Source organism: Perna viridis, chromosome 6, assembly GCF_037379345.1.
Source record: "Perna viridis isolate PV_CMFRI_1.1 ecotype Kerala chromosome 6, ASM3737934v1, whole genome shotgun sequence".
Taxonomy (NCBI): Eukaryota; Metazoa; Mollusca; class Bivalvia; order Mytilida; family Mytilidae; genus Perna; species Perna viridis.
This window is the reverse complement of record NC_142450.1, coordinates 17,813,362-18,089,634: the sequence shown is the minus strand read 5'-3', so window position 1 is coordinate 18,089,634 and position 276,273 is coordinate 17,813,362. Positions and strand designations below refer to the sequence as shown.

Genomic DNA, 276,273 nt, shown 5'->3' with positions numbered 1-276,273 from the left:
CATACATAATTACTTGTATGCATTGTAGCTCTTGGACGCTTTAATAATATAGACGTACCTTTTACACCATAAAACAAGGAACTAAATGACACATAGTCATGCAGTAACTGAATTGTTTAGATTTTGTGGCGCAGATTTATGTTTTATTTGTTGTTCTATGTCCGAGATTGTGTATGTTTCAAATTGTTAATTCAATTATGAATTTATTTTCGTTCATGCATTTTTTTTGCGATTAAGATGGTCAATTTTAAGATCCATTCTTGGCAATTAATGTCAGCTTGTTAGACATTTCTGGTTGTGTCAATCACATTTAAGATATTTCCTAAAATGACTAAAACAGAACAAGGAGTGCACGAAGGAAGGTTTTCAGTGGTTTTCTGAATAAAGCAAAATATTGATATTGTCCATTAGAATTGACTCTACCAGTCTGAGTGTGTCATTTTTTTTTTCGGAAACGAGTGTCTCCGGTGGATTAAAAAAGTGATAGACATTTCAGATTGATATTGACAAGGAGCATTTTATCATAAGAAACCAGTCAAATTATATCAGAAAATTAGATCAGTCATTATTTATTTTAGTTTCAAATTTGTATTTAGTTCTTTTGAACAGAACATTTTTTCAATCAAAAAGAAAAAAATGATAACAAAAATCAATTAAATAAAAACAATACAAAAATAAAACAAGATCCAAACAAAAAATAGTAAAATAAAAAAAAAAATAAATAATGCGCTGTAAAATTTCATATCTATTACTTGGCTACTGTTTTCTGTTTATCGTGGATATAAGATTAAAATATTGGTCTCAAATACCAGACTTGTATTTAAAATAAGTTTGACCAGGTATCTGGGCAAATACCACTCAGTCGTCGAGCAAGAACTTGAAGAAATACATGTAAAGTATCCAACAGTACATTGCTGTTGGAATGTCTTTGATTTTTAAGTTTGAAATTGATTGGTTTATTTTAATCAAGATGATTGAGACCAAAGTTTGGAAATATACTGGTTAAATCCGTCGATTGACTACATTTTGAAATTACACACTTTCGTCAGTCGTGTAGTTATTTAATTTATGTTCTACATAATATGTATACATTTTTGTTAAATTTCTGTATTGTTTCTGTTACTTTGTCTCCTTTCTTTGTGATGTAATTTCATAAATCACTTTGAAACTGCTTTTCTTTATCAAATACATTAAAATTGTTTTATGTGCTGGCTTAGTGTCTGTTGTTTATTGTTTATCAGGATTTTGTAATGTAAACAAAATGTCATCTTGTCTATCAACATTTTTGTAATTGATAGAGTAAAACTAGTTTGTGTCTGAATTGAAATTTCTTGGAAACATTAAAAAACAGTTGAATGCTTATTTGCTCGCAAAAGACTTCTTTAAATCAAACATTTACACATAACTGTAAGTCTCAATATGTGCCTAATGACGCTAAAGGAAATGTATTAGACCAACTAATTGACACATTTGTTTGTACAGTTGAATTTGAGTTGTGTCATTCATTGTTTCTGAAACATTCAAAAATGAATGAGGTCAATAATAAATACTCCAGAAATTGGATCTAGTAAAGTGGTATCTGTATATCGTGTATCAAAAACCGTTACATGTGTTAACAATGTTTTATTGTTTGTATTGCATTCATCGTAAATCGAGTATTGCGCATCATGTGAACAAAACAAATTCTTGTTGTTTGACTTATGATTTCGTGGTCATTTTGCATGAATAACTACGTGATAAAATTAGGTGTTGAGGTACAAAAAGAGCCTTATCAAACGTAATATTATAAATATAACTTGATACTACAAATCTCATGATATAGTAGCTCTCATATTTTCACAAATTAGCATATTGTTCGCATTAACATTAATAGTTCATCTATTTGTATCAAATGATAATCATAATAAAACGATATATAATGCTATAAAATGGTTTTGTTTTTGTTAAATTTACTTTGCTTTGCTGCATTTGTCAAATGCAATAACTGCAATTAAGAGCTCATTTTATGCAATGCACATGCCTTCTGTAATGCATAAGCCGATTGATTACAGGTTTCAACACTGGAAAACCTAAGTAATATCCTTTCAATTCAATCCTAATCTATTCTAAATATGTTTATTATTTTTTTCCTTTTTTTAATTTTTGTTTTTTTGGAGACTTCCCTTGAATACAATTGACACTGCAAATGGCGGAATTCAACAAATAACGTGACATTATTGTCATTACATTATGCGATGTTTTATAGAGCTACTGATTACTACATATCTATCAAATCTACCATTAAGAAAACGAATAGGATTAAGCAAATAACATTATAGCGGTTTAAAAAAGGCTCTTATTTGTCGAATCGATGGTAGTCATGTTTGTTTATGATATGTACATGGAATAATTATTATTTTAAAACTCATTGCAAAAGGTGTTCAACCAAACATAGCCTACGAAAAACACATGCTATTTAGATTGTATTTATTTATGTGTGTTTTCTAAGTGCCACATTGTAATGATGAATGTTACTTATTTTGGTTACAAGGAGGAAAGTGTTTATTTATTTATTTGTAGAATCTGTAGAAAAAAAAAACGTAAAATGAGTAACAATTAACATAGAAGCAACGACAACAACTGGACAGTGGGTTCCTGGCTTGGGACATTAGTTCGTGCCGGGTGTAGTTAGATTCGTGTAAAGCGGTCCACTATGCTCTGTATCTCACAATCCGTTCGATGTGTCAATGTGTTCCAACTGAAATGACCTATATTTAACAACTGATCGTATCAATATGGCTAGTAATACGTCAATACCTTACCCTACCGGTGCACCTGGTCCATGCTCCCAGTTTTTAGTGGAGTTCGAGTTGCTCATTTGCTTTTGTTACTTTGTATGTATGCTTTTAGTTACTCTATGTTCTTTGTTGTGTGTGTCTGTTTTTCATGTCTGGTCCTAGTCCCTGGGTTACATTCATTTGATTACCGCTATAACCGTGGTTCCCTTGATTACACTTTTATACCAACAACTATCGAACATGTAGATTATTTTTTATCCTTGTGCACTCCACTGACATTTAACGGGCCTGCAGTAAAAGCTAAGTTTCTCCAATTTTTTTTTACGGGGCTAATTAAAGAAGTGGTTTCTTGAGATATTTTTAATTAATCAATTATTAGTTTATCAAATGCAGATCAATCAAACTTCTAAATTCCCTCACGTGTATTCGTTATGAATAAATTTATATTTCATTGTTTAAACTTGCTCTTACAGAAGAAAAAAAAATGGAAGCTCATTGATAACGTCCCTTTGCAACATCACTGTAAATTTCCTTCTTGTGAAATGGTGTTGCATTTTATCCTGCTAATTTGAAGACATTGCTGCAATTGATCATGTAAATCACAAACATTGAGTTGATAAAGAAATAAAAATCAAAGGGTTTAACAAAAAACATTTGAACTAGTGGGTATAAATGCAGAGTCAAATACATTTAACAATATATTTTTGTGTGTGTAGAATATTCATTGTATATTTAGCATGTATAATGAAACAATCCTTTAACGTGTCTGGTAGCAGAAAAAAAGCCATAAAACGCATTAGTTTTGTAACTGTAATGGTACTATTGAAATAAAGCATAACTTAAAACATGAAGACAATGTAAGTAATGTTTTGTTTTTATTCCGGACAGGAAAAGCTATGACAATAAATTGCAAATCACATGCCTGACTATAATAATTATAATAACAAACATTACTGCTATTCCGGTAATTTCTCTGAAATAGACATTGCTTTTTCTTAAACATCATGAGATAACTAAAATATCTTTGCAACACACGTGCATTTCGGATTATAAGGCAATTTTACGAAATTTACCTCTTAAATCTTATAAAAACTCTTTGACGAATCAATTAAAATTATATATATATATATATATAGAAGAGTCTGAAAAATTCCCAACGATGTTAGAACTGTCAAATTTGCGAAGCAAATTTTTTGGTCATTTCCTCCGCGGGACTGTCCGTACTACCATAAATCGTGTACCAAGTTACAGCCCTAGATTAATCCTACCAGGAGGAATGACCCGGGCAGTGAAAGCTTGAAAGCTATATTTTTTTACATAGCCTAGCTGGCCGAGTGGTCTAGGGCGCTGGACTTAGTGCAGGCGGTGTTGCCTTAGATGTCACAGCGGTACGAGTTCGAGCCCCGCCGGGGGAACGACCAAAAATTTGCCTTGCAAATTTGACAGTTCTAACATCGTTGGGAATTTTTCAGACCCTTCTATAAGTTAATGTTATCTTCCCTGTATCAATCCGATTGAGCAGTGTAGCGAATAGAGTCGTTGTATAAAATTGATTTGTTGTGACATGCATAATTAATTTGATCCTCTATCCCACATAATAATACTTAGATGAACTGTCCCGTACTACCATACATCATGTACTAAGTTACAGCCCTAGATTAATCCTACGAGGAAGAATGACCCCGCCAGCGAAACTTATATGTTTATATAGCCTAGCTGGCCGAGTGGTCTAGGGCGCTGGATTTGTCTATTTTACACATATTTACATAATGTAATATATATAAACATCAATTTATACTTTTATTTTACATTTCTTTTATTCAAAACAGATCTTAGGTCATTTTACATAACAAACTGCGATCGGATCGGTCACAGATCATCGGTCATCGATCCGTCAGGTCGTTGCGCGGATGGATTCAAGGACTGTATATGCAAGCAATTAATGTCTTGAAGCATTTAGATGTTAATCATTTGCAAAACTGAACAATTGTTTTTGATCATTTTGAAAATTGTGTTTTGGCAATATTATGCTTTATAAGGTATGAAAGTATATTTATTCTTATAACAATATACACAGAAGTCTAGTAATGCCATGAGAAATATGTAAAAGAAAGGTCACTGCTTTTCATCATTCTTAATGTGTTCACAAAGCTTTTTAAGTTACAATGAATTGACTTTTTGAACAGCTAACACGATTAAACAAGAGAAAAATTGGATTCATCAGATAATATATTATTATGTGGCCTGTTTTTATTACCACGGCGACCATAAATAGTTCATAACTACTCTTTGTGCATAACGATTCAAGGAAGAATTAAATAAGTAAATTTGCATCTAAATAAGAATTGAAAAATAACGTTTCTTATTTGGATGAATCACAAAACAATTTATATAGTTATAAAAAAAAACAAACAAATGAAGACAAAAATATAAAAATAATAATAATACAAAAACACTTGAGAAAATCACAACACAATTTAATAAACGATGTTAACGCCAACATTAGACTACAAAAAAAACCTACCACAATTGCTTCCTGTACATTCTCATGAGCAGTAGCAAACAGTTTTGGTGGGTTCGTTTCTACATACTTTTCCTTTGGTGCAAGGACCACTGACTGTTGTAGACATGAACATAAAATGCAACAAATTGTGTGTGTTTTTTTTTATATATATACTGAGTTTGTACATTTATTCTACAGAAAATGCAATATTGAACGAAAACTACTACAAACATGTGTCAACTGATTACCTCTGCTGTCTTCTAGGAATTGTACGTCTTGGTGTTAACCTGTATTATATTTAATAGTCTCATGCACATTTCAAGCCTAATCAAATTGTACGGTACTCTGTTTGATGTCACGTGCAAGAAATAACAGTCCTTGGTTATCATAATACAGTTTAGTATTCGAAAATTGTTTGGTAAGAAACACAGTCCTTGAACGAATCCTCGCAATAATTAGACGGATCGATGACCGTTGATCGATTGATCGCTGGCGGATCGATGGCTGGTGACCGGTCTGATCGCAGTTTTGTTATGTAAAATGACATAGCATCTGTTTTAAAATAAAGAAATATAAAATAACAGTATAAAGTGATGTTTAAATCTATTACATTGTGTAGATATGTGTAAAATTTATAAAGAAAACAACAAAAACCGTAAAATACATTGAATATGCTGTGGTCACGTGATGCGATCAGCGGTTTGATGGATCGGTTCGACCGATGGATGGCTGACCAGAAACAGATCGGAAAAAGAAACTCGTTTTCATAAATTCATAAATTCATGTAATAAAAAAAAACATAAGATATGCGAGCAATGATAAATAAATACTGTCCATTCAAGAAGATTGCAAAATGAGGCAAAATATCCATTTTGTCATGATTGCTAAGGAGTACATATTCAGAATGATATTGGCATTCTAAACTATAATGTGCCAGTGAGAAATGATTTCTTAACCGTTTCTAAAACGTAAACGATAATAAAATATACAATTTATAGCTCTAGATCCCTTACTCGAGATCATGATGATTTTCTTATTCAGTGGGTCTTCACATAATATTTTTAATGTGTAAAAAAAAAAACAAAAAGCATTCTTACAAACCAGAGAGGGTTTATATTGAAAATGTCACATTCGGTTAAATTATCAGAGAAACCATTGAATTTTAAATAGGAATCAAAGCCGACATATTTTCGCAATTAAAATATTATGTTCGACCTGAAAGGAGGGTCCGTTTTTCCTGATTCGAATACAAAATTTGAAATAAATAATTTTCATATAGGGTCGGTAATATTTTCCTTAGATAACGTATAGACAGTCATTTAAAAAATATATCATTCCGGCGGATAGTAAGATGATACATGAGTGATGTCGGAAAGATTGTACTTAAAACTGAAAAAAAACTACAATTATCGAATAAATCCTATGATAGGCTTACAAATACACAAACAGGTATACGAATGCATTGACAGAAAATATAAGGTGGCGAAGCCTAGAGGTTAAGGCTGAAAAAAATTACCTGAGCCGGCGCCGTCAGCGGTATCTATGTTTCAACAGGAGAAGAAACATAAAACCAGTGTAAAATTATTGTACAATAAGTCCATCGTCCCAAATTCAAGTGAATGTAATGTTGAATGGTTGTCCATAAAAACGTCGACGAGATGCAATCTGCATTTTCATGTTTTAATAGTTATTATTGCCTTTTTTATTTTCCTTAAAACTGAGTCGGGTTTTCCTATTCGTGTGTTCTATATATGTTCATCAGCCCATGAAGTACAAAGTCTAATAAAAGTGATGAACCATATCACAACTTATCAAACTGCTTTGTAAAAGAAAACTTAAAGTGAATGTAAATGCATCGGTAACCATAACTTTTGGATTTCCCATAACCTATTTCTAATTTAATTCTTTTATATATTTTTACAGCATTTTTAAGAAATGATATGAATAAGTTGCATTTGATCTTTTATTTCTTTTATTTTATTTGGAATTCTGGGTCTTTCCAAACATTTAAGTGTAACACTGGCTTATTATTGACGTGGAAACGTTTCACATCAGCAGGTCGTACTCTATACTACGACCGCACATGTATGAGTTATGTACACAAAGAAATTATCTATCCTGGTCTTGGATTTCAAAAGACTGCACTGGAACGCTCAAGTTTAAAATATAGGTTTCTAAAGTGTCAGGTCATGGTAATAGGTCACAGTCTCCATTTCTTCTGCCCTTGTCCATATTCTAAGTCTTCATCAGCGTCCCAGAACCTCACGAAGATGGGGGTTTTGTATACTTTTTGGTCCCTTTGAAAATGGGCTCAGCGGTGTATATTTTCCTGTATACATACCTCATAAGTTTACGATCGTTGTAGTTTTTTTACGACCTGTCGACCCGAACCAGTTCCTATAATAAAGATAATCCCGTTCCGCTATAAAAGTCATGTTTATTAATTTGCAACAAATCAAAATGGGTAGTCCGTAATAATTTACAAACGATCAGCATGTAGTGATTAAAAGAAACATAAATAGTTTGTTAAATTTCCACTATTTGTCCAAAACAAATTGTATAAGTTGAAAGGCTATTGCTCTTTATAAAACAAATGTTTCATGTCATTATTATAGTAGGAACAAGTGCCTTACCATTTAGCTACCTGTCATGTGGCGTGAGGGTTTCCCTGTTGATTGAAGAGCAATGGGTGGCTTTGGGCTCAATTTCTATCCTAGTTGCGTTGTTCTCTTTGACATATTCCCCATACCTACTCTAGTTATGTATTAGGTTAACATTTTTTTCAACTTCAGATTAACCACACCATCTCTTTGGCTGAACTACCCGCTTCTGCTTTCCCAACAATTCTGTTTTAAATTGTAAGGAAACGAAAGCGACAGTAATATTATGTAATGTTAAATCACATTAAGGAATTTTTTGTCAGATTCTCCTCTGATATTATCTATTTCATAGCATTATCATTTTTTTGGCCAATGACCCCCACTTTTCGTTTCATACTTTCCTTAAATACAGCTAAATGTATGAAACTATTGCTATTTGTTCTATGTTATTAACCGATAAACCTATACTAATCAGAAAAAAACCTTCCCCGCCCGATTTCAAATCCTTATATTTCAAAACCGAGTACACTGATCCGTATGTTTTTTAAATATATATATATATATATAACGTCTCACAATGTGACGACTCTCTTCGCTACACTGCTCCATCGGATCAAATTGATTCAGGGAAGATAACGTAAACTTATAGAAGGGTCTAAAAAATTCCCAACGATGTAAGAACTGTCAAATTTGCGAAGCAAAGTTTTGGTCGTTCCCTCCGCGGGACTCGAACTCGTACCGCTGTGACATCTATGGCAACACCGCCTGCACAAAGTCCAGCGCCCAAGACCACTCGGCCAGCTAGGCTATATGAAATATAGCTATCGCTGTCCGGGTCATTCTTCCTCGTAGGATTAATCTAGGGCTGTACCTTAGTACACGATGTATGGTAGTACGGGACAGTTCGTCTATGTGTTATTATGTAGGATAGAGTATCAAATTATTGATGCATGTCACAACAAATCAACATTATACAATGTCTCAGAATGTTACGACTCTTTTCGCTACACGCTCCATCGGACAGTTAGAACTGTCAAATTTGCGAGGCAAAGTTTTGGTCGTTCCCTCCGCGGGACTCGAACTCATACCGCGGTGGCATCTATGGCAACACCGCCTGCAATAAGTCCTGCGCCCTAGACCACTATATTTTATATAGCCTAGCTGGCCGAGTGGTCTAGGGCGCTGGAATTAGTGCATTGTACTTTGTCATTGAGTATCCTGAATTTATTCTGAATGCAGAGCTCTACAAGGAACTTCCCTCTACCATGTATACACCGTTAAGCTGGATTCTGAATGCAGAGTTCTACAAGAGTTTTCTTATTTTATTATGTACAACGTTAAGCTGGATTCTGAATGCAGAGCTCTAAAAGGCTCTTCCCTCTACAATATGTACACCGTTAAGCTGGATTCTAACTGCAGAGCTCTACAAGGCTCTTCCCTCTACATTATGTATAACGTTAAACTTTATTCTGAATGCAGAGCTCTACAAGGCTCTTCCATCCACAAAATGTACCTTCTTAAACTGCATCTTGCCTGTTTCATTAACATAATGCTGCAATATATTAATAGTTTATTACTAACGTGATAGGGTTTAAGTATTACTACACCGATGATAACATGTTTTATTGAAATGTGTGCACATTTGCGCCGTATTTCTCTTACTTAAAGCCAATATGTGAAAACGAATAACATTTTGTAATCATCGGGGTTGTAATGTGTTTGTTGAAATGTTCTTTGCATTTCACGTTTTATTTTTCGGAAATTTCATTGAAGCAGTTTTTCATCCTTTTTTTTTCCACACCCCATATGCAATTTACTGCTTGCTAACGTGTGCATGTATAAAATGTACATAACAACGTCTCAAGTTGAAAATATCGATATTTGAAAAAAAAACTTAGTACCAAGAGGGGATCAAAGTTTTAAACGGCATACTATGATTTAAAAAAAAGAAAAAAAGTTTGATACCTTTATACAGACACAACATAATAAAATAGATATAACTCCATTATAATTGTCTACATGAACATTACATGTATCATTGAACATTAGTATTGATCATGATTGAAATTAAATAAAAAAATAAAAATAACTTCCCCATTTTCAAGTTTAGTTTGTATGATAATGTCAATATATATATATATATAATATTAAGAGGCTGTCCATGAGAACACCATGCAAAACCGTCAAAAAGTGATATTGTAATTTATATATTAACTTTAGTGCATATGGTAGGACCCACAAGAAACTTATAATTGCAAAATATATATTTTGTTTTCGAAAAAAGATGGCGGAGATATGGCCGCTATTTTGTTTGAAGGAAATTCCTTATGAAATATGAAAAAGATCTAGTGTTAGGTATTTAGCCTATAACTGCCCTTTCCTACACGGGTGTGTTAAGGAGAAATGTCATAAATTGGCATATTTTCATCAACAAAAACAAGCTACTTTTAAACTCGTCTTAATACGTGAATTTCGTCGATGTTCATATGTTTATTATACAAGTGCATAAAATGAAACTGTCCATTCACAAAAGATAAACAAAATGTCAAAGGGTGCAATAAAAATGAGTCACGTGATCGCTTAATCAAGCCTTGGTCGGACTACATAATTGTCAAAAGTGCAGTGGGAAGATGACAAATTTGTATATCCAAATTTTAATGGTTGGTAAATGAATATGTATATTTTTTAAAAAGTGCCGGAGGAAGTCTGAAAAATCTACATGGAAGTTAACAAATGGCTCGTAACATGCATGAAGTGAGATAATTTGGCATTTCCCTGTATTTCAACGAATATTAAAACAAAACGCTACTGATAGATAACTTCCCGCAGCAGTTTTCTGGTAAAATGAAATATACCCTTTAAAATGAAGTATAAACCATATAAATCGACATAGCGCAAGCCACTACATTTTTGCATTTTCTAAACCATATAATTTTTCACATAGCGGCGACATTGAAACAAACGCACTGGCGACCTTAGATTACGTTGACATTTGACGGATACGTGTGAACAACCGAGTTAGTTGCGATAGCAGACTACGCTTTAAGTTTCTTATTTTTTTTTAAATAAACACATTTTACATTGAATATTGTAGTTATGTCTCCTTTTTCTGCTGAACAAAACATGGTTATAATTTTATTAAATGGTATCGTAGAAAACATTCCATATCCAACAATTTTGTGGCAATAATTTCTTCCATTAGAAATTTGTTATGACTTGTCAAGCTCCGAAATCTACATAAATGAATACAGAAAGTTTTTTTTTGGAAAATAACTTAGTATGTGGCGGCTTAGTATTTGATAATACTTTGTAAAGGTGATTTGTTCAAGACATTGCATGAGTGTACATGTACAATTTGAACTTGTTTTATACGGAACATTAGGTATCGTCTTCGATACTTAAAGTTGATAACAATTTGCCATAACCCCCCCCCCCCCGTACACACACACACACGTACACAAATACACTTCACCATAGTACCGTATGAAGTATCATCATTCAAGGAATACATGTATATAACAGTTACTTTAAGGGTGTACATAATTAGCTTTATTCAGCTTTATACATGTATATGTCTGTACATCACTACATGTATATTTGTGTAAATATACTAAGGCTTAGTGTTGATACATGACCATGTATATTCATGAAATTAATCACTGATGTTATCTTATATGATATGGCGATGACCATACTTAAAGGTCTGTTTTATTGTTCATAGTTAACACATACATGTATGATTGACAGGAAGGGTCATGCTTTTTCAAATTTTTTTTTAAACATTTTATTTTCAAAATTATTATGTATACATACACAACAATGTTAAGTGTTAGCACAATAACAGATAGTTATGTTAATCACATTGAACACTGTACACTGTACCTGTCCTATAGGATATGATTCCATTAACACCTCCATCCAGTCATTGGAATGCAGTTAAAACACAATTTGGCACAAAACTTTTTCAAATGCACTTTCCATTGAGCACATAACTACTTCTATTACACTAATACATCAAATTTCAAAGTACATGTGCATGTATGATGAGCACACGAATTTTGGCAAGTAAATGCTTCCTTCTGTTAACTTTGCCAACAGTTCTTAAAATCAAAATTAAATCCTGCATCTAAGTTCCAGGGAATATTTATTCACTTCCAGGGAATATGTATTCACTTCCAGGGAATATTTCTTCACTTCCAGGGAATATGTATTCACTTCCAGGGAATATTTCTTCACTTCCAGGGAATATTTATTCACTTCCGGGGAATATTTCTTCACAATTAATAAGTCAAATTTCTTGTCAGTCTCAGTTGAAAACTGTTGAAGTTCGTTAAAAGCCAGCTCCGCGAAGCGGTGTTAGCTCTACGCCTATTACATGTATTTTCTAAATTTCCCTTAAGGTTCCCCAATATACTAACGCAAAAAAAGTCATGTCCCGGAAGTAACAAAAAGTAACTGTCCTTACGGAGGAAAGTCATCGCTTCCTTAAACCAAACAAATAAAAGTACATAGGTTCAGATTAGTTTTCAGTAAAAAATAATTTCATCTTTTCTGATAGTTTTCGAGGCGTTCTCTTTTTTTTAAATAATTTAAAGAAGTGAATAGGATTTTCGGGAAACACGTGCATGTTCAACTCTCGCTGTTGTGAACAATGTAAACCGCTTTGGAAAATACTTGAAAAATTCTATACTCGATATTCCATCACCAAAGTTATAGAACTCTCAACCATAAGTAAAGTTAACCCTCCTGTCCATAGTTTTGAAACAGCTTGGAGTTTGGAAATATCTCTGTAAACAAAGACATTTTTTTCATGCAATACAATTATTGGTCAGTCATTTCAAAAGCCACGCATACGGCCACACGAGTAGAAATGGATTAAATAATTATTCAAACATAATATAACAATTTGACATGTCATTGATTATATTATTGTAAGGAAAACAATAATTTGCATTCCTGTTTAGGAAGTGTTTGTTCAAAAGAAGTAGTTTACATTTGATTAAAACTTTTAAAGGAAGATAATATAAACAGACAGTAACTAGTATCAATTTACAAATTTGTGATCGGGTTAATATATTTATTATGAGATTGTTCGTGTTTGCAACTCTGATGACAGTTGCTTGATGTATGTTAGTAGTTCAGTGATGAACCCCGGCACATAATCCCGCACATAGCTACAACCGTCTTACACCCAAACGAAGAGATATTAAGATACAACTTATTGTTGTACTGGTAACATGTATGACTTCAGAATTCGTCGATGATTGAAGTGTGATGTCTTGGTAAATGCAAGCATGACGTCTTCTTTGTTAACTACAGGTTCGCTGACATTTCAAGCTTCTCTGTGACGTCAAAATCGATACAAAAATGCCGTAAGTTTTGTTATGTTGTGTTTCTTCATAAAGATGAGGATTTATTCATTCGTTAATTTCATAGATTAAAAGAGCTAAGGACTACATTTAATACTAAAAATACTCGCGTGATCAGACGTCAACCGGATGTATAAATCCTTAAATCCTTAAATCCTCAATCTCAGTTTCCGCTATATAGATGAGGTGTTATCTTTAAACAATCCTAATTTCGAGCATTTGATACATCGCATCTACCCAAAAGAACTTGAGATAAAAGATACTACAGACACTGTGAAGTCAGCCTCATATCTTGACCTACACTTAGAAATCGATGGTAAAGAAAAACTATTGACCAAACTTTTACGACAAACGTGATGACTTTTCATTCAGAATTGTCAACTTTCCTTTCATCTGTGCCAACATCCCTTCGGCTCCTGCGTATGGAGTGTTCATATCACAACTCATACGTTATGCAAGAGCTTGCCGAAACTACGCAGACGATTTGTATCGCGCTAGAACTCTAACAAATAGGCTTCTGGAACAGGGTTATGTTGCTACAAGATTGAAGTCATCACTACAGAAGTTTTATGGTCGTCATCATGAACTCGTGGATCGTTATGGTGTATCCATCAGCACCATGAAAACTGATTTATTCAACGGGTCATAGTTATCCTTTCCTCGTTTGTCTACCCCGGACTTGACTTTTTTTGAGCAACTCGGCGGGTGTTTCTAGAAAAGCAGAGGACGCTTACCCTACCGGTGCACCTGGTACATGCTCCCAGTCTTTATTGGAGTCTGAGTTCCTCATTTACTTTTGTTACTTTGTATGTATGATTTTAGTTACTTTATGTTCTTTGTTGTGTATGTCTGTTTTCCATGTCTTGTCTTTGTCCCTGGATTACATTCTTTTGATTACCGCTATAACCTTGGTTCCCTTGATTACTCTTAACAAACCAGCGTAAACCGTGTGTTTTTAGTTAAGTGAATTCAAATCTATTAAACATAACGCATATATAGATTCTAATAATGACCTTGGAAATAAATATTTGACCCTGAATTTTGCTAATGCCACATTTAGAAAATTGTCATCTTTAACACAATTCAATGCTCTGTATTTCCTATAACACTTTTGACAAGATGACATGTTTTTACCCAGTATGATGCACTATTATATAGTAACTAGACAACACTTCATGCTGGGCATTTCAGATGTGACTAAAAAGGGACACTTTGGACCCCAATAACATCTAAATGCTTAACTCTTTGTTCAATCTGTTTATTCGCCTTCTACAAAAATAAAAAGAAAAAAAGCGTTCTAAACTTTATATACTTCTTTTCATTATATTTATTTTATTATTTTTTAAACTTATACACATATTGCGCATGTTGAGTGTGCTTGTTTTAACCATTGTCTATTTGGCTATGTGTCATGACCATTTATTGTAACTGTGTTGGTACAATAACGTTTTTGTATTTGCACAACAAAACTAAAAGTACCTTGCCTAATAATCAGTGACATGCCTTTAGTCGTACCATTGTCCTTCAATTAGTTCATCTTTTATACACAAACAGTGTGTCCTTTTCCCAGGTTACTTGTTCTGTTATGAATGTGCAAATACACTTGCTTATATGACATGTAAAATAATGCAATGATTTGCAGGTCCTCTTCTATCACTACAGTTATATCTGAGACTGCTTTCGATGTTCTTTCATAAACCCATTGTAATCTAGTGAAGCCAAAAACAGTAAAAGCGTGATGTCCATTTGTACATGCATGAACGAATCTACATGTGATATGTTGTTACTGAATTTCGAAAACATATAAAATAGACTTTCTCCTTGACTGAAAGGCATTTATAAAACGATCGGTCATTTGTATACTTAGGAACGATGTACATCCCAATGCACAATTTGAGATGCATTTATTTTCTGTAATTCGGAAAATAAGAACACATTCCAATTCATGTCAGTAGGTACTTATGAGTAAGTCATATTTTTGGGTGGACACATCTACGGGGGAAGGAAACGTGAATTTCATTCGCCATGCCGTGTTTAATTCTTTCGAAATCAATTACTTATGTACTTCTGATATACCATTTGAATGGGTATATTTATATATTTCAATAAACGAAACGAATATAATTTCGTCATGGCTTTGTTGAATTCTAACAGATTTAGTACAATGAGAATAATTAAGTCATTGACCTTGAAATGTCGGTAACTTTTTGTTTTCAATCCTGTTTTTTCTTAAATAAATTTTAAATGTATCGCTATCTTCCTTCTTTCTATCAATGAACTTGCGCGGACAAGTCTTTTTATCTAAAACATTGTTTTCCAGTTTCCACTGCATAGACAATTTCTATCCAAATTCTCCATTTGAAAAGAAAATTGTTTTAGGGTTCAATTGTTATACTGAATCAAAATATTGAGACTTTTAATAAGTTGCTGTTGCAACGGCAACACATACTCCCGTTAAATGGAATAGAATTAAGTTTATTGAATATTTTGAATATGATATTCAAAAATGAATTAATTTTAAGGTTTAAAAGTATCACACATCGTGGCGATAAAATATTTTTCAACTAAATTGTTCCATTTCCAAAAATATAAACTGCAAATATCACAAATCAATATGTCGGGCTACACACTATTTTTGATCCACAAATCTAACGAATTTGGGCACGGTGATTGCCAAAAAATTAATGAATGAAGAAATGTAAACATTTTTAGAATTGTATGATATTTGCATTTGTCGTCAACCCCTAATATAAAAACCATATAAAAAACGGCAGCCGTTGCTATATGGCCGCTGAATAGGGAAAAATAAGCATGTTGTTATAAATTCATGTAATAAAAAGGCATCAGATATGCGAGCAATGATAAAAACGTTGAATAAAAAAATTGCTGTCCATCCAAGACGATTGCCAAATAAAGCGCAATATCCATTTTTGCAGGATTGATCAGGATTACACATTTAAGAAGATATTGACATGCTAAATGATAATGTGCGCATGGGAAATGATTTCCTAAACCGTTCTCTAAAACGTTAACGATAATGAAATATACAATTTATAGCTTTAGATCACTTATTCGAGATCAGGATGATTTCCTTATTCAGTGGTTCTTGATATAATAGTTTTAATGTGTAAATACCCTTAAAACATTTTTACAAACCAGAGAGTCTTTATATTGAAAATGTCACATTCGGTTAAACCATCAGAGAAGCCATGTATTAAATTCAAAATAGCATCAAACCCGAAATATGTTCGCAATCAAAATATTATATTCGACCTATAAGCAGGGTTCGTTTTTCCTGATTTGAACACAAAATTTGTAATAAGTACTGTTCATTTGAGGCTGATAGTATTTTCCTTAGATAAAGAGTCATTAAAAAAAAGAAATATCATACCGGCGAATATAGTAAGATGATACATGAGTGATGTCGGAAAGATACATACAAAAGAAAGAGCATAAAGTAACTAAAATTATACAAATAAAGAAACAAAAGCAAAAGAGCCATTCGTACTCCATTGGGATTGAAAATACTTACATTCGTCACCGTCAACATTATCTATGTTCCAACAGGTGAAGAAACATAAAACCAGTGTAAAATTTATTATACAAGACAAGCCCATCGTCCCAAATTTAAATGAATGAAATGTTGAACGGTGTCTATAAAAACGTCAACGATGTGCAATCTGGATTTTCCTATTTTTATAAGTATTATGGGCTTCTTTATTCTCCTGTCACTGATTCGGGTTTTTCCTATTCGTGTGTTCTCTGTTCATCTGTTCATAGCCCATTAAGTACATGATCTAATAAAAGTGATGAACCGTATCAAAACTTATCAAACTGCTTTGTAAAAGAAACTTAAAGAAAATGTATCGGTGAGCATAACTTTGGGATCTCCCATGACGTATTTCTTATTTAATTCTTTTATATATTTATACAGCATTTTAATGAAATGGTAAAAATAGGTTGCATCTGATCTTTTATTTCTTTTATTTTATTCGGAATTTTGGGTTTTTCCAAGCAGGTCGTAATCTATACTACGATCGTACACGTATGAGGTATGTACACAGGGAAATTATCTATCCTGGTCTTGGATTTCAAAAGACTACACTGGAACGCTCTAGTTAAAAATCTAGGTTCCGAAAGTGTCAAGCCATGGTAACGGGCCACAGTCACCATTTCTTCAGCCCTTGTCCATGTTATTAGTATTCGTCAGTGTCCCAGAACCTGACGAAGATGGGGGTTTTGTATACTTTTTGGGCTCTTTGGATTATTTATTGGAAAATTGGCTAGGGAGGTATATTTCCCTGTGTACATACCTCAAAAGTATACGATCATAGTAGTTTTTTTTTACGACCTGTTGACCTGAACCTCTTCCCACGACAATAAAAATCCCGTTCCTCTATAGTAGTCATGTTTATCAATTTTAAACAAAAAGAGTTGTCTCTAATAATTTTCAAACGATCTGCATGGTGTAATATAAAAACAAAATTATAAATAGTTTGTTATATATATGCTATTTGTAAAAAAAAATGTATAAGTAGAAAGGCTATTGCTCTTTATGAAACAAGTGTGTCATGTCATTATGATAGTTGGAACCAGTGCCTTACCATTTAACTACCTTTAAGTACATTGTCACGCTACCAGTAGGGTTATGATATTTAAAAGGATATATTCTATACAGCCAGATCATGCTATTTGGCCCAGCTGAAGCCTTCCATGTGATGGGAGGGTTTACTCGTCGTTGATTGAAGAGCAATGGATGGCTTTCGGCTGAATTTCTATCCTAGTTGCGTTGTTTTCTTTGAGATATTCCCCATACCTCATCTCGTTTTATATTAGGTTTTTTTTTTCATTCAACCGCTTCTGCTTTCACAGAAAATCTGCTTTAAACTGTAAGAAAAACAAAAGCAACAATAATATCATGTAATGTTAAGTCACATTCGTGTATTTTTGTCGAATTATCTAATAATTTCATAGCACTAATATTTTTTGGCCAATGACCCCACACTTTGCTTTTCATAATGTCCTTAAACACAACTGAATTCATGAAACCATTGCTATTTGTTCTATGTTTTAACCGATAAACCTAAGGTCAGACTTATATCTTGACCTTCACTTAGAAATCGATGGTAAAGGAAAACTATTGACCAAACTTTACCACAAACGTGATGACTTTTCATTCCGAATTGTCAACTTTCCTTTCATCCCCTCAGTACCTGCGTATGGAGTGTTCATATCACGACTCATACGTTATGCCAGTGCTAACGGAAACTTCGCAGACTTTTTATATCGCGCTAGAATTCTACAAAAAACCTGGAACATGGTTATGTTCCTACAAGATTGAAGTCATCACTACAGACGTTTTATGGTCGTCATCATGAACTCGCTACGCTGTACCTTTCTGCACCATAAACACTGATTTGTTCAATGTGTCATAGTTTTCCCTTTTTTTTGTCTACCCCGAACATGACCTTTATAAGGCAACTCGGCGGATGTTTTTTCTAGAAAAGCAGAGGACGCTTACCCTACCGTTGCACCTGGTCCATGCTCCCATTTGTAGTGGAGTTCGAGTTGCTCTTTTGCTTTTGTTACTTTGTATGTATGATTTTAGTTACTTTATGTTTTTTTTTTTTGTGTGTGTCTGTTTTCCACGTCTGGTCTTTCTCCCTGGATTACATTCTTTTGATTACAGCTCTAACCTTGTTTCCCTTGATTACTCTTTCAATTAAATAAAATACATCGAAACAAAATAAAATATATGGCACAACTTCGGTTTACAAATAATTGCGTGCCTAAGCAATGGAATTTTCAATGCTGAATTCTAACACACAGCTTTTTATCATAAATTTTGACACATTAAGCCTTACAAACAAAGCGTACAATTAAACAAACACAGAAACTACCCCCCCCCTTTTGGGAAATAGTCTATACTGTACTGTTTTTTGCAAAAAAATCTTAAACTGTATTTAAAAGAAGAGATACAAGTCTTTTTTCTATATTTATTTATTTAGTTTTCACGAGTTTGTGATCCTTATTTCTTTCGACTTTTTTTTTCTATTTTGTTTTTGTTCATTAACTTCACCATTTTCATGTTTACTTTGTAGAATAATGTCAAGCACATATACAATATTAAGAGAAAATAGCTTTCTACGAGAAAACCATGTAAAACCGTCCGAAAGTGATATTGACAATTACATATGAACTTTAATGCATCTGATAGGACCCCATTAGAAACTTATAATTTCAAAATATTTTGGTCTTTTTTCGAAAAAATAAAGATGTTTTCTTGAGAAGATTGTTTCAAAAAATTCCCCAGAAAGGTGGTAACTGTTATTGGTTGAGATATACAAACGAAGAATTAAGTTAGTTATTAAGCCTGTAATTGCCCTTTCCTAAACCCATGTTTTTTTTTCTTCAGCTAAGTGTATTCAACTCTATTAAACATAACGCATATATAATTTCTAATGATGACCTTGAAAAAAATATTTGACCTTGAATTTTGGCGAATGCCAATATTTAGAAAATTGTCATTTTTACCACATTTCAATTACCTATATGTCCTACAATAAGACTGAGTTGTTTAAACCAGTACGTTGCTCCCTTATAAAGTGACTAGACAGTACATTTATGCTGGGCATTTCAGATATGACAAAAAAGGACACTTTAAAGTAGGGAAGATTTGATGGAAGCTTGCAAATGAGAAAACGGCAGTTTTCTACCTCCTGTGTATGTGCTTGTTTCTTTTTCATCTTTGTTTAACTTTAAGGTTAAAGGAACTTGTTGGAGAAGGTAAAACATGATAATATAAACCTACAAGAACCCTAAGTAGTATCAAAATATGGTGGATTCTCTAGAACCCTCAAACCCTCAATCTGTCTGTTCGTCTACATGCCTCTTTTTAACCATGTCAACGTTTTTTCTTGTTTTTCTTTGAAGATAAGACTTTTTATATTTGGCAAGTGGTTAGATACAACTTCAAGATAATGTGTAGAATACCAGAATTTGTGACAATTGACCTTCAACTTTGACCTTTAGGTATGAATTTGTCTTCATTGTTGCTGTTTCTAATGCAACAAAATGTGCCCCGGCGGTAAATGTGATCATTCTCTTATCCTTCTACATGTATAAATAGCTGTGGCCTTTTTACATTTAGCATGTGGGTAGGTAATCAAAAGAATATAGCTTTTCAGAGTTGATGACCTTAAACATTTGCAGGTTTTTATACAAGAATTATAAAGCATGTATCAAGGCAGCAACAATTATTCCTAAATGCAAGATAGTCATTTAACATGTACATATTAAAGTAAATAAAACAGCTTGAATGATTGTCCACTTGGTGTTTAACCAAGTCAGAGGTGTGTGGTTATAATGTATTTCCTTCATCATCTTCTTAAATGTGTTTCAGCTTCTTTACCTGAAACAGAAAGAACAAGGGCTTTATATTTTTTGTTATAAAATAGATTTAATCTACATGCTCATTTTGTACTAGTATCAATCAATTTAAAAGAAGGAGCACTACAAAACCCATGTTTAAAACATACGCAACTACATTAGATAAATTATTACCTCATTACATTTACTTAGCATTTATTTGTTTGATTAAGAATACATGTACATGTATGTATGTATCAAATACCACAAGCGTGTGCATTGTTTATTGTAGCGACTGGATTTGTATACATGTATATCAGAATTTATTGACATAAATGTACGCCGATTCATGTAGACCCCGTGTGGCTTACCCCTCGTATGAAATTCTAACTTCAAAAAATGTTATATTTTGTATGTTAAGAAAACGGAAAATATTTAGAAAGGATTCAAATAAATAATCAAGCATATATGTTATATAGCATTCCAGTGAATGTATGTACTGGTTATTTTTATTATCCACATTTTTCACGAGGAAAAAAATGAATGAGGTTTTTTTTCCTTTTGCAAACATCTGGATCTGATCAAATTAAGCATAACAATATATACAAAAAATAACATACTCTATTGCTGCTAAACATGTCTATAGAGGTCAAACCCAGAACAAATGGGGGAAATTACATTTCGTTACTACCAACCTCATATGCATGTATTCATGTGTGTGGAGGGCCAAACGCTTCGAAACCTAATAATGTTACCCCCTTATTTATAGTTGAGTAAAGAGTTTTGCAAAGCAGAGCATAATATCACTTAAACATGTTAAACTGGGCAAATGTAGACACAATATTAGTTTCTTAAACAAACGACATACAGCTCAAGTGGTTTTGGTGCAATATTGCACAAAATTTGACGTTCACTTTAAGTTGAAAGAAGCTAAATAAGGGTGATAAAAACAATTTAATTAAATCCCTATAACCCAAAAACTAAAAAGAGTTCTGAAATTTGATTGAAAAATTTCATTAGGGAATTTCATGAGGAATGTGCATGTAATAAAAAAAGTCACAAAATCTGACAAAAATATTAAAAAAAAGGAATTAAAAAAAATAAAAGATGCATGTGATGCGGCCCCCTATGGTCCCCAACAACCTGTAAATGATAAACACTTTGTATAATCTGTTAGGTTATCTTTCAACAGACTTGAATAGGAAAATTTTTCAAAATGAAGTGAAAAATAGGCGTTCTAAACATTATATATTTTCCATTTTATCTATTTTATTATTTTGTAAACTTATACACATATTGAGCATGTTGAGTGTGCTTGTTTCAACCATTGTCTATTTTGGTATGTGTCGTGAACATTTATTGTAAATTATTGGAACAATAGTTTTTGTATTTGTACAACAAAACTAAAAGTACCTTACCTCATAGTCAGTGATATGTCTTTAATCGTTCCATTTTCCTTCAATTAGTACATCTTTTATACAAAAACAGTGTGTCCTTTTCCTTTACTCTTATGAGGCTGACTTTATAGCTGATCTGATCAGAAAGAAAGAATATCGTTTGGCTACATCATTCAATCTCGGTTCCGCTATATAGATGACGTATTATCTTTAAACAATCCTAATTTCGGGGATTTGATACATCGCATCTACCCAAAAGAATTTGAGATAAAGGATACTACAGACACTGTAAAGTCCGCCTCATATCTTGACCTACACTTAGAAATGGATGGTAAAGGAAAACTATTGACCAAACTTTACGACAAACGTGATGACTTTTCATTCAAAATTGTCAACTTTCCTTTCATCTGTGGCAACATCCCTTCGGATCCTGCATATGGATTGTTCATATCACAACTCATACGTTATGAGTTATTACTTTGAATTATGATTTTAATTAATTTATGTCATTTGTTTTGTATGTCTGTTTTCCATATCTGGTCTTTGTCCCTGGATTACATTCTTTTGATTACCGCAATAACCTTGGTTCCCTTGGTCAGATGCAATTTAATCCTACATCATTGAAAAATCGCTCAAATTGATATGTTGTTGTAATAAAAAAAAATGAAAAATAAACAAACAAACAAACTCTAGAATATTCATGCTTCAGTAAAAATGACTGGGGTTCTTTCGTTGATTTATGGCAATTTCCATTCTCAGAAAATATTGAAAATTCCATTTTTAAAATCATGAAACCACAACAAGCTTATTTTGTTGTAAGAATTGCCATAGGATATTAAAAAAAAACTCTATCCCTAGAAAACAGGTCTCAGTATAAAACAAGATGCCCTTTTATAACACAACACCGTAACTCTCACTTTTTGGTTTTCATAATAAGATATGTACAATGTATCCAATATATCCACTCGATCCAGGGGCTTAGTTTTCCGTTTTGATGCATACATAATTACTTGTATGCATTGTAGCTCTTGGACGCTTTAATAATATAGACGTACCTTTTACACCATAAAACAAGGAACTAAATGACACATAGTCATGCAGTAACTGAATTGTTTAGATTTTGTGGCGCAGATTTATGTTTTATTTGTTGTTCTATGTCCGAGATTGTGTATGTTTCAAATTGTTAATTCAATTATGAATTTATTTTCGTTCATGCATTTTTTTGCGATTAAGATGGTCAATTTTAAGATCCATTTTTGGCAATTAATGTCAGCTTGTTAGACATTTCTGGTTGTGTCAATCACATTTAAGATATTTCCTAAAATGACTAAAACAGAACAAGGAGTGCACGAAGGAAGGTTTTCAGTGGTTTTCTGAATAAAGCAAAATATTGATATTGTCCATTAGAATTGACTCTACCAGTCTGAGTGTGTCATTTTTTTCGGAAACGAGTGTCTCCGGTGGATTAAAAAAGTGATAGACATTTCAGATTGATATTGACAAGGAGCATTTTATCATAAGAAACCAGTCAAATTATATCAGAAAATTAGATCAGTCATTATTTATTTTAGTTTCAAATTTGTATTTAGTTCTTTTGAACAGAACATTTTTTTCAATCAAAAAGAAAAAAATGATAACAAAAATCAATTAAATAAAAACTATACAAAAATAAAACAAGATCCAAACAAAAAATAGTAAAATAAAAAAAAAATAAATAAATAATGCGCTGTAAAATTTCATATCTATTACTTGGCTACTGTTTTCTGTTTATCGTGGATATAAGATTAAAATATTGGTCTCAAATACCAGACTTGTATTTAAAATAAGTTTGACCAGGTATCTGGGCAAATACCACTCAGTCGTCGAGCAAGAACTTAAAGAAATACATGTAAAGTATCCAACAGTACATTGCTGTTGGAATGTCTTTGATTTTTAAGTTTGAAATTGATTGGTTTATTTTAATCAAGATGATTGAGACCAAAGTTTGGAAATATACTGGTTAAATCCGTCGATTGACTACATTTTGAAATTACACACTTTCGTCAGTCGTGTAGTTATTTAATTTATGTTCTACATAATATGTATACATTTTTGTTAAATTTCTGTATTGTTTCTGTTACTTTGTCTCCTTTCTTTGTGATGTAATTTCATAAATCACTTTGAAACTGCTTTTCTTTATCAAATACATTAAAATTGTTTTATGTGCTGGCTTAGTGTCTGTTGTTTATTGTTTATCAGGATTTTGTAATGTAAACAAAATGTCATCTTGTCTATCAACATTTTTGTAATTGATAGAGTAAAACTAGTTTGTGTCTGAATTGAAATTTCTTGGAAACATTTAAAAACAGTTGAATGTTTATTTGCTCGCAAAAGACTTCTTTAAATCAAACATTTACACATAACTGTAAGTCTCAATATGTGCCTAATGACGCTAAAGGAAATGTATTAGACCAACTAATTGACACATTTGTTTGTACAGTTGAATTTGAGTTGTGTCATTCATTGTTTCTGAAACATTCAAAAATGAATGAGGTCAATAATAAATACTCCAGAAATTGGATCTAGTAAAGTGGTATCTGTATATCGTGTATCAAAAACCGTTACATGTGTTAACAATGTTTTATTGTTTGTATTGCATTCATCGTAAATCGAGTATTGCGCATCATGTGAACAAAACAAATTCTTGTTGTTTGACTTATGATTTCGTGGTCATTTTGCATGAATAACTACGTGATAAAATTAGGTGTTGAGGTACAAAAAGAGCCTTATCAAACGTAATATTATAAATATAACTTGATACCACAAATGTCATGATATAGTAGCTCTCATATTTTCACAAATTAGCATATTGTTCGCATTAACATTAATAGTTCATCTATTTGTATCAAATGATAATCATAATAAAACGATATATAATGCTATAAAATGGTTTTGTTTTTGTTAAATTTACTTTGCTTTGCTGCATTTGTCAAATGCAATAACTGCAATTAAGAGCTCATTTTATGCAATGCACATGCCTTCTGTAATGCATAAGCCGATTGATTACAGGTTTCAACACTGGAAAACCTAAGTAATATCCTTTCAATTCAATCCTAATCTATTCTAAATATGTTTATTATTTTTTTCCTTTTTTTAATTTTTGTTTTTTGGAGACTTCCCTTGAATACAATTGACACTGCAAATAGCGGAATTCAACAAATAACGTGACATTATTGTCATTACATTATGCGATGTTTTATAGAGCTACTGATTACTACATATCTATCAAATCTACCATTAAGAAAACGAATAGGATTAAGCAAATAACATTATAGCGGTTTAAAAAGGGCTCTTATTTGTCGAATCGATGGTAGTCATGTTTATTTATGATATGTACATGGAATAATTATTATTTTAAAACTCATTGCAAAAGGTGTTCAACCAAACATAGCCTACGAAAAACACATGCTATTTAGATTGTATTTATTTATGTGTGTTTTCTAAGTGCCACATTGCAATGATGAATGTTACTTATTTTGGTTACAAGGAGGAAAGTGTTTATTTATTTATTTGTAGAATCTGTAGAAAAAAAACGTAAAATGAGTAACAATTAACATAGAAGCAACGACAACAACTGGACAGTGGGTTCCTGGCTTGGGACATTAGTTCGTGCCGGGTGTAGTTAGATTCGTGTAAAGCGGTCCACTATGCTCTGTATCTCACAATCCGTTCGATGTGTCAATGTGTTCCAACTGAAATGACCTATATTTAACAACTGATCGTATCAATATGGCTAGTGATACGTCAATACCTTACCCTACCGGTGCACCTGGTCCATGCTCCCAGTTTTTAGTGGAGTTCGAGTTGCTCATTTGCTTTTGTTACTTTGTATGTATGCTTTTAGTTACTCTATGTTCTTTGTTGTGTGTATCTGTTTTTCATGTCTGGTCCTAGTCCCTGAGTTACATTCATTTGATTACCGCTATAACCGTGGTTCCCTTGATTACACTTTTATACCAACAACTATCGAATATGTAGATTATTTTTTATCCTTGTGCACTCCACTGACATTTAACGGGCCTGCAGTAAAAGCTAAGTTTCTCCAATTTTGTTTTTTTACGGGGCTAATTAAAGAAGTGGTTTCTTGAGATATTTTTAATTAATCAATTATTAGTTTATCAAATGCAGATCAATCAAACTTCTAAATTCCCTCACGTGTATTCGTTATGAATAAATTTATATTTCATTGTTTAAACTTGCTCTTACAGAAGAAAAAAAAATGGAAGCTCATTGATAACGTCCCTTTGCAACATCACTGTAAATTTCCTTCTTGTGAAATGGTGTTGCATTTTATCCTGCTAATTTGAAGACATTGCTGCAATTGATCATGTAAATCACAAATATTGAGTTGATAAAGAAATAAAAATCAAAGGGTTTAACAAAAAACATTTGAACTAGTGGGTATAAATGCAGAGTCAAATACATTTAACAATATATTTTTGTGTGTGTAGAATATTCATTGTATATTTAGCATGTATAATGAAACAATCTTTTAACGTGTCTGGTAGCAGAAAAAAAGCCATAAAACGCATTAGTTTTGTAACTGTAATGGTACTATTGAAATAAAGCATAACTTAAAACATGAAGACAATGTAAGTAATGTTTTGTTTTTATTCCGGACAGGAAAAGCTACGACAATAAATTGCAAATCACATGCCTGACTATAATAATTATAATAACAAACATTACTGCTATTCCGGTAATTTCTCTGAAATAGACATTGCTTTTTCTTAAACATCATGAGATAACTAAAATATCTTTGCAACACACGTGCATTTCGGATTATAAGGCAATTTTACGAAATTTACCTCTTAAATCTTATTAAAACTCTTTGACGAATCAATTAAAATTATATATATATATATAGAAGAGTCTGAAAAATTCCCAACGATGTTAGAACTGTCAAATTTGCGAAGCAAATTTTTTGGTCATTTCATCCGCGGGACTGTCCGTACTACCATAAATCGTGTACCAAGTTACAGCCCTAGATTAATCCTACGAGGAGGAATGACCCGGGCAGTGAAAGCTTGAAAGCTATATTTTTTTACATAGCCTAGCTGGCCGAGTGGTCTAGGGCGCTGGACTTAGTGCAGGCGGTGTTGCCTTAGATGTCACAGCGGTACGAGTTCGAGCCCCGCCGGGGGAACGACCAAAAATTTGCCTTGCAAATTTGACAGTTCTAACATCGTTGGGAATTTTTCAGACCCTTCTATAAGTTAATGTTATCTTCCCTGTATCAATCTGATCCGATTGAGCAGTGTAGCGAATAGAGTCGTTGTATAAAATTGATTTGTTGTGACATGCATAATTAATTTGATCCTCTATCCCACATAATAATACTTAGATGAACTGTCCCGTACTACCATACATCATGTACTAAGTTACAGCCCTAGATTAATCCTACGAGGAAGAATGACCCCGCCAGCGAAACTTATATGTTTATATAGCCTAGCTGGCCGAGTGGTCTAGGGCGCTGGATTTGTCTATTTTACACATATTTACATAATGTAATATATATAAACATCAATTTATACTTTTATTTTACATTTCTTTTATTCAAAACAGATCTTAGGTCATTTTACATAACAAACTGCGATCGGATCGGTCACAGATCATCGGTCATTGATCCGTCAGGTCGTTGCGCGGATGGATTCAAGGACTGTATATGCAAGCAATTAATGTCTTGAAGCATTTAGATGTTAATCATTTGCAAAACTGAACAATTGTTTTTGATCATTTTGAAAATTGTGTTTTGGCAATATTATGCTTTATAAGGTATGAAAGTATATTTATTCTTATAACAATATACACAGAAGTCTAGTAATGCCATGAGAAATATGTAAAAGAAAGGTCACTGCTTTTCATCATTCTTAATGTGTTCACAAAGCTTTTTAAGTTACAATGAATTGACTTTTTGAACAGCTAACACGATTAAACAAGAGAAAAATTGGATTCATCAGATAATATATTATTATTCGGCCTGTTTTTATTACCACGGCGACCATAAATAGTTCATAACTACTCTTTGTGCATAACGATTCAAGGAAGAATTAAATAAGTAAATTTGCATCTAAATAAGAATTGAAAAATAACGTTTCTTATTTGGATGAATCACAAAACAATTTATATAGTTATAAAAAAAACAAACAAATGAAGACAAAAATAAAAAATAATAATAATACAAAAACACTTGAGAAAATCACAACACAATTTAATAAACGATGTTAACGCCAACATTAGACTACAAAAAAAACCTACCACAATTGCTTCCTGTACATTCTCATGAGCAGTAGCAAACAGTTTTGGTGGGTTCGTTTCTACATACTTTTCCTTTGGTGCAAGGACCACTGACTGTTGTAGACATGAACATAAAATGCAACAAATTGTGTGTGTTTTTTTTTATATATATATACTGAGTTTGTACATTTATTCAACAGAAAATGCAATATTGAACGAAAACTACTACAAACATGTGTCAACTGATTACCTCTGCTGTCTTCTAGGAATTGTACGTCTTGGTGTTAACCTGTATTATATTTAATAGTCTCATGCACATTTCAAGCCTAATCAAATTGTACGGTACTCTGTTTGATGTCACGTGCAAGAAATAACAGTCCTTGGTTATCATAATACAGTTTAGTATTCGAAAATTGTTTGGTAAGAAACACAGTCCTTGAACGAATCCTCGCAATAATTAGACGGATCGATGACCGTTGATCGATTGATCGCTGGCGGATCGATGGCTGGTGACCGGTCTGATCGCAGTTTTGTTATGTAAAATGACATAGCATCTGTTGTAAAATAAAGAAATATGAAATAACAGTATAAAGTGATGTTTAAATCTATTACATTGTGTAGATATGTGTAAAATTTATAAAGAAAACAACAAAAACCGTAAAATACATTGAATATGCTGTGGTCACGTGATGCGATCAGCGGTTTGATGGATCGGTTCGACCGATGGATGGCTGACCAGAAACAGATCGGAAAAAGAAACTCGTTTTCATAAATTCATAAATTCATGTAATAAAAAAAAACATAAGATATGCGAGCAATGATAAATAAATACTGTCCATTCAAGAAGATTGCAAAATGAGGCAAAATATCCATTTTGTCATGATTGCTAAGGAGTACATATTCAGAATGATATTGGCATTCTAAACTATAATGTGCCAGTGAGAAATGATTTCTTAACCGTTTCTAAAACGTAAACGATAATAAAATATACAATTTATAGCTCTAGATTCCTTACTCGAGATCATGATGATTTTCTTATTCAGTGGGTCTTCACATAATAGTTTTAATGTGTAAAAAAAAACCAAAAAGCATTCTTACAAACCAGAGAGGGTTTATATTGAAAATGTCACATTCGGTTAAATTATCAGAGAAACCATTGAATTTTAAATAGGAATCAAAGCCGACATATTTTCGCAATTAAAATATTATGTTCGACCTGAAAGGAGGGTCCGTTTTTCCTGATTCGAATACAAAATTTGAAATAAATAATTTTCATGTAGGGTCGGTAATATTTTCCTTAGATAACGTATAGACAGTCATTTAAAAAATATATCATTCCGGCGGATAGTAAGATGATACATGAGTGATGTCGGAAAGATTGTACAATTAAACAATTATCGAATAAATCTTATGATAGGCTTACAAATACACAAACAGGTATACGAATGCATTGACAGAAAATATAAGGTGGCGAAGCCTAGAGGTTAAGGCTGAAAAAAATTACCTGAGCCGGCGCCGTCAGCGGTATCTATGTTTCAACAGGAGAAGAAACATAAAACCAGTGTAAAATTATTGTACAATAAGTCCATCGTCCCAAATTCAAGTGAATGTAATGTTGAATGGTTGTCCATAAAAACGTCGACGAGATGCAATCTGTATTTTCATGTTTTAATAGTTATTATTGCCTTTTTTATTTTCCTTAAAACTGAGTCGGGTTTTCCTATTCGTGTGTTCTATATATGTTCATCAGCCCATGAAGTACAAAGTCTAATAAAAGTTATGAACCATATCACAACTTATCAAACTGCTTTGTAAAAGAAAACTTAAAGTGAATGTAAATGCATCGGTAACCATAACTTTTGGATTTCCCATAACCTATTTCTAATTTAATTCTTTTATATATTTTTACAGCATTTTTAAGAAATGATATGAATAAGTTGCATTTGATCTTTTATTTCTTTTATTTTATTTGGAATTTTGGGTCTTTCCAAACATTTAAGTGTAACACTGGCTTATTATTGACGTGGAAACGTTTCACATCAGCAGGTCGTACTCTATACTACGACCGCACATGTATGAGTTATGTACACAAAGAAATTATCTATCCTGGTCTTGGATTTCAAAAGACTGCACTGGAACGCTCAAGTTTAAAATATAGGTTTCTAAAGTGTCAAGTCATGGTAATAGGTCACAGTCTCCATTTCTTCTGCCCTTGTCCATATTCTAAGTCTTCATCAGCGTCCCAGAACCTCACGAAGATGGGGGTTTTGTATACTTTTTGGTCCCTTTGAAAATGGGCTCAGCGGTGTATATTTTCCTGTATACATACCTCATAAGTTTACGATCGTTGTAGTTTTTTTACGACCTGTCGACCCGAACCAGTTCCTATAATAAAGATAATCCCGTTCCGCTATAAAAGTCATGTTTATTAATTTGCAACAAATCAAAATGGGTAGTCCGTAATAATTTACAAACGATCAGCATGTAGTGATTAAAAGAAACATAAATAGTTTGTTAAATTTCCACTATTTGTCCAAAACAAATTGTATAAGTTGAAAGGCTATTGCTCTTTATAAAACAAATGTTTCATGTCATTATTATAGTAGGAACAAGTGCCTTACCATTTAGCTACCTGTCATGTGGCGTGAGGGTTTCTCTGTTGATTGAAGAGCAATGGGTGGCTTTGGGCTCAATTTCTATCCTAGTTGCGTTGTTCTCTTTGACATATTCCCCATACCTACTCTAGTTATGTATTAGGTTAACATGTTTTTCAACTTCAGATTAACCACACCATCTCTTTGGCTGAACTACCCGCTTCTGCTTTCCCAACAATTCTGTTTTAAATTGTAAGGAAACGAAAGCGACAGTAATATTATGTAATGTTAAATCACATTAAGGAATTTTTTGTCAGATTCTCCTCTGATATTTTCTATTTCATAGCATTATCATTTTTTTGGCCAATGACCCCCACTTTTCGTTTCATACTTTCCTTAAATACAGCTAAATGTATGAAACTATTGCTATTTGTTCTATGTTATTAACCGATAAACCTATACTAATCAGAAAAAAACCTTCCCCGCCCGATTTCAAATCTTTATATTTCAAAACCGAGTACACTGATCCGTATGTTTTTTAAATATATATATATATATATATATATATATATATATAACGTCTCAGAATGTGACGACTCTCTTCGCTACACTGCTCCATCGGATCAAATTGATTCAGGGAAGATAACGTAAACTTATAGAAGGGTCTGAAAAATTCCCAACGATGTAAGAACTGTCAAATTTGCGAAGCAAAGTTTTGGTCGTTCCCTCCGCGGGACTCGAACTCGTACCGCTGTGACATCTATGGCAACACCGCCTGCACAAAGTCCAGCGCCCAAGACCACTCGGCCAGCTAGGCTATATGAAATATAGCTATCGCTGTCCGGGTCATTCTTCCTCGTAGGATTAATCTAGGGCTGTAACTTAGTACACGATGTATGGTAGTACGGGACAGTTCGTCTATGTGTTATTATGTAGGATAGAGTATCAAATTATTGATGCATGTCACAACAAATCAACATTATACAATGTCTCAGAATGTTACGACTCTATTCGCTACATGCTCCATCGGACAGTTAGAACTGTCAAATTTGCGAGGCAAAGTTTTGGTCGCTCCCTCCGCGGGACTCGAACTCATACCGCGGTGGCATCTATGGCAACACCGCCTGCAATAAGTCCTGCGCCCTAGACCACTATATTTTATATAGCCTAGCTGGCCGAGTGGTCTAGGGCGCTGGAATTAGTGCATTGTACTTTGTCATTGAGTATCCTGAATTTATTCTGAATGCAGAGCTCTACAAGGCACTTCCCTCTACCATGTATACACCGTTAAGCTGGATTCTGAATGCAGAGTTCTACAAGAGTTTTCTTATTTTATTATGTACAACGTTAAGCTGGATTCTGAATGCAGAGCTCTAAAAGGCTCTTCTCTCTACAATATGTACACCGTTAAGCTGGATTCTAACTGCAGAGCTCTACAAGGCTCTTCCCTCTACATTATGTATAACGTTAAACTTTATTCTGAATGCAGAGCTCTACAAGGCTCTTCCATCCACAAAATGTACCTTCTTAAACTGCATCTTGCCTGTTTCATTAACATAATGCTGCAATATATTAATAGTTTATTACTAGCGTGATAGGGTTTAAGTATTACTACACCGATGATAACATGTTTTATTGAAATGTGTGCACATTTGCGCCGTATTTCTCTTACTTAAAGCCAATATGTGAAAACGGATAACATTTTGTAATCATCGGGGTTGTAATGTGTTTGTTGAAATGTTCTTTGCATTTCACGTTTTATTTTTCGGAAATTTCATTGAAGCGTTTTTCATCCTTTTTTTTCCACACCCCATATGCAATTTACTGCTTGCTAACGTGTGCATGTATAAAATGTACATAACAACGTCTCAAGTTGAAAATATCGATATTTGAAAAAAAAACTTAGTACCAAGAGGGGATCAAAGTTTTAAACGGCATACTATGATTTAAAAAAAAGAAAAAAAGTTTGATACCTTTATACAGACACAACATAATAAAATAGATATAACTCCATTATAATTGTCTACATGAACATTACATGTATCATTGAACATTAGTATTGATCATGATTGAAATTAAATAAAAAAATAAAAATAACTTCCCCATTTTCAAGTTTAGTTTGTATGATAATGTCAATATATATATATATATAATATTAAGAGGCTGTCCATGAGAACACCATGCAAAACCGTCAAAAAGTGATATAGTAATTTATATATTAACTTTAGTGCATATGGTAGGACCCACAAGAAACTTATAATTGCAAAATATATATTTTGTTTTCGAAAAAAATCAGATGGCGGAGATATGGCCGCTATTTTGTTTGAAGGAAATTCCTTATGAAATATGAAAAAGATCTAGTGTTAGGTATTTAGCCTATAACTGCCCTTTCCTACACGGGTGTGTTAAGGAGAAATGTCATAAATTGGCATATTTTCATCAACAAAAACAAGCTACTTTTAAACTCATCTTAATACGTGAATTTCGTCGATGTTCATATGTTTAGTATACAAGTGCATAAAATGAAACTGTCCATTCACAAAAAATAAACAAAATGTCAAAGGGTGCAATAAAAATGAGTCACGTGATCGCTTAATCAAGCCTTGGTCGGACTACATAATTGTCAAAAGTGCAGTGGGAAGATGACAAATTTGTATATCCAAATTTTAATGGTTGGTAAATGAATATGTATATTTTTTAAAAAGTGCCGGAGGAAGTCTGAAAAATCTACATGGAAGTTAACAAATGGCTCGTAACATGCATGAAGTGAGATAATTTGGCATTTCCCTGTATTTCAACGAATATTAAAACAAAACGATACTGATAGATAACTTCCCGCAGCAGTTTTCTGGTAAAATGAAATATACCCTTTAAAATGAAGTATAAACCATGTAAATCGACATAGCGCAAGCCACTACATTTTTGCATTTTCTAAACCATATAATTTTTCACATAGCGGCGACATTGAAACAAACGCACTGGCGACCTTAGATTACGTTGACATTTGACGGATACCTGTGAACAACCGAGTTAGTTGCGATAGCAGACTACGCTTTAAGTTTCTATTTTTTTTTTAAATAAACACATTTTACATTGAATATTGTAGTTATGTCTCCTTTTTCTGCTGAACAAAACATGGTTATAATTTTATTAAATGGTATCGTAGAAAACATTCCATATCCAACAATTTTGTGGCAATAATTTCTTCCATTAGAAATTTGTTATGACTTGTCAAGCTCCGAAATCTACATAAATGAATACAGAAAGTTTTTTTTTGGAAAATAACTTAGTATGTGGCGGCTTAGTATTTGATAATACTTTGTAAAGGTGATTTGTTCAAGACATTGCATGAGTGTACATGTACAATTTGAACTTGTTTTATACGGAACATTAGGTATCGTCTTCGATACTTAAAGTTGATAACAATTTGCCATACCCCCCCCCCCCCCCGTACACACACACACACGTACACAAATACACTTCACCATAGTACCGTATGAAGTATCATCATTCAAGGAATACATGTATATAACAGTTACTTTAAGGGTGTACATAATTAGCTTTATTCAGCTTTATACATGTATATGTCTGTACATCACTACATGTATATTTGTGTAAATATACTAAGGCTTAGTGTTGATACATGACCATGTATATTCATGAAATTAATCACTGATGTTATCTTATATGATATGGCGATGACCATACTTAAAGGTCTGTTTTATTGTTCATAGTTAACACATACATGTATGATTGACAGGAAGGGTCATGCTTTTTCAAATTTTTTTTTAAACATTTTATTTTCAAAATTATTATGTATACATACACAACAATGTTAAGTGTTAGCACAATTACAGATAGTTATGTTAATCACATTGAACACTGTACCTGTCCTATAGGATATGATTCCATTAACACCTCCATCCAGTCATTGGAATGCAGTTAAAACACAATTTGGCACAAAACTTTTTCAAATGCACTTTCCATTGAGCACATAACTACTTCTATTACACTAATACATCCAATTTCAAAGTACATGTGCATGTATGATGAGCACACGAATTTTGGCAAGTAAATGCTTCCTTCTGTTAACTTTGCCAACAGTTCTTAAAATCAAAATTAAATCCTGCATCTAAGTTCCAGGGAATATTTATTCACTTCCAGGGAATATGTATTCACTTCCAGGGAATATTTCTTCACTTCCAGGGAATATGTATTCACTTCCAGGGAATATTTCTTCACTTCCAGGGAATATTTATTCACTTCCGGGGAATATTTCTTCACAATTAATAAGTCAAATTTCTTGTCAGTCTCAGTTGAAAACTGTTGAAGTTCGTTAAAAGCCAGCTCCGCGAAGCGGTGTTAGCTCTACGCCTATTACATGTATTTTCTAAATTTCCCTTAAGGTTCCCCAATATACTAACGCAAAAAAAGTCATGTCCCGGAAGTAACAAAAAGTAACTGTCCTTACGGAGGAAAGTCATCGCTTCCTTAAACCAAACAAATAAAAGTACATAGGTTCAGATTAGTTTTCAGTAAAAAATAATTTCATCTTTTCTGATAGTTTTCGAGGCGTTCTCTTTTTTTTAAATAATTTAAAGAAGTGAATAGGATTTTCGGGAAACACGTGCATGTTCAACTCTCGCTGTTGTGAACAATGTAAACCGCTTTGGAAAATACTTGAAAAATTCTATACTCGATATTCCATCACCAAAGTTATAGAACTCTCAACCATAAGTAAAGTTAACCCTCCTGTCCATAGTTTTGAAACAGCTTGGAGTTTGGAAATATCTCTGTAAACAAAGACATTTTTTTCATGCAATACAATTATTGGTCAGTCATTTCAAAAGCCACGCATACGGCCACACGAGTAGAAATGGATTAAATAATTATTCAAACATAATATAACAATTTGACATGTCATTGATTATATTATTGTAAGGAAAACAATAATTTGCATTCCTGTTTAGGAAGTGTTTGTTCAAAAGAAGTAGTTTACATTTGATTAAAACTTTTAAAGGAAGATAATATAAACAGACAGTAACTAGTATCAATTTACAAATTTGTGATCGGGTTAATATATTTATTATGAGATTGTTCGTGTTTGCAACTCTGATGACAGTTGCTTGATGTATGTTAGTAGTTCAGTGATGAACCCCGGCACATAATCCCGCACATAGCTACAACCGTCTTACACCCAAACGAAGAGATATTAAGATACAACTTATTGTTGTACTGGTAACATGTATGACTTCAGAATTCGTCGATGATTGAAGTGTGATGTCTTGGTAAATGCAAGCATGACGTCTTCTTTGTTAACTACAGGTTCGCTGACATTTCAAGCTTCTCTGTGACGTCAAAATCGATACAAAAATGCCGTAAGTTTTGTTATGTTGTGTTTCTTCATAAAGATGAGGATTTATTCATTCGTTAATTTCATAGATTAAAAGAGCTAAGGACTACATTTAATACTAAAAATACTCGCGTGATCAGACGTCAACCGGATGTATAAATCCTTAAATCCTTAAATCCTCAATCTCAGTTTCCGCTATATAGATGAGGTGTTATCTTTAAACAATCCTAATTTCGAGCATTTGATACATCGCATCTACCCAAAAGAACTTGAGATAAAAGATACTACAGACACTGTGAAGTCAGCCTCATATCTTGACCTACACTTAGAAATCGATGGTAAAGAAAAACTATTGACCAAACTTTTACGACAAACGTGATGACTTTTCATTCAGAATTGTCAACTTTCCTTTCATCTGTGCCAACATCATACGTTATGCAAGAGCTTGCCGAAACTACGCAGACGATTTGTATCGCGCTAGAACTCTAACAAATAGGCTTCTGGAACAGGGTTATGTTGCTACAAGATTGAATTCATCACTACAGAAGTTTTATGGTCGTCATCATGAACTCGTGGATCGTTATGGTGTATCCATCAGCACCATGAAAACTGATTTATTCAACGGGTCATAGTTATCCTTTCCTCGTTTGTCTACCCCGGACTTGACTTTTTTTGAGCAACTCGGCGGGTGTTTCTAGAAAAGCAGAGGACGCTTACCCTACCGGTGCACCTGGTACATGCTCCCAGTCTTTATTGGAGTCTGAGTTCCTCATTTACTTTTGTTACTTTGTATGTATGATTTTAGTTACTTTATGTTCTTTGTTGTGTATGTCTGTTTTCCATGTCTTGTCTTTGTCCCTGGATTACATTCTTTTGATTACCGCTATAACCTTGGTTCCCTCGATTACTCTTAACAAACCAGCGTAAACCGTGTGTTTTTAGTTAAGTAAATTCAAATCTATTAAACATAACGCATATATAGATTCTAATAATGACCTTGGAAATAAATATTTGACCCTGAATTTTGCTAATGCCACATTTAGAAAATTGTCATCTTTAACACAATTCAATGCTCTGTATTTCCTATAACACTTTTGACAAGATGACATGTTTTTACCCAGTATGATGCACTATTATATAGTAACTAGACAACACTTCATGCTGGGCATTTCAGATGTGACTAAAAAGGGACACTTTGGACCCCAATAACATCTAAATGCTTAACTCTTTGTTCAATCTGTTTATTCGCCTTCTACAAAAATAAAAAGAAAAAAAGCGTTCTAAACTTTATATACTTCTTTTCATTATATTTATTTTATTATTTTTTAAACTTATACACATATTGCGCATGTTGAGTGTGCTTGTTTTAACCATTGTCTATTTGGCTATGTGTCATGACCATTTATTGTAACTGTGTTGGTACAATAACGTTTTTGTATTTGCACAACAAAACTAAAAGTACCTTGCCTAATAATCAGTGACATGCCTTTAGTCGTACCATTGTCCTTCAATTAGTTCATCTTTTATACACAAACAGTGTGTCCTTTTCCCAGGTTACTTGTTCTGTTATGAATGTGCAAATACACTTGCTTATATGACATGTAAAATAATGCAATGATTTGCAGGTCCTCTTCTATCACTACAGTTATATCTGAGACTGCTTTCCATGTTCTTTCATAAACCCATTGTAATCTAGTGAAGCCAAAAACAGTAAAAGCGTGATGTCCATTTGTACATGCATGAACGAATCTACATGTGATATGTTGTTACTGAATTTCGAAAACATATAAAATAGACTTTCTCCTTGACTGAAAGGCATTTATAAAACGATCGGTCATTTGTATACTTAGGAACGATGTACATCCCAATGCACAATTTGAGATGCATTTATTTTCTGTAATTCGGAAAATAAGAACACATTCCAATTCATGTCAGTAGGTACTTATGAGTAAGTCATATTTTTGGGTGGACACATCTACGGGGGAAGGAAACGTGAATTTCATACGCCATGCCGTGTTTAATTCTTTCGAAATCAATTACTTATGTACTTCTGATATACCATTTGAATGGGTATATTTATATATCATGCATAATGGCTGAATAAATCGCTTAAGAATTGTCGCATTTTCACCAAAAATACCTGTATTTTACATGTTGAAAAAATAAGAAAATATTAAATGCCCAGCATAAAACTTTATAGCATATATATATAATACAGTTTCTCTCTTTCGATTACAACATATTATTTAAGCCTTATTTCAGCTTATACGGGCATTTTAATTATCAATGGGAAGTCGTATGAAAATTGTCGTGTATTTTCGGAAACTTTGCACACAGCCAATTTTCACATGAGCCTAAATGAGTGACTATTTTACACTTTTATTAATATACATTTGATAACTTCACATAAAAGTATGTCACTTCACACAACACAGCATTAATAACTGGCAAATGAGATCCAAATTTGACGATGAAATCCGGCACATTATTAAAGAAATGCCCCTAATACCTACAAACGGCGGTTACTAAAAATAGACCGAAATCTGGTCATTATCGTATGCATTTTGCGGAATCTCTTACAACCTTCTTTCATTCCTAATATAAAATTTACGGCAATTCCAAAATGACTTATGGAAATTTGTCCAGTTGTGCATGGTTTCCTCATTTTTAAAATCATTTACATTAACCATTAATCACTTAAGTATGACATCCTGGTCAAATACTAACAGACGGGATATAACATCAGAAAAGTAAACCATCATGGTCTGAGTATTCGTTGGCATGTGGAACATTTGTTGACATTTTATGTCTTTCCTAAAGCATAACATCAATATAGTATTTTGTTTTCAAAATTCATACATTTGTAGATTTTTCCAAAAATAATTTTTGTTCACACCCAACAGATATTCTTTTCCGATATATACATGCAGCCGCAAAAGTACGGACAAGCTTTCTCCTAATATGAATAAGCATTCTATTAATTGGTTAAATGGGGATAGGAGTAATATGTGGGTGAGTCTCATGCGGGTCTAGGGGTGAAGAGAATAGGCCCTCAGCAGCCCTAAGCTCGTCGTTAGAGGCGATTAAGTAGTGCTCATAACCGTAGTCGGGGGCTGTGCCACAGAGCAACTGGGTTGTGTGCCTAAGGTGGTGGAATGGGGTACCCCTAGTATGCTTCATGCTGGGCTTGAATTCTACGGAAAAACCTGAACACATACCATAGCATTGCACCGTGTTGGTTGAGTGATTGATTGTTGGGGTTTAACGTCCGAGCAGCAATATTTCAGCTATATTTAGACGTTGACCATGAAATTGAACATAAAATGATGATGAAATTAAAAAAAGAGATGGGACACAAGGATAATAGGATCGAAATATTTTGATTGCCACTAGAAAAAGGGAGGAATGGGTAAGGTTGGGCAATTTAGCCTCCTGTGGCGGAGCGAAAAGGTTCCTACTCCTATCGAATACCACAACATGGTTCTTTAACGTGCGGGGAACGTGACACCTTTCCCAACACGGTGCATCACTATGGTTAGCGGTCAGGTTTTCGGTATTATAGCCTGACAACCCAGCATATAACACGCCAGGGATACCCAATTCCACCACCTGGGGCACACATCCCAGTTGCTCTGTGGGCAGAGCGCTTAGCCCCCTGCTAGGTTTCTGAGCACTATTTAGTCGCCTTTTACGACAGGATTAGCGCTGCTGCAGGCCTATTCTTAAGACACCCGGCCCTGCACACGGGGCGCACCGTGTTGGAAAGGCTGCCAGGTTACTCGCACGTGGTATTCTCTCGGAGTAAGAACCTTTTTGCTCCGACACAGGAGGCTTAATTGCCCGACCCTACCCACCTTTCCCTATTTCCAGTGGCAATATAAATTTGTCTATCCCATAATCCTCGTGTCCCACCCCTTTTTCATTTTTTGCATTATATTTATCATGTCATCATCATTTTATGTTCATTTTGTTATCCATGTCATGTTCATCGCCTGAATATAGCTGCAATTTGCTGTTAAATTTGTTAAACCCTAACAATCAATATATGGATGAAGATTTCATTTTATTTCAAATGAAAGCTTTATAGGATTAATTGTAAAATTGAATATGAAACTAACATATCACTGGTTGCAAACGTTATGTCTTTTACCTTGGATGTACATTCTTAATCTAGTAATTTTAGCATACGCCAATAAAACTTTAGACAATGTTTAGTATCAAATATTATATTTTTCAGGCGATCAAGTCACCTAAAGAAAGCATTTTTCGAATTTATGGTGATATTCCAATATCATCCTTAATATGCATATGTATTTGAAAATTAACGCAGCATATAGTATTACTTGTATTTTTTTTAAAAAGGGGGATGTGGAGATGAAAAAAGTGTGGAGGAGGCGGGGTTCTGTGATGTTTGCAAATTCAATGACCATTTTGGATTTTGCATCATATTTATCAAAATGCCAACATGACAATCCGACTTAGTTCTTAGAATAAATCTCTTTTTTAAAGACTTTTTTCAAAAATAGGGACTTATAAATGAAACATTAAGCATTGATGTGTAATTTATTAGTGAAGTATAATTACACTACATTACACAGTTGGATTGTCTATACTTATATGAGGTAACTCTTAATGGATCGAAACCTAAAACCATTCATGTGAGTATAAGTTGCAATGACCTTATTCTTATTAGGTGGTGTCACACTGCATGTGCTACCCAAGATACATTTACTGGTCATTAGTCTACTACATATAACATGTGAGACATCTACCTAACACAACTTTACCAAAGTCGTTTATGAGTGAAATATAATTTGCAATAACCTTATTCATAGTTGGTGGTTTCACGCTTCCAAAAATACATATACTTGTCATTTATCATTTGGCGCATATGCACTTAGTCTAAGAACTTAACCAAAGTGTGATCGACGTACATACAGAAGTAAGAATGGACAAGTTTAACATCAAATGTCTTAATCACATAAAAAAGTGTATGTGAGTGATAAATTCCAATTGACCTGCGACTGTGGATCTGCAAAACCTTTTTTTAAAAGTTGTAATTAGAAGTCAACTACACTGTCTTGTATCCACAAGTTCAAGATCTTCTTGTGATACAATGTAGCTGAATTAATTTTCTTATATTTCCCATAGTTGATTTGTTGTTTTACACATAACATTTACAATAAGCTTTCTTTTTCAACAAGGGAATATGTCTTGAAAACCCAGAAATCAAGCTTGGAATATTTTTGCAGAATTCATCAAAAAATGTTTTTAATCCATGTTTTGATATGTAAGTGTACACAATTTAAAGAAGCTAGGACTTTCAAGAAAAAAAATTACTGAAATCGTAAAAGTAAACCTGAATGTGACAAAAGGACAAACAGATATGATGACTAAGATAACAAAAAAACTGTATGTCCTGGAGCAAATTTGACAGGATATAATAATATAAAGGCAGATTACGCTACAAAATGTGCTAGGAATATTCCCAATCAAATATCTTTGCATTCCCTCTGATAGAAGCTGAGAACTATATTACGAAAAGTGTAAACGTACTGACGGACTGGGAGACGAAGATGATTGAAGGAATAACTCTAAGAAGAAATTCTCCACCCCCCCCCCGCCCACCCCCCCCCCCCCGCGTCAAATGGACTGAAATGTGTAACATGTAATTTTAATTTTCTTCTTGGTTCCCTTGATTACTCTTTTTAAAGTCATCCAACAGTAATTACATTCCTTCATGCACATCTTAATATCATAGCAATCCTTTTTATTCTACATCAAAATTCCTAGAGAGGTTAGGAATAGTTATGCTTACAAGGTTTACAAATGTGAAGTCCTTAATATGGATTATCTTCCTTGGGAGTCCTCTAACAGTAATTATGTTCCATTCTATAAAATTTCATCAAACTCGCTTACAAGGAATGTTGAGGGACAAACTGAAAGACAGGGACAAACAGACTGGTCCATTCCTACATAAAATTCCAATATATCATGGACTTCAATGCTTAAACTTAACTCAATTAATTTAGAAATGACAAGAATTCACTCTAGAATTTTGTTTATCCCCCCTATTTTCACCTAAAGACTCCATATAGTGTAGCATTAGCTGAAGTACTGTAAAGATAGGTAGAAATGATGTTTGATTAATAGTCATCAATTGGCTATATTGTCATAAAGACACTTTTTTTCTTGCTTTCATACAATATATCTACCGAATATATCTATACAGAAAGTATCAGAATATCAAGCAACAATTTACACATAAACTGCATCATACACTTCTTCTACCATACTTTCAATTGCAATCATAGGTTTCGAAAGTTGCTATCATCTTCCTTTTTTCTTCTTTAGTATTTTGGTTCATCATTTTTGTTAACTGAATGTAGATGATAAAGTATTAGGATTTGATTTACGTTTTCGTATGAATGATGCAATATAACTTTTTATTTGTCCATGATTCAACCACATTTCTTTTCTTAAATGTATGGCGTCCATTTGCATCGCAAGATTTTTTAAATTTCTTCCGCAACATCGACATAGTTTGATTTATCACATGCCAGACAAATTTGATTCATATATATTTTTATTATTTTCAGAAAAACGCACACTTATTCTCTTACTCTTGGGTGCCCAACCTTTTGTTGTGAGATGTAATTCATCGGTTCTGCTTTCAATATTCAAACATTGAATCAAAGAAAGATGTGAGGTCTGAATGGTTTCACATATATCTGCATATTATTTGGCATTGGTATCCATGCCTTGGTCAATTGAGCGATATGCATGATTACCAATACTCAAATGCCTTTCAAGACTACTGGCACGAACAAATATCTTCTTGCAAGGAGGGTTAGAGCAGCAGAAGTAATTTACATTATCTATGTCATCAATGTCTGTGCTGGATACAGACAACCGGTGTTGATTTCCCTTCACCTAACTCCAAAATAATCCCTATGTCTTCTGCATATTTTTAACAACAACGAATTACTGTCAATTGTAAATGTACCACTTCTATAGAGAATCAGAAGGGCTTCGGGACATTTAAAGAAATCATCCGATTTTCCTGGTATTTTTCATAAAATTGAAGGCTTGCTAGGTGAAAGGCTGGTGTCTTATTGCATTGATACAATTGGATCTAATCAAGATTGCATTCATCACAAGACCTTTGAATTTGAAAGGCTACAAAAATGACGGGGTTGTCTGGAGGCAGTCATTTTTCCTTCGTAAGGGGAATTACTGTGTAGGGGAAGTAACTCTAAAAATACAAATGCCTAAGCTGCATGGTATCAGTTCATTTTGAACGGGGAAAAATCATTACATCTCCATTGCTTGCGACAAAAATCCCTTGATATAGCTTAATGATTCTTATTGTAACACTTATAAATTAATTGTGTATTAATTAATGGCTAATTTTATATAAAATCCAGTGTGCCAAAAAATCGTAAAAAAAAGCTTGCGGATCCCTAATTCAACAGGAAATTTGAATTTTTATTATGTTTTAGTCCGAAAATTCACTAAAATGGGTAAATTATTACAAGTTTGACAATTATCCCCTAACATTGATATAAGTATACAAATTCACAAATTTCGAAAATCGGACACAATGACCAACTTTGAAATGCCACAAAAGAAATATTTTGGAATATGTTTTTGTCAATATTTTCTGCACCATGAAAACTGATTTATTCAACGGGTCATACTTTTCCTTTCCTCGTTTGTCTACCCTGGACTTTACTTTTTATGAGCAACTCGGTGGGTGTTTTCAATGTCTGTTCTTTGTCCCTGGATTACATTCGTTTGATTACTGCTATAACCTTGGTTACTCTTTCGCCCAAATATAGTTAAATATTGGATATATTCATTCCGTTACTTTTTTATTCTAAACATCTGTAATTTATCATCGATAAACGCATGTTTTGGAATTATTTTAGCAAATTTCCCCTCGTTTCATTCTTAAACATTTTTTTTTATAATTATTACTATTTTTTGATATTGCATTGTTTTCTGTGAGACATACTCTTAAAATGGAATAAATTGTACTATCCTAATAAGGACTTACGGGTTGCAAATAATTTAAAGTTTATATAAAATCTGTTTCTCATCGGTATACAGTACCTGTATGGGATAAACTTCCCATTTTATGGGGTAAGGGGCAATGGGGCATGGGGAATGGGGAATGGGGCAATGGATAATGTGGCACTGGGAATGGGTTAAATGAATAGGGGAATGGGGGGAGGGAATAATTTTGATCGGTCAATTCAGTCTTTCCTACCAACTTTTCAGGGAACTACAGTGAAGAAAAAAATAAGTAGTTTTTTTTTAAATGAATAAAACTATTTTTATGAGAAAAATGTCCATATTTGTTGAATTTGGTTCATTTTGAATATATTTCCCTAAATGAAGTTTCAGGAGAATTAATATATCAAAATTAACAATAAATAAGAAATACTCTATTTTGAGATAGTTAAGCTATTTTACATAATACGATAACACCCTTTTTTGTATAAAAAAAAATATTGCATTGTTGATACCAAAGAGGTCCATTTCCATTATACAAGATACATTACGAAAACATTACAAAAACATTTTCATTGGTCTAGGAGTACGAAAATATTGAAATTTCATAATATTGGGTAAAACATACTCAATTTTTAAATAATAAAGTATTTATGAATTATGCGATAGCATCTTATTTCTCTGAATATGAAAAAAAAAGTTATTTGTTTTGAAAGAGTAGTCAAGGAAACTAAGGTTATATCGGTAATCAAAAAATGTAATCCAGGGACAAAAACCAAACATGGAAAACAAACATACACAACAAAGAACATAAAGTAACTAAAATCATACATACAAAGTAACAAAAGCAATTTGAGCAATTCGGACTGCACTAAAAACTGGAAGCACGGACCGGTAGGGTAAGCGTCCTCTACTTTTCTACAAACACCCGCCGAGTTGTTCATAAAACGTTAAGTCCGGGGGTAAACAAACGAGGAAAGGAAAACTATGACCCGTTGTAAAAAAAAATATCCTTATGTGTTGTATATGAATCCTTAGGAATACAGGTTCATTGTTCCAGGAGAATGAAAATACCAACATGTCATAAAGTTGTGGTAAAAAGGTCTACATTTTGAAATAATTTAGATACTTTAACTAATGTTACCCCATCTTTTTCATTGTTCTGGGAATATAAAAAAAATAAATTTCATACAATTAGCCTAAAATATAATCAATTTGTATTCTTAAACGACAAACAAAAAGCTATAGTTCGGGAAATTTGTTCCTGACCATTTCGGAAGGCTCTTCAAACTTTGGTAGTTTTTTATGATGTGTGCAAATAATGTACGAATGTTTGAAACCAATTATTTCCGAAATGTATTGATTCCTGAATTGTTTTCTTCAATGTCAAAAGAACACTGATTTTGGCATAGAAAACGAAAATAAAATTGATCTATCAAAGGAGGCATTTTATCATCCAATACGAAAAAAAGAACCGTTCCACCACGATGAACGTTGCACGATACACAAAGAACGAAGCACGAAGTGCGCACACGAAAGGCACTCGCACACGAATCCCACGCAGCACGTTACACGATCCCATGATACACGCACACGAAGCACACGATACACGCACATATAGCACACTAAAAAGGGAATGTTACACGTTTCAGGAAGTTTATGATAAGAAAAACCACCAATATCCAATGTGTACCTCTGAAATTGGGCGCTTAAAATATCATCACGGTGGCTTCATTTTCGTATACTTTGTAAATGCAACTGAGAACTATACCTGTCTAGGAACTTAAGCTAGCTTTGACGATTAACTACAAATCGATTCCGAGCTTTTTCAAGATATGAATGGTCAGAGCATGGAACCAAAATTTTTGCAAAAAAGTCGTTATCAGCTTTTGAATATTGGACCACTTGACTCAACGACAGTTTGGACCCTGGCAACCCTCAGTTCTTAATCGAAACCGGATATTTCGGCCCATATGTACTTCAGATCATGACAACTGGGAAATGCATTATGACAGAAACATTAATATGTTATTTAAATTTGTATGATCAGGAACACCGTTACTGTCTGTCATAACACATTTTACAATTCTGTATCTTTATGATAACAGGGCTAACAAACATTATGAAAGGACTTAGGTGATTGAATTTGTATTTTTATTCTGGATCGTTTAATGCGTCACCTTCCTTATATTATAATTGAAGTTCTTACCCAAAACATAAAGTAAATTGATATATAAACATAGCACATTATAGATTTTTTTCAAGACTGAGAAATCCTTAGAGTTATCTTTCGTTTTACATAGACATAAGTAGATTTTCATTTTATCCATATATTTGTTAATCCAAATCAGAATTATACGAAAAACAGGAGAGATTAACTTTTGCAAGTGGCGTTTTTGAATATGGGAAATTATTTTAAACTTTCAGTTAACATTAAACAAAATATAGTAAAGAAGACAAGTGACAAGTAAATGTTACTTCTCTAGCAGATATGTATTCAAATATATCTAGAATAAAATCAAAATTTCATCTCCTTTTTTAAGCTTCAAACCCATGTCAGCTGGTAACGGGAATTCCACAATTATGTAAAAGTAATTGTTTATAATTGTAATGTTCAGTTCTTACACTAAAAATTATTTTGCTTGTCACTATAAACATTACATTGTGTTTTTGACAGAACATGTGTTACATATAAAAAAGGAAGAAGCTTTTCATTTGTGATTCATGCATTTCTTAACCTAAGAATGTTTTGAATGAAAACCGTCCAAGGATTGTTATATTCGAAGGTGAAAGTGCAATAACATTACATGTTGTTAATTATGGATATTAACACTTTCAGTGTTGTTACATTATACTATATATGTATGTGTGTGTGTGTGTGTGTGTGTGTGTGTGTGTGTGTGTGTGTTAATTCATGGGGAATTTCAATGTTGATAACATTGATTTCCTGTGGTAATATGTTTGCTTGCATAAAAACTCCAGAATACAACCAATAGGATTCAACAAAAGTACATGTTTGATAATTTTAATATAACATATTTTTTTCAGGTGCAGAATTAACTGCTCCATGTCTTATTTGCAACGATCAAATACTATTATGATAATGGACGGATACATGTACACCGAAAGACAATAACAACACAGAAATACAATATATATCAAATTAACTATATCAAAATTATTGCTCTGAATGTCAATTCTGTTAAATTGAACCACTCAATCACGTGTATGAAGATGATGCGACGGCTCCTGAAAATAAAATAATGCAGTGTTAGTCTTATGATATCTGAATAACGTAATCAAACCCCAAACAGCAATTTTTTCTTTAAAGTTTTTAGGTTTGTGGTTTGTTTTCCTCATTGCGTGTAAACAAGTTTTGTTTTTGTTTGTTATACGATTTGCATTTTGTATTATTTTCTTATCAGTTTCAAGTCATCTTTGTATCCGAATTTTCCTCTCAAATATACTTTCGGCATTGCTTCATTTCATGTGAACAAGAATTTTTAACTTTAATTTTATACTAGGCTTTTCGGATAATAATCGTTTCTGAATCAAAAGACAAACTAACTTCACAATTTATAACCCTCTAGTTCTGGCAAATTCACCAACAATATTTATTAGAAAAACTAATTTGAACAAGTCATTAACTTTGCAAAATCAAGATGCCATTGATGACTTTGTCTCCTCAAATGTTTGCGACAAACCAATTTAAAATGTGTTTGGTAAATGTATACCTCAAATGATAACGTTGTTTATAAGTTCGGATTGCGTATACTCAGGAGTGTATAGAATGGATATAAGATATCCAACCAAAAGAATACTTCAATAAACGTAAAATACTAAAATCATATAAAAACCTGTTTGCAAAATTAAACTTATCCCCCTTTGAAAAAATGGTAGAGTATTTCGTTGGCACCGAAAGCTATATTACAATAAATATGTATTAATGTTGAAAAACTATTTTGTCGAGCATGATACATATACTCCTTGAACACTTTTAGGAAATTACATATTCACCTTAAATGTTGATAAATGACATGGAATCGTTTCTTCCCCCAGTTCCATGTAACAAGATTCCATATATCGTACTGATATATTTAATGTCCGTTTTTCAAACTTTTAAATTTATCATATTGTATATATGTTCTTTATGATATTTTGTTGATCTTTTAATTTTATTATTCTAACTTGAAGCATGATATAGTGTACTGCACATTGTATATCACGTATCGCACTTTGTGTATCGTACATTGCATATCGAGTATCGTACATTGAATATCGTGTATCTAATATTGGACATGGAGTATCATTAGTCGTCAGTAATTTTACACGGTCGGAGTAGTGTACCACAATTGAGGATGCTTACCTCGGCTACAAACTTTACAAACATAATAACAGCAGAGGATTGTAACTGCGACCGTTATGATGACAAACCCAACTGAACCAACAACTATACCAGTGATTTCCCTGAAATGAAAAGTCTTTAAGTAAAAGTGTTTTGTACAAATTAGGCAAAATGGGAAAAAAAGAAACACGCATGTCAAAAACCCACTGGTCTGACGATATGATTTCACTCAAAAAACTTTCTCTTTTAAAAAGACAATTAGTTGTTCTTTGCATTACTAGATTTGCTCAGAAATGTTACCAACAACATTTTAGAAAAACTGAGGTTTCTGGAGTAGTCTGCCCTGAAATGTTCATTTTCCGTGCATTTCAATGAAAGCGTAACTCATTTTGCAAGAAGTCTGCAAGCGATACACTCTTGATATTACAATTAAATTGTTTTAAAGTTATCCTCATGAATTTCAAATATCTAAAAAATGATTGTTTTTATGTTAAACTATTTTAAATGTTTTCGAGATGTTTCGGTCAAAACTATTTCTTAGTTATATTTCATTTACTTTCTACAATTTGATGTAAAATTCAGACTAATTACAAACAAATATGAATAAGACTATGAAGGAAATTTTTGAAAATAATTTATATCAGACATTTTTATATCAAAACACGCCTATACGTGTACCACATTTTTAACAGTAATCAAGTGATGCTTCTAAATTGTTTTGAGAATAATAAATGCAAAGTTAATAATCACGTATGTGTTCCAAATATTACACATTTCTTTAAAGGTCGTTTCTTATATCTATCGTCAACATTGCACTCTTTCGAATAAGGTGATCACAAAACCATACTTAATATTACTGTTATCATTATTAATAATAAAACTATTTTCTTTACGATACAGATACCTCAAAGTTTTGAATGATGTTTTATTTTGATAAATTATTTTCTTTTCCGTTATAAAATTTATTTTACGTGAAAAATATGCTAAAATGAATTAAATAATTAGATCTTACCCTTTGGTCAATCCAGAACTGGAACTTGATTCACACCTTTCTTTAAAAAATCAGAAGTATATGAAAATGTATATGTGTTAAAGTATAGACAACATATAAAAAAATAATATTTGAGCATTATGGATATGCATAAATGTTAAACCGTAAATATGGTCATACATTTAACGTGAATTATTTTTTCATATATATCACACTGACTTTTCCATTATAGTTTTATAGAAGATACATTATTTCTTGGAATTTGAGAAAAAAAGTTAATAAAACTTTACTGGGACTTTGATTGACAGTATTGAAGCGGGCGTTTGTCTAGCTATATAAATTGTGTTCCGGTCACCGTTTCACCATAGCGGCTTTATACATTTTCCATGTTTTTTTTTTCTGATTTTACTTGTTTGTCTTTTGTTTAGTATCCACCTATGATTTGTGGTTGTGAGCTTAGTGTTTTTGTTGCATCTTTATATTTATCTTTTAAACTGATTATGTTAATTTGTTTTGATTGTTTTATCTTTTCTAAAATGCAATTTCAAGGAAAAGAAAAACATACAAACAAACGCAGAAACAAACCAATACAAAGAAAAAAAGTAATTAAAATGGATGCATGAATATGCATATATGGATATAGATCATATTTGAGCTATCGAGTTGAATAAGTCCATTTCTATGGAAAAAATTCACCAAATCTTCGATTTTCAATTTTATTAGTCTTCATTGACGTTTTATTTTAATTGTATTATAGCATCAAAAGATTGCTTCCAATAGTTATCAATGGAACTAATATTCTAGCGGAAATCAAACGAATGTAATCCAGAGACAAAGACCAGAAATAAAAAATACATACAAAGTGACAAAAGCGAGTGAGCAACTGAAGTATATGTTATAATATGTGCTCCGCCGGTAAAAAGACATTATATGTCGCTTAATATCATACAGCTCCCCTATGCATGAAAATACAAATATTTGTACTCAATAATAAAAGACTGAATAAAACATTGTTATAAGTAAATCTATAAAGAAAACTACACTTAATTTAATTTTCCATAGCGCATGAGAAAAAAAAAGACATACCACAATTAGGTCCACTACATGTACTTTGACATGTACATGTGTAGCCCGCTACTTCATTGGAGCAAGTACCACCGTTTTGACAAGGAGCACTGTTACAAAAGTTTGTCCTCTCTGTTTGATAAACAAAAATAATTGTATGTATATTCTTTTCGAATATGTATTCATCCTCATTCCTTACATATGAAAGTCATATATAAAGTTAAAAAATTAAAAAGGAATGAAAACAATTCGCAATGTTCCCTTAATTCATATGCAGTTAATATTGCTTATATGTGCATTAAATGTTTTCATCTTAACTTAGATATGTCCGTATTATTATAAGCGAAGACAAGTGTTTTGAAGGTAAACCATTCACATACTGTAAGTGTATCAAAAACCACTCGATTTTTCAAGTGAAATCTTTTTTTTTTCTTTAAATTCTTTATAGTTTTCAAAACGAAAAATGCTTAACATTTGATCTTTGTCACATACCACAGGTGGTTCCCATATACATTGAGGGGCAAGTACATCTTGCCCCGCTGCATGTTCCACTGTTTTTGCAAGGATTTGATTGACAAAATTGATCAATTTCTGAAACCAGCGAAGAAATCAATGAACATACATGCATACAAAGTTTTTGATTATTATTTACCTACACACCCATTCTATACCTTTACAACCAAACAACATGTTTCCGTTTTCATGATCATGTTAAGAATGTACTACTAGCGTAAGGGACCTAATTCTCGATATCAGTGTTATGTTTGTATCATATTCAATTTTACCAAATCCTTTCATTGGAAACAGAACGAATGCATTCCAAATTACTTTGATGCTTATATCAGATTGATGTAAAATGCTGAATACAAACGATTGTAACATGATTTGTAAGAGTTTTGTCCATTACTTTAGGTCCACCTCCTTCAAACGCAATAATGCTTTTTTCATCATTCTGATTATAGATAATGTCTCACACGAATTCATTTAATTGTCAACCATTTTGAGGTTTCCAAACAAAATACCATATTCATGGCTGCAAAAATTTTAAATTTACAGGAACAGTCACTGTCCATTAAAAATGAATATTTAACAAACCGAAAGTCACATCGACCTTTACTTTCCTTTCTGATAAACATTAATCATGTGAATATATCAACTTATCTGAATAATGTTCCATGTCAAAAATAGACATTTCAAATACAAGCAGTGTCATATGAAAACAGTGTACATACAAAGATTGCATTTTTTACAAATATAAGCATTTTAAAACGAATATGCTTTTCAATGACTTTATACACAAAATGCGTAAAGTTGATGAATGCACACTTACCACAGTTCGATCCAGAAAAGCCTGAAGGGCAGGTGCAAGTTCCACCTGCACAAACACCACCATTCTGACATGTTACTGACAAACATAACAAATCAATTTCTGAAAAAAAAATTAAAAATTGTTTTAGTATTGTTTAAGAATAATTTGTGTTGTATCATGAATGTTATTTACTTAATTTGTGTCGGCTCAAAACACGTTATTTGACATGGCTCAATTTGTAAAAAGGTAATGGTCAACCGGCATTGAGCAAGCTCGCAAGTATACAAAAAGGGTATTGAGAAGTATATCTTTCGCTGGCCGGGTCATCCCTCCTCGTAGGATTAATCTAGGGTTGTAACTAAGTACACGATGTATGGTAATACGGTACAGCTCATTTAGATGCTATTATGTAGGATAGAGTATCAAATTAATGATGCATGTCACAACAAATCAATATTATACTATTGCTATTTGTTCTATGTTATTAACTGATAAACCTAAACTAATCAGACAAAAACCTAAGAAAAACCTTCCCCGCCCAATTTCAAATCCTTATATTTCAAAACCGAGTACACTGATCCGTATGTTATATATATATATATATATATATATATATATATATATATATATATATATATATAACGTCTCAGAATGTGACGACTCTATTTGCTACACTGCTCCATCGCATCAATTGATACAGGGAAGATAATGTAAACGTATAGAAAGGTCTGAAAAATTCTCAACGTGATCTAGGGCGCTGTTGCCTTATTATTATCCAAGGCTTGACCGAATTAGTTTGAAATATCTAGTATCACCATAAGTAAATCCAGATTGGTGTTGAGCAATAATCCGATTATTTCTCAGAAAATAATGTAAGTGTTTATTAACGTAACGTTCCATACATTTTGAAATAATACTCAGTAGCGAAATAGGCCGATAATGTTTAACGTCTCGCGCATTTCCGCTCTTAAAAACTGTCGTCAGGGTCGCTCTTTTCCAAATAGATGGAAAGAGAGATTTCAAGAGAGAGAGGTTGAAAAGTCTACATAAGGGACTCTTCAGATCGGAGTATGCGGCCTTCAGAAGCCTAGGGCTAATAAGGTCAGGGCCGGAAGCCTTTCCCGTGTTAAGATTTACAACACATCTTCGACCTCGGATTCACTGATTATACATTCGTTAATCTCATTTTCACCAATAATAGAATGAGGAAGATTGTGCAGTTCGTTTGTAAGACGAAAAACTCATTACGTTCAACCGCTTTGGCAGTATCATCGGTGATAAGATTGCCATTTATTTGCGATGAAGGTATACCAACCTCGCGTTGTTTCATAACTGAAGTTTTGTTACATATCTGCCACCAAGACTTCGTAGACGTGTTGTTATGTTTTGGCTTATCTACTAGCTGAGCGTGGTAGTTCTGTTTGAGCTTTCCGTACTAGTAAAGTAACAACGTTTCTTACACGTCTAAACTTAGCCCAGTCACCTGCACTATTCGTACTTCGCGCTTTGGAGTGCATACACCTCTTTTTCTCTTCGGATAAGTCTCCGTAGATCATTCGCCAACCATCTGGGGTCCGCCCTCCGAACTGTTACCAATTGATTTGGGATCGATTCGCCGGCCGAATCCAAGATGACGTCAGAAAATATAGATACAATTCGGTCAATATCATCTGACAAGAAAATTCAATGCCAATCGGTATTAGATAATAATTGACGATAATTAACCTACCGCCTCTGTCGTACAGCCATATGAATAAACTGTTGGTGGGTTTAGAAGAATTATTAGACAATTACATGACAATGATACCTTGCCTTGTCTAATAAAGGAGGTCCCATCTCAGAATAAGGCACAAAGTCAATATAGCTAGTGACAATTAAATCTATGACTGACGATGAATTCTCAGTAAAATTTGTTGGATCATTTATCAATTGCTCCAATCTATACGTAGCACAAATGCGACTTATTCTTGAGTAAGGTTCACCTTGTTTATCATTATAATCACCAGTTAATATAACCTTGTTACAAGAATTATCATTTACGACAGACTCTAAAGAACTTTCTATCCTACTACATGACTCATTATTACTTTGAGGTGGAATATAAAAAGTCCCATATAAAACCTTTTTATCACGTATCTTTAATTGTATCCATATTACCTCTAGGTTAGGTAATTCTAAGTCGGATGGCCTTGTGGCATTGACATTGTCCTTCGCATATACTATGATCTCACCCCCTCCCCTCCCTGTCTCTACGAAATAGTTTTTGATAATAATTTAATTATGTAGAGTCATCTGCATCAGATGGTTTCAACCATGTTTCAGCAAACGACAATATATCTATCTCACAATATTCGACTAATATTAGATCTATCTTAGGTAATAAACTCTGTACATTTAAATGTAAACACGAAACCGACTGTGACAACAAATCATAAATATATTTAAAAAAAATTGTGTTTCATTGATAAATTGAAGACCCACTCTCATGCGGTATTGTTTAATTCCGATACCCATAATTAAAAGATAACTGGATAGTGTATGTACACGCGATGAGAGCGGGGCTAACATAAGATCACAAGATACGATAAGTTACATACAAATATATAAGGTACAAGTTCAATACCATATATTAAAATGGATATAGGGTGCATTTCATGAGATCAAGGTCTTTGTTTGTTTGTATGTTTCTTTGTTTTTTTTATCTCTGATCTTTTCATGATGTTTGTAATTGCTTATTTAACTATGATAACAACTTTCAGTTAGTTTGAAATTGAAATTAACCACGAAATATTTAATTGAAACCTTTTAATTTGTTTTTTTTTTCAGTTTTAAACATAGAATTTGAAAAATGCACAAAAACAAACAAACAAAAACTTCCTAAATACATTAAACAGAATTAAAAACTTACACAAAAAAAACAAAACAAAAAGGCAATACAAATATAAAAGGAACAAAAACAAAATGAAAAAAAAGTACAAAAATGAAAAAAACAGCCGTGCTTAAACCTAATCTTTTCCATTTCTTCTAATTTTGCAACCTTAAGTGGTCTGCATCGTTTTCTAAATCATAGCAATAATGAGGCTGAGCGTGATAGTATGATGATACAAATCAACAAAAAATAAATATATTTCTTTTTTTTTTTGGTTATCCTGGCGTATAAAAAACATTTCCTGTAAGCTGTGAATTTGGTTTCGAATGATCAAACAGTGTGTCGAATAAACAAGTTAGTTGTTATTTTACTAAGACGTGTTATTTACATGACATTTACTTGCGATACACAGAACAGTAAACTGTGAAGGCCAAATCTGCATTCGACTAAGATAGGTTTTTGGTAAACCATGATTCATAATACATTCAAATGTATAAAAGGGGGTAAAAAGGGTGTCTTTTTTTTGGACTTTTTATGGTTTGCTTAAGATTTCGTTTTCTTGATTTGTTTACACAATTTTCCACTGTATATAATGTAATAAAAAGAAACTCTACATGTGTGATTCAGACAAACTGATCATGGTAACTCTGTTAACAATATTGTTCGTTTGACGTTTTGCAAATATTAATTTTGATAATTTGTTCAGTCTTTTCTTTATATATATGGCAATTGTTTTGAATTTACTAGGATTCTCATCTTGAAAGAAAAAATTACAAAGTGTTAATGCACTTGTTCTAAATTAAATAACCTTAACAAAAAGTCGCATACCGAGTGTTGAAACATGATATTTAATAAAAATACATATATTAAACACGTGCAGCAATAGTCTCTAAAGTTTGCATAATACTTACCACAGGTTTCTCCAGAGTATGACGGAGTACATGAACACGCACCAGCATTACATGTACCAGAGTTTAGACATGGATTTGGAGTACAACGTCGGTCAATTTCTATGAATAGAAAAAAGTATTCGCCAATCCTTAGAATAAGATATGATATGTACCGAGAGAAGCAAAATGAAGAGATCTACTTTACTGTTTTAGAATCATCACTAAACACTTTTGGAAAGTTAAAAAAAGGCTTGAAATGTCATGTCAGTCTAAAAGTTTAAAAACAAACGGAGAGACAAAATAAAAATAAATAAAACAAAACAAATCCAAAAAAAAAAGAGAAAACAATGGATTTCAAATATCATAGTTTTCTTACCCGATGCCTTGTTGTTCATATTGTTTTGTTAACTTGGTAATTCTCTACCAACTTACCACAAGTTGACCCACTATAGTTTGGACTACAAACACAAGCACCCTGGGAACATGAACCACCATTCTGGCATGGATTATGTACACATAACATATCTATGTCTGTAAAATACCATTAATATTTCTCTGAATGGAATAGACCATGATCTTATTCATTCATTTAACGGTTTAATTTGGAGCAGCGATACTTATTTATAATCTAAGCATAAATGCAAGCTCCAATATTTCAATTACCTTACATATGAATGGCCGGGTTCGGCAAGTGATACTAACTTTGAAATGACTCATTGGTTTGTTAGTTCATTTGTTATTTCTACCGATTTAAACTTAGTTAAAATCATCCAAATTGAGTTTCCGTGTATATCTCAATATCTTAATATATATTGAGTATATCTCAATTCTATAATATTGATCTCACTACAGATAACTAATCATAGACTAAGTGAGAAACGGAACCTACCACAAAATTGACCGGACCAATTTTGTTTACACCTGCAAAAATGACCGGTTGGGGTGTTACTGCACATTCCACCATTTTGACAAGGTAAAGAAGCACAATAATCAGTATCACCTTCAACAGAAGTAAATTATTTGAATTTTGTAAATCGAGACTTTATAACAACTTTTACTTTATATTGTTTCCAAGAAAATGAGGCAGATGTTCAAAGTGAACATTTATCTACATATCCAGATTTATAGCAGTTAAGTAGGCATAAACAAATCTTGAAAGCGTGATACAGTGGTTCATAAAAGCCACAAATACCGAGAGTTTGCATATAAATATGTTTGATTTAAACTATGCATGACATTTTTTTTCGAGAACTTACTACAAGTTAACCCTGTAAATCCCGAGCTGCACATACACATTCCACTTAAGCATGTTCCCCCATTTGTACAGGGGTTTCCTGCACAAAAGCTGTCCGTTTCTAAAAGAAGATATACATGATATAAAAATAGTGTAATTGAAGACACCTCCCTCCTTATCATTTGTTCACAAATCGTTTATAATAAAGACACAAAGAATCTATCTGATATCTCCTAATTTAGATAAGATTGAAAACCATTTTTTTAAATAAGGTTGTACAAATTAATGATTAAAATATATACATAGATATGATTGAATAAAAACCCTATAAACAAATTTTGCCTGAATATAGATAAACAAAACAAATACAATATGTGTTTTTCAACTTTATGTTTACACTTTATTGTTAGTGATTGGACATGAGAATTTTGGTTTGACAAGAGGCACGTGCGGTTTTATATAAAAAATTATCATGAGCAGTCATTTTTCACAAATGGACGATTTAAATGTGCGATGTTAATTGCCAAACTAACATACCACAACTAGGGCCGGTCCATGATCCGGCACAGGTGCAAGTCGGGGAACCTCCGTTCAAACAAGTATCTATAAAAAAATGAAAATTACTTTATGTACTCATTCTTCATAAGTGTACAGCGCTACGACAATGTGTGCGTCCTTTAAGTTTAACGCGTGCATATCTTTTCTCAAAATGTTCCTTCATTTCTCCTCATTTTTAGTTATGAACAAGGTATGACGTGTATACTCGAATTTGGCGATACACCTTTTACAACAATACGATTAATTTGTATGTACAGACATTGAATTCCCATATGCTAATACATATTGCACACAGAACTGCACACTGCAGCTCAGCCAATGATCGGATCTTTAACGTTGACGCACGACGCAGTGAGCATTAATTCACTAATTTCATATATTGGAAATTTGTTTTATATGAAGGTGACAATTGCTCAAAGACATAAGTGCAATATATATATTATATTTTATTCTCATATTTCATTTATTGACGTTAGCATTAAGTCCTTTCTACTTGTGTTAGTGTTTATTTGTATAAATAGATAATATAAGCTTCTACGTTTTCACTATATACATGTATCGGCCCAATACAGACTTACCAATTCATCATAGAAATATAATGTAACTACGAATTAAAACAAAAAACAATTTCTTTTTGCTAAACAAGTTATGTTTTGTTTAAAAAAAACACCATGAGAATTGAATGGTATTTTTTTAACTTGTTAACTTTTATCAATAATATCAAAAAAGCAAAGATATAGGAAGAAAGACACAAAATTAGTCACTAAAAATGATATTATCTTTTAAAGTTATTTTGGAGCTAATTTGTATTACGTGAACATGCTCACCACGGTACATGTGCCTAATTTAACATTTTGTGACAAGTGAATTACACATTTTTTTTCGCGTACAATACAATTTTAATAAGAGTCAAAGATCGAAAATTGCTTTCGTGTTACTCTACTTTTGGTATTTTGGGCTACAATGTGATGATAAGTTCTTTTTAGATTTATCAAAATTTAATTATGACAACGGTTCCGTAATGCGAGTTTTAATTATTTAAAGTTATGTTTTTGTCATTGATTTAAACAACACAGTTATTTGTGAAGGTACAATAAAGATATATTGCATATGAGCATGATGGCTCGAAGTTTTTGTTGCAATCGTGTTTGAATTACCGCAACCAAAAAAAAGTCTACTTACGAGTTATTAAAAGGATACTTTCCATTACATTATATCACATCATCAGAATGAATTCCCGTGTGTTTTTGTTTTTCTTTTTGTTTGTTTGTTTGTTTGTTTGTTTTTTGCCTTCGAAACAAACGAAACAAATGAAAGTAACGTATATCCATAAAGAATAAAAGCAAAATGTTCATTATATCAAATACTTACTGCAAGAAGCAATCGTAAAAGTGTATAGGGATATTATCAGCACAAAATATCTAGAAGGCTGAATTTCCATAATGAAAATGAGATAGTTGCTTTGGAATTTTCGAATATATTGTCAATTATGATGCGCTGTGAATTTGTTTTATACGACTCGATGCTGGATTTTAAATGGTTACCGCACTCATTTTGTTTTTTCAATGTATTCAATATATTTAATTTATTCAATGTAAACGACCTTATTTCACATACTATGAAGCTGAGCGTAACGGTTAGTCGAATGACTCTTTTTTTAAGTATATAATTTCGATGCGTTTACAAATTACATATTATATTCAACAACAAGTTTAAACAGAGTAGATAAAAGATAAGAGATTCACTGATGAAACCAGCATTTGATATTTTGTCTTTATTTGCTGTGAAAAGTTTGAAATATATCATTCAATATTTTGGTATAAGCTTTTCTATACTACAACTGGAATTATTACCTTTTGAGACAATTCTTGCTTTCTATGTATATTTTCTTGTATCACACAAGGTTGGTTCAAAAAGATTCATTACGGTTCATATTTCAATCATAATTTTCACTGCTACCTAGTGTATCATGACAGTGCTTTAAAAATTTCTTTTAAAATTTACATGTCCATAAAAAAAAAATACCGTGCATGTGTTTGATATTGTTTTTTTTTAAACGCACACTTCAATATGATGATGACCGCGTTTGTTTTATCAATGCAATGACTGCATTTTGAAAACTCTTTTTACTATGGGTTTGAGTCTGTACTTGATAAAATAAGATGTTCTTAAAGTATGTCCTATATTCGACGTACACCACTATACACACGCAGTTTCTGCTAAAATAATATTGTTATTATTATAATATCAAGTAAATTTTAAGCCCTATCTTAATTTTTATCGTATGATTTATTGTTTTGTTATATCAAATTCAAATTTAATCTGATGTTCAGAAAAAAAATGATAATGGCGTAAATATTGATGACATTTCTTTTTTTTTAATTAAAGTCATTAAAAGAATAAAACAAGCATTACCAACATTGTACTCTGATTATACGTGTATATGTGTGTATGTGTATTTGTGAGTGCAAAGGAGGTATCTATTTCTTTCAAAAATGAGTTAATTTTATTTGTTAATTTGTAAATGTGTACCAGAAAATTATATATTTTGCACTATATAATGTACTATGAATTAGGCTCATCATCGCAATATTAATCATTTACTTTTATTCAACACACTGATTCACGAGGAGTTGCTTTCGTAAAATCGATCAATTACTGCCACGTGCATGACTTATTGTTTTCATTTATTTATTTTCCATGTTTTGTGTTCCATATAACTTCTACAAAAATATTTTAAACAACCCTTTTCTTTTCATAATTTTATCTGAAATCCATGAATGGTGTATACTATATATTACTCACATTATAGTTGTATGGTATACGTTTTTTACATGCTTCATAAAAGTATCGAAAGTTTCTTTTTTTAAAGATGACACATTCCAAATTTCTATACACCTACAAAACGCCTTTGTTCGCCTTGTTCTAATTGGCATAATATTTTCCTGCACATAAAAGAGAAACTTTAAATCATGTTTAGGTCTTCGGGTGTGAGAGCTTTGCCACACATTCGCTTCAATGATTACGTATAAAAGGTTATTTGAATAAATAAATTCATCGCTGCATAACAATCCATGTTATTAAAACATGCAGAAAGTAAAACAAGATATGATTGCTAATTAAAGTTCTAATATTATATCTTGGGAATGATAACATCGAAAGTTATTTCTATATGATAGCAATTTATGGTACCGATCCAATTTCAAAATGTCCAAAATCCTATAACAAATACTCAGTGAAAAATGCTTATTGCCAATGCAATTTTCTTTATAAGTGGGATTATTTGATATGCATGTGTATTTACCATATTGTATATAGTTTGCTTTGATTATTATTATCTTTATTCAATTTAGGATATTAATTTTGTCCATTTATTATCCCGAAACTTATTTCCATATATCATTCCTCATCTTGTTCCCATCCCTTCCATATACATGTACTGTATATTAAGTCAACTGTTTACTTATTATGTTACATGTTACATGTCACTGAATCGCTTTCTATTGGGTCGTCAGCAAGTTTTCCTTATTACATGTATATAAATAAACGTCTCAGAATGTGACGACACTATTCGCTACACTGCTCCATCAGATCAAATTGATACAGGGAAGATATGTAAACGTATAGAAAGGTCTGAAAAATACCCAACGATGTTAGAACTGTCAAATTTGCAATGCAAATATTTGGTCGTTCCCTCCGCGGGACTCGAATTCGTACCACTGTGACATCTATGGCAACACCGCCTGCACAAAGTCCAGCGCCCTAGACCACTCGGCCAGCTAGGCTATGTACAAATATAGCTTCCGCTGGCCCGGTCATTCCTCCTCGCAAGATTAATATAGGGCTGTAACTTAGTACACGATGAATGGTAGTACGGACAGTTAATTTAAATGATATTATGTAGGATAGATGATCAAATAGATGATGCATGTCACACCAAATCAATATTATATAAACGTCTCGGAATGTGACGACTCTATTTGCTACACTGCTCCGAAATTGTTATATGGGAGTACATTTGAAAACAATTTATAAAACAAAAATTATGTATTTGATTTGTAATGCATGTCATTGTTGGTTTTGGCTCATCCTACAATATAAAATTACAGCCCTCTGAGAAGGTGAATATCCAAAATTGTCAACACAAACAGGATTATTTCTCTGAGGGCTTTATAGATAATTTAATAAAGACATAAAAATCTCTGTGTATTTTTCTTCATGTGCCACACTTTATACCCACTTTGCCTGATTCTAAGACGGAGAATTTAAATATTTATTACTACAACAACACAATTTTGACCGCAGTTTTTACAATAAAAATCGTTGGTCCGATGAAAGAAACGTTCGATTAATTGTTACATATATCACTTGGTAACCGTGGTTTCTTGTGGTCGACTGCCTAGATTGTTTGATGTTGTAAATATTTTTTATTTTAAAGTTTGTTTAGAAATTCCTAACACACTTAAGCATTATTTTCCGCAAGAACCTATAAAAGGATTCTTTCAACCCGATTGGCATAAACAAGGTTATGACTCACGTATTCAACTTGAAACATTTTAAAAGACCACAAAAAGATAATACTACACGTAACAAGTCATGATTAATCAACTTTTTCGATAGTGCTTATACTTGTAACTTTTGCTTGTATGATCAAAATACCAAATATGCTTCGTATATTTCTTCTCGCATACAATTTTACGTTATGATTTCATTTTATGGTTGGATTAAAATTGGAACATAGTTACCGATTCAACCATGATCTGGGTAAAATGACCTTCGCAAGTAATAAAAACACATTGAACTATAAATACGAATGTCAATGATGTTCAATGCGTGTATATTATCAGGTCAATATTTCGAAAATCCGCTTTATCTGTACTGTTATGATAATAGCAGTTTCGGCAGAACATTATAAGCTTATTTTACTTTTTTTTTTCTAATAAGACATTTATTGTGCAAGTCACATGCATGACTGTAAAGGATCTTTTTTTAAACTTGTTTTTTTATTAAAAATGCTTGAATACATGTATTTACTTTTGAAGAACAATTCTATTTCTGTATATGACCTTGATAATAATTAACTTCGAGTTGCATAATACAGAATATTTTAAATCGAAAAATGTGATGGAAATATTGATATTTATTTTATATATTATGGACACTTGATAATATACAATACTACATAAGTGGACAGATTCCGCATGTAAAGTCTTGATATATGATGCTCTTAGTCTGGGTGTTTAATTATTTGCTATATATCCCTTACAATATATAATTTCAATATCTATTCAATGCATATTTCATATTGTTGTATACTGCATACTGTACAACAATGTACCATTTGCCCACTGCTTATTTATATGACTGTCCGGTCTTCTCTTTAAAACTAACAAGGTTTTGAAGAGTTGCGAATTGTTTCAAGATCTTTGATGTTAGAATAATATATGAGGAAAATAATTCTAGGTCAGTGTGTTCGTTTATGAGATAAAATATTTGGGATTTACCTTTATTTTCCATAGGTTTTTTATTAGTGGAACACCGACGAAATAATATTATACACTCTACTGACATTTGACATAACATATATAGAATGTTTCTTTAAATAGCCTTTTTCAGTGTTTTTTTCAGAATCGGGAACAATGGGAAAAATCAGAAACACGCATGTCAAAACTATCGATCTGACAATATATTTTTTTTTCTATATTTGAAAAAAGACCAACATTTTATCACTTTATCAATGGATTTGCTCAGAATTTTTCAGTAGAATGTTAGAATGACAGAAGAAAAAAGTGAGTTGTTTAATGACGACATAATTTGAAAAATAAATAGTATCATATCAGATAAGCGTTCGGAATCTCGTTCCATTACGACAATAACATAAAAAATCGGTTCTTAGAATTAAGAAATCGTAAAATAGCAGCATTTCTAAAACCCAGTCAGGAGGTGATTCATGCATGTCAAAAAAACCCACCGAACTCGCTTTTATTTCTTATTAAGAACCATGTACAGACTTCATGGTCAGTCATTTTTTTCCAGCTAGTTGTTGCGCTTTTGAGATTACGTTTATATAAATTGTATATTAAACCAATACTTTGGCAGAGTCGTTGTTATTGATGTGTTTTCAGTTTGTTGATTTCAGCGTGGGAAGAATGAATGATCTTCTCAAAAGTGCGGATTTGCATACAAAAAACTGTCGTAACATGAAAATGTAGCAACTGAAGACCAAAATAACAAAAACAATTAATGTGCATTTGGTGTTGAACGTGCAATTTGAAGGTATTTAATATTATAATGTTACTTTTAAAAGATGAATGAAGAATTTTCGCAGTGCTTCAGTTCAATCAAGTAAAATTCTACACTTTTTGGAATATTCAATATAGTTTTCTGTGACACTTTTACTTGAGCATCATATCCAATACGGTGATTTCCAAATAATTGAAAAGGTAAAACCATCCTGATCATACCTTAAAAGAAAAACTTATATATTTGTTAACCGACCAGGATGATTTGAGACAGTATTAAAGACTATTAACGTAAAAATATAAAATACGGTTAACATTATGAAACTTGCAATTAAAACGCTATTTCGGTAAAACTATATTCACATTTAAATTAAAGGAAAATACGGTCTGGAATGAACTGGATTTATTTAAAAGAAACTAAAAAAGAAATAATAATATGTCATACTGAAAGAGTTAAACTTTGATGTCGATTTTAATATTCATACAGATTACTGCTTTTCTGATTGATATGTGTAGGAAGTGACCGAATTAAGATCATTCCAAACATTTAAGTTAACTTATATTGTATGACTTCCCACACTACAAATAAATGGAAATCCTCGTAATGAAAATTAAAAAAAAAAACTTCTTAAATAAGTATTTTGACGTGTTCGTGTTTATTTTCTTAAAAATCTGTACTTGTAATTAACTATGTAATTTTTGTGGTGTATAATAGGTAAAACATATCTTTATTTCACGAGTTTTCATTTTCAGCATATACTCTTATGTTTCATTATGATAGTGTAATTTGACTATTTGAAACATCAGAATCAAGGTAAACAGAAACAAGATGTTCAATATCATGCTGGACCATTAACTCATACTTTCATTGAAATAATGGTCTTTTTAAATAGGGAAAGCATCCTTGAGTAAAATTATATTGTCAGATCGGTGGGTTTTGGACATGAATGTTTCTGATTTTTCCCATTTTGCCTGATTCTTACAAATACTTACATCTAAGTAGTCAAATTGGTAATGATAAAAGAGAGGAATCCATATTTATTTCGCTGTGGTTTTCCCTTTGTTGATTCCGATATCGGCACAGTTTCTTTGCCGTTTTAATGTCTGTACAAAATATAAAAAAAAATGCAGTAAAATTTTAAAAGGGGGAGAGTAACCGTTTAGCGTGACAAATGTATGAATTAATATTACTTAAACATCATAATGGTTACTTGTATAAGAAAATGTGTGTGAGTTGCAAATGCGGCAAAGCCTTTTTTTTGTATTTTTTTAATTGAATGATTTAAATTGATATTTTTTATATAACTAACGTAATATTACATTTACGGTATAAAGCTTATTACCAGTCTACCTGGACTTTAATCTTCAACATTTGAATTTACTATTTGTTTTCGCACAACTTAAGGAAGTAGACCTAAGGTACGGGATATAACTCTTGAAATCAGTGATATATTTGTATCATATTCAATTTCTCCAAAGCCTCTTAAGCTTTCATTTGAAGCAGAATAAAATCAATTTAAGTTAATTTGATGTTGACATAATATTGATGAGAAATGCTCAGTGCAAACATTCCAATGATTTTTAAGTTATGTCCCTTACACTAGGTCTACCTCTTTAAAGGAAATATATGATATAAAAACATGAACTTATTTTTTTTGTGAATATTCCGTAAAATAAGATTAACAAAAGACCATTCAAACTTTAAAAAAAATGTTTATTGCAACTAAAAGAGGTTGAAGTAATCAAGAACGACCGACCTAATTATAGCAAAGAACGAAAAGGTAATGAGTTTATAATTCTTCAAATCGGATCAGCTTTATAATGTTTACATTGTCAAACTTGCATGATTTTGTTACGGAGATGATTTTTAGTTGTTTTTAGTCGAACCCAAATCGTCGTATGCGGAACAATTTCATGTCTGAACTATGTGGGTTTTTTTTTTTTTGTTTTTTTATGTTTTTGTTTTTTTGTTTTTGTTTTTTGTTTTTTGTTTTTTGTTTTTTTTTTGTTTTTGTTTTGTTTTTGTTTTTGTTTTTTTTTTTGTTGTTGTTGTTCATGGGAAATTACATTCTTGTCAAGACATAATTGCAAAATTCAATGATCAGTATTTGCCAACAATCATCAATTATCAATATGAATAACGTATTGTATTTTTTAAAGAAATTCTCCTATGGAAATATTGTTTTAGATAATGTTAAGCACCGTATTGATTTATGATTGTTTTCTGTAAACATAGAAGCAATACAACAATGCTTCGATGATATAACGATTGAAAAAAATATGATTAAATAATAAACAGGATTGAACTAGTGTCGTATATAGGTACAGTCCCTGAACCGATCCGCGCAACGATTTGACGGATCGATGTCCGGTGACCGATCTGATCGCAATTTTGTTATGTAAAATGACGTAAGATCTGTTTGAAATAAAAGAAATGTAAAATAAAAGTATGAATTGATGTTTAAATCTATGACATTATGTAGATATGTGTAAAATTGACAAAGAAAACAGTACAAACCGTAAAATACAGTGACCGCTCTATGGTAACGTAATGCGATCAACCGGTTTAACGGATCGGTTTGACGGATCGATGACTAACCGGAAACTGATCGGTGACCGATGATCGATCGCAATTTTTGTTGCATGGATCGGTTCAGGTACAAGTTCAGTGTTGAAGTCATTGATGCACAACAATTCATTTTAAAGCATAAAAAAGGTTACAGCAAAATCGTCAACTGATACAATCTAGGCAGTAGTACGAGCTGGGTTAAACCCACTTAATTGTCACGGTTCATTATTTCTGTTCAGAAATATCTTAACACAAATGGGCAGCATTTCTTTCATCTTTTGTCTATACAGAGTGTGACATTAAATGAGTAAACTAGTGGGTGTATCTAGAAAAGCACATCCTTCTAAAAAAAAAAAGCAGAAAGTCTTTTTAGTACTTTTAAAATGCAAAAAGAGAGTAAACCACCCTATTTTGGATATTCATAATAATACTTTGCCGAATACGTATGTCTTAGATTTCTTAACAGCGAAATTTTCCCAAGTAAAAACCCAATGTTTTGGAATGTGATTCCACCTTTTTTTCAAATAGCAAGTGAACATTTTAAGTGCATAATTTGGTTATTAAAATTCTGTGATACTTTGGAAATAAATGTGATTTTCTATTTCTATATTGAAGGTCACTATTACATTTGACTTAATTAATTTTTAAGTAGCAATTTTCCTAAAATCAGACAAAAGATGATATGTACATGTCAAAAACCCACTGAATTCAATTTTATGTCTTTTTCAGAAAGAGTTACTGATCACATACCCATTCTCAGTTCTTCATTAGGTTGTTGCGCTTTTTAGATGAAAATTATATAGATAGCGCATAAAATTAGCACTTTGCAAAATAATTTTAATGGCAGATAAATGTATGATTTTCTAAAGATCTGAATGCAGAAATAATTATTAGTAGGTGAAAGTTTTTTTTGTTTTTTGTTTTGTATTTGTTTCTACACCATGAATCACTATCATTAACAGTGTCTGAAGTGCATGTGGACTGGCGGCACTTAATAATAACTTTTGTTAACTCTTGACATTACATTTAAGACGACAGTAATTGTTTTTATTTTTATAATTGTTATATTTATTTATTTATTTATTTATTTATTATTTTTTTTTTTTTTTGTTTTGTTTAGTAGTCGGTTTCTTTATTTCATTTTTGTTTTTGGTTTTGTTTTCACGTCTTTTTATGACAATTTAAATGAATATCTTTCTAACTCGTATTCAATTGCTATCATTTTGCCCGGATCGTTCTGTCATGAATAGTACGAAAAACATGATATTCAAGGTAAAGGAAATATCAGTACATAAAATAATCTGACAAAAATCACGATGACGATAGGAATGCTCACGGAAACCAATGATTTTCACAATATAGCATTATCATTTAGAAAGTCATTTCATACAGATTAGCTACTGTTCGTCTAAAATATCTTATAATGTACATACATATCCATATTACTTTTTAAGGCATTTTAATACAATATAAAATATGTATATGCATTTTCAAATATAAATAATTTAATTGATTCTTTTGAAATATATTAACTTCACGGTATGGTTTTATTGACTGTCTGGGTTGAAACTAGAACGTATTTACCAATTCGACCATACTCCTGAGTTCAAAACCTTGACATGAATGGAAATCGTTGAACTATTTATCAATACGTTATCAATATTCGTATCGTGTATTTTACAACTATTGGTACGAAAAGATAAGTTATTTGATCATGTGGGGGTATTTTGCTTCTTATACTTATCTATCAAGTTAGTGTTATTTCGAAATATGTAAACAATAGATAAATGTTCATATTAGCTAGTTGGGGATGCTAAATTGAGTACTTAAAAACTGTTGTACAAAAATAGTTTAATAAAATGCATCAAACACACGCATGCCCATCACGGCTTCTGCAAACTTGAAATATGCCTATAAGTAACATGTCCGGAGTTTATATTACAAAAGTCAAAAAAACTCAACAAAAAATCAACAACAACAAAAATACAAAAAAAAATGTTGTTACAATGTTTTTGAATATCTGCAGTATATATTATAAAGTTGATTTTCAAAGTTTCGTAGATGTACCATGTTCGTTATGCTAAAGTTCGTTTACGCGAGAAAAATTCCCACGCCATTACGAATATCCAATGCTCCACCTATACTTGAACATAGTTTTCTTCCGTATGATGGAAATTCGAAAAACCGTTATTATGTTAATTTGAAAGTCTTCATTTTTTCTTAATTGACCAGAGTATGATTTGTCAAAACTATCCCATGTAACGGTAATACGTTTAACGATATAAAAGATTGTAAAATCATATTCATATTTAAATAAAAGGAAAATACAGTTCGGGAATGAACTGGATTTGTGCCATGATAAATAAGGTAGCGGGTGGAAACTTTGATGTCGATATTAATACAGGCCATCAGTTTTCTAATTGTTACGTGTAGGAGGGGATCGAATTGGATTATATTGAAACATGTATGCAAATTGATTTGCAGATAAAAACGTTCGAGAACTGGTATGACCTCCAACTATATCCATTATAATGAAAATCATCGTAATGAAAATAGATATTCTTTTTTAAAAACATTTTGTTATTATTATAAGTAAAACATCTTTTATTTCAAGAATATTTTTCTTCAATTAACAGCAGATTGCTCAACTTAGATTCAGAGTAAAAGTCTTTGGTGCACTGCTGGGTATTTTAATGTCTTAATAATAACAGAAATTACTTTTTTATCAAGATATAAATTACAAAATCCAATAATTGATATTGATCAACGATCAAAACTTAAAAACAAAAAATGACAGAATTAAAATAGAAATTCTCCTGATAAATATATGAATATTTTAAATAAGCATATGAACCATCTGTATATATGTTTGGCTGTTTAAAACAATTTAACAAAGATACAAGACAACTCTACCTCAGGAATGTAACTGTCGTAAAAACTATGGTTAGATTATTAATGGACGTGAACTGAAGTCGCAAAAAGGCAATAAAACATGTAACTTAAATAAAATGTCGGTGTGACTACAACTTTCGTCATTAACGCTGTTCATTGTGTGGTATATGATGAGTAATTACATTTATTTTATGTAGTGAATGTTAATATTTAATAAATATGAAACGCCTCGCTTTTCATCGGTAGAGTTATTGGTTCGCTTCAATGCATTTTCGTGTTTAATATGCATATACAACATTCACAATAAAATTCAAATACCATTTAAAACCAATATATTTATATACAAATACATGTAAAATTAAGCCTTGGTAACATGTATCCATTTGATCTATGTTACCCATGAATACCACCAAAATTATGACCTAGTTGGTGAGTTGAATAAATTTGTATCCTTTCATAAACATTTAATCAATAAGTGATATTAAATTCTTGCTGATATTGAGGTATGAAATGTTAGCAAAGGTAATAATTTCTTGCACACCATATACTGTCTTCACTTTTGACCAAGTCAATTAACTTATGGACCGTTTACGCTTCATAAATTGCGAAAATTAAAAGTAAAACTTCGTTATTTCTCATCAAAATCCTATTAGAATTACGATTTAATCCTCAATGGGCATGTTCTACATTTTGTCTACGGACTACGGACAATTGATGTCATGGCATCAAGGAACCAAATCAGTTCATACAAAAAAACCTGCGTGTATGTTGTCAACAAAGACCCAACTGTTCTATATCATATCAAAATAAAATCATTATTGTGTGAAGTTTTCTTCGATCATAAATTGAACTTAACCCTTTTATTAGTTCAGTTTATGCATTTCTATTAAGTAACAAAGGTACAAAATACATTTGAATTGATGTAAAGATAATTTTGATAAGTGCCTGGTTTCGGCATGTTATCAAATTTTCAGAGTTCGGTTTAGACAGTTTACACTTGTACTAGTAAAATATGTTTAAGATCTTTCTAATGTCTAGAATAACATAGTTGTAATATGTATTCAAACATGTAAAAAAAAAGAAAAATAAACGATTATCCATATTAACTTCTCCTTGAACTGTGCATTTAGAAAAAAAATGTGTATTAATTTTGTTATATGGAGAAATATATAGAAACGTTACGAACTCGTCTTTATATGTTTTTTTTTCAAAAATTACCTGACTTTATCATTAACGATCAACCGTAATTTTTTTATTGTAACTATATAATTAATAACAAAGGGTCTTAGTTTGAAAATTTTAGTTTCATCACTATAGTTCATCAGTTCATCGGTTACATTTTCATTAAATTTACAGTATTATATCATATATATACATCACTGAAACTTACCAAGCTTAATCAATCGAACTATCTGAAGCCAGACATTTCGAAAAGTAGAATTGACTGATGGTGAAAAAAGCGAGGGATGCAACATGTATCGGCAAATATGTCAAAGGTCATTTTTTTGTTCTTTTACAATTTGAACTAATGCGCGAAACAAATACCTTAAAAGTCAATTTCAATTTGTTTGATGTTTTTTTTTTCTACACCATGAATCACTTTACTATTGGTAGTGGCTGAATTTTATGTGGACTAGTACTGCAAAACTGTATGATGTATGGGTCAATGTATTGGAGTTATACTTAACGGCGGTATTCATAACTACTTTGCAGAACCTGAAAGAAATAAATTAAAAGTTAAAAATAGATGATTAAATATGTCGTCATCTAGAATCACTTCCACATTTCAATGCCGTTGCAAAAAGAAATATTAAAAATAACTAATCTACATTTGAAAATGGCAGTTTTTAATGGCATTGGTAAGTACACTGTAAATGTAACCTCATTCAAAGATTTAATCATTTCCTCACTTGTATTTCATTATTGATTGATTTTTTTTATATGATATATTTTTTCAGATGGTTAGTTCTTTGTAAGAGAAGCTGATTGGTATGTATTTGTATTTTCTGGTTCGTTTAACTTTTTAAACCAGATCGTTGCGCATTTTAAAGAGTAATCAAGGGAACCAAGGTTATAGCGGTAATCAAAAGAATGTAATCCAGGGACAAAGACCAGACATGGAAAACAGACATACACAACAAAGAACATGAAGTAACTAAAATCATACATACAAAGTAACAAAAGTAAATGAGCAACTCGGACTCCACTGAAAACTGGGAGCATGGACCAAGTGCACCGGTAGGGTAAGCGTCCACTGCTTTTCTAGAAACACCCACCGAGATGCTCATAAAAAGTCAAGTCCGGAGTAGACAAACGAGGAAAGGAAAGCTATGACACGTTGAATAAATCAGTTTTCATGGTACTGATGGATACACCATAACGATCCACGAGTTCATGATGACGACCATAAAACTTCTGTAGTGATGACTCCAATCTTGTAGCAACATAACCCTGTTCCAGAAGCCTATTTGTTTGAGTTCTGGCGCGATACAAAAAGTCTGCGTAGTTTCTGCAAGCTCTGGTATAACGTATGAGTTGTGATATGAACACTCCATACGCAGGAGCCGAAGGGATGTTGCCACAGATGAAAGGAAAGTTGACAATGCTGAATGAAAAGTCATCACGTTTGTCGTAAAGTTTTGTCGATAGTTTTCCCTTACCATCGATTTCTATGTGTAGGTCAAGATATGAGGCTGACTTCACAGTGTCTGTAGTATCCTTTATTTCAAGTTCGTTTGGGTAGATGCGATGTATCAAATCCCCGAAAGTAGGATTGTTTAAAGATAACACGTCATCTATATAGCAGAAACTGAGATTGAAGGATCTAGCTGAACAATATTCTTTCTTTCTGATAAGATCAGCTATAAAGTCAGCCTCATAAGAGTGAAGGAATAGGTCAGCTTGTAAAGGGGCACAATTTGTTCCCATTGGAATGCCGACCGTTTGTTGAAAAACACGTCCATCACACTGGACAAATATGTTGTTGATTAAAAATTCCAGCATTTTGTAGACATCTTCCTCTGTATATTTGGAAGCAAAATTGATATTTGTAGTTAATTGTTTGAAATATTAAAGAATTGATTAATTTTAAAATAGTTTACTGAAAATACCTTCAAGGGTACCATGATACATCGGTCTGCTTTTGTTCTGTGTAGAGAAATGTTTTCTTTTCTTAGTCTGTTGCCATTCACCGTATCTGTTCTGTTCTCTCTATTGTTTTAAATACCATATATGTGTCACTTCTGTTGTTTTATGTAAAAAGGTGAATTTGTTCTTTAGACCATCCCATTAATAAACCTTTCATGCTTTGATTATATCGTATTGAACACCACATTGTATACCGTAGCACTATTATTTCATACAACTGGCAAACAAAAATATCTCCCATAGCGTCCCATATATCTCTCATAGCGTTCAAGATTATTAAAGGTGTTGCACATGTGCATTTGTGTCGATTTTCATGAATGATTCCTGATATAGGAGGATAATTATATCTACATCAAAATGAATTGAAAATTGCTTTAATTTGTTCCGACTACTATTTTTAACTATATATCATTTACCAAAAAAATATGGTTGAGTTAATGAAAAATATTGCTCTTAATGACAAAGGTGGTCATGAGAAATAAATGTATTACCTTGTAAAAAACATATTACATTCCACTATGCTATCATGATTTTAAATGTATCTGCACTCAGGATCGCACAGATAAACTACTAACAATATAAATGTTATGAATCTGGATATTTTATACACGTAATTTAAGATGTAGCTTCTCATCAGCAGCATGCAATATTAAACTTAAAATATATAAAACAAGAAATAATCAAAAGTAAAAGCAATGATACGAATCTTATCTCCTACTTTAGCACCGCTGAGTTCTACCAGTGCATACTGACAAAAAGCCCCAGTGATGTAAGGACGTTTACATTTGTGCTACGGAAATTTTCAGTAAATAATGTGTGATACAAAGTTTTTTCAGACAAATCTGATACACTTGATTGGTGAAATTCCTCGGGCCCATTGATCAACCAGTAGAAATGGTCTTTTTTTCGTTTCTTAATACAAAACTAGCAATAATAAAATCATAAAAGTTACAGTTCTAAACGTTTGTCAAAATCAATAATTTCACCTGCATATAACTGACAAAAAGAACTTTTTCCATCAGTTAAAATTACACTAGAGTTGATGGCTTTCAATTTTGATAAACATTGATAGGCAATATGCCATCGTTAATAATCAAGTCAACAAATTTGGCATGCCTCTCTTACTATGAGTGACGGTTAATAGTAAAATATAAATTCAAAAACCAACAAGACATGAAGTGACAATTTTATGAAACGAGTGGCAAAACTGTAGACAAGAAAACTAAGGTCTTCCATTAGCTGAGTAATTTACAGTTATCTGCAATCTAGTGTTAAGTAGCTGTCTTTGTAAGAGTCATGCAAAATCTGAAAAATGTGATACACCGCCAAAAAAAGGCTACATATTTATATTTTTGTAATTAATTTGTTTCATGGGTCTGTACTATGAAATGTGTAACTATTCATTCAAATCTGGCTGCTCTTAGGAGATAATCAACATTGAAAATCTAATAGATTCTATTGTATTTGAGTGTCATTGAGTTATTCCCTCATTTTTTTTAAAATCTACAGTGCATTCTATACAATTTTTATCTCCTTAGAGCACGGGTTATATGAAAAACTGAACGTAAGTTTCTGTTTACCATGGCAATTCATACAAAATATCAAAAATAAAAATATGTAACTTTTTACCCATGAATTACATTTTGCATGATTTTTGGCTGGAGTGCTACTTAAATATCTTACACAAATGAGGACTTTTAACGAGAGGAATCGAGAAATTGTGTCTTAAGGACGTAGACCTAAGGTAAGGGACATAACTCAAAAAATCAGTGAAATGTTTGTATCAAATCCAATTTCACCATGGTCTCTAAAGCTTTCGTTTGAAGCAGAATAAAATTAATCCAATTGATGTAAAATGCTGAATACCAACGTTTCAATATTTTTTAAGAGTTATGTCCCTTACCATAGGTCCACCAACTTAAGCACCCATTTCAAAACAATATGACCGTGAATTTAAAAACAATAGTTAAATATCGACATATGTTTATGGTGACATATTTGTTAAAATAATATAAATATGGTGAATAAGTTTGCATTCTGCAATATATTATGGATAAAGTATTTTTCAACGAGAAAAAAATATGTTCTTATTATATCTACATAGGGGAACTTAGAAATGCTGAATGTTGTAATTGAGTTGTACATGAATTAGCATTCAAATATATGTCTTTGCTGTATTCAAGTTTCTATTCAAGTGCAACAAATCTAGGTTATCTTTCATTTTCAAAGGGGTGTGAAAGGTAATCAAGAGGTCAACTCCGTGTGTTAAATTGCACCACTTTTAAGATTTGATACAAATTATTCAACTGAAGACATTGACCTTAAAGTGTCAAAACTTAGGATTAGTAAATGACCGTTTTCATTCATTCAAAAGTGTTATTCATTTAAATTATCTCACTGGTATTTCATTATTAATATAATAGAATTATAATATGCTCTTCCGTTTGGATAGTGAGCAAAGTAGATTATTTCGTATAACCTAGTACATCTTTCATAAATTTAGTTAATTTATTTGTATAGTTTTTCAGTGCTTATAACTGTTTGAAACAAAAAATGATGCATTTTTAAAAGACGCTGAAGTTCTTCCAAAGAGAACTGCCTCACAAAAGTCTGCATGCACATAATTGATCAGGAGTAGTAAAGTGACGAGAAATTTTTCTTGACTAAGCGTATACATGTGTAAGAGCCATACATGATGTGTAAAATGTTGTACATTCCATTACATTGTAGTCCATAACGTTGTTGCACGTATGGATTCAATTTTTAAGTAGAAATTCGTGATCAAGTTGAAGTATAACCTACAAGTAATTTTTCTCTAATGCTACGATTGACCTTCAGGCTATTAGGGTAATTATGTCCTATTCCATTTTCTAAAACATAAATGGTTGTCACTGTTTAGACTGTTGTTGTAAAAGGAAAAGTTAATTCTAAAAAATAAAACATCGGTTTATCGTTTGCAGTATTGTAGTGTTGTATGTAAAAGATAAAATTCATGTTTTATCCGAATTAACAATATGGCCTGTCTGACATTTTACTTCTATTCCTCATACTCAGTTAAAATCCGGACTCAAAAACTTTATACATCGTAGTATTTCCAAATAAGATGGTGCATCTAGATATAAATATATAGTTCTCCGTAGAGATTCACCATATTTTGTAAAGCATAATTCCAAATTATCTTCCAAATATACAGAAGGAAATGTTTTCAAAATACTGGAATTTTTTATTGACAACATATTTGTCCGGTGTGGTGGACGTGTATTTCAACAAACGGTCGACATTTTAATGGGAACAAATTGTGCTCCTCAGCTTGCTGACCTATTCCTTCACTCTTATGTTGATGACTTTATAGCTGATTTGATCCGAAAGAAAGACCATGATTTAGTTAGATCCTTTAATTTAGTTTCTGCTATATAGATGACATATTATCGATAAACAATCCAAATTTCGGCCGGGATTTGAGACATCACATCTATCCCAAAACATTTTAAAAAAAAGGATACCACAGTAACTGTGAAGTCAGCGTCATATTTTGATCTACACTTAGATCGATGGTAAATAAAAACTTTTAACCAAACTTTACAACAAACGTGATTTTTTTTTCATTCAGACTTGTCAAATTTCCTTCCATCAGTGGCACCTTCCCTTCAGCACCTGCGTATGCAGTTTTCATATCACAACTTATACATTCAGCCAGAGCTTGCCGTAACTACGCAGACGTTTTGTATCGCGCTAGACTTCTTACACTTAAGCTTCTGGAACAGGGTTATATTGCAACAAGATTGAAATCATCACTATAGAAGTTTCATGGTCGTCATCATGAACTTCTAGATTATTCCGTTGTATCAATCTGCACCATGAAAACTGGTTTATTCAACATTTCATAGTTTTCTTTTCCTCTTTCGTCTACCCTGGATTTGAAATTTTGGTATGAGCAACTCGACGGGTGTTTATAGAAAAGCAGATGGCGCCTAACCTATCGGTGCATCTGGTCCATGCTCTCGGTTTTTAGTGGAGTCCGAATTGCTTATTTGGTTTTGTTTCTTTGCATGTATTATATAGTTACTTTATGTTATTCGTTGTGTTTGTCTGTTATCCATGTCTGGTATTTAGCCTGGATTACATTCTTTTGATTTCCGCTGGAATTTTTGTTCCCTTGATAATTCTTTTTTTGTTCTTTATTGTGTTTGTCTGTTTTTTGTGTTTGGAATTTGTCCCTGGATTACTTTCCTTTGATTTCCAATAGAAACGTGGTTCCCTTAATTACTCTTTAATTATATCTAGCACACATTTTGGGAAAAAAAGTTCATAAATATACATGTAGGTGGCTTCCATTCATGACCTGAGTTGATAGTGCATTTTATGTCCTAAGTGGTTTTGTTGATGAATCAAGATATTCTTTTCTTTCCTCAGAGAGAAGTAAATACACAATTCAACAATACTGGCCATGTTTAGCACTTATGGTAGAAATGTACAGCATGTGATTGAATGTTTGCTAAATAGTTAATAGTACAATATATGTTATTCGATTTTAAAACTAAGAAATTGTAAGCCATACACCTATGGTTGATGTATAGATTATCATTATCTAATGCAAGTATTGTTCACTCTTTGATTCTTTCACGTTTCCCATGTTAGCGTGCGTGCATCGTTCATCTTTGTTTACACATCGCTTTGCGTTCCGTTAAACGCACGATAAACGCACTATAGAAAAGTTCGTTTAAACACGCGGTACCAGTAAGTAAAATAGAGAAACTGCAATTGTCCTAAATGTTCTGTACCTTTTTTTAAGCGATTTTCAAGCAGGTTTATTATTAATATTAATTTTAATATTTATTTTTTTGTTCGGTGATTGTTGATTTTTGTTTTAGTTCCTGTTTCTTGTTTCTTGTCGTGCGATATACAAACAAAGGGCATAATATGCTTGAAATTTACCTACAAATCGGTAATGTTTTGACGGAATACTACATACAGACTATGAAAATAAATACACTTACAATACTAACTTATGTTCATTCAAAAACCTCAAATCATCTTTATTTACGTTTTCCTGGAAAGACCATTATGTTCCAAATATAGTGCTTGAATTGTTACCTGATTGGATTTAAATTATTGTGTTCTTGGTTGGTGCAGTACTAGTACTGTTGGTACATTAATAATACATTATACATTTAAATCAAATTTGAACATGAAAGGCAGTAGATGACCTTAAAATCAAAAAAAAAAGAGAAAAAAAATAGCTATTATAGAAAACAGACAAAAAAATATATTAAGTATTATTCATGTATCTTACTGCAACGTTGACATGTTATTTAAAATTAAATGGATGCAATAAATTTCTGACTACAATTAAAATCAAATTGTCTACCAAAACCCTTAATAATATTTTTGGTTAATTCATATGCATATCTTAACTATGATTTTAATTGTTAGTACTGGAACAAGTAGAAATATATGTCAGATAGTCCCAAAATAATATACGTATGTTGACTAACTCTGTATAAAGAGAGATAATGCAAATGTATGTATCTTCCTGCACCCGGTTGTATACATTTTAGCAGTACAGTTCTTATCTTTACGTTGAGACACTGTACTTGTACTTCACTGTCTATATAATTAAAAGTGTCAACATAACAATGCATTGCACGTTTATTATGTTAATCATATGCATAGTCTGACCTCCTCATATTTGAATATTATGAAATTGTCACAATACCAACTGAGTCAATGGAAACTAAAATTTCCTACACAGAGGGTAAATTACGAATGATTGATAATTGTTTTGAAACGCGACTATGATCGTTATTTTCAGTATTTATTAATTCTGACATACATTAAGCGCATGAAATATTTTTCAGGGGTATTAAATCATTTAGCTCTATTCCTTAATTTAATGACTTAAGAGTTTAGTTTGTATGTACATTTGTATATATATATATATATATATATATATATATATATATATATATTATACGTTATAAACTTCATATGAAATTAAAGTTTTTTATATTTTTTATCTGAAAGATGGATTATTCCTTTCTTCGTGAAATACCACCTGCTCCAAATGGAGATCTGTCTTGCCTTTCATTCAACTATATTGTCCGCCGAAACACAAAAAACAACAGTGGAAAGTTGATTTTGTAAATGCAGATGAGGAAAGTTGTTTGGCAAATAACAAATAAGAACAAAGTGAATTGTACAAAAGGGAAATGATTTTCAGTTTCTATTTAAAAAAAAATGCTGCATCAGATCGTTCTGAGAATTTAATGATATTCAGTAAAATATAACACATACTGCATGGCGAATGTTACTTTAGGCTGTCTGGGACGATATAAATATTCCAAGATCTAGATCACCACCTTCAACTGCAGGTAGTATGTATAAGAAGTCAATGTATTGATGTATCATCAGTTGCAATAGTAGTACATATAAATGTACACATTAGTTTCCTTAAGTAATAATAAGAGACGATACTTAATTAAGTGGGTCCTTAGAAATTTCAAACTTACTAGAAATGCCGACTCCTGTGTAAGTGTATATAATACGATACCTAATATGAATACATTTTTTTTCTGATATGGCAAAAATGACGAACTATTTTCGCATAGGAATTGGACAAAATATCGTTTGACACCATTTGTTGGTTGTTCATGAGGGAAGTCCAGTTAAATCTTAGAAGTGAATTTTTCATAATCAGTTTCTTCAGTTACCCTACAGGTGCACCTGGTCAATGCTTCCAGTTTCTATCTGAGTCCGAGTTGGTCATTTACTTTTGTTACTTTGTAAGTATGATTTTAGTTACTTTATGTTCTTTGTTGTGTATGTCGGTTTTCCATTCATGTCTGGTCTTTGTCCCTGGATTACATTCTTTTGATTACCGCTATAACCTTGGTTCCCTTGATTACTTTTCGACTGATCATGCTGTTTTATATGTTCATGGTCTACAAGGATAAACCAAAAGAACGTCTAACTCTTGGATCATTATGATGTATCCATCTGCACCATGAAAACTGATTTATTCCACGGGTCATAGTTTTCCTTTCCTCGTTTGTCTACCCCGGACTTGACTTTTTATGAGCAACTCGACGGGTGTTTCTAGAAAAGCAGAGGATGCTTACCCTACCGGTGCACCTGGTCCATGCTTCCAGTTTTTAGTGGAGTCCGAGTTGCTCATTTGCTTTTGTTACTTTGTATGTATGATTTTAGTTACTTTATGTTCTTTGTTGTTTTCCATGTCTGGTCTTTGTTCCTGGATTACATTCTATTTTTAGCGATAGTTGAAAAATATTGACCGGGTAAAATAGAACAGTCAAGACTAGAAGTATTTAGTTACCATGATAAACTTGTTTAAGAAAGTATATTAATGCTGCAGTATAATTTATTTTTTTAATTGTAAACAGTTACTTTATTACCCCGTAGTACAAAAAATATTTCCCGTGGCAACGCCGATGATAATTGTAAGTATTCAGGAGTAAATATAATACTGTTGCGATCACTCTCTTAAATTCGGACAGAATCTGTCAGAAAAACTGTTCTCCGATAGAAGATATAACAGAAATCCTGACAGGGTCTGACAGAGGCTACCCTGGGTCAGGACACATTTTGCCTTATTCCTTGACAGATCCTGACAGAAACTGTCCTGTGTCGTGACAAAGAAATTCGAAAAGGTGTTCTTAACTTTCATACCCCTGGACAGTTTCTGACACTAAATCTTTCTATTGTGTGTGAGGTAGCTTAGGACAGAAAAATCCGCGATTAAAAATAAAAACTGTGGACTAATCTAAATTAACAAATCCGATTAGACAAAAATCAATCAAAATTTACATTGAATTTCTAAATTAAATCTCTATTTCGAGCCTGGTTTATGTAGTCTACATTTACTGTTTTCCGGCAAATTTCCGCAGACATAAATATTAAACTGAACAATATTTATGTCTTGAAAACTAAGAACGGAATAGCGCAGCGATGATTCACTGTCGTCTGGTCAAGCAGTATCAGATTTAAACGATGTTCAAGGACAAACACCGCGAGCATACGATCTACGTTAAGCCAATGAGAATCGGACAGAAGAAATTTTGAAACATTATTACGGTACTATAACTACGGTCATTAATGATAAAAAATGTTGACATGATTAACAGGACAACAAGGTCTTTTAGAGTAATAAGTAAATGTTACACTTGATTTATTACAGAATATATAAATTGAACTATCAAAAATATATTTGATGAATTGTAATTATATAAAGACAAAATACCAACATTTTGCAAAAGATAAAATAGATCTTCGAGTAAGACAATAATAATAACAACTTTGTGTATAGATCAAGAATACATTAAAAAAACAGTAATTGCAATAAATCAAGAATGGACGAGTGCTTAATTTCAAAACAGTACTACTATTGTATTTTTAAAGATAAGCTATATTATGTGTTGTGTATGATTGATGCATATCCCGTCATTCTAATAAAAAAGGTATAGTAGCTGTGTTATTTACGAAGTTATTTCTTTAAGCTTAAGACCAAATTTTAGTACTTTTGTATGTACATTTTTTTTCTGTATTCTCGACAAATACTGTTATTATTTTAAGGAAGACTTATGATTCATAGATGTTGATATACAGCGATTGATTTATAGACCCATTTTACATGTTAAAAATTAAGAAAAAATTAAGCTTGTTAAGGATGATTTGATTTTATGTAATTGTGAAACAAGCTTCAAATGAATATATTTGAAAAATCCAAATGACGGAATCTAAACATGAACATATTTACTATATATGGTATGTATAAGCGGAAATATTATTTGGATTTAAAGCTTGTACATTACCATGACATGGCATGTTTAAAAAAAAAACACTGGTAGATACAATACATTTTGACACCTGTATGACCAAAATAACAAAACCAAAACGCTGACGATATAATATTTTTAAGGTATATGAACGCTCGGAAAACTTTCTTTTGCAACGTTCGCAAATCCCCGGTACTATTGTCACGCGTACAAATTTGTTCACGTATGAATATATCTTAAAAGTAGGGTTAAAGTTTTTTGTATACATTATGTTAATCCTTTTGCTGTTTAAGTACTAGTTTTGAGACGGTCAATCATGTGTTTTCAGGATATAGCAACAAATACAACACAAGGTTAAGTCAAAGCGGAAGTGTATCTTGTCGTTAGTCCGAACAGTTACAAGATAAAGGTGTTTAAACGTACAACGAAAGCCCTTTAATTTGCATTCTACTGGCAGATGTAAATCACGTTCATTAACATGGTGCAATTATTTCATTTGATGAATATGTTTTTATGCCTTGTTATTAAGTAAAACAGAAACTGTTATTACCTTTAATACTCTATGAAAAGCTAACACGTTTTGGGCAATCTTTACTTTTTTCAATGTCAAATTGTACTATCCATGGAAAGATGATATTTTAGAAGCAACATTTACAATTTCAAGGCAAATTATGCCAATACTACATGTGCTAAGAAGACATGATTGTTGCGATATCTTGTTGTCGGGTTCAAATGCAGACATACATTTTAAGTCTATCAAGCGAGCACAAAATTCGATACTTTTAAATACATCTTTTCGATTATTTTTGTCTTTCGTCTTGAAAAAAAAACAACAACAACAAACGAACACAAAATTAAAACGAATAAAAGACCACGAGCGACACACAGCATACGTGATTATTTTATGGTCAAAATAAGGTAGTTATAGTTTCAAAATAAAATTCAGGTGTGCATTTCTAAAAGGTTCAAAGTGTTTTGGAAAACCAGACGTTAGATATGAGTTTGTTTGATACAGTACACAATGGGAAATGAAACTGGTGAAAAATTACTAAAGTTACTGTCTTTTTAGAATCATGCAAAATCTAAAAAATGTAATACACCCAAAAGGTTACATATGTTTATTTTTGTAATCAAGTTGTTTTATGGGTCTATATTATGAAATGGGTAATTAATTATTCATTCAAGTCTGCCTGCTCCTAGGAGATAATCAACATTGAAAATCCAACAGATTCTGTTGTATTTGAGTGTCATTAACAGAGTTATCTCTCTTAATTTGAATTATATTGTGCATTCTATACAATTTTTATCTCCTATGAGCACGGGTTATATGAAAACCAAATGCTATTTTTTGTTTACTGAAGCATTATAAACAAAATATCAAAAATAAAAATATGTAGGCTTTCCAACCATGTATCACATTTTTCATGATTCCTAGCTGGAGTGCTACTTAAGTCGTTTTTTGGGTCTGTATTATGAAATATGTGATTATTCATCCCAATCAGTCTGAAAATAATCAATATTGAAAATCCAATAGACAGCATGTATTTGAGGGTCATTACAGAGTAATCTTCCCTAATTTAGAAATCTGCAGTGCATTCAGTACAATTTTTATCTCCTAAGAACATGCATTATATGAAAAATCGAATGTTGATTTCGTTTACTGTGGCAATTCAAACTAATTTTCAAAAAGTAAAATGTGTAGGTTTTTCACCCATGAAACACGTGCCCATTTTGCATTATTGTTATCTGAAGTGCTACTAAATTCTTGAAATAAGCTAAAAGAATTATACAGATATATGATTCAATATGCCATCGCTTTAGACAGTTCTTCACCGCTGTTTATACCTCGCTCAATTTTCATTTTTTCTTACCCCTTTCTCTCCAGTTAAAACAAACATTTCTTTTTCGTCAAAAAATCTCAAGATACACATAACACTGTCATCTTAATATTAATGTACCGTACCACTATTCCATATAAGAAAATAATAAACAACAGCACAAAGTCGGAATAAAGGGAGTTAATGTTCAATATCAAGGAACCACGGTAGCTATTTTTTGGTAAAAAATGACTATTATGATCATTCACGGTCATTCTTTTTACAGGCATAGAGACAAGGCGTTTTAAGAAACGCATTATCTGTCTATGAGCAATTCACTATGTCTATTACAACCATAACATTGTTGAGTTAATCAAAACAGGTCTATGACCACGCGTTTTGGATCGAGTTGGTCAAAAATGTCCGTGTCAACACATTTGGCGTTGAGGTATATAAAATACATCTGTTCAAGATTTAAAATAAAAAAAGTTTGTCCACCTCATTGTTACACACATTTGGATTATACATTTTATTTCCGAGTATCCATTAGATAATACTTGACGGTTAAGGAATGTCTATAACAACTCATATACAAATTACGTTTTTAATGAAGTGCTGAGATGGTAAACATAAACACGAGCAAAACAAACGATGGTTAAAGTAGAATTTTTTTTGTCTCAGTTACATTGACTGTGCACGGCATGTTAGCCATTTTAGCCAGCAGTTGATCATTCAACATCAATTTTTAGTTAAGTTTGTTAGCCTGACATTATAAATTGAAATATGTACGATTTGTACATGTTTTTTTGACATATAAGTTTATTCTTGTTGTGAAACACGCATATGTTTACAATTTATAAGAGTTTTTTCTAGGCGAATCAGTATGACATTTATCTTACTTTCTCCCATTCATAGGCTTCGTTCACACCTCGCTAAAATTCGTGGGTAAAATCTAAAATTTAGCCATCACGATTGGAAAAATACTATAATCCCCTCAAGCCTGAAGGAGAATCTATATTAAATGTTTTAGTACAGAACATATGCTGGTAACTGTTTTTCAAGTCATCTGATTCGATGTGGTCGTCACCTCCTCCCTTTTTCTGACTTTTTTTTAATTTTTTTTTTATTTCTAAAAAAAAATTGTATATATTTATTTTATTATTTATTTATTTATTTATTTTGTTTTGTTCTTGTTCTTGTTCTTTTTTTATTTTTATTTAACTGTTCATTAATATAGCTATTTTTATTAACGGATAAGCGTTGCGTACACATTTGAACAAGAAGCAGAATAATTCATTTAAAATTACATTTTCCTCAACAGATACATGTAGTACCTTACACCAAAAGAAATATACAGGAGACAAGTAACTGAAAAATGGAATGGGGGATAAATACGCTATAACACCTGACGTTACCCAATATTCCGAAAGCTCGTTTCATTTTTTCCGTATTCTGACTTAATATTGTAATTTGTTATGCAGGCCTCTCTTCAGACTTTTCTTTTGCCTTTTTTCAGTTCAATAATGTTGTCATAAACCATAAGATATGCACATATAATTCTAAATTCTGAAACCATTTTAATGCATATACTGACAATAAAATTCTGAAATGCTTGTTTACAATACATATTTCTCAATATGTTTCTTCTTTGCAATCAAAAGAAAGGTAAACAAATTTTTGGCAATAAATACGCAGGCTAAGCAAATGAATGTTTTATTGAAAAAAAAAACATATGCAATCTTCTCCCTTGAAATCATCCTGGAGTTCTGCCGATGTTGTATTGACAAAACGCAGTTTAATCTTCTTTATATTTCTTGGTCTACCTTCACAAAACCAACTTCATCGAAAACGTATGTATTATCCTATAAGCCAAGAGAACATCTATAGGATGCAAAAGGAAACGTAAACAAATGTTAGTTTTTTCATACACATGTATATTCTTTATATTCTTTTTTAATCTTAAGGAGATAGAGCAAGGGTATGGAAAATGACTCTTGAAATCAGTGATATGTTTGTATTATATTCAATTCTAATATGACGTCCTTAACAAGCTTTTAGACCACTACTGGGATCGAAATTTGATTGCCATATGAGCAGTACACGTAACATTCCGACGTGTATCAGCTGCTTCATTCATTTCAGTGGAGTGAATGAACATTCATATTTGTTATTCAATAATGATATTAAATGTTATGTTTTTGAAAAGTTATATTATATTCCGAAAACATTACTTGCACACATACTCGGTAGCACTCGCAACGTGCCACGTGCCACGTGCGCCATTATGCATGAAACCAAAACTGACATAGCTAGTGTAAAGTGTACAGCCAAATATGGACAAATATAGACAATTCGAAGGTGACAGTAATAGGTCAAGAAAATGTAAAACAATGGACCGCTATTGTCCTATTAAAATCTAAATAAATCACGGAAACTCAATTTTATCATTGTTTTACCACGGGCTGTCGTAGTAAAACAATGATAAAATGGAGTTTCCGTGATTTATTTCTTAATTTCACCACAGCCTATCAAGCTTTCCTTTGAAACAGAATGAAATCAGTCAAAGTTGCTTTGATGTTTACATTAGATGGATGTAAAATACTTAATATAAAGGTTTCAATGCAATGCTTTGTATTGGTTGTTTCCTTTACCCTAGGTCTACCTCCTTAAATCACGGAACATCATAATATTGAGTGTCACATTTTCACACGTTTTCTAGTAATGATTGCGTGCATGAGTATCTAAAGAATGAATAATTTTTAAAAGTTCAAAATATTGATTTTTTTTTATTTTGTTTATATAGAAATAATATATAAAAATTATATAAAAGCGCTTTGCTCGATTTCGTCCGTAAAATTATGATCATGTTCCAAATATTGACAATCAATCTAATGCTTTCATTTGTCAGAGCTGTGGTATCTAAATACGCATTAGTAAACATCATTAACATTTAAAAAAATCAAAAGTTATTGTGTTGAAGTACTGATAAACATATTTTATGGATACACATGACTTGTATAACAATATTATTAAACCTTATGTCATCAAACTAACATTCGGCCACGTTTCTATCATGGGTGTAATAATTGAGACATTTATTATGGTATGAACTTTCTTTTATGGTATATTATCTACATTATTGACGAAAAAGAAGGATGTCTTTCAACAGAATCGTTTATTTGCGTAATAGACATATTAGTACACTAATTATTTGGTTTTGTTTTATTTTCATTTTATGAATCTATTGATATTACTGTTACTTTCATAATGGGTACAATATGTAAACAGACTTTTACGACAAAAATAATATTTCAGACAACTTTCATGTTGTTTCTATACCTGTGTTAGTTCGCGTATGTTTATTCTTTTTGCATTCTGATATTCTGCTGTAACAAAGGGGTAACAAGCTGGAGATGCCCTTAAATCCTTTAGACTTTTTTCAATTATATGTTACGACCCTAGACATACCCGTGTTTCTGTTTTCCTTGTTCTTAGATTCTGATGTTTAGGAACAAATTTTTGACAACCAACATATACCCACAATTGTTTAGTTTACTAAAAGTTTCATTTTGTTTTATTTGTCTGGTTTTCATGGTTTCATGGTTATGTATTCTATGAAGAATGTTGCAGATACATTGTAAGTAAATTTGTTTATTTCTGAATAGACGTTTCTGACAGATTGATTTTTTTTAATTTGTGTAATCATCTAGCATCTTTAAAATAAATATTTTAAGCATTGAAAATACAGCTTAGTTTACTATCATAAAAGTATAGCATTTGTATGGGATATAAGGAAGAGTGATCAATGTAATCAAAATTCTAGCGGAAACCAAAAGAATGTTTATCCAGGAAGAAAGAGCAGATATAATAAAATGGGACGTTGAAGCAGTATGTAATATGTAAGTGGGAGATGAGTACCACTTACTCTCAGTATGTTATTTGCATTGTTTAATCGATGTAAACTAAATATGTATGAATGTGTGAATACAACATCCCTTACATGCAAGTTGAGGTTAGAATCTTTATTCCATTTATAATCAATTTTAGAAGCGGAACGAATCGGTATTATTCACACATGAAGAAAAACATTCTGTAAAGCTGCCATTTCAAAATTAACTTAATTATTGATGTAATACTTTTCTACAAACATGGTCAGCGTACATTTTTTTTTCAGATGAAGCGACCATACTTGCTTGTACTTGGCTATTTGATAATCGTACCTACATATGCAAGTAAAATAAACAATCTTTTTTGAATAAAATAAATCATGTATTTCTAAATTCAATGTAAAAATTAAAACAGAACAAAAGAAAATACTCCCCGTCCTTACTGTACTGGAATTGCATTCTGTTTGATTCATAATATATTTATTATAAATCTACCATTGACAATATAAGTCATGTAATTGGCTCGACATATACGTTTAAAGAGTACTTAATGTGACACGCTGTTTTGAATGATCCGTTTTTAGAACGTCCATTAGAAGTATTTAGTATTGTTTTAATTGAATCGATCATTAACTGAGATTGCGTTTCGTCTAAAACACATTAAAGTACGACATGGATAGATGATCTGGAGATTTTTTTTCAAGGGTTGACTGAAACAATCATTTTTAAATCATAAATGTTATATTTAATGGAGTCGCTGGTTGTTGGTTGTATTGATAGTTTATTAATTCTAAGAATTGACACAATGCTGATATTTAATCCGATTGACAAAATACTGACTTTTAATTAGATTGAAAAAATACTAATTTTTAATCACTGGTCATATGGCTTTAATTTAACACGTCATATAAACAAAACTTTTTTTGAAAAAAAAGGAAACCGGTATTTTAATCGAGTCTGTTGAACGAAAATGTGACATATCTCAAATAAAAGGCTGAATTGTAAAGAATTAGAGCAAACCTACCCAAAAATATAGGAGAACACTAATAAACATTGTTTAGTTGTTGCAACACTTATTAATTGAAAATTAAATCCAAATGTTGCGATTTGGATAGTTCTCTGCGCAGAACTACGCGAAATTCAACACCGGTTAGTAACACCTTTTTTATCATACTATGTATTTGAAGACCGGTACGGGCAGATGAAATACATCTTCAGATTAGACAAAATTCAAATCCGGACATTGAATTCAAATATACAACGTAATGCGCATGTAATTGTATCCCAGAGTCCACACTTATAAACCCATGACAATATTTTCACGTTCACCCTACTTTCGTAAATATCGAATCGAAATAAAAAAAAATAATATGTATTCTTTATTCTGTTAAATGGTCTTTTTTAATCGATTCAATCCCATTTCTTACTTCACTAATATGATAATTATTATGTTACAAAGGTTGCAATGTGCCTAAAGTACTCAATATTGATGCAAGGAGAACGTTTATATTTGAATGTTAAATAACCGGAGAACAATTGAATGTCTGATAAAGACGATATCTACTTCGTAATATTTCCTTAAACATAATTGTGCTTATAAATTGATCGCCGGAGGTTTTATTTCTGTTTATGATCAAATATTACTGACACACTTTTGAACTGTTTAAATATGTTTAGGTATTAAACGCTTGAGAAGACGAAATATTTGATGACATTTCTTTTTCTTCTCAAAAAATAATCGAATTGAAATGTCTGGATTTTCCAGAAAATAGTATGTTTACTTTAAATAATTGTTTTCTGTTAAAAATGTCTAAAATTGATTATTCAAGTTTCCCATTGTAATTACAACAAATATAAGAACATTAAGCTTGTTCAATTCTGCTTCAATTCAAATATGGAACGAATTAGTTTATATTTGTGGTATTGTGTGCAATGTTTTTTTTTTTTTTTTTTCATTTTTTTTTCTTTTTAAGAATTTAATTTGATTAATAATAACAGATCACTTACTTTGTAAACGTGAGTCTGAGACAAGCATTTACAACAGCTTATGTACATCGTTGGATACTTTGTAATTTGTACACAAAGTTTGTGTTGCATTGATAATATTTACAGCAAGTTAGAGTCATGTTCTCTATAACTATTCTAACTCTAATATATTTTCTTCCCCCTGAAAATGCTTGATCAGTAATTCATTTCTATGCTTTTCTCTCTTTATGAAACATACCTAAATTTGTTAATGCTTATTTTTTAACATCTATGTATATTTTTCTTCTTGATATCTTTTAATAATGATAATCGTAAAATCGTTTGTAAAAGGGGTGACTGGTAGATACAGCGTGAAACATACATAAACAATACACACCATTTTACTATATTATTTGATGTTGTGCCTTTCGAAAACATATTTACTCTAAAAGCCGTTATTAAGAAAACTTTTTAAAAATGGTAATATGTGAATTACATATCATAATTTAACAAGAATACAAAATCATCAAAACATAGTGACAATTGTACATCTAAAGACACAATTATGAACAGAAAGCAGAAAGTATCTCACAAAGTAGACACAGAGGATTAGGAAAACAAGACAGTATACAAAATGTACAGACCGCAAAATTTTTAAAAGTGATATCAGCAATTCCGAATATGTAAACATATATTGTTCAGTCCTCAGATTTTTATTGAAAAATAGGTTAATTAAATTATCTACGTAACTGGCTTTCAAATATATGGTCAATAATATTTTTATCAATTGGATATATTTATACATGTATCAATTGCGTTCAATGCCACCAATAATGTATTATCAGGCCCATAAATAAATAAACCGCATAAATGTTACACAAAGCTCGGAAAAGGAATAGCATGCATGTACATGTATATAAAATGCATCAAAATTCTAAATGAATACCCTGATGTTCAAGAGACTCCTAGGAAAAAAATAATAAACTTGAAATTAATGTAGAAAATTCAATGTCTATTATGCATTTATCATGAAATACTTTAATTTTGTCCGTTATAATTACCAATGGAATACGAGTACAAGCATGAATATTGCAGTTACGATAATGGTAACGAATGTCAAAAACCAAAACAGAAAGAAGTCAACGCGAGAAATAACATAATCCCAGCTCATCTCCTTGTCTTTATCGTCATCGATTTCCGGTATATTTTTAACAAGGTTTGGATTTATTTTTACGTCTTTTTTCCTTGAGCAACATTTGAAAATCTTCAATGTAACAATATTACGTACTTTTAAAGGAACTGGATCCTTTCGATGGTGAATTCGAAGTTCAATGGCAGTAATGCAAACGATAAATGTACCAACAGATAACTCAAACATCATGTAGTAGGCTAGAATAGCTCCTGGTGTTTTTGGAAGTTCGGCGCTTAAAATAGTTATAAACACGGCAAAAGAAAGAAAAACAGTCATACTATATCCCATTTTTTCACCACTATCTGCTGGTAAGACAAACGTAAAAATAGTAAGAATACTTAGGAACATGATTGGTAGGATTAGATTATAGACGTAGTAAGTGGGGTTCCGCTTTAGCGTTATTGTGAATTTAACTCTCGATTCTGAACTCTGAACATCCTCTATTGCTGACGTTGATTCTATAGACCACATGCCGTCTTCATCGACGTCTTCCAAAGTTATACCATTCTTGTACAGAGTCACCATAATATCACCAGATGACCCACTCCAGACAACAAAAATGATATCGCATGTTTGCTTGTCAAACGGAAAGTATTTGATATCTACTGAACATTTAGTTTCGAAAACTTCAAACGGCATCCACACAATGGAGCCACTACTATCAACAGTGACTTGAATGAAGTCGCTTCCCAACTCCGATAATTTGTTAAATCCATTCTGCAACGTAATGTCTGGACGCCACACCTCTTTTTGTGATATTGTGAAACTAGATAAGCCGTTATAGGAACTCGGGGTCCAGGTGAGATGAATATCTTGCCAGGCAATGAAAAGATATCCTGTGGTTATAAGTTTTTGTCCCAACTCATCCAATCCGTTAATTCCAACGAGTGTAAGATCTACGTCCAGAGTTAACGCTTGAGTCAAGTCCGCTGAAGGCTTTACATATTTGTTATATCCATTGGTAGTGAATAATTGCTTTATTACATTTTTCGTGTCCGTGCTGGACTGCCCATTTACCTCTTCGATATGATATATTTGGAAAAACAGGTAAATAAAAACTTTTTTAAAATACATACTACTAAAATGAATTCACTGATATAGTATCAAGCATCTTTGTGGCACGTACACATCTAATTGAATATTGTTGTATATCGCCAGTATCGTACTAATACAGTTGGGCGATTGGTTTGATTTACAATAAAAAATCAACATGCTTTGGGAAATATATTATATTTACAATCGATTACCGTTGTGGGTTTAAAGTTCTTAATTATTTCCATATGCCATCTTAATAACAATATGCTTATTAACAACACTGTAATTAAGGCCCTTTCCTATAAGCGGCGAAATAGAATCAAACTTACACGTTTTTGTAGTGGTCAGCATTAGTTCATCAACTTCACTTCTTTGCACTAATGTTATAATACATGTATACATGTATAATTTATAAATCAAAGAGAAATGTATGTAAAACACATTTTGCAGTTGCAAGTGACGTTTAAAAACTGGATGCTATCATTATTATTCTTTCTGATCTTTGTAACGTAGAGATATTAAAAGTAATGTAATGAACTGTAACATTCGCTACATTAATATAAAATATGAAAAAGCCTTTGTAAGAAACGTGTTTCTTAAATTATATATAAAAAAGTTGTAACCGATATCACAAAATGTTTTTAGTGTACAAAATGATCGTAATTTGTGTAACAATTTGCGTACATTTTGGCACGTACACTTCCGAATCGATCATACATTTATAATTTTATGGGGAACCGACTGTTCTATTTAACTATATCATGGACATATTTGGATTTGTAGCTTGACATTTAATTTTTTTTATTTCACAAAATACCGTAGCACACCTGACCGGATTATTTTATTTCATTGACAGCTTGAATCAACTCATTCTAACTATCAAAATATATCAGGTGAGCAAAATTTAATCTGTACTGTACATGGGGGCATATATTGGGTGAATCCTACCCGGATGGTAAAAATTTTAGGCCTTCGATCTTTGTAAAAAAACAATTGATGGACATGTTTTGTTGGTTTGTACGTACCGATTCATCTGAACAATTTGCATGCAGTACACGTGTGGTAATTATGATCTTATACTTATTTGGTTTCTGGTCCAAATAACCGGCGTGGATGTAACTTGTGCAATCAGACACAATTAGGTCCGAAACAAAAAAAAATAAAACGCAGTTTCGATGTGGGTTCCGGTTTTGTGTATATTTTTTACCGCTTAAGTAGAATACCATAGCACAAGACATACAGTGGTTTATCAAAAACCGGTGTAACTACAGTCCCGTATAATCACAGTCTGTCTGAAATGAAGCACAGTGTCATGTGCGTGTAGATCATACGTCATCAAACTTACAAATTCTATTCAGATCAACATTAAATATAGTAAATAAAAAGTAAAATAATTTGATAGATGAACATCCACGCCGGTTACTTGGACCAGAAACCAAATAAGTATAGGTTACAGACCACCAATTCAACCAATGAGCATTTGGAACGTACGCAAAAATAGTCCTACGCAGAAATTACCCCTGTTCCTCATAGTGCTGTGAAAGAAGTTCTCATCTTATTTAAAAAATTTAAACAGTTTCTGAAAGGAAAAACATTTCTGTACATTTTATAGGTGCATTTTGCTTCTTGTGATGTGAAGCCTAATCTCCACAATGATTTTTAAATATACCCCTATCTTGTGAAAACACTGGGATTTCCCATGCTATTTATAGACCCTTCACTTCCGGTGACCAGTACTGCACTGCAAGTCTGCTAACCCCACATGCCATTCTGAGGATTGTGAGCTGACATATGTAGAATCATGCTGATATATAGTCCTCTGCAGGTTAAAGTTAAGGTAAAGTCCAGAGAAGCCATTGAATATTGTGAAATTAGCATAGAAGCCTATGGGAAGTGGAATTAGTGGTTTTTAGCCTTAAGTTCAAGCCATGGCAAAATGAAAAGTTTCTTGAAATAGCTTTAAACTACTTGAAGATCTTGTTAACTTTGCCATGAGAGGAATACACTACAAAAATCCTTCAAAATATGCATTTTTTTAAGTTATAGGTCCAAATTATGGAAAATTGGTCCTTTTGGCTAATTTTTATGTCCTATCTTGTAAAAAGTGTAGAAAATTTAGTAAAAATATCAAATATTAAACTTTGAGGGCTATATTTACCTAAATATGGTGGTAATAAGCACTTGAAATCAAGTTTTGTGTAGATTTGAGCAAAAATTAGGTTAGAAATGAGGAAAAACTCACTTTCATTACTGCGGTTAAGGCCATATAAGCATTCCCCTATGGCAACATGGAAAATCCATTATTGAGCACTTTTTTTGCTTTAGGTGCCCTTTACTGGTCATGTTTTAATGTGAAAACACTGTATTTACAAATTTAAAGCCAAAGATATCACCTTTTGTGAAAATTTAAAGATTTAGGATTTTTGACATGTGATCAAGAAAAAGGGGGAGGCATGTCAGAAATAAATTTTTAAAAATAGACCAATTTCTCAGAAAATGATTACTTTTAAAACTATTTCTTCATTAATATTGTTAAAAAACAAGTTGTGATTGAAATTTTTTATTTGAAAAGTCAGAAAAAGTTCTTTGCAAATATTTAATGCATTTAAGTATGGTAGAATATTGTCACTTTTTTGCTCGCACAACTTGGTTACCCTATATTTAAAAATCAAATATTTAAAAAAGTGCTTGTCACATTTCACTGAAACTTTGCAAATGCATTCAGTATGTGTGTAGGAAGATACCTGTATAGTTCTTTATTTTTTCTAAGACAAAAAGTGACTGTTTAGGTTACAGACCACCAATTCAACCAATGAGCATTTGGAACGTACGCAAAAATAGTCCTACGCAGAAATTACCCCTGTTCCTCATAGTGCTGTGAAAGAAGTTCTCATCTTATTTAAAAAATTTAAACAGTTTCTGAAAGGAAAATCATTTCTGTACATTTTATAGGTGCATTTTGCTTCTTGTGATGTGAAGCCTAATCTCCACAATGATTTTTAAATATACCCCTATCTTGTGAAAACACTGGGATTTCCCATGCTATTTATAGACCCTTCACTTCCGGTGACCAGTACTGCACTGCAAGTCTGCTAACCCCACATGCCATTCTGAGGATTGTGAGCTGACATATGTAGAATCATGCTGATATATAGTCCTCTGCAGGTTAAAGTTAAGGTAAAGTCCAGAGAAGCCATTGAATATTGTGAAATTAACATAGAAGCCTATGGGAAGTGGAATTAGTGGTTTTTAGCCTATAGGTTCATAATTACCACACGTGTACTGCATGCGAATTGTTCAGATGAATCGGTGCACATTAACTGGCTGTCTAACTAATAGTTGTTCACTTCAATTATTATTTGAAGAAGACAGAAGTAACCACCAGTGCTCCTGCTTTATACTATTTTTGTAAAGGTTCGATTGTTTTTTTTTGTTGGTTTTTTTTTGTTTGGATCGTATTATTTAGAAAACAAAGTGTTAGTAATAATACGGATCAAACAGTCAGTGAAACATTATATGCAGTAACCAACCAATATGCAGTGTAATTTGACTATTTGTACAATCAGAATTGTGGGATTAAGATAAGATTGCCTTCATTATATTGGTGATATGAGTTTAACTTTCATAGAAAAGCAGTGTAAATATCATTTCAGGGGCAGATAACTACAACAAACGCAATGAAAACAGTGATTCAGGGATCAACGAGTCGACATTTAAAAATGAAACATACTTTTCTGAGTGATAATGTATTGTCAGATTGATGGAATTTGTTACATGCATGTTTCAGATTTTTTCACATTGCGTTAGTTGTTTTTACAAGGAATTGTATTTAACTGTCTCCGTCTATGCTTTGATCGTTAAATGTTTTGGTCTAACTCTGGAAACGATGAATGATAACAACCAAAATAAATACTAAATTATCCACAAAAATATATTTAATGTACATGCATATGTCATCCAAAATATTTCATATGCAAAAACCGAACCAAGGTTCTTTATACAAAATAATAGATTTAGATATTAGTTACATTCTGTAAAAGTTAATAATTTGGCCAAAAAATGATAATGCATATTAATGTATTCCAATACACATGCCTTTTTTCAGACATGATTATTTCATTAGTAAAAAAAGTCCAGTTAAAAGGGGCGTGGTTTAAAATTTAATAACTTGTTTATTGATCAGGTGATGGGAAAACAAAATAAAAACGACGGCATAGTTTTAACAGTAAAAATGGTCAGATTACATACATGCACATAATATACAATAATACAGATGAAAAAAAGTTAGTTTGTAAAGAATCTTGGCTACACACAGCAAAGTGGAACAACGTTTTTACAAACAAGCGCCAGTGTCAACGCTTCTGCGTATGCATTCCAAAGATCCCTAGTCTCAGGTCAACTTGTAGATTACGAATTGAAATGCACTTCATACTCCGTTTTTGCAATATACCCCCAAGAATATTATGGTACATGTAACCTGAAGATATGTCAATAGAATCAATTTGTATCTCTTCCATTCAGTCTTTGAATTTATGTCTTTGTTGTTACTTGATATGCCTTAGATCTGTTTATGCCTAAGATATTTCTAAATTCCTTCTTCGTCGGTGTGCTTGTTTTTACGTCTTTCAGGTTCGTTGTATCGGTTGAGTTGACTGAAAAAAGACAAAACAAAACTTTTATATATTTAAAATGTCTTATTGATGAGTTTTACATTTTTATCAAATATGACAATGAGGGAAATTAAGAAAAGGAAAGAAACGTTAAAATGTAAAGTTTGAATGGATCGCATTATAGTATGATGACACAGAACAGCAGATTACATTTTTATCTTACCTTTTGATCCAATAACGTGTGAACCAGATGACTGAAAAAAAAATACAATATTTAAAAAAAAATACTTTACTAACAGAGAAATAAAATTACCTGTACAGTTTAGATATTTTGTATTGTATTCAATTACCTCAGACTTTACAACAAAGATACATATACATTACACATATATTCAAAAGAACCAAACATATAAATATCGCAAATGTCTGTATTCTGTACACACGTAACAGTGAGTAACCTCTCATCAATTACAACTGAACCAAATAGGGAGGAAGTCCGAGATTCAAACTACAGTTATATGCAAGCATTACTCAATAACAAAAAAAAAATCAGAACAGGAAGAATTATGAGACGTATGAAAACAAAATATTTGTATTGTTTTGTCTTGATATATACGAACCTATGGTCGGTCTTATTACACATATTTAGATTGCATTAAAATATGAAAGAGATAGTCACATAAGCTTATCCAAACAAAGCTATTTCACTTAAGAAGACCCCGTTTTCGATCGTATAACCATGTGATTAAAATGAAAACAAAACAAAATGGCTTACTATACCTAAATTCTATCAAAAATAAGGTGGCAGTATTAAAAGAAAATACTGCAGCACAAGGTTGTGAAAAAGGTAAAGGTATGGACAGACACCGTAAATCATATAAACACCTAATGTGCCAGTCTCTACAAGAATCAGGCAGTGGGTGAAACATAGTATAAACAAATACAGTGAAACTTCTGCAAACCGGACCCTCAGCAAAAAAAAACGGTCTTCCTTCCAAACCGGTCGTTTTCAAAAGTCCCGGCCTATATACATTAAAACCTGTGTGTTTTGTCTTCAATAGACCGGCCACTCCTTGAAACCGGTAATCGACCGGTTTTTCACAGTTTTAGTTACATCTCATTATATATTTCATTTTGTACCATTTTGGAATTGTAATTGGACTTTTTGCACCAGCAGAATCAAGGAAAAATGACAATATTATGCGTTGATGTTTTCAGTGCAATGATATGCACTGAAAATGAACATTACAAGGGCAGATAACTCTGTCAAAATCTCATTTTTCTAACATTATATTCAAAAGTTTCTGAACATATCCACTAATGCAGGGATCAAATAGCGATCTTTTCAAATAAAGGAATTACCTTCTAGTAAAATGATATTTTCTGATCAGTTGGTTTTTGACATACTTGTTTAAGATTTTTTTTCCAATTTTGCCTCATTCTAATAAATACTTACACTTAAGTAAAAAAATAAAGTACCTTTTGTCTACTTGTTACATTTGACTGCGCTTTTGATCGATGCCTATGCATCACTTTTCTGAATCCTTCATGTACCTAAAATTATATATAATATGTGACTGAAAAAGAAAGGTTATTTATTGTACCGAGTACAAATTCTGAATAATTATTTTACATGGTCACTTACCTCAATAACAATATTACAAATATACAAGGTTAAAAAAACGAACAAACCTCTGTTCAAAACATGTCTGTTCATTTACCCTGTCAAAAATATTTTCTAACAAAACGGTATAGATAGATGATATGTATGACTTGTAATTATTAATTTTATTATTATCATTATTATCATTATTATGATTTTAAACTAATATCTTTTGTTAAATCAACTGTTGGATTTTTTTTTCTTTACAGTAATAAACTTTTTTTCACTTTTTGATTTGCATGCCTACATAAAACGTCCTTAAAGTATTTGTGGAAATGAAATTATTTTTTTTACTAAAGAGAGCAGAGACTTTCTATTTTTAGTTATGCTGGATTTCTTTATCTCAGTTACGTATTAAGACAGAAAGCGTACGTTTTATCGTAAGTATCAGATTTTCCTATCTTCACCATGAAAACTAATTTATTCAACGGGTCATAGTTTTCCTTTCCTCGTTTGTCTACCATTGACTTGACTGTTTATGAGCAACTCGGCGGGTGTTTCTAGAAAAGCAGAGGACGCTTACCCTATCGGTGCACCTTGTCCATGCTCCCAGTTTTTAGCGGAGCCCGAGTTGCTCATTTGTTTTTGTTACTTTGTATGTATGATTTTAGTTACTTTATGTTCTTTGTTGTGTATGTCTGTTTTTCATGTCTGGTGTTTGTCCCTGGATTACATTCTTTTGATTAACCTTGGTTCCCTTGCCCTCAGATAATGGTTATATTTTTAATATCTTTTAAGTTTGTTTCTAAATTTCTATATAGTCACTGAAATGGATTTTTGTTCATGTGCCCTATAGTCATTTTACATTTGCGATTTTTTTTTAAACGGTATTCAAACGTTCAATGTGCGTGTGTATTTTATTTACTTAATATGCGTTTAGAACATATAATCCTATTAACCAAAAAAGATTAAAATCGTAAATTGTAAAAAGACTATAAATTTAGATTGATCTAATTAAAAGACGTATTACTTAAAAATATGTATGGTTTCCAATATCCGGATAGTCTTTCAACAATACTATCATAGTAACTTACCTTTTTGTTGAAAATTACATGGAATATAAATATAAATAAACCCTACAAAATATTAATAAGATATTCAGTTGTTTAAAACCAGCAGTCCTTTTCACAAAAAAATGTACGTAAAATTAATCATAAGTTTTTACGTCAAAAAAGACCAAAGTTTTGTGACGTCATAACTAATAGGACGTTTTCTGAAAGGGGCTGAATAGCTATATCCTATGTTGAATTTTCATTAGAATTCATTGTACAATATAATCACGATAAATACCTTCTTTGGGTATTTAATGAAAAAGAGTAGGTACTTTGGTGATCTTTTTTTTATCATATTTATATATGTTTTGTGGATACAGTAGCTATATGGGGAAAACTTCCCATTCTATGATATATGGGAAATTATATTTTTTATTATTTCATGATATGAAAAATGTTAATTTTTTATTAAAAATTAACAGGTTTAATGTAAAAGAATTTAGAAATATGAAATTTGATTTGAAAATATATATATGTATATTTGATACGAATATGCAACGGGAATTTTATTTGGCGATGGGGATTTTTCAAAAGGGAATTGAGAATTGAGGGATGGTAAAGGGTATGCGAGGAACAATTATACCATTTAAGAGTTATATCGATAGCTTAAATGAAGAATAGGTCTGCCTAGAATATTTTCGCATTGTAAAGCATTTAGATTCTAAAATATTAGCTGTCATTACAAATATTGTCTCGGGACAAAACGTGTTGATTTTGCTTAAAAACTACAAATATTTTCAAATCCTTAGTCGAAAGATATTTCAAGTATAATAGGTGTTTAATTCCATTTCAAGTTTAATATTAAGAATTGCATAATAAATGTGGTTATCCCTGCTATATCTGGTTAAGATACTAGCCGTTGGGCTATGAAGTTCACGATCTAAAAAATATTCATTTGACATCTTAATTAAATTTGCGAAAGTTCATATAAGATTTAACAAAGTACCTGGAAAGAAGTTGTAATACCAAATAGGTATTGGAATACAATTGTGTCTTCATTAAATGTCAAGACACCAAACAACCAAGAAAGTCCTAGAACAGGTAACAATGTCACCATACATTTCAGACCTGCTCTGAAAAAATATAAAAATCAATTTCAAAGACCCGTTGCAAATGGATCATGGGCTTTTTAATCTCACAATCAAAATATGGAAATAAATAGTGGAATTTTGGTATTATGCAGGGGGCTTGCATTTTTTTACTATGAATAAAAAACCTACCTCTCAAGGTAAAACGGTGAATTAGTTTAAAAAATTATGACATTATTTATTAAATCTTTTACCTAAATATTCAACAACAAAAAAATTCAGACGTACAGCGTTTTACTAGAATACACCCTTTATATCTCACTATCAAAATTCACGTTATATGATTTATTACACAAATTCATTCCTTAAACTTTTCAATATTTTAAAACATAACGGACCATTAGATAATTGTTTGAACTACATTTTAATTTTGTTCATTGGTGCATCTTAAGAGTAATCAAGGAAACCCTATTCGAAAGGTAATTAAAAGAATATATTCCCAGGATAAAAACTACAAATGGAAAATATACACACATAACAAAGTACGCTAAGTAACAAAAAAAACATTCAAAGAAACAAGTAAAATGATGAACCCGGACCCCATTAATAACTGGGATCATGGACCAGGTGCACCAATAGGGTGAGCAAACTGAAAATGTGTTAATGGAGATCTTTCAATAGTCCTAATATGAAGGTGAACCTACCTGGCTTTCTTTCTTATCTTCTCGTTCGCCATTAATGCAGATGAATACATGGCTCTTAAGACCAGTATTATCGCTATAACGTTAACCTGAATATAGGAAACAGATTAGATATGATCTATACATTTAATAAGTGGATAATGTTTTGTCATGATAGAGCATGTCATTATCTAAATGGTTAAACTTTGTTTAATATCCATTGATTTTATGAATTATGTTCTGTAATGCATCGATTTCGAAGTCCACGTTTACTTAAAAGACTAATCTTAAATTTCGGTATTGTATTCCATCCAATTTATCTGTAGCAGTCATGTCATTATTAGATTCATGCATTAGATGGTAAGCCCAAACAATCCACGGTTGCTTTTGATAATATTATTAATTACATGTACAGAAAACCTTGTTAAAAATGAAGTGCTGATTTAGCCTTGTGCAGAGAGGAGATTTTGAAAACGTTTTACATAGAGTAAACAGTGCGCATTGCAATGCATTTTAAAGTACAAAGTATGTCTTCCCGGTACTACAATGGAATATATATTGTTTATACATATACGTAACCGGCCGCATAAATACATTTTACCTTAAATTCATCCGATATTTAAGAGTAGTTGTTTAAATTTGCAAGGGTCTAACATATATACAACTGCTGATGTAGTAAACCCGAATCAATCATAACAACGAGGTCATTGTTTATTTTATACTTACAATTATAATCAATATAGCTGGACCAACAAATGCCAAAAAGACAAAATTATCTTTATTTAACCAACAACTGTAAAAAAACGATATAAAAAAATGTCATTTTATGAATAAGAACTTAAGAAATATTTTCGTGCAGCTTTAAAACAAACATGCACTTGGAGCATTATTTTATTTCAATCCACCACTAAACACGACAAACTGATAATTTAAGGATGAATTTTAGTATATAATAAAAACGTCAAAAATTGGCTCATTTTTAAGGTAGTACCATATCCTTCCAGTAATGAAATCCATGGGTTACATACTCATGAAAAGATTTGTATTTAGAACGTTACTAGGTGGTGTATGAGGTCATGCTTACACCGCAACCTGTTAGTTATCCATAATTCATTCCAAATGTTCCCCTCGATTTATAAAGTCAAGTCTTCATGTACCAGGTAACTTTCATAATGGGATTAATACTTCAAATAATTGGTACCGTAAATTTTCCCAAACGATTATTACACTTTTAATTAAAATGTGATGAAAAGTTTATTTTTGGTATGATATACAAATAGAACAACTGTACGTCGTCGTTAAACGTTACTGATTTTATACGGACATATGGAAATAAACTGTCTTTGTTCGGTAGAGATAGAGCAAAATTCATAATATCATTATAAAACAATGTGATGCTGTGTCATTAACCATTGCGAATTGAGGGACCAGACATAAAAAGAAAACCTTGCTATTGTATTATTCCAGAAATAAATTTGACACATTAATAACATTTAAGATTGAATATTGAATTACTCACTATCTCCTGGCATGGTACCCTTTTAATGTTGTTATTCCCATTGTTGCACCTACAATTGCTACCGGAACAACTGGAAAAAATAAAAACGATTAAAATCGTACATGTACACTAAGCATATACAATCTTAGCTTGTTTCCCTCAATCTGAATAGATTTGCCCAAATAATGTTGTGATGCTCTTAAAACGTTTGCATCTGTTAATGCATCTATCGGTTCACTAAAAAAAGTATGCATAACTTAATTAAAACGCGTTGATAATATGATTAAAAAGCTCCAAACAATACTCTTTGTCGCATGGCTTACTTAAATTCGTCTTAATTTATAACCTATGAATTCCCCTCAAATAATAGTAACTTATATCATATATTTAGATTAAAATATACCTTATTTGTATATATTCATTATAAGTATATATTTCAACCTTTATCTTTCACCCTATATCGCATACCGTATATCACAGCTCTAGACCCCCATCGCTTACCCTGTTTCAAACTATATATCATACCCTCTATCGCACCCCTTCAAAGACCATACTTAAAGAAAGGTTAAAACATTATATAATGACCATGATAATATAACTACCCGCGGCAAGTGGCCCTTGGGGTGATATAAGAGATTCGGGTTGATACTGCATGTGATACAGATTTTGGCAGATATAATATTCAGTATAAATCACCATTTATTAGTAGAGCAATGGTAATTGTAAACCATTTAAACCAAGCCCTCTTTGAACTCAAATATTGGTTCGTCTAAGAAAGGTGGTTCAAAATACTTTTAAACTAATATCATGAAAAGGAATAAAGACAAATACCTAACCGATAAGTCCGTAGAACACGTCCGAAGTATAAGTTTGAAAACCAGAAAATAAAAAAACCGCCGCAATGGTCCTGGCTTGTTGAATTGTAAGGTGGGTTAAACCAGGCTGTATCGCGCGCTTATCATACCATTACGGCTTATTATTTCTGGTATGTTGAAACACAAATAAGGAGCATCAATGTGCAAAATTGGCAATACCAGTAATCAACCTGAACAAAAGATATGAACAAAAAAGTAACTTTAAGAGTGCATGGTTTCCACAGATCTTGGATTTTTAAGGGTCAAATTTTGGCAGTTACTTTTGTATTATAGCTTTACTGTTATAGATCCTACAATACACCCACTATTTCCCTCACTAAACTAATTAATAACACTTTTAATCAGGTCACAAAGTCATTAAAAGGGGACTCATTTATTCATTTACACGCTACTTACTCCATGCTAATGATAAATAGATGGGAAGCTTCGATTTGGTTTTAAAAACTACGGTTACTGATATAACCACACTTATCCCTTCGCATAACATCAGGAAAAACACCACTAAGAAAACGTAATGCAATAATGCTGTTATAAAGTTGCACACAATCTACAAAATAAATCGTATTTCATTTTTGAAATGAATAAGTCCATAATCAAGTCTAGTTGAAGTTTATAACCTTCTGAAGAGATTGATTTTCTACAGTTTGATATTTATCATTTTTGCACTTTTCAATGATATCAATCTACAGAAACCCTTGTTACAAGATACGTCGGTTATATTTTTTTTTATATTATTTCATTTTTTTTTCATTCGAATTAAGCATCTATCAAATATATATTACGTCGATTGAATGAAATTGTATTATATGTTGTTGTGTATTTCATACCAATTAATGATGTAATAGGTGCATATGTATTGCTCTTCATTAAAACAGATATCATTAAAATGTGAATTGAAAAAACATATGAAAAAATGCTGACCTCATTTCCAGTTTCCTCAGCGGCGCCCATAAAAACAGAGTATCCTATGATGAGGGCTATACATAGATTAACAAGTATAACTGCCCATTCATTTTTCACATATCTGAAAGTGAATTAATGTCTCATATTTTATATTTATACTGTATAGAACAAAACTTGAAAATACGTTTATGATAAGCAAAATAAATTACCAAAAGTCTAAGAATTAGCATACTTATTTCAATATTATTTCTGAAAATTCTTTTACAAAAAAAAACGTGAAACAAAAAATTGTAACAAACGATATCTAATCACAATATATAAACATAAGAATATTTTTGTTTTGAAAATTTGAGTCTGATTTCAATTTTGAATAACTAGACCTTTCCAAACCCCTTAGTCAGATTATTTTGTTAGACTTTTAATAATTGATACAAAATCTGAATCAGTACGTAATAGTTTATGTATATAGACAAAACAGTTAGGAATTTGAACTTGGCCAGTCCAAAACTAAATTTTTATTTTTTAAAAGATCATCGTTTGGATTAGCTGTGTTTATATTCGAAACACGCTAACCTCATTGAATTATCAGATTATTGAGCTATGTTTCGAGCGTCGATGAAATTGATCTAACTACGCCCATAATTACCTAATTACTTTTAGAGAAAGAGTCATTAAATTTCATTTAGTGGTGTAAGACGAGTAACGGATGAGATATGGGTGTCTTCATCTTCCTATATACATAATTGACTAACCCGTAAAATATTGCGGATCATAAATCATAAAAAGCATTTGTAAAAGTCTCATAAAATTCTATTTAATGATGTAGGAGGTGTAGAAAATAAGAGAAGAGCTTGCGTAATGAAGGTTCTGTGAAAAGGTTCGTCAATTCCATACAACATTGTTAGGGGAGTAACAGATAAGAGACGGATTCGCCAATGTCCTTTTTTCACAAATGACAAATCTACACGCATGTTTTGCTATGTGAACCCCGAAACTGATTTTGATCAAAATTTGAAATAGAGAGTGCAAAATTGGATTGTGTTTTTACTTGATAGTTCCATTCAAATTCATTCAGTGATGTAAGAGTAGTAGCGGATAAGAGAAGAGTTCTAAAAAACTCATATTCATAAATGTTTTGCTATAGAAAACACATAAATCGATTCGGATTCAAATCTAAAATTGGCCAAAACATATTACAATGTATAATAGGAAATCTGTGAAAGTTCAATTCGATGTTTTTCGGTGGTATAGGTGGAGTTTCGGATAAGAATTGGGTCCCATATGTTCCAATATTTACCAATATTGAAGTTCACGATCTGCTGTGCGAGACCCTCAAATTAAAATGGATCAAAATCTAAAATAAGAAGTGCACAGTCGGAATATATAAGACAGATTCTGTGAAAGTTTCAAAAATTTAATTCAGCAGTGTAGGAGGAGATACGGATAATGGATGTCCCAATATTCATAAATGTCTATGTTTTGTACTATGAAATGCACGAAAATCTTAAATAGAATGAGCACAACGAAAGTATGTAATTAATGTTATGTGAAGGTTTCATACAATTCCATGTAGCGGAGTAGGAGGAGTAACTGATAAATGAAGGACTCCTCTGTATAATGAACGGAGGTACGGACGGAAGGAACAATTGACACCCCTGTCATTACATACCTGACTTTTACCAAAACAGATTTCGCCATCACTTCGCTGTGATGTATTAAAGTGAGATTAGAGAAACATGTCGAATTGAATGTGTCATTTTATCGGCGTGTTAAAACGTAAACCGGTTGAACACGTCGGACATGAAGCGCTAGCGTGCGTCGAATAATGTTTTCACACGTCGATGCAATATTAAGTATGAAACATCCTGTTTTTAATTGAAACTTAAATAGAATGTTTTATTACCTCCAAAATATACAGTAGATCAGAAGGGTCAGTATACATCCTAACACAGATAATCCACATCCAACATATGTTATTATCTCTAAGGCTAACAAATGGTCATCTGACTGAAATGCATACAGATTGACAATGATAATGTGATTTTATTGTTAGGCCTTGAAACATGTTTAGACTTCAGGTTCATCATTACCTTTCGACAAATATGGCCTCAATTTCACCACAAATTTTCATGGAATTACACTATTATCAAAACTGTAATCGCTGAGGTCGTAAAAGTTAAACAACCAATCATAATGCATGATGCATGAAAAACGCATATGCCAATTCAAATGGAATTATAGTACATCACATTAAAACTATCCAAATCTTGTTTTTTTCACTTTGGTTCGTTTGTCCTATTTAAAGTTGGTACTGTTAAATGTCTTGTACATGTATCTACATGCAAAACGATGTTCCTTTTACCTCCATTGAGATTCAACGTGTTCAAATCGACGGATCATTATTGACTGCTTTAAAAATAATATAAAACTGCACATTACTACATCTATGAACAAATCAAATTTTAAATAACACTATTCAACAGAAAGTTGTATTGCAAAAATTCAACATGTTTTCCTTACTGGAATTACAATTGAAAAAGGCTGCATGATTCTATTCCATTTAGCTATCATTATAGTTACAGTAGTAAAAGTGACTGATTTGTGATCAATATATAAAACTTTAACACGGTTGCTACTTTTTGATGATATTTTCAGTATAGTTTATTATCAAATGCTAGGCAATGATGTGGACGTGTCCCGCCGTCAATGGCAACGTCGTCAGTAAGGAAAGTATTGATCTGATTATAAATCAAATAGTTTATTCATAAATTAAAATTAACATTCAAATATGATATAAATAGTCACCCAGAATGCTTTGTAACGATTCAAATATATAATATAGTTATCGGAATTGCTTTTTTTTTCATAGTTTTCCTTTTGTTAACCTTTGACCTATAAACAGTCCTCGAGCAGATCTCACAGGTTTGATATGGAAGAGTAATCAAGGTTCGAGATTAAAGGTTATAGTGGGAATCAAAAGAATGTAATCCAGGGACAAGGACCAGACACGAAAAACTGACATACACAACAAAGAACATACAGTAACTAAAATCATACATACAAAGTAACAAAATCAAATGAGCAACTCGGACTCCACTAAAAACTGGAAGCATGGACCAGGTGCACCGGTAGGGTAAGCGTCCTCTGCTTTTCTAGAAACACCCGCCGAGTTGCTCATAAAAAGTCAAGTCTGGGGTAGACAAACGAGGAATGGAAAACTATGATCCGTTGAATAAATCAGTTTTCATGGTGAAGATAGGAAAATCTGGTACATACGTGAAAACGTACGCTTTCTATCTAAATACGTAATTGAGATAAAGAAATCCTGCACAATTAAAAATAGGAAATCTCTGCTCTCTTCAGTGAAAAAAAAATTTCATTTCAACAAATACTTTACGGACGTTTTATGTAGGCATTCAAATCAAAAAGTGCAAAAAAAGTTTATTACTCTAAAGAAAAAAAAACCAGCAGTTGATTTAACAAAACATGTTAGGGTAAGCGTCCTCTGCTTTTCTAGAAACACCCGCCCAAATACTGTGTTGATACACGGGCCAAAATGGAAAATGCAATATAATAATTTATATTCCCTCGGGTATATACATACGAGCTGAACGTCAGTTGGGCTCATCAGTATTGCAAAATTGGTCAGATGGTTACAGACACAGGTTGCATGTTGTCCATTACTTTGTTTCAGAGAGCATCCGTCATATGACCAGGATTTCTTGCTGGTTAGTAATATATGATAAAGAAGATAAGGCACATGACCATTACAATAAATGAATAAAATTTTATTTGATGGAATCTATATTTAGCATTCTATTTTTGTTTTCTGTGTTTTTTTTTCCTTATCGTTCTAGCTAGTTTATCTCTATATCTTGATATTTGCATGAATGTTGTACCTAATATACTTGTTATCTGGTTAACTTTGAATTTTTGTTTGTTTGTTTGTTTGTTTATTTGTTTTGTTTTTGTTTTTGTTTTGTTTTGTTTTTTTGTTTTTTTGTTTTTTGTTTTGTTTTTTTTTTTTTTTTGTTTGAAAAAAAATATACGTAAATGTTCTGTCAATAGCTCGAGAGAAACAACATCTTTCTATGGGTTATCATGTTTACTTAAAACCATATAACTTTCATGTCATTTCTAAACGGGTATAAATTCTATATTATTTCTTACTGTTATGTCTTACCTGAAATTCCAGTAACCACAACTTATCGTAGGATCATTCAGATCAATCTACAAGAAAGATCATATCAGATCATGTTTATACATTCGAAACCTTATTGCTAGGAAAACCAAAGTCGAATTTACATATTCATAATTATGTTCATTGAAATTATAAAAGAAATTTAACTTTACTCGATGTCAGTACATGAACATTGTTGATATAACGATATATTTTAGTCGTTCTGACCTCAAGGGGGATTTGTCTTTTTTCTTTCATTTGAATTTGGGTTCCGTGGTATACGGAAACCGAACATTAGTTTAAGGTGCTTCGTTTTATAATTCCTTACGAAACATTTCATTGCAATGCCGCCATTTTTGTTGCAACACACATATCGTTGATAAATACTGATCATTTGAATTCTCAATTGATGTATTAGAACAAAAAGTAATTTCTCAAAACAATTAAGATAAACAAATATTTGGAAGGAATGATAAGCTTCAAAAGTTTATTTTTAAACAAAATTGGACGGTAAATTATCGATTTGGTCAAATTACCCACCAAAAATAGTTATGGTAACGAAATGATCGTCCTACCAGACAATGTAAATGTTGTGGTGCTAGATTTAAAATATCATCAGTATTTGATTTGAATTTTACGCTAAAATGCAAATCATTTAACAATTTAAACTAGAGTAGTTGTGAACATTTTGAATTCAAATTTGAATATTATCTTCATTTTTTTTTTGTTAAATAATAATAAGTTTTTTAAGGATGTAGACCTAGGGTTAGGAACACATATCTTGAAATCTGTGGTATGTTTGTATCATATTCAATTTCATTGAAGCCTATCAAGCTTTCATTTGAAACAGAATGAAATCAGTCCAAGTTACTATGATGCTTACATGAGATTGCTGTAAAATGCTGTAAACAAACGTTCTAATGATTTGTAAGAGTTGTGTCCCTTACCCTAGGTCTACCTCCTTTTATGTAGCACAAGTCGTATGTGAAACACAATGCAAACATACCTTTTTGTTTCTTAGAAATTTAATAGTAATGTTCTTGAGCAAATGGATTTCTTTACGTTCAAATGATAATGACATAACATCTGAACCAATGACCCTGAAAATAAAAACGTTATTTTCCACCAAAAAAGTTTAAAGATTAAAACCACCACTTTTTTTAACATCTGATAGTTTTGAAACACGTGAAAATTTGAAATTTTCGGATTTTTCACTCTACGTCAATGTATAAGCTACGCAACAGTTTCGTAATTTTCTCCCGTTTTTTTATTTTTAGAGAGAATGACATTTTTGTCTTAAAACTCGATATAAAACGTATATTCTCTGAGGACGTTTACCCTACCGGTGCACGTGGTCCATACTCCCAGTTTTTAGTGAAGTTGCGCATTTACTTTTGTAACTGTGTATGTATAATTTTAGTTACTTTATGTTCTTTGTTCTGATTGTCTGTTTTCCATGTCCAGTCTTTGTCCCTGGATTACATTCTTTTCTTTTCAGCTAGAATCCTGGTTTTCTTGATTACTCTACATTAATAGTTATCGTATTGGTAGGCAAGATCAGAACGTATTTGTTGTGTACATATTGTACATGTATCAAAAAGAAATTAAAAATTCATACCTATTTTGACTTCTTGGCAGTATATTAGATATTGTTTTGTAATGCACAGCTGTGTAAAATTTTCCTGAAAGTACACATATAAAGTAGTTTTAAATAAAACAACAAATTCATTACTCTTACATCGTCATCAATTTACATGTTAGCAAAATTAATGTTTATTGCTCCATTCAGTGACTGCATGTATGATCTACAAACTCTCCATTATACTTCAAGTCCATGTAATTTCTCTTGTCAGCCAATCTGATTTGAGCTTTCATTATTTAAAGTAAGTATTTGAAGTGAAAACAGAATCAAACCGTTTCAGATCCTACATGTAGTAATCTTGTATGTGTAAATTTGATAAAATTGACTTCTTCATGATGCACCCATTAGTTAGGATAGTAATTCTACACAAAAAAAACATTTTTCGCCTAGACATCACTTAAGAGTAAGTGTTTGTAAGAAGCAAGCAAAATAGGAAAAAATCAGATACATGCATGTCAAAACCCCACGCATCTGACAATATAATATCAGTCAAGGTTACTTCATCTACTTGAAAAGACCATTATTTAGCCTCTGCATCACTGGATTTACTCAGAATGTTTTTAATAGAACTTTAGAAAAATGAGGTTTTTGCCCGAGATATGATATCTGCCCTTGAAACGTTCATTTTCAGTGCATTTTAATGAAACTATAACTCAATGCACTAACATGATATGGGAAATATTGTCTTTATTTCCTTGATTCTGATGTTGCAGATAATCAAATTACACTATCAAAACGATATGTTTTTTCATACCATGTTTCACGCACTGTCTGATTCTTACAGAGACTGACACTTATTAATTTCGATGCATCTCTCTGTACAAAGCGATAATCAATTTCAACTGTCATTTATTATTAGATACATGTATTAACCAAACCACATTATTTAAGAACTGAAATTAAAAATTCCCGACATTCCTAGTTTTTTATTTTAACATGCCAACATGTCTTTTTTTTATTTTAATTATAATTATTCTACGTTTGTATTCAGCATTTTACATCAATCACATGTAAGCATCAAAGTAACTTGGATTGATTTCATTCTGTTTCAAATGAAAGCTTGACAGGCTTTGGTGATTTCAAGAGTTATGTCCCTTACTCTAGGTCTACCTCCTTAATAAAAAAAAATACGGGGAAAATAACGAATAACAAATACCTTCAAGACCAAGTTGATCTGGGAGTCGTATCTGTGATTCGGTATTAGCTTCCTCTGGAAAGACTACATCATGTTTTAGAGTTGACACCTCTATCTCTGGAAAAAAGGTAATATTACTGAGGAAACCCGAAGAACTAAAACATAAGGAGTTTAGTATAGAAGAAATAATAACTGAAATGATAGATACAAAAAATAAAAATTCATTAATCTCTTTGTATACCTTGTGAAATGAAATTCTTTATTTGTAAATATACATATAGGTATATAGGAATCCCACTGAGGGAGGGAGCGACCAAAATTGCATCGCAAATTTGCTACCTCGCATCGATTCTAATTATAATATGAGGAAGTATCACTCTGTTAGCAAAAGCTATACATTTTATATAGCCTAGTTGGCAGAGTGGTCTAGAGCGTTGGACTTAGTGCAGGCGGTGTCAGAGAAGAAAATGAATTCGGGCGGTGTTGCCACAGATGTCACAGCGGTACGATTTCTATACGTATATTATCTTCCCTGTATCAATTTGATCCGATGGAGCAGTGTAGAGAATAGAGTCGTCACATTCTGAGACGTTGTATAATATTGATTTGTTGTGACATGCATCATTAATTTGATCCTCTATACTACATAATAAAATCTAAATGAGCTGTGCCGTATTACCATACATCGTGTACTTAGTTACAGCCCTAGATTAATCCTAGAATGACCCGGCCAGCGAAAGCTATATTTTGATATAGCCTAGCTGGCCGAGTGGTCTAGGGCGCTGGTCTTTGTGCAGGCGGTGTTGCCACAGATGTCACAGCGGTACGAGATCGAATCCCGGGGAGGGAACGACTAAACATTTGCATCGCAAATTTGGCAGTTCAAAGATCGTTGGGACTTTGTGTGTGTGTATCAAATCATAAGTTTTATTAAATCAACCCAGTTAAAAGCAACTTTTGTTCATTCAGCCTAGCAGCACCGAAGCGCATACGGTGTCCGCCATTTTCTTTTTAATTCCTTACTACCCCTCAATTTGATCGGGGCTATTCAGTAACACGGGGAATCCGATCCGTCCGTTACGCATGGAGGTGTATGTACCCACCTTTATCTATTACACCACTGACTGGAACTTAATGAAACTTTTGCAGAATATTCGAAGTGTGCCCCAATATTTAGATTGAATCAAAATCAATTTGGAAGTCAATTGGTGCATGTTATCAAATTAGGGAGAGCAGGTATTAAGTTAGAGAGCACTGCTCACAGTTTTTTAGAATTTTACATTGCATTCTGATTAAGGATAAATTTTTACAATCTCTTTAATCAAACTTTCAATTTCAAATGCCTGGTGAAACTGACGCCTTAGAAGTGATAATTTAACAATCTTAAGAGAAGAAATGTCGCGAAACACTTCGTGCAGTGCACGATATATATTCGTTTTCTGACGACAAACAATATACCAAACAGGATATTGAATTTTTTCAAACCGTTTTACCGTTTTTTTGTTTTTTGTTTTTTTGTTTTTTCATTTTATCATCCACTTTACGTTCATCGCCTGAATATAACTGAAATATTGCTGTTCGGGCGTTAAACCCCAACAATCAATCAATGATATTTACAATGTACGTGCATGTTTGTCCACTGACAAACATAACATATGATGTATCTAAAATACTTACCAATATTGCTTCTCGTTATAGTCTTTGTTTCATCGTGAGATAATTCTTTTTGAATAAGAAGCCCGAGGTCTTCGACGATACCCATTATATTGGCAGCACTTTTGTTTTGAGTATTTTGCTGTAGAAATGCATTTAAGTAATAATTATTGATAAAAAGACACAACCAATAAAACGAAATGCTCTGAATATTTTCACACGTTGATTATACACGGCAAATGCTTTTCATATCTTAGTCTCTCCTTTGTAATCCATTGTTTTGTACCTGTTATGATATTATTTGTCGTCTGAATATAGCTGAAATACTGCTGCTCGGACGTTAAACCCCAACAAACAAACAAAATGATATTATTTGAGACAAACTCTGTTTTCTGTGAAACACTTGTTATGTGTATGCAACGTACTTACAAATGTAAAAATCAGTTAACGTGAACGGTTATGGGGTAAAACGGGAAAGGGGGAGGTAATAATTGTTAAACTTCATTTCATGTCACTGTCTTCTTTTTCAATTTAGCATTCCAAACATGATAGAATGACCAACGATATAAAGTCTCCTGCATTAATTACATGACTGGTTTAATTACGCAAATTAAAAGTAAACCAGCGTAAATACGTACCTCATTATTTACTTCGTTCCATCCTTCATTGTTGTCAGGACTCAGGACCGAGTTCAAAACGTTTCCAACAGTCTATGAAATAAAATAAAATAAATTAACGAACATTTGCATATAATTATGCTCCATTTACGGGGCGCCGAGTGGGATTTGATCTTTTTGTAATCAAAATCAATTTTGTGTTACAAAAATCATTTTTGTGAGACAAAATTCAATTTAGTGAGACAAAAGGCAATTCACATTCTGTGTCACAAAAGTCAATTCTGTGAGACAAAATTTAATTTCGTGTCACAAATGTCAATTTTGTATGCAAATTATTTTACAGAATCCTTTGGATATGTAACTGAATTTAAAATGTGCAGCACCATGTACACGTGTATTACAAACTTAAAGCATTCACTGCAATACTTTGAATAAGATACGAATGTGCACAGTTATAATAAAGCACATAAGTGAAAGAAATATCGGATATCGTAATCGTATAACCTACTGTCACTTAATCATGAATCTTGGGCATTTGTAAACAAAAAGGAAACGAAAGTTCGACACGTATTATGTCGGTTTTTCATCTCGTCCGACCTGTTCTATTCAACCGAATTTCTTGTGTCATACATCAATAGAATCGGAATGAAATAAGGAATTTCTCTGTATCTGGCAAAAAATCGTGAGCGATAGCGGAACAAAATAATCTTTCGCCCACTTTGACAGATTAACAAATTTAACCGCACAACATATTTCTAGTATGATTATCTTGGCTAATCTGACGATTCATTTCTTTTTCCAACACAATTTGGGACAAATACATTAATAGAAATTATCTTGTCAAATTTTAACAAATTTGTTTGCGATTAACAGGTTGGGCAAAAGCATTTTATAGTTGAGTTGATGTTTGTTGGGGTTTAACGTCCGAGCAGCAATATTTCAGCTATATTCAGACAATGAGCATGAAATGGATGATAAAATGAACATGAAATGAAAAAAAGGATGGGTCACAAGGATAATAGGGTCGACAAATTTTGATTGCCACTGGAAAAAGGGGGATGGGTAAGGTCGGGCAATTTAGCCTCCTGTGGCGGAGCGCAAAGGTTCCTACTCCTATCGAATACCACAGCAGGGTTCTTTAACGTGCGAGGAACTGACATCTTTCCCAACACGGTGCACCACTATGGTTTGCGGTCAGGTTTTCCGTATTATACACTGACAACCCAAGCATGTAACACACCAGGGGTACCCCCATTCCACCACCTGGGGCACACATCCCAGTTGCTCTGTGGGCAGAGCGCCTAGCCCCCGACCAGGTTTCTGAGCACTATTTAGTCGCCTTTTACGACAAGCTTAGCGCTGCTGCAGGCCTATTCTTTTAGCACCCGGACCTGCATAGTTGAGTTGAAAGATGTCAGGAAATGATCACGTGATTTACCAAGGAAAATCCCAATAAATCGAAAGTAGAAAAATCGCGTATTTTAAAACGTGTTTTATCAAGAAAATCTCATAGAAAACGTATAATAGCAATTTTAGTAATTTCAAAACAGTTTTACTGTAGAATGCAACTTAAAAGATTTTTTTTTAATTTCACTTAAAACGAAGTAATCCGAAACCTGAACAGTACTATATTGAGTCACCACCGCGCAAGTTCCTACATTAATCAAACTTTATATCTTTCTTTTTTTCTTTGTTGTTGTCAGAAATTACATACTTTGTTTCTATTATTTGTGTTATGACCATTTACTGTAAATGTGTTAGAATAAATAAAAATATTGAAAATATTGAAATATCCACTGTCAGAGAAACCTTCGTACAAAATCGTGATGAGAGAATTCATTTGCATATCAAAATGATTCTGAAGACTAATTTGCATACAAAATAAACTTTTGTGACAAAATTGAATTTTGTCTCACAGAATTGAATTTTGTGACACAAAAATTTTGTCTTTGTGAAAAATTCGATTTTGTGACACAAAATAGACTTTTGTCTCACAAAAGTCAATTTTGTAACAAAAAAAAATGAAAATTTGTAGTATGTTATAAATTTTGTTAATTAAAATTCACTTTTTACTGTATAAAATTGACTTTTAACTACAAAACCATAAGTCCCATTCGGCGTCCCGTACTATTGGTTTAATTGCAATGAATTATAGTCATGATGTGTGAAATCGGTACCAAGAACATTTATAATGCATCAATTTCTAAGCTTACATTTTTTTTTTTAGATTAATAGAAAAATAATAGAGTACGGAAATTATACAAAAATGTATACACATATACGAAAACAGGTTTGAAAGAGTTCGAATTAACGAAGTCCGTGTGTAATTGTTGTACCGAGATTCAATGTTCCGACCATGAAACTTATGTTTGTTTCCGCGATTTAGTTGCTGTAATGGGCAATGCACACACCAAACATGATTTCTCACTAAAAAAAACTAGTAAATTCTTATTTTTAGCTGTGTGAGATTTCCACCACAGGGGCTTGTTCCCACTATCAAACATGCTGCCCGACTGGTATATAAACACGAAAAGGATGATCTGAGAGTTAGGAGTGCCACACTTCAACTATTTTTTTTTCAAATAAAAGCAAATATATATTTTTATACTACTTACTGCCCAGCAATCACTTCACAAATGATGAGTATCTAGTAAATAAACACAAGTACAACCATCAAATACTTCTTATCAAATCAATACCAGGATTTATACATCCTAACTCCATACAAGGACGCTAGAAAAAGCGTGAAAATATGTGTTTCTAGTGTTATCACAAACAAAATTATAAGTACCGACGTAACCCGGCTTGTCTAGCAATGTCAAAGTTCGCAGTAGTTTCACTCCCGGTCCAAGCGATTGTAGAAACAGGTGGTCCTTAATTGTATTGACCTGATTAGAAATCGAAGTATTTGATGGTGGTACATATGTATATTAATTAGATTCATCATTGGTCAAGTGATTGTTGAGCAGTAAATAGTAATATACTCGATTTTCAACAAACGGTCGGCATTCCAAGGGGAACAAATTGTGCTCCTTTATTACTTGCTGACCTATTATTTTACTCTTATGAGGCTGACTATATAGCTGATTTGATCCGAAAGAAGGAATATCGTTTGGCTAGATCCTTTAATCTCAGTTTCCGCTATATAGACGAGGTATTATCTTTAAACAATCCTAATTTTGGGGATCTGATACACCGCATCTACCCCCAAAGAAATTGAGATAAAGGATACTACAGACACTGTGAAGTCAGTCCCATATCTTGACCAAGACTTAGAAATCGATGGTAAAGGAAAACTGTTGACCAAACTTTGCGACAAACGTGATGCCTTTTCATTCAGAATTGTCAACTTTCCTTTCATCTGTGGCAACATGCCTTCAGCACCTGTGTATGGAGTGTTCATATCACAACTCTAACATTATGCCAGAGCTTGCCGAAACTTCGCAGACTTTTTTGTATCGCGCTAGAACTCTAACAAATAGGCTTCTGGAAGAGGGTTATGTTGATACAAGATTGAAGTCATCACTATAGAAGTTATATGGTCGTCATCATGAATTCGTAGATCGTTATGGTGTATCCATCTGCACCATGAAAACTGATTTATTCAACAGGTCATAGATTTCCCTTCCTCGGTTGTCTACCCCGGACTTGACTTTTTATGAGCAACTCGGCGATTGTTTCTAGAAAAGCAGAGGACGCTTACCCTATCGGTGCATCTGGTCCATGCTCCCAGTTTTTAGTGGAGTCCATTTGCTTTTGTTACTTTGTATGTATGATTTTAGTTACTATGTGTTCTTTGTAGTGTATATCTATTTTCCATGTCTGGTCTTTGTCCCTGGATTACATTCTTCTGATTACCGTTATAACCTTGGTTTCCTTTATCACTCTTTCTATAACTACATTTTTTGTTTCAAACTTCAAAGGTGCTGGTAAATGAGTTCTGTCGATTTCATGTGTATGAACTGTGTTCCTACAATGTAAATGGGCAGCAATACTAAATTTAATAGAAGTTGCATACCTGGGAATTTATTGGTGCGTTTTTGTCGTCGCTAATTTGGAGAATATTTTCGAGTATCTCTGTGGTTTTTACAAGGTCTCCAGATTTAAGTGGTTCCTGGTTGACCTTGTCTGTCGTGTTCTGTACTGTATCTAGGATGTTGTTAATGGCCGACGATGCTTTTTCTGGATCAGTTATATTGGCCAATTCTTTCACCTAAAACAATTAATTTTCATAAATATAAATAATATAAATGGTAAAGCAACTTTTAATGCTATCGTTTACACTTTCCTAATTAGTTGTATATTTCAAAGTTGCAGGATTCAACACTAATAATGCAGATAAATTAATGTAATGTTTTGTTTTGTTTTGTTCAGTTTTAGCTTTGTTTTTGTTTTGTTTTGTTTTGTTTTGTTTTATTTTTTGTTTTGTTTTTTTTTGTTCTGTTTGCTTTGTTTTGTTTTTGTTTTTGTTTTTTGTTTTGTTTTGTTTTGTTTTTTTGTTTTTTGGTTGTTTTTTTTTTTGGAGGGGTAATTTTCTTGATATTACTTTACCTTTTCTGTTGTTTCGTGGAGCATAATATCTATGCAATCTATATAAACTGGCTGTAACCATTTTGAATCCGTCGAACATCTTCTGGTAGCGTCACCTTAAAAAGTTATTTCATTTACTTAAGAATATTTAAGAATACATATGATCGTGTTTTATGGTAATCATCTTTTGAGAATATGCCCAATTATACGTACTTGTTCGTGTATATACAAAAAAGAAGTGCCATGGCATTTAATTAGAACATGTATCGATGCACTTGGTATTTTCCAGATAGAGCCAATAATTCCATGTACGTTAGATTTGCCATATGCTCTTTATACATCTCTGTAAAAAGCGTTGGCGATATAAACGTAAACCAAGAGTATTTCAAAATGGGTTTATATGTCCATGTGTATGAAAAGAACCAGGATAAGGGAGATAATACGTGTTCGTTCAAATTAATGTCATTAGACAATGTGCGCATCAGCCGTCATAACGAATGATTTGAAGCACATACATACACTGGGGGAAAACAAGAGCCCCAGACTTTAGTTCAGGACCTCGGCCGTTGTCATACATGTGTGCCTTTCAAATGCAATAGTATATTCCTGTTTAGAATGTACCGAATTAAGTAAGACTGAACTTATCTATGGATATTCAATTTACATATAGATAAATTACAGCGATTCTACATGTAGGTCTACATGTATTGACAGACAGACAGACGTAGTGTTATTATTATTATACATGTAGGTATCGGTAGTAACATAGGAGAAAATAGTAATTCCAAATCAAAATGACAAACGGACATACGGGCATACGGGCATACGGGCATACGGGTTGACAATTGTAAGGTCTTATACCTGGAGTAGCAGGAAATAAACCATATACACTTCTTGTGTAAAACAGAAAGAATACTTTTAAATATTTACCAAAATTAGCAAATTCAACTGAATGCAAATTTAAAGTAGCAGTATTTGTAAGAATCATGAAAAATCTGAAAAATGTGATACACCCCAAAAAGGCTACATATTTTTATTTTTGTAATTAAGTTGTTTTATGGGTCTATATTATGAAATGTGTGATTATTCATTCAAATATACCTGCTCTTAAGAGATAATCAACATTAAAAATTCAATAGATTATATTGTATTTGTGTGTCATTTACAGAGTTATCTCCTTTAATTTTGAAATCTACAATGCATTCTATATAATTTTCATCTCCTATGAGCACGGGTTATATGAAAAACCCAATGTTAATTTCTGTTTACTAAAGCATTTTAAACAAAATATCAAAAATAAAAAATATGTAGGCTTTCTAACCATGTATCACATTTTGCATGATTCTTAGCTGGAGTGCTACTAAATTACTTGGAAGTATTCTCAAATTACCAGTTGTTATGAGTTAAAAATAGTTAAATAAAACAGGGCGTTTATAATATGATATGATGAGTGGTTCAATTTCTTAAATCACACTTCATTATCATGTGCACTTAGCATAATCAACATACTATATGTACATGTAGTCAGTAAGTACATTGTGCATTTACATTATTTGTATCCTACTACAGCCGTCTCCATCAGAAGATAAATAAACATCCAATTCCTCCTTAAATGGTAAACAGTAATACATGTATTTCTAATATGCAACACAAATCAAACTTTTTTCTCGAAATTTGAGTCTTTTAAATTTAATGATGGATCTTTTAACAACTCTTTATCCGCGAATAACACACTAAATGCATTATAAGGCGTAATAATGCAAAGAAAAATGATGAAAGTTTTCAAAATCCATAATGTCCAACTACATACATATACCCTATCGGGGAGTACATATCATATGTCTAATTAGGGTACTCAACAGAGCAACCTGAAATAAAGAGAAATAGTATCCTTCCACGTGGTATATATAAAAGACAGACCACGCTTAGAACCAGGTATCGGGAAAAACGTGATTTGAAGACAAACAATAGGACTTTACAACTATTACGTAGCAGTCTCTCTACACATCAGACAGGATGTGATAATTAAGTGCATGTCAAACTTTAATTTCTAATTCGCACACAGACCACACAACCAGTCTCAAACAGATTGTCATTCAGTTATTGAACTTGCGAGATAAAAGTTGTTTTATAGAGTGTGTTTGCAATTAGCTCTTTAAAAAAGTTATCGTTCTTGATTTGGTTTGTTTATGTTAATTATAGTGGGAGATGCATCCATGGTTTTCTCAAAATTGCAGATCATTCCTGGGTTTCATAAAAAAAAATCTCAAGCTGAAATTTTTCTAAAATCTATTTTTATTTTCCTCAATTTTTCATTCTCAAGGATTTGAAATTAATCTCAATATTTCATTTTTTTTTAAGCTACCAGGCCTAAATACACAAAAAAGTCTATCTTAGCACACAAAAAAAAAGAATCTATACAGACCAAAAGTTTGTTTGTTTGTTTGTTTATTTGTTGGGGTTTAACGCCCGAGCAGCAATATTTCAGCTATATTCAGGCGATGAACATGAAGTGGATGATAAAATGAACATGAAATGATGATGAAATGAAAAATGGGATGGGACACAAGGATAATACGGGTCGCAAAAATTTTGATTGCCACTTGAAATAAGGAGGGGTGGATAGGGTCGGGCAATTTAGCCTCCTGTGGCGGAGACCTATGGTTCCTACTTGAAATAAGGAGGAGTGGGTAGGGTCGGGCAATTTAGCCTCCTGTGGTGGAGCCCTATGGTTCCTACTCCGGGAGAATACCACAGTAGGATTCTTTAACGTGCGAAGAACGTGGCATCTTTCCCAACACGGTGCACCACTATGGTTTTCGGTCAGGTTTTCCGTATTATAGCCTGACAACCCTAGCATGTAAGACGCCGGGGTACCCCATTCCACCACCTGGGGCACACAACCCAGTTGCTCTTTGGGCAGAGCGCCCTAGCCCCCGGCTAGGGTTCTGAGCAATATTTAGTCGCCTTTTACGACAAGGTTAGCGCTGCTGCAAGCCTATTCTTTGACACCCAGACCTGCACGGATCACAGACCAAAAGAAACAAAAAAAAAACAAAATCAAAAACATGCAAAAGAAGAACGAAAAACAAAAAAAACAAAACAAAAAAAACCGTCATTGTTTGTTTGGTGGGTTTTCCTGCAACAAGTACCACCTCTACAAATGTACCATCTTAATTCCCAATAGATCGGTACTTAAAACAAGAAAAGGAATAAATTGAACAGATTTGAAACAATGAAAGTGACCAATATGACTTCCGACGGAGTTAACATTTTTCACAGAGAATAAGAATGTATTGTCACATCAATAGGTAGTCGGACAAAGCGTTTATAACAATATTTTATGATATGACAACAGCCAGTCAAAGTGAATAAAAAGCTCTATACAGAAAATCGATGTGAACTGTAAAATTCCTTGGTCACTGCAACATATGTAGCAATCTTAATCCCTGTTTTATCTCTTGGTAATAATTCAACCAATCCTAACAAATCTGATGTACGCGTATCTATGTTGTCACAGATACATGTATTAAGTACATGTACCAGTCCACATAAAATTCAGGCACTACCGATGGTAAAGTTATTCATGGCGTAGAAAAAAAAACACCATACAGACAATGTTTTTTCAGTCTATATATGTTATATTTTAAGATAAATATTTCTATATTCAGATTTGCACTTTTGGGAAAATCGTACATTTATCTTCCATTAAAACCAATCAAAACAAACAAAATCAAGAACGATAACTCTTTCAAAGGGCAAAATTCATGCACAGTCTATATATTAATTACTACATCAAAAGCGCAAAAACCAAATGAAAAACTAAGACGTGATCAGTACGGGCCGCCGAATGGGACTTGATCTTTTTGTAATCAAAATCAATTTTGTGAGACAAAAGTCTATTTTCTGTCTTAAAATTCATTTCTGTGTCACAAAATTCGCTTTTGTGAAACAAGAGACAAAATTCAATATTGTGTTACAAAAGTCAATTCTGCGTCACAAAATTCAATTCTGTGAGACAAAATTAAAAAGGATAATGTGTACGCAAATTTGTTTACAGAATCCTTTGGATATGCAAATGAATTCAAAATGTGCAGCATCATGTACACATGTATTGCAAACTTAAAACATTCACTGCAATAGAGTGGATAAGATACGAATGTGCACGGTTAATATAATAAAGCACCTAAGTGAAAGAAATATCGGAAATCGTAATCGTATAACCTACTGTGGCGCTTAATCATGAATCTTGAGCATTTGTAAACAAATAAGAAACGAAAGTTAGACACGTATTATGTCGGTTTTTCATCTCGTCCGACCTGTTCCACTTAACCGAATTTCTTGTGTCATACATCAATAGAATCGGAATGAAATAAGAAATTTATCTGTATCTGACAAAAAATCCTGAGGGACAGTGGAACAAAATAATCTTTCGCCGACTTTGGCAGATTAACAAATTTCACCGCACAACATATTTCTAATATGATTTTATTGGCTAATCTGACGATTCATTTCTTTTTCCAACAAAATTTGGGACAAATACATTAATACAAATTAGTTTGTTTTATCTTTAGTTTGATTACCGCTGTAACCTTGGTTCTCTTGATTACCCTTTTAATTTCACTTAAAACGGCCTTAACGGTCGTGCGTTGCTCGAAGTAATCGGAAACCTGCACCTGCAAGACCCGCGGTTGCTATATCCAGTGAGAAACCTTCTTACAAAATCGTGATGAGAGAATTCATTTGCATATCCAAATGATTCTATTAACTAATTTGCATACAAAATAGACTTTTGTGACAAAATTAGACTTTTGTCTCACAAAATTGATTTTTGTAACACAGAATTGACTTTTGTGACATAGAATCAACTTTAGTCTCACAAAATTGATTTTTAAAGTATGTTATAAATTTTGCTAATCAGAATTCATTTTTGTTGAACAAAATTCATTTTTGTCTGTACAAAATTGAATTTTGAGTACAAAACCACAAGAGTCACATTCGGCGCCCCGTAATCAGTAACTGTTTCTGAACAAGAAATACAATTGAATTCGGTGGGTTTTTTGACATGCATGAATCACCTCCTGTCTGAGTTTTATAAGGACTGATACTCAATAGGCCATTATTCTTTAGCAAATAGCCAACAACGATGCGTTCGTAAAATGAAAATATGTAAATCATACACCTACATATTTGTATTATACGTAACGTACTATCAAACAGTGTATATTGTAAACTTGCTATTCATGAGTGGCTGTTTGATGGGTTGAATGGGCTTAATATTCATTGTTAAATATAAAATGTATTTTTAGAAAAAGTGTATTCCACTTGACAGATTTTGCTACTTGTACACGTACATTTACGTATATTTCGATACTGTTCGTACCAGATGACCTCCTCCAGGATGAACATTAGTAGCGGATCCAGAAATTTAAAAAGGAGGAGTGGAACGCCGACTACAATAAACTAGCTAAAGGTTCTGCGTTTTATATTAAATTGAAAATTTAAAAATTGAAAGTTAAAAAATATCTCAAATTTGTATGTTATAACTGTAATAAAACGATAGTGCATCATAAGTCTCTGAAAGCTGTTTGGTAAAACAAACAAAAACATATTTATTGTCACAAATATGTATGAATTTGATGTAAAATAATTATGTATGCCATGCTGCACTTAAAAATAAAATATCTACATAACCATTATTTACACGATTGTAAATTCTTATAATAAAATCAACCATATTTTTTCTATATAAATCAACCTAACTTTTCAAGTATAAGAGGGAGACCCTAACCTCCCTTTAACTCCACACACCTTGGTTGATCGACCTAAATTATATAATAAATTTTATATCTCTATATTAACTGATTGAATATCATCCTGAGCAGAGAGTGCATGTACGATTTTTGTATGTCTCTGTCACATTCAGTGCTGGATCACCCTTTTATACAAAGTTCACTATTAACCTTCGCATACATGTAATGAGTAGACAGTTCTCATGTCCTGTGAAAAATATCAGACGTCTACAAAGATGCAAGCGGAGTCGATCTGGCCTGGGCCCGCGGTTTCATAAAAACAAAATTCAAATTGAAATTGTCCTCAAATCCTTGAGTTTTTCTCAAATATTTAATTTCAAGCAATTTGATTAGTCGAGGTTTAATTTGAAGACGGATTTGAGAAAATTCTCAATTTGAGATATATGATAAAACCGGCCTCATATGTGTTTCATAAAAAAGATCTCAAATTGATGCTTTCCCCAAATCTGATTGGTTGCTATTTGAGTATATGAATTCAGGAAAATCTCAGTCTGAATTTATGGTATCGGGCCCTGATGTAGTACATTGAAAATCAGAACGCGGACTGCGGAGAACATTGTACATGTACAAATACGTTCCAACATTTGCATACTACATTTTTTACATGTACATGCCCTATAATAATTAGTTAATGTATGTTTATCAGTACAGTAATAATCATATCAACCTTTGTAACCCGGGGGGCAGGGTTTGGTGTCCACCTCACCAGCCGCTGTTTTCCACCATGAAATCTTCTCGAAAGTTTCTGAAGGACAGTAACCTATAAAATACAAAATTATCTATCATTTGTAAAGCTATTTAGCATAAAGTACAATTTATAGTTAGTTGTGTCTAACACAAGTTATCGCATTGGTCTATATCAAACACAACTGGCATTTTTAGATTTCATTTTTTCAAGCTCTATTTCTGCATTAACATGTATTATCATACAATGTATTAACAAAGTTTTACAAATGTACGTTGATATCAATTAACATACATTTACACATATTTGCCGACACGTTATCTGAAATAAATATATTTAATGTTTGAACGCGACCCCTTTATCAGTCTACAAATAAGATACAATCACAATCTATCTTAAAATACAAGAAAAGCATATTAAGTGTACGGAGTAAAATGTCATATAACTGGATCAAAGTGATAATTACATATTCATGTATCCATTCTCATAGCGTACACATAGTTGGTACAGGAGGGGCTAAGGGCCTACAAACCGACCTTGTGATATCTCCTCTTACGTCATGTACAAATACTTATTCCTGAATTTGTTCTATAATACTAGTAAACAGTAACAATTTGAATTTCTACTTTTAAATCATACATAAATGGTCCCTAAATTAATTATAATAATCTTCATATATGGAAGCTTCTGCATACTTGTACCTGTATCTGTCCTGTATCTGTTTTTAACAATAATTATAAACTTGTGCTATTATATCTACACTAACAAGTGATACGGATACGCAACATTAGTGTACATATGTATGGAATACTGTACGACTTAGTACCGAAAATACGCCTGCCTTAAGTACAAGAACCTGAGATGAACGAGCAATACACACGTGTTGCACATAGGTAGATAAATTTCCAACAACATTCCGAAGATACCGATTTATCTTAACCACGTGCACCCGTCAAACGGCGAACTAAACTCAATATCGGGTACTGCAAAGACTTATAAGATCATTAATGTGCATCAAACGCACACTAATACTACCTAAATGTATTACAAATATATTTTTTCGGGGTTTCAAGTTCCATTACATTGCTACCCGGAAAAAAGAGTTAGAATACACTGAAAAATATTGGAGCTTCTTGCAATAAATGCTGACATTAGAATTGGCAGCGCACCTAGTTCCGAACAGCATCTGATGTTCGAAACTCAATTTTGATACTGCAAACAGTGCAAAAACCCTGCTGTCTTTAAAGTGAATGATTTCGTGCTACGTTATCCGATTGATCCGAAAGGCTCATCCGATGCGTTTAAAGAGGAAACGAACGCCGAACTTGGACGCGTATATACGTATGAAACGGATGTATATGAATTAGAATTTACATTCTTTCACTTATACGTATCAAACATTTGACATGATAAAGGTTTGTGTTGATTTATGTATATGTATTCAAGGCGTTATGGCCTGTTTTAATGGTGTAGTAATAGATACTCGGTAGAACAATTTGAAGAAGACCGGAACACAACAAAGGTATTTAGTAATGTTGTAAATGCACTGACATGCAAACATTTTAGCATCATTTTTAAAATACTAAAGCCGCCCAAAACGTATACACTCAATTATTAATGACAATCATTATACCTTCTACCGTGTAAAATGTCTAAATTCTTTAAATGACCGTCCAAGAGACAGCAAAGTACTGGTCATATAGGGCTTGTGGTCTTTAAGATCTCCTTTAAGGCAAGTTATTGCTGAATACAGGTGGTTGCTAAATCGACTGTACTTCGACGAACATAATCGTTTTTGCGCAAATGCGTTCATCAATGGAACATTTGTATTGTGCCATCAACACTTAATAGCACTGATGAACTCATTATTTTCATGTATATCACTATAATTTGAAAAAAAAGCATTTTTTTACATGAAATATTGCAAATATGAGTGTTCTCTTAATGCGTTGTTTACAATGTACATGTACAAACATTTTATCTTGACGCAGTCAATATAATAGTTCGACGTGCTCTTCTCCGAATTCCTACGGGTTATAAAATACATTGTAATACATGTAGCAATCATATGTTACATGTATTGCAGCTCCATGATACATGTACTAACATGACGTTTAGTTGAATGGTTACTTGTACATGTATGTTTAACTTTCGGTTTTTTTTGTATAATCATTGACCTATATGCATAGTTTATGGGACTCGTGGCAAAGTCTCTAACAGTATGCCTTATACTGAAATACAATGATTATATATTATGTCATCTTTTACTCAAAAAGTGTAAAGTAGAAAGTTATGTGGTTCTCAATCGGGTTTTTTTTCCCAAGTACAGAACTACTACATGTACAATTAACATTTTATACGATACGGTGAATATTTCCGACGTATAAGAGTAAAGAGAATATAAGTAATTCCAAGTAATTGGGAGAAGTAGGGGTATAAAACAATTCGTGAACAAAAGGGTGGCACAAATAGCCTGAATAGAACTTTTGTAGCCGTCAATATTGTCATTGTAGCCGTATTTGAATGTCATATCTAAATATAAAAAGCATTCACGATTTAACATGCACAGTGGCCATATCTCTAGTAATGTACACAATGCTATCATACGATATGTTTGATCTTGCATGATAATTCGGAAATTATTTCAAATATGAATTAGATACCTCTACCTGTTAGTTTCCTTCATTTGAGAGCTAAGTACGTATTTATCATGACCCCGAGTCAATAATTAAGCAATATAACACAAAACAGATAATAATAGCGAAATTTAGTATGACGTTCCGAGACTGATATAATGTACGGATATGAACCGTGAATAAGTAGGGGTTATCCGGCATATGAATGCGATATATCGAGTGTATTACTAATTGTACAACTACATGTACATGAAAATGTCTTTACAATCGTGATGTAAAGTTTAGTTCTTTGAGAGCATTTGTAGATTACAATATGAATTACGGTTAGACTTGACAATAATATGTTGTATCCTACAATATTTTGGACATATTGGGATAGTTAAATGTACACAGTTAAAGAATATATCCACATGCAGCAATGCAGCCGACCTAAAAACACGACTGATCGAAATGAAAGGGGAAAGGAGGGGGGTTAAGTGATTTATCTAGTATACTTGTATAATCTAAGATTTCGCAAAGGAGGGGGGCTTTGGGTCGCCGATATATGTCTTTCACCTCCTATTTACACTGCAAATGACATGTAACTCTTTTTCGATTTAATATTTAGCAGCCTTTTTTCCGTTTGAAACTTTTCAACAGTAAAAATATATTGATTTGTGGTTGTCCTTGTAAGACGCTAGTCAATAGTTTTATCAAGCAAAATAAATATAGAACAAGAAATGACAGTTTCTTATGTAAAAATGTGTGTGTTTAATTTAAGATAAATTAGTAATGCATGTACGTTCACGTGTCATGTGGTAATACATTTTGTAGCAACCAAGCTATACATTTGTATTACATTTAAGTACAATTATGTGTAAGAATCAGGCAATGGGTAGCACAACGTTTTCCCCAATTTAGTCATTTTTGCCTAAAATATATTCAGTACATCTAAAAAAACAACCAAAAAAGCTATTTAAGTTTATCCTGAAGCATCTGTGGCGTAGATATTTTTGACTGCTTATATAGGGAAAGAGTGCGGGAAAGTTTTCCCACCATTTTTCCATAGTGCATTTCAACTAAATTTGACCTATCAATATCTTTGATGGTTATTTCTGGTGGGTTATCAGGTTAATTAAATGATTAATGCAATAAAATCTTTGTGTTTTTTTTTCATTCATGTGCCACAACTTATATACATTTTGCCCGATTCTAAGACGGAGAAGTACTTAAATAGCATGATGTAATATATGGTAGGCGTGACAGTGTTGTTCAGAAAAGACATTGACTGTATTAAGGCTTTACTGTATAGAAATAATGTACGGATATGATTATGATCAACAGTGAAGGGTCCAGAAGTCTAACTCTGTTCCATCTTCCGGCACTTAACATGTAAGAGCTTTACACCGTAACTGAGCTGACCCCTTTTAATATTTCAAACAAATGCATACATAGTTTTGGTTAATAGATATAAATTCTAATAAAATTATCTAGCTTTCTTAGGGCAATCTGTCTGTAAATACCTTTATCTCTTACAGGAGAAATCATCTTTTCAATAAAGATACATGTAAGTCTACCATTATCAATGAAGATAAATATATAAAGCGAATTTTATAAGTCTCAGAAAAGATAAATAAAGATTATGTTCATTGTCTAGTTTTCCTTGTTTATTTTTTCTCAAATAAATTATATTTGAAACAATATGAAAAATTAAAATCTGATAACAAACATAGTAGTTTTTTTTTTTCATAAGGCAATTCAACAATTAATTAAAAGCAAAGTACAAATGTATCTACCTAAAACTTTGTAACATCGCCAGATGATTTATAAAGCAATAATTTTATAAGTGAAATGGTTACACCTTATTTATCGCACTTGTATAATAGATATGATTCATCGCTTTTATACTTTACTTTCAAATCGCCAAAAGGAAATCAAAAGAAGTGTACTTGTAAAAAATATTTGTCAAGCAACGTAGCTGTCCCTACAAATATTTTATCAGTGTACACAATGTAAATTTGTGGTAAGATGTACACAACTATAAAATTATGTCGCACTCAAGTCTGACGTAAAAAAGTATCAAATCTGTATTTTAGGTCGTAGGTTCAGTCCTTTAGCTAATTTTGTGACCAATAAAGCAATATATTATGATTTTAAGCGTCTCTTAGTTTTGGCCTTAAATTATCCTTTCACAGACACTAGAACTTTAAACTTGGTGAATGAAATCATAATATTTATATGACAAATTATTTAGCACAAGCGAATATTCTTAATGCATGCATTTATTTACTTCCATGGAATATCAAAATGCATGGTCTAACCTTGTGGTAGAATGCAAATCAAAGCGTTGCTAAAAGATGAACAGGAGTGCCATCGTAGCAACTGCCTTTCAAGTTGCAATGCATTTAGTATACGTGTACAAATACATGTAAAAATGAAGAATTCAAACTTTTCGTCATATTGAGGTGTGGTATCAAGAATTAGATTACTCCATCTTGTTCCAAGATGATTTTAGGGGCACATATTGAAATAACTTATGGCTATAATGTATAACTCATAGGTCTTACATGTACATGCTTTGTTCGATACAGAGTTGCTTTTTGGGATTGTATTAGTTTTTTTTTCTGGGCTGCAGTTCTACAAACATGCAAATTGTTTTCTCTCGTACTTTACTATATGTACTTGTGTGGTATACAATATTGCAGCTAATTCAAGTACCTTAATGACTGGAATAGTAACACGATGGTCTTTATGACATTATGAAGGACATACCGATAGTTTCCTGTACTCTAGAGATGTAATATAAATGCACAGATGAGATCAGACCTAATCTCTCACAAAACTGTTCCTTAAAAGCCAGAAGAACAGTTCTATGACATATTTATAATAGTTCTCAAACAGTTCAAGAGACAGCTCTTAATTTTCTGACAATTCTAGCAGAGTTGGCTCTACTGGTATTGTAGAACTGTTATCGTAGAGCTGGCTCTAGTAGTAGAACTGTTCTCAAAGAGCCGGTCCTGCTATTGAAACTGTCAGAAAAGCTGGCTCTAGAAATGTTTTATGACACCTTTAGAAATGTCCTAGAGCGGGTTCTTCTGACAGTTCCCCTGAGAGGTTAGAACTGATATCTACTGTATATGTCGTCAGTGAAGGTCTGCATACAACGACCTAAAAAGCAAACTGATCAATGCCATGAACGACTTGGACAAGAAGACAATGAACTTAATAACATTCTTACCAACTGTTAAGTTTTAACAAGCAATGCGCATGTGCGTATGCAAGTATGTCACCACATGCATCGACATGTATCGACGATACTCTACAAACTAATTAATTACAAAACTCGTCGGAACAATAAGAAGATGATCTTAATAACATTATAACAGACGTACCATCAGCGTCCGATATTCCAGAACTATAATATATATGTCGACACTGAAGATCTGCACATGCATCTAGCGACGACAAGCCAACTACAAACTGATCAAGAGAAACCAATTTTCCACTTGAGAGCATGTTACCGAGGGCAAACACCGAACTGTTTATAGGTGGATTACTGAAATTGCTCCCTATTGTAAAATCTAAGTCAAATCTTCCTCTTGATGCTAACATAATTTTAATATCAAATTTATTCTCTAATGCCTTTTCTGGTGTTGCTTCTTCCCATGCCAACCATGATAATTGGCTCCGTCGCCATGTTATCATTCCTGATAATGCATGAACAATATTATACACTAACTGTGAATCTATTGTTAAAACTAACGTATTCTTTGTGTTGTTCGGGTGAGGTCCTATTTTAGCCTCCATTCGTAAAACGGAGATATAGTTTATGTCGCTAAAAGTAGAATTGACTGAACATGCCTTTCTCATCCGTACCATTTCACTGAGGTTCTCTGCATATCTTGATTGTCCATATAGGCCTTCGGAAAGTGTCACTAGTAACGAAGAGATTGAATTCATATCAATTTCACAAATATCATTCATTGACATACAATCCCTCACTACTCCCGAAGACAACAATGCTATTTCATTGCACTTGTAATATATCCATGGTCGTAGAACTTTGACCATTTCAATTTTAAAACACACACCTACTTCGTCAATAATATTTCGAGCTGCTAACGAAAATTTTGTTCCGTGTTTTTCAGCTGTACTACAATACGACCGAAGAAAGATCATTCCATCTGTATTATTCTGGCTACAATCACTATATTTCTCATCGTAACAACTCGAATACCACAGACAGTCTGTTTTATTTGGCATGTAACACCAAGGGGGTAAAGAGACATTAGTATACATCGGAACCGATTCCTCTCCGATGCAAGAACAGTTTTGAAACACATCGCCATTTTCTTTCATGTTAAATTCCACCATACACTGATAATAACAATACAAATTTTCATTTAAACAGTAATGGAGACCACTGGATTCCTTTTTTATAAAGTCCTTAGGAAGACATGTCGCCCACTGATATCCATTGTAGCCAGGTATAAGAATACATTCAGATCTACCCGCTGGTCCCGAAGTTTGATGACACGCTGTATCAGTATCCTTAATAAAAACAAAAATTACTACGAAAATTACCGCACAAAACATTATCACGGCTAATCTGTTGAGAGCAAACTATTTATATGTACATAAATACAACATGTTTATCTTCAATAAAATTGAGATCGAATCCTTGGATTTGAAAGGTCGTATTTTATCTCACACCCATCAAGATAAAGAAACGTCCATTATGATATCATTATTTGACGGATGTTACCTAGTGCTTATGTTTATTGACTTAATTCAAATATTGTCTTTCTCATAAAGTTGCCATCAAAATAATAATACAGAGTTATCGTCCAGCTTAGGCGCTTAGTACAATATGAATAGAATGACAGCTACCTATAAATGTAGCATCTTGAGTCACCGTGTTCCGAATGACTATAAAATATACGGTGCATTACAGATCTACGTTAGTCAAACAGATTGAATGAAATCTTACTTGTACGGTGTACTCATTACAGAAATGATAAGATACGGAAAGGGTGGATGAAACAACTTTCATAGCGGATGAGTGGTTTCACATCAATGCATATAATGCATACGCATATGACATCAAACTAAATAATTTAAACGACAGTGAAACATGTGTACATGTATACCAGAACTCTGAATAAGCCGACCACCTGTTTTAACCAGACAATTGTTTAAAGCCCTTTTCAGTAGATAAAATATACATGTATTTCGAACCTGTGCAAATCGAACACCTCTCTAAACCGGATATATTATACAATGCAAAAGAGATTTGGTTTATACAGATTCCACTGTAGTATATGTAAATCGTAGTTATAACCAGGTATTGCATAGGACATTTTCTCTATTATGTTATCCGGGTTAAAATTAAACGCATCAGTAAAAGGTTTTAACATGAAAATACTATTATCATTTAAACAAATCTACTGTAGTATCACATTTTTCGGAATAGCGAATTGAACTCTAACATTTCGTTACATGCACATGTAATTCAGATATTTTTCTCACGTGGTTGAGGCGCTATTTGAACATCGATAAAAAAAAGAAAAAAACAAACGTGAAACTTATTTCTGAAACATATATGGTATTTTTGTGATTCATCAAAAATATATTATTTTGCCCTACCCCCCCTTTAGAATCTATTTAGAAGTTTTTGCCAGACAGTTGATTATTAATTACAGTGTAAATACATGTATATCTATTATGTTTTGGACACTAAGCGCCTAGAAAGCGGTCTCGTATAACTTCACATATACAAATAGAAAATACTATTCTGCAGACAACTAATGAAAACCCACCCCTATAAATGTGCGTACATGTACATATTTGTACATATGCATGTACATATACATGTACACTATTTTAAAATTTTCAATCGACGGACCCTAATTATCGGATAACAGAATAAAATCACTCTACATACATGTACGTTCATGCCATATCAGAGAAAGATGGCTAATTGCTTGAATGCGGTCATATGCATGGTATTAATCAATTCGCGTGATATTATCATTTAGTAATGCCCGAAACGCAATAATCTCTAGGGCATTACACCTGGTATTGTTCATTTTAAATTCTTTCATGAAACAAGCACAAAACAATCATTTGTTTGATGTAGTGGGCATTAGTGAGAAACTAACAACCCTAAGGAAGTGATTAGCCTTTTTAATTGATAATGACTTCGATTGTGTTCCGAGGAATCTCTAAGTTTCAACGTTTTAGACATTACCTCTGATGTCCTCAACATACGATCAGTTCTAACCTCTCAGGGGAACTATCAGAGGAGCCAGCTCCAGGACAGTTCTAAAAGTGTCATACTATCAGAACAATTCTAGAGCCAGCTCTGCTGACAGTTTTGTACCAAAGACAGCTCTATTGACAGTTCTAGCAGTGCCGGCTCTACAAGAACAGTTCTACTAGTAGAGCCGTCTCTAATGCTAGAACTAAATGTATCAGAAGAGCTGGCTCTAGAACTGTTCTAAATATGTCATAGAACTGTTCTGCTGACAGTTCTACGTACGTTTATCGATCGTTTGTCGAGTGTTTAACGTTCATTTAGGTTTCTTGCGTGCGGGAAACATAAGCGTCTCATGGAGTGTACATGTCTTACTTTCTCCACACTTTGGTACAACGCACGATTCCCATCGTATTTTCTTGTTGATGGTATAACACCAAGGTCCACTGGGTGAATTTCCAGCATTACGACAATAATTTTCTGCATATGGGTAATCATCAGGCAAATGCGTAGGAACATGTGGTGTTTCTGAATCCCAACGCTGACACCATTTGCCAGATTTTGTAATGTTTATCGTTCCTCTGTATTCACGACCTAATTCTGTGGTCTTGCATTCAAGAGCTTAATGATCAAAATAAAGAAAATCAATACTCAATGTAATTAATTAAAATATCGACATGACATTTTAACTATATATAAAACAAACACAGAATTTTTATTATTATTCTCAATTGTAGCTAAAGTATGCTTTACTTTTTTTTTTCTTTTTTTTTCAGACGTGTAAGAATGAGCAATAACAGCATGCAGGAAAACGTTCTGGCTAGATCCGTCAAATTGTCCAAAAACATTTAAAAAACTTTAGGCAATGTCTTTCATGGCACAAAACTGAATAGATAAATTGACCTTGCCATATGACTTTTCAGAACAATACTATGATCTCAGAACGGTTACTGACTTTCAGGCTTGATTTTTTGCCAATCCTTTTCCAGAACTGGATGAAATTTTAGAAGTCAAATCCTTTCCTTGCATCTTTACACCTGAACGGTTTCTTACAATTATAGTCTAGACTGAGTTCTAAAACAAATCTACTGAGAGGACTTTCCATGCACAGGGTTTTAAAACATGTCAGCACAGACGGAAAAGTGAAATTCTTGCGAACGTATATGTACTTACCGATTGTCTCTGATGTCAAGTTATTGGTAACGTTCCAACTTTGGTAATTGGAAGGGTCCCAGATAACTTCTTTAACTGAAAAATTGACATGTCATAAAATGTTATTCCCGAAAGTCAGAAAAAGACCTTAAAATTACGCGCATTTCAAAGTTGAAAATAGTGCATTGTAACTTACAATGTATCTCGATAAGTATACATTTTTCGACCACAAAAATCTTACAACTTCTCTCTTTGTATCACAGCGAAATCCAAAACCCTCATTGTATATTGTACTATTATCATAGGAAAAGAGCTTTACTATCTTCTACGATGCATCGTCTTCGAAAAGTAACAGCGAATTTCAATAAAAAAAAAAAACTAACGTTTATTTCTTTGATGACGGTGACAATATCAAACCTTATAACTTTCTTGTCTTACCGCATCCTGAATAGTGACAGAAAATCCATTTAATTAGACACCAGGGTCCTTCTCGTGCGTTATATGATTTCCAACAATAGTTTTCTGCATTTGTGTAACCAGGCCATATAGCTTGGTGATATAGTTGGTCCCGTCGTAGACACCACACTCCGGATTTGGTTACATTTAAGTCTGTTATGTTGTTGTACTCATATTCTAATACTGTGGTGTTGCATTCAAAATCTAAACAGTAAACGTTGAACAAAGTAAAATATAAATGATAACCGGATGCATTTCCGAGAATTACAATGCGTTTTTAACCCTAAAGAAAAAATATCGAAAATAGTTTTTAGCTTCTTATGAAGGTCAGTAAATAAGTATTACTGTGTTAATGGCTATCGCCGTCAGTTTTCAAGTCTGAATTATATTGTTTTGCAAATGAAATTCACAATCGTTTTCTCATATAAAAGAGACAGTTTTAAAAACTGACAGATAAAAACACTTAGTGTTTGTTTTCAATATAAAAATGACAAATCGTAACAATTGAGTAAACAGCGACAAAAATTACATTTAACTAGAATCCGAAATACATTTTTACCACATTTAGGCACGTTACAGTATTCCCATCGTGTTTCGTTCTCCATTGTGTAACACCAGGGTCTTTTACTGTTAGATGGATTGCGACAGTAGTTTTCAGCAATTTCGTAATCAATTGGTACATGCAACGGTTTATGTGGTGTGTTCAAGTCCCATCTTTGACATTGTCGTCCAGATGAAGTAATGTTTATAGTCCCTTTATATTCAATACCTTTCTCTGTGATCTTACAATTAGGTTCTAAATAAAATAAATGGAAATCTATTTCAAGCCACTTTCCAAATAATTAATGGGAATTATCCACATCCGGCGTACCGAGTGCGCACCCTTCCCATTTTCGGGAACAAAATGGTTGAATTGAATAATAATAATTGTAGTGTGACATTACGCACTCCACTGTGGTCAGGCAGAGCCTCACCCAACCCGATATTATTCCTTTGGTGATACATTTTGGAAATAGTGACCAAGAAATGTCATAGCTGTCTATATAAAGCGACACAAAAATTTGAAAATCAATCCATTCATTGTCAGCGAGGATACTTGCGACGAAATTCGGGCGGACAAGATGATACTAATGTACCAATTGATTAGTGGGGGTATCGTGGGAATGATTTACTTTTCTTAAAACAAAACCTGTATTAAAATCAAACTAGTTATGATTGTTGAAATTTATATTAAACGGTTTTTAATACATCATATTTCATAAAATCGGCACATTAAAATTCATATGCAGTATTGAACATAAAGGTGAAAAGTTTTATTTAATAAAGGCAATTATCAACATACTCAATACATGAACATAATATATAGTCCTATTGAATTATGTTTGATCTTTCATCATGAATGATCAGCATGAATTTTTGAATTCAAATCTTGCCTGAAAATTTCAAAAGACAGAGTCTTAATATCAAAATAAACTCATTTTTGTTTAGTCAGGTCGGATCAGATAATAAATTGTACTGAATTCATTTTTATGAGATTTCAATGACAATAACACAAATAAAATTCAAGAATCCTTCAGTGCCAAGTTAATGAATTGTATGCAACTTCTAGATAACACATTGCTAAAAATATTAACTTATACGGAACTCATGTTAAGCATGATAATTTTTTTCTTGGTAGAATATATTAAAATTCAATATTTCCAATAAAATGCTGAAAAAATATGTCAGAAAATGAGGAATATTTCAATTCTTAGTACATCTACCTTCAATGAGTGCAAGCAATTTACTTCCATGTTCCTGCTTAACCGTAGAATTGTATTAAAAGCAAAATAATAATAATAATAATAATAATAATAAAATGAAAAAAAAAATGAATGCGTTTATATCTATTTTGTTACTTTTGCTAGTGCAATAACTCTAACATTAATTAAATACCTCAAATATGGCAACAACAGATAAGTAGTCACTGTTGTTTTTTTCTTTATACCATTTTTTTAAACTAACGTTTGACACAAAAAGCAAAAAGAAGAGCTGAAAATTTTCAATATTTCTTGGTTGAATATGTAATAATGGAAGATTACATAAAAAAAAAATATTTAAAAAATATGCCAGACAAAGTGGAATTCTTAGTATCTTTGATGAGTGCAAACACTTTTTTTTTTTAAATAAACAAAAAAAAAAAAAAAAAAACCAAACCTCAGTTTTTGTCTTTGGTTAAATGACGTATGATTGTGACACTACTATGACGTTATAACAATGATGAATTACCACCAAACATTATTTTTCCTTACATGTATATATTTTCTATCTTACGAACCATTTGTATGCCATTACAACGTTAACAAAGCTGATGTTTTTTAAACAATTTTCAAAGCTTTATGCCCTTACACTTTTGCATTATTCAAATAAGATTAATAACTCATTTTTTGTACAAAGAAATTAGAAGATATTGCATGGGATTTAGTCAGAGTCTTTATAAGAATATTGGGTATACATGTAGCTTAGATCGGATGTTGTAGTATATCAGGAGCCAGTGAAGGTTGCTTAGTGTCAGAGTGTTGGCCACTTCAATCCTCCTCATAAAATATTGCCAAACCATATATGTATTTAAGTAGCTGTCTTTGTAAGAATCATGCAAAATCCGAAAAATGTGATACACCCCAAAAAAGGCTACATATTTTTATTTTTGTAATTAAGTTGTTTTATGGGTCTATATTATGAAATGTGTAATTATTCATTCAAATCTGTCTGCTCTTAGGAGATAATCAACATTGAAAATCCAATAGATTCTATTGTATTTGAGTGTCATTTACAGAGTTATTCCCTTACGTTTGAATTCTACAGTGCATTCTATACAATTTTTATCTCCTATGAGCACGAGTTATATGAAAAACCAAATGTTAATTTCTGTTTACTAAAGCATATTAAACAAAATATCAAAAATAAAAATATGTAGGCTTTTCACCTATGAATCATATTTTGCATGATTCGTAGCCGGAGTACTACTTAAATAATTGAAACAAGACAGAACAAAATGACTACAATCAAGAGCGATCCATACAGTTCAAAATAAATGTAAATTGACATATTGTTTCCATGTAAAAGCCCCTAGAGTAATTATTCATAAAAATGGCTTATTTGGTATTTTATGTTTAGTATTATCACAATTAATACTTCTGGAGTTTTTTTTATGAATTTTGGCTATTTTTGTATAGTCCGAATAAATCGAAAAATGCAAAAATAAAATCATCGATTTTTTTTCCGTAAAAAGTCACATATATTCGACTCTTCAACTTATTGCACAACTAAGTCGTCTAAAATTTGGTGTCTTTCGATAGATAGGTTGATTGTCTAGATAAATAAACCACGAAATAGGAATTTGCAGGAAAGAATTTTCAAAAAATGTGAAAAAATATTACCCTTACCCCCTAGAAAACCAGTATCAAACAGAATTCTCATTCACAGCATACTGACGCAGTAGAACTCATATCTTATACTTAAGATAATGATGTACCCAACATATCTGATCAATTCAGGTGCTAAGATTTTCCTTTTGAGGTGACACTTACTTTCCTCGTTTGTCTACCCCGGACTTGACTTTTTATGAGCAACTAGGCGGGTGTTTCTAGAAAAGCAGAGGACGCTTACCCTACCGGTGTACCTGGTCCATGCTCCTAGTTTTTAGTGGAGTCCGAGTTACTCATTTACTTTTGTTACTTTGTATGTATGATGTTAGTTACTTTATGTTCTTTGTTGTGTATGTCTGTTTTCCATGTCTGGTCTTTGTCCCTGGAATACATTCTGTTGATTACCGCTATGACCTAGGTTCCCTTGATTACTCTTACTATAAAATCGAAACAAAATGATATTTTCATAAGGTCTTCTGTATCACCCGATATTGTCATTATTTAAAAAAAAAGCTTTTTTTTGTGATAGCGTACACTATTATAATGTCGTAGCGTCCACAGGTAACAATTATTTGAACTTTTTCAAATCAAGTTACCCTACTCATGATAACAAATTTCTGTTTCAATGTGACAATAACGAGTTTTTTTTATAAAAAGGGGAATTTTCGGAATTTCTTATTTCCTTCCATTTCACATCTAATTGGCATCTTTTTCAAATACCGTCCTTTCAACAAGCTTTTATACATTCAAATACAATTATATAGAGTCAAAATTGCCACCCCCAACCTATGAAAATATACCTCAACATAAACCACAATATTTTATGAGCATTTAATCGATGTACTTTGGTCGAAAACGCAATACAGTGTCCCTGGAAGCTTGTATACGACAAAAAAAAATACCGAAAATCGGCCCGTAATAAATTGTTCTGATGACAAGATATTTACAAGTTAAAACATGGAAACACATTTGGCAGGTGAAAAGATTGCGGGTTGGTCTAAGAGATCTTAGGAGGGAAAGGACATAATTATTTCGGGGCGGGCCTATATTCATGTACCTAAATGTTGAAAAACAGTAAGACAAAACCAATACTACAAGTTGATTTTTTTAGCTGTTTAATTATATGATGCTTAATTTGCTTGGAATGTTCCGAAATTAGTATTTTTACATAGGTTTTTCCATAATATTTGGTAATATGCATACTTGTTACTTTATGAGACCCAAACTCAAACGTAACAAATACCTAGTACATAAGAAGCTAAGATGCCAGTGCATGATCAAGAAACGTAACAAGAGTTGTAAGTCTATTTAATTATTCTTGTGTGGTAAAATTCTAATTTTTTAATGTACTACAAGGTTCCAGAGCTTAAATACACAACAAAAGTAATACATCATGTATAGTTTAAGTTTCCCATTTATCCAATATAACGGGGTCCAGTTATGTGTAGGTACATGTCGTCATATATTATTACTTGTAACTCGTTCCTGACCAACCAATAAATAAATTGTATTGTTTCCGAGAGTTCTGTATCCTGACTGGTTTTGTGTCATGTGATATAATATTTGCCACTAATTTTACATACGGGGTCATGTGATGCCATGGTTAAGACTTGACATGAAGAATCGACAAAACTTTTAAAACTGCTTGAATTAATTAATTTCGCTATACAAAATGATTTATTTGTTATGGTTTGAAATACAACCAAGATCGATAGGGCTATTTCTGTATTGGTTAAACATTATAACATCTTCAATTCTACTAATGTTAAAATTTTGTGGCTAAGTATACATTTAATCTAATGCTGTTAATAAAAACTTTCCCCCGGATGTACACATATAACATTATGTTAAAACAATCAATCTTTTGCATAATGAGTATAATTGTTTCCAAGTACCACATTCAATAACTTTTACTTCCTACTGAGATAGTAACATTTTCTGTTATCAATGGAAATGTACGCAGATTTAAAATTGCATGACAGTCACTACAGTTCTTGTATGATGAACTTCCCATTCTATAATATATTGGGAATTTGGGAAAGTGAAGATAGAAAATATGGGGTTGTTAATTTGGGAGAATAGGGGATGAAATATTCGTTCGTTTAAAAGATTTTTCAATTGAAAGATTTTACTTTATGAATCGTATGTCGAAAATATTATTATATAACTAAGACAAATGCAATTGAGGATTATTATGGGAATAGAAATATTCTTAATGGAATATATGATTGTAAATTGATAACTGAGTTTTGGACAAGAAGGAATTAGAAATGTGGTGCAATCGGGAAGAATTAAACAATTCAAGTTATAACGTCGTAACATATTTTATATTATAGATACACTACATATTTGCTTTTAGAAGAAAAGCTTTTTTAATTATTGACACATCTTTTTACGGAAATGAGATGCTCAGCAGGGGCGGATCCAGGACTTTAGATTGGAGTGGGGAGGGCGCACAGTAAAAATTTCGCCAGGCGGAGCGAGGCGAAAAAGTTTTTTAGGTTAAATTTTGAAATATTCTTTTAGAGTGGATGAAATGTAGATATCTTTTGTGGTAAAATTAGCGAGAAATTAAAGTTGCAACCTAAAACCGCCTAAATATTTCCCTGATAACCCATGCTTTGCACATTTTAGGGGGCACGCCCCGCCTGGATCCGCCCCTGCTCAGCAGAGTTATGATCTCATTACTAACGTTTGACATGTTTGACAGTAAAATGATCGAAAAAGCGCCACATCACTCATTATATTATGATTCTCATAGGTAATTGTTTCCTTTATATTTACTAGACACTTATTTACCCAATTTGTTTAGTACTTATTTACCCAATTTGTTTAGTATTTATTTACCCAATTTGTTCAGGCAAATTAACTGTACTATTATTTATTGTTTTCATGACAGAAAACAGGAGACCTAATTTGAACAAGAGAATCTAAATACCTTACATATGATCAATAATAAGAGGTGGGAAATGTTGCGTTAAAATGGAAAAAAAACTAGGGTGAAAATGTTCGAACAAGCAATGAAAATCTTAATCAGGGTAAAAAAGTACGCACACTTACAATCCTCTTATACATGTACAATTCTCTTTTGTAACAAATATTCATTATGCACATGTACCAAAAACTAATGTTAAACTTTAAATGTGACCAGGGAAATGTTTTCTATTTTCCACAAGAATAGCATAGCACATCAAGGAACTGTACAAGAACCAATGTGATGATTGTATGTATAAATCTCTTTGGAAACAAATGTTTTCCGGAGTCGAGAAACTGGCGGTTGGGGAATTTGATCATTGGAATTATTTCATTTAAGGAGGTAGACCTTGGGTAAGGGACACAACTTATGAAGTCAGTTATATGTTTGTATCATACTCAATTTCACCAAAACCTATCAAGCTTTCATTTGACACAGAATGCAGTTAATCTAAGTTACTTTGATGCTTACATGACATTGATGTAAAGTGCTGAATACAAACGTTCCAATGATTTTTAAGAGTTGTGTCCCTTACACTAGGTCTACCACCTTAACAGTTGCTTTTATTCAACATCCGAATAGCAAGTATTTTGTGGTTGCTTTAGCTGATATATCAGTAGCAATGTAAGGGTCCAACTATGAAAATGGACAAACACCATTTAACTTTCCAAAACAAATATTTTTAAGGAGCTAGGGTTAGGGAAATAACTCTTGTAATCAGTGATGTGTTTGTATCATTTTCAATTTTACCAAAGCCTATCAAGATTTCATTTGAAACAGAATGAAATCAGTCCAAGATACTTTGACACTTACATGATATTGATGTAGAATGCTGAATACAAACATTCCAATGATTTGTAAGAGTTGTGTTCCTTACCCTAGGTCTACCTCCTTATGGATCATACAATAAACTGGGGTTAACCATCTTCAATGGTCGTCTGTAAATTCTGATTAATTATATTGTAATATGTTACTTAAACGGTTAAAACTAGATAATACATTAAATAGCACTTGCCTGTTTTGACTTCCTCGGCTAATCGCAAAATTCCAAGAAGGTAAAATGAGAATGCAGTATACATGTACCTATAAACGAAGAAAATTATTTGAACACATTAGATATCTCACAATATTAACAATAACAATACTAAATCTTTGTGCACATTAAAATCACATTGAAAAAAATTATTTATATTTATAATAAATTCTGTCAATTACTTTTTCCTAAAAAAATGATTTCAATTTTGTTAGTTAACTAATAACCTTTTATGAGTTTCCATTACTGCGATTTTATCAATAAACCAATTTTGAATTTAAAAAACTACACAGTTTAGACAAGTAAATCCTCATCACCGTGAGAAGACATATCGATATAATGCTATGTTTATCTTATAAAGTGTTTCCCGAATTGGTTCCGTATTGTGTTAACTGAATAAATTTAACACAAAATGAGCATACGGATACAATATCATATATACACCTTGGGCGCACAATGATGTGTTGTTACTATTTCCGGAATTCACAAATGACGGATATATGTTGTGTTATAGGTACTGGACGACATTTATTGAAAACGGGTGTTGGTGAATGACCCATATACAAATGGTATTTAACAATAATGTATTTGGTGTTGCAGAGTAAGGGGAACATTAAAAAAAAACAAAAACAAAACAAAAAACAAAAACAAAAAGATGATTCTTTGGGAAGATTTAGTTAAAAGTGAAGTCATATCAGGATAAAGTACTAGTAACACTATTTGAATAATAACAGGTCCTCCATTGGATACAGTTCAAAATCTCCCCTATCGACCCATTCCAAATATCTGATTGTCCAATTCTACACGCCCATTATTCATTCTTCAATTGTACTGAAGCACGTCCCATACTAAATAAACATTTATCATGCGAGTAACAAAATAAGTAATCAATAGCTCTTTACACAAAATTTAATATTTACGATTATAGTACGGAAAGCAATATGCGACATTAATTATGAGCCCCCTTCGTCCGTTTTGACTATTCAGATACTACATGTATAAATGTGAACGAAAAATAACTTTTAAGTTCTCAACTGAACAACTTTCCCTTTCACCATATCCTCACCCCCCCTCCCAACCACCACTTGTGAAAGGTATTGCCTTCGAGCTTGTACTGGTCGGGTCATACAAGTCTGACTATTTAGCTGGTGAACATATTTTGGGTGTTTTTGTCCATCAACGGTGGCATTCACGACATGTCTCTTGATTATAATAAACAAGTTGATTTGCTCTACACGTGTAAAATAAAAATAGTGTAGAGAAGTACTACTAAACAATAATACTGTTAAAGGCTACTTCCATGTCGAATTTCCTTCACAAACTGATTTATATATAAAAAAAATTTATACGTCACAGGTATTCACCTGATTAGGTAGTGAGTTGTGTTCACAGACCATTTACTTTCATACACACTCAGTTTATTTAAGGCACTGAAGAAGGTCATTTGTTGACTGAAAATTTTGCCCATTATATACTTTATTATAGTGTGTTAACATCTTTATCGGTATTGTTATACAATCCTTTAGACTTATATAATTATTTTTGTTTGTGCTGCATTGTCATGACTGGACGATCGGATACCCATTAAGTTTGCTGGTTGGCAGATTCCTTTAGACTTTATATATATATATGTAACGTCTCAGAATGTGACGACTCTATTCGCTACACTGCTCCATCGGATCAAATCGATACAGGGAAGATAACGTAAACTTATAGAAGGGTCTGAAAAATTCCCAACGATGTTCGAACTGTCAAATTTTGGTCGTTCCCTCCGCGGGACTCGAACTCGTACCGCTGTGACAACACATTTGACAGTTCTAACATCGTTGGGAATATATATATATATATGTGTGTGTGTGTGTGTGTGTGTGTGTGTGTGTGTGTGTGTGTGTTATATCTGTAAGTGGTCTGTATTTAATAATTCAACTTGTTTTAAAGTTGATGAACGCTCTGACAAAACATGATTTAGGTATGTTTGATACCTCCCACTCTAATACACTCCCTTTACAATGCTATCATTTTGGATATTGGTTTCCACAGACTCTTTAAACTATTGTGTGTGAAAAGTCAACAAAGATATCGATGAAATTAATTTGGCTAACATCATCCATCACAAAATTGTTACCGACAAAATTTCCCCATATTTCAAAGACAAATCCATACCAATTATTTTATATTCCTATACTTCATCCATTGCATTACTATGATACTTCGGTGACAAAATTCTTACTTGCATTATTAAAATGATAGAAATATTGTATACATCGGAAAGGTTAATCATGAATATCAAATGCCATCCAAATTAAGTCCCTATTTCATCTGCACCATGAAAACTGATTTATTCAACGGGTCATGGTTTTCCTTTCCTCGTTTGTCTACCCCGGACTTTACTTTTTATGAGCACCTCGGTGGGTGTTTCTAGAAACGCAGAGGCTGCTTACCATACCGGTACAACTGCTCCATGCTCCCAGTTTTCATTGGAGTCCGAGTTGCTCATTTACTTTTGTTACTTTGTATGTATTATTTTCGTTATTTTATGTTCTTTGTTGTGTTGCCTGTTTCCATGTCTTGTGTCTGTCCCTGAATTACATTCTTTTGATTTCCGCTAGAATCTTGGCTCCTTTGATTGATATTTGAAAAGGTACATTGTGATTCGTCATCGTTGAAGTCAAATGTGTCATTTGAATTGATAGAACATGGTTTAATTACTTTAAAAAAGTCAGAATGTTTGTACTAGAATAGATGGTCAGCAGACTAAACCTTCGATTGGTTAAATTTTATCGGGACTGTTGAGGCAGTGTCCATAGCAAATGTGAGCGTCCTAGGACTCCCATCTGGGAACACTTCTCATAGTTGGAATGATACTTAATCAAGATGTCAAAATGTTCACTTCTCTATAAAAATGGAACAGGCTAAACACTCTTTATACAGATTGGAAATGCGTATAATTGCTGAATACTTTTTTCACACTCTGGTCAAAACTAGAAGGCTCAGACATGAGAGATTATTTCGGCTTGTTTCAAAAGTTATATCATTTAAATTGCAATGCCGTTAGAAAAAAAGTTTATATTGTTGTTTGTGTCATAATTGAAATGCAATGGGAATTTGTTTCGATGAGTTATAATATTTTTTTTTAATTATCTATCTATCTATCTATCTATCTATCTATCTATCTATCTATAACGTCTAAATATGTTTAACATCACAAAAAAGGGAAACAAAGTAAAATTTACATTGAATATTTCGGATAACCGATATCCTTCAGCATAGAAGTAATAAAATTCAAGATCAAAACATAGATTCAGAAGCTGAATCCCGTACGCTGTGGGTGATAGTACCTTTATCAAGTGCACACAGAAGCAAATGATAAGGAATAAGAATGAGCATAACAAGGGGGGTGTTATCCTAACTAAGAAATGAATTGACTGTGAAAAACAATTAAGAAAAGTCAAAATATAGTAGTACGGCGTATTGATGTATAGCATGTAGTGCTGTGTCAGCCTTAGACCAAGACCTAAAAATGAATTATTTTTTCTCGTTAATTCCATCTGGAGAAGTTATTTGTAATTTTTTCATCCAAAACCTCTCACGAGACACTCTTTTGCATTTTGAACAGTTTTTTATTATGTTCTATGATCGTAAAAACAATGTTGTGCAGATTGTCCTGGGTGTGTCCGGTAGATCTAAGATGGCGACTTAGAGGGAGGTCTGGTTTGCATTTGTAGTCACTGCGATGACCATTTATGCGTCTGTTGAAAGGTTGTTCTGTTTCGCCAACGTACTGCATACCACGTCGGCACTGGAGAAGGTATATGGTATTTTCGGTTTTACAAGTCACGTCGCAAAAAATGGCAAATTCCTTTCCAGTGCAGTAGCTCTTAAACGTTTGGTGTGCAGTATTTGGGTACAGGTCTTACGTCTTTTATCTCAACATGTTCGACACTGGCCCGTTGAATTTTGTTTGGGCTGAAATGAAATATCTGCTCTTACTAAGGCATCTCTCATACTCCTAAGTCTACGAAATCCCGGACCGGGGCCCCAGGAAAGAGCTTGAAGAGCTTAGGATGTTTTTGAATGTCTTCCCAATTCGAATACAGTAGCTGCGAGAGTTTCCCAAAGGCTGGATGGTAAGTAAGCACAAAAGGAATCCTTCCGCTTTTTTTCTTGGGTTTGTATGTGAGATTATTACGGCTGATGTTGTTCGCACATTCAAATCCCCGATCTATATCTGTTGATTTATATCCACGCGACAGCAAATGGCCACGGAGTTCATCTAGACGTTTGTTGTTGGTATCGTCAGATGAGCATATGCGCCGAATTCGAAGTGCCTGGCTGTATGGTATGTTTCAGTACAATATTTTGGATGACAACTATTGGGAGATAAGTATTAGTGACTATCAGTTGGTTTGCTGTGAAGATACATTGACATTTACCGTCTCTTACAGACGTATTAGTATCCACAAATGTGATTTAGTGTCAGACATTTCATGGGTGAATTTGATTGATGGATGAGCATTGTTGGCATGTGTGATAAAATTGTCTAAATTTTGTTTAGGCTCAGTCCATGTCATGTCAACATTATCGATGAATCGAAACCAAGAGAGGGGTTTCGATAAAGATGTTGGAATGATTTGATTTTATATTTACCCATGAAGATGTTAACATACGAATGAGCCAGTTTCGTTCCCATAGCTGTATCATTGATTTCCGGGTAGTGTTCGTCGTTAAAAGTGAAGTAGTTACACTTCAAAACTAAAGTGAATAAATTTACTACGCAGTCAGTAGGGGGGTCCAAAACGTAATTTCCAAGCTTCTCTGCAGGTTTCTACACCGTCATAGGATAGGATATTAGTAAAGAGTGAAGTGACATCAAGAGATACCAGAAGTGTTTCGGGAGGTAAAGGATTCATTAATTTCTAGTCCGTGGTGTCTTTTAAATATGACGGGAGCTTTTAAACAAGGGGTTGGAGATGATAATCAACAAATTCATATTTTTTTTCGGTCGGGTGACCATAAGCAGAAACTATGGGCCGTCCAGGGATATCCTTTTTTGTGAATTTGAGGTGGAAGGTAAAAACGTCCGGGTCCTGGATCCTCTGGTTTTATGTATTACAACTGTTCTTCAGTAATGCTGCCGTCCTTGCACATTTTGTTCAATTCTGAAGTGATTTTTTCACTAAAAGATTTGGTAGGGTCGCTGGATAGCTTTTCATAAAATCTTTCATCCAAAAACTGACGCATTGTTTCTGAGATGTAGTTACTTTTATCCAAGCTTACTATGGTACTGCCTTTGTTTGCTGGTTTTATAACTATATCGTCATGGTTTCACGATTTTTCAACGACTGTATTTTCTCATCGGGCGTGATGTTGAACAAAGATGGAATGTAGTTGTTGGATAAGTGTTTGACATCTGATTTTATTTTTTCAATAACATTTTCTAGGTGCCACATTTATTCGGTTTAGGATTTTTCTTTTTGAATTTTTGAGTGTATATATCACTTTCTTCATGGTCGGAGTCAGAACTATCATGATCCATATCCTTAATTCGTAGTGTTCGATACTCGTTATAATAATAAATTTTACTAATGAATGAAATGTATTTTGATTTTATCATTATTAGGAAATAAAATAACTATAAAATGTTTTTCTTTTCAGTTTACAACAATGCATTTAGTGCAAATTAAAAATAACCAGCATTTGCCTTGACAGCCGATTTCTTTAGCAAATTTTTTTGTTGTTGTCATTTTTCAGCAAGAAAAAATAGTACACTTTAAAATATTGGACAAATATCATCAATCATGCGCTTGCATGTCGCACCTTTTACACAAATGTTGAAATATGTATAATAGATATCATTTATACATTTTTTATTACTTCTTACGTCTGAGATCATTTATAAGGTCAAATAACTAGAATAAAGATAACGCATATTTGGTATTTTAGACTCATACAAGCATACGACCAATTCTGGCCCGAACATTATGAGAAGTTGGAATAATATTGTTTTAATGTTACAAGTATCGTTAATTCGATCCTTTATCCTACATAACAACACGTAGATGATCTGTCCCGTAATACCAAATACCGTGTACTAAGTTACAGTCCTAGATTAATCCTACCAGGACGAATGACCCGGTCAGCAAAAGCTATATTTTTATACAGCCTAGCTGGTCGAATGGTCTAGGGCGCTGGACATGCGATATTGCCATAGATGTCGCAGCGTACGAGTTCGAGTCCCGCAGAGGGAATGACCAAACATTTGCATCGCAAATTTGACATTTCTAACTTCGTTGGGATGTTTTCAGACTCGTCTATGCTTACATTATCTTCCCTGTATCACTTTGATTTGAGGGAACAGTGGAGCAAATAGAGCCGTCACATTATTAGACATTTATATATTTATATAGTATTATGTAACTATCCCTTCATTACCTCCAATATCACATTCGTAGGGCCTGTGTGTGGAGTGGTAGTTGCTCCCGTTTAGCGTATCCATCTAAAGTTTTTATTTGTTTTGCTCATTTCCTATTATTCCTTTAAATAAAGAAATACTTACATTAAACAATACACCCAAACCTTGACCGAGTAAACTCACTAAATGCATTTAAAAGGTGATAGGAAAGAGTAATCAGGGGAACAAGGTTATAGTGGTAATCCAAAAAATGAAACAGAATATAGAAAGAAAACATGGCGCGACACATAAAAAACAAGTGCCAAAACTACAATAATTATATGTGTAAAATGTTAAATCAACAACAACGAACGACTAAATCCTTTAATTTGACTAATATGATTTTCGATGCAAAAAAACATTATGAGGGAAACTGTGAGAACGAACGAAGGTACGAAATGTAAAGAACGTGATGCAACCAAAGTAAAATCAACAGAACAAACAAAAGTAAAAGAGCAAACCAGAATCCACTAAAAAACTGGAAGCACGGTTTTTGGTAGGGTAGGCTCCCTTTCCTTATTTTTTTTCAGAAACATGCACCTATATGCTGTTTAAATGTTACAACCTGGGTAGACAAAAAGGAAAAGGAAATTATGACAAGGAGTACAGATGAACAAAACCAATTGATCACAAGTCCATGATGACGACCATGACTATGTCTTATATGAGTAAAATAACAAAGATATAAAATTGCAATCCCAACACAGATTCCAATCTGCAATTTCAATAGTTCAATGTTATTTTTAATGACTTGAATTTGGCATGTTACATGATATATTTTATTTAATTATAACACGTATAATTAGTTGCCCAACTTGTCAGTTTATATGTTGCTTCCGTGGCTGCACTGTGGACTTGAGTAGAACTGTAATGGCACATTTTGTATGGGACTTGCATGGAGAAAGCGAAATATGCTCTTAAGAGCTTCCTTATATGAGCTCAGTTTCTATTTCTTATCATGAAACGATTGACTATGTTTGATGAAGTTAATATAATCATATATATCCGTCATATATGTTACTGTTTTCCTTCCTATTTGGTACGTGATAATATCATAATGTGACCGTGAACGATAAAACTAAGCATCCTTCGACTGTTTTTGATTGATCGTTGAAAAATAGCGAATCATGTTTTTGAATATTTATTGATGATAAAGCATGAATAAAGTTTTTTTTATTTATATCCAGAATATTGAGTGTCCGGTGTATTTGTTTCACGGACTGAATTAGTTAACCTGTGCAGGTAACACACGTGATTATATGGTTGTCTGTTTGAGCAGTTATTTTTTTTTCTGGGTTAAATAGAAAGCTTTGCACCTTTCCATCAGAAAATAAAAATTAATATTTGGTTTTCCATCCTCATGAAATCGATAGTTTGTGGGCTATCTTCATCTTACTTGTCACAAAAAAAGTAGAAGTTAATTTCTTATTTACGACGTTCAATTATTATAAAAGAAGAAAAAAAGCCTTCAATCTAAGTATGTGATTAACGCCAAAACTCCTTTTTCCAATTGCCAATTAAACTTATGTATCTAGTAACATTCATCTTGCTGAAGTGTATGAAGCTTATCTCCTTTGTGAGGTTCATCTTGCTCTTTTCTGCACGAATTGGAAGTTTGTTTGTGCTGTATAACTTTTTAATTATTTGTTTTCTTTTTTATCCAGCATGATGTCGGACATACAATGTATGTACGCAAAGCCTTTCACTGACACGTAACGGATGTTTACACTAATTACGGCGAATGCGCGAAACTGCAAAATTATTTAGAATAATACTTATTTCCTTTTTTACTGATAAGCAAAGTTTCTGTCTAGATACGTGTATCATATGGAAAAAATTGATCGACGTGAACCGTAACACTGACTTACAACCTGTTATGTAAACAGCAAGCTTCCAAAGACCACCGCATATCTGTCCTTTATCATCTAAGAAATAAGATTTATGATAAAAGATACAACTTTTGTATCAAAAATTGTCCTTAGCTGTGCAACAATATCCCTTCATCTCCTGCAAATGGTGCTTATATTTCACAATTGATTCGCTACGCTGGAGCAAGTACTAAATACTCTGATTTCCTTGAACGCCATAAATATCTGCGTAACAGACATCTGAATCAATGTTATGAAGAAATGCGCCTACCATTTCAAATGTCATTTTGGCTGTCTGTACGTGATGTTGTGTTCTGTTCAAGTGCGCTGTATCGAACAACACCTCCGTTCTCAGCACTCTAGGTGTGCTATCAGGGTTACCTAACCCTTAGCTTCCGAACAAAAGTTCTAATCCTGGAAGTATAGGACGAAAGTTACAGATTCCTGGTTCTGCATTTTCCTCGAGGTGGTCTCCTGAAGCCTTTCTCTGTCGAAGTTTGTAGGTAGGCTACCATCCAAGGTTTACGAGCCACATCTACCCGAAGCTATCTGGTTTATAGGCGACAGTTACTCGCCTTCGCCCCTTTTCCAGTTAGTCTAAACGGCCGGATCAGGTCCACCAGTTGGTAAACCCGTCGTGAAGGTCAGCATTCCCAACACGACCCATTGGCTTTGACAACCTTCTGCGGCCAAATGCCTCTTAAAAGGTCTCTAACCAAATTATTTCTTAGATATCTATCCATGGTTGAGAAATACTCAGTTTATTCTAAAACATCGGGTGATGATTTTTTTTTTTTTTTTTTTTTTTTTGGTAAAATGTTCCTTGTGTTGATGTGCCCACTAATATACCTATTATGACAATATCATGCAAATTTCACCACTGGTATAGTCATGCCGCAATGGAAGAGGGCGGTTTAACGCGCTGTAAAACCTAGATTTAACCCACCATTTTGTTTGAAGTGCCTATACCAAGTCAGGACCATTGCGGTACCAGCTGCTCCGGTGGTGTAATATCAATTTTTCCAGATTATATTGAGACGACTTGATAGAAGATCGGATTAGTGTTCGGTAATTTGGTTATTACCCTTATTCCGATCATATTACAAACACAAAAATATCATATAATGCTAGAAAAACCTTTAAAGGATTAACTTAAAGATAATATGATAGTAATCAAGAAAACCCTAATTCTAATGGAAATCAAAAGAATGTCGTCCACAGACAAAGACCAGACATGGAAAAAAAAATACAATAAACGACATAAGATAAAGAATAAATCAACGATAACACCTAAGTATTACTACTTGTGCTTTATCACACGGAAACCCCGATCCATATGCATATTTTATTGCGAATAATTCTGATGCAAAAACAAGCGACAACATGTACTTAACTGAAACATCACACAAAAGTTTTAAAAATGTTCACCTTGGAATAATTTAATTCGACTTTACATCCTCCTGACATATTTTTGCATCTCAGAATTATCGAATAAATAATAATAATAATAATAATAATAATAATAATAATAATAATATCTTAGACTTCAACCCATGTCTACAAAATTACTAATAAAATCTGCTAATATTAACCACGTGAAATTAGTATGTGAATATATCCAACCAAAGAGCAGATACTGATATTCTCATGTGTCAAAAGAATAGGCCTGCAGCAGCGCTAAGCTTGTCGTAAAAGGCGACTAAATAGTGCTCAGAAACCTAGCCGGGGGCTACACAGAGCAACTGGGATGTGTGCCCTAGGTGGTGGAATGATGTACCTTGGCGTGTTACATGATGGGATTGTCAGGTTATAATACGGAAAACCTGACCGCAAGCCACAGTGGTACACCGTGTTGGGAAAGATGCCACGTTCCTCGCACGTTAAAGAACCCTGCTGTGGTATTCGATAGGAGTAGGAACGTTTGCGCTCCGCCACAGGAGGCTAAATTGACCAACCATACCATCCCCCCTTTTATCTTGTGGCAATCAAAATTTGTCAACCCAATTATTCTTGTGTCCCATCCCTTTTTTCATTCATCTTTTCTTCATTTTATCATCCCGTACATGTTCATCGCCTGAATATAGCTGAAATATTGCTGCTCGGGCGTAAAACCCAAACAAACAAACAAACAAACAAACATAAGCATCGGTTTCTGCATACCAATATGATCATCTTCAAAAGACGGATACGCATACCAAATACACGATGAATTCGCAGGTACTGCCACGCCATTGATAGGTAAATACTACCCCTTTCATATGGCGTTAAAAATAGAGAAGTCCAAAACCAGGAATTTGATATTGGACAGTAACAAAGATTAATCAGATCAAATTTCCTCATCCATTACAAAAACACACACACAGAGCAAATTTGAAATTAGTCCATATATTGACGGTCATGAAAACAGTACACTCGGGAGGACTGTTGAATACGTTTTAAAATGGTCACATTAGTTACGGTAAAATCATGAAAATAAAATGGCACATTTACTTTTTTGCATCAATAACTCTAAATACTAAGGCTAAGTCAACACGGTCAATTGAGAAACAATATCTAATTACATTATGAGCGTGACAAAATTGTTAAAATATAGATTGCAATTCAACAGTTAACTACTTATAAAAACATTTAATAGGTTCTTTATTTCACTGTATCAGTAAGATGAAATTAAATGAATGTAGACTACGCTTTCACATAATTATGACAGTAAATGTTCACAATAATGTTATATTTTATTGGTCATTCTACCAGATGACCAGGCAATATAGAAAATATTGACTTCTGCAGTATTCGTAAACCAAAAAACTGTGATAGATATTAAAAGTGTATGTTTTAAAACCACAATTTCCTCTCTAAATATGTCAATTTGCATGTTTAGTTTTTTCCCGGTTTAGAAATAAATGACTGTTGAAAAAAGCTGTTGAATGTACGTGGCAATAAATATGTCGCAAATCATTTATAATCGAATAACTCCCGCTCATAAATGTGAAAAAAATATCTGAAAAAAGCTATACATAATATCTTATTTATGTTGTGCCGAACAAAATCACCATTTGCCACCGTAAAAGCTTTTAAATAAACCATTTCCCCTATTTGTACCTTTTAAGGTAAACACTCTTCAATTGTGATGTAAAATAGTTCATAGAAAAATGGTAGCCCCCATTACACTGTTTGTTCACCTTTTGGATTTTGTCCTTTCGTTTCACTTGTTAACTTGTATATGCAGGACAAACACTCTCAAGCACTTAATAAAGTGTAAATCATTCCCAGTCTTTGCACATGTAATTATAACAGAAAGCCTATCCCTACTTTCTACGAAGTAGTCAAGATCAACTATGGTGTAGAACTAACTGGGAAGACAATGTACTATTACGCATCTACTGCATTTACGGAAAATCATACCAGGGATGAACTTGGACTACCAATGGTACATTGTACGAGTTGATTCTGTTCAGTAAAATTACAAATACAAACAAGTATGATATGAGACAGATTTAACCTGTAAAAGCACGAAGTAATATATATCTATATATATATATATATATCAGTTTTGCAATTTTATATTATTTTCAATTATTTTCCTTTACTATTTGACAGAACGTTACAATGTGAGCTGATGCATCAGTCAGGGAGCCTGGCTGCGAACATGTACCCATTGAGGTTGCTCGTTTATTATGTGTTTATTAACTGTCGTAGTTCTTTTAATCAATAATACAAAACAAATATAGTAGGTATGATTTTGCAGCTATCGGAGCGCCGCGATGTACAAATATCAATGACCTATATTCCGTATCATATTCTATTGCTTTTGAGCACCGATATGAGGCCTTCATCCTCTACAAATTACAGTTTAAACAAGGTATGATTTTCGAAATGTTATAGAGCAAATCTTATTCTTCATGGCCCTGCCATGGTGCGCTACATATCATGATTTCAAGCACAGGCCCGGTTTTAATAGAAATATTTGATGCCTAGCTCATGTGCATATGGTTTATTGCGCAAAGTGCAATAAACAAAATATGCACATGGCAAATTTATATTATTTTTCAATATACGAAATTTGCATTACTGCCAATTCTAATGAATTAATTTTAAAACATATTTTCATCTTTAAACATGAGAAAAGTAGCTCTTAATTTAACTGAATAGGGGCGTGTCAATATCTTTCATTTCTACACATTGTGATAACCCGGTTTTATAAAATTTAGATAAAAAAAACCCACATTTTTTCTGTATTTGTTTTGTTATATGAGGATATCTATATTACTAAAGGAAGTGACCGATTTCTTTGAGCGGCAAGTCCTCTGAAACCATACAAGGTCGAATATATTTGTGATATGAGGTATAAATGTAGTGTTGTGTACTTGCTAAATTTGTCTGTGAAACAACCTTCCCCCTTTTATGTGTAAACATCTGCGCCCAAAGTCCGGACCCCTCCCTGTTTTCTTGTTTAAACTGGCAAGACTGGTAAACTCACTACCCATTGTTTTGAGTAAAATTTATTATGTATGCTTTATCTGGATGGAGCGGAACCTTCAGAAATTTAAAAGGTGTTCACCCTCCCCCCATCCCACCCCCCCCAAAAAAAAAAACAAACAAAAAAACAAACAAACAAACAGAAAATAAATAAAAAAAAAAACCGACTTGATCATCCATCACAAACAAACATGAAATGATATTTTCACACATTTAGAATGATTAAAAATGTAGTAACAAGTCTAAAAAACATATAGTATATATGTAGTTGTCTTTTTTTATTACATTGTATGATAAACAGTTCTGTTCGAACAAAGCGCACAGTTATTTCGGATTAAGTGTGAATGAAGCCTAGACTTTTTGATATGCATAAAAATTCAGTTGAGTGTCTGTCTTTCTGTCCGTTCGTCTCCATTTGATAAACAAAACTTTGTAAAAGTTAGCAAAAGACCACTTGGATAACCTACTTGAAAGCATGCATGATTAGGCGTAATTCTTTGATAATTAAAAGGAAATTTCGCAGAATAATGGGAAAAAATGCTAGCAAATACCCTTTCGACTTTTCTCGCCAATTCGACCATTAACAAGTCTCAGTTTGGGGATTGATCATTTATTTGTATATACAGGTAAAAGAGTGGTTACGAAGTGAATTTGCATCTGAAAAACTCACACGATACATCGAAAATAACCGATATCAAGGAACAGGGCTTTAATGCCTTTTCTGCGCCTTGATTTGTATGAGGGTCTTCAATAATGAAAAAATGTTAACACCTTCAAACCTGACCAAGAAGGCCCCCTGTAGCTTGCACAAAAGCAGAATTATTTATCAAATTCACTGGCCATGGAGTGAAAACGTGGGCGAAGTCTTAGTATAACCAGCTAATAGCACCAGAGTTACAGGTAGAGACTGCTAAAAGTAATCTTAAATTAATCGATCGCTACAAAAAAACGTCATTGACGCAACGCATATCTGGAGCAGTCAGATTGTTTATTGCTAGTGTATTTTTGAGTTTGTTTTTTCTTCAACGGGCCATAGCGACTTTTAAATTCTTCTATTTGCGTTTGACTGTGTCGTCATCGTCGTCGTAAAACATCATGCAACACCTCCCATACCCCTGGGACAGATAAAACAGATTCCTAGTCCCAGATTAAACAATTTTTTTCCAGGAAAGTGCATTGGCATGAGGATATGTAACTTTCCTTAGGGACGTACCATTTAACTTCGGGCGGGGGGGGGGTTCTTGGTTTAATTTTTTGGTTGTTTAAAAATATTTCGATCCTGACTATGGAGAAAAAAAAATTGGTAAAGAATATTTTAAAAAATACGTAATGTGAATAAAGAGAGAAAAAATAATTTGCCTACCTACGTTCAAAAAGTACATATTTTTGCGCTCTGCACGGTGTCAAAAAGAAAACTAAGTCCCCTTGAAAGGTTAATGGTCAACTCCTCTTAAGCTACTCAAGCAATGTGAACAAAACTGTTCACCATTTATGTATGGTAGATGATCGTAGATCCTTTAGACGATTATTCATTTTGTTTGCAGTCTTAAAATGAGTACTGTGTCCACACTTTGCTCAATCGATTGCGATTTGGCGGGCATCCTATAGTTAAATTAAGAATAACAAAATATCTGGCATAAATAATATCTTGAAGCAACGCGTGAAACGGTTATAACGTCTTCGTTCTTCGAATTTTATTGCTTTTTTCAGATAACATTTTTTAATAATTATATGTACTAAACTCCTACGTATAGGTAAATACCAAATGTACAATATATGACAAGGATGTTCTATCTGTCATTTTGGTAATATTATATGATGTTCATGTGATACCATACGGAAAAAGGAAATGTTTCCCGTTTGAAAAATGAAAGCGACAAGCTGCTTGTAGAAGCAAAGAACAAATATTCAAAATGAAAAAGGTGATGCACTGTCAACATGATTTCTTATTGCCTTCATTAAAAAAAAATAATATTTCCGCTAGTTGTGAAGACTTTTAATTAGTCAAAAAAATCCAAAATATATGTTTTTCTCAGGAAAATGTCAATTTCCTTCTCAAACAGAACATCTCAAACAGATTTCTTTGATTAAAAGTTATCAAAACAACAAAATTTCTCAAAATATATCATATTTTGAAAAATGTAGTACTACAGGATGATGCAATTATTCCTAATATGTCCAAAAATACAACTTAAACAAAATTCCATACACACGGGATATTGCGAACACCTTTCTCGATAAATAGTTATCAAAACAACACAATATCTCAATTCTATTAAATATATAGCCATTTTTTAAGACTAAACAGTAGTAATTATCAATTTAAAATGTAAACAATTCGAATAAAAAAATACATTGCGGCACATAATTATTTACTGACGTTCATTGCTTTTGACATTTGTAATACGATGTACGATACACAATATACGATAGAAAGGAAGGTTTACACGATCCGAGTACTATCAACATAATTTAACGAATAGTAACCTCTATATCAAATACATGTATCAGCAAAGCTCATTCATTTTTTTTTACTAATAACAGGTAGAGTCCTTAAAATAAACTGTCTTAAACTCTTGATTTTGTTTTGAAGCGATATGTAGCCATTCGCTTCAATGTCGAGATATGTCAAGTAATGTCATGCAGATAATCTATGTAAGACATTACCATACATTTCATCATACAGAAACTTAACACCATTCTTTCCACAAGTACGTGAAACATATGCGAAAATATTTGCTTGAAGTAATAGCTCAACTAAATAATAACAAGGTGGCTGTAATCTCGCCTCACCCAAAGCACAACAAACTCTACAAACACTTTGCATAGTTTTAAAGTTCAGACTCTGCATGAAACAAATAACAGAACACTGTGAAGTCAACCTCATATCTTGACTTATACCTAGTGATTGATGGTAAACGTAGGCTGTTGACCAAACTATACGACAAACACGATGACTTTTTCATTCTGTATTGTCAACTGCTTACCATTCCAGTAAACCTGGTCCATGCTCCCTGTTTTAGTGGAGTCCGAGTTGCTCATTTGCTTTTGTGACTGTATTTATTATTTTTGTTACTTTATGTTCTTTGCTGTGTATATCTATTTTCCACGTCGGGATTTTGTCCCTGGATTACATTCTTTTGACTACCGCTAGAACCTTGCTTCCCTTGATTCCTCTTTGACTTTTTGTATCACGTTCGATATCTTACAATTAGGCTTCTGGGGCAGGGTTATTTGTTCAACAAGTCACAGCGTTCCGTTCTTCTTTCGTCTACGCTGGACTCGCCATTTTACGAGCAACTCGCAGGTGTTTCTAGAAAAGCAGAGGTTGCTAACCCTACCGGTGCACCTGCTCCATGTTTTTAGTGGAGTCCGAGTTGTCCATTTACTTTTGTTACTTTGTATGTATTTATATATTTTTTTGTTATTTTATGTTCTTTGTTGTGTGTGTCTGTTTTCCATGTCGGGATTTTGTCCCTGGATTACATTCTTTTTATTTCCATAGAACATTGGTTTCCCTGATTATTTCTAATTACATATTTATCAAAAAACAATCAAAATAGACAAAAAAAACAAAATAAGTGAAACTTACATTTGCAAAGATTAGAAAGTGCAATTTAGCCTCAACTGTCGTACAGCGGATATGTCAAATATTTATATCATGATTTTGTAAGTGTTTACCACTTAGAGATAGATTTGATATCTCGTACTTGAAACCGTTAAAGCTATCGTGGTTAAATTCACTGTGATGTTACTATTTTGATTGAAAACTACGCAACTTTGACGGGTACAAAATTCCACAAAATAAGAAGCAATAAAATTACCACTTTTCCAAATTCTTTGAATACCAACAAAAATACTTTCCTTATACAAATTCGAAATACAAGATGAAGTTGTACGTGATGTCGCACTATACCAGCACTATACCTGTTCAATAAAATGAAAAAATATAGATTTCTCAAGCAATAGGAATTTGATATTGGAAGCTAATCCAAAAATCTTACAACGAATCAATCAAATTTGAAATTAGATTTCATATAGATAGATTGTATATAAATGTATTCACCACTCTTATTGTTTTTTTGTTGTTTTATTTTTTTTGTTGTTTTGTTTTTGTTTATGTCATAAATATTTTGTTGAAATAAATATTTTGAATCTCTACTTCAAGCACGTGTTAATTCTACGATTACTGAAAACAACATGGGCATATCGAAAAATTAAAACAAAACTAGAACTTTTCTTTTATTGTCACCAAGTTTCATGAACGCATATCATTTTTTTTTAAATAGAGGGAAGGCCATATACATATAAAATTTAAATATTCTAATTTTATTGTTTCATTATCTGCTTGATAAGATCTGTTATTTTCCATAAACTAAATTGGTACTGTGACATCATCAACGTCGGTCAAGTAATTCTAATCTAAATAAAGCTTTAACGAAGGGACAAATCTAAATTTCTACCAGGATCGATAAAAAATTAAGTCATAAGTATTTGTAATCTTTTTTGACCGAGTTATACTTCCATAACCAACTTTTGGACATGTTTACTTAGCATTAAATGCACCAAAGGTGTATATTTCGCATTTTTGGTAAAAAATGATAAATAATTTTTATCACAATAATCTTTAAATGTCTATAGCTGATTAAAATGGTCTTGTTTACTTCACAACTGCCCTTTTAAAACATATGATACAAATTCATCGATTAAAAGTCGTGTTATACTAACCTTCCAAAAAGATACATACAGTTTGTGTATAATCGTTATGACATATCAAAGGAATTTGCTAAGGGGTAATAAACAACATGCGCTATTTATATTCTCAAAACGAACGTATGGTAAGAACATTTTCTTTTATTAAAACATCACCTATCATCTATGCATCCATATTGTTTGTTGGACCCGACACTACTTAAAATGTTTTTTTTTTAACATTTGAGGGATGGTTCATTTTTTTGTGCTGATTATTAAAAGCATCAAAGAGAGTTGTTGCTCAATATTTAAGACTTGCGGAAGCGAGGATGTCACCTACACTTTTTATGTTTTTTTATATGACAGTATAGGCTTTTATCATATAGATAGCAGTGATTTGACCGAATATTTCCTGTGTACGAAAACTCAATATTTCAAAGAGTAATCACGTGAACCAAGATTTAAGCAGAAATCAAAAGAATGTAATCCAGGGACAAATACCAAATATGGAAAATAGACAAATACGACAAAGAACATAAAGTTACTAAAATAGTACATACAAAGTAAACTCGGACTCCACTAAAAACTGGGAGCATGGACCAGGTGCACCGGTAGGGTAAGCGTCCTCTGCTTTTCTAGAAACAACCGACGAGTTGCTCTTAAAATGTCATGTCCGGGTTGACAAAAGAGGAAAGAAAACTATGACACGTCAAACAAATCAGTTTTCATGAGGCAGATGGATACACCGTAATGCGTAATTTGGTTAGTTGTGTTGCTGATAGATTTTGTAATGGATACGTACAGCCGAAGTGTATTTAAGAAATTCTATCTCAATTTGAAGTCACAAGTTTTCGGCTTGTATGGTGCAGATGGATACACCGTAACGATCCAAGAGTTCATACACGACCATACAACTTCTATAGTTATAACTTCAATCTTGTAACAACATAACCTGTTAATAAATTTTGTTATTTCACTTTCAGACTTTCGTCCACCAAATAAAACGCCACAAAACTTCACGACACGAATATCAATCCGCTGTTCACAAAACATCACGACACGAATATCAATCCGCCGTTCACAAAACATCACGACACGATTATCAATCCGCTGTGCACAAATTTGAAAGTTATGTTGAAAAATGCAATGAATAATAAAGGAAATTGGTTATCGTGAATAATAAAATTTATGACCACTCGTATCAATAACGTATTCACGAGTGAAATTAAATTGGAAAAACTCATTGAGTCTAGACGTTCTTTGGCACTCTTGATAATATTTTGTTTACTATCTCTTTTCAAATAATTATCTTATTATTCATTAAATATGTCTTCAAGCGAGAATACGTAGTACCTTTTATTGAATATGTCAGATAATTACATGTGATAAACATAAGCAAACGATTGTATTCAATCTTTATACTTATTTGTGTCAAATATTAACTGCGTTGAAGAATAAATTCAGGAGAAACAGGCTATTGATTTGATATATATACGTACTTATTAAATGATATGTTTAAAATATAAAATACCGACTATGAAGAAATTGCTAAGTTATAGGTATGAAAAAAATGTTCCAAACCACTACCGTTTTCATTCTTTTTTATTATTATTTTCCTCTATGTGAATCAAATAAACCAGGAACAGTATGCAGACAATGTATTTAATAAAATATACAGGTTTAAGGATATGGTAATCTAGAACAACTACTTACAAGATTATGCAAGTTATTGTGTTAAACGTTTAGTTTAGATTTGTTTGACTTCCCCAAACGTAAACTCCCATAATCCTACTGAATACTGTCATTGTTATGTGTTCCAATTGATGTTTCGCTTTTGTATTCCTGTTGTTAAAAGTCTTAGTGACAGCTCTCATTACTCTGTTCTTGGAAACATATATAATTGTAGACGAACCAGTTTTATTAACAGAATGCATTTCAATGCAAAAAAAAACTGAACGATAACATCACAAATGAAGTCAATAATATATTTCTACAATGTCATGTGGGTATTTATATCTGAAGAAAGTACTATGTAAACGCATACATGTATGCTTCAGAATCAATTTGCAATAAGTCACAAAACAAAAGAAAAAGAAAAAAAATGTACTTACAAACAACAATACAAACAAAAAACTCCCTTTTAGTGAACCTCGAACCCTTTTGCATGAAAAAAAACGATTAAATATCTGATCAACCTGATTATACTATCGATTAGATTGAAAAATATCATTAAAATAAAATACATGGTACAAAAATACTATGAATACAACGTACTAATAATATACTTATGTCTATGCGTGTATAGCAATTGCAAGTTGTTTATTGTGATTGAAAATATTCGGGTCATCACAGGTAAGATAGAGTACGCAATCATATCAAGAGAACACATGGTTTAGTGGAAGTTACTCGATTTAGAGCATATCGCATTCGTGCCACTTCGGGAGATAAAAGTGAGTGAAAATCAGTGACCGAAAATATTTGACAATTAGCGACTTTGAAGATTTATTCTTCGTTGTTTTATATATATGAAAAGAAACGGATTTATTTATATTTTTTTTCAAAAATAAGTCCTTGTCAATAAAATCCGTGTATGCATGCGTAACTATCACTCTGTATATAGATGAAGTGAACGATTGTCTAGTGCATATATAGAAATCAGCCTGTTCGTGTATGCCACGCCATGAGAAATGTGATAATATTGATTCTCCAACTAAGGTAAAAAAAAAAACCTGGTGTAAAATGGGTAATTAAAACTGAAAGGCTTTCAGTCAAAAACGTGTTTGAATGACTTCTATATATAACTTCAAATTTATTCTTAGAAAAAAGGAAATACCCCAAAGCAAGGGGTTCAACTTCTAAAACGAAGATGTCAGCCTCCAGCAGTAACTTTGCTCCTTGTAAACTAGGAAAGTAAAGTACTGATTAAATATTTAAAAAGTGTTTGAGGAAAGTATTTCATATATAGCTTTGTTCAACATATGAACTCTATCCAGTATATAAGTGTATTGATCCAAACATGCACAAGTCAATAGATTTTGATATTGGGTGAACTAATTGAATACCAACATACTTGACAGAAGGCAATTTAATTATAGGAAAGAGTCGGAGATATCCCGGATATACTTTCGTAACCCTTTCCTTCATAAGGGGCAATAACTATTGCCTGTCAATGGAGAGTGTACATCTAAACTAGTACTACTTAAAAAGATAGCCGACAAATTGTGTTCTCTTTATTTATAATTTTCTACATTTCATTTTAAAAATATAACAAATGACACTCAATTTAAATTATAGATACGTTTTTTTTTTTTTCAAACGCCACTAAGTTATCAGCATTTCGCCAATCGGGAAACAGAATTGCGAACAGGTGACTTGCGTTGTTATAATAAAGCGTCATTAAGGCCAAAAAGGGTAGAAAGGGAAACTATACTGACTGCGTCGGAACGATAATCCGTTATTGTCATGCATATTATCTATGTAGAGCACGAATGCTGTCTACCAAGCTGAATTCTTTTAAATATCGAAGAAAAGAGAAAACTCATAACCAAAATATACGATAAACCCAATGAGAACTCGTTCCATTTGATCAACTTTCCTTTCCAATGTAGCAACATCCCTTCAGCACCTGTGCATGGAGTTTTTTATATCACAACTCAAAACGTTTTGACTGAGCTTGCCGAAACTACGAAGATTCTTTGTCCCTCACTGGACTCCTTATGTTTGGACTTTGCGTTTAGGGGTTATATTGCTACATGATTAGCATGCTTCTAGTATTTTTGTTAAGTAGTTACCCTAAGATTATGTTCTTTATTATCATCTTTTTAAACTAGTCATATGACGACTCAGCATCGTGACCAAGAGTACATGATGTTACTCATGATTTGTCAGGAATATCTTTTTGCAACTGTTTACACCAAGGAACAGTTTACAACTTGATATTGGCAATGAAAAATATTATTTAAAAAATACAAAAAATGTCCTACCACAACTCGGCACAAAGTTCCCATTGTAGGTATGGATTCATTCCATGCCACCAAGTTCCACTAGGCTTTGTATCGGGGTTACATAAAAAAATGTCTGCACTCTCTTTCATCATCGGCTTTGGTGAATGCATGTAAACGAACCAAGGCTCATGCTGTATGACAAAATCCCATCGTTGACACCATAATACCGGATGTTGTTACTCTCTTTTCTCCATTGTATTCAACTCCATTCTTCGTTAACTTGTACTCTAAATATGTATATATAGAAAACATCTAAAACCTGAATTTATTGCATTCTAGGATCTCATTCATTGTTTTTGAATTTCCAATGTTTTGAATACAAAAAAAAATATACGCAGAAATTCAATCTAAAATCTTTTTTTTTTCACAAAATGAAGAGTTAAAGAGTTATAGATTCTGACATGGGTCTTTTTTTAAACGTGTGGTATTATATGCAAAAGAAGTACTTGTATGGAGAGCGAATCCCAATAAAGCGTAACTAATCATACACGTCACATTCACTGACTTTTCTAAATTACTCTGTTAGTGATATTAATTCCCCTTATCTTTCATTATGAATGGTTGAATATGTTGATAAAATTTTACATTCTTTTCTAATGTCATACACAAATTTACTTGCCTAAAAATCCTTCGGTTAGATATGTCTTTTTTTTTAAATAAAACTCAGGTAAGGCATAAATCCACTTTTCCTGCAAAGATATGAAACATGAAGATTAAGTTATAAAATAAGTGCCCTATAGAAAGGCACGGTTTGTATGCAATTTTGAAATGACATTTTATTTAAATTTATTAGATATTACGTACCAGTCATCATAAAATTCAGACACTGTCAATAGTAAAGTAATTCATGGTGTAGAAAAACCCACCAAACAAACGATGTCTTTTCAGTCAACGTATGCTATGCATTCACATTACGATTTCTGCATTTAGATCTGCACTTTTTAGAAAATTATACATTTATCTCCCACTAAAATTTAACAAATGAAACCAAAATCAAGAACGATAACTCTTGCAAAGTGCTAATATCATGTGCAATCTATATCTCAAAACTGCAACACCCCAATAAAAAACTAAGACTAATTTGTGGTCTATAGCTGTTTCTGGACATGAAATAAATGTAATATTGGTGGGTTTTCGACATGCATGAATCACATCCTGTCTTATTTTTTTTATAAAGACTGCTTCTTTAAAACTCCTTTATACAGCCCCAGTGGATATCTACAGCGGTTACAGTTAGTACAAAACCGTTTATCATAAAAGAAGAATAGGAATAGAAGATTCGTTTTACATTTACATTATAAAGATTGTATACATTTTATATAAACATCCTTTTTTTGTCGTCTTTCTTTCTCAATATAATTCCCAATCGGTAGATCAACTTCTCAACGAACCAGATATTTTGAAATCTTTTATTTATTTTTTGAACTGTCGCAAGTACTCAGGTTCAAGCTTTAACTTGGTTGTGTCGCGAAAGATGACTTTTTGCAAGTTATTCAAAGATATATGTGTACTTCAAGCGATGTCAATAGATGCACGTTTTAGGTATAATACTTATGGACTAATATATACACTTGTTTGGGACAATAACATGTTAAAATAAAGTGCATTCAATATATATTTTAATTGTTGATCAAAAATATTTTCTTATAAAAAAAATTATTGATTTCGGCAGTGTGTGTCGGGTTAGGCAAAATACAAATTTAACGCTTTGTTATAAATAATGGCAACCAATGGTTCTAGTAAGGATTTAACCGAAGAAATCAAGATCTAATTCCAAAATGGACAGAACGATATTTACATTTTGCAGAAGTGTAAAAATCGGCAATGTCCGTGTTAGATATTTGCATGGAGAGGTTATAATGTTATCTTTAATTAGGATTGAAGATTAGATAATTACAACATTAATAACTATTGACTTCTAAACCATAAATATGACAAAAACATTAATTTTGTTTTGTTAGATCTATTTTAGTGTAAGATTGACACACAAATATATTTGCATCACCAAAACGTTGCGTTGATAGTTCTACAAATCTGGCATTCGATGTTTTCAAAATACGAAGTGGAAAATTTAACATAAGAAATAATAAACTCATCGGTATGTTCGTGAAATTCAAAATTTTTCGAATCCTAGGATTTTTGCATTTAACTGGCTAATTTTGGGAAATAATAAATTGATTGCTTAATGTCATACTTTAAAAGAATGAATGACATTGATGTATGTGTGTGCCATGTAATGGGAAAAAAAACTATTTGATACAGCACAACAGAATGTCATTACAGTAAAAAAAAAGCCTAACTGTATTCTGAATTTAAGATGCTCTAACCATTAACAGAAATGTAACAAAGTTAAATTTGTCAATATGTATATTTTAATTTCCGCAGCCACACACTGACAACGAGAAATACAATTCACAGAATACCTTATCGACATATCAACATAATGTGTAGTCTCCTACAAGATGCGATAGTCTTGATGTAAAATTCCGAAAAATAATGTTTGGTTCGTCAGAATACGGACAAAGAAATGTGCAAGACGTATTTTGTTGGTACTCTGTCACGTAGAAAGATAAAAAAAAATATAATTACTGTATTTATTAGGTGTATTTTGCATTGGTTTTTACGAAAAAGTGAAACATTGTTTTTGATTAAGTAGCACTCCAGCTAAGGATCATGCAAAATGGGATTCATCGGTAAAAAGCCTACATATTTTTATTTTTGATATTTTGTTTGAAATGTCATAGTAAACAGAAATTAACATGTGGTTTTTCATATAACCAGTGCTCTTAGGAGATAAAAATTATATAGAATGCACTGTAGATTTCAAAATTAAGGGATATAACTCTGTAAATGGCGCTCAAATACAATAGAATCTACTGGATTTTCAATGTGGATTATCCCCTACGAGCAGGCAGATTTGAATGAATAATTACATATTTCATAGTATAGACCCATAAAACAACTTCATTACAAGAATAAAAATATGTAGCCTTTTTTGAGTGTATCACATTTTTCAGATTTTGCATGATTCTTACAAAAACAGCTACTTAAAATGTTGTATCCTTCCCTTAGTTTCCTGATTTTTCATTCAAAAATGAAATTTCAGTGGACTTTTTTATTTGCTTAGTTTTTAATGTGTTATGTTTGTTTGATTTTATTTGCTTTTGGTTTGAACAACCAAATGCGGCGTAATCAGTGATATATTAATGTCATCAATGTATTTTCATGATTATTTTTAACTCACTTAAACATTTTTTTCCGTTGATCGTGATATAAATTTCTTTGACAAACAGAACAAGTTTTATACATAAAACAATTTGAGCAACTTTAACACTTCATTTTTTCCAATCAAAATATTATTTCTGTTTCAGCTGACCCACTCATAAACATGTAGATCTGAAAATAAAAACAACAACAACAAAACTAAAACAAAAAAAAATGCATGGTTTCAAAATTAAAACAATTGTACCCAAACTTAAAAAACACGAATCTAAGCATTTTTGAATTTTCGCAAAATGTATCGAAGACTGGATGTATAGACTATTAAATGAGAACGAGATAGGCGTCTCAAATGTATTGGTTGGAATGGTTTACGTGCTTATAATGAAAGGGGTTTTACATTTTACAATTTTCAAGTATGTTTATTTTACCATGCTTACAGTAAGAATAGTTGATTTTATTTCTCAACAAAATTAGTATTTGCTAAATATGCAACATTCAACCCTGTACATGCATAACGACAAATTTCTTGTAAATATTTTTTTTTAAAAATCGATCAATGACATTGTGTATAATATTGTAGGTGTATAATGTCAAAGAGTGGAATATTTTCGACAATACGAAAGAGTTTGAAAATGGGTTCGTGTTAACTTTATCAACATTTTTTTAAGTACGTAGACATAAATGACTATTTATACTTACCGTAAATATAATTCTTTTTAACAAATTACTATTTGGCTGCATTAATCTAAACAATAAAAACTTACCGAATCCGTACGTTTTGCAGGTACATTTTATAGTTCAAAATGCAAAATGAGACAGCAGTTAGAAACAAACATAGTGCAACATGTTTTTTTTTCTTTTTTAAATAATAGTAAATGCTAGCTAGTTTGGCAAATGATCGAACATGAACCCGCTATTTGTTTTGACATTTCACACAAACTGTAGTTGTAAATCACTATATAAAACCATTTATTCAAAGGATGTCAATCAGTTAGAGTTTAGAGGAGTGAAATCATTAAATGATGACAATATGACTACTGCACTCAGATGAACAGGTAATAAATCGGTTTTAACACATATAACACATGAGTAAACATGGTTCTAAAGATAGACAAATAAAGAAGCAATACTAATGTTTAACGTCCACATTCGTTAATCGTGGAGGCGCCTTTTTCGTGACTAACGGTATTGGTTTAAGGTGCATTTGTTTTAATGTTCTAAAGTCAACATTTCACACTATCGGGTATTCATACAGACTTTCCATACAGGACAAATGAAAACCTTAAAGCATGTTCAAATAGAGAGTCCAATAAGAGAGCTAATAAAGAAAATATAATCAGACAATCATTAGATATAAGGTATAAGTATATCATAAAATAACAATATATTCAAGAAATAAGTTGATTTTGCTGTTAAAAACATGCTAAACAACAAAGGTCAATAAATGTTTGAAAAAACAACTCCATAATCTCAAGTGTTACACATTGGCGGATCCAGTGGGAAAAGGTCGCAGGGGGTTGGTACCCCTCCTGTTTAATGGAATATTTGTCATTTTCATATTTAAATTGACAAAATCGGTAAATAATGTCCTGGCACCCCCTTTTCTGGTGAAACCCAGCTGGCACCTCTTCTTTACTAAGTGTCTGCTGATTTCTACTAGATTTCATTGAACAATAATCGTATTGATACGATATGACCTACACTTCCAAATACATGAAGTTACTTTAAGTAAGTGCATCTTTAAAGGAGGATGTTGTACCAGGCAAAATCTTATTCCTAGCAGCCTCTTCCTGCTACATGTACCTACTGTTGTTTTTTTTCCACGTATCTGTCACTACTTTAATTTTATCGTTAATTTCGATGACTAGCCCTCTAGTTCCCGTGACGGTGGAAGGTAAATGAGATGATTGAGTGCTTTAACTAGACGCTGCATTATTCGATATAAGTTCTAGAATTAAAATGAACAAATGTGAAAGGTATGAACGCAAGGAAAAAAGTTCTAATGTATAAGGCTTATAAATCATGTTCCATAGATTTTATATTACTGTTAAATAAGTCTTGAATAAAGTAAATTATTTCAGAAATTAAAAGCCAGTCTCTATAAAAAAAAAACTATATTGTGGGTGAAACATGGTATGAAAAAAAATCCTATCATTTTTAAAGTTTAATTCAAAGACTATTTGCTCCATCAGAATGAAGGAAGAAAGCATGAATTATCGATCGGTACGATTTTGACATGCGTGTTTTTGATTCTTTTCCAATTTTGCCTGATTCTTATAAAAGCCTTTAAAAACACGTATTCGCATACGAATATTTCATTCTTTTAAAAATAATATATTCATATATGTACAAATAATGTGTATGGTATCTTTGTTAAATGTCTTTACAATTTGTCATTTGAACAAAAGCATGGACATTAACAACTCATTACATATAACAGTATTAACATGATTTCATCCATGACTATCATTTAAAAAATACTGGGCTAACCTTTTTTGAAAGATTTTTATACAATAAGACATATCAGGTATTGAATTATCGTTCAGACTGGCTCACTTTCAACAGTAGTTGTTACAAAAAAATAAAATTTATAGACGGAAATGGTAAAAAGGTGATTGTTTTTACTTTTATTCATCAACAAAATTGCACGGAAAATAATTCTTGAGTATTTCGGATTATTTCTGATATTATCTTTTAGAATTGTGAGAGAGTAATCAAGGGAACCAAGGTTATAGCGGTAATCAAAAGAATGTAATCCAGGGACAAAGATCAGACGTGGAAAACAGACATACACAACAAAGAACATAAAGTAACTAAAATCAAACATACAAAGTAACAAAAGTAAATGAGCAACTCGGATTCCAATAGAATTATAGTGGTCGATCAGGTCATTTGAAATAGACTAATACTGTTATAATTTAATATTAATTCATAACAAAAATAACTCCCGGTTTCATAAGACAACATTACATTGGTATTATTAGAAAATCTTCTATGATAAGTTTTCTAAGTATGACAATTTTTTTTGGCAGAATATTTAACTGCTTTAATGCCTAAGTAATGCAGTTTGTTATGGTTTGGATTATTGAAAACAAAATCAAACTTTGCGTATCCATACTTCTGGTACCTACTAGATATTCCAATAGTTGATGGTTCCTCAGTTGGTGTATCGTTTGTATATATTCTGGTACATTCCGCTTCTACCTTTGTTTGGCCTATGTGGGTTGAAGAAATTTAAATGAAACATTTTGAATAGATGACAAAACAGAAACATTTTCTTTGGTTGGCTCTAGAACAAAAAAAATACTTGTTTATTGATAGTGTGCATCGCATATTCTTTAAAAAAAAACATGAAAGTTATTAAACAATAATTCTAAATTATTTACTTATATTTGTAGAGTTTCGTTTTAGTGATACAAATACTTCAGTACAAAGGCATGCAGTAAATAACGCTACAATGACTAGAGCACAGACAAGCAATTACCATAATCTACAGTTTCTGGATGGTTTTATCTTTTTATTTTTATTTTTTTTTCCGACTAGTGACTCCTTTTTTTTTTTTTTTGTTTTCTTAAGTGGTTTTAGTTTACAATAACAAATCTAATTATTATATTATATGAGCTTATGTCAAGAAAACTACTTAGTGTGATAATTAAAACAAACCATGGTATTATAACTCTATAAAGAACAATATATGTATTTTTTTAAAGCATAGTATGGCCCAAAATGCAATAAAATATGATACATACCTTATAGCCTTATCGTTGTTTGTTCCCTAGTTAGTTCATCGTTTACATATGTACTGGTAGATTCCGTTGTGCCTGTGTTTGTGGGAGACGAATTACCTGAAATATTTTGAATGGGTGTAGGAAAAGAAACATTTTCGTTAGATGGCTCTTGAATGAGAAAACATAACAGCACATTCAGTTGATGACTTTGATTGTAAAAATCATGATTTTTCACCCAGAGAGATCCAATGTTTAGTAAGGTCATTGGACAATGTGATTGTATCTATCAAAGGTTGACAAATGAAGTAATTAACAATCCAAAGAAGAGTAATAAAGGGAACCAAGATTCTAGTGGGATTCAACAGAATGTAATCAATGGACAGAGATCAGACATGGAAAAGAGACACACACAACAAAGAACATCAAATAACAAGAATAATACATACAAAGTAACAAAAGTAAATGAGTAACTCGGACTCCACTAAAAACTTGGAGCATGGACCAGGTGCACCGGAAGGGTAATCGTCCTTTGCTTTTCTAGAAACACTGCCGAGTTGCTCATAAAAAGTCAAGTCCGGCGTAGACGAAAGAGGACAGGAAAACTATGATACGTTGAAAAAATCAGTTTCCATAGTGCGGATGGATACAACTATTCACATTCATGATGGCGACCATAAAATTTCTTTACTGATGTTTTCAATATTGTAGCAACATAACCCTGTTCCAGAAGCCTAATTGTAAGCAGTCTTGTGCGGTTCAGAATTTCTGTGTAGTAACGGCAAGATCTGGTATTTAGTGCAAGTTGTGATATGAAAACTCCATACGCAGGTGCTGAAGGGATGTTGCCACATATGAAAAGGAGAATTGACAATATTTGAAAGAAAAATCATCGCGTTTTTCGTATAGTTTGGTCAATAGTTTTCCTTCACCATCGATCTCTAAGTGTATGTCAAAATATGAGGCTGACTTCAAAGCGTCTGTTGTATCCTTTATCTCAAGTTCTTTTGGGTAGACGTATCAAATCCCCGAAAGTAGGATTGCTTAACGATAATACGTCATCTATATAGCGGAAACCGAGATCAAAGGATCTGGCTAAACGATGTTCCTTCCTATGGATTAGATCAGCTATAAAGTCAGTCTCATTTCAGAGTGAAGAAGTAGGTCAGCAAGTAGAGGATCACATTTTTTTCCAATTAGAATGCCGACCGTTTGTTGAAAACTGCGTCCACCACACTGGATAAATATATTGTCGATCGAAAATTTAAGCATTTTGAAAACATCTTCGGTATATTTGGAAGATGATCTTTTTTTACAAACGTATGGGGAATCTCTCTTTAACAATCGTTTTATTATATGACTAACCTGTTCAAAAACTTTCATCCAAAGACTACCAAAGGCAAATGTAAACAAGGATCCATATGTGAGCAGTTGTGACATTCCTCATTTACCGTAATTTGTTTTACTTGTTTGCTCTCTCTCTCTTTCTCTCTCTCTCTCTCTCTCTGTGTGTGTGTGTGTGTGTGTGGAAGTTAAATAAACTTCCAAATTAAGTGGATAATAAGAGTTCCTGACAGATTCTGACATACTTCTCTGACTATATAACGAATGCACATACAAAATAATTACGTAAGCGATTTAGCAAAACGAGGCGTACACTGTAACACCCGAATTTTGATTGGTACGGCGGGAAGGAAGTCTTCCCATGTTTGAGCTTGTCGAAATTAGTTAATACACTTTTTTTTCAAATTTGTAAGGAATGCAGTACCAACAACAACTATTGATACAACACTTGCTTTAACTACCGTACCAGGCGCTACGTCTCTGACTTTTCAGAAGTTGAACTGAAATGCATGTGTCATATGCACATGTTAACCCACATGACATAGATATTGATTTTCGTTTTATTTTTCCACTGAAAACTTTAAAACCCGTTTGTCAATCTAAAGTGCAAGCACGTATACATTTTGCAAAATATGTCAACCTTTTTTCAGAGAATTTGCACTGAAATATATATGTCGCAGTTACCAGTATGTTACTAATATTGACATTTTTTACAATTTATACAATGATTTTTTACCTTAATGTAAATGAGAAGTACTTGCACTCACAAACTATTGTAATCTGTAGCTTTGTGAAAAATTACCAATTCAAGCATATTAAAAGTTTTTACACTTTGAACTGAATCATAGACCAGTAATTAAATAAATTTAATAACATAAATTTTATTACAGGTCTATGACAAAATGTACAAAGTTATACATGTAAATAATGATTTGAACAATGAGTGATTGGGCCATGAGTGCCGAGTGTTGCAAATGAACCACGAGTGACTTAGCGGTTGATGATCATTGAAATTTCAGTGATGCTTGCTATATCGTGAATTTTTTAATGAATCGTTGCAAATTTTAACATTATAAAATGGTAGGAACATAGGAACGATTTACTTTTTATAACAGTTTCCATTATTAATTAATCGGATTTCTTGTTCTAAATGACGTCACGCAAAATAGAATTAATTAGTGTCTCTCCAGGGATATGACAGTTTAGCAGAGCATTTTGAATTGATTCTTTGTCATGACCAAGAACATCGTTAGTCAGGATCTGTCAGGGAATAGCGCTAATTGTGACATCTGTCAGACCATGTCACGACCATTCAGAATTTCTATATTATCTGCTCTCATAAAACAGTTTTCTTGCCGGATTTTGATACAATTTAAGAGATGTTAGAAGTGATCGCAACTGTATTTCTCAGGAATAGAAATGTTAAAAGTTAAAAAAAAATATATTTCAATGGCTTTAATGTATACGAATATCGACAGCTTCTATCCAATGCCAAATGGAAACGATAAAACTGGCGTCTTACCACATGTTTGGATTTTACAAAGCTCCCATCGTACATCTTTGTTTGTAGTATAACACCAGAGACCACCGTGTGTTCCATCTGGGTTGCGACAATAGTTTTCTGCTTTTTCTAACATTGTTGGTAAACGACTATAATATGGTTTACGCGGTGTATTTGTGTGTGTGTGTGTGAATCCCCTCTTTGACACAATATCCCTGACTTTGTAATGCTGCTAGATCCTCGATATTCAGCCCCAACTCTTGTCAACTGGCAGTTCATACCTTAATTAAAATCATACATAACATACAAAGTGTTACATATGTATTCATGCAAGAATAATGTTTTCAAATGTCGTAATAATTTACAAAGTGGGTGTTACTTTCAAAATGTTTCAATGTAAACAATTTTCCGATTGTAAAAGTAAGAAACTGATGACTTACAAAGAATTTTAAAAATAGCTGTCACGGGCGGATTCAGGCGGGAGCGTGACGGATCCGCCCCCGGCTGTTTGTAAAGACAATAAAATATAATTTTTGTTTTAACTTACTTGCAATTAAATAGTTTGAAGGGCATTAGCTATAGCATGGTTATAATATTGACATCATTAATTATTTTGAAGAAATCATGTTAGAAGAAAAAAGAACCAGCATAATTCTAAAAAAAAAGAATGTTTAATTATGAGTAAATTTAACAGTCTCACATTTTCGTCTATGGATTTGTTATCAGAAGCAATCGAAAATACAGATTTAGATTATACTTTTGTAAATATATTACACATGATCTGACAATGCAAGTATTTTTCGTACCTACATGTATTTTGAAGTTGTAATTTTTTTTTATTATGAAAAAGTTATATTTATTTCGACAAGCTCCGAACAGCACCTAGCGTAACGATAAAGGTTAACGCTAGTCTCTGCAGACAGCCATCTAAGGAAAAGCAAGATTCTTGCATAGTCGGAAAAGTGAATAATTGTACGCTACATTATCAAAGACGTCTAATATTATTATTGTAAAAAAAATTTCTACAGCTGTGAGTAATAGATCATGTCAAAGTCTGGGGCTGTTTGTTATTTCGATGGAGATTAAAGTACTTCAGCGTTTGAGCCAATATGTTGTGATGGTTTTGGCTTATTGTTGACTTATATTTTAATACTTGTTATAATTGATTTAAATGTCGCTGTTACAGTCTATAGACGGTTTCCTATAACGGTGTTGACTTCCCGGGATCGTCAGTCGAGGCCCGGGCAGCTGGGTTGGCCCGGTACGTGCCGGGACACTTAGTTTGGTGACGTCAGAAAAAAAACCGTACTTTTGGCTTGAACTTGAAACGGAAAACTATTCCGTCCAAAATATTGTTGTCAAAATCACTTCTTTAGATGAGATACAATAAGTGCCTGATTGCAACATTTGCATGTATTTCATGACATTATTTCGTCTCTCATAATAAATTATCGTAACTTTACTGCTTAATATCAGTACCAGATATTCCGAAAATTCGGGGAAATTCTATTTTCCGTTACAACGTATTGTCCTTATACAAAGAGACGCTTCTGAAGCAGACGCTTGTTTTTATTATCAAAAGACACTTACCAGGCATTAATTCTTCATATATTCTTCTTCCATCTATTTCCGACGATCGACGATGTGCAAACAACAAAACAGGATTCTCTCCGAAAAACGAAAAGCGCAAATGCAACGGTTATGCAGTATAAGACAACTGCAGAGTCACAAATTATGGAGAAATGATTGTCAATTATCATTTTAAAACGGACTTGTGGAATAACTTTGCAGCCTTGTTTTTTTAACCACAGGAATAAAATAAATGGATAGGTTAGATGTTGATTGCAAAAACAAACAAACAATTTTTTTTTTTAAATAATGATATCAACGATCAGTGATTGTCAATTTCACGGAAAAATTTTAAGTGTAAACTAACATAATCACTTTGACAATCATAGCTTTATTTAAAGGCAACTTCTGGCGTCTCAGGGAGTTTCTAGATACTTCTCTATTCTCATGTCATGTGAAACATCTTTACAAACTAAGTCGTCGCCACAAATCAATACTAACCATAGATATATTATGCTTTATTTAATAATGTAATTAAAAAAGGCATTACGTGCAATATCACAAACCAAATGTACATTGCATCACAAATTCCATTAAACGCATACAAATTATAACTGTTTAACATAATTATATCATACGAAGCCGCAATTTTATCTATTTTAAACCCTTTCATATCCAGATAGTTCATCCTGAGGATATAAAACACGTGCAAGTAAAAAGAAGACAATTTCAAATGAGATATACTGTAAATACACAACAAAGCAAATTCATTTACGCAAAAGTACATGTGATTTAATATACGGAAAATAGCTATTGTAATATGACTCTATATGGTAAACATTCGTGAAGCTCATAGTACGTGTACTATGTTTTGAAGTATATACGCTCTGAAAGCGGCCTTGGAAGCACTAGCTTGTCAGTCTATATGAGTATATGGTACATGTATAATGACATAAAAGCGCATACAATCCTTCGTTATGTATGTGTGACAGTTTACACTAACACATTAATTAAAATATAAATAAAGGAAAATAATTCAATTTAATACTTGCATATATCATATAAGTGTCTGATTAAAAAAAATCTCATTAAATCATTCCTTTAATTCACAACTGTCATTTGTTGAATCTAGCAATGGACTTGAATTTAGCTATTTTTACTAAAGTTTTTGCACAGTATTGCAAATTGAGGATTTATAACGAATAATATACGTAGTAAAATGTATATACTTTGCACACTAAAGGCAAAAGTGTACACTTACCAGACATATCAATTGTCGTGTGTTGACCGATTTGTCTCGAGCTTGTTTCTATTTTGATGGCCGTGGACATAATCTGCGAAGTCACAAAGTAGTCCCCTGTCACCTCTTTTTTGAGAAATGATTGTATAGTACTGTCTTCTGTTATCCCTTTAGCAACTACAGTACTTGTATTCGTTTTGATGGTTGGATCTAGAATTAACATTGTTCAAATTTGTAATATCATAAATAAAAGAATGAACTAAAAGTACTCTGAGCAAGCTTACAAAGAGAATACATCCGCTTCAGATAGACTTAAATTTATAAACCTGTTGGAATATCTCTCTACGGAGTCATCCAACATCAATTTCACTCACACACAATTCATGAATATCTACATATACTATCCAACGCACCTATTAAATTTTATATACATCCCTTGAACGGTCTAGGAGGAGTAGTGCTTATAAGGTTTTAACAAGTACAACCCTTAATGTGGATTATCTCTCTTTGGAAACCTCCGATGGCAATTATATTCGTAAGCAGAGGACGCTTACCCTACCGGTGCACCTGGTCCATGCTCCTGGGTTTTAGTCCGAGTTACTCATTTGCTTTTGTTACTTTGTATGTATGATTTTAGTTACTTTATGCTCTTTGTTGTGTATGTATGTTTTCCATGTCTGGTCTTTGTCCCTGGATTACATTCTTTTGATTACCGCTATAACCTTGGCTCCCTTGATTACTCGTTCATATACAACTTCATATAAATCAAACCTTCTTAAAATTTCATCAAAATCCCTTAAACAGTTTGAGAAAAGTTTCACATATGATTATTTAAACATGTAAAACCCTTAATTTTGATTATTCCCCTTTTGAGTCAATGCGAGAGTTATTAGATTTCTTCATGCACATCTAGATATGATATCAAACCTTCCCAAAAGATTTCATAATACATGTAATCTCTTGGGCGTTCGTGGAGCCTGGAGTTGTGCTTACGAAGATTTACCAAGTAAAACTCTTAATCCCTATAATTTACTCTTGGAGTTCCCCGACAGCAATTAAAATTCTGCATACATAGCTACATGTATATGTGATACCTGACTTCCTACAAAATATCATCAAAAATCGGTTATGTGGTATGTAGCTGTTTCTAAATTTGAAATAAAAATAGAATCAATGGGTTATTGAAATCCAAGAATTACTGCCTGATATGTTTTACGAGAATAGGTGTGGTGTATATGTTAAGGAGACAAAAACGATATCGGGATGAAAATGCAAGCCCAAGGCGACCCATTGTTCCTCAATGAACGACGAGGAAATCCTCATACAACAGGGGAGGCTGCAATTGATCCCAAATATTAAACACGGGTACAGCGAAAGTGTTGTTGCCCTAATTACTCAAGTAACATAAATATAATAAACTAAATGTAAAAATGCAACAAGACATAGAGGTCAAAATATTGGTTGTGTTATACATTATGAAAAATCAAGACACAAGGGGTGAATACAGGAACTGGAGTACGGGATTCCATTCTAACCGGAAGGGCGCGCTATAGTGATGTTTTCTTTTAATTCTGATCAATTGATCATTTTTCCTGAGAAACAGGATATCTCCCACCCGATGCACATGGCCTTATCACAATATATCAACGGCCTATATTGCTGTAGCCTCACGTTGCTTCATGGAATGTCATATGAGTGTTAGTAGATTAATACATGTATGCTTTGCTCGCCACTTTTGAAAAGGTAGTTATACCAATGAACATGATTCGACAGATGTATGTCTAAGTTGGTGATAAGTATAACAACCCCTATATTCCTAGCTGTTTTGTTTACTTAATTGTTCTACATTTTCTTCCATTATTCTACAGCAGAGGACGCTTACCTTACCGGTGCATCTGGTCCATTCTCCCAATTTTAGTGGAGTTCGAGTTGCTCATTTACTTATGCTACTTTGTATGTATTATTTTGGGTTTTTTTTATGTTATTTGTTGTGTTTGTCTATTTTCCATGTCTGGTCTTTGTCCCTGGATTACATTCTTTTGATTACCGCTAGAACCTTGGTTTCCATGGTTACTATTTAACAACAACAAAAGACTTGGTAATACATAAACAAACACAAAGTGAAAACTTACTTTTTATTCCCGTATTTTAGGTTTTAGTACTAATTTATGGTTCTCGCACCAGGAATGAATTACAAAATATAAATGTGTAGGTCCAAATGCATTTTATAGCTTTCTATATAGTTTTGAGGATTTCGAAGTAAAATAGTCAAAGAGTGTTTGCAGTGGGATTTCCAATCGACAAATATTTTTAGAATTACTTAATTTCTCAATATACAGAATAAGATGTTTACAAAATGCTAGAATTTTTAATCACAACATATTTGTCCAGTGTGATGGATGCGTCTTTCAACAAACGGTCGCCATTCCAATGGGAACAAATTGTGCTCCTCTACTCGCTGACCTATTCTTTCACTTTTATGAGGCTGACTTTATAGCTGATCTGATCCGAAAGAAATAAATATCGTTTAGCTAGATCCTTGAATCTCAGTGTCCGCTATATAGATGACGTATTATCATTAAACAATATCGGGGATTTGATACACCGCATCTACCCCAAAGAACTTGAGATAAAGGATACTACAGACGCTTTGAAGTCAGCCTCATATCTTGACCTACACTTAGAAATCGATAGTAAAGGAAAACTATTGACCACACTTTACGACAAACGTGATGACTTTTCATTCAAAATTGTCAACTTTCCTTTCGTCTGTGGCAACATCCTTTCAGCACCTGCGTATGGAGTGTTCATATCACAAATCATACGTTATGCTAGAACTTGCCAAAACTACGCAGACTTTTTGTATCGCGCTAGACTTCTAACAAATCGGTTTCTGGAACAGTGCTATGTTGCTACAAGATGGAAGTCATCACTATAAAAGTTTTATGGTCGTCATCATGAACTCGTGGATCGCTACGGTGTATCCATCTGCGCAAGGAAAACTGATTTGTTAAACGTGTCATAGTTTTCTTTCCTCTTCCGTCTACCTCGGACATGACTTTTTATGAACAACTCGGTGGGTGTTTCTAGAAAAGCAGAGGACGCTTACCCTACCGGTGCACCTGGTCCGTGCTCCTGGTTTTTAGTCCGAGTTACTCATTTCCTTTGTATGTATGATTTTAGTTACTTTATGCTCTTTGTTGTGTATGTATGTTTTCCATGTCTGGTCTTCGTCCCTGGATTACATTCTTTTGATTACTGCCATAACCTTGGTTCCCTTGTTTACTTTTTTCATTATGAAATTTACAGCAAAAAGTAACACAAGTCTAAATGCATTTATTTCATAGCTTTTCATCTCATTTTCAGGTTTCTGGAGCTAGGAATACATGTCACAACAAATTAATATTACACTACGTCTCAGAATGTAATAATAGTATAATATTGATTTGTTGTGACATGTATTGTTAATTTTATCCTCTATCCTATATAATAACACATAGATGAACTGTCCCTTACTCTCATACATCGTGTACTAAGTTACGTACAGCCCTAGATTAATCCTACGATGAGGAATGACCCGGCCAGCGAAAGCTATATTTTTGTATATAGCCTAGCTGTCCGAGTGGTCTAGGGCGCTGGACTTTGTCCAGGCGGTGTTGCCATAGATGTCACAGCGGTACGAGTTCGAGTCCCGCGGAGGGAACGACCAAACATTTGCATCGCAAATATGACAGTTCTAACATCGTTGGGAATTTTTCAGGCCTTTCTATACGTTTACTTTATCTTCCCTGTATCAATTTGATCCGATGGAGCAGTGTAGCTAATAGAGTCGTCACATTCTGAGAAGTTTATAAATATATTAGTTGAAACTTCGAATTATTGGTTGAATTGCGAGCTGACTCTACGAGAACAGTTTTAGAGCCTTCTCTGTAAGAACTGTCAGGAAAGCTGGCTTTTGAAATGTTTATTACATACTTAAGAGAGTTTAGAATTGTCTTAGAGTCGGGTGCAGAAGCAATGAAACTAATTGGAGTGGAAAGTCGTGTCAATCATTTGCGTATTTTAATGTATTGTGTCAGTAAATACATGATAGTGTATTTCAGTTTTCTTGTTTTTACGCTATTTTCAACCTGTGTGGATAAATAATTTTTTTCCGCTTCAATCTCGTTATAATCATAACATACTAGATTTTGGAAGAGTGGTTTGTTCTTTTGTTTGCCTTTGTTCTGTAGTTGTCTCGCTGCTTGCTGTTGACGTGGACTCCTCTGACGTCACATTACTCGCTTTACTGTTTGAATACATATTCCGTGTAATTGGTTTAGTGATATAGTCTGGAGGTTCCGTGGTGTATTCTGGAGGTTCAGTTTGTGTTGTAACTGAAACATAAGCATTCATAATTGTATAGCGTTAAAAACGTTGACTACTATAAGAAATTTAGAATTTACGCAACATATCTTTAAAAGCGCGGAAGTACAATATACCACAGCATGATGTCTTTTAAATATTGAAAGAAGTTCATGTAGTCGTGTTCGTGAGTGAGTGAGTCAAAGGGTTTTATCATAATAATTTGTAGATAACAGCGGTTAATCGAATGCTCCTTGTGCAATTAATTACCCTATCATAGCTGACTAAGATAGCATCTCCAATTAAACAATTGATAATTGTGAACACAGTTGAGGATATTCCCAGGCTGGTGTGATTTTCAAGTTTCGAGGTACAATGACCTGAATTTAAACGAAACAACAAATATTACACTGAGCTACTGTCAGTCAGAAGACATGGAAAAATTAACTTTGCTTTAAGTGAGAACTTTATTTAGTTTAGATTTTTGAATCGATAAGCAAACTATACAAAAAATGTAGTTGCAAACCTAGGTCGTTCTTATTTTTCGCGACCAAAGTGGAGGTGCTGACGTCTCTGTGCTCTATAGAATGCAAAAGGCAATATATTCTCTACACAACCCATTCAGTACATGTATTACCGTTGGCAATTATTCAGTTTGGACCATGATAATGCTTTGAAAGAAAATTCCAAAATTAAAATTGACGAACCCTGTCATCAAAGTTCCATCAATACGTGTATAACGATATATAATGAATGTCTAACCAAGAATGGTAACAGATATACCTAAAGCTCAATTCTTGAATTGAGTAGTTCTAAAAATTCAGCTTACCATGATTACAAGTCTGATTCGGTGAAAATGAAATATCGTCTACGGCAATATCACCAAGGAAACCATCACCAGTGACTGCTTCTATTACAATCTGTAATAGCCAATCATATTAATATAGTCATGTAAAATACATCGCATTGTACTACATATACAAAGGTTTCAAACGCACACGGTGCAATGTGAACGAAGTATAGGTACTAAGCTCTGGCACACTTAAGAAATTGTTTCTGAATGCAAAAAAAAAAAAAAAAAAAACTCTCAAAGAGAATCAACCAATCAGAAAGCTTGTTACAAATCAATTGAGGTTGAATTATTCATGAAGAAAGGAAGTTTCTATTTTCATGCTCCCACTTAAATGACATTATTTCATATTTATCGATGATATCAAAATAACATAAACATTGATACAATATAATGTAAATACCGTATCATTTTATGGACTTATGGTTCTCCGGTAATTCATGCATGTATTTATGTCATTATAGTTTCAGTATTTACGACCGCATATACATGTATAATTATGAGAACTGTTGTATTTTAAATACAATATGTGACGAACGCGGATAACAAAATGACGTGAAATTATTTGTTCGAGGCTCTCAATCAGTTCAGAATTAATTGATTCAAGCAGATAGTCTGGGATAAGGCATACGGTTTGACAGATATACATGTAATCGACACTAAACACAACTTTAATGTAATAGATCGCGCCAGCCATGGTCTTAGTACATTTGTGTAATGCACTATTGGACCTATTGTAGGAAAGCATTGCCATCATCTAATCAGAGTTTTGCTACAGTGCGCTTTGATAAACACTTCGGTACATTTCAAGATGCACAGGCACAAAAATCCGCGAAGGATTCAAGGTTCGTGCACATCGTCCGTCACCAAATTCACAGATCCGTTCGTCTCAAACTACTTTTTTCCAAAAATCTACATGAAATATTTTAAAGAATTTTAAAGTAGATTTCGAACAATTAATTTTTTGCTAAGGCTATTAAAATGCAACGTACATATGTATTTCGTAGCATATTCCTATATATTATGATTTAAAAATTTTCTTTTAGATGATGTGTGTTTTGCATGTGTACATGTATTACCTATTTCTTGAGCGAAAGATACGGACATCGTAAGTGATGAAAACATGTATGTAATTATACTAACACATTTTAACCCTACATTTTACCTACCCTACTATTATATGTTCTTTGTATACTGATATTTGCCATCAACCATTCGTTGCCCTGGTTACCAGATAATGACCATAACGCTGTACCAACACTTCCGGTCTGCAGGTACACATTCAGTTGATTTATATTCTTACCGTACATGTGATACCACAAAGACATGCAGCCTGAACGAGGAGTCGAAAATAAAGGACTCTGTATCTTTGCTTTAGCATTCGGATCAGTACCAGAGGCCTCCATGTAAATATATTGTCCTCCTGCTAAGAAAATGTTTGCATTGAATTTAATACTAATGATTTTGAGTCAAATTTTAAATATTTGTAAGATTTCTTGCAAATTATTCTAAGTTTGGCGTACATATCTGGATATATATGTACTGGTATGTATATTCGCACTAAATATTAATTCATTAGGATGAAATGTATTCGATAGTCTCCTTTTCATATGATTGTACAACTGTACATGTAGCTTTACCAGTATTTTGAAAATTAAGTAGTATTTTCATGAACAATGTAGCAATAATTCATTGGTCTTTATAAACACTATCGACTTAATCAATAGACTACTTGCCTCCTGTATGATCACTAGACGGGCCGGTTGCAGAGGATGGCGTTCTCCCTGCCATAAGTGTCCATACAGCAGTGCTATCTGTCCTTATTGTGCTCCAAGAACACGTCCCATTGTCAAAGTCACAATCAAGGTTGTTTGAATCTGTGAAAAATGTAATGAAAAAAATAAAATCCCAAGAGAAGACAAGAGCTAAACATGCAACTGTGTCATAGGAACAAAGAAGAAAAATGTTTCTGAAGCGATTTTTGCACACTGTACATAACATACATTATTTTATTTATAGTTTGTTTATAATTAAATAATACTAGCCACAGCCGCCGTCAGCAAGTATGTGTATTTCCTGCCAGGTCTTTTTATTTGTAGGCACATTTAAGGAACTAATTTAACTACAATAAATAAGGGATGGACAAAGGACTACTACATCCCTGCTCTCCCCCCTTAAACCACCGCCTCCTACCCTCCTTACTATGACTTCACGACACCTTTCATATTACTCCGGTTGTTCCCAACTACAATCACCGCTTCCCGTCCCTTAACCCCCCTTATCTATATTCCACTATCCCCTTCGCATAAATGCACTTGACAACTACTGTAAGTGATCATAAAATATGATTTTAAATATAAATATTTCCAACATACATGTATATGTATCGTAACTGTTGATGCAGTGTTTTATACATTTTGTAAGTGTATACCCATTTTACAGGGACCCAAAATCGTAAATACCCAGACATCATAGAGAGGCTACGAGTGATATTGTACCTGCACTTTCTACTTTGGATGACCGCAATATCAGAATCACAGCCAAAGTGGACAGGAAGAATATAGTTCTACCGATGCACATCTACAAAATACAAAAAAAAGTACTTAAAATATATATTTAGTCAGATATCATTCTAAAAAAAGAACAAGACACGTTGTAAAAAATGATGACTGTATGCACTTTTTAGAAACAGAAGTACATGTGCATTGAACATGCCCGATAGTTTACATTATTAGATGTTAAACGATTTCACTTCAGTTTTAATTCATCACTATACATTTGTATAAGTCTTATAGTTGTCATATTGAACTGGTGAAACGTTATGGTGTATTCATCTGCACTATGAGAACCGATTTATTCACTGTTTTGGTTTTTTTTTTTTTTTTTTTTTTTTTTTTTTTTTTTTTTTTTTTTTTTTTTTTTTTTCCACTCACGTCTACCCCGGACGTGACATTTTATGACCGATTCCTCGGGCGCTCCTACAAAAGGAGAGGACAATTACCACACAGCGGTGTTACAGTACCTGGTCCATGCTCCAATTATTTACTGCAGTCAGGATTGCTCATATACTTTATTCTTTGTACATTTTGTACGTGGTGTTTTTGTTTTGATTTGTTTTGTTTTGTTTTGTTTTTTTTAGTTTTTTTTATGTTTTTTTTAATTTATCTGTCTATTCTCTCTGTCTAGTTGTTATACTTAGATTATATTCCGGTCTTTTTATTATTGTTCGAACTTTGATCCAGATTTATGTAAAATTATATCAACAACTGACCTACAAGTAACTTTTACAGGGTTATTTTTTTAATTTTGCAGAGAGTGCAAAAATAAACAAACATCCGAGATTCACTTGATCTACTCCACTCATTTATTCAGTTTAAATCAGCTATTATGTATAGGATACTGTACTTCAACTGACCAGCATGTCAATGTCAATAGAGCTTACCTTTAATACATAGGGAACATCTCAAAGCATTATCCATACGTAGTTCATTTTAACCCTCTCTGCAGAATTGATAAAATTAAAACAGCAAAAGTCAGCCCAGTGTTCGATATAATTTTACATAAAATGAATGCAACTTTCTAATGTTCTAGGGGATGTTATTTCTTAACATTAGATATATAGGTTTGCCTGTAGTCAGAGGAAAATTAGTGGGGAAATTAAGGCCATATTTGGCCAAAGGTAATGGTGAACCATAAACGATATCTAATCATCAGAAAAAAATGTTAAGTATTAACTTGAGGTGCCATAATAAATAAGATCGTCTTTCGAACGAGGTCGATCAATGAAACTTAATACAAAATTAAAATTCGGTTTTCAGAAACTAGTCAACATATTCATAACCACATTGATTAGACTATCTTTGAACTTTGTGTGAATACACAGGGAAGCGTAGAATGCAAAATTCCATCGCGTATATTTAGCATTATTATTGTGTAATTTGCATATTGTAGCTACTAGCCTTAGAAAAGACTTACAATAAAAAAAAATGCAATTGATAATTTTTCATTGCTCCATGAATAATACTTTCACCCTGCGTGATACAAATATGTAGTTAGCTCTATTCTTTGCCACTGTAGCACAGAAAGTGCGTCACCCAACACCAGTCAATAACTCAAATATGATTGCCAGGAAAGTTTACACTTCCCATTTACGAATTAATCCGTTACAAAAAATCAACTGAAGCCTTTGTGTATTTTGGCCGCTTTTTATACGTCGTTGAGACAAACATTTCATTTTTTTAAACCTATTTCATTCTGCAGGAAGAAGTAAATTCAAAGATATATATAGCATCATAAGGAATCTGGATGTATTTGCTCTCCAATGGTAATACGAAAATGGGGGTATTACTTACGGTTATTGAGTTAATAGTAATATATGAATATTCGTTAAAGTAATATATGTTCCCATGTCGAAATCCCGAAAGTGTTCATGCTTAAAGAAGTTGCTTATTTGGTATTTTCTGTTTTAAATTAGTACTATTACAATTTATACTTTTGGGATTCTTTTGGTGACTTGTGGTGAGGACGCTTACCCTACCGGTGAACCTGGTCCATGCTCCCAGTTTTTAGTGGAGTCCGATTTGCTCATTTGTTTTTGTTACTTTGTATGTATGATTTTAGTTACTTATGTTCTTTGTTGTGTATGTCTGTTTTCCATGTCTGGTCTTTGTCCCTGGATTACATTCTTTTGATTACCGCTATAACCTTGGTTCCCTTGATTACTCTTTCAAAGAGTTAAAAATTTGCTAAAAACGGAATTAGTCCTATATTGTCGACTTATACACATATATATGTATTTAATTTATGTATTCCTATTTGATGTCCAAAGATGATTTAGACGCTATCAACAGTGGAGTCACTGTCAAATCTTATTTTTTTACCCAATAGGCAACAAACATACATGTAGGCTTATACTGAAAACATATCTCTAAAATTTTCAGCTTGCATGAACCGGAATATGCTTAAAATTGGAAATCAGAGATTTTCAGTTTTAATTAATTCGATAATTCGAAAAAATGAGCAGGGACATCCGGGACTTGATTAACTACAATGGAGGTAATTATATAGAATACAAATCATTCTGTGTTTTTCCGCCCAGTTGTAATAGTATCTGTATCGTTTTGGGTAAATATATGTTCATTCAGTCAAAAATTACAACTTCACGAATTAAATGTGCAATATTTAGTGAATGTCTTCCGGCCCATAATGAAATCTTCTCAAAATTTGACGAAGCAATGTAGAGGTGTGTCTGCATTTGTCAATTATTATATCTTTGTTTAATATTGCTCAGAATCCGTTGTTTTTGTTTCTTTGGGTTTGTTTGTTTGTTTGTTTGTTTGTTTTGTTTTGTTTTGTTTTGTTTTTGTTTGTTTGTTTGTTTGTTTGTTTTTTTTTTGTTTGTTTGTTTGGTGTTCATTTAAACTGACTTCCTGACATCGCATGTAGGAGCAGGAACAGAAAATTTCCTTTTTGCAGAGATGGTGCCTATGGTGCGCTAGCTAGTTGTTATGACTTTGAAACTATTACTTGTTTCCAAACCAAATATTAACAGGTGAAAGAAATATATAGCTTATGCCGTTTTTGTAGACAGTACACATTCGCTATATTTTATTCATTAAAATTTGTCTGTTAAAATGAAACTAAGGCACTCAAAAGAACAATTTTAATCGTGTCCAAGAGATGGCCGGTAATAATAATAAAAAAACGAGTAAAAAACGCGGAATAAAGCGAAAAGACGAAAGAGTTTACAAGCAAAATAACAAAACCAAACGAACAAACATGCTTGTTAAAAGAAAAATCTAGCACCTCCTTCCCCCATAACAAAATTTCTGGGTAAATTTAATATCGCCCTTTAAGTTAGTAGACAGAACCTGTGAAAAATTACTTTGTCTATATTACACCCTTGTTGGAATATGCCTGTGAACTATGGGATGATATGGACAAAATTGAAAGAGTGCAACATGAGGCTGTAAGATTTGTTACTGGCCTTCCAAAATATGCAAAATAGACTCCTCATATTTTGAAACTGGTTGGGAAACCCTTCAATATAAAAGAAAAAGCATGAAGCTTAGTTTGTTTTATAAAATTCATCATCAAGATTGTCCATTGAACTGATTCTGAATATCAGCAATCATTCACAAGATTACAGTTGGAATCAAATATATGCAATCTTCCAGCCAATTCTAGATTCAAAAGGCAAACCGATTTGAAAAAAATATAATAAACCTCCGTCTGATTTCTTCACAGGCTGTAGATTATATAATATTCTGCACACGAAACTTCGACATAGGTGTAGTGACCAGAATGCAGATCTCTTCAATGTTCATTTTGTAAATGATCCAGGTTGTGTCTGCGGTTGGGTTGTGGAAGGTGCCATATATTTCCTTTTGGAGTGCCCATTATATTTAAAGGTACGTGAAAAAATGAAGATTGATTGCCTTTTTACTAGAAATAACAATCGATAATTTGCTTTTCAGAAATTACACCTTATCTGGTGATATTTAATTAAAGATATATTTAGATCAGTTCAATTATTCATCAAACAATCAAGGTATTTTGACAGAGGATGATCACAGCAAGCAAGTTCACCTTCATCCTGCTGATATTTCCTTTGTTTTCTCTCTTTTATACTCTTTTTTTAGTTCAGATAAATATAAATATATTGCCACAAATATTGAAATATTGAATATTTCGGGTAACCGATATCCTTCTTCGGCATAAAACTAACAAAGTTCAAGATCATAACATTGATTCTGAATCACGCTTTGGGTGATTGTACCTTTATCAAAGGCACATATGATAAAATGATAAGGAATTTGAATAAAAAAACGAGAACGGAGGTGTTTTTTTTGTTTTGTTTTTTGCTTTTTTTTTTTTTTTTTTGCATACATACTGTCCTTGATTCAGTTTTGTCACAATAAGGTGTTTATATTGTAAATTATGCTTTGTTGCTGACGTATGTTCACACTTGTAATTGATTATGTGGAAAGGACCTTTGTAAGTTGGTATAACTTATGTCGAATCCAATAGCCTATAAATTTAGCAATAAGATATGTTTAAAGAAAAAAATAAAAAAAAAAAATCGGGAGCATGGACTAACTAGTAAGGCCTCATTTGAACTGTACAACCTAACTTAAATGATTCCAACTTGCATGTACATGCAATATATGCATTGACACTTGTATATACACACAAGCAGCTTTACTAAATATCAATTAAGTTTTTAAAGTAAACATTACTCTTAACCTCTGATCTCGGAATTACATGAATACTAATATACCCATCCCGGATATAATACCCCAACGACAATGCGATATAATTTATTTTTCTTAGTAAATTCTCGCGCATAGTATATACAAATATCCATCTTAAGAGTAACTTCAATTCATTTTGTTTTCCTAACATGTTAGGAGAAATTTAATTAAGCACGGGGGACAGAATACGAAATATGGACACATAAATCACTTTAACGGACATAACAGTCATCTGCAAGTTCAGGCTGAATTGTTAAAGTTCCTCTTCGATAAGCGAGTACTCGGTTTCACATGACAATATACTGCATACGAAGTCCTGATCTGACATGTTTCCTAGGTAGACACTAAAGGAAATCGGATTTATTTCTATAGTTCTTGACCAGAAAACATCACGAACATCATCGGTATAGTCGCCTGAACTAAGGGCGTGAATGCATGGATCAGAAAATAATTTCCCACATCTGTCACAGAGTTTTTGTGAAGTAAATGGTTCAGTTCGTACGAGGCAGCATAATGAAATCACATAATCCACTTGTAAACGAAGGCTAGGGTGAAGCAGTGCAACTTTCCAGGCTGCGTGTGGTTTACATGAGGGATAAATTGTTTTAAACATGTTGAAGTCGGGTTCAATGTTCATTCGAAAATTCCATTCAGATGACTCAATGTCGGACACGGCTAATTTAACTATGTTTTTTCACACCTTATTCGACGGAAATTTACATTTGTCTGTGAAAGTGTCAACATATTTGTTTAGGTTGTATCTATTTGCTAAGTCTAAAATATCAGTAACAACTCCAATATTTTTAGTGGTGCCATGTCAGATGTCTATGATTCTCCGAAGAAGAATTCTAAAGGAAAGTGAATCATTTCCAAAGTCACAAATGCGACCAAAGAACAAAAGTTTCTTCTCACTAATAAAGCTGGAGATTGGAAACCAGCCCAATTAAGATACACACATGTCACTCCTTGTTAATCTAGGGAATCCTTGAATGACTTTACATATGTAGCACTGCGCTCTTTCAAGCAACAAACATTCTGTCGGTGATAGTCTACCCCATAGTTCGCAACCATATTTAGCTTTTGAGTAAACTAGTTGTTTTATTATCTTTGAACACACTAATGCGTTAAGTATTGCAGGGTGAACGCCTAGTCGGATTGTAGAGGCAGTCAGAGCACGTAACAACCGACATGGTTCTGTCGAAACTTTTCAAGGATGAATCGAGTATGATTCCTACGTGTCTTGCAGATTTGACAAGTTCAATTTCGGTGTCATATAAAAACGTTGCTGTAATATTGCGATGCTTTCCAAATTGTAACAGTTTGTAGTTGATGGTGAGAAGGAAAATCCCCAAGCAATACTGTAATTCTCACAACAAGCTGTTGGGTAGCTGTGCAAGTTGAAGTAATCAAGTCTATGTCATCAGCCTGAACGGACAAACTTGTTTTGATATCATACATTGTTTTTTTTTCAAGTTCATTAATAAGATCGTTTATAATTATGAGATATAATTTAGCTGATAAAGCGCTTCCCTGGCGAATTCCGCGTTTTAGTTCAAATGTTTTTTGACACTGATTCCTGTGATAAAACAGATCCATGGAGACTGCGATACATATTGGCAAGAAGTAACCACAGTTGGCCACATACTCCATACTCATAAAGTTTTATACGTAGAGCATCATGTGGTACTGTATCAAATGTCTTGGCACTGTCTAGCAATACAACATATACAGTGTCATTACGTTCGACATGGTGATAAACGACTTCTTGTAGATTGATTGAGGCATTCATATATACTGCATAAATGTTTTTGATAGGCAGCTTGCTGACGGTTTTGGGAAATCTTTCCGTATTTCAGTGAGCTTTATGTCTATAAGCTATTCAAAAACTTCCGTTACACTTGGAACAAGAGAAATGCCTCTGTAATGATTTCGTATCAGTTTTTGGTTTGTTATCATCTTTATAGAGAGGTATGATCGTACTCTTTTGCCAATCATTCGGTATCAAAGCGATTTCCATAATGATGTTGAATAAGTGGCATAGATGTTTCACTAAAAGATTACCCCCATACCGGATTTGTTCATAGGTTATTCCATCGTACCCACAGGCTTTGTTTGGCTTCAAAGTTTTGCAAATTTTAAGGACTTCATCTACCGAGAATATTAAGGCTTCGAGGAACCACGAATTTTATTCACCTGTTGAGATATGATTTTTTCACGGTTTTTATCTTTATAGATTGTTGACGAGAACACATCACAGAAATTTTCATACCAAATTCTCGTTGATGGCCTCCAGTTCTGAATAAATAAGACCGTTCTTCTTGAGTGATGTGCACATCGGAGATTTCTTTTTCTAGTTATTAATTATAGACCATACATGTACATGCTTCTGATCAACGTCAATATCTGATTCAAGTTTTGCAGAGATGTCAGCTTCAAACTTATCGTAAGCTCTGCGTAGTGGTTTTCGGAAATTAGCTTTTGCGTGTTTATACTTCGTAAAGACAGCACAATCACGCGAATGGCAGTTACAGGTAGACTTCCAGTAGGAATGTTATTATTCCGTAAACAAGTCAATTTTTCGGACCAGTAAGGTTTACAATATTTTCTGTATTTAACATGCGGTAAAACTTCGTGTTCGGCTTTTTTCATAGCTGACACTATATTTTCATAGTTCGAATCAATCGAGACAGAGTTAGCATTTCGATCAGGAAATTCTAAACTCCACAAAATCTGAGGAAACTGCAAAAGCATAATCTTCAATGAGGTTTTTATCTATAGCTCGGTTCCATGCGACTTTATTGTTATTGGTGGTTTTTTGACGGTTGGACGTATAAGCATCCTGTTTCAAGCGAACTAATGACAGGGAGATGATAAGAGACGCCGAATGCTACATCATCACAAATATAAGTTTTTGAAATATAGGGTAAATTACCCGAGTTGGTTATAATGTGGTCGATCCCTGTAACAGGACCATCTTCGTTATATTAAATGTACATACTGGTCCCTTGACAATAAATTGTGTTCTTGCATGAGAGTTTGAAGAAGACCACTTCTACGGTCGGGGGTAAAGTCATATCGTGGGCCTTTGATTTAAGCATGAAAATCCCCTAGGATGAAAAAGTACCCAACATTACTGAACGTCGAACAAAGTTCAAAGAGACACTCTACCACTTCTTGAAAGAATTGAAACGAATTACTGGTCGAAGATAGATATACTTGAAGCACAATAGTTGGAGCGCAGTTTGGTAAGTTAATTTCGATTCCGATGATCATTGAACTTTCACAGTCTATTTCTCTTGTGTACTGATATATTTCTTTTGAAATCAAGAGCTACTCTTGATCTATAAGATGCTCTTGTAGAAAATGATTCGGGATTAACATCGTCAGTTCCTTTGCCATAAGCTACATACTTGTTGTCAATATAAAATGTAGTTCAATGCTTGCAAATGATGAGTTTGCAACCAGTGATCTGAAAAGGCACATATGTGGGAGTCGGTATTTCGGGTATTTCGAGCCCGAGCCCGAGCTCAACTTTTCCGAGCTGAAAATGATTATTGCCGGTATCTGTTTTAAATTGAGATGAATTTCTTAGATTTTTATAAATAATGTCTGTGAGTACCATATAAATGTATTGAAATATTCAAAAAATGAGATATTTAGTTTGCTTTCAAGTATCGAAGAGAATGTGTTTCAAAATAGGTACTTTAGGTAGCCCGTCTCGGGAAAGGGAGGTAACTCGATCTAAAAACTGTCTAAATTAAGGAGTGCAATATCTGATCATCGAGTTTCGTTAAAATTTTCCAAGAATAATTGTATGATAGTATTTCAATTTCATGTTGATTTTGTTATAATCTTGAAGTTGCCTAAGCTATATTTTTAATAGTTAAATGTATTTATGAGTCATCAAGTCTCATTTTAACACCTTACGTTTTTAAGGCACTTTTACTGATTTTCTCTTAAGTTTTTGATAGCACTGGTAAGTATTTCAAAATGGTTGAATTATACGACCAGACTGCAATTAGTAACTGAACAAAGGCTCAACACCTAGTTGGATGCATACAACCCCCTGATAGGGTCTTTCGTCATTTCCATTAATGAACAGACGACAATTTGACAAGTATGATTATTGGACTACTGTCAGTGCCTTTTCAAATAGGTAACCAAATACTAAGTCCAACACATTTAGAACTGTCGTAGTATAATATTTCTTTTACATTTTTTTTCAGATATGGACCTTCTTGGCTTGTAAGGGTAATTGTGTTTTCGTTGAAATATGTAACAGTTTTGTTTAAACACATTTCATTACTTATAAAGTAATGGATCTGACACAAGTTATACCAACTTATGTAGTCTTCTCCAATGTAACATATTTAACAATAATACGAGCATGACAATGGTGTACAAATTTATTAACATTTTATAGACAGAAGAATGCATAAAAAAATGAAATACTTCCATATTCAGATGTTTCTTCCGATGACGATGATGATGATGTCGGTGATGATGTTGAAGTTGATGATTATAATGTCTTTAAGAACAAACATTTAGTAACTATAGGCTAGAAGAAAACGTTTACTTTTCTTAATATATTCATAGACGTGTTTAAAAACTAGTTCGTTCGGTTCCACAGTTAATAACTAACAATTTCCGCTAGTATCGGTATTTATAATGCAGTTTGAGGGAGCCATCTCAGATTTCGAAGTAAGCCATGTTTCGCGTCAGTATACAGGGGGCATTCAAGGATGTAATAATAAACATCTTCACTCTCGTGCCCACATTGAAAACTACAATTTTAAATAACGTTGACCAGAAAAGGGTCCAATTTTACGAATGAAGCAGAGCATCTCAGCTGCGTTAACAGTACATTTAATATTCTTGGTCCTAACGAGAAATTTACAAGGACTTGAGTATTACTATGTGATGATTTTTGTTTTAGTTCACGTTTGAATTACGAAATAGTTTCTGAATTTCTTGCCGATATATCAAGTGCATTCTATTCACGAATAGTGGATGCAAAAAGAGTAATCAAGGGAACCAAGGTTATAGTGGTAATCAAAAGAATGTAATCCAGGGACAAAGGCCAGACATGGAAAACGACATACACAACAAAGAACATAAAGTAACTAAAATCATACATACAAAGTAACAAAAGCAAATGAGCAACTCGGACTTCACTAAAAATTGGGAGCATGGACCAGGTGAGCCGGTAGGGTAAGCGTCCTCTGCTTTTGTAGAAACACCCGCCGAGTTGCTGATAAAAAAGTCAAGTCCGGGGTAGACGGAAGAGGAAAGAAAAACTATGTCACGTTGAACAAATTAGTTTTCATGGCGCAGATAGATACACTGTAACGATCTACGAGTTCATGATGACGACCATAAAACTTTTGTAGTGATGACTTCAATCTTGTAGCAACATAACCCAGCTCCAGAAGCCTATTTATTAGAATTCTATCGCGATACAAAAAGCCTGCGTAGTCTCGGGATGCTCTAGCATAACGTATGAGTTGTGATATGAACACTCCATACGCAGGTGCTGAAGGGATGTTGCCATAGATGAGAGGAAAGTTGACAATTTTGAATGGAAAGTCATCACGTTTGTCGTAAAGTTTGGTCAATAGTTTTCCTTTACCATCGATATCTAAGTGTAGGTCAAGATATGAGGCTGACTTCATAGTGTCTGTAGTATTCCTTTATCTCAAGTTCTATTTGGTAGATGCGATGTATCAAATCCCCAAAATTAGGATTGTTTAAAGATAATACGTCATCTATATAGCGGAAACTGAGATTAAAGGATTTAGCTAAACGATATTCTTTCTTTCGGATCAGGTCAGCTATAAAGTCAGCCTCTTAAGAGTGAAGGAATAGGTCAGCAAGTATAGGAGCACAATTTGTTCCCATTGGAATGCCGACCGTTTGTTGAGAAATATACGGGTAAAAAATAATAGGAAAAAAGTCCACAGGAAATAAAGTCTGAGTTTATACATATGTTAAGTTTTTACCGAAAACGTCTGCTGTGCATGATAAAAATGTATATTTAATACTGAATTTATACAATTTGATATCATATTGCTACACATGTATTTTGTCGTTTGAAGAGTTGAAAGTTTATATTTTTCACAAACTATCAAATGAAAAAAAAAAGCTTATTACATGAAATATGAAATTTGCAAACAAACAGTTTAAAATTTAACTATTTTTTTTTAATTGACAAGGGACCCATTTACTTTCATAATCTACTTACTTATAACATGTATGAAAATAGGGGAAGGCCAAATTTTTATTTTTTATTTTTTATTTTTATTTTTTTTTGTCTTTAATACGACTGTTTTCTCAGTTAATATTTCAAATTTTGCTCTAAAATGATTTACTTGGTTTTGGAGGTGAACAAGACGATCTTCTTGTTTGCAGAATGTATGATAGTTTGTTTTATGATTCAAGTGTCTGTATTTTCGAATTCTTCGAATCTAATGATTTTTCATGATTGATTTTCATTTCTAAAATATTACGTTCGATCTTCACAATTGCTTCGTGTAGATTTAAAGTTGTATTTTCCGACTGACTTATATTGAATGAACTTTCTTCTTGGTATGCACAGCATTTCGACAATATTCTAATGCTAATAGAGTCTTTTAGATCATCGCAGTATTCTCCGAGAATGGCTAAGCGTAATGCGAAACAGTCACGTGCTAAGTTCTGAACTAGTTTCTCATCATGCCTTGATTTTGGGTTGATGCGTTTTTTAAGCACAGATTAATTGTAAGGAAAGTCATTTCGGTTCTTAGACAGAGCAAAGTAGTGTAGACGTATCTATTCTAGTAAGTCAGTATTGTAATCGCACAAGATACACAGATTTGACGAAACAATCTCTTGGACGGCTGCAACACTCTTTATCTATAGAACGTAGTTAGTAACTGTATAATTAGAATGGATATGGTGAGTAAGTCAAGGAGACAGTCCCACCGGAATGAAAAATGTCAGCTTAAGGCTACCCATGCGTCCTCAATGAATGATGAGGAAACTCTCACACCACAGGACAGGTGGTAGCTGACCCCAAAACTACATATTTACAGCGAAATCGTTGCTCCAATATACTCCAGCAACGTAGAAGTAAAGTGTAAGTGAAAACGAACCAATACATACAATGGCCAGAAATTCCTGACTTCGAGCAGACGCAACAATTGCGGTGGAGTTAAAGTATTGTTGCGTGATCACAAACCTCACTTTTTTTTAAACTGGCTACTGTGGTCAAAAACTTCACAATATAAAGCAGTCACATAAAAATCAGTCCAAAAAGTATTCGTCTCTTGTTTAAACAGAAATAATGAAATTTAGTAAATACGTTACCCGATGCACAATCAGGGGACTATACTAGCAAACAAGTTCCAGACCAGTTTAAACCAACAAAAAGTTATGCTCTCACTGTACATTATGTATATGCAATCATGCAATGCGGGTTTGAGAAACATCATAAGTCATACAATAAGAACACAACCCGTCTTATACCGAAATTAAACTGTTTTTAAATATAGTGTGTTAGTTTCTATTTATGACTCTTTGCGCGAATCAATGTTTTGTAGTACATTTACATGTATATGTAAGTATATTAGACTGTAACTGTTACTGAAATGTATATAGGCATCAAATTACAATTCATTCACTGTAGGAACCTGCAATGACAGCCCCCTTTTTTCTCCATTTCCGTTTCTAAAATCTCCGACATTTACAAACTTTGATATAACAGTGATTTTGTTACTTTTTTTTCAAAGCATCCTCCTCCTTTTTAAATGGGAAAATTTACACCAAATTGGGAGAAAAATATGCAGACAACGACGACAGTGCCAAAACAAATAACAGCCATATACATACAAATAAAATGTATTTGTATGTAACACGATCACGACGCCTGACATCGAAGCAGAGGCCTTTCAAAATTAAAAAATCAATTTTTTACCAGTTTTACGTACTTAATTGGGAATTGGGAATTTATAATTTTGGTAAATAAATACACAAAACTGGGAAACTACAGTGTCTCTGGGGGAAACAGCCGAAATTCGGTGGTAAACTAAGGCTAACAAAATCACAGATATACCATAATTTAACAAGCTGTTTGAATCTATATTTTGTGCATAATGAAAGTATAGAATTATTGTAATTCGTTTCATATCGAAACCACACTAAAAAGTTATATAAAACCCTTTTGATATTTCTACGTCAGTTTCCTTCACCAACCGTACCACAAGACATGTTAGTGATGTAATCTCATACACAACTGATAATTAAAAATTAATGATAAAAACATAATAAAACTGTACTTACATTTACAAGGAAACCACAAGTCTACGTGTCCGATGTAAACTTAACTTATGCATCTCTCAACTCAATAAATGCATCGTTTTCACATGTTTGTTTATATACTGATAACATATGTCGTTTTAATCGTATTTCTCCATAATTGTGAGATAACTAAGCTTTAAAAAAAGATAGTATTCAACCTCGAACTAAACGACGATAGCCTCCAGTGGAAAGTATAAGAGCCGAAACGTTTCACCATGAATGGAACAGACCCTGAAAGGTGTATCACTTCCTGGAAGTAGTTTTCATCAGAATGACAATAGTACATGTATATAGTTAGGGCATCCAAAACCGTACGAATGTCATATAGTTTTAATTTGATTAATTCTGATCATCGTTATTTACCTGATGATAAAAAGAAGAAAAACAATTGTTTTGCTATGATTTTCAAAAACTACATGTTTTTTCCTTGAATTGTGTTGATACATGTACATGTAGGAGGGGCATGGGTATGACATCTACATGTAGAACGACATGGATTTTTGTACGAAAATATTTGATCCTTTTCAAGTTATCTTCCTAACACGTGTACATTTATACGGCATTTTTAGAGATGAGAAATTTCCGTTTTCTCGATATTTTCCTTCTGATTTCCAACTTCCATAAGTACTTTGTAGGCGTGCGTTCAAAACTTACATGTATATAATTTTTGTTATAATTGAGTTAATATATATATGATACTTCGTTCAAGTAAGTGTATAATGTATCATATGTAATCTTTACTTCTTTTTCTAATATAAGTTGCTTGTTGTAAGAGTCGGGCAAAATTCGTAAATTATAAGTCTCGCGCACCAAATTTACAGAACTGATATATTCCCCATTTATTCAAGTCATGTAGTGGTCATCTTTTTTTGGAATATTGATATCTACAATCTTGTTGAAATTGGGAATACATATAGCATGCTGAATTAAAAAAATTGTGCATTTTTGGCATAATTTTGTACAACTACATGTAACTGGTTGATTCATAAAGTACCGGTATTACATATGCAAGTACAATGAAATTTAAACTTAATCGCAAAAAATATATGGCAAAAACAACTGTATAAAATAGTGAAATAACATTCAACCTATTAGTAAGAGGTCGTCTCCGTAAACAGAGGTTACAATATTTGAATTGTGTATTAGAGAGTAGCTAAGCTGTACGTGTTATATTCTTTTTCCGAGGATGTTCCTACTGATGCCTCATTATCATACAGAGTGGTACATTTTGTACTTACAACTTCAGCAAGTAATATCGGCATTCAGATAAGTTCATTAGGTGCTTTGCAATCATGAACTTAAGAGTATTATTATATTAATTGAATCGAATTAGGAATTCCCATTGAAAAGGAACAATTTGGCTATTGCATACTAAGATTTCCACCGAAAGGTTTAGCATAACTAGCGCTATATATACATGTGTTGCAACATCGGATGCCTCTCCTTCCTCTACCAGGTTGAAGATAGCTATCAAACAACGGTTCACATACTAAGACAGCGGAGATGCATTCTGCAGATGTTTTAAGTAATCATCTTTCAATTGAAAGAATCGTGATTATGTAAAATACTGTGTACATGTGATACAACTAAAAAAGTCTACATTTTTATTTCATTTTTATTGAGTTGCGTTATAGATCTGTATAAAGAAATATTAAACTTATCATTCCAATCTGTCTGGTCTTGGGAGGTAATTCGCACATCGAAAATCAAGTAGTTTTTGTTCATTTTATTTTTTTTATTTATTTTTTATTTTTTTGTCAATTCCATAGTTATCTCCCTTAATTTTGAATTCTAGTTGACAATGGGAATGGGTCGCAAGCAATGCGCTAAGAAAGAAAAACCAAATCACACTGTCAAATCTTAACGGAAAAATGGCATGGTCATTAAAATATTGTAAACCAAACTACAGAGAAACGAAAATGTTCTACGGATTAGCATACTATTTGATGGATATTCCCCGTATCAACTTGGAAAAGAATTACGTGGGCGAAATTCTATTCTGTACTATCTGTTGTGGCGTTAGGTTGTGGTATCATGAATGATATTGCTACTTTCTTGGTTACTTAGATGTTCATATTAGGTGAGAATATGTATGTAAATAGGACAATATTAATCCTAGTATAATCCACTTTATTCTCATCCCCTATTATAATTTTCAATAAATTTTCATAACTCGGTCGGCATGGCTATATACACATGTATATCCCGCATATGTACAACAGTGTGTAAGAATCTAAGTACATAGCATATCATACTCAAACCACCAACCAACCATGTTCTCGGTAAACAACCGTAAATATATTTGTGTCACCTTCCCCCCTTGAACAACTTCTGCTTTGTTTGATTTATAAAAAGACACAACACAATGTATGAACTGAAAAAAGCCAATTTAATTATCGGTAGCATCTAAATTGTAGTTTCACTAGTTAGGAAAGTCAATAAGACATGTTAAAACCACATCTCTATAGGCCCACCATGATATACAGTTTGTACATATTAATAAGGACCTAGGGTAAGGGACATATAAATTAACATAACTCTTGAAATCTGTGATATGTTTGTATCATATTCAATTTAGTCAAAGCCTATCAAGCTTTCATTTGACACGGAATGAAATCAATCTAAGTTACTTTGATGGTTACATGAGATTGATGTAAAATGGTGAATACAAACGTTCCACTGATTTGCAAGAGTTGTGTTCCTTACCTTAGGTCTGCTCCCTAAAATCATACCGGAATAATGTAGATTAAAAAAAAAGGCAAAAGGTGACTATATAGCTTTTATCATCAGATGATACTGCTACGACATTGCAAGTAGTTTATTTATATTCGTATTTTCTCCAGAGATGGGTTTCAATACTTTCAATTATTTAGGATTTTTTTTTCAAACACATTACATTGCAATTACTTTGATTTTTAGAATGTGTTTGAATTTTATCAAATACTTTTGAAAATATAATAAATTACTTTTAAAATACTTTATGTTTTGGAAGACTACAACATATGACAAATAAACAAAGTTAGATTTTAATTGGATAAACAAGATGCAGCTAGAGATTATTTATACAACATTATAAATATACTACACCATACAGTTATACATAAATTGAATAATGTCATGATATCTCTCAACAGCATATCTCTATAGTAAAACATGTAGATTACATATCAATATTTGCCTTGATGGTCATTAGGGCAGAACAATGCTTGCATTTAGATTTAAATTCTCCGTTAGCATTTTCGGGGAAACCAAACAGCAGACATCATTCACAATGATAAAAAATTTGTCTATTGAAAAATAGCATAATTTTTTATAGATAAATTTATCCTTTATGAAATTGATATGCTATAATATGTCTAAAATGTTGTAATTTATTCTTGCTATATGTTTATTATTTATTATATTTTTAGCAAATCCAATCTATCTAAAACTGAAATGTCATTTATCCTTTGCTTTGTGGTGGTGATTTTGTTATTTATTAAATAGATTTATCACAGATTAGTTTTAGTTATTTATTATGTTTCTTATGGCTATAACAGAAGAAATGAAGACAAAGGTAAAATATATCAACATTTTAAATGCAAATTTGACAGTTCTAACATCGTTGGGAATTTTTCAGACCCTTCTATAAGTTTACGTTATCTTCCCTGTATCAATTTGATCCGATGGAGCAGTGTAGCGAATAGGGTCGTCACATTCTGATACGTTGTATAATATTGATTTGTTGTGACATGCATCATTAATTTGATCCTCTATCCTACATAATTACACCTAGATGAACTGTCCCGTACAACCATACACCGTGTACTAAGTTACAGCCCTAGATTAATCCTACGAGGAGGAATGACCCGGCCAGCGAAAGCTATATTTTTATACAGCCTAGCTGGCCGAATGGTCTAGGGCGCTGGACTTAGTGCAGGCGGTGTTGCCATAGATGTCATAGCGGTACGAGTTCGAGTCCCGCGGAGGGAACGACCAAAAACTTGCTAGAAACCATTAATTCCACTTCCCATAGGCTTCTATGCTAATTTCACAACATTCAATGTCTTCTCTGGACTTTACCTTAACTTTAACCTGCAGAGGACTATATATCAGCATGATTCTACATATGTCGGCTCACAATCCTCAGAATGGCATGTGGGGTTAGCAGACTTGCAGTGCAGTACTGGTCACCGGAAGTGAAGGGTCTATAAATGGCATGGGAAACCCCAGTGTTTTCACAAGATAGGGGTATATTTAGAAACCATTATGGAGATTAGGCTTCAGGCACGAGACCGCAATTAATTTTCAAGTGCATTTCAATATACACATTTGAGCAGATTAAAAAAATTCCACCTGTGCAAACTGAATAAAACTTCTCTGGCCTAAAGATATGTGCAAACAGGATTTAATATATAAATTGTAGAAAATTTTACCATCATTTTCTGAAATTAATACATATAATTCGGAGATGGGGTAAACATGACAAATGAATTGAGTTAAAAGTCCTAAATTTTAACCTTCTTCCACTGAACCAAATCACAACTTTTAGTCAGAATTGATTAATGAAAAAAAATCCCATGTAATTTTAACCTATTTTCTACCAATTAGAGGCAAAACTTCAGCGAATAAGTTTCCAGTAAAAATATGAAAAAATGTGGAAGGTACCTACTACCAAAGTTGGAACTACATACAACGAAAACCAAGGGGAATTTATTGTGTTCTCGTACCTTCACATCACAAGAAGCAAAATGCACCTATAAAATGTACAGAAATGTTTTTTTTTTCCTTTCAGAAGGTGTTTAAATTTTTTAAATAAGATGAGAACTTTTTTTCACAGCACTATGAGGAACAGGGGTAATTTCTGCGTCCGACTATTTTTTGCGTACGTTCCAAATGTCATTGGTTGAATTGGTGGTCTGTAACCTAAACCCGCCATGATTGAGAAGTAATAGTGTTGATCGTAGAATTTTTTTACCGTTGAAAAATTAAACGATCAATGACTGACCTTAAGATTGTATCAGATTTGTCCTGATCCACTCACGTTTTATCTACATCGTGTACATAACGAGAATTGTCCACTAAAGAACCGACCTTTTCTTGGCAAGTTGGGATGGCGTGGTGCTATCTCATTTTGGAATAAAAACAAATTTAAAATCTAAAAGCCCCCCCCCCAAAAAAAAAGAAAAATAATAATATATATATCTATTTAGCCAAGGCCTGAATATAGCTGACATATTGCTAATCGGGCGTTAAACCCAAAAAATCAATCAATCAAACAATCAGGAAAACTATTTGATATTTCCATAACAACCAAGATTTTAAAATACAAGTTTTATACGAATCTAGTCAATATAAGATGTATCCATTTAAATGGGGGAAGGGTGAGTTGTGATTCTTAGGTGGAAATATCAAAATGTTTGTTTAATCAGTCATCGGCAGAAAAAAAATAATTCAATCCCCCACTACGTCACAATGGAGATTTCAAATACAAATTTGAACTTCAATGGGTGCTGAAAAAAAAATAAAATAAAATAAAACTGCAGCTCTCAACAAAACTTAATTTTCAGACCCTCCCCTCTCGTAACAAATCGGTCTGTGCCTAATCAATAACTGGATATACTGTTACTTTTTGATCAACATTTCTTTGGTTTAACCGGAAATTATTATCCTGCAAAAATAAATAAGGAATATGATATCTTATCTTAGTATATTTTTTTTTAATTCGTAAAATTCTCGCCTAGAATGTTTCCTGTTTGTTTGAAAACGGGCGATAAAGCACAGAAAGCGGAATACACTAGGTACATTGTATGATCATTTTGTTTCTATATGAGTATAATACCAGAAAATACACCACGTTATTACATTTGTAGTCATTTGCTTCATCAACACAATGTAGTGACGGGTTTACAAAAAAAATGTACGTATGTATGACTATCATAATTATATATCTCAGGGGCTGATCCAGGATTTGAGTTTAGGTTGGGGGGAGGGGGGGAGGGTAATTGAATCAAATGCCGCGTAAAGCAGGGCAAAAAATATAATGGGGTGAAACTTGTGGTGATTTTTTTTCTTACCGATTTAGGGGGGCGTACGCCTGGCATGCCAGTCCTTGGATCCGCGCCTGTATCCTGCATGGTGTGATTTAAAAGACTCCAATTTAACAATTTTAATTTAAAGGAATATTTTTAAATTGTTAAAAAGACAAAGGAATTCATACTTAGCATTTCCTTATGAAGGCTGTTCCATGTTAAATGTTATACATGTAACTGTAGATATATCTGGCTTCTTTCAATATCAAGAACAATAAATTGTATTATCTAAGCTGCTTGAACGTGTTTAATGATTGATAATTGGCTAGTTTGTAAAAGGTTTTGTTCATAATAGTCATACATGTACATGTGTACTAGTAAGAAAAATGTACAATAGAAAAAAAAAGAAGACGTACACAAATTTACGCATACAGATGAGATCAGTTCTATTAGTAACATCTTGCAAAACTGTTCTAGAATTGTCAGAATAACAGTTCTCTATGACAGATTTAGAACAGTTCTCGGACAGTTCTAAAGCCAGCTCTTCTGACAGTCTTGGCACAACCGGCTCTACACAAACAGTTCTATTATTAGAGCCTGCTCTGTTCGAACTATCAGGCGAGCTGGCTCTAGTCGCAGAACTGTTCTCGTTGAGCCGGTACTGTTAGTAGAACTGTCAGAAGAGCTGGCTCTAGTCGCAGAAATGTTCTCGTTGAGCCGGTACTGTTAGTAGAACTGTCAGACGAGCTGCCTCTAGTCGCAGAACTGTTCTCGTTGAGCCGGTACTGTTAGTAGAACTGTCAGAAGAGCTGGCTCTAGAACTGTTCTATGACACTTTTAGAACTGTTCTAGAACCGGCTCTTCTGACAGTTCACCTGAGATATTAGAACTGCTCTAGAACCGGCTCTTCTGACAGTTCACCTGAGAGTTTAGAACTGTTCTAGAACCGGCTATTCTGACAGTGCACCTGAGAGATTAGAACTCATCTCATATGTATATTATAAACTATACAAAAGTGGATACATGACCATTGCCCCAGTCATGAGCCCTCGCCGAATCTTTGGTAAAGTAGGGGGAAAGGGATACTATGTTTAGTGTTGAATATTAGAGACCCTTCTCTGTATTATTCAAATTAATTCCCTATTTACAGGGCTATGTCGGTCGATGATTTCAACCCACTCAGCGTCATTGTCTTCAAAAATAAGATCATTTATTTATTTCGTTTCAAAGGATACTTAATAATAAACTAGCAGAAGAATATAAGTCTCATAACAACCATGAAAGATAATAACGCATTATCCTACGGTAATCCATTATAAAAAATATTTAATGATACCGAATAGTTTTTATATGAGAATGTATTGTTTCCTTGTCGGAAATTTGATTTATACGCAATTTCTATTTATGAACCTGCATAAAATTTCACTTATTATTCTTGTATCCGATTAGAAGCCATGATCTTCCGCCGTTTTGCGTGATATCAAAGTTCAAAGATATTTACACTTTACTAAATAAAATTATTCCCGTCTTTGATGCTATAAGCGTCAGTTATAGAGATAAAGCACAGTTTGTGGTCAATAGTTTGTTATTCAACTGCATAATGGCTTCCCTGCTTAGCGAGAACGGATAGCTACTATTTATGTTTATTGCAACGAGTTCCGTTTAGTGTTAACAGATACACAGCGATGATCTTGATTCATTTAATTCAAAGACGTAAACGTATGTTACATGTTAATTTTTTTGGTACATTTGTTTTGGTGAATATTATATCGTAGCAATCTGTACGTTACCATGAAAATGATTACATTGTTCGAATCGAAAATGTACACATAGATTTTAATCGTAGCGTTATCGAAAAGGAATCGGAATTTCAACAGACTTAAACTGTTTTGGCTTTAAATATTAAAGGCTACGATGACCTGCTATATAACGATATGTAAATAAACTTGCAAAGATGCTCAAAATTAAGACACGTACATGTATACAAAACTAACTTACAGAAATCGTTTTCAACTTTTGTTTGATGCGATTATATTTTATCAATTACAGAATTATATAGAGTGAAAAACTGTTTTTATCAAGATCGATGAATTCGTTGATATCAAGACATGAATCGGAAGTATGTATAGAGAGATTGATATGACAGGAACGAAAATTTATTCTTTGAATGTATTTCTGTAGCGAATAGAAAGTCCGGATTAGAGACGGAAATAACAGATATTATCTTATGAAAACTGAAACTGCAGCAACCTAGATCTAACGAGGATCAAAATATCTTACAACGTACGGAAAATCTTAGAGGATTTGCAATTTAATTTTCTGTTCAAATGTTTAAACAATATAAACACATAGATTTGGAAAATGCGCTTACAGTAGAACCAGTACAATTCTATAAGGATAACAGTTCTAGTGATGTTTTATTCTACAAAACCTGGAATTAATGCAAAATGAACTGGACTAACAACTATACGACACTTCCGAATCAAAACGAAACATATATTAATTCAAGTACCGCTCTGACAACAAATACAGATTCAAAGCATACAGACGCTCTATTTTTCGTTTATTATTACGGTATATTCAGTATCCTGACTTGCATAAACATCCCAGGAAATTTGATTGTTATATCGACCGTACTGAAGCATCAACAACTACGACAGCCATGTAACTACTGCATTGCCAGTTTGGCAGTGTCAGATTTCCTGATTGGTCTAGTCTACCCTGTATATAACATATCTCATTTGGAGGAGGTGCCATCGCTTAGTAATAATCTAGGTCAGTATAAAAGGGGATTGAGAATGAATAGAAATGGAAGTTGTTTGAATTAGTACACGTAAATATTCGAGTAAGCTGTTGCATATATTTGTGTACTGCTAAAACAGGGGCATATTCAAATATTTTAAAAGGGTTTTACCAGAAAAAATAGTCGGGCTATTATTTTTTTTTCATTTTTGCCCAAATTTTGCAAGGAATCAACAATTATAATCCCCTACGCGGGGGGTGCAACTATAAAGTCTACATTATGCATGCTGTATATGAACAAGTAGGAGGACGTTGAACTAATTTCAAGATTTCGTCTTGTAAGTTTGAAATAAGTAAAACAACGGTCAATTAAGAAGACTACATTTTATTTTATTTTTTTAATTTAGTTTTTAGTTTATTTCGAAGGAGTGTCATCGTTCTGTTACCGTATATTTTATTGCTTTACTTGCCAGGGCCTTTCAAAGCTTACTTAAAGGTGTGTTTACATTTATTGAAGACCTTTTGGTGATCCCTGTAAGCATTTAGTATTTTATAGGGGTTATATGATGGAGCATTTGTTGCGTTTCACCATATCTTTTCCATTCCCATTTAACACTGCAGAACATACCAAAAATTTTAGAAAATGCTGTTTATAGTTCTGAAGAAGTTCTTGTTACGTTATGCGTACATGTAAGATTTTGTCTGTTTACAAGACTACATGCAATGTAGTTCATTTTCCGGGTTTATGTTTTAGTTTAGTGTAAGTGTTTGTAAGAATCAAGGCAAATGGGAAAAATCAGAAACATTTATGTCAAAACCTCACCGATCTGACAATGTAATATTTATATTCTTTTTATTTTATTTTATTTGTTATTTTCTCCTTAAATCGTTTATTCACAAAAGCTTTTACAGCACATACATGTAAAATTGACAAGAGAATACAATCTTTTAACACCATTCATGATTGCTCTATTCAGCGACATTTTGTAAAGTTCAAAAACCAGTATTCACATTTCTGTTATGGTTGTCCAATACAATTACATGTATTACTCTGATACAAACATATATAGCAATTTATTCCTTTAAAAGGATCGGATTATTTATTCAACACTTTACAAAGTGAACGATGTTGTTAATTAACAATAAAAGACACTTAATTTCCAGATTTGTATCCGCTGTAAGTAAACATTACAAGATTGGCTAACGAACAAAGTACAAAGTCCTATGATGCACAAATACCAACAAAATAATGTAATTTTTATACAAGCATACATCTATACCTTCTTTTACATGGATATTTAATTTCACTGATTAATTGCTTTCTTGGGTACTGCAGTGCATTGCGTCATTTTAAATATTTATTACGCAAGTTAGGTATAACCCGTAAGAGAACAAATTTGAATATTGATATGTTTTAAAAATAATCATTCCTTTTGCTACATTTGTACTTTAAATCAACTAAGATTTTCTTTTATAATTTAGCAAAGGTGTGAGCTATCAACAGGTAAACATATGTTTTATTTTGTTTAGTTTTTGTTAAAGATACGATACTAGTAAAGATCCTTACTCGGTATTACCGGTTAACTTCCTGTCATTGAAAATACGGGCTCTCAGTGCTTCTGAGGTCAACGGTTAAATTCGTTTTGGTTACCGTTATAAGGACTTGATGGACAGATAGTTACAATCTTGTGAAATGTAGAAAATATCTAAGTAGTAATGGCACCGATCAGTGAGTGTCCGTAGTGATTGTCACAGTCTTCTTGTCCACCTTACACTAAACCATGTTTCAATCTAATCTAAATCTTTGACTTGGCACTTTCAATCAGATTGCCATGATTTTTTTCTGGAACGAATTGAGAGGGAACATTTCAGACATACAGATCCTAGGTCTGTCTTTGGTGTACAATATACATGTATCTTGCTCAATTGTAAGAAATATAATTATGTTCGACAAAACTTATAGAAACTGAAACAAACATCATTAGAACAATCCTATATGTTGCATTGAAAAACAGTTTACGATAATAACTCTAATAATGATTGAAAATACAATATTATCAAAAATATTACAAATTTTGATATGATATACATGCGTTAAAGGAGTGACCTCTCGCCAGCGGCATTATAATCAAATATAACGTTACCGCAGTTCAAAAGGAGAGCCAGTTGCCCTGTCAAGTAAGTGCCTTGGGTATCTTGTTTTAGCTATTTCTCTAATATTTATGTCCAAGAAAGTAATATCTTAACCTATCTAACATACATGTGTACGTCTTCAGTGCAGATGATTTGTTTTGTAAAAATAACCGTCAAATTATAGTCGGCGTCACATAAATAACATACTGTTAAAATTTGAATAAAAATATTTTCTACGACTTTATTGACACCTACCGTCGTTTAAATTGTCTTAAATGACTTGCTCATTCGTTTAGCCAAACGGCTTCTCCCTAAACATTGAATCGTTAAATTCCGGTCAGATTTTAATTCTAGGTGGCAATATTTACATTGTAAAAAGTCGGCCATGTTTACAGTGATCGGGTTGCTAGGAGATGTTGTTTACGTTTAAATGGTTTGTCCAAAAACCGAAGAACCCAGAATGCAATTCGGCGTTATTTCGGATATCTCGGATTTATTTTACGCGAACAACGTATAATACCGAGAAGTTGATCAAGCAGACGATTGTCACCGGAGTTCGACGGGAACTTACGCACTTCGTTTGTAAACAAATCGTCCCGTAAAAACCAACATGGCGGATATTAGTATGGGATTTTCCCGTAAGGATTTGTTACGCATGATTTAAGCTAATAAGCGACTTGTTTTTGAGAAGCTGTTTGGCTAAACGAATGAGCAAGTCATTTAAGACAATTTAAACGATGGTTGGTGTCAATAAAGTCGAAGAAAATATTTTTATTCAAATTTTAACAGTATGTTATTTATGCGACGCCGAGTATAGGTATTATTTTCTAATAGCATTACTCTTTTAATATGATCGAAAAATCGCAGACGGCAGTGACCTTGAAAAGTGACTGCACGTGCAATACATGTACTTAGTGATCAGTACTTTCGAAATTCACAACTGGTAGAATATCGATTGTTCAGTAATTCTTTCTCTAATATCAGAGGCTCTCAAGACAGTAATGGGTCAATCTGACACTTCACAAGAAATGAGTAAATACAATATTTCACAAGATAAATATGACCAATATATCCATTGAAAACGATTTACACTATTTCTGGAGAAAAAATGAAATCACAGCGTTATGCGGAATGACACACATTTGTAGTTCTACAATAATTTTTATACCAACTCTCAAAATGTCTTGCTCTGAGTACCTATGAGTGGCTTGCTGTAAAACAGAGCTAATCGGGTAACGATATTTTATAATAATACTTATCGATTTGATGTGTATGAAATAACTAGTCCATTTACCCGTATATCATGACTGGTACTTGGACGTTTGATTTGCTTTTAATCCTTATTTTAAAGATATTATCACATTAAGTATCATGACAGATACAACTTGAAACTATGATAGATATTTTATGTGGCGTAAATATGATTAAAGGCCAAGAAAAACGAGGAAAGACAATTTTGGGGTAGTAGTTGTGGAAAATTAAGACCATGCATTAGATTATTTTTCTACAATTTAAAAGGTGGAACGTTCGCCTGGCAAGCCTTTCATAGGATCTACATGCCTATTTTTCTGTTCCAAACAATATCTTTAATTAAGATCATTAATTGGATGTATCTGGTTCCTCCCATAACTATTTATGTAAATAATAACTTCAAGATTTCTGTATCGTAACTGATCGTGAAACTTTTTTTCTGGAATTGCATGAATGGGTACTGCTTATGAGTAGATACGATACGAACTGACGCGACACGATCACAATTTTCAAATCATGAGTACCACGACCTGTTAGGATACCACACACGCTTTGTTTCGACCGAATAAGTTCAGATGTGATTGTCTCGATTAAGATCACGATATACATGCAATCACGATCTGATTGGATACGATCTTGAACGATAGAATACGTATGGATTAGATACGTTGTGTTGCGTAAGGACACGATTGAGTTGGTAAATCGTTCACGATTAGGTGGTAAAAATATCGTGATTCACTGTATTTCATTACTGTGCATGTCTGTTCAGAACGCACATCAAGAAATGGAATACATAGGCCCTAAAGCTTGTGACAATGTTACATTTGCCGTTTTGATGTATGAATAAATAAAGACATTTAAAAAGATGAACGACACAACGCCGATCAAAGAGAGTCGCAAGAAGGCGGCTTTGGGTTTTGCCATAGATGCAACGTACAAGCTTGAGGAGACAGCGGTTTGGACTGTTTTCTAGTCTACTAGATACACATTTGAGGTATGAGGATCCATTGGCGTTCCAAACTACACAAGATTGATGTCATAACTTTTTTTAGGAAGTGCTGCAAAAATGTCTCCAGCAGTGGGAGTGGACAAGCCTTAGAGGTCCCTTTTCGCCGGAACTGAAACTAGCAGTGACCCTCAGACACATTGCCACTGGGGACACCTATAGGTCACTGGCGTATGCATTAAAAACATAAGGGTTGTCCAGTATTTCCGAGATGATTCCTGAGGTTCGTCAAGCCATCGTAGAAGTTTACAAGGATGAGTGTTCAGTCTTTAGTTAAGTGATTTTATCTATCAATTTTATCAATTTCTGCACCAAGTTTTTTTTTCTCACTTTTGTTTGTTTTTGGTATGTACACATCGACATCATCATAGGTGAATGTGAGGTGTTAAGCTGATGAGATTTATTGATCGATTATTGGAGTTTAACGCCGGGCAGAAATATTTCAGCTATATTCAGGCGATGAACATGAAATGGATGATAAAATAAACATGAAATGATGATGAAATGAAAAAAAGGATGGGACGCAAGGATAATAGGGTCGACAAATTTTTAGAAAAAATAGAAAAAAGGGAGGGATGGGTAGGGTCGGACAATTTAGCCTCCTGTGGCCGAGCGTAAAAGGCTCCTACTATTATCGAATACCACAGAAGGGTTCTTTAACGTTCGAGGGACGTGGTATCTTTCCATACACGGTGCACCACTATGGTTTTTTCCGTATTATAACCTGACAACCCCAGCATGCAACACGTTAGGGGTACCCCATTCCACCACCTGGGGCAAACAACCCAGTTGCTCTGTGGGCAGATCGCCCTAGCCCCCGACTAGGGTTCTGAGCATTATTTAGTCGCCTTTTACGACACGCTTAGAGCTTCTGCGGGCCTATTTGTTTGACATTCGGACCTGCACGGGGCGTTAGCAGATCAGAGGTGATACGATAAGAGGTAAGTAACTTGACAATAGAACGCTCTGAAGACGACAAAGAAGTCGAAATGGTGTGAGTCATCGTAGTTGGTATGACTCCTAAAGGACCACGCTTGTTTATCGACGGTGACTGACATGTAATTAGAAGGGAGGGACGCCGTAGTAAGACGTAATGTCTATCCGGGCTCCTCAAACGCTTGGTTTATGTTCCAAAAGGGCGCACTGGCCACTGTGACGGCTGAGGCTACCAATAAAAAGGAGGAACCATGTTGTTACAGCTCTGCAATTGATCCAGAATTATTTCTGTATGAAATGCACAGGAGATCTAAACTTTTGATATCAAAGATTGCCCTGACACTTACTCGATAACTTAGATGAATCAATTCTACCACGTAAAATGTCCTTGATGAACGAACGATTTTTGAAGTACAAAGTACACGTATTTACTTGATATGACTCACATGGTAACATATGGCTAAACAAACTCCCTCCCTATTGAAGATTCGGTGGTGGATACGTGAAACATATACGCGTACATTGTGAATGTTTATAAATGTGACCATATGGACGAACTTGGAAGCATGAGGAAACACAGTCTCTTTTACGAAAATGTTGCAAAACTTTATTAATATCGTCCGTGTATTAAGATCAGATTGTATTTAATATATTGATTATTGGCACTTGACCAAGAAAATGAATTTCCTCGTTCATTTTACTAAATATAACAAATATTCTAAACTTAGACTAGAGTCATCTGATTTGATTCCACTTTATTTCCCGATTTCAAATTAAAAAGCTAAATCAAAGCTAAGTATACCTGTATATAGAGTCACTTAAATAATTTAAATAATCCAAATCGAAGTTTTCCGTTTTAGGTAGTTGGACTGTGTGTCGAATCCTCGTTTGTCAAGTGCTTGCGCTTGAAATATGTTCGTCATACCACCTAGTAGCTATCACAGTAACGCGATATATAGCAATTGTCCATCCACTACGGTACCACATCTACGTTACTACAAAGACAGTAACAGTCACTATAGCAGTTATATGGGTCCTTTCACAGGGATCATCGTTAGCCATGTACACAATGTATAATCCAGGTACAGTATTTTTTTATATGGCCCGCGAATTTTTTTTATTTTATTGTTTATTACATAACTTATACCCAAAATGATTATGTTGTGATCACGATGTCCGTCCGTCCTAGCGTCTGATCGTAATCATGTCTGGTCTTTGTCCCTGGATTGCATTCTTTTGATTATAACCGCTATAACCTTGGTACCCTTGATTATTCTCCCACAACTTTTTCGATACATTTTTTTTTCTGCGCCAACCGATCACGGCCACTTCATTGACATTTTGACAGACACTGTATAAATTTGCTATTATTACTATGAAAAATCATTTCTGACTATATCATATAATTTGATAAGATAATTAAATGGTAAGAGTGAATAACAAACATATAGACACGAGTGCCGAAGAACGCCTAAATTTACCCGCGAGTGTGCGGAACTTGTTCAGCGCACTTCCGTGCACGATTTAAATCTTCAAGACTTAATCGTTCTTGCATGGCACGAGTGATTTTTTTTTTTTTTTTTTTTTGGTTATTCACGATAACCATTTGATTATCCTATTTCTTACATAGATTTTCATCATACTTCATCTACATTTTTAATATGAATTTTAAAAGTTTTGTCGAGAGAGAGTCCGAGAATGAAATTACCAAACTTATTTTACAATCGGAACTACTCGGCCTTTTCCCTACACTAAAAATAACCTCGGATGCAGAAAGGTGAATTTCTTCTTGAAAAAAAATTGCCGGATTGTAGTCATACGCGACTCAGTTTAGTTCAATCCACCAAGTGGCACTGAGAACTTTAGTTAGATACATGTATCACTAGATATAAAGAACAATAACCCTGTCAAGAATGAAGCGAGAAGCTAGGAAAAAAAGTAATGGTGAAAATTTCAACCAGTAAAACTATAATTTAAGAATCGGATCGATCAAAGTCCGGACAGATTCTTCCGCCTAGTGCTTCCGAGGTTTTTCTTATGTGTAACTAGAAAGGCTGAGAAGTTCCGATTGTTTATTAAAAAATTTCCCAGTTTGAATTATCGAAATTTATTACAATGGGAACATTCGATAAAACACTGCTTATCTATATAACTAAGATAAATATATACCTTTTTGTAAGTGCGCCATTAGTGATTGTTAAGACCCAATGTCATTTACCCTATTTCGCATACTCTACAACACACCCCTAAACCTATACAAAATAGTATTGCACCACTACTCAGAACACAGTCACTTGAATAATACTTGAAAGATATAATGAAAATGGCATGTCGAAAACTGTACCACATGCTGTACACATCCCAGGCCTATATTGCATCATTTTATTCAACGGGTCATAGTTTTCCTTTCCTCGTTTGTCTACCCCGGACTTGACTTTTTATGAGCAACTCGGCGGATGTTTCTAGAAAAGCAGAGAACGCTTACCCTACCGGTGCACCTGGTCCATGCTCCCAGTTCTTAGTGGAGTCCGAGTTGCTCATTTACTTTTGTTACTTTGTATGTATGATTTTAGTTACTTTATGTTCTTTGTTGTGTATGTCTGTTTTCCATGTCTGGTCTTGTCATGTCATGTCTGTCCCTGGATTACATTATTTTGATTACAGCTATAACCTTGGTTCCCTTGATTACTCTTTTGTATCCTATACGCACCCCTTTGCAGAACACAATCACTTTGAGTATACTTGAAATATACATTATATAATAAAATTAACATGACCTGTCGTAAACTGTATCACATGCTTGAAAACCCTCGACCTACATATATTTATCCTCTCGGGTCGGGGCGATCGGAAGGATATTGGAGTCTCGGGTAGATGTAATATTTTGTAGGTATCAACATCAACTTCCTGATTGAGGACTTTGTTTTATCATACTGTTAACTAGGGTATATCCTTTAGAGAGTTGTGCTCAGTTTTTTCTTCTATTTGATTAGGCTATTGAACGTAGTTAATAACATATTACTGTAGGGTTATATACGAATAGATATTTTTTTTTCGAATCGCCTTCGTATTATGTCTGACGACAGTCGTATTTGTTCGTGAAAAGCTTTATGCGCTAAGGCAACGCCGAGGCCTTATACGGCTTATTTGAGGACATTGTTCATTCTCGATCCCCTAGAGCTAGGTTTTTTTGCAGATTACATAAGTTGATAATATTTATATTAAGACACAAATCTCCTGTCTGCCACGAAAAACGAGGTGCAGCATCATGACTTTAAGTCAAGTCTTTACTTTAAGGGTAAAAAATAAGTTGTTTCCTTTCTGAAAAAAAATGGGAGGAAATAATTATCATTTGATGATAAAATTCCAGTTTATTCGTTTCATAGCGACCCCTCAACATACATGTATACGTCATGCATCCGACTGCAATACTTTTCTTCCAAGTGCTTATCAATGTATGACTTTGTGCAAACATTCGTGTAAAGTTAAAAAGGTAAATTTAAAAAAAATGTTCCACTAAAAAGATACATGTTTGTAGGCTAATAGAAGGCTGTACCGACATGCACAACTTCGCTAAAGAACGGACGACCAATACAGTCCATGTAATATGAAATATTCCACAAATTATGATTGACTAGGGACGGGACACCAAACTTAAAAGTATGAATACCTTTAATATTTACACCATTAAAACTAATATAAAAAAAATATATGGATACTAATTTTCAGTCACACAGGTAAAGGTTTGCCGGTATGAGCTGATATTTTCTGTGACACACGTGATCGTCCTACTGGTTATACAGTTGTTTATACCCTTGGCGGTCATGCTGGTATTGTACGCTAAAATAGCACAAATAGCCAGGAAACAGGTGGGTGAATAACACGGAAGGAAGTACCAAAACAGAGTAGGGTTTCTATAAAAATAGATTAAGTGTGTTATTATAATTCAAACACGTGTTTCTTGAAAAAAATCAACTTTGTATCGAAATTCAATCGTGGGAAACTATTCGGAAGATTAGTTTTGGGAGGAAGAATGACAAAAAAATATAACTTGGATGTATTATGTCATTTTGTATTACATTTTTTCGAAGTATTGCTTTATGAGTTTTTTTATGGCTACGTGTACACGTAGTAGCCTCCGTTATGGAAAAAGATATGGTATAGGCACAAATCCCATAGGACCCTTCCCAAATTGGAAGGAAGGTACTCTCAATTATCCTGAAATATCCTAAAATTAGCGCACTTTCCTCCAATTTGGTAAAATTTTGTTTTAAAATATTTTCAGAAAACAATACTGTCATGCAATTCAACTGCTCGTTTTTCACAATTAATGGCGTGTTTTCTCTGCATTACAGTAATATTGAGAAAAATGTTCCTGTTAGCTATGTACAATCACAAATTCTGCATTAGAATAAGAAAATATAAACTGCTGCATATATTTTGTCCTTTTTCAGGCCAAATCCATTGCTGTGCAGGAATCGTCAGTAAATGGACAACTGAGGACCAAAAGTGGTATTATAAAGAATGAACTGAAATCCACAATAATGGTATCGCTGCTACTTGGGTTCTTCGCTATATCCTGGACGCCTATGATTATATATTTCTTCTATACCATTGCATGTCCATCGCCTCCGTGCACAGCCAACAAATACATAAGGTATACATACAAAACAGTCAATTCATAAAAGTGTGATACTTGTACATCATGTACATGTAATACACTTATTTACGGTGTACGGCATATTGCATTGTTATATTTCTCTGCGACTGCTGTAATTATGTACAATTCCAAGCACATGTAATGTAAATAAACACGAATTACAGCTTTACAAGATTGAAGTCATCACTACAGAAGTTTTATGGTCGTCATCATGAACTCGTGGATCGTTGTGATGTATCCATCAGCACCATGAAAACTGATTTATTCAACGGGTCATAGTTTACCTTTCCTCGTTTGTCTACCCCGGACTTGACTTTTTATGAGCAACTCGGCGGGTGTTTCTAGGAAAAGAGGACGCTTATCCTACCGGTGCACCTGGTCCATGCTCCCAGTTTTTAGTGGAGTCCGAGTTGCTCATTTACTTTTGTTATTTTGTAAGTTTGTATGTATGATTTTAGTTACTTTATGTTCTTTGTTGTGTATGTCTGTTTTCCATGTCTGGTCTTTGTCCCTGGATTACATTCTTTTGATTACCGATATAACCTTGGTTCCCTTGATTACTCTTTTACTTTAAGAGAATAGGAAGAGAATCTGATTTCTGTTCAATTATACTGGTTTATTCTTATGAATCAGCATGCAAGCTTCACATTCAATTGATTGAAATGATTCGCTGTCGACCTGGGAAGTCGAGTATATATTATGCATTTGTTCTGTCAGTGGCGTGTAAGATACACTGCAACTACAAATTAACTTATGGAGAGTCTCTTATTCAATGTCAGTAAGCTCCTCAAGTTGAATTTCATTAGCCTACATGCTTCGCAACGAATGTTTGAAGAAAAGCACTTGGCGCTTACCCTTCGTGGGTGCTCTGGATCCATACACACATGTACATCTGATTTCTAGTAGAGGCCAGGTTGCCCATCTATATGTATTCTTAGGATGTTGTGTGTATTCTTCCAGTAAACTTGTGTTATACATGGTATTTTATGTATTTCATAGTTCAGCTTAAATATCATAGACTTTTTATTCAAATCCTTGTCTCCTGTTTTTTTTCCTTTCAATCTTCAGCACATTTCTCTAAAAACTCCTACTTTGCACTAAACAGGAATACTTGTAACTAAATTATAATGTATCATTGACATACATTTACAATGTACATGTTAATTTTATGACATGTATTATGACGTTAAATTGGCATATGCAACATAAATACTTTGCACATGTAACAGTGTTTTTTTTTTTTTACAGAGCCACAGTCCGTGTACTCTTGTACCTCAATTCGTCCGTGAATGTATTTATATATGCTGGACGGCTTTCTGAGTTTAGAAGAAGGATCAAATCTGATTTGTACAATTTCTTTAGTATATGTTGTAATTCACTAAAGGCAAAGAAGAATAAAACAGAAATTCATTTGGTATCAACCATGTCCAAATTATCAAGCCTGAATGACGGTGGTCAAACAGAAAATTGCATAGAAAGCAACGGTCATGGATCGAGTTCCACTAGAAACAGTATGAAAGACACAAAGTAACTGACGTTTCTGTGTTTATTTAAATAAAATAAATCAATATAATTGTTCTTTGGTCAATAGCCTTTTGAGATGGATTTCAGTACAACCTCATATTCATGAACAAACTTGAGACATAAAATTTTTAAAAAAATGTACAAGTAAAAATCCACAAAAAACTAAATCAATTATAAAAGTGCTGATTCAACATAAATAAATTTTGTTTAGGTTATATTATACATGTAATCTACGGTTAAAAACTATGTCAATGCAACATCTTTGAGAAAAACAAATTATAATTAATTCCCGAGTACAAAATGCTAAGTACACAAAATTTCCATTGAAGGATGAGAAATCAAATCTCCTAAAAAAGAATTAAAGTTATTGAAAAAAAAAAACGGAAATATTTGTATAATTTGTTCAGAGATGTATGTTGGTTTCCTTTAGAGCCTCACATGCTCCAACCACCATCTACAACATATTCTTGTCCTGTTATGTAGGAAGCCTGTAAATGGAAAGAGCTGTGGTTTTAAAACTGATTGAAAACAAAGAATATTGTTTAAGCTTTTAATACATGTATATACATGTATACAGTTCATGTCTATACCGCAAGAATATTAAATCTTTAGTGTTGCTTAGATTCTGAAGATTTGTCATCGTCTGTTACCGTGGGTTTGTACTTTCGTTGTCTGTGCATTTCAGAGCTTGCTTAAAGGTGTGTTTATACTTGGTGATCTCTGTAAGTATTTACTATTATACGCTGGAGCATTTGTTGCGTTCGTTTTGCCATTAGTAAAAAAAAAATTTCAGACTCGGACACAAAAATACCATAGGCAATTTAGTAAAATACATATAGGTACATGTGCATGTACATTTTTGTATTTATAAGAATAATGGAATTGTCTTAAATTTCAATTTCAAACGCAATGACACCAACTCACAAAGCAGTGACATAGTGATTTTTTGTGCTCTAATATGACCTAAATGACCTTGGTGTATACACATTTTTCTTGTTTCAAATGAGATAGTTGAAGGTTCGATGAAAGATTTGGGGGTTCAACCCCTCATCCATACCCTTTTGTCGGATTTAAAAAAAAATTCGCGCAAAAATTTGGGCGAAAAATGGTAAATAATAGTCTAGAACCAATTCTTTTTTTTCTGGAACCTAACTCAGAAGCCCCCAATCCCCCACATATTTTTAAAATCTCTTTATCAACCTCTGCAGTTAGATATACAAAAGTATATTTTAGACTTTTTATTTGATGACAAAGGCAGACTATGGTTTAGACCTGTTTCATGTTAAAACTTCAATGCTGTTACGTCTTTTTTACCTCATCCGAAGCCAAGAACACAGCTAAGTTGGCAACTTCTTCAGCAGTTCCGAATCTACCAATAGGCTGCCGGGCCTGGAATGACTTCATGGCCTGCAAAGACATATTAAGCATATATTAATATAAATACAGATATTTGCCGCAATATTCTATGTACATATCAAAACAGTGTTACATTTGTACGTGTAACATTCGGAATAAGTACATAAAGCAAAAATGAACACGTAGGATGATGATTTAAAGAGGTAGACCTAGGGTAAGGGACATAACTCAAGAAATCAGTGATATGTTTGTATTATATTAAATTTCACCAAAGCCTCTCAAGCTTTCATTTGAAGCAGAATAACATGAATCCAAGTTATTTAGATGCTTACGTAAGATTGATGTAAAATGCTGAATACAAACGTTCCAATGATTTTTAAGAGTTGTGTCCCTTACCCTAGGTCTACCTCCTTAAGTGTAAATTAGAATGTGTAAGAATCAGGCAAAATTTGAAAAATCAGAATGCATAATAATGCAGGTTAAAATCCCACCGATCTGACTATATAATTTCACTCAAAGATGCATGATCTATTTGAAAAGACTATTATTTGATCTCTACACGGCACAATTTGCTCAAAAATTTTTCAATAGAATGTTAGAAAAATGAAGTTCTTGATAGAGTTATCTGCCCTTGAAATTGTAATTTAAGTGTATTTCAATGAAATTATAACTCAATTTACCAAAATGATATGGGAAATTTTGTCTATTCCTTGATTCTAATGACACAAAGGGTCAAATTAAACTCTCAAAATGATGTTTTTTTCGTATCATGTTTCACCCGCTGCCTAATTCTTACAGAGACTGACACTTAAATATCAAACGGCATAGTTTGTTTTGTATGTAAATTAGTTTTAACTTTGGTATGCACACGCAGATAAGTGCAAAAAGGGTGAATGATGTATTGTCCCTTTGAACTTCAATCAATAAAGTGCAAAAAGTAAATAAACAAAATCAACCACGACAAGATTTACTTTTACTATTCCCAAGAGGGTTCGAAGTTCGTTTCTTTATATGCCAAAATATCCTACCAACCAATTCTTACATAGCTGTAGTACACGTCGCTTGAGACTTCCTTAAATCCTGGCCATACACGTATATATGACACAAATATCTAACGCGATTTTCATGATAAGGGGAATAACCAACTGTAACCGAGCTAAAATCAAACCAAGGTGAAACTTATTCTTATTTTTTTTTATTTCTTTATTCTACAAGAAAAAAAACACTTGGAGTAATATTTCGTTTGCCACATATCATTGCTTACTTCACTTAGACATTTATTTCAATTGCAACTTCTCGGCTTTCATGTACTAAAACAATCCAAGTTGCTCCATCGGTGGAATTTGAGAATTAATGTATCAAAGTTATACTCCACTTTAGTTGTCTTGTCTACAAGAGAAGTTTTTCTCGTTCACATTTTAAATACGGTGTATCAGATTTTTCCTTTTAATTTTGACTTACCTCATCGTAATCCGGTAAAGCCCTTATCCTTTGATCAAGGGAAGGCGTGAAAATTGTACCTAAAATAATAGTCTCAATAATTTATAACACAGGCAGACGACGTGCTACACATGGAAATCATATACATGTAGGTTGCATCACATGGTTATCATATGAATCGTGCTTTATTATCATAAGTGGTAAATTTGGCTGTGATACCAGGGGCCAGTTTCATAGAAAAATCTTAATTGAAATTTTCCTCAAATCCTTCCTCAACTCAAATTTCAACCCATCAGATCGCTTGAAATGGAAGTTTGGAGGAAAACTCAAGGATTTGAGGAAAATCTCCATCTGAGAATTTTTTTTTTGAAACCGGACCCTGGGGATATTAATGAAAGTCAAATGTTTTGAAATATGGTTGGTTTTCTTGAATTAAAAATTACATTTACAAATGGTAAAAATATGAGCAGGAAATTTTTAAGTTCTTGAAATCTGAAATCGTATACACATCTGCCACACTCATATCAGTACAAAACAATCGCGCCTCTTTCATACAACATAAATCACTTTCTGGTATTTGTAATGAGTAGGGCCCATGGCTGGTGAATGTTGCAATTTCACATCCTGTATAACAGAATCTATCAGCCAGAGATTCATATCTAGTAAATCAGGAATTTTTTGTATCTACTGGATACATGTAATTTAAAAAAATGAGATATTGTTCACCTGAGATGGCAAAAGTTCAACTTGAAAGGTTGTAATGCATGTACGTATAATGAAAATGATGGATATACATGTATAGTATTACCTGGACATACACAGTTTACCCTAATTCCATCCTTGATGAAGTCGGAGGCCATAGCTTTAGACATGCCTATAATGGCCGCTTTCGTTGCTCCGTAAATGCATCTATTTGGAGCCCCTGAAAGGACAAAAACAAATAAACTGTAGGAACTTACATGTATCAATTGGTATATTCAGGCAAAGACAACCTCTGGGTGGGAGAACGATGTGATATGTTTTTTAAGAAGTTTCAATTGGTGCAAAATAATAAACTGAAATTGATTTTTTTAATGTTGCATCTATCTAATTGTCTTTTTTTTTTCAATGTATTCATTTTCATTAATAGATACTTAAATACAAAAAAAAAAACGCTACAGTTATTCAATAATATCAGGTTCAAAATTTTGGCAATCGATAAGTCGGTAAGGCAAGTACAATGTTTTCCTTACAAAAGTAGGCGTGGTGAAACAATTGTCCTTACAAAAGTAGGCGTGGTGAAACAATTGTCCTAACTAAAGTAGGCGTGGTGAAAACAATTTCTTAATGGAGCCTGTGGAAACGGTACCTTTAATACTTGACGCAACAGAAGCAATACTGACAATGCTGCCTTTCTTGGCACTCCTCATCTACGAATAAACGCCATTGAACATATAATTATTATACATAAATTTATATGTAATACGCTCATATTAAAAATTGATCTGCATATAAATTTAGAGAAAACAAGACTAGAAATTTTGGACAATTTCGTTTTCAACATTTATTTTTTATTTTTCAATTGATTAAAAGACGAAAGTAAAATTTATAATACAAGATGCCAAACTTCAACGTGCAGTTTTTTTTTTTACAAACAAATGTAACCAGATATTGTTTGTTTGTGTGTTGGGGTTTAACGTCCGAGCAGCAATATTTCAGCTATATTCAGACGAAGATAGTTAGTCTGCTATAATCTGATACACGTACATGTAGAATGATGTACACATTTCATAATGTGCCCCTTCGTTAAATGATTAGAAGGAAGCAGATATCAGGGATTACAAATTACTTCATTTCGACATAAATCTATATAATAATGATTGTACAGAAACCTATCTTAAAGTAAGTATATTTCATCTAAAAATCACCTAGGTTTCAGATTTGTTGTACACTCAGATTAAGGCAAGCATATGCATACATGTAAATGTGCCACAAGATATAGAAAACAGCAAATAAATGCGCATTAATACAATGTGACAGAGAACGCATACAGAGAGTGAAAAGTCATTGAACTACATCTTTCAGCGTTAGAAACTTAACTTTTGATCAACAAAGACCCACAAGAATTTTATGTAGTCCGCACTGTATATTTCAAAGGAAATTGAGCCAATTTCATCATAGACCTGCTTGATTTTACATAGACTCGGTCCGTAGGTCTACTGCTAATTTCTTTCACTGTAGTTACTACAGATATCATAACAAAGGTGATATTGTTTTAATGTATACAGAAACTCGTCTTTTAAACTTAGGATGATTCACGAAGGCATAACAGTAAAAGTATGGAAGTTTTCCATACTTTTTTGTAGCATATTCCAACTTGTTTTAGCAATACTTATATATCTACTACATATAACCCAAATTTTCACCTACACCCTCATCAGTGCTGTACACGGGATGTCCACTGAAGGATTTCAGATCAAAATGTTTAGTAAAATAGATACATGAAATATCTATTGTTTGCTTATGCGTGATTTTTTTGGGTATATCTGAAGTTTAAATACATGCATATGGGATGGCTGCATATTTGAAAAATTCCAAATAATTATACTTACTTTCGGTATAAACTGTGTACACATTCGGTAAATGCTTTTGACATTGAGATCAAATGAAAAATCGAACTGCTCCTCGCTAGTTTCAAGTATTGTTCCGTTGTGAACAAATCTAAAAAGAAAACAATACATGTGCCTTATTTCAATTTCCAAACTGTTATTAAGAAAGCCATGCATGACATTACTTAAATAAATGAAGTATGGGTATTTCATCTTTCCAAAGATTTCCAAAGTAAGATTTCAAAAGCGGCTTGGATTTTGAGATACAACAATGTTTGTCAGGGATTACATAACAGTACAAATGTACATACACATTTGTATATCTGGTAACCGCTCCGTTGCAATCTTTCTCCTATTTCAATTTAATATCTCCAAACTATGAATATTTTCTTCTCCAATACATAGACTTCATTCACACCGGACGAGCGAGTGATTAAAAAATTGTAATTTCCCCCGAAATGTATAATTCTAGATTAAATTGTATATTGGGCCATTAGGATTATTGATATTACCCAGCACAATTGAAGAGGACATCAATTTTGTCTATCTTCGCAGCAAATGCTTTAACTGCATCTGATTTTAAAACATCTAGAACCTCAACTGTGATGTCTGAAATAAATGATTCATAGTATGTAGTTGTACGTGTATATTGTTTCTAACCACAGTGTTTGTTGTTACGTGTACAAAATACAGTAATATCTCTTTCTGTTGAATTCAAAGTGGAGCGTACTATCCAAACATTGTACATAAAAAAGAGATACTCAGGTAAAGAAACAAAGACAGCAAACCATCATAGAATAAACAGTCTTCACGACTAACTTTCCATTTCAAAGGCTCGAAATACATTTTTCAGAAATTTTTATTTAGTGACTGTTGGCCTTTAGTAGTTAATTTTACAGGCCCACCTCCATATTGACAAGCCTTGGGCTCCGGACTACTGCTTAACCGTGAAGACTGAATAAATATTTAACATAATAACTTTGGATAGACCATCAAGTTTGATTTTATAATGGCAATAAGTATTATCGAATACATGGTAATTATCCACAATACACCTTAATTGTTGATAGAAGACGACTGGCATGATAATTTATAAATCATATATGCATCACTCGAAAAAAGTACAACCCCTAACTGTCTCCCTTTGGCGTAATAAATGGTGTGTGTTTGCATATGTCTAAATTTGGTTTTGAAAATGGTTAATATTTTGTTGTCGGTAAACACGTTAAACAATAGTTAGGACATTTGCCAAAACATCAAATCTACCATGAGATTTGTGCATTTACACAGAATGTCAATTAATTCTATAAGAAAACAATATGGAAATATTTAGCTTTATTCATACTTGGAGATTCAGCAGCTAATTCTTTGAGCTTTTCTTCGTTGATATCAGTGGCAATGACTTTTGCACCCTCCTTTGCAAATGCCTATTTTTTTTTAAAAAAAGGTAAAGAGAATAAATATAAGGTGAAAAGTTTTTTTTCTTTCTATTTCATAACATGATATATGGGCGTTTTATTCAAAATAAAGTAAATATACAAGGGCAGATCCAGGAATTTAGATTTTTTTGGAGGAGGAACACAATTAAAATTACTTAAGGTTAATTTTTTGAAATATTCTTCTAGAGTGGTGCAATGTAGATATCTTGTAGACCAAAAATACAAATAAAATAATTTAAGAAAGCAGTGAAGACGTTCTGTAATGTGTCCAGCTGGGCATTATCAAAGCTGTCATATTACAGATAGCATGCCTCCGTAGGACTAACGTTGGGTGATGGTTGGATCGTTGGCTTTTAGTTGGTTTTGGCAATACAACGTTGGCCCAATGCAGTAGTCCGTAGTTATAGAAATATTTCTTTTTGATTTATTTTAAACCAAATGGTTTATACTTAACAACCAAATGATTAAACACGATATTTTGAAATTTTAAATATTCTCATATTATAAAAAGGCTATACATTGGCCCAACGTTGGTCCAATGTTGGCCCTACTATATCTGAACAACCATTTCATTTTATGCTTCTTTTAAAAACTTGTTTTAGAAGCGAATTCTGCGTGAGAGTATTGTTAAATTTTGATTTTTAAGTCAAAACCATGATTACATGATTTGCATTGTTCTACATTTGTCCAACCCAGAGCCAACAGTGAGCCAACAATGAACCAACCTTGAACCAACGTCGAAACGACTTTGGTAACAATCATGTTAAAAATATTATTCTTGATGCAAAATGTATGTCGGTTTCAAGAAAATCAAACTAGAAAGGAAAGCAAATGCGGATGTAAAAAGCAAATATTGTGTTGCATCTAAACTGCGATAATAAGTTTGGCCAACGTTGGCCCAACGTTGAAACAGCAAAATATATATAACAATATTTACTAATATGATTTTTCTTCTTTCAAAAAAGTATTGTTGGATCTTTTCTATAATTCTGTTAACTGCATGTTTAATATTCATGCAACAAGTATTCGCATTGAATACTTAGAACTTAATGACACAAAAAAAATTATTATGAATTACCAAATTTAATTTATGATAACAATAGTGTACATGATTATCTCCCTCTGATTCAGTGTTGTAATTGAGAGCATAATACACCTTTTAGAAAACAAAATTTGTATTTAATTTTGAACAAATGTACACATATTTGAATGTAAATTCATCATAACAGTGACAGGTATTATCATATATCTATTCAATGCAAAAAAATTAAAAATGCAAATTTTCAATAATTAGTATACCAATGATCGTAGTATCTGCTAATTTTATAACAGATTTTCTTGCTTCAATTTTGTAAACTAAAATCAGCTTATCATTCGTTTTTGGTATATTCTTACTGTAAAGAATTTATGTGATAAACAGAGGGGAAATTGTGACTGCTTACTCTGGAGGAGTGCACAGCATCAGTACTCTGCGACATGACCAGGAAATACATAACAAAATTATGTTCTAATATCTTGAGGAATACAACTGTCGGACAAATGGTTGAGTTAACGTTCGCTGCAGTGTTAAGGACGCATAATGGCGGACGCCGCGAAAAAAAGGAGGGTTGCTTAAAGTAGCTGTACTTTGGCCAAATAAAAGAATGCAAACTACTAAAATGTGTTGGAGTCAACAGAACATAGTAAATAATCATCAAAAATGACATAAAAGCGACTGATCAACCTTATCTTTATCAAATTTCATTGAAAGACGTAGCGCGATAAGCAGGCCTTTGTTTTTTGCAAAACTGCAAGCTGTTAACCTCAACAGAAATTTATGAAAATTTAAACATGCATTAAACGATGTTTATTTTGTTGGACAAGTGCTGGGGGTAAGCAAAATAGTCCATAACAAATAAATTAATAATTTGATCAACCTCCTTGTTCACGCGCCTCGTATTCCTAAAAAAGGAGGAATTTCAACAACCCCCAGCCATTTTTAGAAACCTTATACACTACAGGACTTATAGTTTAAATATTTTTAACAAACTTTGCGATTTACAGCTTGCATTTTTTAATTTTCTCCAGCAGGGGCTGAAAATTTAACAAAATGAAACAAAAACAAAACGTCGACGTGAAGCAGTTGGGCTTATATTGGGCCAACATTCGGGATTCGTTGGGTCAATGTTGGCATTACGTTGGGCCTATGTTGGCCCAACTATTTTTTGCTTCCGTTGGGCCCAACGTAGGAATGCTGTCTTCAGGGGTCTGCTTATGATCAGATGTGTCAAACAATATTTCATTATTCTTCGTAATTAGTCGGAATTTGATAAAGAATAAGGTTTAATTTTCACTTATGATCAGAGCATGGCTCCTTTGATTGGTCAGTAAACTGGTTACCAAAGACAAAATTCACGTGTAAATTGTCACGTCATATTGTGGGATCACTCATTACCATCAGCCTTAATAGACATCTTGGCATGAACGCAATTTGGTTACCCACCCACATACCTTCCTTATGTATTTTGATTTTATTTCATATCTAAATTAAATTTGCTTATGGAGCAGAATGCTTCTCCCCGCCTTTGCTAAAATCTGTCATTTATCCATTTGATATGTTTTATTTTTGTTGTAATTTGATATTACTTAATTGATATTCTTATATGCAGAATTCACTCTGCATTATATGATTTCTGAATAAGTGACCTTTTTCCATCAATGTGATTTCCTATTTATAGCAAAACAAGCTCGGGCTCTGAGCTTTGTGTATCCAAGTGTGTAATAATGATGTCTATCTGTCTGTCTTGAATATCTTTTGTGGCAAAATTAGCGATAAATTAAAGTTTCAATCTAAAATCGCCCTAATCTACCCCTCACAACCACCAATGCTTTGCAAATTTTAGGGGGGGGGGGGCGCACGCCCGCCACGCCCCGCCTGAATGCGCCCCTGTATACACATGTGCTGTAGTGGACTTGTACAAAGGAGTTGACGAATAAGGTCCAGTCTTATATAATAAAACGTAACTATTTACACCTTGATGACATGCCTGGTATATCAGGGTTTTTTTTTACATTGTGTACAACAAAATATTAAAAGATAATCAATCTTCTGATAGACATATTTCAACAAAAAGAGATAATTATACATGTAGCATGCCCATTCCCCCCAAAATATGTTGATGTACTTGATTTTGAACAGGTCGATTTGCTACGTTATTTCAAATCACATTAAGTATCGCCAAAATAGTCGTGTCGTCCTTAAACTGATGTTCTGCCTGATAGCTTTTCTCAGACACTATACACGTAGATATTCCTAACAAACGTAGTGAATATCATGTTGAATGGTTTATAAAAATCATGATTACATACACCGGATGATTGTCAACCAACGACTCGGTCAGCTATGCTGTAAATAATAACAAAAAATAAGACATAAGATGCAGATAATTAAGAACCCCTCTTTGAATGTACATACCAATGCAGTGGCTCTTCCAATGCCCTGGGCGGACGCTGTACAGACACAAACCTTTCCTTCAAGTCTTCCAACCATCTGAATATATTAAAATAAGAATATGTCCTTACATTGAAGTCCAAATTAGCTATATTTACAAAAATGTATCAAGAGTGGACCCAGATATTCACGAAAGGGGAAGGGTCGGGGCGGGGAGGGGGATGGGGTATACCGTAACAAAGCGGGGCCTAAAAATTCATAAAACAAATCAAGTTACAAAGCGCATTTATATTCACTGGTTTATAAATGATTGATTGATTGATAGTTGGGGTTTAACGCCCGAGCAGCAATATTTCAGTTATATTCAAGCGAAGTACATGAAAGGGATGATAAAATGAACATGAAATGATGATGAAATGAAAAATGGGATGGTACACAAGGATAATGGGGTCGACAAATTTTGATTGGCACTGGAAATAGGGAGAGGTGGGTAGGGTCGTGCAATTTAGCCGCCTTTGGCGGAGCCCTATGGTTCCTACTCTGGGAGAATACCATAGCAGGGTTCTTTAACGTGCGAGGAACGTGGCATCTTTCCCAACACTGTGCACCACTATGGTTTGCGGTCAGGTTTTCCGTATTATAGCCTGACAACCCAAGCATGTAACACGCCAGGGGTACCCCCATTCCACCACCTGAGGCACACATCCCAGTTGCTCTGTGGGCAGAGCGCCTAGACCCCGGCTAGGGTTCTGAGCACTATTTAGTCGCCTTTTACGACAAGCTTAGCGCTGCTGCAGGACTATTCTTTTAACACCCGGAACTTCACGGGACTCACTGGTTTATAAAACAATGCTATTAAAGGATGATCAAAATGTAGGTCAATTTGTCTGCGTGTTTACCAAATTATATTTCTTTCTGAGAGATACTTAACATTTGAAAACAATTTTCAATTTCATAAAGGGGTGTGTTATGTATAAATACGTATTTAAGAAGAAATTAGGAAAAAATACACATTTTAAGTGTATTATTCGTTTCGAAAGATGCTAAAACGCATGTGCAGTCGCAGGACTCTACAACTATAATAACTATATACGTATATGTATGAATGTCAAGGGCCGATCCAGGATTTTCGTTCAAGAGGGGGCGTTAATTGAATTAAATGACGTGCAAAGCAAGGCAGAAAATATTATGGGGTGTAACTTGTAAAAATTAAGATTTCATGCAAACATTTTTTTTCTTACCGATTTAAGTGGGGCGGGGGGGGGGGGCGTACGCCCGGCACGCCAGTCCTTGCCAAGGACCTTGGATCCGCGCCTAAATGTAGTGAGAGGCATAATTAAAAATGCATTCTGGTAATTAGAGTACGTATATCGAGTGATTTTTTGTAGTACACAGGCTTCAGTGTATGTAGTTATCTGGATTTTACATTAACCAAGAGTAAAAGAATGGTTTATAATATGAAGCAACAAAAATGTCTACAATTTCTATATGCCACGCAATCTAATATGTTGAAGGGTTTAAATAAAATGTTGCAACGAAGTTGTGCATGGTCCTGATCTTCTACATATATAATCAAATCGTATTCTCTACATTATCAAAGCAAACATTTGAGACAGGAGATGTTTATAAGGGAATGCACACGGTTTATAAGCATAGACAACCATTGTACTCACCTTTTGGCCTATTGGATTAAATGAAAGTAGACACGCCCACTTTTCTGTTCTATTTATAGCATTACCACTGTTAAGGTAAAAGACAGATTGTATTTTCTTAAAGTAAACTATTCATGTGAATTACTTTGATAGATTGTTACATTACTGTATCGATATTTTCATAGCTATATGACTTTGAAATTGAACCACAGAAAAACGTGCTATCTTATATTCAAGGAAAATGAGAAAATATTCAAGTAAATTAAGATTTTCATTCTTTTACCCGTTAGGCTGGTAAACCGGAAGTAAAACAGGTTGACCTTCTACTCACATGTTCGCTAATAACAAACGGCCTGACTCCTTAGGAAATGTCACAGACGGAGGAATGTCGAGTATTGTCAATTCAAAGTACCGTTGTATCGGGATATGTCGGCAACAAAAGTGCTGCTTTCCCACTCCAGGTATCTCGACAAATTTCAGTTTGCACTTAGTATTATTGAAATTTCGATTCAGAACAACAACAAATGAAAATAATCTGAATAATTTTATCAATTAATTATCCAGTTTGTTCACTTACATTTTTCAAGCCAGTGGACCGTTAATGTTGTTTCTGTTTTGTTTTGTTTGTCTTTATACTGCTACAAAGACAATAAAAAGACAATAAGCCAATAAAACGATTTTAATTTTATACAAGGTCAAGGGACATCCTGACAGCTGAATAAAACTAAAAGTGTTATATATATTAAGTCATAACAAAAATTTGTTTATAGTTAGTGGTAGTATTTCATCATTAAAAATATATACAGTCATTTCATTTTTTCAATACTTTGAATTTAACAGTTGCATGATAAAATCATTTTGGATGTAACTTAGTAATAAAACGTTACATGTAATTGCATTTTATTATCAAACAAGTAATATCATTATTGATTTGATTATGTACAGTACTGTATATAGTCACAAAGATACATTGCTAATATTGATATGTAATATAGTTGGTGTATTTCAAATCATAAGTCATTAGTTTGCCATAATATATACTTTCATAGCTGCTAATATGCTTCCTCAAAAGAAGAGCAAAACCAGTAATTTGACTTTGATGTCTTTTTTAACCTCAGACACACAGTAAATGAACTTATTCTAAACACGAATGGCCCATGAAATGAAATCAAATTCACTATAATTATTAAACATTAATCAATTAACACAAACAAGTTAAAATAAGTATTTTATTAAGTAATAATTAATTCTGATACAGTAAGTAAGTTCATCAACCTCACTGTAAATTAAAAAAAATAAACATAATACAATACATACAAAACATATCAAGCTCACTGTTCCACACTACTTTTATCCTACATACATTGTATCTGCATTTTTGGCAAATATTACACAAGAACAGACGTTTAGCAACTTACTCACTGTGTGTTTTACTGACAGCCTCCATGCCTCTTCTGTGCAGTACATTGTCCTTTATTACCAGTTTGATGTTTATCAAAATCCAAGAATATTTTTTCCAACTTTGACCACTAGAAAAAGCACTGTGTTATACATATATATGGTGGCTAATTTTGCCTGACAAACCATATAAGCATCAAATGTTAGGTTTCCTTGAAAAGCTTTATCATGATGAGGTGGAAACTTGGACTGCATTTTCATGCTGATGCAGTCATGAAGACTTTCATAATTATCATTAGTTCCAGTATTTTTGAACAAATTTCCAATAGAATTACATTCTACTGAATGTACCCACACTACAGTATTTGTATAATTCTTCCAAAAATTTCATCCTTTTCTTAAGTTGCTCTGTAATGCCCTCTGATGTTAAAGTTGTGCTTTTTGGAGATTAAATACTGAACTTTTTTGGACAAAATGAAAAATCGAATTAATCAGAATTAATTGTATTATATTGTATACATAAAAATGTATGATCACACAATTTTAAGAAGTCCGTAGAAACCAGTTGAATAGCCAATCCATGTAGGAAAAACTATTAAACCTGGCCCGGTTGAATACCTGACAGGCTATTTAACTGGATCCGGTCAAATAGCCTACACATAATGGATTTACTATTCTGGTCTGGTTGAATGGGCACAACCTTTTTTTTTTATAGTAGGTAAGTAAGTAATTAATATTATTATAGTGACTTGTGTTACCATACATTGTAATCATATTACTATAAATAACATATATTATAATTATATTACAATACATGTAAATAACATATATTATATTACAATACATGTAAATAACATATTTTATAATTATATTACAATAAATAGTGTATTATAATATTATATTACAGTAAATAAGTATAATGTATCATACTTCCTCCCTTTTAGAACTATAAGTCACCTAATATTTAAATCATTATAGAAACTTTAAGTTAATGATGGATTGTTAATAGAATATCTTGAAGATAGTGACAAAAAATAAATAAAGGAAATAAGAATTATAAAAAATGTTATCAGTTTATGTATTAAACATCTTTCTTTATTATTATTTTTTTTTGGCAACAGGTTCTTGGATTTGATGTTAGCATGATTAATTCCGTACAGTTTTCTAACCATACAGGTATTTTTTTTGGAAGAGAGTATTTATAGTTAATTTATAGTGATTATTTGTTTACATCCACAAAAAATAGCATTTGCTTAATGGTTTGATGTTGCTGTTGTTGTCTCCCCTCCTCTTTCATCATCCCATGTCAGTTGACATTTTGGTGACCAGACAATGATTGGAGTATAAGTGAATATCTATAGATCTGAAATGTTACCACAAAGTGCCATTTACCACTAAACAAAACTGAGATAGATATTGGATGCATGACTGTAATTGTAATATTAAGAACATTTAGAAAAGCAGTCTTGAAATATTAGCAGAATAGAAATTAAACAAAAGCTGAGAAATTTGTTATGATACTAATGATCATATGTGAAGAATCTATCACATGTATAAGTTCAGTTGATATCAGAGTAGTTTGTGTATTTGATATCAGAATAGCATTCTGAATGTTTACCATGGCAACCATCTGTTAAAAGTTGAGTTATATATTGACCCCTTTGGGAGTACTTATTAAGCACAAAATTTTTCCATTGCATACAAATGGCAGCCAGACACTAGAAGAACATACTCTGAACAAGATCTTTGGTCTGTTATTGTTAGTGCTGTGCACTATCTTTGTTACTAAATAATAATACTGTTAATTAAATCCATGAAAGGGGCTGTTATGAATGATCTGTAAAGATAGTCCAGACCATGAAAAGCCCCTAACATTTCGAATCAGGCAAAATCATGAAAATTTTTATATTCACTGAATTTACTGTAAATTTTACTTCCAGGAAGTCTTCGCTATTTGAAATGACTGTTTTATGATCTCTGCATCACTGGAGACATGAAAATGTTAGAAAAATAAGGATTGTAACTGAGTTATCTGCCCATGAAACTTTCAGTTGTAGCTTATTTCAATGAAATTTGATCTCATTTGCAAAATGATACAGGAAGTCTTGTATTTATTCCATGATACTGATGTTACAAATAATCATATTATACGGTCAAAATGGTGGGTTGTTTTAAAGTACCTGATTTTACCAGTGCAGATTTATTGTGATATGATCTTTAGTCATCACATTATCACAGATAGGTTCATAAAGTGAATGGATTGGTTTGATTGGGTTTTTCATTTTTACACTTATTTACTAAATGATATAAATTTACACATGAGTCCAATAGTTTTTCTTTTATATTAGGTTTTTTTTTTTAATGAAATAAAACGTGGAATTATTATTTTGAATTCAAAGAAAGGTTTGATATACATGTATATTGGGTTCTTTCATTTAAATAACAAGACTGCGATCAAATCAGTCACTGTTCATGGGCCCGTCTGCGATCATTCTATTGTGGGTCATCAAATCACCATAATTTTGCACAGATTGGTTAAGGACTGTATGTCAGGTTTTACCCTCTGCCTAATTCTTGCAGAGATTGTCTCATCCAACTTTTTCAACACCCTTGTTCCATATTAAATATTCCCTTGTAAATATGTAAAGTAGTCCTATTCATTCTAATTTTCTAGCTTGCTTATTAAGTTTTTTTCTGCAAAAGAGATGCTGATACACACTGTCATGTTTAAGTTCTTATTAAATGTATTTTTTCTTTGCAAGTTTCTGTGCAAATTCTTTTAGGGTGTAAACGTGTTATTTATAATGTTTTCTTTGTAAAATTGTATTTACTGAACCTGCTCAGAAATAAGCAAAAAATGGGTCAATTGACCTGTCAGATTTAAAATTTGTATATATATTTTCAGGCTATGGAAAATTTCAAGGACAAGTTTTAAATGCGTCTGATGTGGAATGTTTATATAATGGTCTTAAAGAAAATGATCTCCTATGGTTTACACATTTATTAACAGGTAATAACAGGTGTGACATGTGAGTAAAAACTTTTTAAGCAAGGGAGGCCTTTATAGATCCAATGTCTCTTACCTGAAGTAAGTGTTGTCCTAGATCCCTGTAGATGCTTATCTGTGGGATGTGGTGTCTATTATAATTATTATTCCATATTTGGAAGTGATATGGATGTTTTTGTCCCTTTAATAAACATGATAAAGCTGGAAGTTGCACACTGATATTAGCTGTGGACTGATAACAGGATATTGGCCTGTTATCAAGGACAATGTCTTTGATGTCCGCCTATCATCAAGGACGTCTTTGATATCAGCCTGTCATCAAGGACAACTTCTTATATATAACCCCATCATTAAGGACGTCATATTTGATATCAGCCCATCATCAAGGAAAGCATCGTCATCAAGGACAGCTTCTTTGATATCAGCCCATCATTAATATTAACATCAACAGTAAAGACTGTAATATTCTGATTATAAGTGGAATGATGTGTTTACAAATGAATAATTTAAATTCCAGTGTGACATGAAATTCTACACTTTTCTTGGTAATGAGTCAAACAACAGGAATAACTTTGATAAAAAGATTATGACATTGTATGTTTCTATTTTGTCCTTTAACCCATCCAACCTTGACCCATATCAGCCCTTGAATAGAGCTTTATGCTTGATACAGATGTCTAGTGTTGATACAGGGCCGATATGGAAAATATAACATGTATAATGTATTAATCTATGATTATTGCACAACTTCACAGGCCATTTTTTTACATTTTTGTGTGGTAAGGAAGGCTAAGTAGTTTCAATTAGTGTTTGTTAGTTTTTGACACTGTTAGATGTGGGATATTTTTATTTGAAAGAAAATTTTTGGTGTAAAAATTTAATTACAACGAAAGTTCATGTATAAAGTATTTCTCATAGAAGACTTGGTAATTTTAACCATAAACCTCCCACAAATTTTTGTGATGAAGATTCTTAATATTTCATTGATTTTGTGGAAGATAAAAATGCAAATAAAAACTGGATTTTAGGCAGCCTGGGAGTAGATTAACCAGAAAACAGTATAAGTGTTATAAAGTTGGTGCCAAAATTTATACTTTTATTGTGCAAGATCAAAACTTTCAACAATACTGCACTTAGCTGTATGACAAAATCATGTTTTATTGCAGGGTATATTGGTTCTAAGTCATTCCTGGAGGAAGTTGGTAGAATAATACAAAACTTGAAGAAAATTAACCCATCTTTAGTATATGGTAAGTTTATGGTAAGTCTGGGGACTCTAAAGGGAGATAATCCAAATTAAGGGTTTTACCTGTTAATATCTTTTAAGCACAAATCCTCCTAAACTGGTTGAGAGATTTTGATGAAATTTTATACAAAGTTTGGGCATCATATGTAAATAAACATGAAGAAAAAAAAAGATACTGTCTGAGGACTCCAAAGGGAGATAATCCAACTTAACCGTATTTTATATTATAAAGCCTAGTATTTAAAGTCCATTTCTTCCTAATACATGTACACTCAAGGGATTTTTAAAAAAACAAAATTATAGAAAGACTGGGTATCAAATGTAGGTGAGCATAAAATGAACATAGTTACTTATGGAGAACTCCAATGTAAGATAATCCAACTTTGGGGTTACATATTTTACATTTAACTCCATTTGAACGTTTGGGTATTCTTTTTGTGAGATTGCTCAGATTATTTCCCCATTTTCATGTACAGAATCTAATTTAGCATAAACAAAAGTGCTTAAAGTATTTTCAATAATCATTTATTGAAGTCTAATCTTTTTACTCCGAAATGAAATAAACAAAGCACAATTAAGAAATGTGAGAAAATGTCTGAAGGCAGGGTTTAAGTATGAACATTGAATAGTTCTCCATCTAAGAATTATTAACAATTGGAAATAAGTATTCATTCATTCAAAAAGGTGATATTTCATTTTTCATGAACGTTAGCTTGCAATACTCTATTTATGAAACAGAAAATGATTTTTCATGTGAAGATATTTTAGATGAAATTTTACGAAAAGAATGTAGTGGCTTTTTCATGCATGTAGTTATCTGCCTTTAAAAGAAATTGATACTACAATGTATTATTATTTTTTTCTATCCACTGAGTGAAAAATTTTATGAACCCATTGAAAAATTTCAACATTTTGAATCATTTTAAACAATATATTATATGAAATAGAAATGTGTGATCTTTTGACTGATTAATCATGATTTTTGTTAGACACAAACTAAAAAAAATGGTTCCACCAAAAAGTAAATTTTGTGAGAAAAGATGAAATTATGTAAATTAAAACCAATTTTTTTCAGTTTGTGATCCTGTGATGGGAGACAATGGTAAAATGGTACGTTTTAATAGAGCATCTATGGTAATGTCTTTGAATTAATTTACAGATAGTAAACAGATTAGAAATGCTTCCCCTCCAGAAGATAATTAGAAAAGTGGGTTTGTGAAATCCTTAAATATGTATGAAAGACTCATAAATCTTCTGTCAGAAGTGAGGTACTAGTATTCTGGATATGATATATGCAGTTAGGAAGTGATTGTTTGACATTTTAGATGGAAAATAAAGGTTATAGACATCTCACATATTACCATTAATCAAGGCAACAGAAGTATACACTCCTTGTAATATTCAGGTTTCCCATTTTAGCATTGTTTATTGTGCGTTTACACATCGTTTTACGTTCATTTAAATGCATGATAAATGCACAATAGAAGCAGTTGTGTAAACGCACGATAAAAGTGTTATTTAAGCGTTTGTTTATCATGTGTTTAGTGAGCGTTTAGCATGCATTTAGGTATTGTGTGTGCGGGATACCTAAACATATCCAGGAGTATTTAACAACATAGCAGTATATTTTCAACATTTGAGTATAAATAGGTCCGTTTCTCATAGACTAAGCCTAAAATCATAATAGTGTCTATGGTCATGACGGAATCTTGATATTATTATTGAACAGAACTGGCTTTCAAAACTGCAGAAGGCATTTTGTTCTCACAAGTTAAGTTTATAATGCATACAATCTATAGAGTAAACAAATAAGACTGGTATGAATCTGAAAAGACTGAGACCAACAAAATGACTTGGGGTTATAATATTTTTAAGACTATTTTGTTGAGTTTCAGTGCAAGTGACTTTAAGGAAAGTGTTGTTCAAACTATACCACTCCCTTTGGCTGATGAAGACCATTGTACTGCTATTGTGATAGAAAAGATAATTTTGAATTCTTGAATTATTGTCATTGTTCATGTTATCAGTTACTCGCTCTTCCATTATTTTTAATTATGTGGCACATATAACCTGTAAGAGGAAGAAGTTGAATCAGTTGAAACTTTTAAGATATACGGTAATCATGCTTTTTACAGCTTTACATCTATGATTTATTCTTATTCAGAATTTATCAAGTTTTATGATGTGTGCTTTAAAAAGTTTTACATTTTGTGGTTTTTAAAGATATGAAAGTAGTTAAAGATTTTTCCTTGGTACTACAAATTTACGTCCTGTCATACTGAAACTGGGCTCTCGGTGCTTCTTAGGCCAAAGGTTAAATTCAAATTGATTACCATTATGAGGACTTCATCCTCTACAAGATCTTATCTTAATATTAAGATGTGCATTGAACTCTTCAAATTTGTAGTTAATGGAAAGTATAGAAATGTAATTGATACTTAAGGATGTAGACCTAGTGTAAGGGACACAACTCTTAAAAATCATTGGAATGTTTGTATTCAGCATTTTACATCAGTGTCATGTAAGCATCAAGGTAACTTGGATTGATTTCATTCTGTTTCAAATAAAAGCTTGATAGGCTTTGGTGAATTGAATGTGATACAAACATATCACTGATTTCAAGAGTTGTGTCCCTTACCCTAGGTCTACCTTCTTAAAGGTTAAGATGTTTCTATTATGTCTTGATTATGCTATTACTTGCCTTTTAGTATGTTCCAAAGGAGTTATTACCTGTTTACAGGGAGACTATATTACCTTTAGCTGACATTATCACTCCAAACCAATTTGAAATTGAGTAAGTTTTTTATCAATAAATTAAAATTTTGTATGCATTTATATACAATAACTATAAACAAAAACAATATATGAATGAGGCTTAGTGTTGTGTTAAAACACAAGCCTGTGCCAAGTGTTTTTTTTACAATTTGTGCTGAATTCATATATCATTTTTTTTCTAGTCAATAAAATGTCTTTATACTTCAATTCTAATAATTTTTAATCAAGTTTAGTTTTTATTTTATCTGTTTACTGCATTTATTATCCAATAGTCACACTAAGATAAACAGGTAGTTCATTTGAAGGTAGGAAAGAAGGTAGTGCCAAAGTGATTTATACTGCCTGTGACCAAGCATGGATCCAAGGGCAGACATGCCAAATGTATAACCTCCCCCCCCCCACCGTAGAATTGAAAAAAAAAAATAAGGATAAAATCCTGATTTTTCACAAATTATACCCACAAAATTTTCTTGAATTTACGCCCCCCCCCCCAACCCAAGATCCTGTATCCGCCCTTGGTGACCATATATCATCATTACTGTCAATGCTTTTTAGTTTCTCTGATGATTGCAGTACAAATATAGCTTTAGGCAGTTGGAATCTATGAAAGTTTGGTCAAAGTTCAAATCAATATCATTGCTTCAATATGTGATATTTTTATAAGAGTACTTTACAATATTTGAAACATTGCACTTCTGATAGATTTCCCAGATGTTTGACTATTTGTTAACATTAAAGCAAAATTGAAAATGTTGATCTAAAACAAGAAGGCACAAGTTTAACATGTTCAGTACAGCCAAACTTTCGAGGAGCTGATTTCAGGCTATACAGCCAAACTCTCGAGGAGTTGATTTAAAGCTATATGTGCTCTGGCTTTCACCATAAGTTGTTTATCTTCTTCTACCTGATTTTTTCAATCTTTTGGACGCTTACCCTACCAGTGCATCTGGTCCATGCTCCCAGTTTTATGTGGAGTCCAAGCTGCTCATTTGCTTTTGTTATTTTGTATGTATGATTTTAGTTACTTTATGTTCTTTGTTGTGTATATCTGTTTTCCATGTCTGGTCTTTGTCCCTGAATTAGATTCTTTTTATTACTGCTAGAATCTTGAATATAGTATTACAACTATTCTTTTTTATGCTTATTCATGTATCTATAACATTATTGTAAACTCTGCTGTTCTAATCAACATTCCTTTATACAGATTTTTTTCCAAACTTACGTACACATGCATGGTGCTTAGACATTATAAATAGCTGGAACCACATTTATTTCTTAGTCTTAGCAATGCCAATTTAAAGGTCAATGTTTGTCAAGTTGTTCCATGGTAAGGGAATGTCATACTGCATTGTTCTTGTGTATTAAAAGGGACATTATTCTCTGTAATGTTACAATGTGATTTGATTCCTACATCAAATAATTTGTAAACACATATTTTAAGAAGTAAACATCTTATTTGTTCTGACCTGAAGACCTAACTTAAAAAAATAAGAAATGAAAACCTGATTACAAGATGCAGATTATAGATTACTGAACAATAAAACTTTTTATTAGACTTCTAACAGGAAAACAAATTGATAGTGAAGAAGATGTTAGACTAGCCATGGAAGATCTTCACTCAATGGGACCACAGACTGTTGTAATTAGCAGTAGTGATCTTGGTAGCAATGGGCATATCATTAGTATGGCAAGCACAATTAAAAGTAAGTTTATTTATTGTATATTTATAGATACCATATAAATGATAAATGGGATGGGTCACAAAAGGTATGAATAAAAATTCTGATGCCAATCTGAGAATCAAGAAGCATTCAGGACTGAATGTAATTCACAAAATTGAGTTCTGATGTGAAATGTTAAGTAGCACTCCAGCTAAGAATCATCCAAAATGTGATTCATGGGTAAAAAGCCTACATATTTCTATTTTTGATATTTTGTTTGAAATGTCATATTGAACTTAAAGTTACATGTGGTTTTTCATATAACCCATGTTCATATGATATAAAAATTATATAGAATGCACTGTAGATTTCAAAATTAAGGGAGATAACTCTGTAAATGACACTCTAATACAATAGAATCTATTGTATTTTCAATGTTGATTATCTCCTAAGAGCAGGCAGATTTGAATGAATAATGACACATTTCACAATATAGACCCATAAAACAACTTAATTACAAAACTATAAACATGTAGCCTTTTTTGGGGTGTATCACATTTTTCAGATTTTGCATGATTCTTACAAAGACTGCTACTTAAAAATAGTGACTGTTGATTGTTTGACTGCTTGATTGCAGTTACATCTCGTGAGTTTCAAAACAGGAATGTTTGACCAAACAAATAGACCGTGTTTTGAAATGGTAGGAGCGCCAGATTTTTTATATGCCTTAGCTCACAGAGGCAACAGCTATTATGTAAGAATCCCAAACTGTTCTCACTCTGAGCTGATCAGTTGTCACTCTATATCTTAAATACCTAATGCTTAGCACAGAAGTATTTTATAAGATTTTACTGGGATTTAGATGCCTGATATCACTGTATATTTGTTGTCTCAAATCTAAAGAAACTTATGATGATGCAATGCCTTTAAAACTGAAAATTTAAACAAAAGAAAAAGAACAGTGGAGACAATTACATAGTTAATTATATTAATGGTTTATTCTCAGAGAAAAAGACACTGAATTTTACATTATATTACATACTTATAGTTAAAAGCCCAATAGTAAAATTTTAACAAGAGGATAACTATGTGAATGTGACTTGTTTGATTCAGCCTATGAAATGATGATGTTCAGGGGAAAAAGAAAAGTTTTTTCTTTAATGAAATGACAATCATCTGATGAATTGCCTAGAGTAGCTATAGTACTCTGGACAATTCAAAAAGAGATTTTAAATGGATGGAACATTTGAATCTACCGCTCAACAATCCTTTTAAATAACTTATATGACTACGGCAGTTCACCAGGTGATTGTCAATTATTCTCCATCCCCTGAATATCGTTATTGTATGTGCTGTAATAAATATCACTGCAGCAGTCTGATGTAGAAAATTTTATGTGATAAGAAGAACAAAAAATATGTAGCAATCTCTGATTATCTTCAAAATTGTCAAGGTGTTGAACTCACATTGAATAGCAAGCTTATGTTTCATTAACATGTATTTTTGTGTAATATTTTAGATGGGAAAAAAGAAAGATTCAAGGTAGAATTCCCACATATACCTGCAATATTTGTTGGTACTGGGGATTTATTTGCTGCATGCCTTCTGGCATGGATGCAGACTGACAATAATCTACAGGTGAGTTGCAAGATTTTACTGTTTCTTTGTGAGAGAGTAATCAAGGGAACCAAGGTTATAGCGGTAACCAAAATAATGTAATCCAGGGACAAAGACCAGACTTGGAAAACAGACATACACAACAAAGAACATAAAGTAATTAAAATCATACATACAAAGTAACAACAGCAAATGAGCAAGTCAGACTCTACTAAAAACTGGGAGCATGGACCAGGTGCACCGGTAGGGTAAGCATCCTCTGCTTTTCTATAAACACCCACCCAGTTGGAATATCTATGAAAGATTTGATTTGGTTGTGTATTTCTCTTTTAGGCAAAATAGGTTATTTTCCATAGGCTAACTATATACAGTGATGTCATTTATGTAAATCAGTCTGCAGTACACAATTTAAATAATTCCAAGCTAAATAAGGCTTTAATGAAGAGACAAATCTCAATTTTGGCCTGAATCAATCAGAAATTGAGTGATAATGATTGATTTTAATTTTTGACCAAGTTACGCTTTCTAAGGTTATGATAGTTCTAGTGTTCTACGGTTCATGAAATGGAAAATGATCCAAATTTGGTTATTTTGCACGTTAGTGGCCAAAAATTAAAACAATCCTTCAATAATTTATTGTCCCCCTTGACACGTCACGAAGGGACATGGAAATGCTGGACGTCCATTCGTCTGGGTTTTCCACACTTTTTTTGGTAATGCTTCTACCAAATAAATTTGTTTTTGGTATATAGCCTTATTATGAAGAGTAACAGATTAAATTTGACTTTGGTTGTGGTTGAATGATTTTTACAGAAGTTACAGCCTTTTTCGGTGAATTTAAAGTTTTCTGCATTTTTTATTGGAATGCTTTTACCAATTGATTTTAGATTTTGTATGTAGTCTTACTATAAGAAGTTACAGATTAAGACCAATTTTGGTTATGGTTGAAAGATTTTTACGGAAGTTACAGCCCTTGGACTTAGAAAATTTCAGTGAATTTAAAGTTTTCCATACATTTTTGTAATGCTATTACCAATATATGTAATATTTTTTTTTGTATAACATAATATTAGCAAGACATCATATCTTTTAAACATCTATGTACAGCCTTGTTCAGTGTTTTTGTAACATTACATTGATACTGATTAAGAAAGCAATTTGTTGGTTGAAATGTATCTTTTTACGCTGGGGACATTGGAACACTGTTCTTTTATTTTCCTAGATGTATTGGTAAATATGAGGGGTAGCCACACATAAGTCCATTTTGAATGTGTATTAATATGAATAAATAGTTACATGGAAAACAAAAAAAATAAATAGTACTCAAGCTTATAAACTTAAATTATGGAGTGACCATATGCAATACCACAATCAAAATTATAAAATTGTCACATGAAACTGAAGAAAGTTAGACAATATGGCTACCAAAAAAGGCCGATGACTCATAAAAATTAGAATTTGATATATTAAGATACATGTACAAGTGCAGTTTCAATTCTTTAAAAATGTACTTTATATTTATTGTAGTTGGCGTTAGAGAAAACCATATCAACACTTCAGGCTGTAATCAGAAGGACCAATACTTATGCCCAAGGTAAATAGAATTCTATGGCCAGAGTTAGCAGGGGCAGATCCAGACATTTTTAAAAGGAGGGATGCCAGCCAGGGTTCCATAGAAAAAAAGGGGTGCTAGGACATTATTTGCAATTTTTTGTCAACTTTACTCATGGAAATGACAAATTTTCCAATAAAAGTGGGGGAGAGTGCCAACCTTCTGCATTCTCCTCTAGATCTGCCACTGAATAAGTAGAATTTATATTATCATATAAAACTAACTCAGTACTCAATTATTCGGATGTGCTTGTTTATTTCAGGACAGATAAAGTTGAACAATTTGAACAAAATCTTTGAGGCATCATTCCTTGCACTGCACATAGTAGAACTTCTGCTGTATTTTACTTTTTTACTTTGATTTTTTATGCCTCCTCATGCATATTTTTTTTACCCTTGTCCCTCAGTCTCTTCAACTATTCACATAATTACTCAAAAGCACTTGCACCAATTACAATGAAAGTTTGGAAAGTATAATATATCTATAGTGGTATTAGCTATGAACAATTCCTATTTTGTGTGTTTGAGGTATGGAAATTTATTTTTAAAAAAATGTGGTGTTTTCCTGTTTTTGCACAATAACTCAAAAGGCTTGCACCAATAAAGCAATACTATGGGTTAGTGTATGTATCCGTAGTGGTACATTTTGTAAGCGCTTTATTTGTTTTGTTTGTAAACACTTGCAGGAAGATGTGATATGTTATATTCAATCTAAATCGCATTGTGAAACCAATAAGTATAAGACTTTCAGAAATATTTTTGTTCATATGCCTTCTTCATGCACATGCATATATTTATATATACATAGAGGGTTTGTAAACACATCTACTAAGCAGCTTAACAGCTCAGATAAAAGCTAATTTATGGTGTTGGGCAAGAGTCAAAAGACATTTTTTTCATATGCGGAGGTATATAGAAATCACCCTGTCTGTCTGTCCTCTTGTCCACATTCCAGATCAGCGGATCTCCTCCTAATCCGCTCAAGGGATTTTGATGAAATTTTAATAGGAAGGTTAAGTATTATATTTAGGTGTGCATGAAGGAATGTAAGTTCTGTAAGTGAAGGAATGTAAGTACTGTAAAACCTTGTTAGTGATCTCCTTCTGAACTACTCCAGTGATTTTGATAAAATTTCATAGAAAGGTTAGGAATAATATGTAGATGTGCATGATAGAACTTAATTACTGTCGGGGACTTCCAAGGGAGTTAATATAAATTATGGGTTTTACATGTAAAGCACAACTCCTCATAAACCCCTCCAGAGATTTTGATGGAATTTTAATGGAAGGTTGGATATCATATGTACATGTGCATGAAGGAATATAATTACTGTTGGAGGACTCTATAAAGGGAGATAATTCAAATTAAAGATTTGACATATTAAAACCTTGTAAGCACACCTCCATAGGGGTTTTTATGTAATTTTATAGGAAGGTTTGGCATCATATATAGATAAGCATGAAGGAACACAGTAACTGTCAGAATACTTCAAAGGGAGATAATCCTTTAATGGTTTACATCTTTAATTCTCATAAGTTCAAGTCTTCATTAACTGCTTAAGGCAATTTGATGTTATTTTAAAAGAAGGTAGATGTGCATGAAGGAATATATTTCTGTTGAATGACTGGAAAGGAAAATAAATCCAGATTAAAAGTTTTATATTAGAGTCCATTTTAAGTGGCGGTATTCTTTTTGTGAGCTTGAATTGCTCACAGCATATGTAGTTTTCACTATTTTCGTGGTGGACAGAAAAATAGTACTTATAAAATTGATTTTAACAATGTGTAATGCTAATATATCCCGAAATATGTTTACTTGACAGAATCTGCAAAAAATAATCTATTTACAGAATCTTATTCCTTGTTCTAATCACGTCTTTCTAACTTTTACTTCCAGAAAAGGCAGGACCTGGAAACAAGCCAAATTCTGCTCAGATGGAGTTAAGACTAGTCCAGAGTAAAGCAGACATTGAAAATCCAACTATATTATACAAAGCTGTGCCATTTTGATGATAGTATTTTTTTAGGGTAGAATTATTTATTTTTTATGATCAAAGAAGAAATTAAATGTTTCCATAGAAAACATGTAAGGCCATTCAAATTATTAAATGTTTATTGGGTTGAACTCTTCACCCAAGTCTTTGTGCCTAAAAAAATAAAATAGAATTGTTGCAAAATTTCTCTCCTCATTACTATCTCATTATTTGTGACTATTTTTATTTCTAAATAGGTCATGTTAGTATGAAGAAAAACATTTTAATCTGTTAAAAAAATCTTTCAATAATGAATAACTACTACAATCACAGGAATGTGTTTGTCATCACTTCCAAAAACGGAAAAAAAATATTATCACTCTTTTTCACAATAATTTTTTTTTTATACAGTTATTTCAACGAAAAGGAATAAATGTTGAATTGGCCAACTGTTTCTCTTATGGTTATGTATATGCATTTATTATTTACATTTACAATGTTACATGTATGCTCACAGTAATACAGTGAACTATTTATGTGAACAAAGTTAATGTGTCATTGATATTTCCAAACAAGAAAACCAAATTACTTGGTTGTATGTAATTTGCTTTGTTATGATTTTTACTGAATGAAAGCTGATTTTATTGAGAACTAACTATTGTTGATTTTAAAATCATGAATGTGAAATGTAATAATTTTTTTGTTACATGTATTGTTCTAAAAAAGGGGTAACATAATTTTCTTTGTTTTTTTTTAATGTGCTTCAGAGTGGTGTTCAGTGATTAAAAGCTGATCACCCACTCACCAGTAAGTGGGTAAATGGAGCCTAATGGGAGGTCACTCAAAGTCTATTTCTTTGCATAGAACAGGGAGGGCCTTATAACAGAGAAAGTTATTTAGTTAAGCCTAACTAGTGGAATGACAAATCAAGGAAAAGGTGTGTTTAGCAGAGACCAAAAAAAAAGAGAAAAAAAAAACAAACAACACATATAAAACAAAAATAATATATACATAAATAACTCAAAATAATGATTTAATAAAACTGTAAAAAAACAAGCTAAAATGAAATAGAACACAAAATATTGTATTGTCATTTTTTCTATAGCTAGTAACATCCATTAATGCCATTTTATCTATATTCTCAGGCTATTGATCATGAAAAGAAATGAGAGAGGGGACAACTGTTTTACCAATCAGTTGAAAAAGGGGGGTGTTGATGCGTTTTAAATTGTTTGTAGGCAATCAAAAATAATTTTGGAGGTCCTATATATGCAAGATAATTAGGAAAGGAGGTACCATCAAAGGAGACAAAATATGATCTTCTGTAGCAGATGAATTAAAAACAATCATGAATTGTCTTATGGAAAATGTAGATAACAATGAAAGTGCATTTGTAGTTAATTTGCCATTTATTTAAAAAAAGATAACAGGAAGTTAAATAATTCATATAAATTCACCACACATATGTATGTTGACATTTAATGTAGTAAATACACAAATAAAATCTGATTACACTGTAATAAATAATGAATTGATATCATCCAATCAGATTGAAGCTTAGATATTTGAAATATTGAATACAATGCTGAAAATAGACCATTTCAAGTAAGGTTATTCCAACCACTTTTAGTTCTACTTATACATTGTTATAATATTTATTCCATTATAAGCTTTGTTTCCGGAGTATTGAAATGTTGCTTTAAGTTCGTCTCATTACTGTTAATTATCCAACTACTGGGACATTAAAAGCACCTTCTCTAAGTTTACATAACTCAAATATATATTCTCTGTCCCTACAAAAGAAAGTAAATATGAAGAGTTCTAACCACTTTTTTTACAAATAAGAAACAAATAAAACAAGAACCACTTCTAAAAGATAAATACGAAACTAAATAAAATGTAATTATTATGAGTTTCGTCAGTCTCTTTTTACCTGTTTTTTTACTGGAATGTACAGTCAACTAAGCTATGTCCCATAATCTCAGTTTCCACTATGTAGATGACGTATTATCTTTAAACAATTCTAATTTCGGGGATTTGATACATATCACATCCACCCCAAAGAACTTGAGATAAAGGATACTACTGACACTGTGAGGTCAGCCTCATATCTTGACCAACACTTAGAAATCGATGGTAAAGAAAAACTATTGACCAAACATTACGACAAAGTGATGACTTTTCATTCAGAATTGTCAACTTTCCTTTCATCTGTGGCAACATCCCTTCAGCACCTGCGTATGTTGTGCTCACATCACAACTAATACGTTATGCCAGAGCTTGTCGAAACTACGCAAACTTTTTGTATCGCGCTAGAACTCTTAACAAATAGGCTTCTGTAACAGGGTTATGTCGCTACAAGATTGAAGTCATCACTACAAAAGTTTTATGGTCGTCATCATGAACTCGTGGATCGTTATGGTGTATCCATCAGCACCATGAAAACTGATTTATTCAACGGGTCATAGTTTTCCTTTCCTCGTTCATATACCCCGGACTTGACTTTTTATGAGCAACTCGGCGGGTGTTTCTAGACAAGCAGAGGACGCTTACCCCACCGGTGCACCTGGTCCATGTTCCCAGTTTTTAGTGGAGTCCAAGTTGCTCATTTGCTTTTGTTACTTTGTATGTATGATTTTAGTTAGTCCATGTTCTTTGTTGTGTATGTATGTTTCCCATGTCTGGTCTTTGTCTCAGGATTACATTCTTTTGATTGCCGCTATAACCTTGGTTCCCTTGATTACCCTTCCAACACTTTTAGTTCTGTTTTTATTTAATAATAGTCGTAAGCATTGTTGCCAGAATATTGAAATGTTGCTTTGAGTACGTCTCATTACTGTTAATTATCCAACTACTGGGACATTAAAAGCACCTTCTCTAAGTTTACATAACTCAAATATATATTGACTGTCCCTACAAAAGAAATTAAATATGAAGAGTGCTAACCACTTTTTTTTTATACAAATGAGAAACAAGTAAAACAATAACCTCTTCTAAAAGATAAACACGAATCTAAATAAAATGTCATAAAAGGAGAAAGTTTTAAAAAATTCAACCTTATGAGCTTCGTCAGGCTCTTTTTACCTATTTATGTACGGTCAACTAAGCTATGTCACAGCTTATTTTATTTTGAACGTTTTTTTATATAAATTCACATAGCGCGTTGAACATGTTTAACTGATTGATAATTCAAAGTTCAAAGTTGTTTATCTTTAAATACTTGAATAATTTGATAAAAGTGAAAAGCCAGACTTCAATAATGATATTGTTGATTGTATACAATTTCTTTTTACTGTGACGTGCAACATATACAATGCGAAGTATGTTTTGAAAATTTTAGCGAACCTGCCTATGAATAAAAAACAGCATTTGCCCAGTAGCCCATGGCTACTAGATTTTGAGCTTGGCTACCAAACTTCTTGGTAGAATTTAGGAGAACATATAGAAAATATGGTCTGGGCTACCACGTTGTATTTTCTATTTTTTATCCCTGCAGTGCCTTTGTTGTATTGTACCTCATTTTGAGTTATGAATTCTGTGGAAGAACTTTTGTTTGTGGAGACGAAAGAAACCCACACGTCTTAGCTGCAATATAAACGTGATTTGATTTGCCAAACTTATTGAACTTGGGATAATGTAGAAAGACACATGTCACCAGGGAGTGTATATTTGTAACTGATCTCGCGTAGTTGAATTTGATTTTATACGACTGAATTTGTATGTTGTTGTTAGATGGGTGCATCTTTTAATTCAACTGTACAACGACTTACTCTTTGCCATTATCATGAGCACTCGTTACACCTCTCATTACCTCACCCGCTGGAATATCTATTGCAAAGTAGGCATCCCAGTTGTTATGCTGGGTATTGTGGCACTCGTCTAGTAGAAAACCTGCAATAGTTAAAGAACAATGTAACGTCATGAAATATGAAAAAGGCTTCAAAGTTAACGAAAGTGCCATGTAGTAAAAGGGGTATAAGCATCAGTGAATACACATACACCAAATGAGTGGAAAATTACAAAAAAAAATGTTTACGACATTTGAAGTTGTCTTACAATTTAATAATTATAATAATAAAAAATAATAAAACATAGACTGTTTCAGTTAAGTGTACTTCGGGGAGCTGTCGACTATAATGTAAAAGTTGATGATCTAAATATTACTGGAATGGGATTTTACTAATACAGGTTTCAGAGATTGTTTCCTTTTTTATGGTTTGAAAAAAAAATGGTTTGCCAGATTTATGTTTAAGTATGCAAATTACCTGTACATTGTGCCGAGTCATTTGTTGCACTTTTAAACGAAAACACAAATGTTAACATTATTAAAATGTCTTTGAATCTGACAATCTTGATGTGTAATGTGAAAAACTATCATACCAAAGGTATCTGGGACTTAGCAAATTAAATTCATACCGTCATGTTCACAGCAATAGAAGTTCCAGCGTCTGTCCTCATGCTTATTGTCATGTACGCTTCTCATACCATGTATAAAACCATGGTTAGCACACTGGTATGAGAAGAATTCATCAAAATTGTTGACATAACCTACAATATGTATAGCGGGAGTTATTATTGCTTAATGTGTGCTTAATCTTATCCAGGGTATATGATTCTCTAAAAGACGTGTTAAAACAAAACAAAAAATTTGAAACAAAGCAATTCATGAATGCGGTTCAAGCTGATAATGATAACCAAAATATGTGAACTACCCCTTCCAAAAAAGAAAAAAAAACAAACAAACAAACAAACAACAAAAACAAACAAACAAACAAACAAAGAACAAAACAGAACAAAAACAAACAAACACACATAAAACAAATCTAAACAAAACAAAACCAACAAAAACAACCAACAACAAAAAAAAAAAAAATAATAAGGTTAATGACAGAATCTTGAATAACAAAACCATTGAAAACTTGCCACTCCAACTGCAATGATTTGGTGCCCCAGTAGTTTCTCTACACTGTATATCAAAGACTCTATCTTCTGGACCATTGTTATGCTGACTCCGTATTCCCGAGACGGCTTGGTTGTTAGGACATGTAAAATCTAATGGTCCGTCGTAAGCATTGTTCCAACAGTGGCTTTTAACCACCATTGAAGTTAGTATGCATAGAACACTTATTACGTACATTTTATCTAAAACGAAAATCCAAGTAGTCCAGTGTACGTAGAGAATGTTATGTAAATATGTAAAAGTTACTATTCAGGAATAATTGGGTAACAGTTCTATTGATCTTTGACATTTTATCACAACACAAAAATGATTTCTGAACTGCTGTTTTAATCAAAAGGAAGGATTTTATATTATTGAAGTAGAATACATCAAATGATAGTTCATGCCTTGAGTGCATCGTATGATAATAGCAAACTATTTTCTTATAATTAATCGACAGATACAAATGTAACAATTGTTCGCGATGCGAAGTTAATGTAACATACAAATATTATATATACTTCTATTTCTACAATAATTTGCGGGGCTACCTATTCAATGGAAAAAAAAATACCAATCAAATTTATTGCAAATTTCGATATGCTGTAAATGTGTTTCAATTTTTCAATAGCAGCATTTGATTCAAATATATAGGAAGATCTAGATATAAACGAAGATTGTTTACAAGAGGTATTCAAAATAAAGCATATCGAAATAAAAAGCCACATCATCCAATAAAATGGCATACACATGTTACAACCGCGTACATTAGGCATGTAGGATTTTCATTTTGCACTAATTAATTCGACAATAAAAAACACCACATCAAGTAAATATGTGTCTGAATATCTTCCACAAATGGAGCATGCCACAGCAAGCAACCATCTTTAAAACACCAGAAACAGTTTAATTTTACTCGTTAGTTTCAATAATGAGAAATGAAATAACACATTTATAAATTAAATCTTTATAATGCAATAAGAACTGTACGTTTTTACATATGTAAATCATTTCACGTTTACCTATATGTATTATATTACTGACGTATTTCATTTACCTGACAGTTACAAATATATGTTCGATCTGGTGGCTAGGACTTAATTTATCTTTCGTTAAGGTACGTCTTATCTATCTAAATCATATAAATAAGCTTACGTCACGTTTAGTTCTTGGTACATACTTAGCTCTATCTGACATGCAAGTCATTGACCATAACTGAAAATATTTTTAACAAATAAAAATAATTTGTTAAGGATATAACATTGACAAAGATAAAGTTTTATCAAGAAAATATTTTGAGTTGTTCTTCGTCTTTCAGGGTTTTTAATTTGTCTAGAACTGCGTGATTTAAAAGAAGAAAAAAGCACTTTCCATGAAATTCAGTTATCTATTATGATTTTCCATCCTGTGGGAAATATATTGTTCACTTCAGACCGAGAACGGTTGACCAATATTCGAACAGACCCTGCTATATACTAGTTCACTAGTATATGCAATATGCAATATACTAATGAGCCGGATATTTTTATTCAAAAGCGATTTTACAGACATTCTAGCCTGCAGCTTGGTATACCACCAAACTTGAACATATTGTAACTAACAGTCACTTTCGACAACAAATTGTCTGGTGAGTGGCTAAGGAAGCATTTTAAAAGGTTATATTTGCATGAAGATTTGTTCATGGACAAATATGGACACCAAGTGCTTCGGAAAGATCAATCTACGAACAGCGTCTGATGTTCAAAATTCACTCTAGACGCTGCAGTCAGCCCCCTCACAAAATGCACGAATTTTGCAAAGTCAAGAAAAAAGTGAATGCTTTTTAGAGATGTTATTTGAATAATGCCCAAGAATTTCGAAAGGCCTGTCTACAGCGGTTAGTAAGATAGAAAACGAACGTCTGCCGCTGGGTGGAGCTTCCAGAAATATATGCAGATATGTTTCACAAGCAGCAGCCCTAAAAAACGGCAAGTGATAAGTTTGGTCGCTTGTCTACCCGGTAAGATGAAATCTATTTAAAGATATCATTTGCCGTCTGTAATTTAGAAATAGCATATTGGTTTAACTCATTTTATTTATGGTCCTTAAAACGTCCGTACTAATGATAGCAACAAAGACTAAACAGTAACCACGCTCTACTAAGAAAGTCCCGCGGCATTAAAGGATCTTCTGTGAAATCTATACTTCGTATGCTTAAGATTTGAATATATTAATACTAACAATGTATACATTAATTATTAAAAGTCAATTTATGACGAGTGTTGTCATACCATTTAAATTTCTCAAATTTCTGTATTATGTATATATAAACTAAGGTATTGGTTTGATGCAAACGAAGGTTTTGTCTTTTGTTAACTTCATTTTTTCTAGATTAAATATAACTTATACTTGTTGTCAGGATTATTCAGAGCTTATATGTATCATTTATGAGACAGGTATTTGCTTATATTTTTTTTCTGTCGTAGCGTTGTAAAATTCAAAACTTAATGTACAAATATGAAAACCGATGTGCCAAATATTTACACATAGTTTGCTTCCCTAGGCACTTTTTTGTATGATTTGTTAGAACACCAGCCCTTCAAAGTCGACATTAATAGTGTCGGCCAAAAATTCAACATTTAAACAACAAACACGTTAACACAGTAATTCTTATGTAAATACTTCACTGCTTTGTGAAGTTGTTCAGGTATGGATTCTGCTGACCCGTCCGAGCAATGAAACTTTGTGGGGACATTTTTGATTAGTTTGATATCTAAGAAATGGTAAAGATATCCATAGGAAAAGTGGACAAGCGGACCACAAAGACAAATCACAGGAAACGATCTTAAGATATGCAAGTAGCAGTTTTTGTAAGAATCATGCAAATTCTGTACATTTTTGTAATATGTGATATATATATATACATGTATATATATTACATATTTTAAATTTTTGTTATTAAGTTGTTTTGTGGGTCTACATGATGAAATGTATTATCATTCAATCCAATATGTCTCTTCTTAGGTAATAATTCACATTGAAAATTTAATAGTTTCTATTGTATTTTAGTGTAATTAGCAGAGTCATTTCTCTTAATTATAAATTCTTCAGTACGTTCTATATATTTTTTCATTTTCTAAGACCACGGGTTATATGAAAAGCCAAATGTTAATTTCTGTTTACTATAACATTTTAAACAAAATATCAAAAATAAAAAAAAGTAGGTTTTCAAACCATGAATCACATTTTGCATGCCTCTTACCTGGAGTGCTACTTAATACAAATATGATAGATTGGTTGATTCCTGGTCCCAACGTTGTTGATAAACATCCAATTGCTGATTTTGTCATTCGATTTTCATTCTAACAGGTTTTGAGTAAGTGCATTTGTATTATGCCAGCTTGCTTACAGAAACAACCCCCGGTTAATTGTGCCAGCTGTATAAAACATTGTTCTGAACAATATGCCTCGTGAATATCAATGAAGTTTCCCTAATTTTTGCATTATGCTTAGGCTATAACTCAGTGTATTGAACAATACAGGGAATATTTATTTGTACAGGAGCAGACGATGAAGCCTTTGACAAACGTTAACTGGTTAATTAGCATGGTCTGCACGCAACTGTAGATCCACCAACTGTCTTGTTTTAACTTCTACATCTGTTGGTTAACATATCCACATTTCTACAACACTGTACGATTATTTGATTTTAAGGAGGTAGGCCTTATATAAGGGACATAACTCAATTTTACCAAAGCCTATTAAGCTTTCATTTGTAACAGAATGAAATAAATCAAAGTTACTTTAATGCTTACATGAGGATTGATGTAAAATGCTGGATACAAGTGTTCCAATGTTTTGTAATAGTTGTGTACATTACCCTAGGTCTACCTCCTTAATCATGTCTTATATGTACTATGCAAAAATAAACTTCAGAACAGTAAACCCGGCTCTCATCAGTTGTCTGTTGACGAGACGATCAAATTCCATTGACAGGATATTCGATTATATATGCTCAGCCCATTTAGTAATCTTGTGAGTTAAATATCACGAACATGTCTATATTGAAAAGTTAATGATGTGAAGGCAAAGTTTCCAGACAAATTACAAGTTCCAGACACATACTCGTAATTCTTTTACACCATTTCGTTGACACTTACCATGCGAAGGAGCAATATTTAACCACTTATAAAAAAAAAAAAAAAAAAACCAAAACATTACCTCACTGTCTTTAAATACTGTGCATATTCTGTCAATTAAGTAGAAATCCTTTTAGTTGACTACTCTCATCAGCTGTTCATTGTGTGTGTATGTGTGTGTGTGTGTGTCTAATATTTAGTTCTAAACTGTAGGAATCTATTACAATTCTTATGCTGCCTTTGCTGCAATCACACCTGTTTGTTCGGGAACTATTGCGAAATGACACCAATGATACATGTATCAGACACATGGAACCAGATGTACCAAGGGGCACACGGAGTGTATAGTTATTATATGCGTATAAAACTGGCTCCTCTAACTTGCACTTGCGAACATACAACCGTAAAGAATGTATTTGTTACCAAAGGTTGGAACTGTACCAAGTCTATCGAAGAATGTTAAATAACAATTTCAGTGCATTGCTTAAGGAATATAGGTAGGCTTTAATTTTCCTAGACATGGTATATTTGTGTAATGAGGTGACGTATGTACAATATGCACTATTAAGTGGACTTCCATATGTCTATGTAACCGATATGTTAAAAGGACGATTATAATGTAATGTCATGAAGTTTTTATGAAACCAAATTTGTTCAATGTGTCATAGTTTTCATTTCCTCTTTCGACTACCCCGGACTTGACTTTTTATGAGCAACCCGGCGGATGTTTCTAGAAAAGCAGAGGACGTTTACCCTACCGGTGCACCTGGTCCATGCTCCCAGTTTTTAGTGGAGTCCGAGTTGCTCATTTGTTTTTGTTGCTTTGTATGTGTGATTTTAGTTACTTTATGTTATTTGTTGTGTATGTCGGTTTTCCATGTCTGGTCTTTGTCCCTTGATTACATTCTTTTGATTACCGCTATAACCTTTGTTCCATTGATATAACTCTTTGTATGTATGATTTTAGTTACTTTATGTTCTTTGTTGTGTATGTCTGTTTTCCATGTCTGGTCTTTGTCTCTGGATTATATTCTTTTGATTATCACTATAACCTTAATTTCCTTGATTACTCTTGTATACATGACATGCAGCCTTTTGAAACACATTTTAAAGTAAAAAAAAGACTTCGGGTCTTAATGGTATTGACGTTTGTCTGAAAAATGTTAGTTAACCTGCAGTTTCTTTTTTTTCTATGTATCCTTACTCAATATATTTTACTAATGTCTTTTAGTATTAATTCTTAGATATAATTGCACTCACTTATCAGTTTTTATGTTCTAGGTTACAAGCCTATGCAATATTTAGCCTATAATTTACTCCTTGCTTTTAGAACCCTCGTGCCGGACGGAAAGCAATAATGACTGCAATAAAAACCAAGTTCTTCAAAACATAATTTGAAACACCCTTAATTAGTCCCTCAAATGAATGATATTAGAATATATTTGCAAGTCATTAGATATAGGCATGATGGGAAACATTATATTAACCAGTAGTCGATGACGTTAACCCTGATCTTGTACCGTCTAATATATCAAATACCGAGTCTCCTTTGAAACAGTGCCATCATTCTTTTAACTTTGCAGAAATGCCATATGTCTTCATCTTTCTTAATTAAAGCTACACGGTTTCTAGCATAAGCATTCCACAACACATTACCCTAAGATAGATAATATATTGTAACAACAGGCTTCCAGGAGCTTGAATCGCTCAACTGCTTAAATTGTTGCCTTGTAAGGACAATATCTCTAACAAGTAATTGTCTGACAATTTTGACTTACATGTGAATTTGGAAGTATTTATCATAAGTATGATTTCATCAATTGAAAGTTACTTTTAATCTATAATAGTTTTGAAGATATTGATTGAAAACTACTAAAAACACCTTTGAAGGGCAATAACTCTATCAAGGAGTATGAAAACGTTTATTTCAACACACTTTTACAGGCCTTACCATAAGTATCTTTTCACCTATTTAGATCTATCGTAGGTTTCAAGATGTTGGCTGAAAACTGTAAAAAACATAATTTTTCACCTTTCAAGGACATTGAATCTAACAAGGCGTCATCTGACAACTTTAACTCAATGCTGACATTTGTAAGCCTTAAAATGGGGATCATTTCAAAGTCGATACAAGTCGGCTAAACCAATCGGTATTGGAGATATATGCGAAAAACGTCTGTGTAACCTATATGATCTATTTTTTGTAAAGACAGCTATGTTAAAAAGGACAAGTTTGGTTCTGATTGGTGTAGTAATTTCAGAAGAGAAGAATTTTTAAAGAAAAACAAAACATTAAAAATAGGGAAAAAACGTCGAAAAGACCAATAACTTCAACATTGTTGAACAGATCAAAACAGAAGTTTGATCAAAAAAAGATATCATCATGCTAATTTTTTTTTATTCAAGTCAGAATTTGGCTATACTTAACGGTTTTTGAGTTATATGAAAAACAAACTTCTTTCTGATCTCTACATTCCTTTTTAGTAACGGCGGCCAGGTTTTTCAATTGATCAACAATCCCACCATTTCCTTCATGTAGAATACCCCAAGGTACATTCACATCAAGTTTCGTTCATATTGGTCTTGCAGTTTCAGAGGAGAATAGTTTTGAAAAAAAAATGTTAACATGGCCTATGGCCAGTTGAGCTAAAAATGAAATACGATAACAAAGAACAATGAAGCACGATTGTTCAAAACAGTAAGACAAGAAAACCGACTAGAATATATGCAGGTGAGTGACTACCCTCTCGACACTTGATAGTTGAACTGTCTCTCAAAATGTAATTTCTTTTAAATTAACAAAGTATATTTGCTCAGTGGTATCAGGCAATTTATAAAATCTACAGCTGAACGTTACATAATGTTACCTCAACTGGAAGCGGTGCTCCAATTCAGGAACAATTTTCTTTAAATTGACATTTAATCGTCAGTTATTAACGCTTGCTGACTTTTTTAACCCAAATGTAATGACGGAGGGGCGTGCTTGAAATGATGTTCAATATCAAAGTCAAATTACATGTCAATTTTAATCAACAGGATGCCGATTATATTTTTGTTTTTACAGACTAGCAAATCAAATTTAACTTCTGTGAACTGAAATCATATTTGATAACATATTTTGAATGTCTTTAACAAACAAGGTCGCAACTGTGTTGTTTTCATCGAAGAAGACATTCACACCTAAAAAAAAAAGAAAAAAAGAAAAGAAAATAAAAAAAAAAGATTAAAACATAGGTTTTTCTACAAACACTTTATATTAGCATGTTATATACTATCAAATGTATTTTAAATAACACTCTGATAAGAATCATGCAAAATATGATTCATGGTTGGATAGCCTACATATATTTAATTTTGGTAATTTGTTTAATTGTATTTTCAAAGTGTATTATCTCCTAAGAGCAGACAGATTGGAAAGAATGATTATACATTTCATCATATTTACCTATCAAGCAACTTAATAACAAAAAAAAATGTGTAGCCTTTTTTAGGTGTATCGCATATTACATAACTTTGAAGGGCAATAACTCTATCAAGGAGTATGAAAACGTTTATTTCAACACACTTTTACAGGCCTTACCATAAGTACCTTTTCACCTATTTAGATCTATCACAGGTTTCAAGATATTTGCTGAAAACTGTAAAAACATATTTTTTGACCTTTCAAGGACATTGACTCTAACAAGGCGTCATCTGACAACTTTAACTCAATGCTGACGTTTGTAAGCCTTAAAATGAGGATAATTTCAAAGTCGATACAAGTCGGCTAAACCAATCGGTATTGGAGATATATGCGAAAAACGTCTGTGTAATATATATGATTTATTTTTTGTAACGACAGCTATGTTAAAAAGGACAAGTTTGGTTCTGATTGGTGTAGTAATTTCAGAAGAGAAGAATTTTTAAAGAAAAAACAAAACATTAAAAATAGGGAAAAAACGTCGAAAAGACCAATAACTTCAACATGGTTGAACAGATCAAAACAGAAGTTTGATCAAAACAGAAGTTTGATCAAAAAAATTTTTCAACCCATATGTAATGACGGAGGGGCATGCTTGAAACGATGTTCAATATCAAAGTCAAATTACATGTCAATTTTAATCAACAGGATGCCGATTATATTTTTGTTTTTACAGACTAGCAAATCAAATTTAACTTCTGTGAACTGAAATCATATTTGATAACATATTTTGAATGTCTTTAACAAACAAGGTCGCAACTGTGTTGTTTTCATCGAAGAAGACATTCACACCTAAAAAAAAAAGAAAAAAAGAAAAGAAAATAAAAAAAAAAGATTAAAACATAGGTTTTTCTACAAACACTTTATATTAGCATGTTATATACTATCAAATGTATTTTAAATAACACTCCAGATAAGAATCATGCAAAATATGATTCATGGTTGGATAGCCTACATATATTTAATTTTGGTATTTTGTTTAATTGTATTTTCAAAGTGGATTATCTCCTAAGAGCAGACAGATTGGAAAGAATGATTATACATTTCATCATATTTACCTATTAAGCAACTTAATAACAAAAAAAATGTGTAGCCTTTTTTAGATGTATCGCATATTACATAATTTACAAAGACTGCTACTTAAGTCGTCTGTAAGAAGGGGTACTGTATATACTGAATCGGTTTCAAATTTTATAAAATTTCGTTGAGTTTAATTGTGAAAGTTTGATTTCTATTATGATTCAAACCTTTCAGTTTTCATATACTACTACCACACTCTCCAAAGAAGAAATTGTGGAAAACCATAAATCTGTGCTATCCCCTTTACCAATGACGATAACCGTGATTTGCCGTCTATGCACTGGATTTCTAAACTTCACAAGAATCCATACAAACAACGTTACATAGCTGGACCTGCAAAATGTACCACCAAACCTCTTTTAAAACTAATAACCTCTATACTTACAGCTGTCAAAGAGGGTTTGCAGTCCTACCACAACACTTGTTGCTCCCGTAGTGGTATCAATTCAATGTGGATCCTGAAAAATTCGAAAGATCTTTTGGAGACAATCAGTTCAAGACTATTAAAACTATTAAAAAGCATTATACATCGTTGTTTTTCTAAAAAAGATGGTACACCTAGATACAAATATATAGTTCTTGGTAGAGACTCCTCACACTTTGTAAGAAATATTTACAAATTCCAAATCAATTTCCAAATAAACAGAAGATGTTTACAAAATACTGGAATTTTAATCGACAACATATTTGTCCAGTGTGGTGGACGCGTTTTTCAACATCGCATTTACCCCAAAGAACTTGAAATAAAGGATACTACAGACGCTGTGAAGTCAGCCTCATATCTTGACCTACACTTAGAAATCGATGGTAAAGGAAAACTATTGACCAAACTTTACGACAAACGTGATGACTTTTCATTCAAAATTGGCAACTTTCCTTTTATCTGTGGCAACATCCCTTCATCACCTGCGTATGGAGTGTTCATATCACAACTCATACGTTATGCCAGGGCTTGCCGAGACTTCACAGACTCTTTGTATCGCGCTAGAATTCTAACAAATAGGCTTCTGGAGCAGGGTTATGTTGCTACAAGATTGAAGTCATCACTACAGAAGTTTTGTGGCCGTCATCATGAACTCGTGGATCGTTACGGTGCATCCATCTGCGCCATGAAACTGATTTGTTTAATGTGTCATAGTTCTTCTTTCCTCTTTCGTCTACCCCGGACTTGACATTTTATGAGCAACACGGCGGAGAAAAGCAGAGGATGCTTACCCTACCGGTACACCTGATTCATGTTCCCAGTTTTTAGTTTTGGTTACTGTGTGTTCTTTGTTGTGTGTGTCTGTTCTCCATGTCAGGTCTTTGTCCCTGGGTTACATTCTTTTGATTGCCGCTATAACTTTGGTTCCCTTGATTACTCTTTCAGTGGTAACATTTGTCATTTCTTGATATGTTACTATTTCCCAAGTTATTTATTCACGATATTATTCTTCTTTTGTCTGTGACATCATAATTGACGATTAATTTTAATTTTCTAATAAATTTAGATCATATCTATAGAGAATATCAGAGTACACTTGTGACGGAGTAATCAAGGGAACCAATATTCTAGTCAGAAGAATGTATTCTAGAGACAAAGACTAGACATGGAAAACAGACATACACAGCAAAGAACATAAAGTAACTAAAATAGTACATACAAAATAACAAGAGCAAATGAGCAACTCGGACTCCACTAATAACTAGGAGCATGAACCAATAATACTAAACAGTAACTTACTCTAACTGAAACGATGTGTGGTCTGAAGAGAAGCAATAAGTTATATTAACTACATATTTAAAACAGTCAGTTACTGAATTCAAACACAAAACAAGTGATTGAGGTTGTAACAAAGCTAATGTGACATAAGTTTTCTGTCCACATTTTCGTAATCAAACTATTTAGTAACTAAATATTTTTTCCTGCCCGATTTGGCAAATACAATAGTTGTATGGGAAACATATCCATTCTATGATATATGGGGGCATTGGAAATGGGGATGCAGGATGGAGATAGTGCATGAGGGATGGAAATATGAAATGGGGAAGATGGGAAATAACCTATTCAAGTATTTATTTATATAGTTAGATACATCTCAATTATAAATAAGCGTTTAAATGTTGAAGTATTTAAAAAGTTAAATTTAATTTGAAAATGTAAATATTGGATAAAGACCATTACAAAGGGGATTCTATGGGGTCGGGGATTTTTCTATGGGGGAAGAGGGAATTCTCTATTGGAAATGGAGGAAATTATATGGGGTAAATGGGGAATTTATACCATTCAAAAGCTCTATTAGAACTACTTATCTGCAAAACCCATATCAGGAATAAATAAAGAGCGTAAATATCATATATTGTATTGATTAGATGTTTACATGGTAATATTCATTATGATGGACATAATATTGTAAAGAACAAGAGGTTGGATTCATATCCCTATTATTTTAACTGAATATTTTAATTGATCATTGAAAGTCACCATGAATTTTACAGTTCACTTTAAACATGATCTTATCATCATACACAATTTAATAATCTCTCCAAGCAATATGATTCGCCCTTTTATTTATTTGTTAACGCACTTCTATCTCGGTTCTTTTCCCCTTTCAATGGGTGAATTTAAACAGGCGTGAAAATGGATAGAAATCTAACAAGGAAACCCTACGAAAAAATCTAGAAAACATGATGATTTATCCACGTAATTTTCTCCTGAATCCAGACTTTTGAAAGATCAACTACTTCATTTCTATTATTTTTTGCTTGCAACCTAATACATATTCATATTGCAAAGTAAAATACATAATTTCAATCTTTTTTGTCTGAATAAAATATGAGGAATTTTCTGAAGTCCGGAAAATAGAGCCATTATTCCACAGCGTATCATACAAGATATTTTAGCTTCCTTTAGACACGATATGCAATATTTGAAAATTAAACATGTACACAGATTTTGAAGTTTACGCAACACATGAAATATTTTAAATCAATAAAGCAGTGTAATTTAATCATTATATGAATCAATTTAATATTGATATTCAAAATCATAACAGTGTTTTAACTTATGAAGTGATTGTTTTGTTTACTTTTTTATCAAATTTTTAACATCTGTGAATTGCATGTATTTTTATACCTCATGTACAGTTAACGATGTTTGTCATAATTTTCATTTCCTCTTTCGTCTACGCCGGACTTGACTTTTTATGAGCACCCCGACGGGTGTTTCTAGAAAAGCAGAGGGCGCATACCCTACCGGTGCACCTGGTCTATGCTCCTAGGTTTTAGTAGAGTCCGAGTTGCTCAATTGATTTTGTTACTTCGTATGTATGGTTTTAGTTACTTTATGTTCTTTGTTGTGTATGTCTGTTTTCCATGTCTGGTCTTTGTCTCTGGATTACATTCCTTTGATTACAGCTGTAACCTTGGTTCCACTTGATTACTCTGTCAACTTATTGAATTAATTACTGCACTGCTTTACTTCAATGTGACATCAAGCCATTAAAGTAATAAAAAAATGCACGTTTAATCTGGTAAAAATACTGTACATTTTGTCTTACTCTTGGCATTATGTTCTAATATTTGGAATGGAAACATAGATATTTTTAAAATCAAATTGTCAAATCAAGAATGCAAATTAATGTACTGGCTTCCCACACTTCACAAAACACCTTAATATAGATTGATTTCCTTTATAGCTGAACTTTCTATTTACTTACTAGTGTGCTCAATACCATAAGATATGTTATCATAGATTTTTGGTAACAAAGCCTTTGAAAAAAGTGGAATTAAATATTTTTGGATTTTTAAAAAAATTGCTTGAAGTGCATGATAAATTACATGTCCATGTGTGATCTTTCGAATCTGTTCAGAGTTTTGATATTTCAACTTTATATACAATAATTCCACATAATATTATGACACAAAAATTACATATCAAATTATCATTTAATAAATCGAGATGTAAATAGATTTCTTTGAATTGTTTACATCATTTTAAGTAACGAAAAATACAAAAACAACTGCATTAATTTGACTTCTTTTAATTTGCTTACAGTACTGGAATTCCTGTTTTAAAACATTTTCGTACGCTTTGGCGAAACCGTTTATCGTCAAATTATTGAAATTCTCAAAAGGACCAATTATGCACCACTTATTGTAGACCTCTTTCTGTACTGGGACAAATCACAGTGTGACAAACAACACTTGGCAGAAACATGAAATAACACTTGATCTTAGTAGTCATGTCGATGATGGTAAACTTAGTACTAAAGTTTACAATACATGTTTTTATTTCATGTCCTATTCGTTTCTAGATGGTGACACCACCTTTTCAGCATCATATGTTGTTTACGTACTATAATTGGTTCGATTTGCTCGTATTTGTAACATTTGTGGATTTTAACGAAACACATTTTTATATTACCGAGAAATTACTACATCAAGGTTTTCGATATCACAAGCTCGTAAAATTCACAAATTTGATTAAACCGATACACGGAACTCACTCTCAAATGCAGATGTACTTGTAAAGGATGAATACTTGCGGGTATCGCTCATACAGTAATATTCTACACAAAACACAGAAGGCTCGTTACTTACCAAATAAGTTAACTAAGCCATTGACCATATATATAATTCGTAAGGGGTCTTTTAAGATGTTATTGTTAAATCGTAAAGGATAGCATTTTTGTTACTTATACTTATTATCTCATAGGGTCTTTACATAGAAATTTTAACACTATATTTAAAAGCAGTTTTTGGCATGATAAGTGTTGTGCCCTTTCTGTATAACTTATGCTGTACCATGATTCTCCATCCAATAAAAGAATAATTGTATTGATTTTACATACGATGGGAAAGTACCTTTTTGTAGGTTTAAACTGGTGTGGAACTAGCATATCAGTTGACTGCTAATAGACCTTAGTTTACTCATCTGTGTACTTTATACTAATTTTCTTTATTTCCGTTGTAAAAACGGACTCAGACCTATTTAAACAGATTTTTACGGTTGATTAATTGTTTAACATTTTTTCCACAGTGGCCAGATCATAATGGAGGGGTTGTGATAACGCCAAAGTATATTGACCATGCCGCATTATCTTTTGCGCTTGTCCCAAGTCGGGAATTTCTGGCCTCTGTATGTCTTGTTTCCTTCTCAACTGAATTTTATTTTGTATGATATTTAAGTATATAGGGGCAAATTTTTCGCTCTACCTGTATATGATGATGTTTTGTAGCCAGCTGCTGCCTGCCATATGGTACGAAGATTTCCTTGTCGTTCATGGAAGACCAATGGTTCGACTTGGGCTAACATTTTCCTCCCTTTGGGGATGTTGTCTCTATGTCAAATACACCATACCTATTATTGCTCTATAATAACTATCACCGTGCAGTGACTGTTCATTTAAATAAAAAATCCAAATCGAAAAGTAATTTCATTTTTAAATTTTGTTTTTAATCTACTGCTTTATTTGTAACGGAAATCATTTATAGGTCTGTAAAAGGTAAATTTTCATTCTGCAGTGGTTTTTTGGTCCCCACTCATACTCTTTAATTTCGTTTTTTAAATTGGTTACCAATATTAGATAACAACTGATAACAATGTGTTTCTGCTTTTCATTTTCTGATATTTGATATCTAGTGAGGGACGTGGACCACTTTCTAATTTGAAACTTTCCGTTCATGATATAGTTTTCGTGTCATCTGTTTAAGGTTGTTTTTACCGTACATATTTTTGATAAGTAGAGACACGTTGTGTAATGTCAATATGCATTTGTTTTCTATCAAAAACAATTTGTTACAAGTTTTACGGAGACATGTAAATTGTCAAAAAGGATATGGGGGTGAATACAACAACTGAATATTAATTTTATTTAACGACTAACATAATTATCAAAGATATTATAGTTACTTTGATGTAGGTTAAGTGCTAATAATTTTGCCGGTCATCTACAAATAGACATTGTTTTTGAAAAACGGCCAGACGAATAGCATCATCATTTTTTAAAAAGCTAATCTTGAAACATTTTATGATAACGTCAAATACACATAAATTTGTTATCAATAAATTGTATTGTTTTATCAGTTTTTACTGAATTAGTTCTTATAAATAAAGTTCATCGTTCTATTAGTTCGTTCACAGCTAATTTGCTAGGTCAATGTAGCGTGCACGAATGTCCTAATGATAACGCCTTTAAATAACTTAAGTCGTATTTCAATTTTGTGTTAATGACCAGATCACGCAAGGAAATCTATTACTTGAAATATTTGTCAAATACAAACATGCATACTTTTACTGTATCAGATATAATTTGATAGATCATACTAATTTCCGTTGCATTTGAGTGTGACTTCATAAACAAATTCAATTTGCAGAAAGCTGCGATATAATTTGTACTTTTGAAACCATACAATTACATGTGCTGTTGGGAGCGGAACCATGAGATTAGATTTCATGACAAATATGAGCAACCACTTTGATTGTTCAAAAATAATTTCTATACAATTTCTATATCTAATTCAATTTTCTTTCTAAGGTGTTATACTAAATAGAAATAGTTCATGCCTCGAAGAAAAGCAGGAAGTGATGATATATTTTTGTTAGGGATAATATAGAAAATTTTTATATTTACACCGAGGACTTCTTATTAAGTTAGACAAAAATTCCCAAGTGTGCTAACGTCAAGGTTTAAAACAACTTATTTCATTTATTGGAAAGAAAATAAACGATTCGGCAATTTTGTATCTCGAATACCTTTTCATGTAATATTCAAATCTATGTTGAGTTTCTGGGAAATATGGGCAATTGGGGCTCTCCTCTCTTCATATCTTCTGTAATTCGTATTTTGGAAAGGCCAGTAAGTAGGCAATTTGGTTCCTCTCTTTCTCCTTTTTTATTTTTGCATTTTTATATGAATTTAATTGGGTAGTGAACAGATATATGACGTCTTTCGCACAGATTTTTCGTATTTTGCAAATATCGTTGCCGAATGCCTAATTAAATGTATTTATTTTAATGTACTTTTTTTTTCTTTTTGTTTCATGATTTTTTATTGAATTTAGTTAAGCCTGTTGGGTTTCCATTATATATGAGCCATCCTGAAACACAGGCCATTCGACAACACCTTAAAACTAATTAATTCAATCAAAGAAGCATTACATTTTACAGGTACATATTTTATGGAAATGTTTACCTATTTTATATTTTAAGATTTTCACCCAACAAACACCTGTGCTAAAGGTAAGCAAGAATCACTTATTATTTCTTATATTTAAAACAAACATAAGGTCAAAATGCTAAACAAGGATAAAGGCTAAATGCAAAAAAACATATCCGTTTATCGGCGTTAATTCGAAACAAAGCGTTTCATGTAGTACATGCTTACAATATCGATGCCGAATGATGACAGAATTTTGTTTATTCATGCACATATTTTCAATATCTATAGAATATGTAAAACAAGTTAACTGTAGTTATTACAGAGTATCCATGCAAACACCAGGCATTGAGTGGCACATGACAAATTTTGTTTTAAAATAAAATCATCCATTTCAGATGACAAATACATCCTTTCTTAAGTAGTTCTTTTTTTTTTTTTTTTGTATTAACTGCACGATTAAACAGAAATGAATTACGAAGAAAGCATTGAAATTCATTGAAAAGCGGAAATAACTATTTAGTCTTTAGACTTTGCACAATTTAGTTGCTTAATTGGGAAACTTTTATTCGTTTCCTGAGCGATCTATCGTCAATTGAAAACATAATCTGTATACTGTTTGACATATATATAAAAAAGAATTACATTTGAGCAAACACCAATTCAGCTAGATACAATTTACCCCGTGCAACCGATCATATGTGCTGCATGATTTTTACATGGACAGCCTCTTAATAACATATTTAGCCTCGATTACATAATTCATAATCCTTTATCCCATACTGACTCACCTTTTAGAAAGATGAAGGAACGCAAAATAGAATAGTTTGATCACAAATAATTAGCTCTCAAAACAAATGAATTGCCTAAAACAACATTAAAATTATTTCTTGTCATTTTTTCATTGTTTCTAAGCGATTTTAAGCGTATCACTAACATGTTGAAGCTTAATTTAGGACTGCGTAGTAACGGAAAACTCTGGTAGAATGTATGAGTTGTGATATAAACATTCCATAAGCAGGTGTTGAAGGGATGTTGCAACAGATGAAAAGAAAATTGACACATCAGAATGAAAAGTCTTCATGATTGTCTTAAAGTTTGGTTAATAGATTTCCTTTACCATCGAGGTCATGGTATATGAGACTGACTTCACAGTTCTGTAGAATTCTTTATCTCAAGTTCTTTGGAATAGAAATACAAGCTAAAAATATAATTAAACTGACCCAAAGTGATTACATAATTTAAAACAAAATGACCGATATAGACTAGTTTCGGTTTACTCAGGGTTCATTTATGATAGGTTACACTGTAACATGCATTTTTCAAACATGATCAAATAGACTTCTTAATTGATATTAACTATTGCTGCACAAATGATAATTTAATCAAGCAGAATCATATTAAAAAACAACTTTAAATAATTGGCGATGTACATAGATAAAGACATAGAAATAATTAGAAACACATTGTGACATTAAGCATCCGGAGAGAAAAAGATAGAAAATAATATATTTGCAGCAGCAAGACTCCGCTCTTATTACATTTTCCTTTACATTTCTCCTCTACCGAGGTAATTAATGGCGAGGAATAAGTATATATCCATATTAAAAGAAACGCTGTATCGAGGAAAAGATGAAATTGTGTAAACTGATGATGTAGTTAAAATACCATTATAGAATGACAAGGGGATGTATTTTCAGAAGCTTTTATGAAATACAAACGTTGCCTTAGCATATTACCGTAAGACATTAAAAAAAAGACCTCTTTGTGTGGTAAAATAGTTAATAATAAATAATAAAAACGGTAATAATGTTTTAAACTTCGAACTTAAAATAATGCAAATATATGAAAATCACAAACCCAACATCCAGTCTGATTTTAAGTAAGTATTGAAAGATATTACATACTATATTTATTGAGTTGCCGATACAGTATTTCATTGGAGTCAAAAATATTGCCACACAATACATGCAATTGTTTGCATAATGTGTATTGATCAAGTCCTATCTTTAAAATCTAAAAACAAAAAAAAACATATGCCTCAAATAACATTCAAAAGACTTTTGATAACAGAGAAAAAAAACAAAAAAAAACAACACGAATTATAGAAAGTTATTGGAAGATATTCCGAACATGCACAAACTTATACCTGAATTTAGAGTATACATAACTATTACCCTCTTTGAAGCTTCAATTAATGTTGAATATAACGCCATAGCTTCCGATTTTAGTTATATACATTTCCTTTTTTTTAATTCAAGTAAAAATGAAAAATTGACATGGCTTACGTAAGTTGTTTTGCACTATATTCATTATGTCAAGGTTGGGACTTCGGGCATTCTAAAATAAGGCTGCAAATAAAGGACAAACATTACAGTAGCAAAGTATTACAAATATCTTACTTAACGTGTAAAGATTAAGGAATCCCAATTATGTTTGTATTTACAAATTACATACCTCGTAAGGTTGTGCAATAGTCTGTGGGAAATAATTGAATGAATGCCATGCTGTACAGACAACCATAAACTGATTAAAGCAATAACGACAAAATTAGTAGTGGAGCTCCAAATTGATTTAAGTAGACATAATAAGCTAAATCCCTGATTGAATTGCGGTAATGAGAATATACTGAGCCAGTTAGCTATGGTATTGTACTTAGAGCAAGTTAACAACGAATATTCCTATATGACTGTTACATATCACATTTCGACAAAATAAGACTAAGGACACAAGTCTTTGTTGCATTAAACAGGGAGTTTAATTTTAATTGTAAAGTCTGTTATATAAAATATTTTCAGAAAGGGTCAACACTGCGAAAATCTGAGCCAACATGAAGACGTTTATGATGCTTAATCATCATGTGATAGTATTTACGAATATCAATAAAACATTACCCCTAGGTATGCACATTTTTCCCTGTCATGTACAGTATATATTATATATGAACGTGATATCGAATGAAGTTAAAATGAATTGTGTCACCATATAGTGTTATAAACAGATACATAGCTATTGGGTCTAAAATCTGTCCGATATTGTTTTTTGATAATTTGTAGACCTTCCAACAATATTTGAGAGTCTACCTTACGGATACACAACACTCAAATGTAAAAAAAAAAAACAAAAAATACAAAACAAAACAAAAAACAAAAACCAAAACAAACAAAAACAAAAAGAAACAAACAAACAAAAACAAAAACAAACAAACAAAAACAAAAACAAACAAACAAACAAACAAAAAACAAACAAAAAAACAAACAAAACAAACAAGCAAACAAACAAACAAACTTACAAATACTTACATTTCGAAATAATATATTTCATTGAAGCGGTTAAACATGTGCTATAAAAATATATTTAGTTTGAATATTAGTTTTTCATCGAATGTTCAACCAATTTTCAGACCACTGTCAATAATTTTCTTTGAAATTTTCAGAACAATAACAATTTCCAATGATAAATATGCAAAACAGTTTTTTATAGGAAGCCTTTTTTCTTACCCAACCTATTGTATTATAAGTCTATATAAGCTCTTACCGTAATACTTTTGCAAAACAAACTATTTGCGGTTTAGAGTTAAATAACAACTTCTGGTTAATATGAATTACAATCATGTATTGCGTGTAACCAAAACAGCGCATGAAAACCTGATTATACGGTATTGCACGCACAGTTTAATAATATAGAAAGCCGATAAGAACTTTTGTCCTCAAAATTCGCACTTGGTTTAACTCCGTTTAATTTAAAACTGCTTCAAGAAATTTTTAAAGTGCATTTGAATTTAAATTCCATCTATACGAAAGCTCAATTACTTTACTGTACAATGATAGAGACTTTTAAGCAATGTACTTTAATTTTCAATTATTTCATAAAACTTTGATCTCCGATGAAAGTACAAACATTTGAATTTATTTTTTGCATTAAAATGTTTCTATATCTGCTTGAATTTATTCAATTTACTTTGAATGCAAATAGTATATCGTCAAATGCAATAAAATGGATAAGATTTGGATGAGGATGCGATTACAAATAGAGGAAAGCAAACCCTATGAGTTGACGTTTTGCTGTATTTATAACGAGTATTTATTTCTTGTATTTAAGAAAAATGAAGTCTTTCAAATTTCAATCCCTATTTTAGTATTAAGTCTCATTTCGTTTCTGTTAATGATTTGTACTTTTAGTAATTTAGAAATGAAAAAGATGGTCGAATTTGTTTCACAGTAAGAGTCCATACTTAATTATTATGAGGGCTTTTGATTTCTAATTGCCAAATATGAAGAAGAATAAGACAACTATGAATTGTGTTTAACAATGACTTCTCGGAATTCAGCTAGATCTTTTCCCAAACATTAAGCTCAGAAGGAAATACAAAAAACTTGTATGATTAATGGATTAAAACAAAATATATTTTCATAAAAAAATGAACGAACAGTATGGAACCAAGAATATTATATTTGGAAGCTAACAACATATATATGTGTACTTTATGGGACACTTTAGACTGGCTACTACTAACAAAAATTGATGTTTGAAAAGTATCCCTTTTTTAATCCTTAATTTACGGACAGAAACATTGCATGACGTGGTGGTTTTAATTTCAAAATTTAAAAGCTATAGGGATGTATATTAGCAACATTGCGTTAGATAATTGGAATTTCACCCGGATCTACTTTTAGATTTTATTGGAAATGGGGACAGCAAAATAGCTTGGTGAAAAATTACGCGGAGCCTCTTGTATTCTCGTATGCCAGTAATCATTTTTTATTGTTGGAGAAGGTCAAAACATGAACCACAATTTGTAGTATCTAATCTTGTACCAGTCTACACATTTTTGTTTTGTTTCTTTTACTCTCTGTAACTGTTTGCTCAATCTTTTCTGCAGACATATAAATGCTTCCTGGTTTACTAAGCGTCACTGCGCTAGCTTATACATTGTAAGATCTGCTATATATGATGTGAACATATTCACAGTACATGAATTTGACAGGGGATTGTTAAGGCAAAAGAAATACCCCAATGGTTCTGATAGTTAATTACCCAATACTAAAGATACTCAAAATAGAATATATAGAACAGAAAAGTCTTCTCACGTCAGATATCACAGTTTAATGTATATAATGTTAACAATTAAACCGAGTTAAAACAAATACATCTTTGCAATCTTACCATTCGAGTTCACCCGACTGTGTACTTTTTCATTGTAAAGTTTGAAGTCTAGTATATATCCACAGATTTATCAACCAATTAATAAGTATTAGAGTGGCTTTAAATACAATCAACCTATCCAAATAAAACAATTTAATTAAAACCAATTCTTACCATTTATGAAGTGTATCACAGATAAAAAATATATGTCCTGGCCAGTTAAAACAGTACATATACAGGTATGTGTCCTGCAACCAAAATACAAATATAATACAGTGCAAATTAAAGTTGACAAGAAAAGAAAAAAATCATTTATAAAACTCACTTTACGCTCTCATAAGAGTGAAAGAGATACAACTTACAAAATATATTAGAAATGTCCAGTCCTGTCTTCCAGTATCATGTCTAAACAGATAGAAATGTATATCATAATGTTTATTGATCATGACAATATCGAACTCAATACAACCAAAACTACTTTCAAAAACACATCCGTTCTATAACATATCCAAATCCCGTCTCCCGACAAAGAACAATAGAATTCACAACAATCGCCGATAACCAAACAAACAAGTCAAATCTTCAAACAACATATAACCGATTACAAAATTGAATAGCTCTACAAACTCATAAATATTCTAAAGTACTAATAGATTTTTTTTTAAAACAAACATGTCGTCTGTTACTCTTTAATCATATTTTTTTAACATAAAACAATATTATTACATAAGTACATTACAGAAAAATATAATATAAATAACCGAAAAAAAATCACTAGGCTACATCCTACCGTCTGTTGAAATGGACTTCCAAGTCATTTCGCAGTTTTCCCGTCTTCAGAAAACATGATGTCCTCGTCATGAACAATGCTTGTAATTCAAATGGTAATGATAATTTCCAGAACAATTTCAAGACCTTTAAAACGTCCTTTACAAGCTTCTTTCTCTAACCAGTTAACCTTTCTCTGCCATACTGATAACTCAACAGAGGCTCGCTTTGAAGTGGTTACGTAATCCTTTAAGTATGCTAATGGTTGTCGTATTCTCTGTGGTCTATAGATAGAGGTAACTGGTTGTCGTAGTGGTGTTGGTAAAATCCAACGATGTCGTTGTCGTTACACTGGTGATATTTCAGTGATACTATCTGCCGATTCTACATAATTTTTTTCTGTAGACGCACTAACAGTATTTTCCTCCTCAATTTCTAGATTTCTAGAACAACTGAAGTATTACCTTCATTCTTTTAGCCCATCGCTACAGCTTCATTATAACCTACAAGGGTTAATTTCTCAGCAATTGTATCGTCTGACAAAATAACGTCATCTCAAAAACCATAGCTTTGTCCTCTCTCAACGCTAGCACGACCGTCACCGGCAACATTGAGGGTCCCGTGTGATTGGTCAACATCCATGTGATCCGCATCATTGTCGATATATTAGGTCCTATCCGGCGAGGAAATATTATTATAATCCTCCTGCTCCAATTCCTCTTCTGAACCTGTTTCATCAACCTGGGAGATGCTGTCAGACTTCGTTATACTTTCCGTGCAGACTCTTTACGTTAAGTCCTGACCACACAGGTGTAGGCTTTTTCTTCTTTTTCTCCTAATCCTATGGCAGAATTCCAACGAGGATGAGTAAATTCCTGTGTAACGTCTTTTTCTTTCCTCTCTCCATTTTTCCTTCTTGACCATATATTGGGACAACTTTTTAAAATAGAATTTTTGGAAAACGCACAGCTAAACTGTAACTCTTTATTCGTATTTACGAAAAAAAAACAATATTATATAATTACTTTAAATAAGATATCATACAAATAACAGAAAATATCACTCTACTACACGAACAAAATTGTATAAATCGGGTTTCACACTGAACGTGTGCATGACATTTGACACAAAATGAACAAAGCGATGGTAAACAACATAAACACATAATTGTGTTTGTGTTTTATCTTAATTGCTATATAAAACTTTGAAAGAAATAATATTTACTCTTCCCAATAAATTTTATAAATAGAGTTTCAATTATAAGACTTTTTTCTTCGATAAATTCATTTTTTACATAAAAACTATGCCGAACGACGAACAAATGAGCAAATTTACCTCATAAGTAAACACTTTTTTAAACTTTAAAATTGATGATTTTCTAAAATATTAGTAGATAATCGATTTACAGCTGTTAACAGTGGTTGCCATTTAACAAAACATGTGGAAATTAACGTCAATTGAAATGTCTAGAGAACACAGGGTGTATATGTATTGAGATTTCGGTAAACCAACACAGTTTGTGAAAAGACGACAGTCAGCTTATTACGTATTAAATAATGAGTGGTTATTTCAAAGAAGTAGGAAAGAAACAGAAATAAATAAACACACATACAGTAAATTTCAGTTTATTACGTTTATGTTTGATTTATAATTTCGGTTCTTGTTCTTGTCCGTATAATTAAATTGATATAAGCATAATTTAGATTGTCTCCCTTATGTCAGAATGTCAAAAATGACATTTCTGCATCGTTATTATCACGAAACAGATTTTGATACGGGATCAAGAATTAAAAGAGTGGCAGACATTATTTCAGAACCACCTTTCCACTTTTTTTGTGAATTTCAAATACAATAAGCAATACGATCTTCACAATGGTGAGAATTATATAATGAAATCGTTTTATTTTTTACTTTTGAGCAACAATTCAAAAAAGGTATATCCCCCAGTCGGTGGTAGCAAATGAGAGAAGAAGGATGAAAATGTCTTAAAGCTGAAACGTGGAACGTCAATCAATTCATATTATCATACGTTAATAATCTTTATTCAGAAAAAAATTAATTTGTTTAATGATGTTTTCAATTTTGCCGTTAATGAAGATTGCTTTCCGCATTAGAGGTGTACACATTAATAGGAAATTATGACTACTTGTCATGCTTCATACTGTGTTCTAATAAATTAATACCTTTATTTATATTAAGGTGACATACAGTTCTATCAAAGCTGATTAAGTAGATACATATGGAAACACGCACAGTTTATAGTAATAAATTGTGTTCTTAATAAGTCAGTAATGAATCCATTAGCAATATAGAAGAAAAAGAAAGAGGCATTTTATAATATAATTCTGGGCAGTAGGATTGCAATTAGTTACACAAATTAAATAATCAAAATAATCGAATGAACAATACGGGTCTAACGAAACATCGCAGATTAGAAAATCATAATTATACAATTGTACAAGGATAAAAAAGGCTTTAATAAGCACTTTCTTCTTCGAATACTACAACCTAAGGAGGGAGCATTCCAATATTTATATTTATCACTGTTTTCGACACATTTCCTCTCCATTACTTTTCTATCATGATTTTACATATACGTCTGTTAATAAAATATTGGTCTTAATTGAAATAATTGATAACGATATACTGACCATCGTCCATAAAAGTAAAGAAACAGAATTATATCTAAAGTGATTTTCCAAGGTTATGTTATAAATAAGCGATAATGTCCACTTTAATATTCCTCACAGCAATTATGGATAAGTCTTTTAAGGGATTCGTTGTCTGTTACATCTTTAATAAGTCAATGTCCTTTGCTGTCACATGCATAATGCATTTGTTTCTGAACACATATGGTAATAACGTGAAATATCTTAATAGTATTACCTCTTCTTCTTAGTATTAAAGCATGATATGAGGAACATGGACATGAAACACAATAAGGCACCATGAGTAGTGGGACAGACTGCTGATTAATGACAAATCAGAGGAAGAACAAAATGAATCGTATACACAATAAGACCTGAATAAAAAATTCTATGTTTTTTTCGGAATTTTGACGACTAAGACGTGTTACGAGGGAAGAACGTAAGAAACGCCTCAATATAGCTCTTTATCGACCAAAAAAACGTGATTTAATTACACTTCAACCAGTCACAACGACATCATTTGTTCGCATCACCCCCTCTATATTGTGATATCACAGTTTTCTGGCCACCCGACAAGTAATACAAAAATATATAAGGAAAACTACGTAAAGACAAGACTTAAATACGCACATAAGAAACATCAACAGACAGGACCGCATGAAAGTTAATGAACAGCTTTGTCTGAGAACAACGTCCTTGACATGAGATTTAATTAGAAAGATTACTAAAGATGTTGTCAACGTGGTAAATACACTGTACTCTGTGATTTATAAGATATTAGAACTTAGCAACAAAATTTCAAACTGTATCTGGTTACAATTATCTTTCCATCCTATCAATCCCAATCTTGTGACGTAAAGATCTAATTAGCGGACGAGAACGAAAAGAGTACTTTAGATGAAATGCAAAAACCCATTTCATCATCTTTTTGTGAATTAGTTGTGCAAATCTAAAATTAATTGTCTACTGTAATGGACTGATCAAATGTTATACGATCAGTTATCGTCCAAGGCTTGACAACGTAGGCCGGTAAAGATCAATTCCGATCAACTATAAATGGGATAAAAGTGTAGCCTCAATTTAACACGAATGTTTCTAGATGCTCTAAATCGGCTGTTTGTTTTTTTAAGATTCTGTAAAAAGAATTTCAATTCACTTAAATCAACGAGCAAAGAAACTTCTTAATGTAATAACCAAAAAAAAAAAAAAAAAAAAAAAAAATCAAAAAAAAATCAAAAGTCAAAGTATCATGTAACTGTTAGACGGATGTGCAACACACGAAGCAGGTAGTTGTTTTCAATATAAACATGAATAACGCATTTAAAACAAAAATACTCTCAAATATGGCATTATTCTCTTTGATGTAATATGCAAAATACAGGAATAATTACCAAATGTCTTATAGGTCATTCTTATTAAGTTTGAATTACGTGGTAGACAGGGAAATGCCAACTAAACTCCTAAAATTTCAATCTCAAAACTGATATATATCAAATGAGAGAGTGAGAAAGGTTAATTTAAATTTTGTGAATGTCAATATGGACATTTATTTGTCGGTGTCGGTTTTCGAGAGGTCATAAGAATTTCCTAAGACTTTCAAGTTATGAATGTATGTTTCAAAATCTGATAACAGCAACAACCTGTCGTAAAAGACCACAGTTTGAATATTCCCATATTCAACAGGTTTGACTGTATCTTCAATTTTAACATACTTGTTTAGTCATTCGCTTTTTTTTCACACTTCCAAAATAAGGATCAATATTAATCAATAAGAGAACATCGTGTGGGAAAAATCCATTAACCTATTTATTTCTGGTAATAAATTCGGCAAAGCAAATCTGAAATTAATTATCTGGTGGTTAATGTGATTTAAGGCATCTATGATTTTCTGGCAGAATAATTCGAGAAGATATTATATACAGCCAAGCTATCAAACAGATCCTTGTTAGAAATATATAAAACTCGTTCAGTTACATATAATTCGACGGTTTAATTTTATCATCTACTGATGGAATCAGAGAAATTTCAATTGCACTTATTCATGTTAGTTTAAACTGATGGAACCAAAGCATTTACATTTGTAATACTTAAAACTAAGCTTACTCATTCACAGAACTTCAACCTGCCAAAAAGACATAAATATGTTTGTCTTGATATTTGACAAGAACCAAAATAGCAATTCATATTTTGTTTCTAGAACAATCAAAGAACGCTTACCCTTCCTGTGTATCTGATCCATGTTCTCAGTTTGTAGTTGGATCCGGACTCATTTACTTCCATTTGGTTTCTTTGTACGTGTGTTATATAATTGTTTATTTCGTGTTCATTAATGCACGAGTCTATTTTCCCTGTTCAGTTGTTATCTTTTGATTACCGCTTGAATATTGGTTCCCTTTAACCCTGAAAAAAAGCGTCTTCTATTCTTCATCAACACATATTGTTTTTATTGCATTAGTATTTGAAGATATAGTTAATATAGTTATTTTTATTCACCAAAGACAAACATTTCCCCAATTTAGTATACCGAAATGTAATCAATTCAAATTTAAAAAAAGCATGTTGTTTGAATTATAGCCATTACTTTTGGATGCATTTACTCCTGTTTTCTATTATTGATTTTTTAGTAGATCCCTTTTTTTTGTAGACTCAAAAATGTTCAATCGGACCTACTAAGCCTTTCTCGTTACACAGAACAAAAACTAGACGGAATGATTTCTGCGTTTTCAACATTTTAGTTAAACTGCATGGATTATTTACAATTACTTTTTTTTCATAGTTCCTCTCTTCTTCGCGCCTAGACTCTTTAAAAGAATGGGAAATTATAAAAGAAAAAAACAAAAACAAAACAAAGCAAAACAAAAAATGAAAGACAGAAAGAAATCATATCAAAGGATAAAACGAAAAAAGACATCACGAGTAATATGATGTAAAAATCAAATTTCCATCAACACAAAATATGTTGTTTAGTATACGTACTAATCATATTTCAATTATAAGAAAATAAAAGTTTCTTTATTTGGAAGAAAAATCAAACTCAGACTAATTTAATGAGACATGTATGATCATGAATCACCCATACTCCTTGAACTAATACTGGAATTATTACTTGAACAAAACAAAACAAAACAAAACAAACCTA

At 32.7% G+C, this 276,273-nt stretch overlaps 7 protein-coding genes across 16 annotated transcripts; 2 read left to right on the top strand and 5 right to left on the bottom strand.

The window, feature by feature from the left end:
- Positions 1–47,282: 47,282 nt before the first annotated feature.
- On the bottom strand, positions 47,283–59,032 carry LOC148613924 (uncharacterized). Its single transcript, XM_088586136.1, has 12 exons — positions 58,886–59,032; positions 57,494–57,559; positions 56,979–57,077; positions 56,612–56,722; positions 56,155–56,253; positions 55,744–55,842; positions 51,985–52,083; positions 51,147–51,245; positions 50,676–50,786; positions 49,611–49,650; positions 48,620–48,720; positions 47,283–47,502 (listed from the first exon to the last, which is right to left on the bottom strand). The coding sequence occupies exons 1-12, from the start codon at positions 58,953–58,955 to the stop codon at positions 47,474–47,476; spliced, it is 1,023 nt and encodes a 340-aa protein (XP_088442262.1). The 5' UTR covers positions 58,956–59,032; the 3' UTR covers positions 47,283–47,473.
- A 28,224-nt stretch (positions 59,033–87,256) lies between these two features.
- LOC148613923 (neuronal acetylcholine receptor subunit beta-4-like) lies at positions 87,257–91,182 on the bottom strand. Its single transcript, XM_088587631.1, has one exon. The coding sequence runs from the start codon at positions 91,089–91,091 to the stop codon at positions 89,883–89,885; it is 1,209 nt and encodes a 402-aa protein (XP_088443757.1). The 5' UTR covers positions 91,092–91,182; the 3' UTR covers positions 87,257–89,882.
- A 3,787-nt stretch (positions 91,183–94,969) lies between these two features.
- On the bottom strand, positions 94,970–196,619 carry LOC148613922 (adhesion G protein-coupled receptor L3-like). 7 transcript variants are annotated; one of them, XM_088587625.1, is made up of 30 exons: positions 169,354–169,496; positions 166,245–168,170; positions 163,620–163,689; positions 162,980–163,227; positions 141,492–141,559; positions 134,655–134,891; positions 134,078–134,299; positions 133,661–133,735; positions 132,863–133,108; positions 123,599–123,691; positions 117,140–117,234; positions 116,607–116,801; positions 112,610–112,681; positions 111,996–112,113; positions 110,340–110,435; positions 109,160–109,223; positions 108,548–108,641; positions 107,545–107,591; positions 106,966–107,086; positions 105,265–105,368; positions 103,380–103,482; positions 102,855–103,005; positions 101,605–101,674; positions 100,812–100,878; positions 100,110–100,195; positions 99,324–99,450; positions 98,360–98,401; positions 97,142–97,216; positions 95,886–95,916; positions 94,970–95,704 (listed from the first exon to the last, which is right to left on the bottom strand). In XM_088587625.1, the coding sequence occupies exons 4-30, from the start codon at positions 163,108–163,110 to the stop codon at positions 95,583–95,585; spliced, it is 2,952 nt and encodes a 983-aa protein (XP_088443751.1). In that variant the 5' UTR covers positions 163,111–163,227; positions 163,620–163,689; positions 166,245–168,170; positions 169,354–169,496; the 3' UTR covers positions 94,970–95,582. The 7 variants fall into 7 exon arrangements, with proteins under 7 accessions (XP_088443751.1, XP_088443753.1, XP_088443752.1 ...); XM_088587627.1 differs by lacking the exons at positions 132,863–133,108; positions 133,661–133,735; positions 134,078–134,299; ... (4 more) ...; positions 166,245–168,170; positions 169,354–169,496 and adding exons at positions 175,623–175,811; positions 179,786–179,977; positions 180,775–180,865; ... (2 more) ...; positions 183,294–183,375; positions 196,365–196,619; XM_088587626.1 differs by lacking the exons at positions 132,863–133,108; positions 133,661–133,735; positions 134,078–134,299; ... (4 more) ...; positions 166,245–168,170; positions 169,354–169,496 and adding exons at positions 175,623–175,811; positions 179,786–179,977; positions 180,775–180,865; ... (2 more) ...; positions 183,294–183,375; positions 196,365–196,549.
- A 5,538-nt stretch (positions 196,620–202,157) lies between these two features.
- On the top strand, positions 202,158–217,009 carry LOC148613921 (adrenocorticotropic hormone receptor-like). 3 transcript variants are annotated; one of them, XM_088587621.1, is made up of 6 exons: positions 202,158–202,281; positions 204,443–205,168; positions 211,322–211,543; positions 214,191–214,330; positions 214,916–215,118; positions 216,370–217,009. In XM_088587621.1, exons 2-6 carry the CDS (start codon positions 204,841–204,843, stop codon positions 216,650–216,652), a joined length of 1,176 nt encoding a protein of 391 aa, XP_088443747.1. In that variant the 5' UTR covers positions 202,158–202,281; positions 204,443–204,840; the 3' UTR covers positions 216,653–217,009. The 3 variants fall into 3 exon arrangements, with proteins under 3 accessions (XP_088443747.1, XP_088443746.1, XP_088443748.1); XM_088587620.1 differs by lacking the exon at positions 202,158–202,281 and adding an exon at positions 203,862–204,112; XM_088587622.1 differs by lacking the exon at positions 202,158–202,281 and adding an exon at positions 206,618–206,639 and having other exon boundaries at positions 205,038–205,168.
- LOC148613920 (dehydrogenase/reductase SDR family member 6-like) lies at positions 216,654–228,640 on the bottom strand. Its single transcript, XM_088587623.1, has 10 exons — positions 228,572–228,640; positions 226,923–226,997; positions 223,375–223,456; positions 222,542–222,638; positions 222,033–222,141; positions 220,790–220,850; positions 220,250–220,363; positions 219,463–219,521; positions 217,960–218,052; positions 216,654–217,133 (listed from the first exon to the last, which is right to left on the bottom strand). The coding sequence occupies exons 2-10, from the start codon at positions 226,995–226,997 to the stop codon at positions 217,080–217,082; spliced, it is 744 nt and encodes a 247-aa protein (XP_088443749.1). The 5' UTR covers positions 228,572–228,640; the 3' UTR covers positions 216,654–217,079.
- Positions 228,641–228,851: 211 nt separating this feature from the next.
- LOC148613919 (pyridoxal kinase-like) lies at positions 228,852–244,821 on the top strand. Of its 2 annotated transcripts, XM_088587617.1 has the most exons (10): positions 228,852–229,011; positions 231,070–231,124; positions 232,854–232,958; positions 234,122–234,205; positions 235,277–235,311; positions 236,910–236,995; positions 238,531–238,679; positions 240,157–240,275; positions 241,782–241,848; positions 243,762–244,821. In XM_088587617.1, the coding sequence occupies exons 1-10, from the start codon at positions 228,919–228,921 to the stop codon at positions 243,872–243,874; spliced, it is 906 nt and encodes a 301-aa protein (XP_088443743.1). In that variant the 5' UTR covers positions 228,852–228,918; the 3' UTR covers positions 243,875–244,821. The 2 variants fall into 2 exon arrangements, with proteins under 2 accessions (XP_088443743.1, XP_088443744.1); XM_088587618.1 differs by lacking the exon at positions 231,070–231,124 and having other exon boundaries at positions 228,878–229,011; positions 243,762–244,574.
- Positions 244,822–245,302: 481 nt separating this feature from the next.
- On the bottom strand, positions 245,303–249,905 carry LOC148613918 (dermatopontin-like). The gene is made up of 5 exons (XM_088587619.1): positions 249,834–249,905; positions 248,761–248,979; positions 248,254–248,385; positions 247,608–247,728; positions 245,303–245,630 (listed from the first exon to the last, which is right to left on the bottom strand). The coding sequence occupies exons 2-5, from the start codon at positions 248,972–248,974 to the stop codon at positions 245,561–245,563; spliced, it is 537 nt and encodes a 178-aa protein (XP_088443745.1). The 5' UTR covers positions 248,975–248,979; positions 249,834–249,905; the 3' UTR covers positions 245,303–245,560.
- Between the last annotated feature and the right edge of the window lie 26,368 nt (positions 249,906–276,273).

What these genes read in the sequence shown, in the direction of transcription:
- LOC148613921 (XM_088587621.1), top strand. Translation starts at nt 204,841, where the DNA reads ATGAACTGGACTAACAACTATACGACACTTCCGAATCAAAACGAAACA. An exon ending in GTACACAATGTATAATCCAG is followed by an intron (nt 211,544 to 214,190) that starts GTACAGTATTTT and finishes ACTAATTTTCAG; the next exon opens with TCACACAGGTAAAGGTTTGC. An exon ending in ACAGCCAACAAATACATAAG is followed by an intron (nt 215,119 to 216,369) that starts GTATACATACAA and finishes TTTTTTTTACAG; the next exon opens with AGCCACAGTCCGTGTACTCT.
- LOC148613918 (XM_088587619.1), bottom strand. Translation starts at nt 248,974, where the DNA reads ATGTACGTAATAAGTGTTCTATGCATACTAACTTCAATGGTGGTTAAA. An exon ending in CTATTGCTGTGAACATGACG is followed by an intron (nt 247,729 to 248,253) that starts GTATGAATTTAA and finishes TAACTATTGCAG; the next exon opens with GTTTTCTACTAGACGAGTGC. An exon ending in GCTCATGATAATGGCAAAGA is followed by an intron (nt 245,631 to 247,607) that starts GTAAGTCGTTGT and finishes TTTCTTTTGTAG; the next exon opens with GGACAGAGAATATATATTTG.
- LOC148613919 (XM_088587617.1), top strand. Translation starts at nt 228,919, where the DNA reads ATGTCACAGACGGAGGAATGTCGAGTATTGTCAATTCAAAGTACCGTT. An exon ending in GTGCTGCTTTCCCACTCCAG is followed by an intron (nt 229,012 to 231,069) that starts GTATCTCGACAA and finishes TTTTGGCAACAG; the next exon opens with GTTCTTGGATTTGATGTTAG. An exon ending in AGACTGACAATAATCTACAG is followed by an intron (nt 240,276 to 241,781) that starts GTGAGTTGCAAG and finishes TATTTATTGTAG; the next exon opens with TTGGCGTTAGAGAAAACCAT.
- LOC148613922 (XM_088587624.1), bottom strand. Translation starts at nt 130,827, where the DNA reads ATGTTTTGTGCGGTAATTTTCGTAGTAATTTTTGTTTTTATTAAGGAT. An exon ending in ATGTAATTTTCAACAAAAAG is followed by an intron (nt 97,217 to 98,359) that starts GTAAGTTACTAT and finishes ATATAATTTTAG; the next exon opens with GTACATGAAGGATTCAGAAA. An exon ending in ACACGTTATTGGATCAAAAG is followed by an intron (nt 95,705 to 95,885) that starts GTAAGATAAAAA and finishes GTCTTTTTTCAG; the next exon opens with TCAACTCAACCGATACAACG.
- LOC148613923 (XM_088587631.1), bottom strand. Translation starts at nt 91,091, where the DNA reads ATGTATTTTAAAAAAGTTTTTATTTACCTGTTTTTCCAAATATATCAT.
- LOC148613920 (XM_088587623.1), bottom strand. Translation starts at nt 226,997, where the DNA reads ATGGTTGGAAGACTTGAAGGAAAGGTTTGTGTCTGTACAGCGTCCGCC. An exon ending in GTCCTCTTCAATTGTGCTGG is followed by an intron (nt 222,142 to 222,541) that starts GTAATATCAATA and finishes TTTTCTTTTTAG; the next exon opens with ATTTGTTCACAACGGAACAA. An exon ending in TGTTCTTGGCTTCGGATGAG is followed by an intron (nt 217,134 to 217,959) that starts GTAAAAAAGACG and finishes TTCCATTTACAG; the next exon opens with GCTTCCTACATAACAGGACA.
- LOC148613924 (XM_088586136.1), bottom strand. Translation starts at nt 58,955, where the DNA reads ATGGAAATTCAGCCTTCTAGATATTTTGTGCTGATAATATCCCTATAC. An exon ending in TTTTACGATTGCTTCTTGCA is followed by an intron (nt 57,560 to 58,885) that starts GTAAGTATTTGA and finishes ATTTTTTTATAG; the next exon opens with ATACTTGTTTGAACGGAGGT. An exon ending in GTATATGGGAACCACCTGTG is followed by an intron (nt 50,787 to 51,146) that starts GTATGTGACAAA and finishes TTTATCAAACAG; the next exon opens with AGAGGACAAACTTTTGTAAC.